The sequence below is a fragment of the Corvus cornix genome, chromosome 6 (assembly GCF_000738735.6).
Source record: "Corvus cornix cornix isolate S_Up_H32 chromosome 6, ASM73873v5, whole genome shotgun sequence".
In the NCBI taxonomy this organism is placed as follows: Eukaryota; Metazoa; Chordata; class Aves; order Passeriformes; family Corvidae; genus Corvus; species Corvus cornix.
Genome location: NC_046336.1, coordinates 19,194,744 through 19,483,101, shown reverse-complemented (window position 1 = coordinate 19,483,101; position 288,358 = coordinate 19,194,744). Strand labels below are relative to the sequence as shown.

The 288,358-nt window shown below is 44.6% G+C and overlaps 1 protein-coding gene and 1 long non-coding RNA gene across 10 annotated transcripts; one reads left to right on the top strand and one right to left on the bottom strand.

The window, feature by feature from the left end:
* Positions 1–79,918: 79,918 nt before the first annotated feature.
* On the top strand, positions 79,919–172,347 carry LOC120410229. The gene is made up of 2 exons (XR_005602216.1): positions 79,919–80,071; positions 170,203–172,347. It is a non-coding gene; the product is annotated as an uncharacterized LOC120410229 (long non-coding RNA).
* Positions 89,386–192,908, bottom strand: PAX2 (paired box 2). Of its 9 annotated transcripts, none has more exons than XM_039554311.1 (11): positions 192,764–192,908; positions 176,518–176,686; positions 175,024–175,221; positions 146,522–146,607; positions 144,351–144,470; positions 122,520–122,695; positions 120,554–120,680; positions 107,973–108,182; positions 104,169–104,270; positions 98,245–98,331; positions 89,386–96,321 (listed from the first exon to the last, which is right to left on the bottom strand). In XM_039554311.1, the coding sequence occupies exons 1-11, from the start codon at positions 192,786–192,788 to the stop codon at positions 96,200–96,202; spliced, it is 1,422 nt and encodes a 473-aa protein (XP_039410245.1). In that variant the 5' UTR covers positions 192,789–192,908; the 3' UTR covers positions 89,386–96,199. The 9 variants fall into 9 exon arrangements, with proteins under 9 accessions (XP_039410245.1, XP_039410246.1, XP_039410243.1 ...); XM_039554312.1 differs by lacking the exon at positions 192,764–192,908 and adding an exon at positions 180,472–181,086 and having other exon boundaries at positions 89,386–96,340; XM_039554309.1 differs by lacking the exon at positions 192,764–192,908 and adding an exon at positions 180,472–181,086.
* Positions 192,909–288,358: the final 95,450 nt, after the last annotated feature.

The following is a 288,358-nucleotide window of genomic DNA, read 5'->3' as shown; positions in this document are numbered from 1 at the left end:
ACATTGTCCTGCCCAGTGACATTGGCAAGTTGTTTCACCTCTTTGTGTGTCTAGGCTTTTCCTGTTTAGTCTATTCCTATCACAAACTTCTTGAGAAAGAAGTTTCTTCCTATGGGTGCATCCAGCTAGGGAGTTGGTCATCATCTTGGCTAAAGTTGTTCTACAGTAATATAACAACCTATGCCTCCATATGGCAGGAATTGTGCATTAGACTGAGAAGTAAAAGGTGCTTTAGACTTCTGACTGGTGCCAAGAAATAAATCAATTCAGCAAAGACTGCATTAGCTGCCTTGGGTACAGGGAGCATCCCAGCTGTGGCAGCATAGAGCCTATCGAGGTTAAATTTGGATCATGTCATGATGCAGCCTTCATGCTGGGAAAGAAGTTTAAAATGTCAGTGCTGTATGTCTTTGGAAACTTTCTATTTGAATGCCACTGCCATGCACAAAACTGCTGCTGTCCATTGGTTGGTATGCTTTGACCCATTTTTTGCTCAGTCTTTTCTAACTGCTGGACTCATAGGAGCTGTCATACTGCTATGCAGATTCTGCCCAGCTTCCATTTTGTCATGGAAAATGTTCAAAAAGAGGTGGCGGATGTAGTTTTTCGGTGAAACAGTATTTTATTGCAGTCATGACACTCCAAAGATATGGAGTAGATAAAGTTTTTTGGTTGAAATAATATCAATATACCCATTGGTCTGAAAATCAGGCTTTTTTCCTATCTTGTGCTGTTTTCTTTATGACAAGATTTTATTTTTTTAAATGAAGTCTGTGAGTGGTAGTCAGGCAATGTAGCTTTTACCTCTGGTTGTGTTAAATTTGCGTTTTGATCTTGGGGATAGCACAGTCTGTATCTGCATTATCCATTTGTAAAGTGAGGAAAACAGCAACTCCTTCTTGCATTCTTTTCTGTCTTGTCTAACGTAGACTTGCCCAGCACAGTGTCTGTTTCTAGTCAATGAGCCACAGCCTCGGCTGAGGAGCTACTCTTTTCTCTGTTAGGCTTTTCTCTGCAGGCTTTGTGGTCTTCTGGGTTTAGACCCAAAGGCTGGAAATCAACTCATTTCCAAGCATCTCTATAGCTTATCTTTTAACTGTAGGGGGGTAGTACTTGGTGTGTTGTGATGTTGGTATGCTTCTGTATCACTGAGAGATAAACAAAACAGAATTATAGCACTGTCTCCTTTTTCTTTACCTTTATATTGATCTTTTCTTTGCTTTCTTCTTTTTATAAATTTGGTGGGTGTCCTGTGAGTAATCCTTAAGCTTTCCTGGAGGGAAATCCCAATATTTTGATGAGTAGAGCTGTTTCTGGTGGTAAGTGTAGAAAAGCGCTTGAATACTTTGGTTTTTTTTAAATTCAAGAGTGACGTCTTGAAATCTGGGGAGTGGCCTTTCCTGGAAGCATTGGAACCTACCAGTTCATGGCAAGAGAAAATTGGTGTGACTCATCACAAAATGTAGTACATTCTTTGATGCTGAGGGCAGAGAATGAAAATTCTCACAAATGCAAATGAATCTATGTTTTAAAATCCTTGCAATCAGCAAGGGAAGAAACTTCTTTGCTTTAATGAAAGCACAATAAAAAGTAATACTTGCAGAGTTTATTTAATTCAGAGATGCTAGGCTCATTAGGCAACTGGATTAGAACATGATTCTGCCTCTTATTGGTGCATAATAATCATGTTTACTACTTTGAAAATACAGCCACGTATAGGATGGGGTATTGGAGATGTTTAACTTTAAAAAATCTTCACAAACCATGGAAGTAAGATTAAGACAGGAGAAACAGAAGGGAAGGTATACAATGGAGGGAAAGACTTGTCATCCTTACAACCATTGCCAAAAAGAACATTCCTGTAAAGTCTTGCAACAAACCCCTGGTTTACAGCCTTTGTGGAAAGTGTTTGAGTCCTGTAAGGTGGTGCCTCTGACAGCTGGCTGGCAGCACCAGTGCACGGCTTTAGCAGCACTGCAGTGCACAGCACAGCTCCTTTGAGGACTGCAAAGCCAGGAGCCGGCCAGTCTCACTCCGCTTGTGAGAATGGACAGGATCACAGCACAAATGACTCCAAACCACTCTGCTTGGCCTGTCAGTGTTTAAATAGGGGCAAAATCCCACCCTCTGGTTCCTCAGACCATAGGTGAATGCCACTGACTGGAGAGGGAGCAGGTTTATCCTCTGATTTTGAAGAAGGTGCAAGGGAATGCAAAAGCATTGTTTCTAAAAACTTGCAAAAGTTGGTTTCATGTAAGAAAGCTGATCAAATTGGATCCCAAATGCTTAAACTGCAGTAGAATCCTTATCCTGGAATGCCTGTTGTCCAAACTGTTGCTTTTGAATCTGATTTATGAAGCCATGGTAGCAGTTTTCACCTACTCCTTGGTATAGCCTTCTACTGCAACATCCACCAACACCTCAATTCTTGTGTCTGGGCTGCAATGTAGGAATAAAGTTTGAGTTATCAGTCTATTGGTCCAAATTCTTGGGAGCTTCTGATTTAAACAGCCAAAGGAGATGCTGTTAAATGTGATTTACAGAGTGTATAAATGTTCTGGTTAAACCATAATTCATGGTAGATTTTTCTGCCTCGCACATGAACTCATCTAGTCACTGAAACTTCAACTTATATCCTCTTCAGAGACACATCTCTTTTGTGGATGGCCCCAAAGAGAATCTATGGGAAGAAATCTTTCTTTGCAGTGCTGAAAGAAGAACTAGAAGAGAAGCTGGAGGTTGGCACGATGGCAATTGTTACTCTAGGATACTGTTCTGGGCTTTGGTGATAGCAAGGAAGAAAGATGCTTTTCTTTTTTTGTAGTTGTTTGAGTTTCTTTGTTTGGGTTGCTTGCTTGTTTGTTTTGTTGTTTTTATTGCTCCTTATGCCACAACTGAGGGGATGTCACCTTCTCTATTCTGCTAAACTCCATCAAGCATGAGTTGTTGAAAGCCATTGTGGTTTGTAGTTTGGTTGTCCGTAAGACATGAATGTGCTGCTCTCAACCAGTTTCTCTATGGATGACAATAATGGCAGTTTAGTTGTTTATTTCAGTTCTTCTGAAGTGAAGTCATGAAGGGGGGTTCGCCCTATTGCTACACTTACTTTATGATTTCTTTAAAAGAAAGAAGAGGATTAGAACTTGGGATAAAGTCCTGACTGACCTTGATGTCCGGAGCTCCAGCCTGATCTTAAAGCCTCACAGAGAACAGTTACCAGACACTTTGTGAAGTGAGTCTGGGCTCCACTTTTCATCTGACAGAACAGCAGTTTAGGAATCAGTACACTGTTTGCCCTACTTACCCCCAGTACTAGCTTCTAACACAGGAAAGCTGTTGGCACAGGCACCAGACTGTCACTTTTGTGACCGAGGGAGGAAAGAGAGGAGTCTTCACCCCATCTTCCTTTTCAGACAGTCTCCAGGAGTTTTGGAAGGAGCTTTTTACAAGCCCTCTTCTATTGTTGGCCAGGAGACAAAGGATGGAGGAGCTGGATTTAAGCATAATGACGTGAGCTCCTCCATGCAGAAAAACCCAGCTGAGAGACCCCCCCTGCTCCACACACAAACAAAAAAAGGAAGAAAGGGGGAGAAAAATCTTTGAAAATAACTAATTAAAGTTGTTTTAGCCTCTCTCTCTCTCCCCTCCAAGGGCGCCTAATCTCACAGGGGGCAGAGGGGGAGAGAGGCAAGAGGAACAATGAGAACCATCCCCCCTTCTCTACACCCCACCTCCTGGTCTCTGAGGTTTTAAAACAAGAGGCCACTTTAAGTTAATGAGCTATCAGCTGACTGGGAGAAGTCTCTAATGAAGCCTGATGTTCACACATTCCCCAGGTTGCTGAATAGGCCTCTGCCAATCCCATAACTGTCAGAAAGTTTCATTCATAAAATCCACATGAAGGGGGTTGTGGTGATGGGGGCAGGGAAGGGAGATGGGTGGAGATGGAAGAGAGGAAGTGTGGGGTGGAGGTCTCCACATGGAGCAGTCAGCACCAGAGGCCAAACAGGAACATGCATGGCTGGGGCTGGCAGGCTGGAGGATCCCAGGGACTCGACTCCACTCTCCATTGTCTGGCTAGTAATTAGGAAGATCCTTCACATGGTTCTGGAGGACATTGAAGTCTGTAGGGATAATTAGCGAAGATTTAGGGGATGTTCCAGCTTTTATGTTACCAACTTTGCAAGGGCTGCAGGGGTAGGTGCTAGTGGCATGAAGCCTAGGAGTCATTCTGGGGCTTTGCTGTGCCTGCTCTCTTCTGGCAGTACTTTAGGAGCTGTGCTTTTGGGGATCTTTGGGGGAAGAAGAACATAAAGAAAGGGAAAAGTCTGAAGGAAAAGGTATAACACTGGGACAGGAAGAAAAAGTCACGTTTACTTTACTGTAAATAAACTTGGTGGGGATATGTGTTGGAGCTAATTCTCCTTGGATACTGCACATGCTTTTGGCAAGAGCAAAGAGGAAAGATGCAGATACAGGTCAAAACCAGTTTTCCTCCAGGGGCTGGACTATGGTTTGAGCAGTGAATCAACATTGTAATCAACAGTAATTGAGGGCCACCGTATTCTTGTGTTTTGCAAGTTTTGACATAAGACAGTTCCAGGTCTTTCCTGAAGTTCCTGAGCAGCAATGTCAAGCCCAGATTTCTTTTGGAAGTTATGGATCTAATGCTCTGAGCACAGGAATTGGATCTTAGAGCATTAGACTTCTCTCTCTCTCTTTGAAACTTACTTCCCTGGTGTATCTGTTTAATCTGTTACCAAAAAACCAAAAAAAGACTGTACACCTCAAGGCAGGAAATACCCTGAACATGAGGGCTCCCTTTTGGTCCCTTCCCAATCCCCAAGTCAGTATGCTGGAGCAGGACCAGGGCATAACTGTGTCACTTAAATTTTAGTTGTGATAAAAGGCACAGTTAAATGAGAAACAATCTCTGCCTTGGGGAGCTTACAGTGTAAATACACAGTGCAGATTGAGTGGAAAAAACCACTTAAGAGTCTATTCAAAGACCACTGAAACAATTGTAGGATCTCTATTAACTGAGGAGCTTTGAAATTTGATCATCTGCCTGCTATTACATGGTGTGTCTGAATCAGGGCTCTGAAGTCAAATCCTATCCAGGACATAACTACAAGGTTAACTTTGTCCATATGTTTCTTGTATATACTATGAAAAGAAAAGGACTGGACTTTTCAAAGTATAATAAGAAATTAGGGATGAATGTTCTTGACACACAGGACAGCACGTGCTGGGGGCATAGGTGGCATTAAGAGCATTGGATCCTGTGAAAACATGAATATGTTGGGAAAGCAGCTGCCTTTAGAGATTTCTATGAACTGGAGTACTAAAAGAGTCATGAGTCAATGCCATAATGTTTCATTCACTAAAGCTTCTGGTTTCCCATCTATTTTGTCCTATCATTGAAATTTCACTAGAGTAGTGTGGAGAACTATGTGGCTCTTTGTATATGGCAGAGGCAGTGCTGGAGAGAATATAACTGGGATTTGACTGTGAGCTGCAAAGGCTGTGGTGTGGTTGAACAGTCGGGAAATGTTTTTCCTCTAACTGATTCCATAGAGATCTTTATTTTTCCCTTCTTTAGACTTGGTAGCTCTATTACTCAGTTTTGTTGCATTATAACAGTATCTGAAGACTTCACCCTGTTTCTTTGCTTCTGTTCACGTTTTGGACATGGGGAAACAAAACACAAAGTTTCGGGGTGAAATCCACAAAAGAGTTTAGACCTTGCACGCTTGGTTTCCAGGTGGCTTATTTGCAGTGAAATCCAAGTTAAATATGGGCACCTGTAGATATAAGTACATGGGAGTGGGGAGCTGTGTAAGCTAGTGGGCGAGAAGTGCTGAAGAGCAGGGTGGGACATCTAGTCTGGCAGGTAGGCACTTCTCTCTTGCCCGGAGAGAGATACCTGTCTTTACATTGGTTCATAGCTGTGAATATGTCCTTATTGAGGTCTTGCTGTATGGATACAGGACTCAGAACTGGATACAGGCCATAAATGCTTGACCTTTGAATATTTCTGTGGTGTGGCTTCTTAAATTATTTCAGGTGACAGTCTTCCATTTTTTTATAAATAATCAAATATTCTGATGACAAAGCAGTAGATTTGCACTGTAGGCCAAAGGCTAAAGAAGTTTCTGGCCTTCAGGGAGGGCAAACTTGGAGAAGAGGAGGAATGTGATGTATAGCTATTTACATGCTATATAGCTTAAAATGGACTCTGTTGTCTCGTCACTTCCATGTGCTGAGCAAGGAGTACCTTCAGAATGAAGGTGTGTTCAGCTCTACCTGTATCTCACTGAACACATGCTTTTAGAGTTGGACCTGAAGCTGCTTGTTTTAGTTGTTGTGGTGCTAGTCACTGGTTTAGATACTGACTTGGTTCTCCAGCTTGACTTTCCTCCTGGCTTTTCTTGCTCTGGATTGCAGCACTAACTAGATCTACCTTAGTTGAAGTCTAAATGGTCTATATTTGTGTTTGCTTTGATTATTTTATTTGTTTTTTAGGTCTCTTACTGTTTCCTACCATCAGTACTTCTGATTGCTGACAATTACAAATTGCTGACAGAGAAGAGACTAACTCAGTATTATCAAATCTCTGCTCATGCCAGTTTTTGTCCTTTTTGTCAGTTTTGCCTCTTGGTAATGCCATTGCTCACTCCCAGCATTCCCTTGCCCTTTATTAATAGTCTCCTTCCCACTCAGCACTACATTGCTCTTGTTGGTATTAAGTTCTTCTGGCAAAACCCGTAAACAATTTTGTGGAGTGCTGATTTTCTGTCACTGCTGCTTATATTTATTTAACAGCTGGAGGATGGCTGGGTTCTCTGTGGTTGAAGGGCCCTCCTGTATGCTTTAGATTCACTTGGATGCTCTCAGCCTGATCTAAGGGCTCTCCAACAAGGAGCCACCAACATGCCTCTTAGGAAGTTAGGGAAGCATCTGCTGAAGGGTTTGTTCCAATTTGGTCAGGGACTTGCTCACAAATTGGTAAAGGAGGAGGGGAGCAAACAGGCAGTGGTCAGATCCAGACACAGCACTAGATGAGGAGCTTATCCTGTATCATGGGTTGTGTTTCCTCTGTATATGAGCCAAGAGGGACCACTTGCTTTACCAGCCTCTCATGTGAGCATTCATCCGACACAAGAGGCTCTACTCCTTTCCCCTTGGGGGGATACTGAAGGCAAGAGCTCTCAAGGGCTAAAGAAAACAAAACAATGTTTGCTTAGCTGGAGAGCAGAGTGTGCCCTACGTAAATTGTACCAGGACCTAAAAGTGCTTCAGAAATGAAGTGCCTCTGAAATTGGCTCCACAAGATAAATGTGAGGCAGGATGATGCCATTTCCCCAGCTGATGGGGAAATGTCCCATTGACTCATTTGAGGTCATATTTTGGTTACTCTGAGCCTCAGCTTCAGGAAAAATGACACGAAAGACAAAATTTTCCCAAGGAAGAAGAGGTTCTGATAGTCCTGTTCCTTGTGGACAGCCAAAAAAAGTCAGTGTGTGTCCTTTTTAATCACAATACAAGGGCTCTGCTCATGGGAAGGCGAGAAAGAGAAGGGTATTCTTTCCATTGGCATGATGAAACAAGCCATGATGATGGGTGGAGGTCAGGTACGTTCTTTGTTCCCAGTGTCCCCATTCAAAGGTTTGGAGGAGCAAAAGATATTTGCTAAATGCTGGGATGTTTCAGGTGGGACAGTTTCTGTTTCTGAGTCCATGTTTCTGTGGCCTCTCTGTTAGAGGGTTTTTTTTTACTCTTTATACTCGACCTGTGAAGAATACAGGTCCTATTTCTAGTTCTAGGTATCTCTGGTTCAGTCACAGGTGTGCAGGCCAAGCTGGCACATTTACAGTGTACTTATTGAAGATGTAGTACCCAGCCTCACATGTATTTTGTACTCTGAAGAGACCAACATTTTGAAAATAGTGTTCCTAGTACAGTAGGAAGAAAAGACTACTTCTTGCCACATACCCACCTCCTGTAGCTTTTGTTTCATTGATTATCTCTGTATACAGAAGTATCTCATCACGCACAGGAGGATCTCATTTCCAGTATACAGTCCATTGCAGCAGTTAGTTCCCAGACCTCTTTTGTCTCTATAGGCATCTTGGTGATGCTCTGTATTTCTAGGACTTATTTCCCATAATATATGTTTTTTTTCTCTGGTGAACTTGAAATGTATCTATGCTGGCTGTCAATTAATGGTGTCCTGAATTATTAGTGATCCTTACAGAAGTGGGGATATCAGACTAAGTTCTATGTTTGTGGTCTCTTTCCTCCATGATAGTAGACCTGATACTACAGTAGAAGTTCAGTTCTGTTGTGTAGGAAAGCATGTTATTGCACCTCAGTGTTAGATCAATCATCTGATGTTCCCAGCAATTCAATTTGCAGGGTGGGGAATGTCATAAAAATGAGTAGGCCGATAAAAAAACCAAACATCTTTTCTATCCAAACCTCTTTCCCTTTTTTTGTCTTTTTTCTTTTTCTTTTTTTTTTCCCCCCCTCTGTCTGTGTGTATTTTTGAAGCCCGCAGTGGATTTTCTGGACTTGTGACATGAGTTTTTATTATGCAGTGCATTAGAGCCCTTGTGAAAAATAAAACATGTGATGTGGAAAGTCTCTAGTAAAGAATGACTCAGGAAAAGGAAAACAAAACCCTTCAGTCTAACGAAAGAACAGACTGTGTGAAAGTAACTTGGTATTTAATTGGAAATTGCAGTCAGTCTGCAGATGAAACAGCCTTGCTGGCATCTGCAGGTGGGTGTTTTGCTTATGCGTTACAGTTCTCCTTCCTGCTTGTGCTTGTGAATGCATTTTGCCTGTCAGCTCAGAGGTGCAGAAATGGCTGCAATTTGTGGCTGTTCTTTTTCCAGAAGTATCAGCATTTCCCAATATCATGAGTGTTGTAGAAGTGTGTTAGTAAGAAAGACCCTGCAAAAAATACCTTACAGTACAAATGAGTGTGACAGCCCTTGTTTTAGAGATGGAGAGAGCCTGTAGAGGTCATTCGAGATAAGTGATGTGACCAAGATCATGCAGGGCCTTTTGCACTCTAAATTATATCTGGGACTTCTACCTCACAGGTTCAGAGCTCACGAGGGCATTTTAATAGAGAAACTTTAGGTGGTGTACTGACATACATTCATTTAAGGTAAACGTGATCTGCCATCTTGGGCCAAACCCCAGATTTGCTTTCATCAAGTCTAATTATGATAATGGTTCATTTAACCTCTCTGCCTCCCCCTAACTTCCGCTTTAAAGCAAAGGTGCACTGGCTGAGAAACCTTGGACTGCGCAGTTCCATTTTTAGCTCTGTCTGACTCATTTAATGATTTGGTCAGGTTAGTTTGTCCTTGACTCAGTTTCCCCACTGTCAAAATGGCACTAATAACACTGTCCTGCTTTTTGAGGAAGGGTTATGAAGATAAATTAGTTTTGGCTGGAGAAGAGTCCTGCAGGGCTAGCAGAATTGGAAGGAGACAAGCGTGCTCTCTGTTGCAAGTGTTATCTATCACTTATGTTTCTCACAGCCCTCCTTGACTTTTACTGACTATGTATTCTTTCTCCTCTTGCAAATCAACAATGTGTATATTGATCAGCAATATCCCTTGCACAGATTACAGGGCCACCTCTCCATCAAATTCTTTGCCCTCTCAGAGGCAGATGGTTTTACAGTTGTGAGAGTGAAATCCTGGCCTTGACAATGTCAACAAAGCCAGGACCTCATCCCTGGTTTTCCACTACATGAGTGCTTCCTCTCCTGTACAAAGGCTGGCTATGGGGTGACTGCTGCTGTCTCTTTCTAGGGCTCCTCTAAGGAGGAGCAATCCTCTCCAAAAAAATGCAGAGATATTCTCAGATACAGACAAGGTGATGAGAAGTGAAGGGATAGTTGGAGAGGGAAAAACCAGCCACACAGCAACCTGACTTCTTCTAGAGAGGGTTAAGTACTAAATACCTCTTACTGGGTCACTTAATGATGGATGGTAGTTAGTGGGGGTGGGGTAAAGCTGACTTCCAGCCCTGCATCACTAAACCGTTCATTAGGAAAAACACACACAATGGAAAATGGCAGAGAGGCTCAAGTGTCCAATTTCTCTCTTGAACTCTCTGAACAGGAGGCTCCAGTCAGGGGAATCCCTGCCACCCTTTCCCCCCCTCCTTCTCTGGCAGTTTCTTTATTAATTAACGGAGTTGGCTGGGGACGGAAACGGAGAACAATAATCAACATAGATGGGTCTGCAGACCTATTTTTAATAATGTGCTTTGCATCTGTCCTAATTGGTATGGAAACAGTGACCTGATTGGAACGACCGGGAGCCTCTTGGGGCCTTTCTTTCTTCCTTTCTCTCCCTCTGTTTTCTTTTTTGTTTGGTTGAAGTTTGACTTGGTGGGAGTGGAGGGGCCAGTGGGTAAGAAATATAAAACCTAACCTTAGGGGCTGTTCACAGGCTGGGGAGTTGAGAGGGGGTGACATACTGGGGAGTGCACGGGATGTGGGGGCAGGGAGGCCTGGATTGGAAAGTTGGGCGTAAATGGCTCCAGGACAGAGAATCTAGCTGCCCTGAAGAGCTGAGGCCAAGCAAGGGAAGGAAGGGGCAGCAGCTCTCCTGGTTTAGTTTGATGGTGAGGAATATGGTGGCTTTTTTGCATGAGACAAGAAAAGCTCAGGGACAAGAAGAGCACCCTAAGCCAGCTGACGGCCAGTCCTTACCCTGCTGTGTAACAAACGTGCATGCAGCGAGAGACAGCTCCTGCCTGCAAGAGATTTTAACCTGAAATAGACAGTGGGGGGAAATGGATGATTTGATATCAGAAGGTGGCTTAGGAACAAATCGTGGCCCAGAAACCTGACTCCCTTAGTGCTGCATGAGCTACCTACCAGACCACAGGTATAGCTACCATAATGGCTTAGAGACACTGCATTGGGGAATCCAGAACAAATGCTGTGAGCAAACAGGCATACAAAGACTGTGCTTGTATGGGGAGACAGGATAAAACTAAATATAACTGTGGTATGTTCTGCAATGGGGTGATATTTACCTGTTGAAGCTGCTGACATTCTTAGCATTTGCCTGTGCGCACTGGATGCCTGTTGGGGTGGGATTGCAGAGACTGAGCACTACTAAGCCTAAGGAGCAATGTGTCCCCATGTTCTCTCAATACAGCTGTGGCTGCTGGGGGATGCAGCTGAAGGACTGCTTTCTTCTTTCTCTCACTATTTAAATAGCTAGTAGCAGGCTCTTGCAGGCTGTGCTGTGTTTGTCCACTCTGCCTTCCAGTGTCTTCACAATCTCTGGAAGTAGCTCATAAGGCTTGAGCATTTGGAACATAATCTTTCTCCATACAGCCGTCGTCTCCAGCAGAGCAGAATTGAACAGGAACTGAAAATCCTTATGGGGAGCATAGAACTTGTGTGACCAAGATGAGGAACTTGTTACCTAAGAAAGGATCATGCTGGGTGTTTTTGCATTAAAGTCTTGATGCCAAATTACTGCCTTGCAACTTCACTTTCTATCAAAAGCTTGCATGTGTGCACACTGTCAAACAATGGGATGAAAAAACAAGTCAAAACCCTGAAATTATAATGAAATAAAAGTGATTTTCATATAGGCTAGGATAGAAATTGCACATTATTTAAAATAAAGTGAAACGGATGGATGGATAGATTGGTTCAAACAGCTATTTTTGTATCTTCTGCTAGAATGTATCAACACTTCTAAGTCTGGCCATTTTATTTTGAGTACTACAGCAATTATTTTTTCCTGTAAGGCCCAGCTCCTAGGATGAATTATTGTAACTGAGAATTTCAGTTTTCTTTTGAGGAAGCTTGTTCTTATACTTGCTATGGAAAACTTGAAGAAATGGTGTTATTGCCCTCAAAAGGATCAGAATCAGAGACAAGATCTCCCATGTATTGCATTTAATAATTTTAAGTCTCTGGTGCTTTTTTCCAATCTCTATTGTGTGGGGCCTTGCTTGTTAATCTGGGCTACTTAGGCAGCCATGGAGGCATTGCTAAATTCAGGCCCTGTTTATGGATGGCAATCTGTGGTGTATATATAACCCTGCTTATAAAGAAGAAGGAAAGAGAGAAAAGAATTGCAATATGAAATGTAGGGGGAGCAGGCAGTGAGCGGCTGCCACTGTGATGCGTGAGGAGTTGGCCAGGTCCCATGTAAATCAAGGACAAAGTTGACTAATTTCCTGGGTCGGTCATGGTGAAAATATCACATTTCATGGTTTGTTGCCGATTCATAGAAAAATCCTATTAAAACCGGGCAGATTACTTATACAATTTAAACAAATGATGATCAAAGATTATAACATGTTCTGTGAAGAATGAAAAGGAATAGAAATGAATGTGCATCTGGTGAAATGGGGCCAGCTGGGGTTTGCATACAAACTTGCTATTTTAGCAGTGAGGGGGGAGGGGGAGGTGCAGGCAGTTGTGGGGTCCCGTGGCCCTTTCCGAGCAGGGCTCCGGTGGGAGAGCGTCGCCCCCCGCCCGGCAGCCGGGGCGGGCGGGGCGGGCCGGGCGCGGCCAGCAGGGGGCGCCGCAGGCCGCGTTTTGAGGCGGAGGCGCGGCGGGGGCTCCGGCCGCTCCCGGGAGCAGCCTGCGATCCCGGCGCCAGGGACGGGGGGACGGACGGATGGATGGATGGATCCTTGGAGTGCGGCCGGTGGGCAGGCTGTCCGCTCGGAGGCAGGCAGCCCGCTTCCCATCGGGGTTTCTCGCCCACAGCCAGGTACGGTGTGCCCAGCACGGCTCAGCTGAAGGAGCGCCTGCGCTCGGCCCAGACCCTAAACCCGCACTAACTTGCGATCTCATAACATACCGCATCGCTTCCAAGTTGCTCAGGAAGAAAAGCCTAACCTGAAAACCAACAAAGCTTAGGCTGTGAGATAAAAATGAGTTCTATGTCTCAGCAAGACAAGGTCTACGCTAGTGTTAAGCCAGACTGTTACTGATCCCTGCATAGATCTGTCCCCTAATCCTCATCAGAGTGAAATGTGTGAAACCTTCACAAGACCTTCACAAAGCATCAAATGTAACAACTGTACACTGAAGAAGAGAATATAAAGGCACAAACATATGCTTATATTGTAAAGAGCAGTGGCTTTGTGAAGTGATTGCAAAGATGGAGATGAAATGGGTAAATAGAAATGCATCTCCAAAGAAAATGGTAGAAATTTTAGCAATATGACAAAATGATTGGCACTGGGAGCAGGAAAAGGCAGTTTTTTGTTTTATGTTTTAAAGGCAGATTTCTATATTTCACTGTGAAATTGCTACAGCAGACAGGGCAGAATTTAACATTTTCCTGTGCACTGCTGAACACCCTATACCAAACAGTAATCCACATGAAACCTACTGTAATGGTTTTCATAGCCCTCATGGCTTGGAAATAGGCTTAAATAGTCAAATCTTCTGCCATCACCACTCACTTTCTTAGGCTAAACATATTGAAGCAGTAAACCACTGACACTCCTATTACAAGGCTTGTTTTGCACAGCTGCCTGTCTAAAGTCCTCTATTGAAGCTTTCCCAAACACTAAAAGAGTAGGCAGGACTTGATGATCTCAAAGGTCTTCTCCAACCGAAATGATTTTATGATAGCGTGGGAATTCAGTTGCGTCTGAAATTTAGGGATGAGGCGTATGAATTGACTCATACTGGTTCTTCTTTTTTATCTATAAATCTAGGGAAACGTAGCAATAAACTTGTCTCTGCATGCCATTCAACTCCAGATCCAAACCCTAATGCCATCTGTAACCCTAGGGTTGTCCAGAGCTAAGGTATCCATGGCTCCTTAATAATTCAGCATAACATATTTAAACATTCTGACAGCTACCCTTAACTTTTCTTCAAGGACCAGAAAAATAAGCACAAAAACCTCCCATTGTGAATCCTGCCACAAAGCTAAGCCCTAACCTTACTGACCATTGTAACACAAGGACACAGTGCTGCTGAGAAATCAAACACGTTTGCAGCTATCAGCTCTTATCTTACCACTGAGGACCTGGGAGAGTTCTGCAATGGAGATACGATGCTGCAGAGACTCCTGTCCCAAGTCCTAAATGTCAACTACTTGCAGTATCATTTATGGCTAAAGAACCTGTTGATCTGTGAACATTAATTACGCAAAATTCAAATCCACTGTGGCAGGCTGCAATCCTGTTGCAGGCTGGACAGAATTCATCAGTAAATCTGACTGCACAGAACTGTATGTTAAATCTTAGTTTTAGTCCTCACTTTATTCCTGGCACGAGTGATGGCCTAGAAATCCAGCTATGTCCAAAAGTTAATCAGAAGATGCTTAAATATGCTGATACTGATTTTACCACTTATCTTACCTCAAGCAATGATGCCATTCCGGCTCCAACGTTGATCATGGCTCAGTAACCCCATTCTGTCTGACAATTAAAAATGATACATTTTAATCTCCTTATCCCTGAGCAGGTTTGGCAGAATTGAGCAACAAAAATTATTTAGCAGAGCCTCGTTTCTGGAATGCTAAGCTAGAGCCTAATTGTATTCCTAACCCTGGTTTGACCTCTACCCAGATTCTTGCCATCAGTGAAAAATAAAGAATAAATATTTGGCTATAGTAACATTAACTTTCATCCAGTTTTGTGAGTCTTAAAGATTTAGACAATTAATTTGCCCTTCTAATCTCTCTTGTTCCAGACTCTATCCCCAACTCTAATCCTATTTTTGATGACAGCTTAGAAACCCAGAATTTGGCATTCTCATCTAGCGGTATCAGACTTTGGCTTTTCTCTACAGGTCTGACAGTGGTCAGTAGTAAATTTGGTTTTTTGTCAGATCCTGCTGTCCCCAAGCATAACTCAAATCCCAACCTACCAGCATTATATACTATACTTGCATTGTCACCAGATTTGAATCTACTTGTTCTAGCCTTATTTGATTTTGCAGAATTCAGCAAATATCCAGCTCTCTGTCCATATCTCTTTAATCTTGTTCCTAACAGAAAATAGCAGTCTTTACTACAGACCAAACATTTTTTCTTTCTTCAAAATTACGAATAAGACATTTGAGTCTACTGACACCAGAGTGCTCTGGTATGGATAATCTGTATACTCAGTGATTTGGCTACAGAGAACTGACAATTTCATTTTCCAAAAATGAGTGATTTCACACCTTGAGTGGTGAATAAATAATTTAATTTCTATGTATTCAAGGGGAGCTGAGGCTGATTTATGCTAGCTGATAGTTCTGGTCTGCTACATACAGCTCTTTGCTATAGAAAGTACCTAATGCTGCTTTGAGGCTAAAAGGATCCTTGTGCTTTTATAACAAAGTGTGTGTAGAGCATTCCTGAGTAAAAATCAAGAATGGTCTATAAACAGTATATGCTGTGGGCTATATCCCATGCCTCTCTATGCTTGTATATGTTTTATTCTGGCCAGAGGGTGTGAGCTAGCACATGGGAATAGCAGCTGAGGAACATGGTGGGAGTCATGGTGCTTGGAGGAGTTGAAGGAACAACTGCAAGTCTCCCTATTTTTAATTCAATATTGAATATAGTGGTATTGGCTTTTCAGATCATGACCTATTCCAGTGCTGCTAATTACATTTGTGACATGAATGGCCAAAGTAAGGAACTTGGGGCACAGGAGTTGGATTTTATAGAAGATGCCTACTGTGAATATGTGATTAAATGTAATCTTGAAAAATGCCACTTGATGTACATGAATTTTGGATCAAAATGCTGAATTAAGAAACTGAACTGGACATTATTTTGCTTGTTCACTTTTGGGGAGTGAAGTGACTTCCACTTTTTTTTCCAGTAGGCAGTCAGGATTGAGTGGGAGAGGCTGTTGGTCACCAGCATATTCTGGATAGGGCAGCCCTGGGAGCAGCTGGTGTTACTTGAAGGTAAAATAAAAGAAAATGAATTTTAAATTGGAGGGCATGTGAAAACCACAGATAATTATTTTTCTACCTGATACTATGAATAAGCATCTTCCAACAGTGATACCTTAGTGTAACAAAGCAGTCTTAAAGACTTGTGCTTATGCAGTGCTTAGAGAACATGGTAAGGACCTCTCACTTGGTATAGCCAACTTACCACCATGGCTGCTTTGAGCCAGCATTTTGTAGACTTAGCATCATGTTCATTTCATGTTAATGGTGAGTAAAGCTGATTAGCTGCTGTTTTAACTGCAGGTAACTCATTGTTACTGGCAGGAAACATGTTTCATCTGCATAACAGTTTCATGTGAGCAGTGGGAAACATTTTCTATTAGCGTTTGTTGATGTGAAACATGTTTCTTAGTGGAATTATGTTTGGAACTGGAAGAGAACTTGATTTTCATCTTTAACTCCAACTAGAAAACCTGCATCATGAAAAGGAACTTTTTGATTCCTTCCCAGTGATTTTTGATACTACTTTTAATGTGTCCAAGATTGGTCTCTATCCTATTTACTATGAACTGTATATATATATATATAGTTATTTATATATCTGATGAAGCTAGAATCACCTTCTTCATGTTACCCAAATTATATAAATGTCAGCTGCATACAGAGGCTGAGGTGAGCTGAAGACGAGTTCCAGAGAAGCTGTGTTGTGCTGCTGTCCCTGATTGCCATGTTCAGGTGAGTGTGAGCTCTGTAGGGCCCCAGTGAGGAGTTGGAGTAGGTACAGGTAAGCAGTGTGTGTCCTTTCCTATTCTTGGCAGTGTAATATTCCTTCTTTTCTCTTAGATACCAAGCAATCCTGTTCATACTCTTCTTCCCCCTAATTTTTTTATTTACTATAATGACACCTATCGAAGATCTACACAGCCAGGAGCTTGAGTTTTGAAAGTGATAGAATGGTAACACTTGCTTTTTAAGAAATGTTTTACTTGCTTTCTTTGCTTGTGCTTTCCAGATAATGAAGCCAAAACAAGCAATGTTTAAGTCAGTATCTTTCTAAAAATGCTGTCGTATAATAACTAATTACGTTACCAATCGTGCCTGCCATTCTGAAGGATCTCAAGGCACACAGCCATCCTGAAATATGAGAGAAAATGCAAATATATGACTGTTTCTAGTAAATACTGTGAGACTCTTCTTAAGAAATGTAGCTTCTGTTGGCCTAGAAGGTGTCAGTTGCTTAAGAGTTTGCAGTAGCATTACACAAATATTTTTGTGAGCAAGGAGGGAAGAATTCCCCATTTGTTATAAATCAGAAAAGGAATTTAGAAAGATAGTTGCCTTGCAACTTAGTCATTCTAAAGAAACAGTTTTTGCTTGCCCCAAGCTATAAAAATTATGTAAGAGTATGGCTTCTTTATTTATTTGATAGAGGTAGCCTCTTGATTCTTGACCATGCAGAAGTTGAATTGTTTCCAAGTATTCATTTATACTGGGGGATGTGCTTGTGCTCAAGGGCCTGGCAGTCACAAAATAGAGTCCCAGAGAGCTTTAGGTCCAAGTGTGACTTGTAGACAAATAACTTAGTTCTGATTTGGCTGACTTAAATCAGGGAAACTGCACATTTACTGCTGCAACCCTCACTTGCTAATATATTTGTATTGCTGGAATGCCAAGGATCCGTATTACCTATGACATATACATATATACATAGACATATAGAATATGTCTATGCTAGACAACATATGAATGCAGAGCAAACAAAAGATGATTCCATGCTTTAGAACTCTAGCAATCTAAGACAGAAGGTTGTGACATGGTCAAATCATTATAATTGACAGCAGAGAAGCCAGTGCTTCTGCTTCAACGTGGCTAAAAAACCTGCAAACCAACAAAACAAATAAAAAAACCCTCAACAAAAAAATAACAACAAAAAACCCAGGCTAAAGCACAGATCCACTTGACCTATTTGTAGAGAGGGAAGAGTTAAAGAACAAAAGCACATGGAAAAATCTAAAATCATCTTCTCTTCAAATGGTCTCAAGGAGGAAAGAGGAGAGGCAAAACAAAGCACAGAGAATCTGAAGCTTGGACTGCCTTGTTTTTCCATAAATTTTCCAAGATATGTTGGAGACTCTTTTATGCATTAGCACAGCGTTTAGGAATGAATATTTGTTCAGTGAGATATGACTCTCCCATGGCAGAGCAGTGAAATATAGGATATTTTGCTTGTTGGCAGCAGATTTCTGGCTGTCTATGTTTTTATTAGTGCAGGTTTTTCTATATGAGCATAGCTATTTATCTAGCAAGCAGGGCCAGCAGATAGAAAGTTGAAGGGAGAGCCAGCACAGTTCTAAACCATGTCAGTAGACAAAAACCCTTAAGGCGAAATATCTACAGGATTGGGCCATGTGCCTGAATTAGGGGAAATGCTGTTACATTTTCCCAGTCACTTCAATATCCTGCAGTCCTTGCACTTCCACAAACACAATTTAATGCAGCTGATACAATTCCATACTGAAGATGTGTTGTCAGCTGCTAGTGTTCAGTCTTGGAAATTTTAATTCCTGAGCTAGAAGACGGACGGAGCTTTTTAGTAGAGATTGTAACAGGCTGATGACCTTTAGTGTTTTGCTTATTTACCACCAGAGATGGTCAGATAGCCCAAGGGGTTTTGAGGTACACCAGCATCTATAGTCTGCTGGTCTGGTTTGACTACATGGTGATAGTGGAGGTATAAGAATCCAAATAAGCAGCTTGATTCTCTTGAGTAATAATCTGAGTGTAATTGTCAGGGTTAAATCACACACTGGGGTGTTCTCTGACGGTAGTGGGAATTTTACTTGTGTGCAAACTGGATCAGACCTGTGGGACCTGATCTTTAATTCGTTATGCTTTGCATGTGTGACACATGCTTGCAGAGGTAAGCAGAACCATTACTAGAGAGGGAGGCAAAGGCAAAGGTTACCAAGTGAAAGAGCAGAGTTAGAAACCAACGGCAAGATCCTTATTTTTAAGGTGATTCCCTAAGCTCTTGGTGTTTTACTTGAATAGCTGCTGAAAACAGAGAAGAAGAGGCAGTCTTTGCTCAGAGAGGAACTGTAAGATAAAAGACAATAGGTGATGAGAATGAGATGGCTTAAGGAATGTATGGAGATTGTCTGAAGTAGTAGAAGCAGCATAAACAAATAGGACAAAGTTTTTATTTTTGAAAATGCCATTTTAAAGGATCTTGCAGATAGACTTGTGATGAAGACCATGAAATAAGCAAGGGACATCTATAAGGAGCTCTATTCCTTCATAAAACCTGTGAGGGACACAGGGATACAGATTTGGAGGTCCAGCAATTAACAGACGGTGTGGGAATAGAGATGGTTAAGAGGTGGGGCTCTTTTCTTGCCTAAAATAAAAGATATTGAGTACAGGTAGCAGTGGAGGCCCTTGAGAGGGAATACAATCGGCTTCTGATTGCTGTGTTAAAGAAAGAAAAAGCAGTGGAGAGGTAGGAAGGGAGGGCAGGTCTACTAACAGGTAGGCTGGGAAGGTCAATTGTGCAATAGCATAGCAGAAAGGCGCAGCAAGTTTCCAGGTCAGAGACATGATGTTTATAAAACCTAGTGGTTATGTGGACTGCATAGTTATATCTGTCTTGGATCATCTAGGGACTCTGCCTTCATACTCTGTTTTTAGCTTCTCTTATAATCTGGTATTACCTGAATAAAATCTGCATAGTCAAGAGCTTGAAATTGCAACCAAACTACTACGAAAGTCAACTAAGTAGGGTCAAAGTGATCTTAAAAGGCCCTTCCAAAGAAGCATGTAATCAAATTATTTAATTGGGGATAAAAGCATGCCAGTAAGGGAGTAAACATGTAGCATCTCAGGATCTACTATGTTTAAATACACTACAGTTTTTAAGCAGTTTCCAGCATGATCAGATTTACAGCCTCTGGGATATAGAGTGTAGGGGAAGAATTGTTGTTATGCCCATCTTGGTGAGATACTGACCAAGTTCACTGAGGCTACCATCACATGCAACAAATGCTGAACAATAATAATTTGTAAGCAGATTAAGACCCTCTAATAGAAAAAGTGCCATTGTACATCTGTATTACTTTAGTTGTTATTTTGTGCTTATTGCCAGCCTTGGTCTCCCGTTACAAACTTTTTTCATTTGCAAGCATTTTCCTTAATGCTGTCACAAATACAGAGACATTCCTACTAGTCCAGACTCACTGCCATGCAGTTTTCCCTGTGACAAGTAGGGCTGTTCTGAAGTATGCAGAATTCCAGAAAGAAGCAGAAATACCAGCCTTTGTACTGTCAGAATGAAATCAAATAAGTACGCATATATGAGTCAAATATATAGATGCATTTCTTTATTTAGATGATTTAAAGTGTCCTTGTGTTTTATAATGATGTAATGTGTGGTTCTATCTACATGATATTAAATAGCAAAAATAGGCTTGTAGCACCCAAAAGTTGTTCATCTTGTATTTTGGTGCAGTTCTGTTTTCTCTGTATTTCCTGTTTCAGGGTTTATTTCTGGAACAAGATTTGTATTGCTTAGAAACTCAGACTTGGATTCTTTAAGAAGCAGGCCTTTTCTGAAAAATCAGGTCCCTGGTATATATTTATTACTGCCAATCCTGAAAAGATTTTTTTTTAATGTGTTTAGTTTGATTTCAAAATAATTGCCTGGACATATAAAATAAATTGCAGAAATAAATCTCTGTGGATCCAGAGCCCTTACTAATCAATTTATGTGTTCTTCTGGACTTATTTTCTTCATATCTATTTCCAGAGTTGTAAATACAGGGTATTTTGGTTTGAAATAGCCTATGTGACTTCTGCATTAAAAGGATTTCTTTTATGAGATTGAAGTTGAAACAATAATGACAATTGCAGTATTAATGGGCAAATTTTAAGTATCCTTCCGGAAAGAATGTCCAGAATACAGTTGAAAAATCATTTTATGTGCTAGGTTGGGCAGAGAATTATAGTTAATGGGGTGACATTAGGCTGGTGACCTGTCACTAGTGGGGTTCCACAGGGCTCCATCTCAGGCCCTGAGCTCTTCAACATCATCTACAACTTGGACACAGGACTTGAAGGAATACTAAGTAAGCTTGCCAACAACACTTAAATGGGAGGAATTGTTGACTCCCTTGAGGGCAGAGAGGCCTTTCAGAGAGACCTCAACAATCACTAATTGGGGCAATTACCAATTTTATGAAGTGTAACAAGAGCAAGTGCCAGATTCTGCACCTAGGGCAGGGCAACCCTGGTTGTGTGTACAGACTGGGGAAGGAGAAGCTGGAGAACAGCGCTCTGCAAAGGGACCTGGGGGTCCTGGTCGATGGCAAGCTGCATATGAGTCAGCAGTGCCCTGGCAGCCACGAGGACCAAGCATGTCCCGGGGGGCATCAGGGACAGCATTGCCAGCCGGGCAAGGGAGGGGATTGTCCCGCTCTGCTCTGCACTGGGGCAGCCTCACCTCAAGTCCTGGGGGCAGTTTTGGGCACCACAATATAACAAAAAATTTAAGCTACTAGGGAGTGTCCGAAGGAGGGCCATGAGAATGGTGAAGGGTCTGTAAGGGATGATGTATGAGGAGCAGATGAGGCCACTTGGTTTGATCAGCCTGGAGAAGAGATTGAGGGGAGATCTCATGGTAGTCTCCAACATCCTCATGAGGGGAAGCAGAGGGGCAGGTATTGATCTCTTCACTCTCGTGACCAGTGACAGGACTCAAGGAAACAGCATGAAGCTGAATCAGGGGAGAGTTAGGCTGGATATCAGGAGAAGGTTTCTTACCCAGAGGGTGGTCAGGCACTGGAACAGGCTCCCCAGGGAAGTGGTCACCGCACCAGCCAGCCAGAGTTCAAGAAGTGTTTGGACAATTCTTTCAGGCACTCTTGGTGTGACTCTTGGTGATTACCTGTGCAGGACTAATAGTAGGATTTGATGATCCTTGTGGGTCCCTTCCAACTCAGCATATTCTGTGATTCTGTGGTTCATGTCTAAGGCATTTCTGACATCACCTGATTATTCAGATTCACCTCTGTTTAGGACAGCTATATGTATCAGCACACACCACTACAAACAACAAACACCACAGAATTTTAACACCAGGCACTAAAAAGTACCAAAGCTAGTGAATCATTCAGAGCTGCTCAAGTGGCTGGCTAATGTGGTTTGTGCTGGAGTGTGAAGAATCCAATGCTCCAACATCACGATCTTTTTGTGGTGTCCAAGATCCGTAAAGCCCACAGATGGTCAGGTTTGCCATTGCAGATCAGAGCCCACAAATTTTGTCATGATTATGTGAAATTGAGGCTTGTGTAGAATGGAGGCTGGTTTTATGCCTAAGTCACTCAAAGAGGACTCAGTAAGACTGTTCTGTGACCTGGAGAAAAGTGTATTTACCTCATGGTCATTTTAAAATATAAGGGCTTATGCAGGGAATCATGGAATTGGTTCTCATTGAAGTTAGCTTGCTCTTAATGCTATGCATAGGTATAATGTCTTTTTGAACAGAAATGAGAATAAGCTTGGGCTTATATGACTTTTCTGACTTGGCGTGCATAGGATATGTATCTGTGATGATTATTTTATTGCTGTTGAAGTGACTCTTGAACAGAAACAGTGAGACACCATGTCCAATCCAATTGAGAAGCCTGTGCAAGGACTCTCACTGACACCATAGGATGTTCAAGCCAGTCCTCCTTTGTTATCATAGCATTTGCATTCTCATTCTCAAAGTCGTGTGATTTTGGTTTTGAATTTCTGGTTTGTTGTGTTTTTCTCTTTATGAAAGATCTTTTCTTGGCTGCTTATGTCCTTTTTTCATTCCATTCTTACTCTAACAGTTTTTAGTAATCTTGATAGCCTGTTTCATGATTTCTTCTGTAGCTGGCTGATTCAGGGGAACAGACTTTGTGCACTGCAGCAGGGCAGGTATCCTGCAAGGCAAGTATCCTGCTTTCTAGTTTAAGGTTAAAAAGAGAATCCTTTGGTGGTGAGGAACAACCATGATATTGAAGGATAACTTTGTGTCAGAAGGAAGTGAGAATTCTATTCTCAGCAACACTAGTGTACAGTAAAGTCACAGAAATTGCTCTACATTTATATCAGAGCCTGAGCCTTTACAGGAATACTTGCCTAGGAAATAAGCCTTTAACTTCAGTTGATTTTCTGAAATTGGAATTTTGTTCTACTCAAAGTGAAGGGATGTCAGTGCCTTTGTGGAAATTCTCATCTGTGTGGAGCAGTGACTATGCAGCCACACTAGTGCATGCTGAGTCTGTGAGAATGTAGACAAAAGGGTGAGACTATGATCTGTGGGTTGTGTGTAGCTGAGTGTGAGAATGCAGTGGTGAGACTAAGTGTACCTGCCTGTGTGACACTGAGGCTGAGTATCTGTGAGAGGACTTGTTGATGTGACTCTGTGTGGTGTGCAAAGGTTCATCCTATCTGTGTATTGATATTGGTGCACAAGTGTGATTGCACAAACGTGAGTGAAGCACAGATGTGAATTTGTATGTAAACATAGGGCGAGCATAGCTGTGGATGCCTATGTGAACATGAGTGCAAATATTAGTATATTTCTAAGTGCAGAACATATAAATAAATGCCTGTCAGTGAGATGTGTATATTACCAGATGATCTTAGATGGAGAGATCCTGTGCCAGACACAGCCTCTGCTCTGTCCTGTCCGTTTCTGCACATGTGTTAGCTTTAAACATGAGAAGTGCCCCAGCTTGGCTTTAGCCTGGGCATCAGCCCTGAGTATGCAGTTGCTCTGCCAGCTCAGTGTGTTTGTGTGCTCTTGTGAGAGAGTTGGTAATTGTGAACGCTCCCTAAGAGAATCTCTGGGGCCAAGGGATACAATAGGCAAGGGTCTAGGGTCTGAAACTGTAGACTTTAATAAAGCCACTGACAGCAAATAAGAGCCTGACATGTGAGTCACATTACTGACAACAAGGGCTGCTTTGTAGTCCCATCTGCACCCTGATCGGGTCCCGTACAGTAACTGAAAGGACAGAACAAACTGCTGCTGCCTTCAATAAATACAACAGTGCCACAAAGGCGGCCGAACAGACCAACTTTGTGTGGCTTTGCTGCAGCTGAGCTACTCTCCTGGTCCTCTTCCTTGCCTCCCCCACCAGTGAAAATGACTGACGTTACCTTTTAAGGGTTGCTTGCGAGCCCTGACTATGTGCTTGTCCCCATGGCAGTCATTACACATAGCCTTGTAACATCTCTCTTCCCTGCCACCCCCGTGCTCCTTCATAGTCTTTCCCTTTCTCTGCTCCCAGTGACTGGGAGAGGCCCAGAGCCTCTGCTCATGAGCCATGTTCCCTGGACCTCTTGCCCCTGCCTGGGCTAGCCAGCACTGGGAGCTTAGCAAAACCTTACATCAGGCTATGAGCAAAGTAACTTGAGATGTCATAGTACCTTGAATAGTTACTCCAGACTCCCACTGGGGTGGTCATGGTGAAAATGTTGGACTTGCCAGTACAGTAACTTGAAGGCCTTTCAGACCCTTAGTGGTTGGTCACCTCCCTAACCCAGGTAGCATCAGGGGACAAAAGTGTTTCCTATTTATCCAGGTGTCATCTAGCAGAGCCAGAAACCTTTTTTGCTGGCTGCCCTCAGGGCCTCTTAGTCTTCCCTCCCTCTGGGCCTCTCCCCTTTGGCTTGGAGACTTTCCCAGGAAAGAGCTTTCATATGGAGCTAAAAAAGCCTTGCAGATTGACCCCTCTTCAATGGGAATTTGTGCCACTGTTGTGTCTTTCTCAGCACTTCTCTGGCCACTCTTTTTTAGTTTGTCCCAATAGCCCTAGAGAAAGGGCGCTAGCTGGACAGCATGTGTTGTCATGTACTGAAAGAGTTATAAACCTTGGAAAAGATCACTAGGTTATAAATCAAAATATAAGCCTGTGGTTGCCAAAGGGGTGATGTTAAGTATCAGGGTAATGTCTGCAGTAGTGTAGGTATGCCTGTGTTGTCTGTCCTAGCCCATTGTGTGTCAATCCACCTAGCAAAAAGTCTAAATTCTTCTCTGCTTGAAACAATGGAAAATCAGACTCAACAGTTCATGCCTAGCAGAGACTGTGTCCTCCTGTATCATGTAGTGCACGCAGAACTAAATTCCCTGGAGGTTAGGTGGGAACCCTACCATTTGCCCTGTGCTTCTACAGTGTGCAATAGAGCCTGTAGCCTGCCCTGTCAGTGTCTAATTGACACTGTCTTCAGACAAGAGGATCTCAGTCATAGTGATTGTTCCTAAGGTATAAGACTTAGCTACTTTAAAGGTCAGATTTTTCAGCTGGCAACTAGTACATTGCAGCTTATAGGAACATAACATGGTAGAGGTGGGATTGGAAAGGAGAGCAGACTTCAGGAAGCAAATGAATTCAGTTTCTGAGCATTTTTAGGAAATCCTACAATACAGTCTTCTGTGAAAAATACTTCCCTATGATACTACATCTCCTTCTGTTCAAGCAACCACTTCAGATAACATTAAACACAGGGAAGTACAGACTAGCATAATACAAATCAGCAAGCAATAAGAAGCAATATCTCCTACAGAGATATACGCAGAAGAGAGAGAGAAGGATTTCACTGGTGTCACATAGAAAATGCCCAGATCCTATAGTGCTAGGTGTTGAGAGGTAATGTTTATAGGAACAACTTGTGATGATGTTTTGCATAACATGGTGATATTTCTTATAGCTAATCTCTGGGCCTTCTGCAAGAGATTTCTATTCTCTCTGTATCAATAATATAGAAATGATTAAACACCACTGTTTTGAAATAACCTACATAGCTGAGAAGCAGCACCAGAAACTTTACATGATGTAGAAAATGTGGTCTGTACCTTTCAGGCAAATGTCTGGAATTTTTGAAAAGAAAGTCAGAGCATCTTAAGGCACTGTTTAAAGAGAATGCAGATTCCCCACATCTGGCTCAGTGCTTCGATCACATAACAAGCTTCCCTTTTGCTTTGGTGTTTACGCTAAGAACTGGACAGGGTGAGGCTAATAAACCTGCAATCACGGTATTTGATGGTGGGTGTCAGTCCCCTCAGTCCTCACCTGTGCTCACTACTTGTAGAGGCTTCAGCTGAGGTGGCACAGCTGGCAAAAGTGGGAAATGATTCTTAAGCAAGGAGGAGTTTAATGCAACAGCACCTGTACCTTCCTCTGGAGCCCCTCTATCTCTTGAGCAGGCAGGGCCTGAGAGATCCCATTTCTAGTAGTTTGATACCTGAAGAGAAGAAGTGTTTCCTAGAAGGAGACAGAAGGATGGAGCCCTGAAGAACAGGAATGGACTTGGCACAGACATGCTAGACTGTATGTTACTGCAGGAAGAAGGAAGCTGCTCACTGTCCCAGCTGTTCTGCACCAGGAAATCTGAGAGGAGAGCTTTAAATTCTTCTTGCTGTACTTTGAGAAAGGTGCAGTTGATAATTATTTGAACTCATGTTTTTTCTTTCAATTTCTTTCTTATCTCCCTTCATTGAAGAACTGGTTGGTTAGGTCATTGAAGTAATCATTTCTGGAGAACCATAGCTCATTGGGTGCCAAAGTAGTTTAATTTTCCCAGGTTTCTGAGTAGGTTCTCAAAGTGGTCTTTACTAATGACCCCTAAAGATCAAACCTGATTGTATCTGTTGTTAAGCAAAGCCTGTCAGAAGTGCTATAATAAAATGCAAAGCTGAGTGCAAATATATAAAAAAATAGAAGTAATTTAAAAAAATTAAAATATTAAGGCCAACAGAACTTTGGAAAAGAAAAAGCTATGGAAGGCATTGGAGATTATCAAAGGAAAGTGTAAAAGTAAAGCTGAAGCCTAATTCAGTTCTCCTTGAATGCAGAAAAGAACTAGGACTGCATTTGGCAGCCCATGAAGTACAGGCTTAGTCTGTACAACTTCATCTACCATACCAGAGAGTGAAGGACAGGATAGCCAGGTTAAGGCTAACAACTTAAATGAGAACATACCAGTCTCATCACTCTCTTTTTAAAATTTATTTCTCCACCCTTCCTCCCCACCCTCCCAAGAAATGCTCATTTGCACACTAATGACTTTTTGTAAATAATTGGTGTCACAGATACCCAAGGCTGAAAACAGTCTGAGTGGAACTTGATGTCTATCCTTCACCAGCTCCTGCAGGCCTTCTTGAAAGTGGCAGCCTAGACCCTCAGAAGGTCTAGAGCATGCGCTAAAGTCAAGAACTTCCTCTTAGTATTTGTCAGCTCTTCTGATCCTGCTTTGTGATCTTAATTTTTTCAGGCCATAGACAAATCTTGGAGATTTGAGAGATAAAAGAAACTAGGCTCCTGAAAGTCTCAGGGCCTTAGCAGTTCTGACCAAATCAGGTTGTACCTTATGGCTGAGGTCCAGTCCTGTTCAAGATGGCTTATTTAGGCCTATGGGGAAAAGAAGTAACTGTCTGGGAAAGAGAGTTTGGTCCTAAACTGTCAGCCATTAAATACAAGAGTATTTTGCAAGCAGAATAGGAGAAGCTACTTCCAATAAAGCCAATCAAAAGCAATTTCCCTGCTGAAAGGTGGCCTACCTGAGACAGAGCAGCCTGCACCAGCTGCACGCCACTGCTGTCAGACTTGGCCGGGTCTGTCAATTAAGGGAACACAGAGCAATCTGTGAGCGCTGAAAGGGATCCCTTCAGAGCCCTCCGTGGCTGAGAGACAGGCCCATTGTCTGCATGCATGTCTCACATAGTTTCAGAGTCCTGATAAGCAGGCATGCCATGAAAAACTGCATTATATGGTGAGCTCAGGAATACTTTGTCTGGGGGTAGATGAGATGGGGGGAGAAGAGGTAACACTGCACCTTTGCATTGTGGGAGGTGGGGCAATGAAAGACGTCGCGTTTGGTGGTCCCCCAACATAACCTGCTCTCTCACAAACTCTTGTTGAATGATGAAGTCGCAGTTTCCTCTAATTTCCCTCCTCCCCTCCATCCTTGTCATTTCTTCTGGAGTTCAGAAATCAGTTGGGAAATTACTGCAGCACTGAGAAGACAAACAGCTTAACCACCTTCAGCTGCTGTCTTGCCACATATTGAGAGTCCTTTTTCCAGTGAATCTGGGGCCCCCACGGTCTATAAGTCTGGGGCAGGGAAGAGTGAAGACTTCAGATTTCCACACGTGTTGTAGAGACCATAGAATAGGAAGGTAGGCACAGCTCCTAGGGGAAGGAATGAGTGGAGTTCCCTCACCAGCTGCTAACAAATGTTTGCTTTCATCATCGTCAGCTTATAGCCTGGTGCCTGGATCCCTTGGTGCAAATGGGCCCTTTACATTTCCTAGATACAGACCCAGAAAAGCTGGTACTCTTGGATGAGCACATCTTAGTCTACAACAGGATGTTCTCTTCGACTCCATTGCTTGAGCTTGGGGGAGTACATAAAGAGGTTAGTACATGCAAAAATGCCTCCATTACAAAGCAAACAAAACCAGTCTCTAGGTTGCTTTTATGCTACCTTTTTAGGCCACTTTGCATGGAAAGAGAAGGTTCAAGCAGAACTCTCTCTTTAAAATAGAATGTCCACTATGTAAAGTTAGTTTTCCATATGCTTGGAGAACATGGAGACTACTCTGTGTGATAGGATGCAAAGAAATATATACATGGGAGCCAGCAACTCTGTCACTAATGCTGTAGCACAGAATTGGAAAGAACCAATGCTGTGGTTAAACCAATGCCGCCATCTAGACGATGAAGAATGGCTCGCAAGTTACTTTTCCTAACACTTTTCCTTTCTCCTTCTGGCTGAGGTCTTTGTTTTGCACTCACTGAAGCTGATAGTCTTCATGTTTAATTTTAGTTGCAGGCACTCTAGATGATCTTTGTTCAGTGTTTAAGCCAAATTTTGTTGTAGACCATGCCTACTTTTGACTGTCACAGACATGTTGGTTAAAAGCCATTTCTAATAAAGCTGTTAAATTCTGTGGACCTACCAAGGGATGAGCCTGGCCCATACACCTCAGCTTTCATATCAGTTTTTTGGCAGTACAGAGGACTGCCAAAGAGAGGATTGGATTTCTGATCATTCAGTCATTAGTCTTCAGCAGATATACCCTTGTCAGGTTTTAGTGATTTGTCTGCAGCTCACCCAGTGTACAGTGACACTCCAGGAGATGGCAGATCCTAGTTTTTCTCAGTTGGGGAATATGTCTTGGCTCAGCATGTTTGATATGAAAAATTAATGAATTTGTTATTGGATGGTTATTGGATGTTATCTTTCATCTCTGACTTGGTGAGGCTCATGGAAACTCATCTTTCTTTTCATGTTAAATAAAGCTCCCACCATGAATGCCAAATCCTACTGTCTATTCTCACATTCTTCACTGCACACTTGTATCATATTACCAGTCCTGGATAAAGTTGTGCTGACATATTTGATTTATTTTCAAAGGTTTTTAAATTCTTGTGTGTATCCTTTATTTTAATTCTTTCTGTTTAGATATATACACACTTAAATTGACAAGAGAGACTGGGCTTGCTTTAATCTCTCTTTCTTAATTCTTCAAACCAGAGGCTTTGCTAATGTTCATATTAGTCTCCTAAAACTGTGTGTTTCCCCTGCATCCTTAGACAAGTGCAATTCATGACCTTTCTCCCACCCAAGTGCTGGCAGACCCTTTTCTGAAGCACACCAGAAGCCCACAGCAACCACTGAGTCATGCTGTGGGTTCTGGAGGGCACCTTGAAGAACCTTGTAATTTCCTTTGGTTTGTCTTTCTTGGTGTTTTTTGGGCCTGTTGAATCTGAGTCATTCTGATGAGGGAAAGATAAGTTGAGGCATCCCACAAAACTGCCAGCTCTTTTCAACAAAATGAACTGTCTCTTTTGAGTAGCTTATATAAAAATAGCCCTAGCACAATAGTCACATTGCATTTTTACTTGCTTCAAAGAACAGCGGACTAATTAACTAAAGATATTTAGCAGATTGTCATCAGGAGGCAAGTGAGCCACTCAGGGAGATGAATGGGGTAGTTTGTGCTTCTTGGAATTGTTGTTTCAATATCTTGTCAGGCTTGAGCAGATACCAATGGCTTCAAGAAGGGTACACATTCAATCTTTCATATATGTTCAAGGTAGAGGTGAGCTCCTTCATTGTAACGTGGAAGCTGAAGAGCAGAAGGGTAGGTGTCAAATTGATTCTTGGTGTATCCTGCTGTAATTTCAAGGTACAGAAGCCCATTTCTCCTCCTTGCTCTGCTGTTTGTACCCAGTTTATAAGCCAGTGCTCTACATTGGAGCTGTGTATCACTAGCTCTGTGTAACTGTCTCCACCTGATCTCCTCAGTTTTTGCTGTGCCTCCTACAGGCAGGTGTGAGTGACTGGGTGTTTTTGTATCTTTTGGATAGGTATGTAGGGTATCTAAAGGGAAATATTTTCCCTTCTACCACATACTGCAGAGACTGCACAGTCTTGGTGTCTAGCAGAAAGTATATTGCTAGACATCTGCTTCTTGGAGTCCCTGGGAGCCCCTGTGGTTTAGAAAGTGGAGACCTTTGATCTGTGGTTTGTGTGTGAGAGTTAGATGATGCTGTGGTTTGCAAACAGCCAATGGTTCTCTCTTTCCTTCAAGGTAGAAAATAGTGTGGGTCTGTGATGATGCAGGACATCACGTGACCAATGGGGAGTGCTCAGGATGATGTGGTTTGCTCTGCAAGCTGCAGTTCACCAGTGTCATGGTATATTCTTAAGAAAAGGTGACAGTGTTGGTTGCATCTTTAAGCCACAAACCTCCTTTAGGGGCAGCAGGGAATGGCCAAAAACCAGCAATAAAACCCCATGAGCTGAAAATTTCTTTCTGCATCTCTCCAGGGCATATAGCAGTTGTTCACCCCAGGCAAAAGTGCTTCCCCTTCTTACAATGACTTGTCTGTAGAAAGGGTATTTGTCCATGGGCACCTACCCCATCAGGGGTCCTGTGGCACTGCCTGCTGCAATTTTAGAGTTCAAAGGAGTGTGACTGCCATTATTGGTCATGACCCTGGAGGTTATGTTCGCAGTTTGGGTAAGGACTGCTGCCAAAATGTTGAGCTCGAGCAGGGACTGCTGTGTGAATGTTTGTGTCCATTTGGGGAGGGTGGCACTCAGAGTACACAGCTCTGAAGGAAAAGAGTGGAGCTGTGCTTGTGCCTCTGCAATTATGTGAAAAATGATGTGCAACAGTCCAATGCTTAGAATATAAAATCTGGTGCACCGGACTAACCAAATATCCATCTTCCATGCAATCTTGTCTCCTTACAAAGTGAATATTTAAGGAAGGGAATAAGAACAGGATGGGCATATAGTGAGCTCTCTGATACATAGTGTCTAGAAATAAGATCTGAGAGATTTCTTGAAATGGAGAATATATTGGACTGATTATGACTGGTATTCACCACTGGATTAATATCAGTCCCTTGGGCTCCCCTGACACAATTGCCTTGGGCAGCAAGTCTGGCAGCATTTGAAAACTAAGAAGGAGAAGCTGTGTGTTCATAGGGGAGGAACCAGTGCTGAGGCCTGTAACAGCGTGAGTGCTGCCAGGTATGGCAAACTGAGAGACTCCAGCTGGGAAGGAATAAGAAGTGGAAACATAAATCAACTAGATCCAAGACTATAAATACATCAGAAAAAAGCCACACAATTTTGAGACTGAAAGTGGGTGATTTGTTGGCTATGGAGCAGGTTTCCCTTACAGTTGCCACTTTTGTTTTGTCTAAATGCTTAAGAACCTGATGAATTTCCCTCTGACCTCTTGTATCCTATGGTCTCATGAGGTGGCCTCACTCACAGCAGCTTGGAATGACTCTGGGCAATGTTCTGCCCCTCTTCAGTAGTAGGCCCTTGAACAATATTGCTGCAGCCCTTTCAGCAGTAGCCTGTTCCCAACATGCTTCAGCATTGAGGACGTACCCGGTGTGGTAGTCTGACATCCACTGCAGATAGAGGGCACATGGTTCTGTGTGTGGCCCAGGAACCAGGCACTGCAGCAGCTTGCTGGAGCCTATTGCCACAGCTCACCTGTGTGGGAAAGGTGTATCTTAAGCACTAAAACACGAGTCTGATGCCTTCTAGAGGCACTGCCACAGTTAGAGGAATGGGATTCTTACAAGAACTTAGTACAACTTTCTTTTTTTTTTTTTTAAATCAGTGGTGTGCTGTAAAATCTCACCCTTAGAGCTTACACATATTAACAGGAGTGGAGCCCTAAAGGTTTTGAATGTGTTTTTTGTTAAATCCTTAATAGCTAGGTGACTCCTACTTATCATTGCTTCTTCAGAGCTGCTGACATTTCCAAGGAACACTAGCAGGTCAGAAAGTCAGCTTGGAGAAGCTGAGCTGCTTCTTTACCACATTACACTCACCTAGCCTGGTGCTTTATAACTCTGTCTTTAATGATTTTCTCAGCTATTTTTCCTGGTACTGGCGTAAGGCTCACTGAGGTCTATAATTCCCATGATTGCCCTTAGCACCTCTTTTAAAAGAAGCACAGAGTTTTGGCTCCACTCCAGCCTGATGGGAGAGTGGCTGTTTTTAATGATAAATTGAATGATTTTGTTAGTAACTTATACGAACTTTGATTTCTTTAGTGTTTGCATAAATGCCATCTAGTCCTGGAGGTTTCTTATTCTTTCAGTTTTTAGGTTATGTTATTATGTCTTTTTTCTTCCTTTTGAGTTTCTACCTGTCTAGTTTCAATATATCTGGCTTTGTGTGTCCCCTCCTACTATTGTTGCTATTTGTGGTTACAGTGTTAATGTAATGTGGTTGGGGTACCCAGATCTCAGACTGGAGACCCTTTATGTTAAATAGTTTACATATATCCAAACCAAGAGTTATTACCTAGGGGACTTTGTGGACAGGATTAAGATAAATTGAGCCTTTATCTAATTTTCTCCCATGGGGCAAATGGGAAAAGTTTACTCAGATCAGCTAGGCCAAGAATAACCTTGTGCAAATATATCTGAATTCAAGAACATTGCCTGCTGGTGGCAGTCCAGAGCAGAGGGGTCACAAATGTAGGATTCCACAGCTTTGATGTTCTCATATTCTAGTCCTGTATTTTAACTGCAACATCACATTTCTCAGACTCATTCTGTTTTTCTGGATAGTTTGAAAATCCCAATTCTTGTGACTCATAGTAGAACACCCTCTGTAAAGGCATCCCCCTTTCACAGTCTTGTATTTCTGACTGTGTCAGTGGAATAAGGTACCCAAAACGTCATCAGCCAATTGACATCGTTTAACAACTCACTGCATTACTTGGGAGAAACTCTACTATTCCCCGTTACATAGTTTCTGACTCCTCACCTCACTCCTGCTGTCAGCATCTTTCTGAATAGAGTTTGCTAAAAGAGAATGAGCCCTACCCATTTCCCTTCTCTTGCCTACTCCCAGCAGGCAGGCAATATGGCAGAGTGCAGTCTCCAGTGTCCCTTTAGTCACTTCTCTGCTGTCAGTGTCATAGGGCTAGTGTTTAAGCATTTTCACGCTGGATTTGAAATGAGATTATAGACTGGTCCACTCAATTGACTTAATGGATTTTAAGAAACTAGATCCTATTAATGCAGTCAGTGCCCCAGGGTGCCTCTCCTACTGCAGACAAGATAATCTGCCATGCAAATTAAATCCTGCCTCAAGATGCAGGGCCTGCTTAATGTGATCCATTACACAGTTTACTTGTTTATATCTAATATTGTAACAGGAATAGGCTTACGAGCAGCAGGACTCAACTGAATAGAAGAGTAAATTACCAGGAAAATGAGGTTTTAGAGCCTCTCTCTCTTCTGTTCTCTCAATCTCTCCTATTTCTTCACTCCCTCTCTCTTTCACATGTGAAAACACATTCCTCTTTTGCTTTTTGCATGTAGAGAACAATCAAGGAAAATAATATGCATGTGAGTGATAGATTCTGCTTTTGTTTGCAGAGGTGTAAATTTGGAACTTAGCCAGGAGAAGGAGCTCAAAAGGATCAACAAAACCTTTATGAAAAGGTGAACCTTTCTTTAGCTCTCTTGTCCAGTCTGCATGGGGTTTTGGAATGGGATATTCTGAGTACTCCCTTTTACTGTAGCAACTTATGGGTGAGATTTTATCTTTCTCCAATCAAGTCACAAGAACAGACATAGGTGGCAATGGTGGATAGAAATATAGAGACTAGTACGACTGGACTTGAATTCAGGAAAGAAAAAACAGGGATATCAAGTTTTGGTATTCTGAGGGAAAGAAGTCAGAGTCCAAGGAGAAGTGGCTTAGCAAGGTCACAGGCTTCTAACAGAAGTGACTCTGGTCCATATAGGGAGATATGCCAAGCAAGATTCTTGTATAAGTGATCCTTTCAAGGACAGGAGGATGGATTATCTAATCTCTCACCTTTATCATAAGCTTATGTTAAGAATCTTGAGATGGGGATCCATAAGTTTAGGAACACTGACATTACATTGGAAGAGATACCTTTTTGTATATGACAAAGTCACTGGCTTATCCTGGAGTTCCTGGGATGAGGATGTGGAGAATCAAAGTAATGTGGCAGGATCCTCAGTATGAATAAAAAAGAGGAAATCGATGAAAGGGTCTGCTTGAATATTTCAAATTGTAGGTGACTATTGTTAAGAATAGATGAATTCTTCTTTGGTTTTGTCCAGTTGCAAGTGAGGTCTCAACTCATTTCCATAACCAAATCAGTTTCCTGGTAGGAGAATATCTGCAGACTGCTTTGAGCATGTTCAGACTTGCATACACTGTATCATACAACCACTGTCCCAACACAGTATGAGCGCCATGCACACACAGTGTGGCTATGTTGCTTCAGCTGCATTAGGAGCTGTAGGCGCAATGATGAATTGGCCTCTCTTCATATTCCTAAAAAAAAAGGATGGTTGTGATACAGGAATGTAGTCCTGCTGTGATTTTGTGCAATGCCTGTAATGGATCCTAAGGTCTCTGGGGATTTCTGAGTGAAAGAAAAGTCAAGGTCCAAGGCAGGGGCATATGTGGAGTGATTCCTTAGGACTTGACACAATCTGCAGCTATAGAGGGCTGGCTGGCTGCAAAGACACATTGTGGACAGACCCAGAACCTGTCCCTTGCAAAGGAAGAAGGAAGGTGCATCAGGCTACTTCACTTTCACAATAGCTTATTTGATCTATTTCTACAGTGACAGGCGTCATCTCTGACAGGATTCAAACAATAATTTGCAATTCCTGTCATTCATTTCTCCTTTATCTCATGCAAACCAGTTATTTCACCAAGCCTCAGTTCACAGTCTGTAGCAGTGTGATCTCTTCAGTCTTGTCTGTGCACGTGCAGCCCCGGCATTGGGACTGTGTCTTTGGTAGTAACCAGAGCTATGTGTGTTGCAGCTAGGGCCCTGCACACCCAAATAGTCTTGGCAGAGGGTTTATTCTCACTGACAGCAGATAGAGGTAGGTGAGCCCCAGCAGCCTACATGGTGTTAGATGGTCCAGGCCTCGTAAGCTGGTGCTATCTTCAGAAAAGGTCTCAATGCCAGGGAACAGCACTGCCTTGAAGCAACACTTTTGCCATCTCTACTGATAGCACCTCATGCAGGAAGACAAGTAATGGGAGGAGGGAAGGGAACTGTTTTTTTAACTTAATTTAAAGCTTTTTATGAGATTTTCACAGCTGTGATCTTATCAGGGTTTGGCTATAGAAATTAAAGTGGCAATTATATTTTCCCCTTCCTGGAATGTAAAATAAAGTCTTGTGTAAAATGCATTAAAAACTGGAATGTAAAAGTGTAATTAATGTGGAGCAAAAAGCACATTGCGTCATTAACTTTTTTATTAATATTCTCACGCAGTGCAATTTCAAAGCTCAGTGCCACTCCATTTCCCCCAGTGAAATATCTCCCACTCTTTCATTGCAGCTACCTTTAACCTCATCTTTAATGGGATGACAGCAGCTTTCCTCTGGAATTACGTCTCTGCTCATCCATCTGTCCCACTAGACCCTTTCTCCTTCCACTTAGGGCTCCTGTCTGACTAGGGTGCAATTCTGTTACTACTGTAAAGAGAGAGGGACAAAAGCATGAGATTCATTTGACATCTGTAAAGCAACAATGGAGATGCTTGCTTATCTGCAGGAAGGCTAAGGGGTAGGACTCTTTCTTCTGCTAAGCTGGAGGAGCAAGGCTTCATGTTTGAAAGGCGTTGCAAGATGTCTTGCTTGCAGCTCACATCTCTAGAGATTGTTCTAGATCTATTTACTCTTGCTGTGTTAAGCCCTAATCCTGTAAGTAGTAGTTGCTAGGCACCATCTGGGTACTGACTTAATTTCCCTTATTTTGTTGTCTCTACATGCAGCAAGTATTTTTCAGTTGCTGCTGTGTGAACAGAGGACCCCTGCTTTCTGTGAGATGTCAATCCAAGCTCTTTGTTCTACTCCCATAGCATTAATGAGAAGGTTAATGTATAGTTCTTTTCAGAATCATTTCCTAATGTCAGCCAGTGCCACAGAAGGAAGTATAGGGCTGTAAGCAACTCTTGATGAAATTGGGAGTGGTTTGAGTGACAGAACTGTAGTCCAACATGCAGGAAGCAGACTGAAAGGTCTATCCGTAGTGAAATAAAATGCTTATCCGTTGTAGTGTGTCATGTGCCCTATATCGTTTTACAAGAGAGGTCAAGGGATGAAGATCTAGATTCACCATGCAATTCTTTCTCATTTTTTCTGGGCTCCATTCAGCTCTGGATTGGGCAGACATCTCTCAAACTTGTTTTTTGAAGACTTCTAACAGTTTGCCTGTCACACAGTGGCAGATTATTTGTTCCCTGGTTTCTAAGCTTAGCTCCTAGCTTCCTCTCATTTCATTCTAATTTGATGCCAACTTAAAACTGAGGATCTGAGTTTTAGCCCCTGCAGTTATCACTAGGCTTGAAGTAGAAGCAAGACTTTTAGAGCTAGCAGCTATTTGCTTGGTTTTGAAATGCCTGTAAGAGTTTAGTCCAGGGTATCCATGTACATATTCACAAATAGTTCATGATATCAGATGCAAAAGATTCTGCCTGTATTTCCTGGTAAAGATGGGATGTACACAACACCTAGGCTGTATTGAGTAAGATAAGACATTTACTGCATCTGATGATTTTATTGTAGAATGGGATTATCTGCGCATCCATCCTTCTCTGTAGAATTCCAGAGAGCTCACAAGTTGTTTAGATCTTACCCTGGTCCTGGGAAATGGTTGACAGTTTGCTTGCGTCTCACCTGAAGTATTTATGATGTGACCTGTGGCATTTTGATAGTTAGGCCATGATCAGTAAAATGAGTCACCTCATGTCAGAAAGAAGAGGAGAAATTTGGAGAAAGGAATTTTGGCCTCTACAAGTGAACAGGATTAATTTGGATGCTGTGTATAGAAGAGAAGGCCTTGGTGAGTTGTCAGAAAATGCTCTCCCAATTCTCCCCCGCACTGCTATGAAAGGGTAATTGATTTGTAGGGCCATGGCCATGAGTTTCCTAGCACAGTAATGTATAGAAGAAAAATAAAAGATAGCCTAGTCTCAGAGATCTTATAGAATGCTCTGTCTGGGGAAAATTCCCTTGAAGTATGTGATCAGTGCTTTAGTGTTAACTGGGCTTTCTCCAAAGACGTGAAATAGCTAATAATGAAGAGAAGTTGTCCTTATTTGTTGGCCTGGGGTGGAATCCTAAAATCCACTGAGTATGAGCTGGTATTCATTGTGATCTGCTGTTTGTCTGAAGAAGACATCTGATAGTGTCAATCAGACTTCCTATTCATTGATTTTTCAACTGCTTGCTGAACAAACCCAATGCATTTCACAATGCATTGCCAATATTATCAACATCTTAGCAGAAGCTGTTGTTCACATTTTGACTGAAATTATTATTGCAATTGCTTTGAAATTATAAAAATTTTAATTTAATGAAAACCATCTCTATGGAAATTATACTGGGTTTCAGATTAATTATGTATGTATTTCACACATCTGTGATTCTGAGGTCCTGTACTATCAATTTCATCATTCCTTTTCTTAAGGCTTTTTTCTGAAAAAAAATGTCAGGAGGTAAAATGAGTGTTTACCAGTCATCTGTCACTTTGCTCTTTTTCAGCTTGTTGATTGGGTTGATGTTTACCTGGGACTGGACTTGATGAGAACTATGCACTGTGTACTTGCCTGGTACTTTACTTCATAGTGCTTGAATTCTTGTAATCCCTTGTCAGTGAGTGCCAGCTACCTCTCAGATATTACTACATCAGATACACCAGGATTAGAAAAATCACGACATGAGTGTTTAGCTTTAGTACATTCTCATAAAACTAAGTGGGGGAAGAGGAAATGTTTGGCTCCAAACATACGATGCTTTTACAAGATGGTTATGTTATTCTGTATCATCCACATTACTGCTTGTCATAACACTTTCTTTTTTTCCCCACTGGAATTCTGCTCACCTGTGGCCTATATAAAATAATTTAGAGATGCCTTTAAGATTTCTCAGCTCCCAAATGAACAATACAATTCTGATAGTATAAAGACAGCACAGTATCTTGGGCACCAATTTTAGAGAATCCCCTCTAGTGACAGAAGTGCTTTACCTTAAGCTGTACTTGTGGTTGGAAGCATGTATTCCCAAACTCTGTGTTAATACACAATCTCAGCCAAAATGTAGCCTTTCCTTTAGGACGTCACTGTCTAGAATTTGAGACAAAGTTATTAATTTTAAAATGAGGCTGATATACCCACAATTAGGCTCTGGACTTCTGTTAAATGCCCTGGAGATTGGCTCAGTGGCCAGCAGAGACAATACTGCTATACTGCTTCATTTGAAAGTATGTCTTTATTTTAAAGTGTTTGTCGGGGCAATGGCAAAATTGAATTATGGGTTACTTCAGAGAACACATATTAAAAAATAAAAAAGGTTAAAAAAGAAAAAGTGTACCTTGTCCCATCATCATCTTGTTGCATCCATCTAATTTTTGTTGTGCCAAAGAAGCATATGCTACTCTTTTCAATATTAAATGTTATGCTGTAAAATGTCAATGTAACTACCCTCTTTGAAATTGCCACTGACAGATTAATTCTGTGCTTAGTGTCCTAACACCTACAGGGGTATTGCCTTTGGCTCTTTTATTTTCATGCTATTTTATTGAGATTTTCATCTTAGTTCTTTGGACAGTTCTGCAGAGTGGTGCTGTTGGGTGCTGGTTCATACAGCTCATTTGGGCATGTATTCCTTGCAGTTTACCCTTTGTTGGCACCCCTTTGTATGCTGAAGGATGGATATTGATGGTGATTTCAACTTTATCGTGATCTACCTGCACGCTTTTCTGCTTTTGCTGGGGGGTATGTTGTCTCTTTTAAATGGGATTTACATATTTCATGCTCATTCAGCCCAGCAGCTTTTGCTCTCTTCACAATCGCCTTGAGCCTTTGATCATTTTCTTCTGCTGTTTTACCCCAGCTTAAAATGCCATCTGTATCCATACCATCAACAGTTTGTTGTTCTAGTAACAGCCCAAATGGCAGTCTGCAGAAACAGCATTTCTCTAAAGGAGTGTGCAGTCTGCACAAGTGAGAGCACGGTTTTTTGAATACTGCTGATGCATCTACTGTAAATTGTCAAATCTTTCTCTTTCTCCAATACTTTTCTTCTTGTAGACAATAAAATATGTTCCTTTTTACATTTTTAGTTACCTTTTAGGTCTCTACAGTAGTAAGAAATTCTTTATCTTTGTCCCACGAAAGTCAAGGAGTTTCCTCATTTTACTGATTCTTCTGTTTACATTATGATCCATAGTCTATATTAGTTTTTGATTTAGCAGTCACACAATCTGAGACAGCACAGCTTTTCCACTTGTATTACTGACTGTGTTCATTCTGACTCCTTTTAATACATCTTTGACTCTCCTTTGGTAATTAGGCTTCCTGACTCTCCAGTTATATATTTGCTGTGTAATATCCAAGGCTGTACTTTTCTGTACATTATCATGTGCTCTTTTCCTTGTTGTTGTTGCAATGAATATTGGAAGTTGTATTATTTCCAGTTTGTGATTTTTCTATATGATCCTGCCTTTGCTTTTTCCCCTTCTCTTATTTTGGCCTTTAAGAGGAGCTATTTATAGTGGTTTTGATAATACATTGGTTGAAGCTCATCTATCCAGCTGAAGAGTATCAAATATCTCAATTGTTCTGAAGCTGGTAAAGCATTCATCTTAAACGTCATTGTGTCCATACCACCTTGGAGGAATTTGGAGGACTCTGGTGGTACCCTCCTGTCCCTGCCTGTTGATGGTGACTGCTTTATCTGCTGCAAGGGCTGATCCAGGATCACACAGGGGTTCTGCGCTACAAGAGATAGCCTGAAACCTGGCTTTGGGTGGGAGGCTGCGCATCACTTGCAGAAAAGCAGGGGTGATAGAGCTCATTGCAGCAGCAGAATGGCTGTGCCTAATACAGCATAGCAAAACCTTTGCCTCTTGTACTGGGAAGCAGTGGTGACCAGCTACTTTGCCATTCACTCTTCTCTCTCCTTCTAACCCTCGTTGGAAATCAAGCTTTGGGGTAAAGAGCAATATAGCTGCCTACTGCAACTCTGATGACAGCCATACCTAGCAGACACAAAAGCTGTAAGAAGGGGCCTATCTGATGAAGGCAGTAGTTGCAGATGTGCTGGCAGAGAGGTGGCCTTTTAGAATAGGAGTGATCAAATGCTTATTAGATTAAAATGGCCACCTTCAGATGCACTTGGGAGCAGATGGGAAGCTGGTACAGTACCCAGAGGACAGGTGGGCTGTGCTTATGCCAGGTTGCTCTTCTAAGCAAGTGACTTGCTGTCTCTGGACTAGCTAAGGCTCTCCAGGGGTCTTTGGGGTGTTTCACTGTTTCTGTCCTAGCAGGAAGGAAATAGAAGCCATGCACACACAGTGTAAAGCTGCATTAACAGCTAGGCAGACAGCTGCCTGCTTTCAGACAAGAGCTGGCCTGAACTGAGCAGTACACTGTGCTTCCAGCAGGGCAGCTCGGCATAGAGCACTTGCTGCTGCCAAATGCTGAGAACCTCCTTGGTAGTGCTGTGTATTTGTACTTCCTTAGCTGAAGATCAGCAACGGCCTTGGAAAGGAAAGAGCTCCTGTTTATTAGTATGGCCTTGCTGTGTAATCATTCGTGAACTGCCAGTATTTAGGGTCTTATCCAAAATCCACTGGAACTGTAGGAATCTCTTGAGCTTTTTAAAGTAGGTGTTAACTTTCCCTGGGCTTGCAGAGTTTCCCTGGGAGAAGCAGCAGTGCTTTCTGGGTTCCAGTGTGCGGCTGCAGATCTGAGCTATGTGCCAGGGTGGCTCCAGCATACAGTGGTCAGATGGCCTGGGGGTGTTAAATATAGAACTGTCAGCGGTGAATGAAACCAAGATAAAGGGAAGCTTCATGGCCAAATCACTTTGTAGCTAAACCTACCCACTGCCTGGGAAATACATACACTTTCGAGGCCAAGTGCTGGCTTCTGAGCAAAACCTGTGCTCCAGACACTTGAAAAATGTCTGGTCACTGTTTTTCATTAGTAACAGAGTCATAATACCTTCTCATTTACACCATGCTGAGACACATATGCTCAGTTCAGTAGCTCCATGAATGAGGATGGGAGACTTAAATGGTGAGGGATTTCCATTTTCCTCTTCAACACTCTCCCACAAAGAACCCTCAAACTGATTGAACTTATGTGAAAGAGAAAGCGGGATTCACAGAGAGGAGCTGGCTCTCTTTACAGGGTATACAGTGAGTTGGGTTTTGTTCAGGTAGGAAGAAAGCTAAATGTTCTCACCCACCTCGTCACATTCAGAACTACAGGGACAATTACTGATACGCTACTTCCCTCAAAGACTAAGGACATCTGGAAAAGAAGGACACCCTGTCAGAACAATTAATAAAATAAAGGTAGCATTAAAGGTTCTTTAAAATCATTAATCAGGACAGACTGCTAATTGGTTGAAGATATTTTCCTTGCTTGGTTGCCAACTCTCTTAAACTCATGAGGTAGCCCTGAAGAACAGACTCAATACGTTGAGATGTACTCGGCTCAGACATAGTTATGCCTTATCTTCTTGGTGGTCATAAGGAAGGCCCACTTCATCACTGCATGAGCAGTAATGTGGATGATGGAAACTTGGGTCCAAAAAGAGCTGCAAATGGGTGAATTCTGTTTCTAAGGACTTGAGATAAACTATCATGTTGGATCTTCTGTCTGTTCTGGCTGTTTCTGGTGGAACAAGTAGCTTCTCTCCTTTTGAAAGAAACAGTTAATCTTTATGTACATATAGTCTCTTTGATACCTATCTCTAGCCTCCTCAGAACAATCTTAAAACTGAGGAATAAATTCAGCCCATAGGATGGGGAGCTGCTTATGGTTTCATCCTCTGCTATGCTTGTTAAGCATTTTCTAGAGTAGTAGGTGCCTTCACATTCTTACAGAGAGCGGGATGGCTACAGGGTCACCAGCTCAGTATGCAGTCTGTCACAACCACCACCTAACCTTGAAATAGACTGTGATCCACTTTGAGACACAGGAAAATGTAAAATGAAGCAGAGAAAAAGCTCGGCTGAGCAAGGAAGGCTGGTAGAACCTATTCTTATCTTTTCTCTTCTCTGTCCCAGATGAGGATCAACAAATAACACCCATTTGCTGACCACCACTTGTTCCCTTACCTCTTTATCTCCTTCCCCCTTTCTGGTTGGATACTTTCTTCATTTTCTTGTATAGAAATGAACTTGGCAAGAGTCTTTAGGCAAGAGAGCACACCTTATTCTCTAAGGCAAACTCCTTGATTGCTGTGAGGTGGTTTCCTTTAAATCTGTGCTGAAGTGCAGTGGAAGATTTGTCTATGGCCAGGCTCCAAGTCCAAGTCCACAGTGAATGCAGACAGAGAGAATGGAAGGACAGAATAAGAGAAAGAGGAAAGGAGGAAAAGGGAGGCACTGTGACCCCTGCACTGAAGCCTTGTGAGCGTGGCAGAGACTTCTGTGTGTTTGTGTGGAATGGGGGCTGTTTAGATAAACAGATGGCAACAAATGGCATAAAATTATATACCCATAATGTCAGTTCATAACATTTTGTTCGACATACTTGATTTAATCGCTTAGCTGACGATTTTGCTTTTGGGCCCATATGGTGGCAAATGGCAAATGAACCCTCTTTACACAGCAACTCCAATCTGGCACTTTTATCACCGAGACTTAGAGAAGAATCCAGGAGGATAGAGATGCAGATGGAAAATGAATGAGCAAGCAGGGTGGGGTACATGTGTGGGAAGAGAAGGTTCTGAAGGTGCGACCAGGGGAGTGTTTTTGGGAGATGGAATTGAGGGGTGGTGGTGAAATGGGGAAGGGAGGGCTAGGGCAAAAGAAATCAGGATGTGATATTTTTAAGACCATCTAAGAGATGAAATAGGGAATTTAGCAGGGAGAATTTGAGAGAAAACTTGTGGAGAGAAAATACATGAAAATATAAGGAGAATGGTGCCAAGAGGAAAAGAGAGAAGTCGACAAGGTGGGGATAGTAGCAGATTTTTTAGGAAGCGTATTCAAAACTAATCAGCCAGGAAAAAAGTCATAGGAAATGTACCAGATGAAACTTAGTTCTCTCGTGCTATTATCAATGTGGTACTCCTGAGAAGGGGTATCTCAAAAAGGGCAACATGACAGTGATGACTGAGTTCCCATGGCAGATGACTTTGTCACCAAGACTGTAGTAGTATCTGGCACTATTACTGTATACTACAGTATTCTGACTGAGAAATTGCTTTCTTCAACCTAGCTTTTCCTTAAGTTGTGAGAAGGTTGGACCTTTACTTTGAATGTTTTTTCAGCCAGGGTGTGATCTTGCAAAATGTTGAGGACTGTAAGTTTGCCTGGCAGCTAGTGAACAGGGCAGTTCCTTCAGGCACATCCAGTGTGCCTTCAGGTATTCAGTCTGTGATGGGGATTTTCTTTTGCATGTGCTAAGGAGAACACAGAAGAGGCAACCTTTTGAAAGATGCTGCTTCAGTAACTAGGACATAGTCCTCAATAGGATGGAAGTTATATGATGTGGTAGTACCATGCTGAGGCTGTTGCCTGGCAAGAATGAGAAGTTAGAAATCAAATGGAGCTGAATATGTACTTTTTGATGCAACATTTTTCCTAGCACAACATCAGTATCCTCATTGCTTGTAGTGCAGAATGGAAAAAAAAAAAAAGAAAAGCACTCACCAGAGTCCCCACTGAATCTAAAGAATTGGTCAATAAGGCTTGGGGAAATGTATTTCCTGTGAAGTATGCTGCCAGTGAAATTTCATCACAGCAAGATACGTCTCAGCATAACAATACAAATAAAAAGTCTGAAGACCACACGAAATTTATCATAATTTAAGCAAGCTTTCTCTAATACCTCTTCCCCCTTTTTTTTGTATTATTTTCTGAGCCCTTTCAGTAGAGAAATGCCAGGCTGGTTCTGCTCATTGCACTGTGTTGATCAGTCCAGCAGTTGATCTGAATCTGATTTGCACCATACTTGGGGTGGTGAAGAGTGCTAGCTGCTGGGGAGTTTATAGCTCTTTTATGGGAAAGTTGGATGCTTCTAACCTACTGCTGTATATCTCTAAGTACTGGAGGATTCAGCTGTAGAAATTGCACTAGGTCCAAGTTTCCTCTGAGATGTCCTGTGCACATTTGGGTGTACTGAGTCCTCAGTTTCACTCCGTTTCTCCTGAACGTTACGTCATGCAGCTGTGGCTGGGACCTCCACACTGTTCAACTAGTTAGTTTGTGACCAGTTAGTACCAATTAGTTAAAGACTTCTTGTTTGAGACTTATTGTAGTTAAGTCTAGATGTGGCTCATGTTTATCAAAAGGTTGGGGTGACTCTAATATTTGTGGTACCTACAAACTATCTCTTTCTGACAAAAATTAGTGCTGCAGCTTCTGCCCAGCTTTCCTTTTTTCTTCTCCTGAACAACTGAAACTGCCTCCCAAACAATGCAGCTCAGCAGGCAGCCATGTAGTAGCAGTTGACTGTGGACTGTGTTGTTCCCAGCCTTACTGGATCCTACTGACTGGTGGAGAGGGGTGCTAGGTAATTTCCAAGTTTGCTGTCAGAATCCACACGGCTTTATAGGCTTCCAGGGTAAGCCTTGGAGGTTGGTTTCCCCTGTCTCCCTCCCTGTCTTGTGAGTTCAATTTCAAAGTCTCTGCAAACTAGTTTGACACAGCTCCCTCCTTCTCCCTTCCCCCCTCCCTGTTCACACCCCCCAGGCTCTTTACAACTAAACAGTTTGTCCTTTTCCCAACGTTTTGGAGAATCTGGGAACCTAAGTGCTCCAATAACTCATGTCTGAGCTCTCATTTACCCCCTGCCGGCATGGGGATGCTGCGCACCAGCCTCTCAGAATGCCAAATGAGTCGTGGCTGCCGCCTTGTCCCCCACGCTCCCCGAGGCCAGCGAGAGGGACCCTCAGCCTTGCTGGGGTTGCTCAGAGACAGCCAGCTGGGCATCCTTGCCTGCTCCCGAGTGTGCCAGTTCTGGAACTAGGAGGTGCTATGTGCAGGACAGGTGGCTCCACTGTTTTAACATTTTGGATATAGGGAGAGAAGGGGGAAGATTAGGTCCCAGAGCTTAAGAAGAGTTTTGTAGTTTGGATCATAACGGGTGGCTTCATGCAGGGAAATACGACTTACAACTTTGGCTCTGCCACTGATCTGTCACATTTTCTTGGCTCAGTCACTTAGCTTTTGCTCATCTCAGTTTCTCACACTATCTGAAGGACAGAAGAGCATTTCTTCCCATCATCCCCATGCAGCTGTGGGGTTCACACTGAGATCTGGTGCAAAATGTTTTGATCCTTGATTTGAGCAGAGCAGACTGTGATGAAAAGTGGGACGGGAAAAGACATCAACAGCTTTTGGAAAAGTGGGGATGCTTCTCATGAGCTGGGCTTTGCAGTTGATGGATTGGATAGCTCCCAAACATCCTTTGAAAATAACTGAGGATGATTTAGGGTTCAAATCTAGTCATGGTAGGGCTTGTTTTTAAGCTGCAGGAAGAGTTTGGAATTGTGGGTTTTTCCTAACACCATCTCTTCCCTCTGGCTCTGACTACGTCAGCTGCTTTTCATTGGCATTCATCCTGCAGTGTATATCTCCCCGTCACTGTTCTCCGAGTACTCTGGTGTTCTCCCAAGGGTTTGGTTGGTTGTTTTTTTTTTGTTTCACTACCCACCCCGTTCATGAGGCTGTGTCTGTTCACATAAGGGGTGCTATTCCCATTTTACAGAAGGAAGCATGGCACAAAGTGGTCTGGGTCTGTCAGTCTGCTCTGGTCTCTGCCCAAAAGTAGTGATTCAATACACAATTCTCACTCCTGTGAACCTGTAAGCTCACATTGTGTTGTCACCAGCACCGGCAGGTGGGTTATCAGCTGTATGGTCCCTGAATGCCAGGCCCATTTCCTCTGTCATCCTGTGTTCAGGCTGGCTGCTCGTCTGGATTGGACCCAACCCCCGACCTGCGTTCCAGAGGGATCGTGCCGGCAGTGAACGCTGATCCTGTAGCTGACGGGGTTTGTTGCCATGAGGAGGGTAGCTCCTGATCCGTCCCTGCACGTCTTGCAGCCCCCTCCCCGCAGGGGTGCAGGTGCTGACGGGGATGTTCGGCGGACAGCCTACTCGCAAGTCTCCCAGAGACGGGATGAAGCTGGCACTCCCTGGAGCCTTGGGAGGGAGCGGATCAAATGCATCTCCCTCCAGAGCCCTCGCTCACGCTCCTCCCTGATCTTTTTCCAGGATTCCCAAGGGAGTGGGGAGGTGCCCAGCAGTCAGGGCATAATCCCGTCTTCGGAGCGCCGCAGACCTCGGCGCTGGAGCCTCACCGTGGCTCTGCCGCGACGTCACTCACCATCCTTCCCCCTTTCGCGCTCTCTGCCTGTGGCCCTGGCAGGCGACGGGAAGTGCCGAGGATGAGAGCAGGTCCCTGGTGTCTCCTTTAGCTGCCATTGCAGTTAAATTAGAACAGAGACCTGCAAATAAAGCACCCCCTCCCCAACCCCCTCTCGCCGCTGCCAGAAGCTCTGCATTTCACTCAAGTGCCCACCGGGGAATTTGCCCATTTACTCTTGTTATTTGCATGATAAAGGCTGTTCTGCTGCCTTTTCTGCAGCCTGCCTTAAAAAGGCAGGGAAGTTGGAGCAGACGGGTAGGAGAGCCAGAGAGGTCAGGGCACCCAGCCCCCAGCCCTCCTCCCCCGGCAGAGTCACTGAGGGTGCCGCGGCGCTGCGGAGGAGGGCGGAAGGAAGGCTCTCCCCAGCCCGAGGTTTTGCTTTCCAGTTTTGTTCTCATTAGCAGCTCTGTGCATTCCCTTCGCTCCTCACAAAGACGCTTATTCTGGCACGGAAATGTGCTCTCTGGGATTTACTGAGAGAGAAAGAGAAAGGGAGGGGGAAAGAGGGAGATAGATGGAGAGAGAATAGACGTTGATCCTGGGCTGCATCCAAGCTGCCTTAGCTGAAACTCAGGATGGAAGTGCAAAGGTAGCTGTAAACCTTCCTGGTTGCAGCCCACCACCCCAATGCTAGATTAATCACCTGGAGCAGCCTCCATGTTTCGCTAGCTTTGGCCTGGCTTCTTCTGCCAGATGTTTTTGATTCAATGTAATTTTCTTGAAATAAGATGAAGTAGAAATACTCTGCAGTGATATGCTGCTTTCAGTCCAGTTATCACCCTGCATCTGATTTAGATGAAGAGCCCCATGTCCCTTCTTTCTGACTAAGGAAAATTTACCAAAATGGAAACATGACTTTGCAGAAGAAGCACAAATTTTGAGACCTAATCAGCAGTCAGGAAATTATTGTTTGGCTAGCTTTATGGGGCAAGGGTGGCTGGTGCTCAGCACTGCCCTATTCCCATGCTTTCTGGCCTGATGAGGCTTCTCGTGCCTGTGATGAGGCCAGTGGCCGCACAGGAGCTGTAGTCATGGTGCTTTACCTCTTAGCAAGGGAATCTTCCGTTGTCTGCTGAGCTGGCATTGCATGTACTTTGTAGCTGTGGAGATCTCTTTAGCCAGGCCACTGTCACGTACCATAGTGTAGCTGCATCCTTGGTAGTCTGTCTCCCTCAAATACCTCTCAGCTGAAGTGTAAACTTTTACCTCCCTGTCAGCAAGTACAACCAACCCCAACACTCAGTTTCTGAAGCACTCTAGCTGTGTTGGCTATAGCTGCCCTCAGCCTTCTCCAAAAGGCTACAGAGATGGCTTGGGGGAAAATGTCCCCTCTCCTGTCTAGGATGTTGAACTGTGTCATGTGGTCTTTTTTTTTTTTCTCCTCCTCATTTATTTTTAAGTGGCTTTGCTGCATGCTGTGTGTACAATAGTGTGCAAGGTTAAAGAACTGGTGGAAATTTAAGTCAAGCATTCTGACTGCATCCACAGTGGGCTCAAGAACCAGGATGCTGCTGGCGTATGGTCATTCTAGAACATGGAGTGAGACAGTACTCTTGCAGAGCCTGGGACCAGCCCCATTGCAGTTTCTCACTGCTGCTCAGGATGGGTTCCAGAAACAAAACTCTACAAGCTTGCATTAAATTAGGGAAGCAGGTTTCTGCAAGCATGCGGCAGGTTGCACAGCCAGGATTCTGGCATCCTAAGTGGGTTCTGGAGCCAGCAGTCTGGGAGCTTGTGGCCGGTCAGGGCTAGTGCTTGGGAAAGGTTCCAGGATGAGGTCTCAGTGGCATCCTCTTTTTTTCACTGCTGATCAACAAGTTCAGAGTGTCTGTTCTCGTATCTGAACTCTTCTGTATCTGGGGACCTTTTGCGTTTTCAGCATGGGTAATGATACCAACTCCATCTTCTCTTCTTGTCTGAGGAATCAGATCTACAGCCCTACCTGTTGTCTGAGTGCTTCTTCCCAGCTGCAGAGCTCTGAATCTGCTAGAACAGGATCAGTCTGGAAATTTCTTTCATTGTCTTAGTAGTATCTTTGCTCCCCAGGTCTGGCTTTCCCTGGTACATTGATGCCAGTGTTGTATCTGAGAATAAACATTCTTTCTTATGTTTGTAACTTACTTTTTGGTGGTATTTGTTGCACAGTTGACCTAATGGAGACATTCAGTTTAACAAGGAGATCTTAACTAGTGGGTTTCTGGGAGGCCTCTCAGTCTCTTTTGATGGCTTTCATCTTGCACTATTTATAGACTAAAATTCATTTGACATGGCTAAGCAGGGGTTTTGCTCACTCTGAAATGGCATGATTTTACTTATTCACCTCCCTTGGCATCAAGAAGACTGGACATAGAGAACTTGGCTGTATCTGCTTCTTGCACCTGGAAGGCACTGTGGGAAAGATGGCAGAGGGATGTTGCAGGCATGTCCAGTAATAGTCTGGACAGGTTCAAGTAGTCTGGCTGAGGAAGGCACTGCTGAGGGTATTGGACAGGTCTGTCTGATTAGTGACATTCAGAAAGATGGAATCAGAATGCAGGGACTAAAACTGTGTAACTCCTGGCACTCTCCACTGCGTGCTGGGCAAAGCATGCTTTATGTGGCCAGGATGTCTTCATGTAAGGAGAAGCAATTCTTTATTTGAGTACAGACTTCCTATGTAATTCTGAGAAAACCACTTAAGGTAGGATTTGTCTCACCTTGCTTTAAGTATCTGGGAGTCATCTCATTCTAAGATACTTACCTACACAGTAGTTACCATCTGTAATCACACAGTCAGTTACTACTTGGACATATTAATGCTCTCTCCATCGTCTATAGAGGGCCTACATAAACAAAACTATAGCTGTTTTATATGTGGCAGAAACCCGCTGAGATGAGTCCCTCTGAGCCTCAGTTCTTCACATGTAAAATGGAAATGGCAGCGTTGTATAGTGAAATGACTGCAGGGTTAGACAGTGACTGGCATAATGGGCTAAGATTTTGCACTGGTGGAAGAGGCAGGAGAAGAGCATGTCTGTGGAGTAGTTTACCTACTGGTGTACTGTGACCTTTTGGTATTTGGCCCTACACCCTGTTTAGATTATTCTGATAATCCTCATGAAACCTCATTTATGTTATTTTCTTCCAAAGCCATGTTTAGGTTGCTTAAGCTTGTTATCTCCAGCCATCCCTTTTCCTGGACAATGGTCAGACAATGAAGAATACAGTACTTCAATCATCGTCTTGGGAAACAGCGTTATAGATAGCTCAGCTGCTGGTTTGATTAGAGGCATCTGGACTATTTTTTCACTTTTTCAGGTTTCCTTACAAAGTTTTCACTGCCCAGATGTAGCCATTATGGGCTTCTGCTCTCTGTTTTTACCAGTTCAGATGGGAAATGTTAAGAAAGTAGAATGAAACAAGAATGAAAGCACTTCTTAGAGTCTCTTCCTCACTGCATTAGGCGGCCAAAGGTTATGAAAGGAGAGTTTGCGCTGAAGAGATTCTTTGCAAGCCCTCTGAAGCAAGTGTTCTGCTTTTTATTACTGGTTTGAATTAAGATTGATTTTCCTTAGATTCCTGGTCTCCCTCTTGGGACCAGCTCCAAAAACCCTGAGGCTCAAATGAAAATGGAAGGTGCTAATTAAAAGCACCATTTATCTCTCTTTGAAAATAGAGCCCAAGAGTATGTGGGGATTGGCGGGAGTTGCTCCTGGAAATAAGCTGCTCTCCTGCTTGATGTTGCAGGTGTTCAATGCTAACAGGACTGTTAGGAGTCATATGTTAGTGTCAGAGATATGTAAAATATTATCTGAGCCCTAGTTCTGTCTCAGCACAGCCACAGTTTTGGGGTCTGAAATACATATGGCCTTTGGCCAGTGTTGGGGAGGAATTACAGGTACTATTATGTATCCAGGAGATGAGTGCATGTTATATCCCCACTGTACCCAATGTATAGAGTGTCAGAGTTGAACTGGATGCTGTTAGCCTGAACATCTTGAATGAATTTTCTAGGGTATTGGCCAAACAAGGCTGTCACACTCTAACACCTTAGGACTGAGACCATCCTCTGGCTGTCTGCCTTGTTCTCCCTTTCCATCCCCTACCCCAACAAGCCTTGGAATAAGTTATGTTGGCACACTGAGAAGAGGAGGTGGAGCAGCCAGGGACTGATAATGAGGAAATGATCCAAAACCTTCCCCTCCTTTGAACTCAACTGAGTGCAACCAAATGGTCAGTTCACTTATTCTTCCATTAAGTAGACTTGATCCAAGCTGCTGATCAGGATGATGCTACTCTCACTGCACAAAGAATATAAAGCTAGGGCTGTAGTAACTCCTCGTTGGAACAGAACTGGGAAGTCTGCTATGTAGAATCATGGAATTGTTAAAGTTGGAGATTTCCAAGATCGAGTCCAACTATTAACCTGACACTGCCAAGTTCACTTCACTACTAAACTGTGTTCCTAAGTGCCACAACTACATGTATTTATACTGCAGAAGATGCATGGGAAATTAATACAAATAGGAGTAAGAAGCATTTCTTACATTTGTTTTGCTTGCTTTAATTCACATTTTAGATGCTAGGGAGTTAGTTAAAAGGGTCAAAGTAAGAAAGCCTAATTGTTGCTATTTAATGAGGTATTAAAAGCAGACTCTGAAAGTTTGGTATGAGACTCCTACAGGAACCAAAAGGGCATGCCTACCTACCTTTGGCTTCATGGATATTCCTAGTCTGACCATAGATGTCTAGAGTTGTTTGGATGAGGTGCTTCCATTTCATGGTGATTCTCCAGGGTGTTATCCCTACCATGCTACTTCCAACAGACAGGTTATCCTCATAGTGCTGAGTTTAGTGCAGTCTCTTTGCTCTCATTATATACACCTAGAAAAGATTTGGATCATTTTGTGCAGGCAGAACTTAAAAATTCTGTCCTTGAGAGGTTCCCAACCCATTTAAAAGAGTTCAGAGAAAGTATACATTAAAGGGGAAATATCATCCCTGATCTCCTGTTGTCTGCTTCTTACTGTGGGTGGCTAAATGCCTCTTGGAACTGTTGATGGGATAGGTAATCTTTTGCTTTTATCATCGGCCGCTAATACCAGTGAACAGAAGTTCCTAATTTCTGCAGCCTAACTGGGGAGGTGCAAGAAATAAAGAGCTGGAAGCTAAGTGTAGTTTTTGACTTGTACACATGACAAAAGAGTAAACACTTTTCTAACAGTGACAGAGGATGGACTAAGCTCTGGATCAATGAGACTGGAAGGCATGGTTTCTTTCCCGATCTGGAGGAACATATTCTCTGTTCTTAACCAGCAAACTGTCACTTTGATGACAAAAAAACCCCCCAACAAACCATGATGGCTGACTTCCCTGTCTTTCCCTGTATCTGTTGTTAGTGACTGGCCACAGTTTGGTTGTCATGGTGCCCCAGCAGCCAAAAGAAAATGGCATCCTTTTGCCATTGTAAGGAGAAGATTTGCTATAGAAACTTGGCAAGCTGGTCGGAGGGGAAGTGATAAAACATCCCTGGTACCTATCAAGGGGTTAATGTCAATAGTTTCAATACAAATGGCATCCTGCAAGTAAAACTGCAATCCCTATGCCTGCTGTTGATATCTGGGCTATAGCAACTGCTCTGGAATGCTTGTGCCTGTGTTTTCCAGGTCTCTGTTGGCAGTTTCTCTGGTGTACCCTGTACCAGCCCCATTGCTGCCAGGTTGATGGATTCCCCGAATAAAGAATCTGTGTTCTCTAGTATTTTAGTAAAAGACACCTGACTTTCTGGCTCATTGTCAGACTGCAAACTAGTCAGCTTACTTTATGCAGTTTATTTTCTCTACTAGAGAAACAGGGATAAAGTTACTGTTGCTCTTTGCAAAGCTTTTTCTTGGTCTGAAGTGGAAGGGGCCTTCTGACACATTCATGGAGAGACAGACAATGGATGCAGGAAACACACCACGGGATCACCAACAGCCCAGATGACACAGACAGCATCCAGGAGATTTCCTTGTCTCATTCCAGCAGGGAGACACAGGTGACACCTTGGTAAACATTTCATAACAACTTGGCCTGAAGCAACACAGAAGAGCACTTGAGTTGAGTGTGCTCCCCACTGTGTGTCCCAGTGCCCCGTGCAGCATCTTTGGCTGTTGGAAGCCAGATCTGGGCAGCGTGGAGCAGCCAGGCAGGAGGTGGTGAGGGCAGGAGGAGATGGGCGCGTGTAGAGTGCCCTTGGGGCTGCCAGGCACCTCTCATTAGAATACATTTGTTCCACAGTATTACAGCCGGCTGGTTCATCTCTTAGTCTCTTTGCAAGGCTGGTGCTTACAGAAGGTAGAGGCAGGGACTTGGTCTGGGTCCAAACTCTGGTGCAGCTCTGCCTCTCCTCTCCTCGGTCTCTCGCTGTGCGCAGAGCCGGGCCCCCTGCTGTGCCCTCGCCAGCTTTTACAGCCGCCCTGCCTGTCAGAACAAATGGTACGGCTCAGAAAATAAACTCATCTCATTTGTATGACAACACGGCCCCTCCGGTTAGAATGCTGCACCATTGCTTTTAACAAGGCTTTAAGCTCTTCAGTTCAGAGATTGTTACAGCCCCTGGTTTATTGAAATACAAACCTTCTCCTGCTCAGTCATCCCAGGCATGTTCCCTAATGCCTAACCTAGGCTGTGATACCCTCAGTGCTCCGTGCCCTGGCTAAGGATGTCCAAGCTGAATGATGTCACTCTTCTTCCTTCAGCATAGCCTGGGTCCTACAACCCGTGTACTGCTCCCTACAGAGGGGAAAGGAAGGATGAAAAAGACCTTTATTGCTAAATAGTGCAAGTGGCTGTGTATTTCCTCCTGTGCTATGCTGTGACTTCATTAGTCTGTGTGTGGGGTACTATCTGGATGTGGCTCTGGTGTGTGTGTGTGAATGCAGGCACTTTTCATTTCTGTGTCTCCCATGCTGTGAGAGTTTGTGTTAATGAGGGTTGAGTTTGTGTGTTCCTGTTTACCTGTGTCTATCCATCTGTGTGTTCGTGTCTTGTTTTTGTGTTTGACGTATTGGGTTTTAAGGATGTTTCTGCCTGTGCCTGTCTTTATGCAGCCAATGTTTGTGTGTATTTATGCCTCTCAGCTGTGTGTGTATTCCAGTGAGCATGCTTTCATAAGCCTTTTGCTTACCAGTACTGAAGAGTGTGCAAAGGTCTCATTATGTTGCACATCTCTCCCTTGGTGTGACAAATTCCTGCAGTTCACAGGCAGGTGATTGACGGTGTTGTTTCTTACATGCTGCTTGGAGCAGAGTAGTCCAAAAAGGAACCCTGGAGCTTTAGATGAACCTAAAGGGTGCCTTGTTAATAAGGAAGGAAAAAATTACAAGGAGATGGAGATAAACATTCAGTATATATTTGGTGACATGCAGCTCTTTCTGAAGCATACCATATGTTTTTTCTCATGATAAACAGAAGATCTGGTCCTCTACAGTCAAAGTCAGTGGTAGATTTTCTAGGGAAAATGGTTGCAAAATCACATATATAGAACAATTAAAACTGTGCATCAGATAGAGATGCACATGTGTGCTTGTAGATGGGTCTGTTATCCTCCCCTTTCAGCAGCCTCACTACAGAATAACTACTTAAGGTTCCTCTGTCTTCCATGCCTATTCAACTTGTGGTGGACCAAATATGTAACTATTTTATCTTCTCATTAGCACAAATGCTTAGAATCAAGACACCTGAATCCTTCCTTTGGCACTAGTTTCCTATGTGACCTCGACAAATTACTGTGTGTTTATGCCTCCTTCATTTGCAGGAAGGGCAACTCATAGCGGGTGACCTTACAGGGATGCCAGAGGGCTGGTATTGCTTACATATTTTGAGAATCCTGGAGTAAAGTGGTACGGGCAATCACAAAGTATTCACTCTTTAGCAATATTAGCATTGCTGATAACCAAACATGCAATACATTCTTAAGCATGTGATGGATTTCCTTTGGGTAAAAGAGAATCTTTGGGACATTAAAAGCAAAATCCTGGCTGTCAGTAAAACATGGGGTCTAACATGGATCCAACTGAAAGGTTTGCTCCCTTGACTGGATGATAGGTAGTGGATGATGCACTCCTTGATGAGTTGGGCTTTGTGAACCCAAGTTTCTGTCCTCAGTTGTTGGGCATAGGGTCAGAGGCTCCCTCAGCATATCTTCTAATGCCTGCGAACAGGGATTTCCATGGTGGAGAGTGAGCACAGTTGGAGTGCACAGCCATTTGTTAGCCAGGGGCTTGCATTTTGTGGAGCTGTGCACATTCCTGCTGATGAGTGCATAGACAGAGGAGTAAACAATGGCTGTCAGATTTACTGCTGCAGCAAAAATAAGCCATTTGTCAAAGAGCAGATAACACACGGATGCCAACAGCTTGTGGCCACACCTCCTTGGGATGTGAACTGGTTATACCTCACAAACCAAGCAGGATGGGATGGAAGCTCTACTGGGATTTAGCTTGAGTTCATTCAGAAATGCTTCCTCCAGGGAGTAGAGAAGAGAGAGCTGAGGAGTTAGCAGGGGGTGGACAAAATATTTCTTTATACAATGTTGTGAGGTCCTGGCAAATAGCACACTGGGTAGAAACTAGTATTAGTCTAAACTCTATGCTTTAAAATATTTCTGTCCTATAAATCAGATGCTCCCAATTACAATGCCAAAAGGAGACATTTCAGTATAGACAAAAGATGGTCTTAAGGCTTTGCTGGGCATTCTACACTGTTTAAGAGAACTACTCTCTGCATGCGGTACAGCAGCATTGATCAGAACATTTGTAGTAATTAAAAACCCTGTGGCAAGTTTCATCAGGGACAGGTGACAGGTCAGTTAATTATTTTTAGGAAGCAAAATTCCCTCTTCAGTTCTGAACAAAAGAGAAAATAACAGCAAATTTCCTGCTAGCAAAATTAACTTTTCCCAGGAGTGATATGATATTGCCATTATTATTAGTAGAATATACTTCCTTTCATATTTGGCAAAATTTTGGTGAATGGTAATATACCGAATACATTAATTACACGTTTGGCAAAAATTCGCAAGAGTTAGTGAAGAGTTATTTAACCTGGAAAACTGAAGTTGATTTTATAACAAAAGGGAATGTAAATTTAACCTGAAGCACAGATTTCTAATAGCAGGAATAATGCTGGAAAGTAGAAATATTGATACAGGTTTGCCTGGTGGAAAATTAGATGCCAATGTGTACAGAGATATGTCATGAACACCAGTTGTCTTCCCCTTGTATATTTGTATTATAATACATTTGTAATATTTTCTATATCGTTAAAGTGGCACCATACTGAATAAGATTTGTCCACAACTTTTCACTGAAGTTACTGAATCCCACGTTGACAAATTAAAGGGACTAAGGTTTGGTGAAGGACCAGGCTTTGCCTAGAGAATCAGCATGCCAGAATACTGCTGGAACAGTGTTCCTCTGTATAGGTCCTGGGAGATGCAAATTGAAATACATCACTCGTATGAGCTCCACGACGAGGGTGTTATTGTCCTGGAGCATGAGGAGTTTGATACCACTCGCACTCTGGATTGGGACTGGATGTAGAATAATGTGGGATACTTTGGTACCAGGCAGAGCATGCTCAGAGAAAAACAGCATAGCATGGGCTGACAATTCTCTTACTTGTAAGAGAATTGAAAGATACCTATTAAAATCTGAGAGAGCCTTCCAACTCCCAACAAAATGAAAGTGGGAAGGAGAAAACCTCCAAATGCTAAGTAGAAGTGGAGTAAGGAAGATGGAGTGCAGAGTTCTAAAGATCTGTGCCTACCTATCTTTTATGACTGTAACAATTAAGATTAATTGTCTAATGTGAAGCTGCTGTTTGTCATATGAGAAATTTAATGACTCCCAGAGATGAAACTTGCAATTGCTGTAGCTGAAGCTGTTACAAATGGATTAGGCTTTGGTAGTCTTCGTGGGCTGGGCACAGGGTAAACCTGAAAGCTAGTGACAAACAGGTTATCCTGAGGGCTTTTGTACGACTGCAGAGCAAACACCACAGCACATTCTGGTCCTACATAGCAGAATTGGCTCACATTAGGCCCTTGGAAAGACTCTGATGTGATGCATGCACCCGGTTGTCTGCCATGTTCAAGGAAGCCATGCTTATCACTATAACATCCCTCTTCTATAGGCAACCTACCACCTCTACCAAAAACAAGAATGAAAGAAAGCCTAAAAAGGTGAAGAAGGATTTTCATTATGAAGTTAATTAGCTTCTGAGCCAAGCTGCACCTTTTCAAGGGGAGGAATTAGAGGGATTTAATTGCTTTATCAGCCTTCTCTTTGATTTTCAGCAATCAGGCCGATTCCATTTAATTTAACTGCCACAGATGAGAAGAAAATTGATGCACTCACCTGCCTTGGAGCAGAAAGAGAGAGTGAGAAAGAAAAGTTGGAGAAATTGGCAAATATAGTGTCTGCAGATTAATGAAAACCAACAGCATTTGCTCACAATTGGAAATGATGTGCCTGCCCTGAGGTGTTTGGAGCTGTGCGTGTGCTGCTGTGCATGGTGATGTGAGACCCATGTTAATGGCAGAGAAGAGGGAAAAGCGGGTGGACCTGCCCTGGGGAAAGAGGAAGTATATTTGCGAGATGATCAAGGATCAATTAATGACTGGGTGTGCAGGGGGGTAGAGAAGGATGGGGGAGGGAAGCGGCCACAGTCTCCTGCTAGAAGATCAGGAAGCAGAGGTCAATGCTCTGAGCGGGCTTGGTGTGATATCTGTTGTCATCCTCTATCACTGGGCTGCATCCTGCACTTTCAAGGTCAGCGGGTTAGTTCATGTTATAGGTAACTGATGTTTGTTTGTTTTACTGAGGTACAAGGGAGAGGTTAGAAACTCCAATGCAGGCTTTTGGTAAATATCATGCCCTTGCTGAAGTGCCTTTCTTTTTGTCAGAATGAGACTTCCTGTTGCTTCTTTCCATATTTCTAGAGATATTTAATGCAGGGGTGAATAAGACACAAAACCAATGTGTTGAAGAGAAAGAAGGTAAATAGACATGGTGGGAGTAGCAGAGGATGGTTCATCAAGAAGTGATGAGGAGAAAGTGGTGTGGGAGGAGCTGAGACCTGCAGAACTGTGATCCACAGGATGAGAGTTGACTCATTAAGGTTAAGGTGTGCCTTTGTAGAGGTTCTGCTGGCTTTAGACATCTGTTAAACAAAACAATTGCCTGCAGCTGTTTGTAGTCACAATAACAGTCTGGGAAAGATGGTGGTTCTCAGAGCCTTGGTTTTCAAAAATGACGACTCCTGGAGGTGTCTAGAGACAATCCTTCAAAAATGGGACCAAGTAATTTTTTTTTTTCAAAGTCACGACCCAAAATTGTAATGTGACTGTACCAGAAAGTGTGATTTTCAGTGGCAGAGTACTTGGATTCCACAATGCATTGCTTTGGGAGTATATGAGCTAATTTCTTCACCCTTGCTGGCCCCATTTAAGGAGGGCTCTTCCCTCACTGAAAGAATGTTGGGCCAATGGTTGGAAAACTTTGTGTCCTTTTGGTCTGTGCAGCAGAGGTGAGACTTCTTCCTGGTTCTCTGGCCAAGTCTTCATTTGAGGGAAGATGGTAAGAGTGGGGGGATAAAAAGCCTTCAGGAAGGTGGCACTTCCTTTTTCTGTGTCCTCTCAGGAGAAGATAATTAAGGCAATGGATTGGTTTCAAAAGAGTGTTTCCCACCAGAGAAGACTGTTTAACTGAAAAGAGAAACTTATCTCTGAAATGTCAGTTTCACTGATATTTTGTTTCACAAAAGTTTTTGGCAGAAGCCTGCTGGTAGCATTGTCACATTCCATTTCACTCTTTGAAAGCAGAAGGTGTTTTTCATTTTGAAATTACTTTTTTTCAAAAGTATGTTTGATTCTGTAATATTCCTAAGGGTTTTAAATGAGAAAATTAATTTTTAATTTTTAGAATTGAAATAAAACATTTTGATTGACCCCAGCTTTGGTTTTGCCAGGGAATTTATTCTATTATAGATTTCTTTTTGTGTGGATTATTTCCAGTCCCATGCTAAACAAATTTCAAAATTGGAAGATTTTTAGAAAATGAGAGTTTCCAATTTCTATATAGTTACCATAACTGGGACTTTCTTCTCCCCTGGAATTCTGAGTCTATTTTCTGTTTCAGGACTGCATATTGAATTTAACACATTTCTTATCAAATCGTACTTCTCCCATTGTTTAGACTTCATATTATCTTTGGTGCAACCTGATTGTGAGAATGATCTTCAATTATTTGATGAAGTCCATGTTACGTTTTGATCTGATTAGCTACATTATGTTAGATCCTATTGGAACTCCATGTTAAGAAATGGCATTTTCACAGGCAAAAGAGGAGAAGAAAGGGAAGGGGAGGGTTGAGTGACTTGGCCAGGGCTTTGCAGCAGTGTGGACGACTGGACTTAGAAACGCTACAAATGTGTTGTAGCAATTCACTGTAGGGAATTGCTAAAAGCTGATAGCCTGGGCTGTGTCTAGATCAACCCCAGCGATGGGCTGACATCGGTGGTCAGTCTAGAGTAGAAGCAGGAGCATTTAGAAGCTGTCATCGCCCTTACAAGTCAGTCTATAGGTCGTGTGAGATGGGGGTGGTTCTTTTCTGGAATTTACCACCTTTAGGTATAGTTTTAAGAAGCAGCAGCTTTGTGGGCTGTAATTAAGACTCTGGAAGAGAGTTTTTTCTGGTGATTCTCTCTGCTCACCCACAGCAGGTTAAATGAAGGGGTTAATAAGGTATTATTTCCCCACAAAAGCCCTGACGATGCATTTCCTCACAGCTTGCCTGCCAGGCTTGGCCTAGCTCTGTGGATCAAAGGCTGGTTATCGCTAATATTGAGCTGTTGTAACCTCTGTCCCCTTTGATTAAAGTGGCGCTGCTGTGAATTTCTCAGTTAATCACGCCTTGGCTCACAGGGTCAGCTTGCAACTTGGCAAGTTCAGAAAACTACAGTGGAGGAGAGAAAGGTAAAATGTATTATGCAAATGCAATTATGATTGAGTCCGACTCCATCCGGCCAAGGCCTTGTACTGCTGGAGAGGCTGGAGGGAGAAGAATCAATATCACATCCTTCAACAAGAGCCTCTGGGCAAGGAAAAGGGAATGGAAGAGAAGACTCTCCTTTCTTCTTCCTAGAACTTCCCACACCACTGAGAAGAACAGGGTTTTGGGGACTCTGAAGCCTCCAGCAGGTGCAGTTGTGTTCAGACGAGAATGTGACCTCCCAGAGATTTTCCATCCCTAGAAGCTATGATTTACAGTTTTTCCTTGACTACATTGAAATGGGAGCTCTGCCAATGGGTTCGGGACCACTAATTCCGCTTTCCACTCCACATCACTTCCCAGAGCCTCAGGATGAGAGGAATCAGCAGGCATCACGGCAATGTGGATCCAATTTTGAAGCACACAGTAAGATAAGTGGGTAAGTCGCTAGGTATACGTGCAGGGCAAAAGATGAAGGTTTGAGCCCCAGGAAGGCCATAGTGTGGAATGTGAAATTCAACACAGTTGGCAGTGAATTAGGTTAGTGAACACAGCAGCCTAACCTTGTTCTGAGGCATAGGACTACTGAACAGAAAGAAGAGATCATGAGAGTTGAGCTTTTTTTTGAAAATCACTCTTTCCTGTTTTGTGTTTTCATTTCCTTACCTGCACTTTAGAGTGTGACGGATTGCCCTATCAGATGGAGGTGGATATGAGAGCTACTCAGGATATGGGTTATTTTTTATTTAGGAAGGTGCCCTATTCTTGGTAGTATTTTAGTAGTCTATAGAATCAGTCTGTCAAGAACTGGGCTATCTGCAGGCATGTGGTAAAGCCATATGTACGTGCAGAGATTTAATGATGTAGAAACACCAGGATGACGTACCAGTTTTGCAATCACAATAGAAAAGCTTCACTGAGCTCTGTACTTTCCTAGCAAATCCAAGTGAAAAAAGTTATGGCTATAACTCCACTTTTTGCTATTATTATTGCATCTTCAGGTGTGTTTTTGCCAACCATCTATTTATCAGGGTTTAAATCCTTCTTTGCAGAGTTGTTCCATGAGAGGTGTGCAGCCTAGGAAAGGTCATAGGTGTGGCAGAGTGAGCCGTGGTTGTGAACAGTTCAGTAGCGCATTCAGGAGCAGAACCATGTGCCCAGAGCAACAGCTCTCCTGTGACAAAATTCATGCTTCTGGTGGCCCTGGTTGACTTTAGCATTGATTCTCAGATTCAGGAGGTTGCCTCTAGACAAAGGGTATTTGTTGTTTTCACTGACCTGGCAGCATCTTTCCATATCAGAACACAATCTATTGGGATCCCAAACGAATCTGCTAAATCATCACATTCCTACCTTTCTTCCTACTCCTAGGGGAAAGAGGTGTTTTCCTGTCACTACTGAACCCTGTTTTGCTTTCTGACTGTGATGGTGAGAAGAGGGAGGGAAAAGAATGAGATGTTTCTAGGGAGACTGGTGTTCAGGAGTGCTGGTTAAGGTGGCACAGGGGGATGTTTCAGCTCCAGCTGTGCTGCAGAGCTGAACTGGTGAGCTGAGGTGAGGGGAGCAGGCAGCACAGGGGGCTCTGCTGCTGCAGTGTGGGTCTGAGCAGAGCGCCAAGTACAGAGCGGGAGTGGGGAATGCTGGAGGAAGAATGAGCATGGCAGGGCATTCTTGATCAGACCCACTAATTAATTGCTTGCTCTTCTTTTATTTACTCCGGTCTTTCTATTTTTGCATCATTTGTTTCCTTATTCAAGTGAAACTGCAAGTAACTTCTTAAAATTTAAATTCAGAAGTGCTGGAACTGAGCTCCTGCTGGGGAGAAAGTCCTGGAGCTCTGCTCCTGATGGCTTTTTGGGAAGAGATGACAATGTTTCATTGTCTCTTGCTCCCTTCCAAAAGCAGGTACCATTCTGCTCAGTTGGGGCATGTGGTTCTTATTATGCTATCAAACCTCACAAGCATAGGAACAGAACCACAATGCCTGCTGCTGTTTCAAAGTCTCCTAAGCTTGAGTTTTAGTAGGTAACACATACAGGCATCTTCACATTGAGAGCTTTTCCTCACTTTACGTATCTCTTTCCCTTGTGTGCTTCTCAATCCCTTTGCACTGTTTTGTTGCTCTGAATTCCTAACGTATGATTATTCTGATTTTTTAGAGATGTTAAAGACACAATCCAGCTAGTTTAAAGGTGTGACATGGTCCTGAGAGGGTCTAAATTAAAAATTGCAGTTAATAATAAAATATAATAACAATAACAATGCTAAATTACAGCTTTCCTGTCAAAGTGCTTTGGAAAGGTAACAGCAGTGGCACTGCTGCTTCATTGCATGGTTAAATTGTGTCTGGGAGAAATTTTTCACCCATGGTCATGGGAGAAGTTTATACTAGAATCAGGAGGTAAATAAGTGTTCCTGGTAGTCCATCTGTTCTATCATATGCTTCCTTTCTACAGAAAGTTTATTTTCCTCCAGCTTTTGTTTTCCCATGCACTGAATCTCCCTCTGATTTTTGTTCAAGCCTCCAAGAAAAGAAACGGGCATTGTGCTGTGAGCCAAGGATTAACAGAGTTTGCTCAGGCCCAAAATGAGTCCCTTCTGTGATTCAGTCTAAGCACTTGTAGGTTCACTGTCCAGGAGATAGTCATAAAACACACAGCCAGTGAGACTGCTCCTCAGGCAGGATTCAGGATGGCTCTGTAGAACAGGAGCTGCACCTTGAACTTTCTCTGTAAACTAGTGTGACTGTGAAAGACAGGGTGTGATGGGCCAAAACCAAAACTCTTAAATCTCTGCTTCTTACCCCCCACACATTATATTTTGCCTGGAGAGAGTGAGGACCTTCAGCCAGATGAAGCTTTCAGCATCCTTTCTGTGGTTTCCTTTGCAAATGTGGATCATCTGTAAATGTGATCAGTAAAGGAGCTAAATGAAATTACTCTCCCAGGTCCTTTTGAAATCCAGTGGAAGCTGGGCATCTCTAACTATTCACTTAGTTTAAAAAATCTCTAGCAGTGATGTACAATGGGCTCATCAGAGCAGCCTTCTTTGAAAGACTTAATGCCATATTTCTGTAGTCATTAGTACCTGATCTCTGCAATAGTGGATCCCCCAGTAGTGCTAATGCAATTGATTCAGCTGCGGGTACAGGTGGAATTTCTGTTCAGTGTGATAGAGTACTTGGTAGGTTTTCTAGGCATGCAATGTTTTTGAGCTTTACAGAGCATGCAGGAGAGTTATGCCTGGGCAAACAGGAGTCATGGTGTGATGGGTCTGTGACTCGGGTCATTACAGACTCTTCAAAAGAGATATTTCTATGGACAGTCCTTGCCATAAAATACAGCATTCCCGAAGCTGCTCTGATGTAGTCCAATATCCCCTGCAACAACCCAGTATACCAAAGTTACACAGGAGATAAATGCTATCCCCTTTAATTTAGAGGTCCAACATAAAAGCTTATTTCTTATTTATTTCATTAAATTTTTTCAGTGGTTCCTGTCACTTTAATGTCCTGCTTTCTTTGCCTGCATCTTCTACCCTACCTTCTTTCCTTTCTTCCTCCTCCTTCCTCTTGCCCTTCTTTTCCCTCCTTTCTTCCCCTCAGCCCTCTAGTTCCCTGCCTCTTGATTAAAATGTTGACTTTAACTTGGAATTAACCTGATTAATGTAATTGAAAGTAAAAGTCCGCTGCTCAGCACTTTGGGTGATGAGTGGAGATGGATTAAGAAAGAAAGCTTTCAGATTGAATACACTTCTCTCCTCTGGCTGTTAATTGCACCGTTTACTGGTACCTGACTCACTGACCGTCAGTGTTTAGTCCAGTTAATGATGATACACAGTCCATACTTTCCAGAGATAATTAAAAAACATTCCAGCAGACACTGCTGCAGAGAGCTTTTCTATCTGTCGCAGTCAGCAGGCCCCAGGGGTTAGGGGTTCTAGTATGTAAAGACAGAGTTCTCTGGGTGCAGAGTTGAGCTGGCCTGGGTTATGCAGGTGTTTTGAGGAGTATCATAGAATGGTTTGGGCTGGAAGGGATCGTAAAGATCACCTAGTTTTGCCCTCTGTTGTTGGCAGCAACAACTTCCACATGTGTAAAAGGTGAATTGTCCAGCTGTTGGGCTCAGACACACAGCCTACTCAGTAGCTGTCTCTTCTGTGCCAGTCTCCCTAGCTGCTGACATGGGCTGCTGAGGCTGCAGCCCCACTCCAGCTGCTCATACAGACCATCACACTGGCCAGGACTTTCCAGGTCCCCAGTAGCTGATCCACCTGATCTGGAGAGCTGTTCCCAGTGACCCATGGCTGTGGGTTTCACAACTGGAGACTGGAGCTGATGAAACAGGATGGTAACTACTTCACGTGTTGGCTTTAGTGTGTCTGTCTCTTCACTCTACAATGTAGTGCACAGGTGAGCATGGAGGCTCTCTGGAGTTGGGAGTCTATTTTTGTACTGCTAAAGCACTTTGCCTAAGACATAATATTTTTAAGTAGAGTGCTCTCCCCACAGTCATTTGAGGTCTTATCCATAAGGGATAAGAGTTCAGTGAGAATTAGACATTTAAAGGCTTTGTGCATCTGGACGTAGGTCTCTTGTGGCATACTTTTACATCTGCAAAATAGGAATGCTCAGACTTCCTCACAGACAGGCAACTCGCAAATTACTCTGGACAGAAATTTACAGAAAATGCCTTGGCTGACATATTCTAGAGACTCGCATTCACTGACGTGATAGCAGAAAAAAAATTCTCCAAATATGAGAATCATTAGGAAGCAGACTGGCAAGGGGTGTGGTGAGAATTCTCATATTGCTGAAAGAAGTACTTAGGCAAAACAGGTAATCTGTAACAATGCCAGAATTGGTTAATATATTTGTTAATGACCTGAAAAAGGAATAAACATACAAAAGAGGAACTTGTAGGTGTGACAAAGGTTGGCATGCTGATCAAGATGAGGAAAGATAAGGATCTGGTGAGGCACTGACAGCAATGGACTAGTAGGTAACAGAAAAAATAGATTTACATGTAGAAGGAATCCCAAAACAATCTACTTCGACCTCCTGAGTGAGACACGTTGTACAGTTTACATTAAGAGAGTAAGAACTCACTATTTCAGTTGACACTTTGTTTCAACAGCTAATCACAGTAAATTAAAACAGAGGGCTGTATTTTCATCTGAATTTGTGTTCTAACTTCTAAGCCACTAGTTTTTGTTAAGCTTTTCTCTGCTGGACTAAAAAGAAGCCCTTTTATACATTATGTTTTTTCCCTGTTCAGATACTTCTATGTTAAACTCAGTGCAAGATTATGCACACCTAAAGCTATGATTTGCATTTCTTATATGCTTTATGCTGTCAACTTAGGAAAAAAAAGCTAGGTGTCACTGTGACCAGCTCAACAAACGTAAGTATTCAGCATGTCCTCATCCACCCTCTCTTGTCCTGCTGCCATTTCCCTTTACACATGGGCTATGTTCAGTGACCTGACTATGAGCAGTGTTGAAGCTCTGGGGAAGAAGATGAGATTTTAATGAGAGGAGTGGGGCTAGTGTTTATATTACAATAGCAATGAAAGGCTCTCGTGAGATCAGAGCTCCTGTCATGATAGGACTTGTCTCTTGTTTTAAAACAAAAAAGTGACCAGATAATGATTTGGCTTTGTAATCCAAATGATCTGGAATTTGGGAAGACTGTTTCCTCACACATAGGAAATCACATATTTGGATTTTAAACAACAGAGGGGAGCAAAATGAGAACTGCAACCCTCACCTCTTGCCTGTTAGTCCAGCACTGGTATTGCAAGATCCTTCTGCATCTTGGGCAATTTTTACAATGGTATTTGAATACAGAAAAAGAGTAAGATGGTGGTTTGTTTTGTTGGTTTTTTTTCCTATACTGTTTCCTATTTCCAAAAGACTGTAAGTCTGTATGTAGTCATGGTATATTTTTATACAGTGACATGAAACTCTAATAGTGGTTATAGTAAATGTTAGGGGCTACAAGTCTCCTTTCCTCTGATCAGGTAACTCCTCTAGGGGTTTAAATCTGGCCCGTTCGAGACACAGTGTCAGGGAGGCATCAGTCTGGATACCTAGCCAAAGCATCCAAAAATACAGAGTCCTACTTCTCTGTCTAAAGGCATGTGTTGTTTGGGGTTTTGTGGGTGGTGTTTTTGTTTTTTTCGTTGGTGGTGGTGTTTTTTTTTTTTGTTGTTGTTGTTTGTTTGTTTGTTTTTTCTTTAAGTAGAAACTTTGAAAAATCTCTGGGAAATCCCAAGTTAAAAGAAAAGAAAAAGGCAAAACTTCGGAGTATGAATGAAGAGCTGTATCATGTCTCTGTTCCACAGCCTCTACCTTTTTAACTTTTTACTTTCCATTCCTATATCTGCTTTAGCATTTGTTTCACAATCTTTTCTATGGTTATCCCATCTTCTCTGATGCATCTCTCTCTGCTTTGTATCACAGCTGCTTGTACCCTTCCCACCAGCTGCAAGGACATTTATCTTTGTCCATAGCCCCAGGTTGTTCTTTATCAGATTTACCCTCAAGGCTATCCCATGGAGTATAAGGAGCACTTTTGTCTCCATCCAGCAACAGAAAAAACAAGACTCAGAAGAGCAAAGGGACTTGGGTAGGAGCCACTTAGCAAGCGTTTGGTACAGCTTGGTTTGACCAGCCCCTAAGACTAGGGGTTCTTAGTCACTTAAGAGCTGGGTAATCTTCCTCTACATTTTCAGTGGGATTTTTCTTCACTGAAAATTTTTCCATCATACTAACAGTGCTAAGGTGAAAAGAGGAATCATTTTCTTGCAGTGGGCTGGTTCCTGCTCCTGACTGACCTGTGCCCCTGGAAGTGGGACACAGATGCACCTGAGAGCATAACTAGGGTCCTTAAGACCTGGCCACTGGGTGAGTTTCCAAAGGAGATAGACCTGTCACAGTAGAGAGTAGTCCTGCTCTGGGTTGCCTTGGGCTTGACCTTGATGCTGCAGTGAGTTTTTGATGGTGCCTTAATGTGGCTAGTGGGTGAGGTTTGCTGAGACAGAGCACAGCAGGAGGATGATGCCATGGGACCAATTGTGCTGGCACCTGTGAGGAGGCCAGGCTGGCTGTTGTTTGCTATTCCCTGCACACACACAGGGAGCCTCGTGCACTAAGTGACATCAAGGCTCATTATTTTCATCAGATGCCACATTTGTAACCTGTTACCAAGTAAATTGTGATAAAATAGACTGGAGCAGCCCAGAGTCTGACACTCATGCTGCGATGGCTGCTGTGTGCACAGCAGGCAGGTACAGAGCTTTACAGGACTGCTGGCTTCAGAATCCTAAAGGAGCAGGGAGCTCTCATGGTTGGCAGAGAGTTCAGGTCAGAATCAGCTTATGATGCATCTTTTTTGCAGACACTGTGTGCTTGGGATGAGGGTGAACTATGTCCTTCCAGTGGTTCCAGGAGGTATGTCTTTTACCTCCCTCCTTCTTCTTGCTAATGGGGAAACAGAGACAAGGGGAAAAGAAGTGATTCACCCAATGTCACATAGTAAATCTACAGCTTCATATTGTAGTTCTTCCCCCTGTGCTTGGAGACAAGAATGGGTCCCTCACAAGTTACAATCCAAATGGTAGGGTGAACAGAAATGTATCTGCAGTTTTCACATTCTCTTTCCCCCAAGCTGGAGTCCAGATGATGTGTGTGACTTGCAATGGCAGCTGAGAGTACAGGAAAAAACCCAGCTTATTACTAGGGTTTAGTTTTCTGTCTTTAAAGATTCTTAAAGTCTGTCTAGGACGTTCAGGGTTTTGAAGAGGGACTGTGTTTCTGTACTAGGAGGTACCAATTGTTTCTGTTGCTTTGTCCTCCCAAGCCTCTGCCTGCTCCACAGGCAGAGACAAATATATTTGCCCTACAACATATTGTGAAGCTGTATTAGGTACTATCTTCACTTTGTATGTGGATAAACTGAGGCAAGTGGGAAGCTAATAAATTTTTGCAAGGACTCTTCTGTGCCTTTGAGAGTTAGAAAGCTGGGAGCAGGAGTCTCTCCAGAGCTTCCCCCCCGCCCTGATCTAAGATTTCTAGCCTGTTTCTGAAATACACAGAAGAACATGCTGTGGTTTTAAAGAACAAATGGAACCTTTAGTGGAGATCAAATCTTCCAGTGCTGTGCATGTACAGAATTGAACAAACACACTTTATTTGGCTTCTAAATAAATATGTTCTTACAGGATTTATAGATGCTGAATAGGAAATACTAAAATGTTTCACATGTGAACAGTATGTGTTACTTGTGGCACTGCAGTGGAACAAGCTGGAGGTAATTATAATGACAGCTGTAAATACAGAGTTTCTTGGGAATCAAAAGTATTCCGTGATTCATAATAGTTTGAGAAGTTTGGCTAAACCAGAATGAAGCAATTTTAATAGCCATGTAAATGTATCACTTTGGCAAAATTAATATTATATTAATTTTAAAGCCTTTCTGCATTCTGGTGTTTTACAAATAGAAGAAAATATTAAAGTGAAAACATTTTCAATAGAAGTATAAACATTTATCAGAAAATAAGCTGGTAATATTTGCTTCCTGGTTTTTAATTAAAAATACCTCTGGCATAGCTAAATTATGAAATACTTTACTGATATGAAAAGTACATTGTGGGGTGGAGGGACAGTGCATGAACACTTTTTCTAACTTTAGCTTTGTGCATCTGGACTCCAGTTACCAGCTAACTAGCTCTTTACTGCAGCACTTCTTTAATGCTTACTGATCCTTTATAAATATAATAGAAGGTGTGCTCTACTCTCTGCCCCAAAGGTCTTACAATTTAAATTGGCAGTTCAGAAGAATTATCTCCCTATTTCAGGAACTGGAGCATAGCAAGATCAGTGATTTGCTCAAGGTGACATGGAATGTACAAAAAACCAGCACCAGCTCATTCCCCTGTCCAGTTGAGATCCATCCTCCAAGTTACCCTTCATTTTGGGGGTACCTGAGCTGCCTGGCTTTACTGCCCTAAGGCTTGAGGTGTGGACATGGCCAGTGGCTGGGGATGGGAGTGGCTGGCCAGCTCTGCTGCAGCTGTCACTGCTCTTTGCTGACAGTTGCTGTAATCCATGGTGCTTGCTTTTATGGTGCTAATTAATCTCTTTTAATTAATGAAATCCTTCTAGTTCATGTTCCTCCCCTTCTTTTCCTCTTTGCCTCTCTTCTGCTTCCACAGCTGAAACCTACAGTCCTCCTTGAGCAGGGGCTGATAAAATCTCCAGCCTTTAAACATCTCTGTGTACTCATCTGTGGCAGTGCTGGTGGCTCCATCTGCTTTTCTCCTTTGGTGCGGTAGCAGCTTAATCTTCATGGCCTGTTATCTTTGAAGCACACTTGATTTCTCAAAAGAAAAACAGCTAAGCATTTTAGCACCCGCTGCTTTCCTTCATAGGCTGCTACATGTCACTGCTGTTTAATCATGGCCTGAGTTTGCAAACACTGTATATGTACAAAGTACTCATTTGAATAGACTTAATGGCCTGATTGGGACAACACATCCAGATAATAGTGCTTGCTTGCATCTTTGCATTCCAGGACTTTTTATCTTCTTTCATTTCATTCCCTAAGTCCTACTCATAACCTTTCCTCTCTTCTTAGGGCACAGAGTCTAATTTTTGCCCTTGTGCTATGAAACTTGTTATTCCATGTCAGGTAAATCCACAAGTACAAAAAAGGCTTGGGAACTGCGGGACTGGGTGTATCCAGCCTGTCCATCAAGTTATCACTTCCGGTATTCCTGAAAAAGCGTGGACCAGAGCACACTGCACTAGCAATAACACACAACAAAATATAGTCCTCATCCTGAAGGACATTCAGTTCACCTTGGGACACAGACCCCATTTCCGGACTCACAGATACATGTCACTGCTTGGCTGAAAGGTGATAGAAAATTCTAGAGAGCAGAGCCATCAGTATTACACAAGAAAGTTTCCATACTTCCGAACATTTTACTGCTAATCGCAGCATAATCTTCCCCTTTGTAAATCCTGCCAGATAGTTCTGTTTTCATTTTTTTCATCAGCTTCTTTACCTCTCTCAGTATCTAAGTTTACAGTGCCTTTCCTCCAGCTGAAGTGGCTGATTTACATACAAAAGAGTCATCAGCTGTGGGAAGAACAGTCTAGCGCATCAAATAATAAGTGACATTAAGTGGCATCTAAATGACATTACTTCGATTCTCTGCTGAGCTATGAGTTCCAGTGTGACCGTGCACGTAGTAATTAATTCCTATGCCTCAGGTCCCCAGCTGTAAAATGGGCAAGGTTCTGAGTTCCTGGGAAGTCCTGCGTTAGTCTGGAGTCAAAGTGGTAAGTGCCTCTGTGGTGGTGGGATCCATTCAAACATGTCCTTAGAAAGCTGCTAGAAAGGCAGTTACTGTGAGGGGGATGAGTTATATTGTGTCTTGTTTATATGACAGAGCAATGCTTTTGCATGAAACAAGGACTACATAGGGACCCTCTAATTATATTAACTTCCACTTCTTTCTGTTCATTCCCATCCTTTTGTGTCAGAACATACAAACAGTTCAGTGAAAGGTAGGATTGCAGATTGACTCCTTAGCACAGTGAGGTCTAGGCCCACAAAGAAGTAGAGGGGAGGTATAGTGAAATCAGAAAAACTTCCATGGCTCATACAGTATTTTATAGTTTAGTGAGAGAGAGAGAAAGAGAGAAAAGACAACAAGCATGTTTAAAGAGTGATCATAGGAAAATGACTGTAAAAAACCCCAAACAAAACCAAGTAAAAGATTCTCTGTCTTACTGAATGTATCAGCTCACACTGATTCTCACTTTTCTCATGGGCTTACAGGTGTAAATCCAGAATTGTTCTGTTAAGGTCAACATGAGTAAAATAATTTTCAGTGTATGTTTTCCATGCACTTGAACAAAATCAAGTCACTGCTGTAGCATCTAGTCACTATGACATCAGAAACTGTAAATACACTATGAAAGGCATATGCTTTTTAACTGTAAAGGACTAGATTCTTTTCCTGGTTGGACTGATGTATATCACAGATGATCTTTCTCAGGTCAGGGTGAACCCTGACAGGCTGAATAAATCCTGACTCAAGATGCAGAATTACCTGGAAAAGAAAGGGAGTAACAGGGAGACCACAGATACTTGGTAAGAGCTCCTGTCACCACCTTCTCTCATGGCTGCACACAAAGGTCTACCCCTACTCAGACTGTCCCAAAAATAGACCCCAAGCACCCCTTCCAGAGACTTTTGCCTCTGGATCAGGGGCAATTTCAGCCAAGCAGTGAGGTGGACATACTGACCTTTTCTCCCCAAGGACAATCTCATTCATCCCTGAAAGAAGACCTGAGGAGCAGCGTGCAGTCTCATGCCCCACCATGCTTCTCAGGTGGTAAATGAATAGCACAGAGAGGGACTGTGGGATCTCCACTGATACCAAGCATGTCACTGAGCTGCCAATACAACAAGAGCTGGGAGAGCTGCTGGCCTAGGATCGGATGTCAAGGAGAAGTGGCAGGAGGTGAGAAGTGCCAGGAATACTGCTTCCCAGCTGGCTCTGGAAAAAGTTTATGCCTGTGTCCATCTGCCCTCAGATCAAAGCCTCCCTGAATTATTCAGGTGCTCTTTGAAAACTCTCATCATGCAGAAAGTGAAGGCAGCTTGGCTTTACCTCCTGGAAAACAAGGACTCATTGTAAGCTCCAGGGCCAAACCAAGGTTCCTCTGCTCACACAATGACAGCAGCTCCTCCCACATTTATGACAGAGTTCTCTCCTCTTGTTACACCAGATTCTTACATATATGTCTCTAATGTGTGGGCCCTCAGTCCTTACAGGCTTCAGTAGGTACTCTGCATCTGATTCAGCCCAGCCTTGCACTCCTAATCCTGCCTTCTGCAGTGTGTTGGGCATGTGAAAATACATGTGCTTAAGAACAGCTACTGGCCACCTCACCTGGATGGTGTTGAGTGCTTCCAGCTGTATCAGTGAGAAGAACATTCAGTTCAGCCTAAAAAAGTTACAAGAGAGCAAAAACTTTAGACTTCCAGGGAGGGCAAGGGTAGTGTGTGATCTTTTGTGCTGTGATGCTGCAAACAGTCTGTTGAAGTAACTGGGCCCCAGCATTGACTCCCACACTCTGAGAGCAGCAGCACACAGCAGCTTAAAATAAAAAAACAATGGCTTGAGAAGGATGACATGGGGTCAGAGCTCTCTGCTGTCCTTTAAGCTACCAATAACAACCTCTTCTGGGGAGTGAGTCCAGCACTTTGTATTAGAAGAGCTGTTTTGGTATCATGGGCAGATGCAGTTTTCTTATAAGGAGGGACTATACAGTCCTCATATTGCTTTCTGTGTATTAAGCCCTCTGCATATCCAATGCTGCAATGGCTCAGTCCAGCATTAAAAACTGTGGTCTTTGTAACATTTTAGTTCCATATTTTCTTTTAAATGTCAGCAGCAGGAGACAAATTATTACACTAAGAAGTAACTTTCATTTTAGAATGGTGCTTTACTAGCTATGTAACTGAAAGGTGAAAGGGTTAAAAGGAAGATGGAAACCTTCAGTCATCCCTGTGATTTTTTGCTTTTGGGCTTTTAAGGCAGCTTTTTGACTTGTTGGACACTTGTAGCTAGCAAGCCCCATTACTGGAAAGCTCATCATCCAAATACCACTTTTCATCCTCTGCTGCTGACTAAGTTAACAGCCTATAGAGTCAGGCTGTTCTTACAAGAAAAGGTATCAGCAATAGTAGTGCTCATGATAGTCCACAACGATCTCCTAGAACCACAGAACTATTTTCCCTGATTGCCAGTATTAGTTATATTGCAGTCTGTGTCCTTGATATGCTCAAGTATGGATGATGATGGCCTGTACCCCCTGAAACCCCTGGACTCCTCCTCATAAATCATTATCAGCTGCATCACAGTATAATTCCCCAATAGACAGTGAAGTGGTTTGACATTTTCACACTAGGAACTGATGACCTATTGTGTTTTAGCTTAGCGGTAAGTTGCCACATACCAGCAGAAGATACTTTGAAGACAAATGTGTGCTTCAGAGAGGAACTGACTATGCAGAACAATGTCCACAGCAAAGCTGTAGTGCAGGGACACGCTAACTGAATTCTTTGGCTAGCAGAGAGAGTTCCTTGAGGCCAAAGTATTAAGCAAACTTATAACAGCAAAATACAGGGTGCTCCTGTAATGGGGATGTCTCTTGGGGTAAGCAAATGGAAGTCCAAAATATCCTTTCATACATGGAATGAAATCTTTATTGCCTATCTTTCTAGACAGTGAAGGCCATCAGAATCTCCATAAGAAAGTCTATTCAACACAAAAGTAAATTTTCTGACCTGATTGTTATCAGGTCTTCCACTATGAAGACTATTTCCTATCTGATTTCTTCTGTCATGCCCGCTCCATGAAGGGGTAATTTATTTCTGGTACCAAGTAGGATAATTTTATAATATTTATTTTTCTGTTGTTTTTGTTATTTATAGTATCACTACAATATCTGAGTGACATCAGCAATACTTGTGGTTTCAAGGAATTCAGGATTCCTAATACAGAGAAACTATAATGTACTGAAAATTATCTTAGTCAGATGCTCCATTCTGAGTATTATCTGCAACTTGAGAGAATTAGTTTGTAATATGAGCCCTTTTCTGAATATCTGAAATATGAGATTTTTAAAGGCCAACAAATGACAATTGTATATTGAAGTTTCACTTTTTAAATTCATTGTTTTCCCCATCACATTTCAGATGAAGCACAGGGAAGAAATGAACAGAACTAGCAGGGATTCCTGAGGTCATTGAGTTTGGTTTTTTTCCCATGGGAATACGACTAGGCTTTTTTTGACTAATACTGTATTGTAGTGATTATAAAAAGTGAAGGGAGTGGTTACTGTTTCTGCATGCATGCTAATACTTGCTCCACAGGCAGTTACCTAAGAGTCAGTGGTATAGATTATTGCAGACTGTACATCCTGCAGATCAGCTAAAATCATCTTTGTCCATGTAAATTACTCATGAGATGAAATACAAGATTATCTTCCTTTTCTTACATGGGATAAGGAACAGAAAACATTTTTTCATCTAAATTCCTCTATAAAATATTGGTTATTAGTAACAAACAGGTGCTAAACAGCACACTTAAAGCCTGATTGAGAAACACTACCACGGTTGGTCATGGAAGGGATTTGTAAGGGTCCCGTGTGACTTAAGTAGTCCTTTGTCAACTGAGTCTCCTGATCAGACAGTACCTTCCACCACACACTAACATTTACCCATTACTGAGTAATTACTGAGACAGTGGAGCCATAAATAAAGATAAACATGTAGACACAGATTGCCATTAGATCAGGTATTTGTTTCTTGCCTTTTGTTGTTCAAGATATGCTCTTTAGAGTTATTGCTGTCTGGAGGTCAGAATAGATCTCTCTCCCTGGCTTGTATAGAACACCTCTCTTAAGTAAATTCACACGGTTATTCCAATTTGTCCACTGGCCTGTGATGCTATAAGGTGGTTGTGGAATTGTAATCTTGGAAGATTGCCTTTGGGATAGGGAGGGGTACAAGGAAGCAGCCTAGTATATCTCCCTCCAAGGTGTTCTTTAAGCCTTGGAAGGATCTGACTGTAGCTCCAAATCAGGAGAGCATGTTTTTGTAGTTTGTGGTATTCAACTAAACCTAATATGCCATCTGATGTGCTGGAGGGTCTCTGTGTATCTCACCTCTGTGTACCATGATAGGCAAGGCAAGGATTTCTGCCCTCTTTAAACTGAACCGTGGTGGGGTTGGGAGAGGTAAAGGCAACAGCTTTTTGCCAAGAGACAACTGCAGTAGTTCACCAACTCAGACTTTTGCTGTGGCGTCCCTATTGAACTGACAAGAATGAAGAGAGAGGTGTTTATTTGGAGAGACGTCTGCAGAAGAAATGCACTTAAGCCTTGTTCTTGAATATTCCCAAAGGTTAGGAAAATCCAGAACAGGAATCCAAAGCTTTGAAGTATAGCTCTATTTTCATCAGATGAAATAATACTGCAGAATAGTCTGACTTGGAAGGGAGCCACAATGATCATCGAGTCCAACTCTTGAGTGAATGGCCCCTATAGAGATTGAAGCCACAACCTTGGCATTATTAGCATCTTGCTCTAACCATCTGAGCTAATCTCAGGCTCAGCTGGAAGGGTCCAACAGTGCAGTTCTTCACTGGACATCAAGTGTGAAGGAAGAGTTGTTTCTCTTTCAGAAGGGTACTTGAATGAGCAGAGCTGCTGGTGAGAGGTCTAAAATCTGCAATGCTAGTACAGTATCACCACTCCCAGGATTTCTTTGTTTTTAAGCTGTCTAATGGAGGAGGAAAATTTAGTTCTACTGGCCCAATTGGAAAATACATCTTCTGTTAGATTAAACCAGAATGCATCCCACTGTTTTATAAGCAAACAAGAAAATGTAAAGAGCAGCCCATGCATCATCTGTAAATCTATACCATGTGGTAGAGACATATTTCTGTCTCTTATTTAAAGGTGGAGATATGTTTTGGGGTCTGGTTTGATGGTTTTTTATGAGGAAATTGAGTGTTTTCAAATCCTAAAGCCACAGCAGGCTGGAGAGAAAAATGGGGTGGTGGAGCACTGGAGTGGACCGTATTGGGAGGTTGTGTAACCTTTGTTGTTGTTCTTAAAAACAGGACAGACAAAAAGGTTTAGTACTTTAACAGTGGTTGGTCCTGCCTTGGCAAAGGCATGGTCTTGTCAATCTCCTAAGGTCAACTTCAGCCTTATTTGCTGTAATTCTGTGAAAAAATAGAATTGTTGTTGTTGTTATTATTTCTGTTACTACCATTTGAGGAACACTTCTCAGAGATCAGGCGTTGCCTGGTGCTGTACTTTTATGTGAGTGAAGGATGGTCTTGCCCTCAGAGAGCTTACAAATATGAGCCAAGAAGCAATGGCTAGTATGGACAGCTGAGGGAATACAGTAAGGAGCAATGAGATGCTATTGATCAGCAGGATAGGCAGTACTCATAATACATCAGCAGCCTAACTGCTGTCAGATTTTTGCAGGCATCATGGCTAAGGAGAGTTTGAAGGAGGATAATGAGGAAGCTTTGCAAATGAAATCTCCAGGCTCCCACCATCTCTGCTCCAGAGCTGGGTAGCAGTGGGATAACGGTTTGCCTCCCACTTCTGACTGTTCTTGTGTCCCCACCTGCCACTGCCCACTCTCACTGAGGGCACAAGTGGCCCTCTTCCAAACTTGCTTCTACCCTGTATTGTTGCAGGATGGCAGGAGACAGAGCCAGAAAAAGGCCTGGCCCTCTATCTCACATGCTGTGGGATCTCTTCCAGTGACAAGAAGTAAAGTTGATGAGTCTGTATTGAGACAGTGAAGTGACCCCCGTGCTGCTCCACATAATTAATAAATAAAGCACTGGGGGAGTTTTTGCCATGCTGGCTGCTATGACAGGGCTGTCTACGGTGCACTTAAGCATTAAATGACCAATTTCTGTCAGACTAACTTCCCAAGCCTCTCTCTCTCTCTCCCTCGCACACACACACAAAGCTAGCTTCCTCGCTCCCTGCACTTGGAGTTTTTCAGCAACTGATGGCTCCTGGTTCATTTCTGTGGAATTAATTGGTCCCTGAATGAATTCTGTTGACAGGGCAATTTATCATGTGTTTGGGTTGACAGTGTTGGATACCGGTAAAGGGGGGGAGTGGTGTGTGAGTAGGATGAGGGGAGATGGACAGGATGGGGGTAGGTGGGAGGATGAAGAAGAGGAGGAGTAGAAGAAAGGAGAGGTGGAGGAGGAGATTGCTTAAAAAATAAAATGAAAGAAGAAAAATCCTATTCCTCTTTGGCACTCTTCATTACAACTCAGTGCAATGGATAATGCATAAGAAGGTTTGGGAGAAGAAGGGAAGAGGGAGTGCCATTTGTCTTGTAATGGGAGTCATGATGCTGCTTTTCCACAATTTGCACCATAGCTTGGGAGGAAAAAAAAAAAGGAAGAAAAAATCCCAACAATAAAAGCTCATAGTTGTTCTGTGGTGTCTCTGGGGCTCAGCCAGAAGCCTCCACCTGTAATGCCTACATCTCTATTTCTCTCTCATACCAAAGTGACTGGGAAGCTAGGGACATATCTGGTTAACCCTCAAAATCCTGATAGTTGCCCAAATACTGTTTCAGTAGGTACAAAGTGATGTCTAGCACCTCGTGATGCACTGGTATCCATCATTGTCAGGGACATTCAAGAAGGAATCATATCTTGCAAAACAAGTTCTGTGATTTGGGTGCCCAGTTTTCTCTCCATGTGGTTCAGAAAGGGGTGCCTGGTCCCACATATGCCACTGATGATCCCAGGTTACATCATTTCACATTGTCCAAGATTGAGACCATGCAGGACTTCCCGATATAATTAAAATACATCATCATTACATTTTCATTAAAATGTCATGACTCTGGCATATGGATTCAGTTTCTAGTCAGAGCAATGTAGATGACCATTTTAGTGCTTTTGACTTCACAACTTCTGAATGCAGAAGAGTGGTTATGCATGCACATGCATGTGCTTACGCATGGATAATGTTAAAACAAATTGAAGACAGAAAGAAACTCATTTTGGGTGCAACAAAAGTATTTGCATAACTATTAAATGGATTTTAAAATTATGTGTCTTCTAGGAGTCTTTGAGTGTCCTAAAGAGATGTATTAAAGACTTGGTCAGGGAGAGATAGGTTTGTGAAATGTTGGTTGTATGCATGGGTAGAGGACAGCCTTCATTAGCTTTAACTTCACCTCTGTCTCTTCCCATGGGCTTCTCTCCACTGTGAGTGGGATGTATCAAAATTCTCAAAGCTGAGATCTGTGGAAGAGTTACCAGTAGCTTTTCTGCTCATGTCACCACAAGCAGCATTAAGTCAGAGCTCAGCATTTCTGAAACAGCCATCCAGAGCCTTTAGCTGCAGACTAGTGGGGCCCGTCTTGGTTTTGGAGCACTGTGGCTCAGTTTACCAGCATTCAGTCATCATCTTTGTCTTGGGACCCAAGGTTTCATCAGTCCAGCTGTCAAAATGAGTGCCCATATCACAAACAGCCTGGAGACAGAACTGGAATTTGAGTGGCAAGCCCCAAACTGGGGATGGTGAAACACAACGGTGTGTGGTACATACACACTCTCTCTAATTTTGTTCAGTCGTATTAAATGCAAATGCAAAGATAATTCTCGTTTGGCAAAAATGATGCAATCGAGCTTTGAGGAGACTGACTGCTTGTTTATGGTAGCCTTTACGCTGTTGTTTTTATGCTGGGTTTGGTCAAGCCTCTAGTCTGCATCCTGCCAGACAACATATGAGCATCAGAACTTCTAGGGTGCTAAAACAAAGTAGGCTGGGTGAGGAGATGTAGGAAGCCAGCAGCTGTCGTAATAAAACTTCAAAGGATTTGAGACAGTCTTTTTGTAGAGCCCCCAAGATTTCTGCCAATTAGAAAGCTATGTAAAGTTACTGTGCTAAGAGCAAGTGCACAGGAAAGAACATAGGCGTTGTCTCTTTTATTTAGAGTGATTCCACACATGAAGTCTAAATTCAGGTTATTTATAAAGGGATTTTTTTCTTCATTAAAAGTAAGATTAGTAGTATTACAGTTTATAAATACGAACAAAAATGAAGGACATATAGTTTGGCAGCAAAGAACTCTGCAACATAGTTTGATCACAGTTTAGTATCTGAGAAGATCTAGCACCTATAAGTTGATACCAGGTAAATTCAACCAGAAAAAATGTGCACATTTCCAACAGTGCAGGTAATCAGCTGTCAAAATATTACAGTTAGGGTTCACTGTATTTTCCAGTAATTGAACCTTTACAGTTACTAGCAAATGTTCCTCAGAAACAGATTCTTCTACTTCAACTCCAGCTATTGGACCCACAGCAGGAATTAATTCAGAGCAGCCCTATGGGTATCTCATATCAGAGGCCAGACAAGATGATCACAGTGCAATAGGAGTCTCCTCTGGGGTAGCTGTGGCAATGAACTTGAAAACAGCTATCTTAAAAGTCAGTGCCTGATTCCAGTTTCACTTGCACTCTGTTTACATGAATGTAACTCTTTTGACTTCAGATGGCTGACTGACAGTGGTGCATACAGAAGGTAAATCAAGCTTCTGAGAAAAATGGTTATGATCAGGCTGTCCTGAGCCAGTGAGGTGAACATGACATAGGACACATTAAAGGAGTAAATGGGCATATTTTCTCCGATAACAATGAATCTTTGAGACAGAAATACAAACATTTTTATTAAAAAATTACCCCTAAAAATTGAAAAGAGTAAAACCTGAAACAATACAAATCTTTCTGCATTGTGAAATACAGATGAAAAAACTCCTGAAGAGGCAATGATTCAAAACTGAACTCTGTATAAGACAGTGGAGACAAAATGAACCAAAATAAGCTCCAAGAGGGTTGCATTTAGAACTAACCAGGATATAATAGGTAGCTAAAGCAGCAAGACAAATTACTTGAAATTATTCAATATGCAGCTCCTGCAGCAGGTCTCACGACTAGAAATGTAAGCCACAGCTGCAAGCTGTTTCCTCCCTTCTAATGGTATTCCTGTAGATTTAGGGGTATAGGATTTGTGAGACATGCTCGTGTTTTGCCTGGTTGACCATCTCTAGCAGTAGTCTCAACAGATTCTTTACAGGAAGGTAGAACTGTGCAATGGGCAGACACAGGAATCTCCTACAGTTTGTTGTGAGCTCACATAATCTGCAGAATGCTTGTTGAGTGCTCATAACCCTGAATTATTTTCTGTTTATAAAATGTCCAGTCTTTTGTGGAATCTTGGTAACTTCCGGTGGTTACAAATTCAGTTGGTCAAAATACAAACTGTTGAGGAAAAATTTTAATCAGCTTTTAATTTGCTTCTTTGTAATTTAATCAATCGCCATCTTTTTCTCGTGTTCTTGTGACCTGCAGAGTCTGGTTCTGCTAAGGAAGCCTGTAGCTTATCTTCTGGAGAGTGTTCAGGAACCATTTTGACGAATTCCAATTAAGAGTCTTTCTGACGCCAGGGGATGCAGAGGTCAAAGAATGCCCTGAGCAGCACAGCAACAGACCATGAGGAGCACAGATAAAGGTAAGAAAGTGTCCCAATTGTTAAACTGAACAGAAAATTCCTGAAGACATGAAAAGCATTTGAATTTGGAAGGATCTTTGAGTGAATGGTGTAGCTAAAATTTCTGCCTGGAGCCTTGAAGAACTACATAAATATTCTTGTATATTTGGTGGAGGAAGCAATAACAATGCTGTGCCTCGTTTATGCAGTGACTAACCTGTAATGGAGGTTTACAGAAGGTTGTAGATGGTCTAATCAGAAACAAGAGGGTTTTATTCATGTGTGACTTGTAAGAAAGAATTATTGTGGTTGCTCAAAGATAAAGATCCCTGAGTGCCTTCTGGTGTGCTTGTGATTCAAGCAGGAGATGGCAATGGTCTGCATAGCAATTTGTCTTTAACCAACTCCATTTATGGTTAGTAAAACGAAATTCAGGGGGCTGACCTCACGGCCAAGCAGATAGTCAGGAGCAGAACAGACAGATTCTCACTGACATTTGTACAGTCAACCTCTGTCTTTAGCACAGCACAGGTAACTTGTCATACCAATATTGCAGCATTAACTGATCTTGATAGGAACTCTCCAACGAGCCTGAGTGAGTTAACCACAATGTAGATGAACATCCTGCAGGATTGAGAAAAGGTACAGAAAGCAGAAAAAGGTAAAATCTTGTTGCTCAAATTGAGAACCATAATTGATTGTACGTACAAGTTGGTTGCTATCCATATAATGTATTTTCAAACACTGGAGTCATACCTGCATTCACAGCAGAAACTTCCGTGAGTAGCAGTCTGCTACTTCGGCAGCCCAGAGAGCAGCATGAAGGAGTTCTTTTGCACCGTGTTTATTCAAGGGACATGAAGTCCTCCATGGAGGAGGTATGGCTGGTGCTTTTGGTTTTAAACTGTCTCCTCTTCTCCTTCTAACAACCATTTTCTTCTCTCTTTGGCTTCTTCAGTCTGGGTTGTATCTTAGATGACTTGCTCAGCATTTGAATAAGAGGTTGACAAAAGCTCATTTTGGGGGAAAAATATAATATAATGGGAATAGATGGTAGAAAAAAAATGTTATTATTTTGGCCCTGCTAACCAAAACTAGAATCCTGCCTTTTTTTTTCAAGGTTGATCAGTTTAGGAGCAAGCCATATTAGACAGACTGCCCACTAGTTTTGGGTGCCTAAGGAGTGTCAGGAAAAATATTTTCTGTCTTTGCTAAGCAAACCAGCTGATCAGTGGTTTATAGATTTACTATGCTTTGAAATAGGGTTAATGGGACAAAGTGAGATGACCTGCAATCACAATACCTACATCTGAAGAGAAGGAGCATAAGGAAGTTCTTGCATCTGTATGATTGTTGTCAGTATGTATCTCCTCTGTTAGCAGCATGGGGTATTTCAAACTGAGTGTCTGTTTTGGCAAATTAAGAACTGTTCTGGAGCATAAACCATAGTCTAAGCTTCCAGCTGCCTTCTGAGGCTTTTGGTTGGCCATTTAACGTGGGCTCTGATACTCACTGTTAGCATACACAGATACATGTATATTGCACAAAAAACTCATGGTTCGTGCGTAAGCAACCAAATAATCCAGACTCAACTTTTCTGTGTTCTGAGTGGTTGTACAAGGGAAGAGATACACCAAAGCTTTGATTTTCCTGAATTAAAACCTTTGTAGTTCAGAGATGACAAAAAAAACCTAGTACCCTTGCCAATGTATGACTCACTTAGAAGGAAAGACTCCAAAAAGCCTTCTAGTCACCTTAGAAAGGAACACAAAAATGATGAGGCCCAGCCTTGTGACATGACCACAGAAACATCTTCCTTTCCCTGCATACTCTTCACCATGGGTCTCAAATGTTCTGGTGTCTCATTCTCTTCTGAGAGAATGGATGATATCTGTGCTCAGGCTCAGCTTGGGAATGCAAACAGGTCTCAGAGCAAATAAAGATTTTTTTTTTATTTTTTTATTTTTTTTTTTTTTAGTTTTGTTGTATTATCCAAGCAAAATAGAAATGAAGACGTACACACGAATAAACAAACAATAGTAAGTCAAAACAGGCAATCCATACTTAAAGACAAAACTAGAAAAGTACATTTGATAATACTGGAGATATTGATATAGACTGTGACAATTTCCCAGAATCAAACACTGTTCGAGTTATTTTTAGTCTTATTTCCACTCTCTCTCCCTGTGGTGGCCAATTAGCCTGTGCTACAAAGAACAAAGAGAGTTCTGTGGTGAGACAGGCTCTAGTACCAGAGACATCTCCAGGTTACAGTGAGAAAAGAAGTGTCCCCCAGAATGCTTTGTGTTGCTATGTTAATGTAACCCGGTTCTGCGTTCCTGGTTGGCCGCTGGCCTCTCCGCCCTTTTGTTACCTTATATGTCCTTGCCCTAGAAGGTTCTCCACTCCAGGTTCCCCCCATTGGCCCTTGCCCCTCGCCAGTCCTCCAGAGCTTCCCCATTGGCTCCCATACCCTAGTCCCGCCTGCACACCGCCCCAGTGCCATCAGATCATTGGTCACTGGTGCTTGCCTGCTCCTGTACTTAAACCTGGACCCTTCATTCTCTGTTATCTTCGTCACTGGACTCCTTTATGATGGAGTTGCAATAAACCTTCATCCATGGAAGTTTACACAGAGACCCTTCCTGCCTCTTTGCTGCTGACTCATATTACTGGAGCCATCTGTGTATTTGTGTGTGCCCGTGTGTGTGAGTGTGTGCTGGTCCAGCCAAGCGGCTTCACTAAGGAGATTCTTTTGGAAAGATCGCAGTACCTTGTGCTACGGCATAGAAGCTGCGGCACTCGGGATAGCGACATATCTCCCCTCCTTTGGTGGGAACTTCACATCTGGTGCTATGACCCAGAAGTCAGGAATTTCAGAGAATTCGCCACCAAGGAGAAGAAAAGTTCTGTATCACCTGGATGTTTCACAACAATGGTATTCTGTGGGCTTTTCCCCAAAAATATTTTGCTGTTGAGAGTTTATTTTGTGGGAGTTCTTTGAGACTTCTGTAGTGCGCCAGGAGCCTACTATGTTACCTGCTGTGCAAACACAAAGCAACAAGGGAATTTCTGCTGCACATAGTAGTATCTAAATGTACTGAGAGTGATCACCTGATACAGGCAGAAGGGAGAGAACAATTAAATAGTTGGAGCACAGGGTATAATTTAAGTTTGTTCTGATTTATACCAAAACTTAAAAAGAAGTTGAATGGTGAATATATAATCTAGGTGGCAGAAGAACACGGTGAGAATTTTCCTATTCAACCTAAACCCCAGAATTTTCAAAGAAGAGCAAGTTAAAAATAAATAAATTAATTAAAGCTAAGGTCTGAATAGATAGAGGAAAAAAAAAAAGATGGATAGATTTTCAGGGATCTTTAACAAAAAATTTCAAGAAAGCTAAAACTCTGTGTATAATGTTCAACTGTGTGTCTGAACACTTTTCAAAGTCTTCTAGTACAAATACTGAGCGGTACATATTTACATACCTAGCTCACATTTGGACTCTTTAGAAGTGCTGGTGACAACTGCAGAAACTGAGCCTTTGGAATATTTTGACAAAGGTGAAACCAAATAACAAAAGATTGTACACTTCAGAATACTGGCCAGTTTCTCATACTTGTTGGGCAGTGAACCTTCAAAGCAGAGTCCTGGGATGGGAATAAACCATGGGAGGAATTCCACTTTTGTGTGCCTCTGCAACAAGAAAAGGTGCTCATGATGGGGAAAGTGCTGGGCTGTTGGTGATTCTGGGAAACTTGTGGTGTTTGGTTAGATCCTTGAGTATGAGCTACGTTTTAGAGAGCTGCTTTTGGGAATCTTGGCCAAGTGTCTCCCAAAACAGTGAAATTAATTAACGGCTTTATGGCCATTCTTTGGCCTACTGGTGTGCTTCTGTGACCTCTCTGTTAGCACTCTATTTCCACAATGCAGCATTATAAAGTTTCTCTTCTATTTTGTCACAGTGTTTCCCAATTCATTTGCTTAAACATTGTATGTATTACATGAATGTATTCCCCTGCCAGAAAATGATGCAGCAGGTAGAGAACCTGTGTTGAAGATTCATTATCTTTTCTTTCATTTACTTTCTCAAGAATCTTTAAAAAAAAAAAAACCAACCAAACTGCAAAAAAACCTAGCTAGGCTAATTGATGATGGTTCCCTTTGCTTTTATCCATACCTGCATAAAGGGCAGGAGCATCCAGTGTGCTGGCAGAGCTGGTTAGAGTTATATGTTGTTCCTTTGCTGTCAATGATCAGGTGAGCAGCACTGACTGAGTCACTTTCCCTTTCAGTTTTGTCTAATGATAAGTAGGTTGGTCAGGACAGGAATGATGTCTTACTGCATACAGTACATAATGCACAGTCATTGTCTCAGTATCTGTAGCTGATAGCTCATAGTCTCAGTTTGTAGCGTTTCTTTCCAAGACTGCAGCCGTTGGCTATGCTTACTTTGTGTACTCACTCAGTACCCTGTAACCTGCCTGCTAAAAGCAGTCTTTCAGCACTCTTTTCAAGACCTCAAACACTGATGTACAGATTGTATTTTGACCTTATATGTGTAGCCCAGTAAATGTGTATATGAAAGCTAATTAGTATCACCTAGTCAGTGTTTTACCAGATTCATCTCACATGAAAATCTGTGCTTTGTATGCCCAGTTTGGCAAGTCTCAAACACTCAGTAAGTAAGAATATTTACACGAGCTTTAATGTCATAAAGAGCTTTTCTGCAGTTTGTTTTTAAGCTTTTTGTCTTTTATTTTTGAGCCTGTAATTGACACTGGATGGTAGAACCAAAAGAACTCACAACTGTTTTAGGGAGGCTGAGATTTCAGTCTTTTATCACATATCCTTCTTGGAGCAAAAGCAGAAAACTTTGATGAGACTTGTAAGGCAACTGTGAGAAATAGTCATGTACCATATTCTGATTTTGAGAGAACTGTTTGGCTACTGCACTGCCAAGATAATTACAGTGGTACCTGCAAACAGTGTAAGTGACATACGATGGCAGAGCTGTTCTGAGCAAAACAAAGTAGAAAGAGAAAATACAGATACCTGAGATGAGATTTGTTATGAGGTGCCTAAGAGGCAACATAAATCCACCATCAAGCAACAGCTCTGTGGAAGAAAAGGTTTCTTGATTGGTTCAATGGTAACCTAAAGCAAGTACGCAAATGAGAACACTACAAAAAACAATTGTAAATCAGTTTTTGGAAAGCAAAAGCAAAAAAAAATTGGCTCTCCTTTTTTGGGCACAGAGCAGAGTGCAGAATTTTCCAGTGAAAACTGGACAAGTTGAGATGTCCTATGAAGTTCTGCTTTCATTGCGGATTGTTCCTGGGGTATCATCAGCTCCTAAGCGCCAGCTCCTCTCAAGTCCTGTGGTGTGAGCTATTGATCTTTGCTGCCATTTTATTCCCTCTTTTATGCCTTTATATGAAATGCTTCCTTTGACATGCAAACAGTTTGAAATCTCCTTCTTTCCTAGCAGACAGGTAGAAATACCTTCTATGCTTCTCCTCAGTGAGTGATCAGATAGGCACAGCAGCTTTGGAAAGGGGTTTGGAATGTGTCCTGTCTCTCCTCTGTGGTATTGTGGCTTAGTTCCCAGAGCCCCAGGGATATAGCATGTCACATTTACTGCTCCTGCTGCATCCTTTTAGCCACCAGAAAACCTGCAGTTTAAGAAATTCAAAGAGCTTGCTTAAGATGTGAAAAAAGCATTTCCAGAACAAAAGGTGATGCCAATTCCTTGCCTCCCACCAGAGCTATGAGGAAGGAACCAAGCTGCAGATTGTACTGAAAGTGAGAAGGGTAAACTCCCCCTTTCTCATTCCCATCCCAACCCCAACCCAGCCCCCAGTAAGGCTTCATCTCTCTGGGAATGGAGTCCCTCTGAGCGTGATGCTGAGCCAGAGGAGTGACAGGTGCCTCCTGATATGCCTAAATGAGAAGAACCAATCGGAGGAGCCTGCCCAGCTTTTGTTGTCATCTGGCTTTGCTCACGAAAGATGAGTTTGATTGACAGATGCATCAAGGTTCACAGTTTATTGGTTTTTGCAAAAGAGCCAGATCTGCCAATTTAGACAGGGGAGTGACACAAAACTTTCCATCTAAATGGACTAATTTTACCACAGGGAATTCCCAGGCAGAGCGCTCCAAGGCAGGCGCAGTCCTGTTTTATTTTTTAACAAGGACTGAATGACAAATATAAACGACAGTTCTAGGCTGACGGAACATCAGCATTTGACACTTCACAGGGGAGCGGTGAAATAAACAATAGGCAGAGAAATTGAATTAGAATCAGATGAGAGTCAGCTAGAGAGGGAGAGGAGGGCCTGATTCTCTACCAAATCATTTATAAAAGAGCAAACTGAATACTAAGTAGCTATAACATGTTCATATCCTGGTTTATTAGCAAATTTAACCTACTAGCATATTATACTTGCTTGATATTAATGGGTTGCTAGACAAAGGTGGATGGTAGGGAGTGTACAAGGAGTTTCTGTTCACGATGGTGCAAATCTCTTGTGCTAATCTTACCCTGTTACTAATAGACTCTACCAAGTTAGCAAAAAGAATATCATGTTGATTTAATTTTTCTCCTGTTCCCTCTGGCACATTGCCTGCTGAGTTCTGTCCAGTCTTCCTGTATTCTGGCACTCACTAAGTTTTGGGTACCCAGCTTTGCAGCCTTGGCTCAATTCTTTTTCTGCTTTTTTTTTCTCTGGGACTTTTCAAGTTCAAATAGGCAATTCGTGACATTTTAAGGAGAATGATTCTGTGCAGAGTCTGTTTGGAACTTTCTGAGTATGGACCGTGTCTGCTTGAGATAAAAGGTTGGCTCACCTGGTTGCATTAGCAAGCTATTATCCTATTTCTACTTAGTTTTGACAAGGGGATGGGATATATAAACTTTCCTGGCGGGTTAGACAGCTAACTGTTAGCTAGATGTTGTTTGGTTTAAATTTGGTTCCTGGATTTTATGTCATATTTTGAGATTTTAAGCATATCTAGAGAAATGATTTTCAATCTTTTTCAGTTGGCAAACAGTAAGAACAAAAAACAAGCAAGCTGCCTGTACAGTGCATCTATGTCCATAAGCTCACCTTTCCCAGTTATATTAAAAGCATTTTCCTTAAAAATAAACTAGTGATTTTAAAAGTGCACGCTAAAAACTACTGGTCTTGATGTTAGAAAAAGCAGCATGAAAATAAGGGGCTTTCGATTGATTTGCTTGGTAATGATGATTTGACTTTCATATGAGTCTGTAAAGTATATATGTGGAAGCTGCCTGATTAGCTAGGCACTGTAACTAACCACTGCTGATGTATTAAGGAAGTTCCAAATGCAGCTCTGTGGTTAAAACGGGATTCTTAGGGATGCTGACATGGAAAAAAAAAAAAGCTTCTTTCTTCTGTACAAAGAGGTTCTCTACCTGTGTGAAGTTTCACCCTGTTCAGTCCATTTGAGTTTTCTGTGTAGGTTTTTTTTTATTCCTTTCATAAGTGTTCAACAGGATGTGTTTGAATTAGTCTCAGGTTAAAAGTCATTATAGAATCATAGAATGTTTTGGGTTGGAAGGAACCTTAAATGTCATTTAGTTCCAACTCCCCTGCCATGGGTGAGGATGCCCCCCTCTAGACCAGGTTGCTGAGAGCCCCATCCAACCTGGCCTTGAACACTTCCAGGGATGGGGCATCCACTTTTCTGGGCAACCTGTTCTAATGTATCACCACCCTCACAGTCAAGAATTACTTCCTAATATCTAATCTAAATCAACCCTCTTTCAGTTTGAAAAAAAAAAATCCAACACCAAAAAAACCCCCTCAAAACAGTCCCTTACAGCTTTTCTCCCAAAGGTCAGAAGCCACAGGTGGCTGCAGTTTCAGAGCGCCAGCATTTGCTCACGAGCTCTGGCAGCAGAAAATTAGGATGCCTATAGTAAAGATGAATGTTGCCTCCTTCCTGAAACCTGGTGTTCCTGTCAGAGTAGTAAAGGGGACTTCGGAGAACAACAAAAGCAGTAAGGATAGACAAGGTCCTTTGAATGTGTGGGGGAACGGGAATAGCGCGGAGTAGCCAGCAGTGCCTGAGCATGGAATGTGGGGTGCTGGATGCGCTCCCCCGTCTGTATAAGAAACGTGGGGGTTCATACCTGGGAGGGTAGGAGGCAGAGGAGGAGGAAGGGAGTTTACAGAGAATCCGTGTTTTCCTCATGGTGGGCAATATCAGGGGTCAACATGCCTGGGGCAGAACTGGCAAGGCACAGAAAGGGATCTTGAAGGAAGGGCATGGCAGGGGGCTTGCAAGAAGCAGCCAAGGTTGACAAGAGGGTTTCTCCTGCTACAGGGATAAGAACCAGTGGAAAAACAGTCCTTTCAAAGCTGCTACTACAGAATGAATTTGCAGGTAGAATTTTGAACCCGAAATTATCAAGTATGCTTTGGATGGCATCTTCCACCACAATGTCACACAGGAGAAAGCAGGAAAAACACAAGTCTTTGATAAGCTTTGGTATCAGACCAGCTCTTTCAGCCTTGCCAGGAGTTACTGGGCCATTTCCAGGTCTTGTGACATTTGAGCTGCGTCCAAAAGCACTAAGCCACAACATCCCGTGATGCAGTGAGACGTTTCCTTTTCACTGAAGTAAATTTCTGACTCTTACAGAGGAAGAGGCACCATTAATAACATAGCTGTAGATGTCTTGAGAACATTGAAACTAGAAGTCAAATAAAAGTTTTTTTTGTATTTATTTTATATACATGTATATAAGTATACATATATACAAAATGGTGTTATATACAAATTACATTATTTCTAGTCAATCTTGTAATTTTTGTGTGTACTTGGATCATGATTTTTAAGTATAAGGTGCTGACAATACCAACTTTCTTTACTTCACTGCAGAGAGCGCCTGAATTATGTAAGTTAACTGTCCTGAGGATATTCCCAGCTTTTTTCTAAAGCAGAGAAGAATTTATACACAGACTGTTTACTAGGCATATCTTAATTAACAGCTGCTTTTTTAGTGAGCAGATCCTTCCCTTAATATTTTAAAGTAATTTCCTTTGCTTACAGACATAATCGTATAGATTTACTAGATTATAGTTTTCAGGATGAATTCTTTTCCTTTAAAACATCGATACTATGTTTGCTGTTCTTCCATTTTTGCCACTCCCCAGGTCCTTACAGTTTTTCAGTACCGATTATGTGTCCAGTAATCCATCTTCTACCTAAATTAATACCTTCAGATGTGTATTATCTTTTCTTGCCTACACTCATTAAAGAGTGTAGTTATTTTTAAAGAAGGTTGTCATCATCTCAGAATGTTCAAACTTTTCTTTATTTTTCTTGTCAGAGTAATCATAAAGAGGATTTCTTTACTTAGTGTTGCATAAACCCTTACAATATCATTTTCCTCATTAGGAGACAGACTGGTGCTCTTTTTAGTTTTATCACATAACATTTTCACACTGAGAACTCCCATTGATTCTGTAGGATTATTAAAGGAACATAGTACTAGTTTGAATGGTGGAAATAGCTCATTCATGCAAGTATTTATTTTTGCAAGATATATAATTTCTTGAAAGTTGCAGAAGTTTTGCTGTAGTTCTACTGCCAGTTATGGAGACTTACACAGGAATGTCAGAGTAAAGATTTCTGGGCTGTATTTTGTGATACAAATGAGATAATCATGCTAGTAAAAGATTATTTTACCAGGATGAATTTTGAAAATCCATTTTGCGTTCGTCTGACACATATATCTGGTGATTCTTAGCCTGTCTTTCACTTCTCACAGTGAATGTACATTATTAATTTTCTTTGATTTCAGTCAATTTAACATCTAGGATTCATCTATCAATTTAGTGTTTTATTCTTATCACCTAAACTTTGGTTGAGAAGGAAAATTCTGATGCATAAGAAATGTCAGAATTTGGGAATCCAGTTTTATTCCAATTTTGAGTGCAAGCCGATCCCTGCATCACATCCCAGGCCTATCTGTCTCACAGGTGGAAAACCCTGGGAACCTGAGCCCTCCAACTTCAGGAGAGTTGCCAGGCAGTTTTGCCGCAGTGTTGTGAAAATTGAATTGCTTCTACAGTCTGTTTGGATTTCAACAAATTGACTTTCACTTATGGAAAATGTCCTGTTGGGGGATTTTCAGCCTATGCTATTAATACTGCAAGGGAAAAATAGAAAATTAAACAAAAGGAAATGCTTTAACTCTCTGATGAGCAAAACTATTTGATTTCATGACAGCACTTATGCGCAGGCTTTCCTTAAGATACACATGCACTGGCAGAAAATGGAGCCCACTGGCTTTCATGAGCTGTTGTGAAAATATTTTATAATGACTAAAAATTGTAGGAGCAAAATTGATTTGGTCTAGTATGACTTCTTGCTACATTTTTATTGCACCTCTATGACCCTAAACTGCATGTGACTTCCTGGAGAACTAATGCTTAACTGAGGAGAAATTGAGTAAATACCTCAGCATTTGGTATGTTTATAGCATACCTGAATATAATACCCAGCTGTTTGTTGGGTGGACAATGAATAGCTTGGAGAATGGGTTATTAATGACTTTACACTGGGTTTTGCTCCCCAGTTGACCTAGACAGAGTCTCCCAACTGGGGCTAAGAGGAAACAAGCATAGAGGGGAAGGAGACTCTAGGCTTTACCACACATCTTTGTGATGTTGTGGCTACCCAATAACATTTTGATTTTCTGAACTACCTGGGGGTACCTGATATATTATAGATCATTGGGAATCGAGTGAGATCAACAGAAGAGGGAGTCCTGCTGGCAATGCATTGGAGCGCATGGTGGCTGGTGGGGGCTCAGAGGCTGGATTGTACTGTAGGGTGTTGCAAGCATGTGCAGTGTCTTTCATCACGCAGCATGGTGGTTGTTAACAATCACAATGTTTACATGGTGCCCAAAGGGTGCCAGGTGCAACAAACGTAACATACCAGAGACCTCAAGGGGAATCTCTTGGAGAGTGAAGTGTTGGGGGAGTGGGGGAAGAGAGAGAGAGAAGGAAAGAGAAACAAGCCAGAAGCCACAAAAATGACATAGAAAAAAAAATTTGCTTTTATTTCTCATGTGCACAAAAAGAGAAAAGAAAAGAGTCAAACAGAACGGAAGTGATGAGGAAAAGCCAAGAGGGGCTGCAGAAGCCTAGAATGGATGTGACCCTGCACCTGGCACTGGCCCCCTTCCCTCCCGGGTCTCATGTCTAGCTTAGCCTGGAGATCATCAGCAGAGCTGCTCTACAGTTACACTTGCTATCAGTTCTGTAATTGTCAGTTTGGTCCCTCCTTCATGCTTTGCAAGTCTGCCACCATCCTGGGCTCAGCCAAGGAGCACACTGTGGTATTTGTGGGTCCCTCAGAAGCCCTGACTCTGTCAATGCCAAAGGGGGCAGCTCAGCTGTGATTCTTGTTTCTTTTTCCAGAGGGGTGCTTTTCCTTAGGGACAAAAGGGTGGAGTTTTTCCAACAGTTCAGCAAAACAAAAATTCCCTTGGGAAAATGTTAATAAGCATATATAATTTTATACTCAAGAGAAGAAAGAGGTGCAGGGCTTTTTGTTTTCCTTTCCTTGTTTAACATCCTCATATTCATGTTGCAATTAATTCTGAAGTCTTACTCTGAGTTTGATTCATTGCTACTGATGGGTCGGAAAGCATGCAAACTTCTCCCTATTTCCACAGCAGGGCTCATTGCCACCAACTCTCCCCAACAGATTTGCAGGCCACAAGTGTCAGCTTTAATGCATCCACCTCATGCAATCCTCCCCACATTCTGCCGGGCCAAAAGGATGTGAGAGCTTCAGAGAGCAGGACTCAAAGGTACTGCCCAGTTTTGAATGCCATGGTCCTTGTTGTTTCCAGCCAAGCACGGCATTTGAGAATTCGCGAGGTTCTTCCCCCATGATCAAGTAGAGACAGAGGAGACCGAGCCTCACAATATTTCTGCTTGGTCCATTAGATAAAACAAACATAGCAACAGAACTAAGAATGACCTGAGAAGAAAGAAGTGAAGGGAGAGCTAAGGAAGACAAATAAAGAAACAAAGAATGATTTGTGAGAAAAAGGAAAAGAGAGAAATATAGTGGAAACATTAGTTATTATTCACAATAATGTTTAACATTTTGATAGAATTTTCTATCCAGAATTTCAATGCACTGAACTGGTGATAATTAATTCAGCTGTGCAATCCCCCTGTGAACTAGAAACTGTTGTTCTTCCCATTTTAGAGAGTGTTGGAATTGAGGTGTGTGGGGAAATTGGACTTGACAAAGGTTTTCTAGAGCCACAAGGAGAACTAGGGAGTTGGAGGTCCCAGATACCTGCTCTCATATCAGGAATGCTCTTCCCTCCCTGGATAGAAAAGTACATCGGGAATGAGAAATAATAAAAGAGAGGGATAGAAACTGAATGGAAAGAGGGTGTGAGAAAGATATGTGAGAAAGGTAAGTGACAGCAGAATGGAGGAGAGGTTTGAGTTATAGACTTCACTGGATTTTGCATAAAAATTTCTTTTTTTCCTGTAACATTTTTAAAAGAAAAATAATTTAAACCCCCCACCTATAACAAAGCAGCTGTTGGCCTGTTGGGGAAAGGGTCCTTCCAAGGTTTGGCTGTTCCCTCAGGTTCTGGATTTGTGCTGTGCTTTATTGAACACATTGTTTTGTTTTCAGTGAGCACAACGAGACTTGCACAGTACACACAGCGTGTTCCTTATCTACAGGATGAGACGAGGCTGTTTTAATAACTACCATGATGAAGATGGAGATGAACTTATATACAAGAGGAATTGCCTTCACATTACACACATTATCTTCCTACAAAGCAGCAATTGTTTTTTGCAAATAACATAATATTAAATAATTGGTAGAATTTTTGCGTTTCCTGCATAGTCCAGTCTAATGAAATCTAGATGAATATTGATGGTTTTCTTCTGCATAATATCACCACATAAATCCCCATGTCAGCTACTAGACTTGGGCTATAATACTGCTTTACAATGCATCCACCGACTGTAAATCAAAACAACCAACACAAGAAACTCTTTGGCAAATGTAATTCAGTACATTCGCATGAGGGTCTACAGATGGTGGTGGAAGAGGATTAGACTGCCCAGTCCTTTGCATAATTCTGCTTTCCTTTGAATTTTCCTGGTCAAACTACATGCTGTACTTACGAACTTTCCAGACCAATCCAATGCTTGGTGGAAATCTTTTTTTACCAGTGGAGTTAAACCAACAATAGATTTGGCCCTCCAAGGGTCAAATCAAGCTAGCCATGAGTGAGACAACTAAATCTTGCTTTCAGACCCTAGCTCTTGTCCTCAAGTTTGGTGAAACACCATTATAAAAATAAGCATTTCTGAGCTGCTGGCTTCTCCTGAGCTGCGCCCTGGGCTGCGCGTGGCTAAGTGTGAGGTGTGACAGTCTCCTTTTCTTTAGCTTCCTCAGGAGCTTCTCTTTTCTGGTCCTGGGATTTATTGCCTCTGCACTGACTACCTGTTGAGTGAATCTGGGTGGTGCACAAGTAGAGCAGAGGCTGTACTGAGAGACTAAAAGATAGACCATTCTAACAGGTTTCAGCATCTATCTGGTGTCTGTGAAGGAGAACAGAAGGAGTGGTGAAAGCATATTTTTAGAAATTGCTCAGAATTTTCTTCTCTCGTAGATTAAGATGAGACAACAGGCCAAATTCTGGTCTTGGTGACAGTGTAACAAATCTGCTATTTGCAGCAGGTTACTCAGAGGTAAGATGTGCAGAATGATACTTTTAATAGATTAGGAGTAACCTCTTTGATTTTATTCTGTACAGGAACAGATTTTAGCTCTATATCTTCTACGTAAATGTCCCCACAAATACCCTTATCATTTGGGCACCCCATTAAAGAAGACACAGACCTATAATCAGCTAAAGCCATGCAAAGGCTAAAAGAGTTAGGTGAAAGGGGCCTTTGGGATCAACACAGCTGTTTACTGATGGTGGATTTCATACATACAAGTTAAACTTGGAGACAGAATACTGAGTCCACTACCACATCTCCTCAGAGGCTTGGAACTTTGGATTTTATACATGATGTTGGCTGTACAGATTGCTCCACTGTTCACTTTTATGCCCTTTGGGGGTTTTATTCTCAATCCTGTTTTTGTCCATGGACAATAGCCCACGAGTTTTACCTGAAACCTCTCTAAAACAACAAGGATCTACTTTGGCAGACTTGATGCCCTGGGGACAGGCTATAGCTGCCTTCATGTTTTCTTTGAGTAATTTTTAGGAAGTGTCAGTGCAAGGAACAGTTTATGAGTTTGCTGACAATACAGGAGTAATAAGCATTTCTATTGACAGTTAGCCTTTTGCAGAACAGTGTTTGTCCATGACTTGGGAACCAAAATGAGCAGAGAATCCCTAGAGAATCATCAGGTGAGCATTTGGGATAAGGGGTAAATATTAGGGTGCACAATACAGGATTGAAGATGAAAAGATGGGGCTGTATCTTGAGTCTGGCTGGTAGGATGCAAGCATATGGATTTGAATGGGGGCCTATAAATTAGTAGGTGTATGAGCAGATGGATGGGGAATCAAAGGGGGGCCCATATAGCAGGGCTATGATGGTTAGGAAATTAGGTGTTGGGCACAGATAATGAGGCGGTTGTCACCGGCAGTGGCGATCTGGAGAAAGGGTGTTGGGCATATCTAAAATTGCAAAAGTTGGGATGTGGGTGAACTGAAGTTGTCACAAGTACAGAGTTTAAGGTAAAAGGACTGCAGGTTAAGGACTAGGGAACCAAGCAATTATCCCAGCCAATCCTGAATTTGTCCATCTCAGTCTCAGCTGTCCAGAGGGCAATCAGATGGGCCCACATGAAGCCCCACACTTTCCACCACACAGCGCAGTGAGAGCGCAGCTGGGCTTGTTTTCTTTGTTTGCCAACCAGTGACATGGAAAACATTTGTTGCCTCAGAGTGCTTTTTTTTGTTGACTGATGTATTTGGTAACTTTGTCAGATGTGACTTGTCCACACTGCTCCCCAGAGACAGGATTTGGGAAAGGAGGGGGAGGAGGAGGAGGAGGCGACGGGGTGGAGCTGGCATCCAATCCTCTCCAATACCATCATCCCATTGTAGTGCAAAACAGAAAGGAAACAAAACCCTAGAGTGAAAGAGGAGCATCAAACGTCAGAGGAACTCGTCTGCCATTCAGGTGGTGGGGAGAGATGGGACTTGGAGTTTTATTTTTGTAGGGTTTTTTAATTATTATTTTGGTTTTTTTGTTGGTTTTGTTTGCTTGGGTTTTTTAGAAAATTGGGGATTTTTTTGTTCCTTTTTACAGACCTTCATGACAAAGCATAAAAACACAGTTATATTTATATATCTATTTATATATTTCTTCATTTCGTTGGTTTGTTTGTAAATGTTGCTCCATCCTCCTGTCTGAGCTGATTGTGTGTCACAGAAATTGTGGGTGTATGTGTGAGGTTCCTCCCGACTCTGGCCTGCAAAGTCACCACCCACGAGGTGAAGCCAACTCTGGGGGAATCCATGCTGGAAAGTGGGGATGAGGTGCACAGAGAACCCCTCATGGGGTGCAGATCATTACTTGGTCCTTTCTTCATTGCCAGATGGGCCAGGTCTCTGTGCTGCCATCTCTGCTCTAGCCAGACTGTTCCCTCTGTCCTGGGAAACAGGGTGAGCATCACAGGTTACACACACTCAAGAGTCCACCACAGAAGAGTATATCTTTGGGGAACAGTGTTTCATGAGCGGCATTCTCCCGTTTCCCTGGCCCTTACCGCTCCCAGAAAGGGGTCCTGTAGGGCAGTGGTTGCCAGCTGCATTGCTTCCCAGTCCCCCTGGAGTCCTGGAAGCTGAGAGGACTTTGCATGGCTGAGCTTTACCCAGAGGTGTTGGAGGGCTCCCTCAGGGGATGCCACTTGGCCACAGGCTGTTCCTGGCGTGGGGGGAGCTGTCGGGGCGGAGGGTAGGGGGAACGAGGGGGTCTCAGTCTCATGTGGTGAGCGCTTGGTCCGGCGCCTTCATGATGAAGAGGAAGGAACTGGACTGTGGGGAGGAATGGAGAAGGTCTCTTCACCCTTCCCAGGGATGGAGGGAGGTGATCAGACAGGTACAATGTGGAGGCCTAAGCTGTCGCCCTGCAGTTTCATGTGGTTTCCATGGTAACTAGTGGCGGTCATAGGCAGCGGCAGCAGTGGGAGGTGCGGAGCCCCGGGATGTGGCACTATAATAATAAGGGGAACCTGAAAGTTAACACAGGAGAAGAATGGACTGGTTGAAAGGACAAACAGTAAACAAAAAAAAAACCAAACCAAAAAACAGGAACAATCAAACTAAGAAAAGAAATAAAGGAGAACTGAAAAGAAACAGAAAGGTAGGAAGAAAGAAAAGCAAAATAACCAAAAAAAGAACTTGGAGACTGAGCTCCTAATGGGATTAAGGAAAGGCAATCAGTGGAAGCCAAGTGAGGGCCACACTTCAGTGGATAGATGCTACTGTGGCCTCTATATATTATGCCCCTCTACAGAAAGGAGATCCTTTTGCATCTACTGACAATCAGTAGAGTAAGTCAATGAGCATTTGCGCTGGTTTTGACTGGGGCAGAGTTAGTTTTCTTCACAGTGGCTGGTAAGGGGCGGTGTTTTGGATTTGTGCTGAGCACAGGGTTGATAATACAGAGACATTTTTGTTATTGCTGAGCAGGGCTTACACAGAGCCAAGGCCTTTTCTGCTTTTTGCACTGCCATGCTGGTGAGGAGTCTGGGTCCAGCCAGGACAGATGACCTTAACTGGCCAAAGGGATGTTCCAAACCAGATAACATCATAGTCAGCATGTGAAACAGGGGAAAGAAGGAGGAAGGGGAGATGTTTGGAGTGATGGTGTTTGTCTTCCCAAGTAACCATTATGCATGATGGGGCCCTGCTCTTCTGGGGGATGGCTGAACACCTGCCTGCCCATGGGAAAGAAGTGAATTAATTCCTTGTTTTGCTTTGCTTGTATGTGTGGCTTTTGCTTTCTCTATTCAACTATCTTTATCTCAACCCAGGATTTTTCTAGCTTTTATCCTTCCAATTCTCTCCCTGATCCTCCTGGTGGGGGAATGAACAAGTGGCTGTGTGGGGCTTGGCTAATGCCTGGGGCTAAACCACAACAAACATTGCAGCACAAATATGCCACACCTGATCCGTAGCCACAAGGAAAGTGTCAGGGCCAGATGTTCTGAGTGTACCTGACGAAGTATAATGGGTCACTTTTAAAACCAGGAGGGGAGAAATGAAACAAAATTACAAGATTTTACTACTTGGGATTTGGGTCACATTTGGCATGAAAGCTCTTTAGGTGGTTATCGAATGTGTGTTAAATAGTGATTGATTATTAAGATCACATTTACTGAAGTTTAACAGCTGGAATAAAATGTGCATCTATTATCCAGTTGTTAAACCTCAGTAAAAAGGTAGATAATAATCACAACTGATTTATTTTACATATAATAAATCTCTTCCTATTCCCTGCAAAGAAATGTTGTATTAGAACCTAAAGTCTTGTAGGAGTTTTTTTCCCCTTTGAGAAGAACCCTGACTATTTCTGAGCATATTAGTCACTGGAGATGGATATATGTCCCTGCAAGAAAACTCTACTGCCTATAAAAATCCTGTGATGCAGCCTGTCTCCCACTCTGGACATTATTCCAACTGGTCCAATAGGACAAAATTCTATGGGATTTATAGATTCCCCAGGAACTGACTCTGGATTTAGCCTGGGAGAGGAGTGAAACCTTATGTGAATTTTTAACCAGGCCTTGAAAGGATGCTGGTTGTGGCCTAAGAGTACCAGAACCTAAATTTAACTTTTGCTGTAATCCGGAATAAACTGTGGATGCAGCCCATGGAGAAGCTGGAGATGAACTGGAGTTCTGAACTCCTCATGAAAGAGGAACTGGCTTCAGAACTGATACAAAACATGCATGAAGTAGATACCCATTTCAAACTGGACTGGAGAGTGAGGAAAAAGGCCTCTCACCTGCCCAAATACTTGAAAACCCTCTTCAGAAACAAACAAACTAAAAAAAAAACAAAGAAAAGAAAACAAAGAGACAAACAGAAGGAGCGCGAGGCTGGGGGTGTGCTGTGGGAAAGAGGTACTCACTTAGTAATGCAGGGTTGCTGAACCGCCAGGCCTCGTTGTAGGTCGTGTACTGAGGGTGGCTGTAGGGGTTCCCTGAAAACTCGCTCCCTGGAAGAAACCGAGGAAGGTGTGAAATACAGTTGGGAATAAAGATTTACATCTGCTGTTCCATCAGACCAGTGTTCATGCTGAATCCGTTTACCAGCAGGAAAACTGGTGTATGTAGCTTCTTTGTCTAGCTGGTACTCTGCCCTTAAAGTCACTGCAGTGCAAAGCTGCAAAGGTTCAGTGCAAAGTTGCTTACCCATACCATTAATCATCACAAGACTGACCGCTTCACAATAAAAAAATCTGTTCAAATTCAATAATACAAATAAATTATTAAAGTGGGGTTTTTTAGTTTCCTTATTTTTCATTGCCTTCTGTCTTCCAATTCTCAAGCTGCAATAGGACTGCATATGCAAGCTTTTTATGCACCTAATTATCAGCTTTCCTATGAATAACATCTAAGGTTCTTCAGTAGTGCCAAGACATCAGGCATGGAAGGTTGATAGGACAAGCTCACAAGAAACTCTTTGGAACTAGCAGTGCTATTGATGGCAATATGTTTTGTTATTAGGGTACTGAGGGTGATGGCATATTTTTGAAGAGTATCATTCATTTTTGGAAATGTTCTGGGTAGGCTATATATAAAACAAAATGGAAAACACATGAATCACCTTCTTTCTTACTCTGGATGATGGTATTAGTCGGAAAAGTGATTCATACATGATTAACCTCTCTTTTATGCTTAGTTAGTGAGTTATAGAGAAAATTTGCTGCATTCTAGCTCTGGAAAATAATTTTCTAATGATTAGCACTTTAGGTACTGTGCTGAACCTGAAAGACAAGTTGAGCTACAGCTCCCCTTTTCACATTAGTAAAATGGGCCCAAACCAAAATACTTCCAAGCTTTGTGATCTAGTAAGACTCTGAACCAAGATCTGAATGGTGTAGAGTCCTCTAAAACATTCCGTTTTATTGTACAGAAGGAGCTGAGTCTCCCTGTTTCTTAGAAGGCTGTGCAGGGTGTTTGGTTACTGAAGGGGTATGGTGCTACATTCAAAATAAATAAATCTCCCCCAAACTTAAACATGTATTATTCTATTACGGAAAATCATGGCATGATCTGATCATAAGCTCAATTTAATGTAGTAACAACAGACAACGCCATCTGAAAGGCCTTATGTGCTCAAAAGGCAGTGGAAGAGCAGTGTGAATATTAGCTTCTGGTCTGCCCTATGGCGGAGGTGGGATTGTTACAACAGAAGTGTTTGAAAAACACCTGGCTGTTCCTGCTAGATACCAAGGAACCGGAAGAGAAGGTAATGCGAGATGGGATGGATGCCTGTGATACAATTACCAAAGACTGTCAATTAATTATGGCATAATCTCTGCAAATCTCCTCTCACTGGAGTGTTAAAGCCGACACCACAGATTCTCAGATGGCAGAAATGAAGTCTGTTCAAGTTAGGGGATTTGTACTGCTTTAAACTTAAGGAGAATATTTCCAGCAAGGTTTTTAAAAGGTACTCAGGGTGATAACCAAAGTAGTCAGTGCAAAAATGAGTATGAATCAAACCAAATCATCATCCAAAGGTATTTTAGTCAGTAGCTATATTTACAGTAGCTTTTAGTTTCAGCATAAAACCTCATTTTGTGTGAGAGATCTTGCTAACTACTGTTTTAATGATAATAACTCAGCATAATTCCATAGCTAGAAACATCTTGCATCAAAAATCCTGACAACTAGCCGGGAAGGAATAGGTGAAACCTACTAAGATGACCATGCAAGGCACAGTCCAGATTCTTCTCTACTGAATTATCTGTGGAATATACTGGAATGAGTTTGCCTCCCAAAGAATGAGAAAAAAAACTATTCACATGAGAATTTCTCCTTTTGAAGTGCTTCATGTAACATCACTTCACTGTATGGAGAGATATTGTTCTGATATTTCAACACTTTTCTCTCACCCCCTCCTGAGCTGACACCCTAAACTGTTTATAGTGTTCCTAAAGCACGGGTTAAGCACAGGAGAAAGAGCCACAGCTATGAAGCACTGGGGAGGAGGCAGGGCAGCCACTGGAAACAGTGTTTATTGACGAGGAGTGAAAGCATGCATGCAGCAGGATAATGAGCTTTTGAGCTCAACTGTGACCAAGAGGAACTGAGCTATCGCCTTCCCCGATCACTAATGAAACAAGTGTAATTTCCTCATCAACATTGGATTCTGTTTAACGACTCCCTGCCGCTGCTGTCCCCGGCCCTCTGCAGGCTCCGCACTGCTCTGTGTGTACTGCAGTTCCTTCAGTGGATGCTCATTTCACTAAAACAGTTTGCAGAAACTTGATGTCCTTTCTGGGAAAGAGGAAAAATTGAGACATGGATCAAAGGTATTCTGTTACCTTTGTAGGAAACTTCTCTGAGATCTGTAGGTTAAGTGTAGCCCAATACCTGATTCATCTTTCTGTGAGTGACTAAGCCCTGCTTTTTCAAGTGTGTGCTCAGGACCTCTGGCTTTCATCCATGTTTACAGCTCGAGACCTGAAGTCACAGGAAAGGTAAATGCAGTATATGTATCTTGTCACGTCATCTGCATAAACCTAAGAGATGTGCATTTGCTGGCCATGTTGCGTGAATGTAGGAGGAGACAAGCTCTTCTCTAGACTATACAAGTAGAAGTCTAGTTGGTTGTCATGGGTAGAACATAGCCTTGATTATTAGCACTGGTTAAACAATCTTCTCAGAAACAGTTTTCCACTGGAAAATGCTGTCTCATTGAAATGGAAATGTTTTGCTTGAGCTTGTCAGCTTCAATAGAGTTTTGGAAGGAAAAGTTCTGAAATTATTGCAAATTGAAAAAAAGTATTATGTTTCAACTTTCTTGTTTTGTTTTATTTTGCCTTTCTCATCTCATTTAATTTCCTTTCAATTCTTTCATTATTTTAATATGTCTTGACATCTAGTACATGTTGATGTTATTGAAATGTTTCATCTTGATGTTTGCAAATTGAACTGTTGCAAGATTCTGACTCCTCATACCAATGCAAGATAAAAGCAAATATCAAGGAATCAGAATTTTGCATGGGTTAGAAATCTGGTTTCTGAACAGCTGTGTGTTTAGCTCTGCACCTTTGTTTAGAGAAGACAGAGCCTCTTTGTCATATTGGCTCATATCCGAACAATAGGTTTGTTTGGATGTTAGTACGTTTCTTAAAGATACTTCCTAAGTAGTCATCTTGCCAGCTCCTTGTTTCCAGTGTAGTTAGAGCACTGACCTCTGAACTTTCTTGGCCTGAGGGCACATAACAAACCCTTGGCACCTTTGTATTTGATTGTTCAAACTGGACTTGTAACAGAGGTTGCAAGTCAGCACAGAGGATCGATCTCAGGAGGCCTATATTCTGTGCAATCTGTGCTCAGGGAATCTTTACTATTACTTGGCATCTGTATTTAAATCTTATTGGTTTAGTCCTCTAATACAGAAACGATGAGGCATGAAGTGAGCCTAGCAGGTGGCAGGTTCAGAACAAATAAGGGAGATAGTTTTCACAAAATATGTAGTTAAGCTACGGAACTTCTTGCCATAGGTTTCTATGCATGTTAAAGGCTTATATTTATATTAAAGGCTCAGGAGACATGTTTTACATTTGTGGAGGGAAAATCTATCAAGGATTTAATATTAAATAGAAAGATACTAAATCTGGTTTAGAAAGTCTCTTAGCTGCAGTGTGGAGGCTGGGAGATCTTTCGAGAAAGTACCAATACATGCTTGCTCTACTCTTACACCCTTCCACATACTTCCCCTGTTGGCCCCTGACACGGAGTAGTGGCTGCAGAGATCTGCAGTGTGACCCATTAAAGCCAAGTCTTCTGTTTCTTCCCAGGAAGCCTCTTTATCTCCATCTTGTTGGCTTCAGTCACATTAGAAGACAGGAAGAGAAGGGCTTCCTGGCTGGGTCTGATCAGTGGGATATGACTGAAACAGCCAGAACCTGATGCTCTGTTGAAAGATGCAGTAACTACTGTGGGATGCCCAAATAGGCCACTGGAAAAACTTCCTCTGATTGAATGTTGACATCAGATTTAAAGTAAAGATATCCATTTGACTGGAATAATTTTTTTAACTTTTAAGTATAACTTAACTTTTTTCTGTATAATTCTGTTCCTTTTCTTTTGGGGGATATTGCTGGGCATTTTTTGGGACTGTCTTATAGATAAGCAGCCTCCACATCAAGGAGCTGGAATACCCTATTTTTGGATAAGTGACCCCTGATAATTGCGGTCTTAAAGTTTTTGTCCCAGTTCAGAAGTCAGTATCATCCTTGTGATGAGGACATTAAACATACATAGCAATCACTGAACAGTCTCTATTCAAAGAGCCAGCTATTTTGGTATTATTAGTAATTTCTATATGCTGTGACCTCCTAAGTGTTTTGACCATTAACTGATCTACATATTGTTAACTGAATATACCTACTGTTACTGGGGGGAGTGGTGTGGGGGGGTGTTAATTGATTTTATATTGTCTTAGTGGTTCTCTGATTCTGAAGCCAAACCATCTCCCTGAATAATTTAGTGTAGGTCATGCCCTAAAATTTGCCACTGGAGCAGGTTGCCCAGAGTAATTGTGGATACCCAATCCCTGAAAGTGTTCAGTCATGCTGAATGGGGCTTTGCACCACCTGTAAAGATGTCCCTGCCCATGACAGGGGGGTTGGAACTAGGTGACCTTTAAGGTCCCTTTCAACTCAAGCCATTCTATGATCTGTCACTTAAAGATGTTCAGACTTTGACCTGAAAACATTTCCTATCAGTTGTATTTTCACTGAAGTTAATGTTCATTTAGCTGGGTGTTCCGAGATCTGGATGAGGGTTAAGTTAGGCTTTCCACTCATAAGCCCTGGAAAATCATATGATAGTAATTTAAGAGCTTTCTGTCCTCAACTTGTTTCTTCTTTGGTTCTGGACTCATCCCTTCAGAAGCAGAGGTTGCAGAATGGGCTGTGCATCTGCCCCGTAACCGTCACGACTCACAGCCATGGCCCATAACAAGCAGAAATTAGTGGCAGATGAGTTCTGAGTTCTGAGCTACCAGGTCTGAGAAAAAATCCTGCCTCTTCATTTATCTACTGGGGACAACTGTCATCAGAGGAGAGTGGGTAATAGAGCCTGAGGTAATGAACTCTTCAATTGTCCTAGAGTTAATGGTCTTCTCTTCTTCTGAAAGAGTGGGAGAATCCATATACTGAGATAAGGTATTTCTCCAAAGCATTGCGTAGCAAAGAAACAGTTTGTCTTTGGATGTAGGAGTAGGTTGATAGTTTCTTGGATTGGAGGCACTATCTTACAAACAGGAGGCGGGTAAGTAGTTGGTTGTTAGAAGTGAATAGTTAGTTTCTCCTGAAATGCTGTTAATCATTGCTGAGTTCTTAGTAAATTTAAGCTATATAGACAGTAGATCTTCAAATACTGCAGGTATTAAATTACCATTGATAATATTCAGCTTGATGCCATGGCTTTAGGCATAAGGTGAGTTGTTACCCTAAGTTAGTGAATAGGTGAGTATCTTGAGCCATGAGCAGTACAAAATAATCTGCATAGGTCATTGGAAAATAATTATATTAGTTAATGAATACTAGAGTTAATTAATTACCAATTAATTGCCACAGGTTATAGCTAGCTAGCTGCCCATAGCAGCAGTGAATCAGTTACTAGGGGGAAAGAGATACATTACAAAAAGGGTTGTTAGCTACATTGGTTATAGGTAACTGATGGTTTCTTTATGAAAAGAATAGTGCTTCATGTCAGCAAAGCAATAGCCAAGCCAGCTGTGAAAACTCTCACAATGCTGGTAACAGTTCAAACATGTGTGCACCATTACCGAGGGTTGGCACTGACTTACCAGGAACCATTCCTGCAAGAGTTGATGTTGGGTAGCTGCCTTGTCCTGTTGGGGGAACATGGGGTGGGTAGCCAGGCAAGGTGGTGCTTGCCATATCACGACCTGAAAAGGGAGAGAATCGGGACAGGTGATCAATATGGATAAGATCTTTAAATATTGATTTGGTATCACCTTTTGTCCCACTGTCACATGACTTGATAGGCAACTACTGCACCCCCTTCTCTTACACGAGTTCTGTCCACCCACTGAAAATTCTGGGTGAAAATTGGGGCACTTTTGATCTTGCACTGTAAGGATGGATATTAAAACTTAGCTTTGATGAGGCTCAAAAGAATTTGGTTTGTTTCATAGATTTTGGATCTATTTTAACTAAATCAAAATGGCCCTGATCTGCACAGAGAATGGCAGCATATTCATTGCCAGAGTAGCTGAGGTCCCAAATATATGCAGTGGATGCAGTTCCAAAACTGTGGTGATGTTGCTTTAGGGCGTGATCAATGTGCAAGGCACTGGGAAGTGATCCAAGAGTTTTCTGTGCCTATTTCTCTTCCCACCTTTGCCATTCACCTGCTGATGGTTTTAAGAAAGTCACTTTACCTCTCTGTGCTTCTTTTTATGCTGCAAACTCTTTGGTGCAAGGGCACACTTTTAGTACATTTGCACAGTGCTTAGCATGAGACCAGTACTGGTTGGACTCCTTCCAGGTGCTGGTGTACTACATGTAATAATAGGATCATGCAAATTAGTTTGAGTCCCACTTCTTTTTTATCACAGGTACAAGTTTTTGTTTGTAATACTTAAAGCTGTGATTTCTTTTCACCACCAAAGTAGTAAAGAGGGGTGTGGACTGGGTGAATGATTATAGTTTATTTTTCCTCTCTTAGGAAGTGCAGCTGGGGGCTTCTTGGTTGATGCCAGAGGCATTTCCTCATTTGGACTGGTTAGCCTGAAAATGGGCCAGCCAGAAGGGCATTTGCTGTTAGCGCTTATTGCATTTAAATGAACTAAAATAATCTCAGAAGCTGCTGGGAGTTTCAAGCCAAAGCAAAACAAAACAAACAAAGAAAAACAAAACAAAACAAAACGCTAAATAAATTAAGATAATCTTTCCCCCACAGCTGCTGAGAGATTTACAACTCAACCTCCAACACTGCCTACTGAGATGTCAGCCTCTTCCAGGCATCTAAAGCCTTTCACATTCCCTAGATGAACTGTAGCTCACCAAGAAGTTTGTGCCATTTGTTGTTCTTTTGTTAAATTTTGTCTCTCCTGTCTGTTCTAACTGGAGGGCAAGAGTCTGATTCGCCTTTAGGAGTGACAGGTTAAATATAGCCCGTTAACACCACTGGAGTCACTGGAAGAGTGCTGGGATATGCCAGTGAAAGAAGAAGCAGCACTGGTTTAGCTCTACTACCAGCAGAATGGTAACCGATAAAAGCAGGCCCTGGAACAAGCATGAACCTTGGCTGAGGAATCAGAAATAATTAACAGTTACAAGGCAAAGCAAAAACTAATAAGCATGGAACATTAACCTGAAGGGAGGAAGTTTCTCTGGGATGAGGTAGGATAACCTAGTGTCATTGCTTTCACAGGTCTTGACTAAAGATTACTGAGGTGATTTACTCAAGAAAACAGAAATGAGAGTTCATTCTTTCTCCCTGAAGAGGTTCCTGATCAGTGGCTGATGTTCCTAGCTAACGTCCTCTTAGACAACAGCTGAGCCGTTTTCCAGCCACTCCCCAATACCAATAAAAATAAATACATAATGTATCAGGGATTAATATTCTACACTCTTTTACTCTTTTATCACCATTACTTCTTCAGTGATTTGTAGCTGCATGTTAAGCAGTATGAATAACACCTAGTAGATGTAGTTATTTTTTTTCTCACTTTGGTTTAAGGAAAGAAATTTTTATGCTTAAAATTCTTGTTCTTTTGGTTTCATTTGTTGACTAGCCTGAGAAATAACAACAAGTGATGAGTGAGAAAACAGTATCATTGAAAAGTTAGAGATAACATTATGTAGCTGCAAGCAAAATTTATTCATTTTGACACTTCCATTCATGTGGGAACACATATACACTCACTCTGCTACTTGATGTGTGCACATATGCCCCTGTGTTTTTATTCAGGCATGAGCACACAGAGGTTGATGTTTAAAACTGAGCATGGAAAATTTGTTGGGAAGTGATCATCTGTCAAAATCCCAGTCTTGAAAAAGAAGATAACAAACAAGTACTGTATCAGTAACAACAGTAAGAGTCTCACAGAGAAACTCTTAAAATGCTGTTACATACAAACAGGCCCCTTCCATAACATCCTCTCATTACAAACAGGTAGACAGGATTATTAAATTCTTGTACTGCAGGGCTATGGTAAAGCTAGCTCATAACACGCTTCCAACTCCAGCCATTCTTCTCCTGCAAGAACTGTCTGAGTGAGGAACAGCACCTGAATCACTGTGACATTGTTTGCGCTTTTGAACACTTTGTACCATGTCTATCTCCCTATAAGAGTCCTAAGGCAAGTGCCTCTCAAGAAACACAGCACCTTCTAGGCTAGAGGATGGTCATATATGACAGTATCCCCAGATATCTGTAATGTTGTAGAGAGTCGAGAGACTTCTTGGCTTAGGAAGTGCCCAGAACTCAGAGGCTCTTACTGGCTGCAGTAAGGTAGGACCAAGACAGTGTTATGAACACAAGTCTTCTCTGCTGTTACTTGCTGTTTTCCTACATGGAGGTTTACAAATGGAAATCTCACATGACAAGACAAAGGAAGGATATTAAGTCAAAAAAGAAAAATAATATAGGAACATGAAGGAGGCGGAGGTAAGATATGTTTCTTGAGTATTAGGAACTGTGGTCTGCACTAAGACTTGTCTGTTCTGAAAGAGCCCAGATTACATCCTTTGAAAAATGCTCAGTGGTCACCTAAAATGATACCCACTATTTCACCCAAGTCCCCCCTGGGATTCTGCAGCAATGTTGCTTCAGTCACCTTCTCAGGAGTTTCCCTTACTACCTACCTGAAACTTGACCTTCCACCCCATCTTCCCCTCCTGCCTGCTGCTCATAAGTGCTGCCGTCTTCTGCAGCCTATTTCTTCACTCCTGCTCTTCCCTTGAAGGCCACCTATCTCAGCTCTGTATTCTTTCGACTGTAAAACATAGTCTCTCACACATCCTTCCTGCTCTTGACATTCAGACATGATGCTGGGTTTCTTAACTGCTTGGTCTGCTGTGTGAAGGCACCAGCTCACACTGACACTCCCAAAACCGGTGACTCAAATGCTGCTCACAGCATGGCTATGGCAGTGCTCACCAATGTCTATCTGACTTAGTAGCTACAACCCATGATGAACAACCCAGACAGGCCTGGAGGTGGCTGGGATCTTCACGCTGCTATCATCTGCCTTGGGCTAGCACACAGTGTGCTGCGCCTGCAGTACTCAAGGTATTGAGTGCTCAGGGTATTGGATGGCTAATTGAGGCAACACAGGATGTTTTGCTGAATGTGAAATTCTATACTAAGTCCCAAGCCCAATCCAACTGGGACACCCAGTCACTTCTAGGTAGTTAGAGCTTCTTTTCCCGTTTTGCTCTAAAAATGAAGGACAGGCATGAAAACTTTCTGATTCTTCATGGAGCTGAAAACATATGCTGCGTATGCAGACCTAGAACATGGTTGCTCTGGTTCCCACTTGCACTCAAAGAGCTTGCAGCATTTACTGGCCTCCCCGTCAGACGAAACTGAACCCCTTGCCTACAGCATCCCCACTCAGTTCGTGGCCAAGGCCGGTTACCTGCTATCAGAGGCTGGCTGCTGGACTGCCCAAAGTGGGCACCATGATGAAGGAAGGCACTGTAGCAAGGCGTGGACGCATCGTCTGAAAGGGCCATGTGGAAGGGCTGAAGATCAGCCTGCCCAGAGCCGACCGGCGTGGTGGGGGTGAAAGGGGTGAGAGAGGCTCCATGAGGCTCTTGCTTTATACTGAGGGGAGAGGAGAGGTTTTCTGTGGTAGGGTAAGGGATGGACACAGACAGACAAAGGGAACAGGGGAAGGAAGAGGAGGGTGGGGAAGGGAGGAGAGGAAGAACAAAATGGGTAAATGAAAATGGAGTGGTTAAAATCTACAGGGAAATTAATTTTAAAACAAAAACAAAAATAAAAAGGCTAGGAGTAGATCAGAGGAGCCAGTGCTGAGACAACAGCAGTTAATGTGCCTGGGGGCTAGGCTCGGACTGCAGGAATGCCTCTGCAGGGCAGCAGGAGATGAGGGGAATGGAGTGCAGTGGCAGAGGGGAGGAATGGGAGGCAGGAAGAGGAGAGGTGAGGGAGGGAACATGCAGGAGAGGGAGGACAGGAAGAAGCATAGGATTGGGAAGAAGAACGCTCTGAAGCTTTTGTGCTCCCTTTCCTGCTGCTTTTTCTTGCTGGCCAAGGGCATATGAAGATGCTACACTTACACAGTTGGGCCCAAGGAATTACACTGCTTTTTCTCTTCGAACCCAAGGTAACCTTCCTCAGGAGAGCAGTCTTGCTATAAGCATCTATTAAACAGATTGCTGGGTTTAATGGCCAAAGCTTCTCAAGCCAAATTTCATAAAAGTTTGACAAAAATGGTATAGCTAGAGTTCGAGGAGGTTAAAATACAAATGGGACTGTGCAATTAATAGACAGATGGATCAATCAATTGATCTTTTTCACAGTGGCACATTTTGGAGATTTAACCATAAAAGCAGTCAGGACTGACTCTGATTATTCCCAGAGAGTAGTTTTGCCAGATAGATACCTTGACAGAGAGACATAATGGAAGAGAGGGAATGTGGGGGACTTATAAAAGGTCTAATTTTCATTGTTGTTTGCATTGGGCCTCCATTTCTGATGTGCAGATTTTCATAGGCACAATAGATTCAGCTTTGCAACTGCTCCTAACTTGGCTGCCAAGTAGGATGTTTGGGAATTGGAGAACTCTGTGACCTAAAGCATGGGTACTCCAGAACACCCACTGTTGTTGTGTCAGCAGTAATAGAGTTCTGTATTTGGACATCTGAAAGCAAAGCATGGATGATGTGATCAGATCAAATCCAAATTATCTAGCAAATCATCCATCCTCAGGTAAACAAATTCAAGCCAATAAATGAAAGCCATCTCTCTGCTGTGATGACAACTATTGCCAATGGCCTATGAAATAAGTTAGTTCTGGTGGTTTTGATTTATACAGAGAAATAGAAATATGACATATAATTAGGTCATAAATCTGACTTCATTAATGTAGAACTGGCTTAATTAATTTTAGGCACCTTGTTGCGAGGCTGTAGTGCTCACCTAGACAATAAAGGGCTGGGCAATTTCTCTCTGCGAATGCTGTTTATCCTGAGACATTTGTTTCCTAAAGATTTGCTACCTGGCAGAAATGATAGTTTGCCATCTGTTTTCTCCTCCAAGTACTTCTAACATGGATGGCCAGCACAGGTCTCTGATCCCCAAGACTTCTTTGCAGGAAAGTTTCAATTAGTTGGGAAGAATCAGTCCTGGACAAAAGGGATACAGTTCCTCAAGTCTCTGGTATGCTAAGTGAGGATTGTAATTTCTTTTCCCTTCTTTGCTAGGAAGCTCTGTTTGGCAAGGACCTTTTGTGGAGGATATGGGGAACAGAAGTTGGAGTATCTGGATTTTGTTGTACAGTTAATTAAAGTCCCCAGAGTAGGCAGCACATCAGCACCCGTCTTCTGCTTTTTACAACCATACACTGTCCTGCTATCCCACTAGTGGAGACTTCATATGCCAGAGCCTGTCTCTGCAGATCGAGAACCCCCCAAGCTATTTTTCTCCTGCATCTTCTCTCATCAGATGGCAAGGAGTGCACAGATTTACTTTCAGACCAGACAGGCAGAGTCATCACCAGCATTCTGGGAGGGCTTGAAGCCTTTATCCAAATAATGTCGATACAAGATAATTTGGATGAAGAGACCTATCTGCAGGCAGAGGGCCAAAAGTTCCCTGGGCTTTCACAGGCTGCAAGTGAAGTGATATTTTTCAAGAAATCCATTTGACAGTGATACGTAAATAAAGTAGGGACACTTCGGTCCTGGGCATTTTCCATACTCCTTTTTCAGCTCTCTTTATTATACAAGAGACAGCAAGTGTGGGGAGCTGCTGAGGAGGAAAGGGCAGAGAGTAAGGTGGACATGGAAGCGTGGGTGGGCAGAAGCAAGAGGTGCTATGGGCAGGGGTTAATCCTGTTTGCACAGCCCCCAGGCACATTGGGTTTCTTAGTCCCTCCCCTGCTTTATTTCTCTTTTAAAGCATGGAATTTTCAGCTATAATCCTTCCTAAACCGCGGCATTTTTCAGGCGCTCTGTGTAAGTGAAACCATAATCTCTGGTAAAACAGACTGCTTAAGCTGCTGTAGCATTAGGCCAATCTGATCCAGCCCCTGGATTTCCGCTCTGCCCAGCCACCACAGAGAGGATTTCAGCCTGAAAGACTGTGTAAAGCCCTTGCAATGGGAACAACAGTGCTAGGCCTTGCCTTGCAAAGCTGGGAAGGGTTAAGGGACCAGGAGCTATTTGTCCCGATGTTGTGAGGCTGTTAAAACCCCTGTCAGACTCACAGTGGAGATGAGCCCAGCCCTCTCTTGAACACATCAAGGCTTATGAAGAAAAATTCCTTGCACCTTCCAGAGGCATCACCACTTACTCAGTGTGTGGGGGGATAAAGAAGTCAACAGTAACATGGCAAAGAGACTTGAACACAATAATGCTAAACACTCTTCTCTCTAAGAATAGTGGAAAGGAGGCAAGGATAAGGTCAGACAGCGAATGATTGCACAACCAAAACTCAGACTTTTATGTGTCTATTTATCTGTCTGTCTATCTTTCCCTCTACACTCTGCAACTGCACAGACATAATTTATATCCCATGTATCTTTACTGATGGATGGCATTTACCATTTTTTACTCCTTTGTTGTCCAACTCTCCACTGACTAAAAGCACCAGAATTCTGTCTCTGGTATAACTCCTGCCACTGCTATGCTGGAATAATTGCCCCAGCAGTGAATTATAGCTCCAAAGCATGTCACTGTATACAAAATCAATTGATTGATCTATCTCTCCACCTGTGAATGGCACAGTCCCATTTTTCATTTTAACCACCTCAAACTTCAGCTGCATCTTTTATGTTTTCAATTTTGATTTTTTCCATTCTCTAATTCTTTCATATTTGTGATGGAGAACTTGCCCCTGCCTATCAGAAGTCCTGCTAATGCCAGCAAGCCGTGGAGCAGTGCCATACTGGCTTGTCTATGTTGTGTTGAGGAGTGTTCCTTTCTAAGGCTCCTTAAGCAAATGCCAAGGTATGTCTTGCTCCTAAGGCTGGAATACCAACCTGTAATCAAATGGGGGGAAATGGAATGAGTTTGCAACCCCTTTCCAAAGCAGCAGAAATCTATTCCTGCCCCAGTCTCCTTTCTTCTTCTAAAAGGCAAGCAGTATCCTTGTTTGTAGGTGACAAAAAAAAAATTGCCCACTGTCATGGTGGGGGAAACTTGAAAGTCAGCAGGGTGGGGATATAGGTGGAAACACAGCAGAGAACAACATTTTGTGCATCACCTACTCCTCTCTTTCTGACTGTACTTGCTTTGTTATGGTTGTTTTTCTTCCCTTCTAACCCTTTCCTCTGTTATTTTAGCAAAGAGCAAGAACTGGTGATCTCTAGCCTAAATTCCCACTGCGAATGAAGGGATTTTGGCCAGGCAGAGTGAGAGGAAGATTCACAGCTTTGGGTTCCTATGGAGACTCATCTCAGCTTTTATCATGCTCTCTCGTGCTGAAGGGAAGGGAAGCGGGGAAGGGGGAGGTTGCAGGACTAGATAAGCTGCTTGTTTTTCATTGCTGGCTTCCTGGAGGATAAGCTATCTGCATCCAGTGCTCCTTTTCATTACAGTACACAAAGAATACCAAGATGGCACATCCATGCATGAGGGATGGCTTTTACACACCCACTCAACACTGCTTACCATTTTGACAATGTTTCCTGTTCTTCGTCTTTTCCTGAGGTCTCAATCAAATATTTGTATGACCCCAGTGCCCCACCCTTTAGAACCCATATCCTTACAGCATCACTTAGGGGTCACTCATTTATCTGTGAGGAACTGAGCCCAGAGAAGAATATTCAAGTTCGTGTAGGAACCCTGTGCCAAAGCTGAATCTTATCTCAGGTGAATTCTATCCTTGTATCCACCTCTGAAACATCTTTTTCTGTATTTGTGTTCTCTATTCCTTCGAAAAGTTTCATTGTGGTAAACAGAATGGGACTGGGTCCTCAGAACTCATGGACTGGTGAGTTTACGCTATAAGCTGTGGAGTCACATCACTTTCTCCTACATGGGAATCTTTCCTCCAGTTCCAAAAGCCATACAAAAGACCAGACATGACTGACACAGCATATTGTTTGCTTTTGCTTACTGTCATGTCAGAAGAACCACTTTTTCTGTTCTTAGTTTCCTAGGTTTTCTGTTGCAAGAGCATTTTGTAAGTTGCACTGAAAATAAAGACTGTCTTCCCTTCTCTGATCATAACAGACCTTTGCAAGAAGAACTTAAAAGTGTGCCAAGATTAGCCTGCTTCTCATTATACCTTTGTCTTCCTACTGACTAGAGAGTGAGCCTTGTGTGTTCAGGTTTATTTTCTGTTTCTGCACACATTAATCCCTGTTCTTAGCCCATTACATTGTTGAGTAAATGTTTGAAGAAACAACCTTGGATTGCTTTTCCCTAAGAGTCAAAGCTGTTGTGACATCATATTCCATGTCAAATTTTGTAATCCATTTACCTTATTTTTTTCATTAAACTGAATGTTATAAATCTAGGTTTTGTGTCTGATCGGATCAACTGATGCTTTCCAAGTAAGCTGACCTGCTAACTCTGTATGTTACTTTGAAGAGAAAATTATATAGTCTTCATACAGAGTTAAACATGGAGCTTCCAGTAGACCTGTGATCTGGACTTACTCTTTGAAGCTACTTGAGTACTGATTAATCACTTGAGAACTCCACTGAAGTCTATTTCATATGGCTCTCAGTACATTTGTTTAAAGATGGACCTGAAGAGGGAAGATATGCTTTAAAGTCCTGCATGGAGGGGAGAAAGATGTGTATGCAACTTGTGCACTTGGCAAAGAGAAATTCAGTGGAGTTTATCCTGTCCCCTTTCTTGAGTCCCAACCCATTGGATTTGGCAAGTTCTGCCTGTCTTGAAATGTAATGTGCTTATTCCTTTTTGGTTTGGGACTTGAATTTTACCTCTTAAACAAGATGCTTTTGAAATATGTATTGGGCAATGCAATTAGAACCTGTTAGTTTTTCATGCAGTCCTCATCATAGGTAACTCCAAGGTTTCATCATAATGGTATTTTACTGATCACAAGATAGGATAGATCTTCCTTGGTAACCCACAGCAGTCCTAAACTTAAAAAGATGGGACAAAGATTACTCCAAGCTCTCTAGTTCTCTGAAAGACTGCAGTGGGCAATTTTGGTTGTACAAGAAGTGAAGAGAAATTCTGATTAATTCCAGTCCAGCTGATGGACATCAAAAGTTATTAATGTCTGCTTAACTCAGGTATAAAGCACAGTCTTCGCTACACTGGGCAAATATCTACATCATAAGAATTTTTATCAAAGTTGTACTTCTTGGATCCTTCATTTAACCTCAGAAGAAAAGGCAAAACTTGAATTTCTGGAAAGACAATACAATACAATTATTTTCTTTTAAAAAGTCCCCTTTTGTCCAGCACCACAGAGTGTGGCAGCTTGCAATGCTGTCCTCTTGCTGAAGAAAATTGGACTGGGAATGCCAATTCACTGCCATTGTCATTATATAACATTATTGTCACTCACTGCTATTGTTCACTTAAATACTAATTTAAGGAAAGCAAAGATATTATTTCTTTTGGGTCCATCCATTTCTGTGTTCTTTGGTTGAATATGCCTTTAAAGCCCACCAGCTGCTTTCTTCAGCATCATAATGTTCACTGACAGTTACTGTCAGTGAAAATTCCACTGAATGCATATAAATAGTTTAAGTGATTCCTTCCCCTCCACCTCCCGTTCCTGTCTGTTCCAGGGATCATTCATCTGACCATCTATCACTCTCAGCCATTTGGTCCCAGAGAAGAATAGTAACACCTTTTGCTTTTACAAATTCCTTGACTAGATAAGAAGATATTATCTCTTCTTAAGGAGGGGAAACAGTTGATTAAACTTGGAGGTCCTGTGGACATCTGCTTTCGCCAGTTCCTCAGCTTAAATATGAGAGGCTTGCTCACAGAAAATATGACCTTCATTTTAGTAAGGCAGGATAGTAAGAGCCTTGTAGCAGTCGTATGAATGATTATCATATTCCATTCTCATGGCATTGGAGCATCCAGAGGTGTGCCTAAGAGGCTGCTTGACTGCTGGTGACTGCAGCCATGCTGCTGTGCTGCTGAGCGGGGTCAGCATCTGTGGGATCTGCCATCACCAAAGCCAACTTGGGCCCCCACAGCAGTTTGCTAAAGAGGTTTTCTTAAGTCAGCTTAGTCAAGCCCTGGCCAGGGCCATTGCTCACTGGTATCAGAGGCTAAATTAGACTGGAGTAAGACAGGAATTTTTCACCAGTACAAACAAGGAAAAGGGGAAGGAAATGCTTCCGCTCTCACCGTAGCATTTTAAGTACAACTGAATGTAATGGTCAGTTTTAGTCATGATTTAAAAGAGCAAGCTGGATCAACTTGTTTTACATTTCCACTGTGAGGCTGTTTTCTACATGCTTGAATTTTATGGGACGTAACAAATATTTTGACAAATACAAAATTTACCCTAAACATAGTTATTTCGGTTTTTGCTAAGTAGATGAACTGCATCATGTGCACATTTATTTAAGCAATTATGTTGTTTAATATAATTTGTCTTCACATATTATTACATGGGAAAATAGTGAACAATGAGTCCATATTACTATTTTATTAGATTATTAACTTTTTACTTGTTATCTGTGTCAAGTTATATTTGGATGGAAATTAGACTTAAATTAAACACAGTATTTGTAATTATTCATGCTAATTAAATAAAATGACCATAAGTTCCCTGACTTCCTAAATATATTAGAACAGAAAAAGCAAGCTTTTCTAATCAGGTTTTGTCTTAAAAAATTATTTATTAAATGGAGGAAAGGATAGATATAAGGAGGAAGTTGGACTGATTTAAGAACCCTATTTTAAAACTTATAGATTTCATCCTTTCATACCAACTCTAATTCACTTAATTTGAGGAAAACAAATGTTCCTGCTTTTTCAAATCCTAGTTTGTTTCTTCATTTTAAATGACCAGGTTATTGAACTGAACAAAATTTTCTTTGGTTCACTCACTAATTTTAAATGAAGGAAATAATATCTTTTCACCTGGCAGGAGGCTAAAGTTCTCAAAGGATGGTTTTGCATTTCAGAAAAATTTTGGATCCAAGTGTCTAGCCACTTATTTCTCCATGATTAGCATCACAGCTTTCTTGAAAACTTTCATAGAAATCAGATGCTGTTTGAGTACTACGTTTTTTATGTCTTTCAGGTATAGCAAGTATCCTTTTTAGTCAGTAATTCCAACTTTTTTTGCATACATTCATGTATGAATTTAAAAAATAAACTGAAAAAAATCTGATCCCATGTCAGAGAGGGGAGGTCTAAAGGAAAGTGAAATCCATGAACTTTTTGCTTTTGTGGTGCCTTTGTTTGATATACCATGAGTTGTCATCAGGATTTCTCAGCCTGGATGATATTTGTTGCTTTAGGGAAAAAAAATATTTCCCAGAGAGAAGGAAACATTTTCCATATAGTACATGGTAGGTGTTTTGGTGTGGGTGGTGATGACTTTAAAAGTTCTATATTCCTGTTAATAGGTGCTAACTGTAGCAGAGAAGCACTCATAAACCTCCTCACAGGAAGAGAAGGGGACACATACTCCCACTTCAGTCACCGTAGAAGTTCCTGGAGTGATGGGGTTTTTTCATCTTGTCTTTTACCTTTACTTTTTCTTTGTACATCTCACGGATTGTAGTGGGCTCACAAACAAGGTCTATTTAGTTAAAACTTCTGGGATTCAACTAAAGGAAATTTTTCTTCACCTTTCCTGTAAATTTATGACCCATCCAGTAGGTAAACCCTCCCCTTTAGTAGTTAACAAGCAAGTTTCAAGCCATACACGAAAGGTCCATCGTGCTGTAGTACTGCCTTTCTGTTGGGTAACTCCTGGGCTAGATAATTGAGTTGGAAAGGGCTCTGTTCCCAAACGATTAATCTAAGTCCCCAGAACCTGCTTTGAAGACATCTCACTTCTTTGCACGACTATTCCAGAAGCTGGGACTTCTGGTAGTGCTTAAAGACAGATCTTAACCTTTGTTCTCTTCTTGATTCAAGGCTTCTGTGAACATCCTTGTGCTTTTAAAGTACTCCTATTGCTAGTGCCAAAATCTTGAGGTTCTTCTCCACTCCCCTCTTGGCTGTTGAGTACCTACCTAGCTATTGAGTACCTTCCAAACTCAAAGATCCATGGAAACGAGTGAATAAAGGAAAGCTATTGAGGTTTTCTGTGTTTACCTAGTCCTGTGGAGATTTATGCTCATCTGCTTTGACTGTTTGCCTTCAAGAGACATAATTGAAGTAGAACAACTCTGAACAACAAAATTCTTGGAACAGTGTTCAACTGCATGTACTTGCTTTATCATGGTATGTTCAAGCTTGGATCTTTGCTTCTAGGAATTCTGACCAAAGATACTGTCCAAGAAACTGAGAGGGATCTACACCAATCCAGCTATGAGAGCCATGCAACATCAAGGCAAGATGTAGCTGGTCTGCTGGCCTGTGTGTGCAGAAAGACATGAGGTGGTGTTCTCAAGTAACTCTTAAGAGCTTTCTCTTTCTGAATTGTCACAAGGAAGTTGAAAATTTCTGCATTATCGGTTCCATATGCAGGACAGCAGAGTATGTTTCCTAGCCTAGGGTCCAGCTAGTCCCTAAGTGTCAACTCATTCATGGAAATTCCTTGCATGTACTTAATAGGGAGAAATAAGGATGACCTGTCTGCTCCACAGCAAAAAAATGCTTTAGGAGACATGAGTAATAAATGAGCCATCTAAGACATGTTAGTAGAATAATTGTCTGAAGGGGAGTGTTTGATATCGGCAGTACTAGGTAAGGCTGGGCTGTACATAGCTGTGGTGCTGTGTCTTTGAATAGATGCCCAGGACTTTGGGGAAGACCTTCTGGCACGTTGAAGTGGTGGCTGCTTGTTTTGCAGCATTTTCAGCTCTTCAGTTCCAAGAAGCCCCCAGACAAGTCCCCAGATAAAGGGATTTCAGTAACACTGTTCCTTAATGATCTCCTACATTTCAGAATCTTCGGTAGCTACATATTGTTGAGGTTTTGATGGCTTTTGGAGGGGTGTGTTCTCAGAATGGTGTGAACTGAAAGAGCTTGCTGAGGACAGTTAGTCATGAGCCTGAGAGAAGGACTTTCTCTTAAGTCTTCAGAAAGGACAGAATCTAGTGTCATACAGCTTTGGTTTGGAAAGACCTAGCGATATTTTCTTCTGTCTGGGAAGACTAACCTGGGGAGACTTGCTTGTAGACTGAAGCTCTAAATCTTACATTGTGAAGTGACTGCACACAGAATTTGTACCCTGAATGCGTAGATTTGTTTCACATTTGTTTCAGGTATCACCTGGATTCACAGACTGCCCTGGGACAAAAGTAAGAGGCATTCTGAGGATGACACCATAGCAGCAAAAGAGGCAGCCAGCAATTCAATACTCACTATTACTCCAATATCCCTTCCTGGGAGCAGGATCTGGGTGATACCAAAGAAATCTGCATGCCTCTTCCTTAATTTCCTAGCTGGGGTAGATCAGGAGGCAGCACTGAGTTCCTCACCTCTCTGGTCCTTCCTGAAAGCATTGCCCAGCCCCATAGCAAACATATCATGAATCATTCATCTTTAATAGATTATGCAAATTGAGAACATCAGATCAATGAAGATCAATACCTGCAACCATTTAATTGCCAGCAAAAACATTTTAAGAATGAGCATTATCTGAAGTCTTTTCTTGGGTAATGGCACCATTAATCCAAACATTGGATCCTGGCCTAAGTGTAGAGGAAAAATTCTCCGCCCCTCTTCCCTTGATGCCTTTCAGGGTGTTGAGGGGCTTTTTCTTCCCCTTTTCATTTCCAGTTTCTGAGTTTCTCCATCATTACAACCAGTGAACAGCTCCCAGTGCTAATAGTTCTGCTTTTGTTACTCTGCACTGATTGAAATGTTGCATACAGATTGAGATGTTAGTGCTAAGTTGCCACCTGGGAATGTCAAGCTGGGTCTGAAATGAACTTTTCTCACTCTTGGATCCAGATGGATCAGATGGGGATGTTCTCAAGCTGAGCTGGGAGTGTGGCAGGGAACAGAGTAGGGGTGGCACAGGTTGGGGGGGACATGAAGAAAATTTTTTGTCTTGGCCTATAGTCTCTTTTGTGAGACCAAATCTGTCTCCTGCTGCGCCCTTGTGAGAGTCATGTCCAAGGCCTGTGTAGTGTCCCAGCCTTCAGGAAGCCTGCTCTCACATTAACAGGCTGGAATGCACCATCTTCACTTCGGCAAAAGGACTAAAAAGAATTATTTTCATGGTCCTTTTGAATCTTAAACTCTGACTGTAGACATGTCACCTTTTCATTCAGCTGTGGGGATTCGCCTTGCTCTCCTACTGGCTTTGCTCCCCAAAGACAAGAAGATATTTCCTGTAAGAGATGTGGATCTGCTGAACATTAGATGAACACCAGCTGAGTTTTGCAAATACAAAGAAAAGTAAAACACTTTTGCCACAGCTAGGCCGCTTTTTTTTTTCTGGTTGGCTAAGAAACTGCATGGCTACAAGGATTCTGACTCAAGCCTGATAGCTGTAAAAGCCATGAAAAAGGTCTGGGGATGTCATGCTTTCTAGACACTTCCTGAATAATGCAGTTCATCTCCCATGTTCTCCAAAAGATTTTGCAGACCTCACACTGGATATTCTCTGTGTTTGAGTTAACTGTTACTAATCCTGCCTGGTCCCAAAGTTCTTGGTAGCCAAAAGTTGCATGCAACAATATGCTCTTGGTCAGTGTTTGCTGAACAAGCAATGATTGCCTGCCTCAGCCATGAGCTGCTTTGACATTGGGGACTATTAGCTGGGGCTTCTGCAAGAGAAAAATGAGATACAAACTCCAGTGCTCTTGATTCTGTGCCATCAGAGGACTGTTTTGGTCAAGGGACAAGAAGCTTCTTCCCTTGCTAACAGGACTGAGACCTCTTTGTCTTGAGTTGTTTCTCAACTTCTGCCGTGAGGTTTCTAGAGGGGCTAGAGAAGTTGTCAAGAAAGGGGAATATACCAAACAGGGGCAAGTCACTTGAGCCTTGCAGCCTCTTTAGCTACCCAGGAGGAGATGTTCAAGTCTATGGTAGCTGTGTGAGCAGACACAGATGGCAACTAAAGCCTTGAGAAGAAGGGCCGTGGCATCAGAATACTTCCTTACGGCTCTAGACACACACAGGGCCGGCAGTCTAACACCAGTATCAGGACAGTGTGGGAGTGACCTGTGGCGCCAGGCCAAGCTGTGCCACTCAGGTTCTGCACGTGCCACCAGCAAAAAGGAAATTTCAGTGATGCATCTGCACAGAGATTGCCTTCTATTTCTCTGCATCCAGATTTGTCTGCTGTCATGTGCTTGCTCACAGTTTCTACTCTCTCAGACATATCTGAGTTTATATGTGCCCACACATGAGGAAAGGCTGCGAACAAATTTTTTTGCCAGCTTTCATTAGAGACTCATGGGCTTAAGCAGGAGGGAGTTTAGCATTCACAGTTCAGCAGATCTTGGTATTTAATTTGCAAATGCCCCTTCCAAATGCCAGGGCTGAATAAAACTTAAATTATTATTTCTCCAAAAGAAAACCAAGTGGAGATAATGGGTAAGCTATGACCCTGTTGTTCTCAGATACAAAGGAAAAAAATCACCGTGCGTATTTGGACATATTTGTCCTCAACCAGCATCCAACCCTAAGCCCCATCTGGGCACACAAGTTCGTGATTCACGTCTGGGTTTGCCTGTCTTTGAGTCACAGCTGGACACATCTAAGTGTACCCAAAACTGCCAACACTCTGAATTTCAAACTTCTTTTGAGCTCTTATGTTCTCCACAGTCTTTCTGTCTCTGTCCTTGTTTGCCACAGAGGGGTATCTTGCATTAGCAGAAAAAGCAGAAGCTAATGGTGATGAGGGAAATAAATAAAAAGCTTGGTTTTGCTGTTTGGTCAGGCAGCTTACCGGTCACCACAGGGTACGTCTGGGGTCCTGACACATTTGTCCCCAGGTCTGGGTTAGCAGAGGTGGATAGACTTGATTTGACTTCATCGAGACCAGGGGTCAGAGCTGGGAGGGAGTACTCATTACCCTGGGGAAGAGAGGAGAAAGACAGCTCGCTATTGATGCGATGGGAGAAAGGGAAGGGTGTACAGATGGGGAGGAGGAAGAGTAGAGATGCAAACCCCTGCACAGATGGAAGAGGAGGAGGAGGAGGAAATGGAGAAGATGAAGTGACAAGAGGGTTGAGGAGGATGAGGGCAGGGCATCCTGGGATGAACTGTCCCACCCGCCTGCTTGATGCTGTGAAGGGGAAGAGGGGTGAGGAATCTGGCCTGTTATCTGTGGTATGGCTGAGCCTTCGTTCAGTGCTGTGCGGATGGGGATGGCTGGCTGTGTCTGCCCAGGGGAAAAGAAAGGGGAAATCCACATCCCCTCCTCTTGGCTGAGTGGAGATGGGAGGTGTTTGCCCTGATGACAAGGACAGCTGGGGCATAGGACTACAATGACATGACTAGGACAGGCGGGCTGTAGGAAGCAGCCAGTGTTATCCCACTGTCGCCAGGGTCTCTGCCTGGGTCGCTTGCCTCCCCTCCACTGTTACCTCTGTCCTAGCTTTTTAGAAACAAAGCCTCATCCGCTGCCTCTGTCACTCTGTGCATTGGGGTATGAAATTGGGGAGGGGGGAGCCACATGGCTAACAGAAGGGTGGGAGGGGGAGAGCCATTGAATCTGAAAGGGTGTCCTGTCCGAAAGGCTCTGGTAATTGCCTTTTTATTGTGGCAGCCTCCAGACCAGACGCGGGAGCTGGAGAAACCAGGAAGGCTACAAAACAGCAGGAAAAGTTGCTCTGATTAATATTACGTTAAATTAAAACTGATTTTCTGCTCTTTCTCCTCCGTTTTTTTCCATGCACTTCCCCAACCCCCTCCCCACATCTTCCCCTCCTCCAGCAGGCTCCACGCATGCTGCCCCCTCCCCGCCCCTGTCCCTGCTTGGCTAGGACTGCCTAGTCATTTCCAATTCCTTCTTGTATTGATCTTCCTGTAGAAATCAGTTTTGTAATTAGCTGCAAATTAGGCCTTCTACTGGGGGTGAGCCTGCCCCCTGATTTATCACCAGAGTAATTCGCTGTGATCGGAGAGAAATTAAAATGAACTCAATTAGGCTTTGGATTTGCTTTATGGGCCCTGCTCAGAGTTTCAGGGGGAAAAATGACTGTGCTGGTGCTTAATAGTCTAATGAAAGTAAATAAAGGTTATTCATTGTAATAAACCCAGGGACTCTGGGATGAAGGGAGTCCACAGCCAGCCTCTCCTTCTCTTCCTTTGTTGGTTTATGGCTTGGGGCGGTTTAAAAAGACTTTTGATTTTCATTTTATTAAGACAAACAGCTTTTGGGATAAAAGGCTGGGAGAGCAGGGGAGTAAAGAAAAGGTGGGCAGAGCTGCAGAAGTGTGGAAAACTATGTTGGAGATGGGAGTCAAGTCTCAGCCTTGGGCCATGAAGGAAAATGATCCATTAAAACCAAACCCTGTGGCTCGCTGGTCACCAGTGGGATCTCAGTGTGCAGGAGTTTCTGTGCAGTGCTGCATGCCAGTGAACATGCATGAGGGTGGAGGCATGTTCATGGCAAGAACAGGCTTGCATACAGACAGGTGTGCGTGCAGAAGGAAAAGATGTCATGGGGACAGAGGAGAGCACAGTGTGCATGTATACAGCCAGTTCACGAGAGGAGGTAAAGCCTGTGTATACACGAGTATCAGCACAGTGATATAGTTACAACCAGACAGAGCTGTAAAAGGTACGTGCACTAACAGGTCAGTGTCAGAACAAGGGGTGGAGAGGGGGAGAGGGATTTTGGTGAGGGAATCTCCCTGCCATCATCCTCTCAGTGCCTGTGGCTTCCCATTACCAGGCCAAGCCCTCACCTGCTCAGATTTGATGTGCTCTGATGTTTGAAAGACGTCAGGGTAAGAAGGACGCTCAAAAACTCGATCTAAAGCTTCCAGCTGCTGCTGGGTGAAAGTGTCGCCACGAAGGTGCTTCCGCAAACTGTCCACGCTGCTCTGGGAATCTCCATTGGGAACTGAGCCCTCGGATACATCTGCAGGGCACAGACAGAGAAAACAGGGAGTTAGCACCACCCTGGCTTGAATTGGTAATGGATGCAGGACAAGGACAGAGTGAGAAAGAATGAGGCTCTCTGCCTCCACCCAGGTAGCTGTGCCACTCCTGAGGGAAGAGGAGGCTGCAGGGATCCAAGAGGAGCCCCCTCCTCTCTGATGGAGTGGCCAGGCTGCTCCAGTGGGTTCTGTGGGACTCTCCTGCCCAGGATGAGTGAGGCTGTGGAGAATAGTGCTTAGCTCAGAGATGAGTTTCGGTTCCGCTGATTTTCGGTGTTAAAAATTGCCAAATCTCCACTGCTGAGCATAAAATGGGAGCAAAGCAAAGCGATTAGCATCGCTAGAAGACCACTGGAGAGGCAGTTCACAGAGAAACAAGAGTGCTGAGGATGGGCTGTACTGGAGACGACTGAGGAAGCCTGCAACGGGAAAAAGTCTCTCTTACAGCTTGGAGGGGAGCCAGTCTCTGTTGTAGCTCCCCAGTCCCATGAGCAGCTATCACTCTTATAATTTCCTTCTCATCTGATCATGTCCTAGATGAGTCTTTCATCCCCCTTAGATAACAGGAAAATCTGGTTTCTGACTCCATGTTTCCCCACAGACCAATCTCTCCCTGTGGGGCAGCTGTCCCATCCAAAAAATGTTGGTTTCTGTCCCATTCACCTATGTGTAGCTTGTGATTTATCATGACCTGTTATAAATTATCTGTTATAAAACTCCCTCCAAAATGAAATGAATCTTTGTCTCTGCCAGTCTCCCTTCTTATCCAAAATGAATTATTGTGTTACAAAACCTAGTCCTGCTCAGTGGGAATCTACCTTCCTGGTATTCCTTTGTTCTTACTAGGAATATATCTGCCTTCTGGTAGAAGCTTCCCTATAAGTGCATCTCTGTCCCTACAACAGCCCTCTGACACAGTCCAATTTCACAGCAGTGTCTCCTGCCATGTTTCAGGGCGTCTCTATTTCTGTTGTGCCATCCCACATCTCTTATAGCCCACTCATCCCCTCTGCTGTGAGTCTGTTATAAATGCCCTGCCCCATCCAAAGTGAATCTTTTCCTGTGATAAACCATCTGATCACCTATATGGGTTTGGTTTGGGTTTTTTTCCCCTGTTATCTCCCAACTCAGATGAGGTGCATTTTTCTCTGTTATAACCCCTTTTTATCTCCAGTGAGTCTCCTGCTATTAGCATCTGTCACATCCAAGGTGAGTCTGTCTGTTATAACCTCCTGTCCCAGCTGAAGTGAATCTTCCTCTGTCATAATCCCTCATCTCATCTGAGGCAAATCTGCTCATTATAATCTCCTCCAACTGTGCTGAGTATCTTTCTGCTGTCACATCTCAGCCTAACTTTGGTTAGGTTATATATAGGTTATATATATATATAGATTAGGCCTGGTTATAATTCCCTGCATCATCCATGCTGATATACCTCCATACTCTCCATCCCTACCTGAATCCCTACCTACTGGGCTTCATCAGACACAAGTCTGACTGCCCTATCACCCTGACTAACCTAAGATCAGGTTCTTCCTCTTGTGCTGCAATTATCTTCCTGGTTTTTCACTAATATGCCTCATACTTAAGCCTTTCTCAGTGGTCTCTAGTCTGTGAATCTCAGAAACCTGCTGTCTGTCAAGAAATTGCTCGAGGGTTCTGTATAGGCCTTTTCCTTCCTCCATGCAATCACGAGGTGCTCATGGACACATGATGCTCCCAGGAGCCTGGAGTGACATTCACTGTGCAGCATCCAGAACAATGGCACTCTGCTGCTTCCTCTTCTAGCTCACGGATGGTGCCAAGATGGTATTTTCCTGGCACAGTTAATGCCCAACTGGTGCCTGAGAGTTACAACTGAGCCTGCTGCCTTCTGGCTATGAGATATATCCGTTTATAGGTGATTATACGATATGATATAATCAATAGTACATTATATACAGTAGCGTAGTACAGTACCACTCACAAGACCATAGAAAATATTACATATTGATTTGTCCCTGCCAGCAGCCTTCCCTCGAGCAGCCTCTTCTCTCTTTCTTTTCCACCCCAAGTCAGAGTAAGGCTGTTTACTGGCACTGATCCCTGGAGTTTTCTCCTCTCCCCAGGCTTATTTGCACAAGAGAAAGTTATCAATTTCTTGAAATCTGAAGTTCATTACAGATTTGACTAAGAAAACAAAGCAAAGATCAGGCTTGGTGGACTGCACACTGTGTGGGTCACTACAGTTTTCATGTTTTAGATGGACTGGGCTGTTTCTTGAGGGGGTGGCTTTCTGGAGGACTAAGAGAATTCTGGTCTTCCCTGCAGAAAGCTGGCACAGAACTCCTGGGTCCAGACTCAGAAAAAAATGTTTCTGTATCAGCCTCAACCTGTCTGCAGCCTGTGAAGCTGTTTGCCTTTGAGGATTTTTCCACATGTGTCAGTCAGTGTGCATGATTGTACACACCATGATGCTAATACACATGGGTATTATTGCAGTAGATAATTATTCTGATATTCTTTAGATTCTGCGTCACAGTACATGCCTGACCAGGCATTTGTCTCTGGTTGCTGGTTTTGACTATATCTGATTTTCAAGGATGGCAGCCCTATACTCTGCATGGTGTTTGGTGTGAGTGGACAGGTGTACAGTAAAACTTTCACTGATTGTCATTAAATCAGATTTTACCCTTAGTGAATTGCCCTGGGTGGTTACACAGATTTGTGCACACATGCACATGTATTTGCAATTCTGTCTGCCTTCAGAGCCCTGAGCACATGTGTCTTCCATGTGTGCACAGGCCATGCCTTTGTGTGAAGAAGCTGAAATCACAGCTTTCTTGAGTCGCTGTAAGAGTCTCTTTTCCTTCATTTATTCAGGGGCCCTTCAGATCTTGACAAATCTGTCACTCTAAATTTGCGAGAGATTATGGTGCTCTCTGCCTAGCACGGAGAGAGGTGATATATGATATCTGCTGCCCCTATTGATTGCCTGATCTGGTGGCAGAGGGCTGGCGAAATGAACTTGAAATGAACATCATGCCTCAACTCATTGTGCGTATAATACACTACTTAATCCCACATTTTTGAGCCGCTATGGAATTCAATTGATCAATCATGTCCCTCTGATAGTACTGTTTTAGGGGTTATTGCTGCTCTGCTCACTGACCTTTCTATTTATTTATTTATTTGTGTCAGTGTGTGTGCGTGTGCATGAGCACACATAAGCGTGTATGTATATTTGGGAAACTCAGGACCAGCTGATGAGTGAGGATCTGTATAGTCTATGGGAAATGAAAGATAAGGATGAAAGAAAGAAAAGGGTAAAGAATGGGGTTAAAGAAGAAATAAGAATGATCAAAGCGAGCAAATGAATAGAGAGGGGTGGAAAAGTTGTAAGGAGAAAGACAGTGCTTTAGTTTAGGTGGAAATTCCTGAGGGGGAGAGGGAGGAAGGAAGGGGTGGGCCACTCTGCCCTGGCCTAGGCTTTAAAATTTACAAAAGCAAAGAAACTTTTGACAGAGGCCTGTAGGGTACCTTGAGGTGGATCTTGTCTAAACAGCTTGCAGTAGTATTGGGCTTAATAATGATAGGACGCATGAATCCCAAATTTCACAGAGCAATTATATGAATTGTGCATATATATTTTACTTATGAGGCAGAGAAGGTTTCACAGAGGTGTTCCTGAATGACAGATTCATATGTCTTGTGTTGCTAACATTGAGGCATTCACAGTCACAGATCATTTTATTTTCTTCAAAACCAAATGATTGTAAATCCCCTGTGTTTGTTTTCTGGTGTCAAAACCTATAGAGGATGTGTTTTCATTTTTTTCCTGAAACTGCAAGGGCCAGACACTTATATCTGGTTTTAGATCAAAGTTGCAATTCTCATCTGAGTGTATGACTGTGAGCTGGACCATGAGGAGAAGCTTCAAATAGTGTAATACACGAAGTATGAGAGCTGACAGCCACATGGATATAGCAAAGGTGGCAGAAAAGACCAGACAGGACTTTGGGCAAGAGACACGGTCCATCAAGGGCTGTGGGTGCTAGTGAAGAAGGGGCTTATGGGGAAAATTTGAATTGGGAAAGACTAACAGATCCCATGAGGAATGGCGCTGTGGTGGGCAACAGTCACTTCAATTGATGAACAACAGTGCTAGGAGTAAAAGCTTAAGGGACAGGGATTTGCCAAGAAAGCAGATATTGGAAGGGGTGCTATTCAAAGGGGTAAAGTGAGGCTTCAACTGCAGGATGAGTCTGGGGCTGCCACCTAGGTAACTGTGGTAACTGTACCAATAGGAAGCACCACCACCTTTCCCAGTTCCCTTTTAGTGGCAAGAGAAACTTCTTTTAAATCATGAGAATCTTAACAAACAGCTTGAGAGGTGAACCATGGCCTCAGTCACTGTGTCCCTCACAAAAGAGCACAATTGCTGTCAGTGTGATCAGGCCTTGCACATGTGACAGGAAATCTCTCATCTCCTGAGGGGCAGCTGAGGGAGTACACACAGCAAATGTTCAGTGTAAACCCTCAACACAAGATATAGAAATGCTCCACGGGTGTCGCAGAAGTATCCTGACAGATAACAAAGAAATGGTGTGCCAAAGAACATCAGAACAACCTTAACTGCATCTGACACAGGGAATATGTCCATTAAATAATTCCAAAACAAAGAGACGTTCCCGGGTCTGGAAGCCACAAAGACACCATAATGGACAAATAGCACAGAGCAGCATAACACAGTTACTTCCCTGGCTACAAGTGACAGACAGAACTCTTGCTCAGGGTGGGACAGGACCATCTCAACAAATGACTCAGAAGTATTGCTGACACAGGGAGACCTTTGTGGCACAGAAACATGTAGAAAGGTCATGAGAAGCTGTGCAGCTGCCACACAAATATGGAGATACTGCTCTCTTTTGGGGAAGGGGCTGTTACCATCCCCATGACATGTCTGCCTGCAGTGTCGTGGGGCCCTGATCTCAGCTGGGGCCTAGCGGCTCTACCAATAAAAATCACAGTCATAATAAAAACGAGTGTGACTGGCATGAGAACTGCCAGCCAGGTGACACAGCAGAACCCATCTAATTATCAAAGTCTCTGAGAGAAGCACAACTCTCTGATGCAGTGGTGCTGAGCCGGCTGCTGCAATGCTGTCCCTCTGCACCAGCAAGGCAGCCCTGTCCTCTCTTGCAGCCTGCCTGCACCATCCCTGCTGGGGTGCTTAACTCAGAGCATGCCTCTCCCACTCTCCGAGCATTTGTGGCTACATGTGCTTCCCCTTCCCAAGTCACACTTTTGTGTTAAGACTGCTCTTTCTCTTTTTCCGATTTCCCTTCTCTTTTTTCCCCCTCTGATGTGTTCCTGTGTCCCCATGCAGCCTGGGCCTGTCAGACAGCTTTCCTGGCCGTCCCGGGGGGCCTTTCCCCACACTGCCAGTTGTTGCAGTTTCAAACTCAATTGTTCTCCTCGGTACTGAGGCAAATGGAGTCATTAATTACCTTCTATCGGCTGGGCCGAGTTCAGAACGCGATCGATAGCCAGTGCTTGTCATTCACGGCAGCCAGCCCTCTGCAGACCCTCGTGTTGCATTCAGTGTGGGTCTGCAAAGGACCCCAGCACTATCAGACCTGTGCTTCAAACCCTGGTCTCAAGCTCCCACTGGGAATAACAGACCTCCCGCATCTGTGTCTGAACTGACCCCCAACCAAGAGAAAGATCAAGGACAAAGACCTTCTCCTGAGGTAGTGGATCACACATTTTCAGATGGCCAGAAGTGTCTGGTACTCATGTCCTGGTCGACACAAGCTGATCCAGTCTAGCTGTCACAATGTTTCTAGAGACACTGCATCCTCAATAATTATTAAACTAATACCGTACTCCCCCCAGTAAGGACAAGTGCAAGGAGTGGGAGCTCTAACCCGGTGATCTTTTCACCTGTGTAACTTTCTTGCCCTACTCAGTAGGATTTGGAAAAGGAAGGCTGTAAATTTTGGGTTACACTTCCTTCCATGAGAATTTTTGCGGTCTTTTAGACAGTGTGAAAGAAGATGTCATCTCTAGATGGGTCAGTTCTGAGTTGCAGCATGTAGTAGCGTTGCAAGAATTTTGAGTGCTTCGATTGTGATAAATGAACTGGTGTGGAGAAAGATGAACCTCAAATTCAGGTGGGAAGGATCCTAAGTGAGTGCAGACTAGAGATGATGGAGCACGGAAGGGGCTGGCAATGCATAGAGAAGGAATGTTATCAGGGATCTATGCTGCGATGGTGAAAGAAGATACAGTACAAGTTCAGGTTATGTACAGTATCCTGCAGAAATAGGGATAGTAGGAGATAAATACTGGAAGATTATCACCTCAAGGAAGTGCATCAGCCTTCATGAACTTCACAGTTGTTCAGATTCCTGTGCCCATTTGCCTCAAGGGAATCCACAAGCCTGAATTTCAGTATGCTAATTGATAGTACTGTGCTGGTCCATGTCTCTCTGTAATTTAAGTGTGTCAGCAACACATAGACGGTGTGTATTCCTTACTTAGAGCAGAAAGGCTCAGAAACAAAGGGATTTTACATTTTGAAATGAGAGTATAGCTCACATGAGGAATTGGTGAGTAAGGAAGGCTGCTCATGCAGGGAAGTGAGTGTGCCTGACTGAGGAAGAGTGAGATGTGTGCTGGTGCCTGACAGCAGTGCTTTTAAGACAGGAGTTTTGTATGACTGAGTACCCTAGATGGAGCAGGGATAGGCAGTGCAGCTCCAATACAGGGCTTACATGAGCAAAAATGGTAGTGCTCAATGAGAATGTAAATGTAATGAATTGTGTGTGCAAATGTAGTAATTGTGCAAATTGTGTGTGTAATGAAGTATGTGCTCAGATCTGTCTTGGATTATCATGGGAGCATGCAAAATACATTTAAGGAAGTGAGTGTGTATATGCATATGAAAATCATATGTATTTACTACTGTATCTAAGTGTATGATTGCAAATTTGGACAAGAGCATCTGGGAAACTAAGTCTGTGTTGGATAGTAATAATAAGCACATCCAGCCTTACTGAAAATGGCTGCAAAAGTCTTTCCAGGTGTTAGGATGCAAGCAGCTGTCTCAGGTGTGTATACAACATGCACTACAGCACGTGTGGGTGTGCAGGTGAGGGGTGTTAGCCTAGGTAGTAGTTTCCTAGGTCCAGTATCTCTTACTAGTGCTATTAGGTTTAACTGTTAGACAAATAGAAATGCAGCTGGCTCCAGGATCCAGTACACTGGCTTTGTTTATGTTGACAGAGTAGTAATCGGCACTCTCACACAGTGAGCCAGATCCTCTGGTCAGTGTAAATCTGTAAGCCTCTTGCATTCAGTGGTTATACTGATTTACACATCCTAAAAGTAATCAGATGGGTTATCCTGATTTATGCTATTGTGGTGTCCACAACATTTCCTTTAGTGCAGTGCCCTCAGGGACAGCTGCTGCTGCTGCTGCTGCTGCTGCAGGGAAGCAGGGCTCCAGAAGCTATGCTTTCCCTCTGCCAGAGAAGACGATGTTCTTAGCATCATTGGCATGACTTAACTCTCTTCTCTCATCTTCCTAAGCATGTTTCTTAGGGAGCTACTTCTTGGCAGGATTCCCCCTTGGTGAGCATATAAAAAAGGGTGGCTTTTGTTAGCTCCAAAGGACAGAAGCAACACAAAAAATTACATCGCATGCAGCCCTAACTATGCTTGTTTAGAGAAACTGCTTGCATTTATGAAGTCTTTGGTGCGGAAAGCAGGGTTGCAAATGACTGCATCAGAGCGACAGTAAAGGCCATTAATTTCCTGTTATGTTTTCCTGTGTTGGGGGCTTTATTAATTTAATTTTACACTGTCGAACAACAGCGAGCGCTGACACCGCCACACTTGGAGGGTTTGTTTTTTTTTTTTTTTTCTCAAGCAGTGCTTTGCCTGACATGCAAATCAACACTGCTATCAGGACTGCTAGAGACAAGGCAGGGAGCACAGAGCTGGACTGTCACCATCCAGTTCCATCTCCCAGCTTCTGGGAATCCCTGAGATTCCAGCGGAGAGCACTGAGAGGACACCGGCACAAAGACTCAGCAGATCAGGGTCAGACCATGGACACCTCTAATGAACAGTCTAGAAAATATGAATTCCTCTTTAGCCTGCTGAGTTCCATTGGCTTGGTCCCCCATGCATACGCCTCTTAATAGTGCCTTTGCTTCTGTTTCTCTTGCTCTATACTTTCCCTTCCTTTCATTCCACGTATTTTCCCCTCATACACACTTTTACCTTAACCTCACTAGTCAAAGGAGTCTGTACCTGCCCCTGAGCCAGATACTCGTGAATCATGTTATTGGAAGCTCCTCTGAGTCAGCACTAAACCAGTATTCAAGCAGAGTGTTTTTAGATCTGCCATTTTTGACATGCTATAAAACAAAGGCTCCAATCACTCAGAGTCATTAAAATTCCCATGGCATTTTTTGCAAGAGTGCAGACATTAACCTGGCTGTCCTGAACAAAATCCAGCCTGAGTGATTACCCACAGCATATCTTAATTCTCCTGTGGTTTCATTTGGACATGGCACAGCAAAATTTCACAGTTGATGCTCTGTATTGTTCAACATCTGCCATGGTCCACCTGAGAGTCAGCCACATTTCAGTAGAAAATGAGATCTTAAGAATGGGAAGGTTAATAAACAACATATGATACAGGATGGATAATTGTGAAATGCCATGCAATAAAACAGCTACGGACTTGCAATAGGCAGCAATCTGCTTGAAATGTCACCATGCAAACCTCTTTTTTTTTTTTTGAATGCTCATTCCTATAATAACTGTAGATTATTAGAAGAATAATTTGTCATCTTTCTGCATGAGGTCATGTAAAGGCCGTTACTGGTATATGAAGGAACCTATACTAATGTGACCTCTATAAAATGTATATTGGAGATATGCTCCAAATTGCAAAAGGTAGTCTCCAAACAAGAGAGGACCCAGTCATGGGCAGCAATCAATTTCACAAACAAGTGAGGTCTGTGCAGAGAAGAGCCATAAGTAGCCTTGAGGATTAGCTAGTGGAGTATTGTTTTTCATTTGCTGGGATTTAGTAAAGTTGTCCCAAACTCTAGAACAGTTCTGATCTTCTTGGAAAGTCAACCCTTCTATTCAAGGCCTACCTCTTCTCAGACTAGATGCCAAAAGCCAAAGCAAAAGAACAACAGGTCCTTTGGGAAACCAGGCATGGAATTATACCTGTCCTTTATAACAGCCTTTTCTAGAGCATTTAAGAGAGGAGTAGAAGGCACTCAAGATTTGATGGACATTTCATACACAATAACCACCTCATTAAGGGTTTAATCAGATATCTACAAATCTGTTCCAATGCAGACCACCTAGCTTAAAAACAGAATAGCTCCTCTGAGCTCCCAAAAAAAAGCAGGGCCAATGAGAGAAAAAGTCCTGACCTGATGCACATCCAAATGGAAACCATGATACTCATGACCTAGCTCCTGTTCTGGCACTGTACCCCTGTGTGTTTTCCTGTAGCTGTTGAACTCTGTGGGAAGAGGACTTTGTACCTTGAACCTGTTGGGAAGTAAGCAGTAGGAAGCTTGGATGAATGAAGCAAAAGTGAAAGGAAAATGTGGATCTAGGTATTATTTTTAGGCCCCTTAACGAAACTCTGACATTTTAAAGGGCCTTAAGATGGGCATGAATTGCATTTGACACCTATTTAAAGCATCCTTTATTTTATATGATTGACGCTTGGAAAAATCACCTTCAAAGAGTTATGGATGGAGACAGACAGAAGACAGACATGCCTGGTGTGTGTAAATAGATAGATACAAATATGTATCTGTAACTGCTTCTTTCCAGCCATCTACTATTAACAGAGTTGTCCTCCATATGCAACATCTGAGAGCTTGCATAGTCTCTGCAGGCCAGCACAAAATGCTGTGTTTTTCAGGTCTTGCTTGGCAGCTACAGAGATAGTTGGAGTAAATCCGGTGCCTCCTGAAAGCATCCTAAAGTGTTCACAAACTGCATTTTTTTTTAATGCAAGGTCTGGTGACAAAATTAAACACACTTTTTTTCTTTCTTTCTCCCTTCCAATCAAATTGCCTCCTTGCCCCTCATCTATCCAACCAAGATTCTCACGGGATAATAGCTTGGTGAGATCTTGTTGTTCCCCCTGGGATCCAGTGAAACAAGGCTAGAGGATCTGATACTACACTTAGGGAAGTAAAGTGCTTCTGCTTTCCTTCCAAACAGCAGCAGCAGCAGCTCCCATTTTGGGAGGAGGGGTTTCTCTGGCCCTGACTGAGAACAAGGTGCTTAGTGTTTTCCTTTAGCACAAGAAGACACTCTTCTATAGGAATGATTTACATCTATGAACAGCAAGCAATGCTTAACATTACATTGATGTAGACTTGGGAGTGCAGAGATAGACAAATTAGGAGCTAATTGGTGCGCTGGGGATTGACTGTTGGGTCCTCTTGGCTGCTGGATGTGATCACGGAGAGAAAGAGAGAAAGAAAGGGAGAGAGCAGGAGCCATCCTCCAGCCAACGCCTTTCTAAAGGTTGGGATTCCTGAGGCCGCTGCTGTCTAGTGCTGTCAAGGTCAGCAGGTTCAGGTTCACTGAACGGTCAGGATGGTTTGAATTACTGGCACTGCCTGCCGATTCCTCCGCTGATCGTGATCCGTCTTCCAGCACCAGCTGCGGGATGATGCTCCCCAGACATGTGCTGTGCACGGTGTGGGGCACAGGGAATGTCAGGGAGGCAGATGCTCTTGTTAAAAGGATAAGTTTTTAGGAAGATTTAAGGAGCCAAGCCAATGCTGAAGAAAGGCACATACTCCAACCACTGAGCATGTGGAGACCAGGTTTCTAGAAACAGCCACTGTGATCCATTTTTCTTTTACTTGGATAACTGCCCTCTGCAAGCTTATTCCTTTCATGAAAGTTAGGAGAATGGATTGAACATGGCATATCAAACCCTTCTGGGGTGAAAAATCTGTTAGTGAAGATTTCTGTCCAGTTTTGTATAGGTAGAATGCTTAGTGAGCAAAGACCTGCACATTAGTATGTGCAAGTCTTTATGTAAACAGCACCGCTTGGACATTTTCTCCCCAAACACATGCAGCTGTGTGAGCAGGCCAAAAAGCAGGGGTATCCAGCGTGTTCCTACAAGGCTGTCTGCAGAGAGCACCAGAAGGTGCTCAGAAAGCTGACTGCCAGTGTGCTCCACAGCAGGCAGGCTTGGAGCCGCTGAAGGGACCTCCCAGAGCAGGTGGGGAGAAGCTGTGTCTGCAGGGGTGTGAGTTTGCATAGTCAGGCTGCCAGTATCACAGATGTGTGCCTGGGGTGGCACCAGCATGTGGCTGAGTGCCTACGTGTGTATGTGTGTGGTGTGTGTCTATACTGTACATGTGCTGTCCAAGGAGCCACAGCAGCAGTGATAGCAGAAGTAAGCGTGTGAGAAAGACTGTGGCAGGAAAGAGCAACAAGAGGGAATCAGAATACAACAGGCCTGTGTGGAAGTAGTGTCCAGTGTTTGTCTTAGACAAAAACATCTCTACAGGCATCCTTTACTTGCGTTCAATGGAGTTGCACTGCAGAGAAATCTGGCCCTCTCAGTCTGTAAGCTGAAGTGCTTATTCTTGCGTCTTATTCTGAGCTCTGTTGTGTACCTCTGTGAGTCAGTCAGGTCCTGGCGCAGTCAGCTACGTGTGCTATAGCTATGAATAAATAGTATTTGTACTCACACCTCTCTGTCTGCTTGCCGCGCACATTTCTACACCTGTTGAAAACACTGTGTAGGGCTGAGAATGCAAGGCACTGCCCATACCAGGTGCCCACACACAAGGCCTGTTGCACAGCACCCTCAGTGCTCATCAAGACATGGAAGACATCAGGGTTAATGTCATGCAATCTCCTCTGTAGAAGGGAAGCCCCCATCTCCTCAAAGCTTAGCACAGGTATTCTAACAAGCTCTATGTGTGGCCTGCGCTAGGAAGTACGTTGTGCCTACTGTCACCTCTCTTCAACTCCTCTCCCAGTTCCTTCTTCCACTGCAGAGCAAGGGGCTATGGCAAGAAGGGTCAGAAACAGTGCCCAGTATCATGCTGGTTTACATTAATGAGATACACACAGTGTAATCCAGCAATGGAATCAGCTCTACAAAAGGAGGTAATAGCAGGCTGCCATGAACAGAGCAGCTCAGGTAATTGGTTTATCTATCTAGAAGCAGTAGTAGCAATCTCTGCACAGACAGAGTAGCAGTAAAGTCTCTTCCTTAAGGCTATTTCCTTTGTCTTTTCAATTGCTTGCACATCCATGTGAAAGAGAGAGAGAGAGGAAGAGAGAAAGAGCTAGAGAGAGAGAGAGGGAGAAATGTTAATTTGTGAATTAATGGCTTTTCTCTGCGGAATTGTAAATTCAAATGTCACCTCACAGGGTGACACTACGCTGGGCTGCTGAGGAAGCAATGATAAGATCCCCCCCATCCCCATGCCGACATACACCCATGCCCCTCCCCTCCCTGAAAGATAGCTACGAAGTGGAACATGCTACTTTTAATTTGCTGTAACACCACAGCAGAGGGATGCAAGAATGACTGCTTTCCAACCCTCCCTTCCACAACAAGCTGGGCCACATCTTTCCCTTTCTACCTCTACCTCCTTCCACCCCCTCTTCAACCCCTCCCATTTTAAACTGTGTCCAAGACAACACATTATCTCAACTCCCCCCACCCTGAACTAATCAAAGGATGAGCTAAGGGAGGGCTCTTTAGAATAGATGCCTCTGCAACCCTCTCCTCTCCTGCAATAATCAGGTGAATTAATGACCCTGAAGTTAAAGTGAGCGCTGATACTCAGGCGTTGTGCGGCGTAGGGGAGAAAGCCTTCATTGTTTTCGAGCAGGAGGCGGGCAGCAGCAAGGGAGATTCATGGATGGAGATTGAATATGCAATTTTCTTTCACCTTGCCAAGAGCTGCCCCTGGGCTGTGCCTGGCCTAAATTTTTTTTTCCTCTTGCCATCTCTGCCTTATCCGGCCCTCCCACCTCCCTTCCATTCTTTCCAGAAAATTACCTTCAAAATTGATTTCCACTTTTACAAACAAATATAATGGGAACATGAGGGGGGAAAAAATCTTGGGCTGTGATGAATTAGGGCTGTCAGGTGCTTCCAAGTCTCCTTTGTTTTTGTTTTACTGCCTGTTAGGTTCTTTGTTTTTCCAGCAACTGGGAATAATGCCCCTGCCCACACAGTCCCTATGGTCCATGGCTACCTTCACAGGGTATGGCCACCACCTGATGTCATCACTGTGTTATCCCTGCTCTCCATCACTGTGAGCAAACAGCCGCTACTAACAGACTGCCCCAGCCCTTCACACCAGGATGCAACTGATCCCATGGAGACACTGCGTGTCCCACACTGCTGGTGACCTGGGTCCTACAGCCCAGGTACAGGTCTGTCGATTTGCCTCTGATCTCCTCCTGTTCTCCTGTTGCCTTAGTCAGCTGATTCAGCTGACGGGCAGATCCCAGCTCTTCCTGTTCTGACAGATCAGCCTGGGTCATTGGCATGTCACCTTGACCCATGTTTTGTCTCAGTGCCATGTCACCTTGATTCCACAGTAGTATTGCCCTTATGTCTCACTGCCATGTCACTTGACCCCAAAGCAGTGTCATCTCTCACTGTCGTGGCATCCTCATCCACTGTTATACCAACAACCAACAACCCTCTAAAATACCATTTGCCTGCACATTGCCAATTATTTCTGATTCCTTTTGCAGTTGATTCTGTCATCCATTGCACATTAACCTGGGATCCTCATGGATTCAGACACTGTGCTCCCTCTGACTTCCATACTCTTTACATCCATGAAAAAATGTAACAGTCACCTCCCTGATTGTGGGCAGACCCAAAGTAAAACTCATCTAAAGTGAACAAGAAGATCCAGAGAGACGGGCATCTAGCAAAGCTGGGGAGCAGCCTTTGCACAGGTAGACTCATGGAGGAGGCAGAGACACTGGGAGGAGTTGTAGCTGCCTGACTCCTGTTGACACATTAGCTGCAACAACCCCTCCCAAGAATGAGTCAAACAGTGGAGAAAGATCTAACCACAAACTAAATACCCATAACAAACAGTCAGAAAAGCACACACTCATGGTACTCACACAAATAAATGTAAAGAAAAGTTCTATGCACAGGTAACACCCACAAAACCTAGCAAATAATATTAAAGACACAAGAATGCAAACTGGGACACACAGAGGTATAAATGCAGATGCATGTCAATTAAATGTAATTTCTGAATAAATAACTTACAAAAGTATATGTACACTAACTAAATGAAAACCTATAACTCAAAGTAATTTCCTTGAATTAACATGTACAGAATCAAATCATGTAAACATATACAAGCTATTTACAGAAATAAACAGCCTTTATACAGGCAAGAACAACCAATATGTGTATATATATGTAACATACACACAAATATATAACCTCAATGCAAATACACATCTGTACAAAATATATACAGAAGTGCACAGCACTAACAGGCTACATATTCATATCCAGCAACCACAAAGATACAGTGATACTCCAAGTATGTAGCAACACATACACTCAGAATATACATACAAATATACAACATTCACATATATGCTCAAAATGTGAATACAAATACCTGGCATTTATAGAAATACATAGCACTAATACTGAGCCATACAAGCCCAGACATCCATACGATCCACAGTATGCATTCTCCTACTAGGCAATATTATACACAGCTTAACATACACATTTTCCAGGTCTCCATAGGCATGCACAAAAATACGGGTCCAACCTGCCACTCACCCCAGTACATAAGCACAGATAAGTAGAAACCAGATCCTAACATAGAAATACAAAAAACAAACAGGCGTGCATTCCTAGAGACACAAATACACAATCAGAGATGCACACAAATACAACTGAAGCCAGACCAGCTTGTCTTCAGACAATACCAACCCCTGCCAAACTAAGCAGCACTATAAGCTTTAGAAGCAGGGCATTCTGTCCAAACCGCTTTCTGTGATGTAAGCTGTTAACTCTCCCTTACCTGACTTCCTCCTGAGCAATGCGTACTCCCCAAACTCCCAGGGTCTGTGCAGACATGCTCACACAAACACACGTATCCTGTTTCTCCTGCTTACAGGCTGACCTCCAGATTCCTGGTGCAGCAGCCCACATTTCTGACAGTGCTGTGCTGCTTATTCATTGTCCTCTGCTTTATCCAGTTTCCCCCTCCTCTCTTTTTCCATATGTACTCTCCCTTTTCTGACATCCTCCTGCAGCTTATTTAGAGAGGTGCAGGATGAGTAGTAGCAGGTGCTTTTCTTACGTTCTTCCAGGAGTCTCACTAGCCAAAGACCTTCAGGAGGGAGAAGTGAGTGGCTACCTAGAATAAACTCCCTCTTCAATTTATATTTTCATCTAGAATGGCAGAGAGTGTTACGTAGACTTGTGTGTATGAACACAGTGAGCCTGGTCCCCTGTGACCACTCCTGTTTGCAGAGATACACCATTGCTGCAAGCTGCCAGCCACTGGAAGCTCAGCCACGCTGCATAAAACAACACAGTCCCAGGGAAAGTAGGAGAAAGACATTGTGAGAAAGACTCCAGAATCTGCTCAGCCCATCTGCACAGCCATAAACTGCTGTGTGCACACCCCACAACTGTGTGTGATGGTTGGAACATGGGGTTAGCACCTGAGGCAATATAACTGCATGTGTCTCCAGTGTCATTAAGACTATTGCTGACCTGCAGTAAAGCAGTCATATAGAATAACACAAACAGGTCAGCTGTGGTGACAAAAAATCACACTGTGAAACAATGCAGGCTTACCACAGACAGTAGTGCTGTTCCGTCACCTGCAGGGGTCCAAACACACCCTGTTGTCTTCAACAAGTATTAGGGTTTGGGGAGGACAGAAATACACCTAATATGCCCAGAGATGAACATACATCAGGTCATGACACGGTCAAGTGGAATGACTCACTCATACTCTTTGCAAACATATGCAGGCAGCATAGCAAAAATGAATGAATGCATTTCCCTACAGGACAGTTACGGGCTAGACCTCTGCTCTAGTACAGCTCCAGCACAAGCAAAGCATCATCATACTGCAGATGACAGCATAAGCACACTGTACGTTCTGAAACAATCCCAGTGTGCTGTGGAACACTAATACCATGCTTCATGAAAACATACTGTTCTGAACACGGTGCTGCAGTGACATAGCTGTATTGACTTCACTGTCATGGCCAGGTGACAGTCTGTTTTCAACCAACATGTTACATCAGCTGCAGTAACAACTCTATGAATTGCAGTGACAGCACAGTAGAAACTGCACCAGTGTACCAACAATTACCATGTTGAAACAACCTTACTGCATGCCGTGATGCAAATGTACCGCAAGAAACAATTCACAGCTGCTTCTGTGAAGAGTGTAATGGCCTTGAGTGTAATGGGGCAGCAGAGCAAGTAGTGATACAGTTAATCTCATCATTAGTGTCACAAACCCACAACCTATAGTGATAGTTACAACAACAGGATAACCACAACCACAACTGCCTGCAAAAACATACTGGTGCCACTGACAATGACACAGTCATCTGAAATGTCATAGCTACATCTCTCGAATTATACTATCACTGCCACTCTGAACAACACAAATGGGATCATGCTCACAGTTGCATACTCAGCTGCTGTATATCTGCTCAAAAACTTAGACACGTTACACACCTCTCCACTCTGTGTTACTTTCTATTTGAAAAAACTTTTGAACTCAAGTCTTTAAAACAGTCTATGTCCTGGGGCAGTATTTTAAAAAACAGCTTTCAGTACTGGGGCTGTCACAGATTTCCCTGCTTCACACTCCACCGGAAGGAGACATTTGTAATTTCCCAACACAAAAATGAGATTATGGCGAGGTAGGAAAAGTCCCAAGCTGAACACTGTCAAAACCCTGCTCTGCACTCCCATTTGGAGTGAGGAAAGAGAAAACCACATGTAACAAAAGCGCTGATTTTCAGTAGAGGGTGTTGTGGCAATAACAGTCAGAAAATTACATGAGCAGCACTAAAGAGAAGGGCAGTGATGTTGCCTATCCTATAGCTACAGAATTTACAGTGCAGATGCTCCTACAGCTAGTGGGCAACACCCTGTTTGGCATAGCTCAATCCCATTTGGAGAGTATGGCGAACCATCTGCACTGACCCAGCTAACACTTTCTGGAAAACACCACCAGAACTGCAGAAATTTTGGTGACTCTTCACTGTCCCCCTGCGCTGACACAATCCTGCATTACTGGGAATCAATGTAACTCACTCTAATCATCAAAATGACAGGTGAAGAAAGGAAAGGAGAGAATTCTGCCTTCTCAGGTTTGCTCCTCCATCTCTGCTGGGGATTCCTTTACTGCAAACAGCCTGAGTATTATTGCCATTTACAGTAGTAATCACTCTGTCCCGTCCTCTCCCACAAACCTACTGCTGATGTTAGCACTGATCACACTAACAAGCCTTTGGGTTTTATTACTACTGATACTAATAATACTGGACACATTGCATCTGCTCCCACCAATAACAGGCTGCAGATACGATCCCTGCTAATGCCAATAATACTGGGGGATATTATCTCTGCCATTGTTGGCACTGCAGATATTATTGCCAGTAATGCTGTCAAATACTACAGATACTGTCAAGGACCAAGATTAATAATGCTGAGAATGTTACAGAACCAACCTCACTGGAAGATGAATCCCAAATGAGAATTTGGGTTTAGACTGGACGTCTGTTTGCAGCCTATTACAGAAGGAAAGGGCCATGTCTCATAAGAATGCTTTTGTAAAAATCGCCGAAGTTTTGCCCAGCTGAAGATGCTGGGGCATGCTGGCAGCAGTTTGATATGATGTTTTCCTGTTACAAATTATCTATCTATATCCATCTATCTATCTATGTATTTGTCTATCTTTCCCTTTCTCTGCATTTCTCCTTTTTTCTCCTTCTACAGTGCTCAAGACTACAACATGAGTGATAACTAAGTTTTTGTTAGTGCGTCTGGGTCGACCCAGTTATCATTCTTTTAGCTATCAATTAAGGGGTTATGAAACAACAGAAATAGTTGCATATTTTTCCCCTTTATCGTTCTGGACGTTATATTGCTGCTTCTTAGTCTGGCAATGACCCTGCTGAACATGGTTGGCCTGCCATCACAGAGTACTACAACACTCGAATCATGAAGAGCCAGGAATTCCTGTTTTCAGATGCAGCTTGATATTTTAAGACCCTCACTGGTATTGGGAAAGTCATTACATGCTGCAGGATCACATCTGCCTTTGGAAGATGGTGGGTGGAAGTGCTGGGAAAAGTCAGAGGGAAGTTACAGCTCCACTGGCAATGCCCACAGACCACAAGAAATGGCACACACTGTGCTACACAAATGGTGGTGAACTTTTTTAGTAAAATTATTTTTAAAATCGCAGGAGACAAACTCTGTCTAATCTATTACAGAAGTCAGAAGTTTTGCAATCACTGGTTAAAAACTGAAACAAAAGAGTAATGTGGTCTTAACAAGGTAAATCCTGACCATCCTTTCTTGGCATTCGCCTGAGGAAGGCATATTGAGTTTTGAGGAAAGACTTGTGACCAGTAGACACTCAGAGCTGCTTCCCAGCTAGCTCTCTCTCAATGCTATAGGTTTCCCAGGCCACCCTTGCACTTGCAACCAGTATATTTGGTAGGCTGGGATTCCCACTCGTCCCTCTAACCCCTGTGAGGTTCACACCTGGCTGTCAGCGTCCATCTCTGAGCCCACCTCATGCATCCGTCTGGCTCCTTCTGTCCAACTCGGGAGTTCTGCTACATCATCTTGACACATAATTATCTCTCCTCTTCTTAATCATCTGTGCTACTGTCTAATGTAGGCACCAGCTGCAGCAAGGAGGACCTGGGGGAGGGGGTGTGCTCAGATAGAAGCTCCTCTGTCTTTCTCCCACCCTGTTCCCCCCAGCCAACACAGAGGTTGCTAACAAGGTTTTCAGAACTGGTGATTCAGGAGCAGCTTGGTACTTCCCCTTTCTGCTGAACTGCATTCCTCACAGAGGAATGCTTGCAGCAGAGCTGGTCCAACAGAGCGGAAAGAAAGAGAGAGCAGTGCTGCTTCTTCTGCCTCCTTTAGGGAAGAACCATTCCCTAAATGCTTGGAAAGTAGATGTGCAAAGCTCACAAGGGCTTTTCAGTGTGAGAATAAACCCTGCAGTTAAGAAAGAAACACCAACAAAGTGTTCAGAAGCTCTGGGAAATACTGAGAAGGTGTATGCATCCAGCATGAGCATGAAAGAAATACTTGCATTGGATCTCTTGACAGACTTTTCCTACTCCCCATCTCAAGTAGGAGCAATCAATCTTCAGAGCTACAGAGAAGACTGCCCAGGAATGAGTGCAGGTCACTGGCTTTGCAAAACTTCCCCTCGGACCCTTCTAACCTTAGGACCTAGCCCTGCAAAGGGATGATATTTTTCAGCATTTCTGAAGGCCACTGTGAGCCCAGATAACTCAACTCACAGAGATGTTCAGCAGCTAGCTGGGGGTCCCATGTGAGCTTTCTCTGGGTCAGAAGCGCATGTCCCTGCAGCAGATATCTGGGATGGCAGGATTAAGGCTGTTATCCAAGGCAGTTGCAACCATGTCATATAACTGCCACCTAAAACTCTGAGAGCTAAAGACAGGTAACATCTGCAAGATTGTCTAGTTGGTACCTTTCTGATTCCTAGTGGCATATGTGGGCACTTGGCCAACAGCAAGGAGCTGCATAGTGTCACTTGCCTAAATCAAATCTGGGATGAATTAAGGACAGACACAAAGAGTAGTTCTTACTGTCAATATATCATTGTGAAGTGTCACCGACTTAGATGGCTGCTCTGTTGTTTCTGTGTTTAATTGTACTGTTCCAAAGAAAGCTCAGGTTTTGAAGCTGGAAGTGACTGTGTGGCTGCATCTAGCCTGAACAGTAGCTAAAGCCAGATTGAGGAGCTTCATTTCTAATGAGATGTGGAGGCACCATGTTGAGAGCTGGTGATCACCACGTTGGACTGTATGAGAACAGGGATTCACAAAACTCCCAAATGACTGCCAGGAGATCTGCACAACCATTAGAGAAACGTGTCATTTAGTTTGAAATGTCTACTTCCTGTATAGGTAATGATGGGAAATGCTGGAAAGGTTTGCAATACTTGTAGTCTCTTATTCCTGACATTTTTTGACTTTGAGGCATTGACTCAGCCCTCCCATTGCTACACTTTTCTCTTAGCTGGGCCCTACTGCCATCTAGCTGGGAAATGGATCTTCCTCTGGGGCCCGATCCAATTCCAATGACATCAGCAAAAAAATCTTCCCATTTGCTCTAATAGAAGCTGGATTGGGTCCTTGCATCTAGTTTTACTTTGCATTAGAGAGAAAGGGAATATGATGACTGCCTTTTATTCCTAGGATTATTGTGTTTATTTGGATCAAAAACTTACAGATGTGAACCTCATCAGAACCAATGCTGAGAAAATTACTAGCAAAATGTCAAAATGCAGCATCTGTCTCAGGAGGGCTTTCTCTTCTCACCACATATCACAGAGAACTCTCATGTGCTCTTGCACTGGACAGCCTTGGGATTACAGCACACACAGCACACTGAGCTACCTGTCCTAAGAGGTCTTTCCAAGCAACAAGCAACTCAACATACTGAAGTCAGAGCTGAACCCAACAAACTGGTTAGTCAGTATTCTTTTAAAAGTTCACTTCCTGGCCCTCAATTTTAGAACAAACCAAATTAAAAGATCCAGATTTAAGGAAAAGTGCTTAGAAGCCACCATAAGAGCACCAAGACCTCACCCACCCCTCCTGACTCAGTCTATGGAGGCTCCAGCTTTTGATTCATTTCAGGATCTTTGCCCTGAATACTTCACAGCAAGTAGGAAGCAAAAGGAGATAGCTTAATCCTATTTCCTTAGAGCCTTAGTGAAAGGGTTAGAAAACAACCTTAGGGTCACAGTACTCAGAAGACCTCCTGTTTTCATTTCAGACTGTTGCAAGCATGACAGTTCTGCTGCGGTAGATGCTACCTGTTGAAAACTGGGCCCTTGTGATCACCAGCTAATGTAGCTCATGGCACGTCACAGGGCAGGAACTTGTTTGCAAGGGGGGTGAAAGACAACTCCCACATTGCTGGTGCTTCTCCGAGATGGCATTTAGTTTGAAATCGAGTGAGTCAGGGAAACCATGTTTACCCACAGTTCAAAGTCCGGGCACCTGCTGGCACCTGGGGAGTTCAGTTCCAGCCGTTTCCAGCAGTGAATGAACTTGGGATCAGCTCCAGCAATGGAGACGGCTCTCTGCCTGCTGAGCAGATGTCTGGAGACGCAGCCTGTCATGAAAGGGCCTCGGAAGAAGAGCATTCCAAGCCAGCAGGGCAGTGGCGGGGAACTGGTCTCTGTTGCTAAAACTGATCTAGCCCCTGGAGCAGCTGCAAACCTTGGCCTGAAATTGGAGCCTGTACATGGGGACAAAGAATATAAAAGGGAGGATGAGCTTCTCCCCTCCCCCTACCTTCATCACGTTTCCTCTTCTCGCCATTCGACCGAGGAATCCCCAGGATCCCGTTAATGGAGTAAGAGCCCACTGGATCATTGGAGGCACTGGAGACAGGAGGGGATGCTGTGCTGGGCACTGGACAAAAGGAAAAGGGAAAAAGGGCCATCAGGAGAGCAGCACAGCACTCAGGAATCCCCAGCTGAAAGCTATGCATGTCACCAGTCTAATAGGAAAGCCTGGGCACTAATCAGATTCCCAGTCCCTCACGCTGAAGGACTTACTCTACTGTATCCCAGCAAAGCTGCATCCCAGCTTTGCTTATCCATTTCTATACTGTGGCTTCACAGCCTTCCAGTACAGGGCCATTAATAACAAGTGTATTCCATCAAGAAGCTAAACTTTGTTGTTACATCCCAGTTCAGAGCAGGCTTTCAAGGTAACCAAGTGAAATGCTGCATAGGTCACATTCTCTAGTGACTTCATAGTCCATCCATATTTTACCAGATCATTTCCTCTCAGCATTTTTTCACCAGGAGTGCCCATGTTCTATCTTAGGCAGAATAGCCTCTTACATGCCCACCTGAAACACTCAGTGAAAAATTATCTTCTTAGCACAGGTTAGAAGCACTTCAGTGCTGGACTATTAAATTCAGTTCCCTACTAGAGCAACTGGTTGGTGATACATGCTACCACCCAGATTAATGAAAATCTAGTGCTTTCTTTTTGTACTGACCAATATCAGTAGGCAGAATGCTCTGGCCACTTGGCTGTTCAAGATTGCTCATGAATTTCCAATATATCAAAAATGACAAGTTATCCAGATTAGAAATGATCCCTTCATGATAATCAGGCCTTTAGAAGGTAGAACAGGTGGAGCTGTGCATCCAGCAGGCATATCTATTGTGTCCCAGTGTGTCCCAGTAATGGAGAGAATATCCCAATTTTCTTACAGGCCACTATTCATCATTCAGCTCATAAAGCACTGACCTGAAGCAATCAATACTCCTAACACAAGCCTTTCAGGATGGAGAAGAACCTTTCAACACTATCCAATGTAGACCCACACTTCCCAGTACATCCCAGAGCAATGAGAGACCCCACTAGAAGCACTATCCCAGCTCAACCATTACATTCCCTAGACATTGCACTACTGTTCCAGGAAGGAATAATATCTGCCACTCCATCTGTCGTGATCAGTGATTGCCAGTCCAATGAGCAAGCCCAGATTAAAAGGGCATCCAGAAATGCTTTTCCATATTGGCCCAGTAATTCCATTGTACTCCTGAATACGTTTTGTGTACAGGATTATATCTACCAGCTCTGTCCCACACAGATGAGCATTTTCCAGTAAGTCCTTGTGTAGCAGCAGGTTATTCTCAATAACCAACGGAATCTAAGAAAGTGTTAGGCCACAAATAAGCCACTGTATTTCACAGTATCCCAGAATACTGCATGTTTTTCTTGCTCTGATTGGTCACTAGATAAAGCTATGCTAGCAACAGCAGACATATCCACCATACAGATCAAAAGAATCTCATCGCACATCTAACACAGTACCTTTAAATAGACTAGGAGACATTTGGTCCCTGTATTACAGCCTCCATCTTCTGTTCACCTCAACAAACCAGCAAAACATCTCCCCCAGCAAAAAAAATTTGCATTTTCTCAGTGAAATACACCCATGGGATACCTGACTGCAGAGCTAGAACAATGAAGAACTTAGTTGTGAGGCAGCTGGAGTATCTTACCCATGTTTGTGTATTACTAGCGCTGAGAAATGGATGAGTTCTAGCAAAGGGAGAGGAGAGAAGAAAAATTCATAGGGAGGAAAAAGAGAGTCAGAGTAAGGACAAGAGAAAAGGTGAAGACTGGCGCTTGGACAGGACAGCAGTAAATACTTCTCTATAGGGAGATGAAGGAGAGACCATGAACGTGAAACGGATGTTAAGGCAGAATCACTTGGGCAAACCCCTACTTTGGGCTAGTTTCTCTGTGATTCACTTCTCTGCAATGTAACAGGGGAGACAAAGAATAGAAAACTCTGATTTCCATGGAGGCTTCTTTCCCCCCACCCCCTCCTCCCTTTTGCTTTGCTTAGCATCTGCTTGTCAGACTTTGTTCCCTCAACTAAGCTTCATCCCCATTTCCACTTGACCTGTCACCACCCCTCATGCCGGTCGACTTACCAATAGTATGTCCTGGTGCAGTCACACCTGTCCCACTCCCATCTGGTGTTGGGTGAAAAGGTTGCTGAACTTTGGTTCTGATGATCCTGGAAAAGAACAAAACACATTCAGAGCTCAAATGCCTCTTCTCTGTGCCTCTGCAGACCCACAGTCCCAGCTATCAGAATCTGAAGGCTTGATCTGTGCTCTCGGTGCATCAGAATGGCTTCATTTGCCTTGTGGTCCTGATTCTACTGCTTTAATAGTCCAGCTCTCAGAGAATCATCCTATTTCTGCTCTGTCATCTTTATCCCAAACTTGGGTGTTCACTGCATGAGGATGGTGTTCAGTGAGCAAGCTAGGATCTTCCGGGTGCTGACAGCTGCATTGTCATTCATGGTCTGATCTGTGAGCATAATCACAAGGCAGTCTTTGCAGCTAATAGAGACATTGCTGAATTTACAAATGGTGTAGCTTTAATTTTGCTGTCTACCTGAAAAATACCCTTCTGACTGACTAAATGCTTTGAACTGTGGAAGGCTTGCCCAAAGCCCTTGCCCTTCATAAACGAGAAGGTGAAAACAGAAGGCATCTGTAGGGAGTGGTGGTGGGATATAAGTCACCAGGAAAAAGAAGTTCCATCAAACAGGGCAAAATCTGGTGTTTGTCAAGTGGTGAATGAACACAGCATGGGAACTCAAAAAGACATCACAAAGCTCATAATGTAGCTCAGAATGACAATGAACTGAACTGTAATTGTCAGTGCTCCATTTCTTGTTACATGAAATCCTTCACCTCTAGGTCACTGGTTTAAATCTAACTGAGGTCAGTGGTGAAAGAAAATAACTAGTACCTAGTACCTGACTGCCAAGGTCCCTGACTACTGGCAGATATTGGGTGTCTGTGAGTTGGGAACAGCTGTTCCACCAAGGAACTCAGCAAATAAGCCATGACCTGTGAAGGCCCAGCTTCCTTTCTGAGATTAAAACAATCCTCTCCTCTCTTCAGCCAGTCCAGTTAGGGTAAAGGCTGCAGATTCTCTTCAGCCCGAGTTTCTGGAACTCTCAGCCCTGCACTCTATTAGCTTTATTTTCTTCCCAAAAATCTCTCCAGAAAGTGAAAGCAAATAGAAGATTCTCCCTGCCCACTTGAGAGCTTAAAAATTTGTTCTAAAGAAAAAGTTGGCAAAACTTCAAAGAGCAAATGTGTGACTAGTGGGTGGTATGGCATGGATAGAGATAGGTAGAGACGTTGTGAAGGCAATTTTAAAAAACCACAGCTCCTGAGAGTGAAATCTTTTTAGGAAATGAAAGAGAACATCTCAACTCAGCATGTTAGAATACTCTGCTACATGCTTGATAAAACCTGACCAGTAGCTGGAGTGGCAGAGAGGCTGCCTGGGACATAGCTGGAGACAGAGAATGTCAAGGTTCTAGCTGGGGATGGAGATCCAAATCCTCACTCCATACAGACCGGTGGTACCAGATGCCCTAATCTACAGTTGTTGAGAACCTATACCAAAAAGCATCTGAAGGCCTCAGGCCCAGATTCTGAGGTCGTGCAGCTTCTACTAGGTGAGGAACTGATCTGAAAACTGTGCTAGGGCAAATTATATAACTTTTTTTCTTCTTTTCTGTTTTTTTCCTTTTTTCCCTCTTGTCTCACATTCCCCCTAAAACCCCCTGAAGTGCCACTCTGGTTGTTGAGTTTATTGATTTCCCCCAGCCCATAGAAACAGAAAAAGGGGATGGGGTGCAGGCAAAGGGATGGAAATAGAAAGCTATAAATTATTTGTGACAGGAAAGCAATAGTGCCAGAGTGCTGAGCACAAGTCCCGTGTCACTATTAGATTCCTTTTAGCCTGATGACACTGTAAAAGAGGTTAAGTGTCTGATGGAATCGTACACCTTGGGGGCAGGGGCAGTCCAGGAGCAGAACAAGCCACAGAGAGCGGGTATATCAATTCTCCAGGCCAATAATATTCCCCTCATTGATCGCAACACAAAGTTCAAAAATCTCATTATAGCCAGGCAGTCCTGGAACTTTTTAAAAATCAATAGAGTGATATAATGTATGTATACTTTGTATAAATGTTTCTATCCATCCATCTATCCGTCTATCCAAAATCTGCCTGAGGGTGTCTAACTTAACCTACACATTATACTGTGTTATGTTCTATTGTAGTGTAGCATAGTGAATGGATTAGAAGATTTCCCCTGCAGCCTTAGATGACATATTATAAAATGTCCTGTTAGCACTGAGGTGACATCAGACAGTTCCATTCATACTGAGATATGACATCAGATTTACCATTTGTACTGGGAGATGGCACTAGACAGCTCAGTTTCTACTGAGGGGAACCATAAGACGAGTCTAATTATACTGAGATGGCAGATCAGGCTGTGCTGAATCATGCTGCACGAAAATTGCGAAGTTTCAAAAAGCCATTTAGAGTAAAAACAGCCTGTGAAACGCTGCAGGTATAAAATGCCTGTCCATAATATTCCAAAAACCCAGGCAGGGGATGAAGAGGAAGGTTCAATTTCCTTCCCCATTCAGTTCGAGGTCTCTTGGCTGAGAACACCAGTTAGTGCCAGTTGTGACTGTGTTTACTGAGATGTGTCCATTAGGAACTGGAATGAGACTCACCAGCTCATTGCACCAAGTAGCTGTCAGCTGGTAATGATTTTCGGTCACTACCAAGCAGGGCCAGATTTCTGCTAGTGACCCAGAGGTGAAAGGCTCTGTTCAAGAACATTCCCTTCCTAAGAATGAAACTGGTTTTATGTCAAAAGGAAGTGTCCAGAACCCGTGAGCAGAGGGGAGCAGTTCTGGTTGTGCAGCCTCCAGTGGCTTGGGTCAAATAATTTTTGGCATCAAATGCACAGTGAACCTAATGAGGTCTCTGGTAGAATGTATTTTCTATGGCTAAAAGAAGAGGCAGGTCTTGAAAAGGCTCTCCCCAGCAGTGTTACTTTGCCCTAAAGTCATGACGGAACTCTAGTGTTGTAAGGAAAGAGCAGAAATTTCAGGATCTTAATGCTCAGTACAGAAGACGGCAGTGCATCCCCCTGGGTCGATTCGCTTAGGGACAGTGATAAACAGCAGGCTAGCTAGGCAGCACTGCTGCTGCTTTAAGAGGCTTCAAGTGAGTCTGTCCTACACAAGACCACCTAATGAAACAGCAGATGAAAGATGAACAGAGCTGACCTGGCCCCGTAGCAACAAATGCAGCATAATAATGCTGTCTTTAAACCTCGGTGTTGCTGAAAGCTTCTCGCCCTTGCCAGGGATTGAAATACACACTAAGCCAGCTCTGCTGCCTGAAATCTAGGATTTCTGGATTACTGCTGTATAAGAGGTCGCAAAACCTCAATCACTTCTTGCTGTCTTTGATGGCTTGTTCTTGCCTTCAGACACTGGAGAAAGACAAGTCTTGCAGACTACATCCTCATCCCTTCCCAAAAGCAGAAGGGACACAAGTCCTGGCACATCAGTTAGCAGTGCTGATTTCTTGAGATGGATGCCGATATTTTCAAGCATCTTTTTCTGAGAGAAATTGACCCTTTGGACTAAATTCATCCCTGCTTTAATTCCATCACAATCAGTGACTCCAATAACAGCATATGTATTTAATTAGGAACATAAACTGGTACTTACTGTAAATTCCCATTTTTCATTTTCCAGTGGGAGATTTTTGCACAAGTTGACTACTTTGAGTTTTGGATAATATAAACAGGTTTAATACATAACCTTCTGAAGTCTCAGCAACAGGACATTTATAGATCTTTGATTGCAGTAAAGCAACTGAACTTCATTTCACAATCTGAATTTAATATGCAATATTATCTTAAGTAATGGCATATAATGTCATTACAGTAAAAAGTATCATGCTGTGAATTATACATCCATCCTGGAATTCATGAGTTGCCATAGTTGGCTTGTAGTAACTCCTTCTAGAGTTAATACTACATACAGCACCAGCTGAAACCAACTGCTTATTTCCAAATGCCTTTGACTTTCTTAAATGTTCAACATTAGATCATGAATTTCCAATGTTTGATTTCTATTTCATTATTTTTGTCAGTTTTAATGCAATTCCTTTTGCTGATTCTGAATACAGATGGGCAGAAAAAATCTTCTTTTCTAGTATTACAATTGCAACAAGCTCTAATCGAGAGAGGTAGCAAGAAATATTAGAAGTTAAAATTAGTTGAGCCAGAGTGCTTTCTGAGAAGAACTTTCATTCCTTGTAAATAAGCAAGTAGAAAATCACTTCTAAACTTGTCCAGAAATTACTTGCTGAAAGAATTACAGATCACAGAAAACTCACCTTGCTTCTCTGACATTTCTATCCAAACTCTCTTATAGCCTAACATACTCTGTGGTTTCTTCTCTTACTATGGCTTGCAGAGTCTTTTGACAGTATCTCAAATTAAAAAAAAATCATACTAGGGCCGATCAGAGGGAGATAAGGTAGGATTGAATCATCTGGAGTCACAATTTAGCAATTCTTTTAATCCTGGAAGAACAAGATGAAGTTGAACTGAAGGAAAGATTGGTGTGTCCTGCTGCCTCAAGAAGACCTGACAGATTTCAGAGAGCACTGGTATCCTCACTTTGATCATGTTCCTTTGTCATGGATTATTTTTGAGAGTGGAAGGATACACTCAGAAGAGCACCAAACTCCTTGTAATTGTTCTGGAGTATTCATATTTTAAATGCTCCATATTAGAGGCACATTACAAGACCCCAGGGTGTGCATTACTGGGCAATTAAAGCGGTTCTTGGAAGGCTAACATTGTGAAGCTTCAGCCTTTTCTCTGCAGTGTGTCCAGGGCAGTCTGTGATGGCCAAGGCACACACACCCTGCTGTGCCGCACTACTTAATTAGTGCCGGGCTTCACTGCTGAGCCACGGGCTGTGCCGGCGCTGCGCGCAAGGCAGCCTGCGGGGGACGCGGAGCAGGGCTAAGTGAGACAGTGAAGCCTTCTCTGCATCCGATGGCTTCCTACAAAACGGCTTGTGACCATCCCAGTGATGCTGGCAGAGAGGGAGAACATGGGATGAGAAGAGGCAGCTTTGGGGTCTTTGGTGAAAGCCCCCATGGAACCAAAAATATCCCACCTGCAGACTGGTGCTGCAGAGGCATAAAGAGCTCTGAATGCGGCTTCGGTTCAAATAGGAGACAGTCTTATGTTTCTGTGCATAGGATGAAACACAGCTGAATTCACAGTTGAGCAAAAGAAGTGGGGGAGGGAAAGACTTGTTTGCACAAAGTTCAAAATGGAAAGCAAGCTTTGTAATGTGGTGAGGAAAAACAGCCAAGGGATTTGGGGGAGAAGGAAGGGAAATAGAAAGTCTGATAGTTAGAGCCTAATCCGATTTAGGGAAGGGCTTCAGTTCGTGCTCTGTCATGGACCTCTCATCAAGAGTTTGGACAAATGGCATTTCTCTCTGTGCTCTGTTTCCTGCCTGAAGTGTGAAGATAGGAGCTTTGCCGTGCCACCTGGGGCACAGTGAGGACAGCTGGAAGGAGGAGTGAAGGGCTCAGACTCTCTAGTAAACAGGGGCCAAGTAAGTGCTTCAGCGAGCTGTAGCACAGTATTGGCTTCATTCTCCTGCTTGAAGCAGAAGTGACATGTACCCTGCTGACAGTGGCTGTACGTGAAGGGAAATAGGCAAAGGCAACAAGAATTTTATTTCAGCTGCACAGGCTTTGGTGGTCGTGTTTGAATTTGCGACAGCAGATGTAATTGGGAAGATCAGAGCTGCAGTTGCTACATAAAAGCCACAGCATAATTTCTCCTAGGAAGTAGGGTGGGAGCAGTAGAAGCTACTGCTCTCAAAATCTCCTGCAACACGTAAAACCCTCAGAACAACAGCTGACATTGTCAGGAGCAGCAGACTCAGCTTCCTCGCTAGCTGGCCTGGGGCTCTGGCACTCCCTGCCAAGACAGCAGAATGCCTTCAAACCCTGCCATATTCAGGGGCCACAAGCAACATTCAAACTTGTTCCTATCGTGAAAATTGCATTTTCTTCTCCCTATGTTTTGGAAAAGGAGGGAGAAGAAGGGTCATCATGTACTATGTTAGTGTATAAGCACAAGTATGACAGATAAATTAGATTGATTAGATTGATAGACCTAGAAGGTGCATGAAGAGGGATTATCTGTTTCCCCAAAGCTTCCAAATAGGTGAGAGGTCGAAATGGAGATGCCTTACATATCTCAAAACACAATCCCAGCCCTCTCTGAGAAGAATTGACTCTCTATCTGCTGTTAATCTGTGTAGGTCCATCAATTTCACTGAGGCTATACTGACATCATCCCTGCAGACATGGGCAAAAAAGTGTCACTTTGTTCCAGGTTAGCCTGCTCACTACAAACACGAGAGAAAGCCCAATCCTGCCCATTTCTCTCACTGCATTTCTTGGCTGCACTTTAAAAAGACACACAATTCACAGCATCAGTTTTACTATCTGAAGGGCTTAGAGAGGAGCTAGGATTTTTTTTGTTGTTTTAAATCAGTGACCCATGATGACACCATATGGTTTTATTTCATTTAATTTGAGCAGAGCATTAACGTTCAGCTTCTAGCAGATCTCTACCCATTCCAGTTCTGCTGTGCTATATGGTACCAGTGCAGACATAAGGAAGAGGGGTGGAAAGAAAGAAAGGTGAAGACGTCTGCCTTCTGAGAGTAGGTGTGCCAGGCAGGAGGCTGGCCTGCCACCTCATTCTGCAGAGTGTTAACATACAACTTCATGCCCCTGGTACTGGTGACTGACAGTGGTCAGCCCCATGTGTATACATTGCCTAGCCTGACCTCCGAGAATGAATTGCTGCATGAGGCTATAAGAACCATTTTCCCACCTGGGAAATAGGTGTAGTTGAATAGTTGCTGTGTTATGCAAAGCTGTGGCTACAGAGCCATCAGGACCCAGGCTGGCTGGCTTAGAGCTGGCTAAAATATGAGCTATGAGCTGCTCTCAAGCAGTGACTGTAGCATAGAAATGTCCTCAAGCATTTCTACTTTTCTCAGGTGTTTCTACTTTTATTACACTCAGTTCACGTCTGGAAGGCTTTCTTCCAGCAATTCATTGAAATCCAAACATCTAGAAGATATCATACAGTTAACAAAATATTGGAAGCAAACTTGATCCTGGGTTTTTGACATCTTGGTTTTAAGGTGAATTAAGGAAATCTAAAATGACAAAAAGAGTTCTACTGGTCTTGGACGTAGAAACACAGGCCTGGGAGGAACTACCTCGGTCATCAGTTCCAAATTTTAATACCATAGGCAACAGAGCAGACATTCAGCTCAGAGCATCCATCAAAGTATCCATCAAAGCAGCTACAGATCTACCTTTCCCCCTCAACAAATTTATAATCTCTGCAACAGAAGACCAAAAGCTACAAAACAAACAAGCCACAGGAAGAGAACAGGAGAAAAACATTGCCAGTTGCTGAAGTCCCTTTCACTAGCAAGACATTTCTGCCATGAAAAGGCCCAGAAATTTTTGAGCTCTTAGGAATGAATTGTTTTCTGATTACACCTACACTGCAGTGATGTGTAGTTCAGAGTGTCAGCTCTGCAGTTCAGGGTGTCATCTTCTGTTACCTCTAGACTGGTTGGTTTGGGTCCTGCCAGCAGTGTTGCTGCAGCAGCATGGAGCTGGCATGGGGCACAGGCCCACAAGCTGCCAGCACACAGTGACTGCCATGCAGCGTGGGCTGGAGCTGCCAGAGCAGCGGCTATACCAGCAGGTGAGTTAAGAAGACCTACAGAAACACATGGGCTTGCCAAGGTTAAGTATCTTAATCTGGAGTATGGGAACTTTTAATTGAAAGCTTTGCTTTGAGCCCATTTCCAGTTATTAAAATTCAAGAGTCTGTGCTGAATTCCTTGTGGACATTCATTTTGATTAACAGAAGACATGTGTGTACTAGGAAGGGAGTCTTGAACTGGGAGGAATCAGATAAATGTAGATAACATTCTCAGCCCTGTTCCAAGTTATGCCATACCTGGTATTTTGTGTAAAGCCTCAGATCTTGAAGATAAACAATTAGTTCAGCTTTCATTTAATACCAAGGTATTTCTGGCCTTCTTAACTGCAGGGACCAGGTGGAAGTGGGACCTGGCTGCCTCCCAAGGGGCCAGAACTGGAGGCAAGGGAAAAAAAAATTCTTATTTACAGCAATGGGAATTTTATGCCAGTCTCTTCATTTTGGAGGTTATTGACTGAAGACTTTTTAACTTTTGGTTTTGGCAGCATTGTGTATTAGCTGTGTATTATCTCTGCATCCTTCAGAGTGCTGCACTGCAGTACGTGCTTGCATGTGTTGGATAAGTAAATGATCCCCTTTATAGGGGTGTCATTTTGTGTGCCTCCCTTATGCTTGTCAGGACTGGGGAAAATTTTCACGGTGGACCCTTTACCATTACAAGATTTTTGCCAAAATTAAAAAAAAAAAAACCAAACAGTGCTGAGAATGTGTCTGTTTAATCTAATCTTATTTTTACCTTGGGTTTTAAAGAAATCAATGAAGTTGTAAGAAGAATGTAAGTCTTATTAGAACGGCAAAATTGTGGGTTTTCCCTTTAAAATTACCTTTTTCAGGTGAATTGGTGACTATGCTAAAAAATAAAAATAAGAATAATATGTTTCTATTTTATTGAAAAAGCAGGTTCCAACTGCACTGAAATGTAGCTGTAGAATTTTAATAAAGTTCTGATTCAAAACCACATTGAAAATACTCCATTTTCAATTGAATCAAATCAAATATTCAAGAACCTGAATCTTTCCCTTCCTGTTCTAGTCCTTGTTGCTCTTAGTATAATTTTTTCCTTGCTTTATTGTGCCGCCCAAAGCAGTTAAGCACAGGTGAGCACTTCAGGGTGTGGGTGCTACATGGCTCCCAGCATCAAGTTGGTGCCTGTCTCTGTAGAAGTCTCTTGTCTAGTTTTCATATTTATAGGACAAAGCCAGTTTTATATAGTGAAAAGATAATTCTGTAACCAGTCTGTTTGGCTCGTGTAAGTCACTGTCAGGCCTAGTGTTTAGAGATACAAGCTGTATGTTTATGTGTCCATATTGTGTTGGCAAATGCATTAGCATTTCTTTCTTGGTATGTTTCAATTCACCACACAGCCAGCATACTTTTTTATCTTCGCCTGTGGGTCCGCGTTTATGACTGTGGCTACATGGAGTTAGACATTTGGGTCACATATTCTATATGCAGGCCGCATGAAGAATTAATAAATATTTGTTCAAGTATTTCAGGTTTTAACAGAGTTTTGTAGGAAAATATTCAGATGTGTGGTTTGTAACCATCTTCAGCTATCTATATGGATGTTTTTGTACAGCACTTAGTACAAATAATAAGTCACAATCACCTAGCAGTAGTCTTTAACAAGGCTATAATATCTATGATGTAAGAGCTAACGTATCTGAATACTGATACATAATTAATGTGGAAACTTGCTGTGTTATAAGGCCCATACCAGTGTGTACATTTGCATAGTTGTGTAAGTTTGTGAATGCAGATCTGCTCTATTTTTAAAAAACATATCTGGCTTCCATCAGATTAACTGCAGAACTGTGGGTTTCTGTGAGCCTTCCATCCTTTTCTGTTACCGTTGCAGTGGCTGGTAGAGTACCCTAGCCTCTGGGTACCCTTTTCCTGGCTCCTGGATAGATACAGTCTCTGTCCATAGGAGTTAGCAGTTTAAGGGTTTATCTACATAAGGCTCTGCAAAATAATTTGAATTAACTGAATGTGTGAAATTAAAGTAGTCTAGTTAAACTGCATTACACCTCTGACTCCCTTGTTTAGAATTAAGGCAGCTTTAATTTAGTTTAGCTTAATTCACTTTGGAAATGAAGTGAACTAAATTCAATTTAGGACACTCGAATTTTGAATGAGCACCTGAACAATGTTTTAATGCTTTTAACCAATGTAGTTGCATAGTTAATTCAGATTAATTTTCCTGTTTGCCCCTGTGTAAACAAGCCTGTTTCCTATTCCCTCTCAATGAAACCATCTCAGCTGAGACTCCTTCAATAACTCCGAATTGACAACCAACCTCCCAAGAGGAGCAGTTTAAATGATCCTCCCACACGCACAAGTGTTTCCTTATCCCTACATCCCCATGCAGGCAACTTTTCTCCCAGTGAGCTTTAGTGATCTCTAAGACTGATTTGTCTAGAGCTTGACTTGCTGAACCAGGCACTAGCTGGGGTAAACACAGAAGAGATGCAGCAATTGTTTAACACTATCTGAAGACCTGAGTTATAAATATTAAATTATTCAAATTTTGCAGTTTAGGATTTTGCAGTGGAATACTGTATTGCAAATTATGGTGTATTATTTCTGCAAATCATGATATTCTAGAGAATTTTAGTGATTTTATTCAGTTCCATTATTTCAAAACATGGTCCCCTTAATCTGAATCAAGTACTTGTTCACCTAATGAATCAGAATGCCTCCAGCTGTAAATCAACATGTATTTCATTTTTTTAATCTAACTTAAGTTCAACAAGATCAGATGCAATCAGGATTCGTAGGCAGAGGAATAGAGAAGGACATAGGCAGTGGTATTTAAAAAACTATACTCCCTTTACATTTTTTCTAGAATTTATTGTAGCCTGAGAAGACAGGAGGTAGCATAAGGTGAGCCAAAGGTTCTATCATGTCATTTTTAAAAGGCAGTTGCAAAATCAATCATGAACAAAATAATCTTAGAAGCAAGACAGAAGCATATTTTAATGCAAGAATATTAATATTTTTAAAGCATCGTTATGGAAATTTCATCTTTTTCATTACCTTCCTTAATTTTAAAACACGCTGTGTATTTGGTCAAAAGATACCTTACAAAAGAAATGCTGTCAAATATCTTTATCACAGTGCAAAAAAGCCCTTGAAAAATTGCCTTTTGGAAAATCTCATCTCAGAAAACAGCTGCCCTAAGATTTTGCTAAAAAGTCAACCAGACAAACAAAAAACCCAAAGAAACCAGAGAAAGCCACTTAAATGTCCCAAGCCATGCAGTACTGTTTGATTAGATGGTTAGGCTGTACTCTTTTGTGCTGGTTTTTATGGAGTTATTGCTTGTGAATAATGTTTTTGATGGCTACAGCAGTCTCAGATATTTGACTGATAGAAAATTAGCATGGTTTCACTGAAACAGCCACAGTAAAAGGCAATAAGGAGACAGTCCTATATATTAATATGCTTGTGCAGAATGCACTTATGTGTATGTGGGCATCCATTTATGTGCAGCTAGCTAAGAGGATACCACTATAAGTAAAATCTAGGCTTGCAGAAGCAGTGACTTTCAGTGTGGCTGTGCTGCTGTACGGGGCTGTACTGATGGATCTGTGTGTGTGTGTGTGTGTGCTTGTGCGTTTGTACAAGCAGGCCATTGCAGGTCTGTCTGTCTGCAGGTGTGCTCCTGCTTCTGTGTGTGATCTGGCTGCACTGCTTTCTGAATATCAATGACCTTAGTAAAAGCATGTATGTATTTGTATCTGTGTATGCATCTATCTGCATATGGATGGGCTTGCACGGTGTTTATAGATCCATTTCTTTGTGTGGTTTGTGTGTCCCTCCTGTGAGATGGATGCCTTCTTGAGGCCTGATCTTGGTCACTGTGAGTGCTTTCGTTCCTGTAAAAGGCAGCCTCATTCAGTGGCAAAAACACAAACTGGGCACCAAGAGACCTGGATCCCAATTGATGGGCTCTGTGAGTGAGCAGAATCTTTTAAATCACTCTGTGCCTCGGTTTCCCCTTCCAGCTTTTTATTTGACCGAGACTGTGGACACACACTCCCTGCTACTATATAGGCATAACGCAATGCCCTATGTGAATGGCTCTATCTAGTTCAGCCAAGATACTGAGTCCTGAGAGGACCTTCTGATGCTGTGCCACTGCCTCACAGTAACACTCATCCGTGCATGTACCTGCCTTTGTGTGTTCGTGTTTGGGGTGTCCATCTGTGTACTTTGTGGCTAGCTATTTGTAGTTTTTATCTCCCCCGTGTACAAACAGAGCAGGGAAAGATGGAAAGGAAGGAGTTATTAAATGCCAAGCGGATATGCAATAAATCCCATTGATTTTACAAACTCCAGCTTGTCTTCAGCCTCTTTCCGTTCTTTATCCTGGGGGCATTGCAACAAAACCCTGTTTTAAATACCTTTTCTTTGCCTTCCTCCTTCCCCCTCCTCTCACTCCCAAAAAAGTGTCAATATTTTATTTGGATTTTTAACTTCGCTCCATAACAGTTGTTTGACCTCCTGACTCATGTGAGTCACATAAATTCTGGGACTTTATTCAGGAGCCATGTTCCTTCTATTGAATAAGCAATTTGGGAGGGTGAATTAATGACTTGTGCTGTTGCTGGAAAGTCCCTGAAGAAATATTAAAATTGCTTGCAGACTGAATCAATACTCACTGAACACCCGGCATGAGGACCTGGGCTTTTTAATGGCTACAAGCAGCGGCACTGGGTAGAGGAAGGGGAATTCCTGTACACATAACGCACGCAGGCACACACAACCAACAGCAGCCTTCCCCCAGCCTTGCTGGCTGTTTCAATAACAGCATATTCTTGTGCACGCAACCTGCTATGAGCTGATGCCTGCCGTGCCAGGGAAAGGACTTACAGTCTGGTTCCCCCATCTCCCTCCCAAGAAGATCATGCAGGATTTGCAAAAGCTGGCTGTTTGGGCTGTGTGTTAAGCGCTTGGGTTAGCATGGTCTGGCACAATCTGCAAGGCATGAGGAAGGTTGATTATTTGTGGCATTATGAGCATGTTCTATGTGTCACTTTGCTTTTTTCCTCTCTAAAGAGGAAAGACAGTAGTGCTGTGTTAGGTTTGGTGTGCTGTTGTGGTTTGGGAATAGGATTTGGCTGTTTTGCAGAGGCACATCTGTGAGATGGTTCTGTGGCTTTGGGTGCTGAACAGTATTTTCATCTGTCCACGGTGTGAATTTCTTTTGTTTGTGATTTTCTGTAGGATTTCCTTTCTTATATTGGCTTGTGTTTTGGTGAGGCTTGAATGTCGTGCACCCCTGCTTGTGTTAAGAGTGCCTGCGTGATACTTTTGGCCACTGAGCAGGTGTCACTTCACTAGATCAGTCTATTTCAAGGCTGTGGGTGCAATCCTGAACGGTTCTGAGTGCCCTGGGAGTCCACCAGCCTCACTAGGACACGAATGTGCTCGGTTGTGCTGCTCAACAAGGCTGTTACTATTTGCTGCTCACTAGGCTGACAACTGCCAGATTTTGTCCATACCCTCAGACCCCTCTGGCAAGGGTGGGTTTTGTTACCAGAGTTTTCAAGCCTCCTTTGAGAATGTGGCCCCATGTTTTGGTGTTTTGCCCTGTGGTCGTGAATGGCTGTTTTGTATTCGCTTGTTGGGCGGCTGTTATTGTGTATTAACACCAGGGTGGGTGTGCTTTGTATGACCGCATGTCTGTCTCATTGATTCCATCAGTATTATTTTGTAATCGTGTGATTGAGTTAGTGTGCATTTCAGGGCTCCTGTGTATTGAATAATGATGTCAGGGATTGGGTTGTTTGACTGGGTAATGGCCTCTTTTCAGTGTTGTAAGTGAATGTGTCCTTCTCCTGTTTCCCTGTCTCGGCTGGGGCAGGATCATTTACACTAGGTGATTCCTTAAGATGCTCACATGCGTTAAAGAATATCCCTTTGGCTCCCAAGCTGTCCCTGCCAGCGGGGCATGCCGAAGGTACGTCTCTCACGTGTGTGTATGACACATGGGGTGGCATGTCTGGCTGGTTCTCAGCTGCATGCTTCGAGGTGTGTGTGTCTTCTGGGGTTTTGCTAAGACCTTTCAGTTACGTTTTTGGATAAGTTTCTTCACAATTACGAGCAAGACTATACTATGCAGTTTCAAATAGATTTGACTGAGTCAGTGAAAGGATCTATAAATTACTACATGTCTTCAGTGAAGCACACGCTTGCCTTTGCAAGGGTCTTCTTGTATGACTTTCTACATTAATGCATAGAAGGGCATCTGTGTCAGTTAACAGATGCCTCTGATCTGTGTGTGACTGACTAGCAATGTTCCCAAGTCTGAACTGACCTGGGTCTCTCAAATATGTAAGAAAGAATGAGATTCTGTGTCAGCAGCATTTAGCAGTAAATATATGTGTTAAATTTTAAACGTACAATGAATCTCTGGGTTTGTGCAATGGCTTCTGACTTGTGCGGATATTGTGCAATAATGCTTTAAGACAGTGTGGCCACATTTGGTCCCTTGGAAATGAACAAGAGAGTTCAGTTATTTTTCAGCTGATGACTATGTGTCATTGCTGCATGAATTTATTTGCTCTGCGCAGGCAATGTGTTTGGCACTGGGCCTGTTCTGTCCTTCCCCAGCTATTAGGATTTAGCCCAGTAGCAATCACATCCAGACAAAGTCTAAGAAAAAGGCTGTGAAAGATCAGAAAACTTCCAGAGAGAGTTGTCAGTTGTACCCTCTCATCAAAATATCTCATCAGGGAAAGATCTATGACTTGTCTCAGTCAGGCCATCTATATGGATGGCCAGTGAATTTAGTTTATATTTTTCAGTGAGGTTGCTAACAGGTAACTCCTTACTCATCCTTGCATTAGCTCAAGCCTTGTTACTTCCCTTGCTCCCTTGTTTGTGCTCTCACACTGTTTTCCCCACTTTCTCCTCTGTATTCTGGCCTGAATTTGACCTTGAACAGATTACATGATCTTTAGCCCACCTAGTGCTTTACCACCTCTCACCCCTCACACTGGGGTAGCAGCATCAGGGTAGTAGGGAGAAGGGGAAAAAATGAGGGAGTGAGGAAGGGAGAGAGAGGGAAAGAGGGAGAGAGACCTGTTTGAAAAATAATTGGAGGCTGTTAAACAGAGGAGCCCAGCATATCACTCTAGTAATGGAAATAAATTCCATTGTATTTGCATTTTAATTTTCCACATAAACAAAGGCCCGGAGTGAGCTGGCTTCGCCAGAATCACCGGCCAGAATTTAATTAGAAATGAAAAGTTTATAGGGTCCTCTTTAATGCGATTAATGCACAGTTAACATTTATCACATACATATGCTGGAATCGCCTTTTTTAAGCAACCACCGGCCATGAAATGAATTTCTTTTCAACTTTTTTAGCATGCGTGAGGAAGGCTGTCTCTGGTGAGGCGGTCCAGTGAGCACACTCCTGACAGCTTGGTAAACTGCAGCCCACAGAGGCTTAGTAGCCCCCATCCTCACTGAGGAAAGTTCAAGGTGGCTTAGAGGGAAGCATGGTCTAGTGGTTAAAGCCTGAGGTTGGGAGTCAGGGGATCTGGGTTGTATTCCCAACTCTGCCACATGCTTACTGCATGACTGACTTGCTCTCAGCGTCTGTTTCTCTGGGTGTTAAAAATAAAAGAGAAATCAGCTGGAAGAAGATATCTCAGCCCCAGACCCCTCCGTGTCTCAGTCTCTCCAGCAACTTGCCCAGCCTTGTTGTATGGGATCTGGATTGGATCCTGTACTGTGCTGACCTCTCAGCTCATCTCCCTGTGCCAGCTGCAGGGACAGGGGAACATCCACAGAGCTTGCCTGATGTGAGAGTCTGGGCCTCCTGGAGGGACTTCTTTACAGTGCCCCAGCTGCCTGCACATTCATATGTGTCTCCCATGGGCATGGGTTCCTATGGATCTCACATTGCTTCTGTGAGATACGCATCTTCCTGCCAAGGAGCACAAATCAGGAGTGGAACAAACTCTGCCTTTGCAGTGCAGGAGCCCTGGCAGACCTGCCATGAACACCTGTATTCACTGCTGAGACAGCTTCATGTTTCTTAAGGGGATCCTCACATGCTGGTTTGGTCCCAAACACCGCTAAGAACAGCTTGTGAGAAACTGGGTCTGCCAAGCCTGAACTTCAGATACTAACATAAACCTACTCAGGAGCAACTGCCAGCCCTCCTTGTGGATGGGGTAATTATGCCTCAGTCATCCTCGGGGCCCTGAGAGGTTGCCCTGTGAGTACTTATAAAAAGCTTGAGCTTGTCTGCACATGGATGCTAGGGAAAGCAAGTCTAAATAAAGAAAAATTATCAATATCCTTTCCTCGCTGAGCGCAACGACGAGATAAAAGGCCAAAGGTGAACATCTCCCCTGTGAATATGTGCCCCTGCCAGAGCCAGGAGGGTATCAGACTTGTCACCTCCCTGCCTCCTCATGAGTCCCAGAGGAGACCGTGGTCCCTTCCTTATACCCCCTTCCCTGCTCTGGCTGTGTGACAGATAGGCTACAGCCCCCATCTACTCCTGCACTTCCTTCCCAGTCTTGCAGACAAGCAGAGTAAATAAACCAGGCCCATGGACACAGAGTGTTAGCATGTTAGGGACACAGCAGGGGAAGGAGGAACATGAAACCTCTATTGATCCCTTGAGGAATGATGTCCCTTCCTTATCTTATCAGATTCGCTTCACTCTTCAATTATAGTCTGTTGAAATTGGCCTCTTAACCCAAACAAGATAACCTGGGTAATGAGGAGAAGAGTGCAAGGGGAGGGGAGACGAGAGAAGGGCAGAGTCCAGTGCATTAAACTATAGATATAACTAGAAATATCTCCTTTAGTGTAATCTCTTCTGCCCCCACTATCCTCTTCTTGCATCATATGTCAGGTGAACTACCGTACATCCACTCCCTGACAAATGTATCATGCCGTATACACCTCTCATTCCCCCGGCTGCACTCGGTACGCACAACAGGCACTTGTCCCTACATTTGTACATGACATGTATTTGCCCTGCCATACACCTTTAGTGTTTAGACATGTCAGCAGATGCCCCTTTGTCACGCACACGCTTGCACACGTGTTTGTGTTACTGATGCTGCCCATCTCACCAGCTGAGGAATCAGCACATTGGTGGTATGGCTGCCAAAGCACCTTATCTCCAGGTCTGTCCAAAAGAACTGCTGACAAAGATATGAGCAGTGCTAGGAGTCCCCCCTGCATCTGCTTATAGCCATAGTTCATCAGTGTGTTTACAAGACTATCTGGCCATCAGGAAGCAGTCACACAGAATCCTGTGCAGAGTCCCGCATATTGCCATGCCTTTGCTCACCACTGTGATTCCCTGCATGTAACTGCAGAGTTGCGCTGTTGTTTCCATGGATAAGACTATTCTTAGTTCTTACGCAGACCAGTAATACCTACTTTCTTTAAGTCTATACTCCCAGCTGGACATGTTGCCCTAGTGATATGCCCATGCTCCTCCTTCTACACATGTCATGGGGTATAGGGCATGTCTCGCCCAAATATCCATTACAGCGAAGATTGTCTGATGGAACAATAGAGACTCAGCGGTTTATCTGCACAAATGCGCCCAGGTTTCCATGCTCAGATTACTTCACCGTGCACAGAGTGATCCTGGAGCACATTCAAGTGGTGCAGAAGGTGCTTTCATTTTGGAAAGGTGGTGCTCTGAACAGTGCTAAGGCTTCATTTACAGGGCTGGCATCCTCCTCGTGCCGGCTTCAAAAGACTCTATTCCCCAGGATCACTTTATCCCTTGTCCTTCACTGTGCCAGGGGCATTTCCTTGTATACACATCCACCTGAAATGGGCCACACTCCCTTCCATTTCACGCCTTCCTGTGCCACCAATTCTCCCAGTTTTGTCTGTGGGGTATGAAGAGCCATAGGCATGTGTTTTTCTTTTAATATTTGCAGGTCACAAAAACTCGTGTAAACTGCAAAGGGGGTTTAGAATCATGGCACTCATCTTTCTACAAACTTATTTGTGCTTTTTCATGTGCAAGCATACAGACTCACCCATGCAGTTCCTCCCTGTTCTCCAGCCTGCGCACCTCACAAGAATCTGCACGCAGCCAGACCCACTTACTCTGTCCCCATCCTGGCTGCCTTCATACTCACAGACCCTAAACTCAGGCACACATGTAGCCTGAAATTGTTAAAGCCACATAAGGGAGTTGGATGTTAACACTGACTGACTTGGCATCTTGTTTGGCACAGTGGCCCAAACTGCCTTCTGGAAAGCCACAGCAGCTCTGATTTTGACTGTATACAATGCAAATCTGCTTTAGTCTTTCACTCCATCCTTATCTCTTGCCTTTTCCTTACCCAACCCCACCCAACTGTGCTCTCTTCCTATTCTGGAAACTTCATGTTGTGGCTCGTCTCTCAGAGTCAGCACTACAAACATTGTCCCTTTTAAACTCTAAATTTGCTATTTATTCCATAGGGAAAGGAAATTTGTGACACTGCACATTTTCCACTCTGCCTCAGCTTGCACTGCCTTGGCACATTTGTACGTAGTGTATCCCTGAAATACACTTCCCCTATGCACTTGGTTTGCAAACATGATATCCTTTTCTCCAGAAATAATATTCCTTCCTTTTCTCTTCTCTTATACATCTCCTCCCTTCACATTGATTTTATTAATGTGTTTTTTGTGTATGTGTAATTTTTGTACAATGTTGAATTTTTCAAGTTCAAAAGTCTGCATTTAAAAGAAGTGGCCTAAATTTAGGCAAATATTAACAGCAGGCACTATTACCTAGCTACATCGTGCTGTGGACTTTCTTTTTAGAGACAGATGACCAAAACTTGTTCTTAAAAGAATTTTTAGAGAAACATGGGTATATTGAAAGGCAGTAATCCCTTTAAGAAGAGCCCAAATCTTAGTGCTCAAAGAATCTAGTGCAATTTTAAAGTGAGAGCTTGAAAGTGGGCAGTGGGGTAATGAGGTTGCTGCTGTATTTTGGCCTGGTTTGAAACAAATGAGGATTGGTTTTGGGAATCAAAGGGCTGGGATATTAATCCTTCCTGACCAATGAAATGAGTACTCTTTTTGTTGCCAGAACTGTGCAAACTACCCTGGAACTAGAGGTGGTACAGGGCATCCTGTCTGACAGATACATGAGGGTTTCTTTTGTGACTTTATTGTCTGGTTACAGTCTCTGCTTTTCCTTGTGTAAATTAGCAAACAGACCCAGTCTGCCTTGCAAAACACAGCTACCACCCTGCTCAAATGAAATACAGTGATGGGCATTTTGAGCAGAGCTGATAACTAATCCTGAAACAATTTGTCTCCCAAGCAGAGATGGATATTCAACCCTTATGCCTTAGACCCATAAAAAGAGGGAAGGATTCTTACCTTGGAAGGAGGAGAATCTGTCAAAAATGGAACTTAACATAGGAATAGTAAATTTGTCCCCAGGAGAGAACAATTATTAGAGGCAAACTCCATCATACCTGTGTATGTATGCATGTGTGCATGTGTTGGGGGAGTTGCTGGAAGCCTGGGGAGCAATACGCTGTGCAGGTTTTAGAAATGCTACAGGAACTGCAGAGCTAGGGGATGACAAAAGCAAGAAATGTCCTATTTCTGTTTCTCATAGAGACAGAGACAAGCCACCAGAATCTCCCTTCCTGAATTAACAGTGAGGTTTGGTTAAATGTTTCATATATAGCGTTTTCTGGGAAGTGTATCTGTGGACTCACACTCTGTTAGCTCAGGCTTTTGGCGCATCACTCTTCCTCCTCTCTGTCAAAACTAGTACACGCATAAATCCCAAGCCAGACAAAGGACAAAGGAATATCCTTCCCTGACTGCATCCAACTCCTGCATGTGCTTCCTTTTGCGTACCAGCGTTTTGTGTCATCGTCTATGTGCCCGCTCAGAGACACGTGTTCTCTACCATATACCAATATGTAGTACCCAACCAGCAGGCACATTTCCCCAAAGGTACCTATCTGCCTTGCACTCAAAGTCCCTGTATAAATAAAGTCCTATACAAAAAAATGTGGTATAGTTCAGCTTTTTTTTCCCCACGCCCACCTCTGAACACATCAACCTTTCAAATTTGCCTGCTATATATTAATGTACCCTCTACACTCCTATACCATCACTCCTTCTCAATATCTATATGGATAGACATATTCTCTCCATATGTCTCAAACATTTCATGCATACATCCTGTCATTCTTCATACCCCAACCACAGTTATTCCTCTCCTATGGCTCCAGGATTGAACTATTGTGTTGTCCATTTCCTGGTGACAAGGGGTCTAGTTACAGGGTTATTGATTGGTTTTCATGCAGACAGATGGATCTGCCTTTGGTCTCCCCACCAAAATCCACCTCTGTATGGGCTGATTGTCACTGCTCCAGGGATAGGATTTCACCAGGAGACCACCCTCCATGCAAGCATCCTTCACCCAGGCCACGGATGGTAATAAATGGAGTCAGGCTGAGCCATAATAAAAGCAATTGAGTGGGTTACCTGTGCAGACATGAGATTTATACCTCCTCATATTTGATGTGATTGTTTTATTGAGTTCTCAGTGCAGTTAGGATGCCATTTATTTATTTATTTATATGCCTACTTATCATGGAAGAGGGGGGAGTCTCTTTCAGCCTAGCTGGTGTTCAGCCTCCGTCTTGTCAAATATGAGCCCAGAGAGAAGGACTCTCCAGTTTTGCTCTGTTTTTTACCTAGACTTGGACTTGATGAGTGAGCCCTTCCCACATATCTCATTTCCTATGACAGACAAAGATGTTTGTTTCAGGACCCCTGAAACCTTGAGGACTGCCTGAATTATGAGCGTAGGAGAAGCTAAGGGGCTGGTGTAAACCAAGACGTGTATATACTGATTTTCTAAAAGCACCTCTTGAAAGAAGTTCCTATTTATGCTGTGCCTGTTTTGGACAATGGTTTGCGACCTATGCACAGAGCCTCTTTATGCTATTGCAATAGAAATAGTAAGTACTGGCATTGCTTCTGACTCTGTGATCACATGTGAGCATTGAGAAATATTAGCAGGTGCAAATTGATTGGAAATGAATATTTCTAAGTGAGCCCTGAGGAGTTTGGAAACCAAGTGATTAGATTTGTGATTTTCAGCTGGGTAGATAGCCATGTAAGTGCTGCTAAATCACCCCTCAGTTACTGGCACTAGAGAACGTTGGAGGCTAGTGCTGAGTATCATAGTGTCTAGTATTTCATCACAAGCCTAATGGTGATTTTTGTGGGTTTTTCAGCTCCTCTAGTCAAGTGGTAGCATGAGAATTTAGCAAAGTATGTTGCCAGTGCTTGTGGGGGCTTGAAAAGGGATCTGTCAGCTCTCAGAAGACTCAAAGGACTGCATTGTTAAGATGTTTTTAAAGTTGTTTAATAGGAGTCAGATATCCAAATCCCCTTTAAAATTTAGAGTAGAAAGGCGAAAACAAGTAAAAACAAACCTACATTGTATTACAAGTGCTCATGATTCTTATGCCAATTACACAGTTCAGGCTCTGCCTTGGCGTTTTTAAACAGTTGGGACTGATAAGTATGGCAATGCAGCTGTAGGCTCCAACAGATTAATTTGGATTACAGTGGAAAAAATCCTCATTCCTGTTAGTCTCAGTTTTAAAAATAATCATTTGGGAGAAGAACTCAAACCTTTCTGATGCTTTCATGAGTAGTAATCATTGTTAGAGTCACCTACACACAGATGGGATTTCCTAAGCCCCCAGTGAGATATGTGGATGTCAGACCAATGGCAAATGCTTTTAGAAGTCTCTAGCTTTCCATTTATAGAGACCAACACCAAAAGTGGGATCTGTAAATATTTTGCTGATTTTAAGTGGAGAGCCTAAATTCCATTTGAATTTCACCATGCCTTAATTAAGGACACTGGAATCTAAGTGAAGCTCAGCCTTGTTCAACTGTTTTGAAGTCATATACTGTTATTCAAGTAATACGAAAATCTTTTGGCTTTAGGGTTAGACATGGGAGTTTTTTGACATTTGATATGTGTCTGAAAACACGACTTTGTTTTGTACGCACCGTGTCATCATATCGTAAAAGGTCCAGCTGGCCTGCTAGACCATTATCTATCTCTTTAGCCAACACAAGATTATTTCTTATTGTATATTTGCTTGTTATTAATGCCACCTAGTTATATATATTCCAAGAAATCAGGAATTCCTATGGGATGCAATCCCACAGTTTAATGGACCTCCCTATCAGGGGATACCTTCTGCTACCATTTAAATGCTTCCTTTCTTATTTCCCTCCCTTCATTCCTGGCTATAGTGCTTTGTTTAAATGTGAATAATTCCTTTCCTGTTGGAAGGACTGTGCCCTTCAGATCACTATATTGTTCTCACCCCTTCGTCATTTCTTGGCCAAGCCACTTACATTTTCTCCTCTTTTCTCCCAAAGTCAAATTAGTTTTTTTCACATAATAGTGATTCTGGTAAATGAGGTTTAGCTTCATAAGACTCACTCACCCAGCGCAGAAGTGCAGCTACCTCTATGGCAGAATGCAACAATAATTCAGTGATTGCAAAATCCTGAAAATATTCAACTTCCAGCAAAAATCAAGCTTTTTGTACATCTATAAAAACAGGAAGGGCTGGGATTTTTAGGTGATAAAGGGGCCGATACGGTTCTGAACTTCGAGGTTCACAGAACAGGGAGTTCAAAACTTCCCAGGCACAACCAATTCTACTTGCTGACTGCCTCTGTTGAGCTAATATCTCTGCAATATGAAAATTAGAAAAAATGCAGCTAGCTTATTGTACTTCCCCCCATACAACCTTCCAATGGCCAGATACGATGAATAAGACAAAGAGAAATGCTGTGAGTATTCATTTACTCTTTCAGCTGTAGTAACATTGTCTGTAACCTCTGCTTTATGAGCCTGTCCTTTATTTGCAATGATAAAAAGAAGATAATACCAGGTTTGTGTCTGATGGAAAAGAGACTGAATTTAAAGGAGTATATTCCCTGTAATGAAGCCCTGTGTGACCCGATTAGATTCTTTGCTCAGCTGAAAGCAACTGGCAGTAGAAGTCTTCTACCTTCAGAGCATGCCCTGGTGCAGGAAATTGCATAGGAACCTTAGACTCAGCATCAGCTGGGAGAGAGGATTCCTCCTAGAATCCTGAGTAGAATCTGTGCGTACTAGGAAGTGCCAGGTTACAAGTCCTGGTAATCTCCATTTAGTACTGTCAGACAAGTTTTCTTCACCCCTCCCTTGCACCAAAACAATGTCAGACAGAGGCAAATCCAGTCTACATGACAAGTCGAATATTTGGTCTCTATGTTGAGGAAACTGACTTGTGGCTACTAAATACTAGCAGTGGTGATAGGTTTGTGTGACACACATGCATGCTTGCAGGGTTGAAGCTCAGCCAATTCACTCTGAGTTCACTGCAGACAATGCAGTTGTCGCTGCTTTTGATCTCTATGAACAAGCTGCCATTAGAGATACTCTGTACTCTTCCAGCTTCTCCCTAGACTCATTACCTGTCTTCCAAGAATTTCAGATTTGTTCAGGGAGAAAAACAAGAAGCGATTCACCAGTGACTTTGGCTGGGATGTCCTTTGGGGAATTCTCAAGTGCTGCCGGCTAGTGAGGGTGACTCAGAAAGCCCTGTTTGCGTAATACTGATTTCTTCCGCATATAACACAGCCCCTGCCCTAATGTGCCTGGGTTTTGCCAGACAATTGTTTGTCTTGAAATGTTGCACATACCTCAGTTGCATGAGCTAAAGCCTCAGCTGATGTAAAACAACCTAGCTCCAGTTTTGAACTTTTTCTCATCATGTGTTGAGCTCTATAGACACTTTTAGTGAAAGATCATACTGAGTTTTACAAAGGTAACTAAAAGCTGTTATTTTCGTTTTACAGATGGCGAAACAGCCTCCTAAGGAGTCCGTGTGACCTGCCTAAGATCAATCAGAAAATTAATGTCAGAACTAGTAAGAGAAGTCTGATCTTCGAATACGCCATTCTTTGCTCTAAACTACAGGCCAGCCTGAAGCCATTGAAATTGGCCATATGCTCAGTAATATTTCAGTGTACAAGTATATTTCACTGGTCTTTATAACCCAAGTCAATGTATGCGGCTTTCCATATGTATTTTTAAAAGCACATCATTGTTGGAGACTTCAACTAGGCATCATTAGCGAATTGCTATATCGTGAAAATGGAAACACCTCCCTAAACCATGTGCTTAACACTAGAAATTAATGAGAAGATTGAAAAAGCATCCAGTAGTTTGACTGAGATAATATATCCACTAATTTCTATTTTCTGCCATGGGGCATTAGTTAGGTCTGCTCTCAGGAACTCAGGGTCCAAAGTGTATTCAGAAAGCTGACTGAACTCTGAAATGCTTTACCTTTGGCACGCCTTGGGTAAGGACTAACTGGAGTCCCTAGTACTGAACCTGGCCATCCAAGAACTGGGATAGAGGGACAAATCAAGGAGGAGGTTGTTTTGCTTTGCCTTTCTGGACCTCATTCATTAATCTAAGATAATTCATTAATTTAAGAGAAGCAGGAAATAGTGCTTAAATTACAATGTCCATTGCATAACTTGCATTACCGTGAATGTATGTCCATGATGTGCTCCATCCTGTTCCTACTAAAGTACACTGTCAAATTCAAAAGATTTTTCTGGGATGATTATCATCTCATGAAACCTATGTTCTTAGGCAAACTATATGTTCTGCTAAACAAAGGAAAAGTTCTCACTAATACCTGCCTCCAAGTTCATTTTTAGGAGACTGCCACAAGGAGCATCTAAATTTAGCAGTGTCTAAATTCAGTTGAAATACTCTAACCTGAAGTGACCAAAGATAACTGGTTTATAGATAGATGGAAAAGTTTGGGCTGGCAGAGTGCTCAAGAAGCAAGGTGCTCAAGCGATTTAAAGCATTAATTGCTTACCGAAGAATTAAGATCTTCTGTCATTTGCCTGCTCCTCAATTACGTGTGCTGTGTATATGTGTGTGAGTTTACACATATGCATGTATATATACACGATTGTATATATGTACGTGTGTATACCTACACATACACCATTGGTTTATGCTGCAGAATACTTAATGTATGAAGTGGGAACAGGAAAGCTCTTGGTGTAGAGATAACTGATCTCCATCCTGTCATTTCTGGTGCACTTTGCTTATTAACTCGTATACTCTCTAGGCTTTTTCCCGTAATTAAAAGAAATCTACTGCATAGCAGAAGACTTTAGTACTTTCTTCTGAATCTTGACAGGGTAGTTAAGTCATGTTTTTCACTAGAGCTTTTATCTACCCTTTATCTGCATGAGTTTGGTATGAACAAGTTTCTGATAAAACTCAGAACTGAATAACATGTCGTCCCAAATGCGTCCTGCTATTCTCAGTGCAACAGTGACAGATCAGTGCAATGTAGGCACACAGAATTAATGTATTAAAAAAAAAAAAATTAAATTGTTTAAGGGAGACTTTTAAAATTGAATTGAAACTGTGTTGTTTTGTAGTCTCTCACCCAAAAGCCTTTACTAATGTTAAACTAATTCTCAGAAAGAAAATAAAATGTAATTAATACTTTGTCAGAAAATCTTATATTAACCAAAAGTAATTTTTTTCTATGTACAAGGACATGTCCATTTTGAAGCACAGTATTCATAGTCCATCTAGGGATATAGTTAACTTATATTTCTGTAAATGCCTTGCTAATTGCCTTAATATGTTAAAATACTCCTGGATGTAACTCTAACTGTTCTAGACAGTTAGACAGACTGGGCCAAACCAGATTTTGCTTTGAAAACTCCACATTTTGCAGAAGTAAGAAGAGAGATATTTATTGATGGCTAGGTTTTAAAACTGTCATCTCTCTGAAGCTGCTCAGAGACTGCGTATTAGATTAACTCCAATTTGTGATTGGTGATCAGAGACATGACAATGTACTCCAGGTAAGGAATTTGCTGTTACAAAGAACTGATCCAATTCTGTATGTGAATTTTTACAATGAGGGAGAGGAAAATATATATTTAAACTGTGAACTTAGTCCCTTCTTTGTGTTTTGTGAGTTCTGTGAGCTGGAGTCATGAAAGTCACTGGAGTGATGAAGTTCCCACTACTCTCCACAGCACTGGGATTGGGCCCTAATATACTCAATATTTCCTATTTCATGGCAATTTTTTCCCAGTTCGCTGTCCTGTTCTTGTCTAGGACAGACTTGCAAATTCTGCAACCTGTGTTATGGGCTTATTTCCTCACAGATGGGAGTCTCAGGGAGCCTCATACAAAGATGAACAGTGGGAAGTTGGGTCTGAATTTCATAAAGGAATGGGGAAAGACTAAATCTTATGAAGCTAAAATGCTCTTGAGCCTTGGGGACTACACACTCAAATGCCATTGCAGTGGTGGGTCACAGCTGAGCCTCTTTAGTATAATAATACTTAGTAGCTACAAAACACTTGTCCTCAAAGTATTTTATAAGTACAATCTAACTGACATCTGTTTCCACGTCCTTCTGAGAAAAATCAGTTTTCATTTCCAGTGTAGGGAAACTGAGGCACAAAACTTCCAAAGTCATGCCGCAGACTGGTAGCATGGTGGGAGCCAAATCTGGTGCTCTGCTTTCTGCCGTGACATCACAACCCAGGCATGAGGCATTGAGTCCAGCAAGCATAAGACTGAGACTTCAGTGACTTTTGGATGCTGAGATCCCTTAAGCTAGCTGAAGTATAAATATATTTTGGGTCCACACATGCTATTCCTCCAAAGAGCCTGTGTCCAGTTTCTCTGGACTTCCATACCACCAGCTCAATTCCTTACAGGAATAGCTGTCTGTCCTTCCGGAGCTGCCTTTGTAAGGTGTCTGAATGTCAAACTGTTATTATTTCAATACCTGACTGAGAGAGTAACAGAGACCTGGAGGTTTTTTAGGAGGGTGTATAATTAGCCGATCAGTATTATGTTACCCTGTTCATAACTTAATAACCATTTTAATACAGATGGCACACACAGGGATAATTTCCTAGGGTAGCCTAGCAGTATATTACAGAGACAGTGTGTCTGAGGGAATCTTTCTTAGCCAAGGTACATTCCACTAGCTAATTCTACCTGCTGTTTTCAAGATGATTTGGGATAATTCCATATCATTTGCAAAATATTAAAACCCATTTATATAGGATGCCAGATTTAGAAATACACAGTCTGAGTTATTAGACGTATTTTGATAAATCTGCCATGAAAAGTGCAGGACAAAAAAATACCACTGTGTTTTCCTTGCTATTTATTTTTTGCTTCCCTTGCTATAAATACACCAGGTTTTGGTTTTATTTTTTTTAATCTGGCTAAATTTGTTATATATCAAAAGGGCCAATATACCGATTTGTGCATTTTGTCAATGTAGACACTACAAAAGCCTGCATGCTTATTTACACATACCCTATGTATGTTTATTTGACTGGGAAGAGCCACACACTTGGGATGGCATCCAAAATTTCACGTATTTTTACTCTGTTGGTGAGGTATTTCATGCCTATGTATGTACCTTTTGCAAGTATCTCTGTGTTACTCTGTTTCTAGAGGTTGTGTTTCTGTGGGTATGGTCAGGGTATCTGTACATACATAACACTAAAAGAGTGTAATTACTTTTCCGTGTGCACAAGAGTGTTGTGTTGCCGAAGTGTGAAGGTCTTATGTACGCTGTGTTTGAAAGTGCAGACATGTGAACAGTCTGAGTGCTTTGACGTCTGTCAGTACTCGATTACATCTATTCCCTTTTCTCCTGCATCGATCCTGTTTTTTTGCCTGTCATATAGTTATTTTTCTCACCTCAAACCTGAGACCAAATCTGAGTCCCTCCAACAACAAAATTCGCACCCTAACAGCCGTTGGAGGAAATGGGGGAGGGCGGGGGGGGGGGGGGGGGGGGGATGGTTCGCTAGTGCGAAATCGATTCTGCTGCTGCCCAGCCTTCTTCGAGGGCAGGGATCAGACCGAGTCGGGGCCACAGGGACCGCGGAGAGCAGCGCTGCCCAGCCGAGTAAAGAACCGCCCGGCAAATTTAGCCGCTCCCTCGGGCTACCGACGGGGAGGGAGCCGGGGGAGTGGGTGCAAGGGAATCCTTCCTCCCGCGCTCAGCGGCTCGCGGCTGTGAGCTCGGCTTGGCAGAAAATGACGGCAGCCTTTCGGCTCAGAGCTCTAATACCCTGGCAAGGCTGGAGGTCATCTACACCCGGTAGGGGTGTTCGAGAGACACGGGAAACCCCGGCTCCTCAGCCCATTACCCCTCCAGCCTGAACAGCACCCAAAGCTTGTGGCAATGCCGGGCTGCTCGGCGGGAGCTCAGGTGCTCTCGCAGCAGCGCTCCCCCGACCCCCGGCTGCCCCCGGGCCAGGCGGCGGGCACACGCTGCGGCCCTGCGGCAGCGAGCCCCGGCACAGATCCGCGCACCCGCTGCTCGCTGCGGGCGCTGGCGGAACGGGCAGCTGTTTTCGGTCCCGCTGCCCAGAACTGAGCTCGGAAGTCACGGCGGAGCCGGGGAGTGCCCGCTGGACCGGGCCGGGGACTGGCGGGCTATGCCCACGGATTCCGCTGCTGGCAGGGGACTGGAGAAGGCTGGATCTACCCTGACCGAGGAATGATTAGGCCGTCCTCGCTGTTGGAAGGGGTTTTATAGGGCCGTAAAGATGCGACTGGACCGCGAGCTGCGGGGTTCCTCTTACCTGTTTATGGAGGAGACGCTGGGGACCGTGTCGTTGTCGCAGATGCCCTCGGCCAATAGCCTGTCCCGGATCTCCCAGGCGAACATTGTCGGGTTTTGTCTCTTGTACTCGGCGATTTTATCCACTACTTTGGGGGTGGCCACTTTGGGTTTGGAGCCTCCGATCACGCCGGGCTTGATGCTTCCCGTCTCGTAATACCTGCACAAAAGACGGTCAGTGACCTGCCGTGTCAGGAATGGCTCCGCCGTCCTCGAACACTCAGAGCCCGACTGCCCCCCAGAGCGCCCCGCGGCCCCCTGCCCCGTGCCCCACCTCGGCTTCGGCCCGCGGGTACGCGGCGTCGGGCCGCGGCCGCTCGGGAGGTGCATGTCGCGGCTCCGCGAGGCACCAGGCGGCCTGACCTGGGGCTAAGGCAATCCCTTCGCCTCTCTAGGGCTCGCTCTCCGTTTTGGGGGTTTTTTTCCCCCTTTTTTTTTCCCTCTTTTTTTTTTTTTTTTTTGTGTGTGTGTGTGCGTGTGTGTGTGCTAGAAGTGAGGGGCGCTGCCTCCCCCTTCCCCGGCTTTATGCGCACACACTTCTTTTAGGCCATGGGGTCGGGAAATAAAACAGAAACCTTCCCCGTCGTTCGGAGGTGAAGCCCGCCGAACGCGGGATCGGGCCGGGCGGCCGGGGAGGGGGCGTGGGGAACGAGCAGTGGCGGGCTCGCATTCCCCCGCCTGGATCTCCCAGCCGGCCGCTCCCGACTCGGGGCGCTGGCCGGGCTGCGGGTGCAAGAGAGCGGTTTATCCCGGCCTGGCGTCCCTCTAAAGCGGGTGCTCGTACAGGGCACCTCCAGCCCACTCCCCGCTGGCCATTAGCTCTGCTGCCGGCAGCGTTTCTGTCCTGGCCTTCGCCAGGCACGGCAGCGCGCATACCGTACGAACCCGGCGGCTGGGGCTCTGCCGCCCGCTCACACCGCTCCGCATTCAAACGGCAGGGCCACGGCTCCGGGTCTCCCCGAGTAACCCCTAGGGATATTGCACACCGCATTTGGCGATGACCGGTTACCGCGGGCATTTATTTATTTATTTATTTTCCCCGTTGTTTGTTTATTTACCCATGTATTTGGTAAGGCTGCTTACGGATTGTTGTGAGTTAGGGTTTTTTTTGTTGTTGCTGGATTGGGGTTTTTTGGTCATTCTTTCGTTTTCTTTCTCCCGTCCCTTCTCTTTCCCGCCCTCCCGCCCACCCTTCTCAAATTATTTTGTCTTCCCAGGAGTTTTCAAACACCGCCGGTGAGAGAAGGGGGGAGGCGGGGGAGAAACACGTCCTTGCCAGCTGGAGGAGGGGGCCCTGCTCAGCCGCGGGTCCCCACTGTGCGAAGGTGCTGGGGCCGCTCGGGGTCGTGGCGGGGAGAGCCCGGTGCCGCGGGAAGGGCGGAAGGTCATACTGGAGCGGGGAAGGGATGCAACGTTGCAGTCTCAGGGGAGGGGAAGGAGCTGCCTCTTTCCTTACCTGCCCAGGATCTTGCTGACACAACCGTGGCTGACCCGCAGCTGCCTGGAAATGTCACAGGGTCGCACCCCCTGGTGAGCCAGCTCCACTATCCTTTGTCTCACCACGTCAGGTAGGGGCCTGCCGTTCACAAACACCCCCCCGAGCTGGTTCACACCCCCGTGCCCTGCTGGGGAAAGAGAAATAAAAAAAAAACACAACAACCCACGCACACCAGAAACACACCGTTAGTCGTGGATTCTTTACCACTCGTACTGCAAAATCTCCGGTCATTACAGATGGATGGAGGTGATGGCGGGGGTCGAGAGTGGGGGACAGGACGTGGGGAAGCGAGAGAAGATAAAAAGGGGGAAGGAGAGAAAGAAGAAGGAAAAAAGAGGGAGAATAAGAAAATGAGAGAGATAACAAGAAAGAAAAGGATGAGGAAATATAAAGAGAGAAAGAAAAGAAAAAATGGAAGCAGAAAGAAAAAGAAAAAGAAAAAAGAAAGAAAGAAAGAAAGAAAGAAAGAAAGAAAGAAAGAAAGAAAGAAAGCTAGATAGATGGAAGAGAAAAAGAAAAAAGATGAAAGATGGAAAGATGGAAAGAGAAGGCAGAGTGAATTTTCCCGAACCGGGGGAAGACTGTCCTCCACCTTCCCGTACGCCACTTTCCCTCCCCGAGCCGCTCTCCTCCTGCGGTCCCGACCGGGATGACGGAGCGGTGGATTCTCAGGGCCATTGTGATGGGCCGAAGATGGAAACAGCGCCCGCGCCCGCTCCTCTCCCCAGAGCAGGGTAGCAATGCACTCCCAAACTCCAGAGCTCGACCTCTTAGAGGCTCCGGGCAGACTCTGCCGCAGACCCCCTTCTCTTTACTCCTGGGCTTTTTCTCTCATTTTCTTTCCAGGATTTTCTATCACGTTGTCAATTACAGTTCCTCGCGAACTCCGCCCTCCCTCACCCCGCGGCATGTCCCCCATGCAAGCAGTCCTATACCGTTATTTTGGGATGCGAGTTGAAAAGACTCACAGAGAAAAAGAGAAAGGGAAAGAAATGGAGTGAGAGAGAGAGAAAGAAAATATTTTGAGACCCGCGGCTGGTGCTCCTTTACAGGCGGACCCTCTCTCTCATTAGCTTTCGATCTTTACAGGAAAAATTTTCCAGGAAAAAAAAAATTAACAGACTCGTACGGTTCCGGGTTTTTGTTCCACCACAAAAACCTAATTCAGGGAGACTTTAAATTATCTGTTTTCATCTGTTCCCCCCTTTCCAGGCAAAAGCCCGCTCTCTCTCAGATAGGACTGCTAGGATCTCTTTTCCCCCCCGATCTGTCTTTCTCCATTTCTAGAAATAACTTGGGGAAAAAAAAAAATAACTATGCACCTGCTAAGCGTGGGCACGAGAAACGGAGTGACAGGGATAAAGGGAAATATCTCCTTTTGGGACGCGACTAGACAGTTCGTCGTGAATCCAACGTCTACGTTAGAGCCGAGAGCAGCTCGCCTTTGCCCGGGCATGGGGAGATGCCCACTCGCAGGCGGTACAGCTTCGCTGGCGCTGCTACCTGAGCGTCTCTGTCTCCGGAATATCCAGCTGATATAGCTGTGGAGTGCACTCTGTATTAAAGCTTTCTTTTCATACAACCCTAACCCTCTGTATTTTCCTCGCCAAGAGATCTTAGTTCGTTTTGCAGTTTGCTGAAAAATGATCTGTTTGTATTTTCGTTGAGGGTTTTTTTCTCTCCTGCTTCTGACACTGACTTATTGGCTCTGAACTTAGTGGAAACTCTCATTGCCCTGCGATCGATCCGAGTCCTTTCGCACAAATAGAGTTTTTCCCATCTCCCCCACCCCTTCAGTAACACCTTCACACATCCCCTCCCAGCCCCATCGGCCGGGGCGCCGGCTGGCTTTCTCGTCGTTCCCCGGTGAACCGGGGTTATTTTTTGCATTCTTTTGTTAGTATTTTTAAAAACATATTTAGGGTTTCAGAGGGGACGGGGGATATTTATCTTCCTCTACTAAAACCCGCGGGTATATATTGTTGTGTTCTTCCTTCATTTGTTCAGAACCCCTTCTGCACATGTTGCCTCTAAAGTTACAGGATAGCAATTTCTTCGGCAACTCCATGATAAATAATTCAAAGCACCTATTATAACTCGCATTACAAAGTATTAAAAGGCAGCAGATGCAAAAAGATTAAAAATTAATAATTCAAATTATTGCAGTCCGGGTATTTTTCACACGAGTTTGTTTTGCTCTGCCCCATGGTTTTCTAAGATTCTTTCTATCGGAGCAGTCAGATATTTACGTGTATTTTTCTGCTTGTAAGTGCCGGCATCTGTATCCGCACAGACCCAGTCGTGCCGCTGTCGTACCAATCGTGTGTTGCTGTCTGTCTGTCTGTGTGTCAGGAGCCTGCGCCCGCATCTGTTTTAATTGCTTAATAATATCCAGGTCTGTAGCTCCAGAAATACATTTTAGCCAACGAATCAAATGTTGGTGGGGTTTTTTTGTTTTGTTCTGGGTTTGTTTTTTTTGTATTTTTTTTTTTCTTTCCCCTAATCGGAAGCCAAAAATTGGTCAGGAATCTCTCTGGAGTTTTTAAAAAATCAGCGACAGTGAAATGCCTCTTTCGAGGCATTTTGGATCATACTGGAGCCAGAATTACTGACATCGCATCTGAAAACAGGTCGCACCGCTGAAAACTAAAAATAATGTCTAATGCACGGACTGTTTGCTGTTAAAGCTCTTCGGAAATTAAACCTCACATTTTAAGCAATGTATTCTGGAAATCAATTATTAGGAAACAAAAAGGCAGTTACCTACATCTGCGTTTGGGGATTTAGTAATGGGTTTATATTTCTGCCCCTTCCTTCTCAAGGCAAAATCGGGATTTTTTAAACTTCAAGCATTTACATTTTCTATCTTTTCGATGTGTGTTTTATGCAGCGGGCAGGGCGTGTCCTCAAAAGTTTCGGTGTCAAAAGTTACAAATTGCTCTTAATTATTCATTTCCTGACTCAACATACTCTCAATCTCGGCTTTCTATTTGTATTTTTTCTTCTTCAGTTTAAATATCGGAATTGTTTTCTCTCCTGTGGTTAAATTAAAATCACTGGAAATTCCTGGTTACAGTCCCTGGTAAAGGGGGCTTTTCGCTTTCCTTCCTCCCCCTCTTAAGAAAGCCTTTTAAAATTGAAAATAAAGCACGAATGCCCTTTCCTCTGTGCCAGGAATGTACTTAAAATTCACACCGGGTATCTGGTAAATAAACCAGGAGGGATCGTGGCTTCTTGGGAGTCTCCAAAGCCACTTCGTCTCCCAACCATACAATTGTCCTATTTTTCCCGCAGTCCAACCTTTCGCCAAACCAAAACGACTCACGGAACAGCCACCGACTATCCCGCCATTAATTTGAAACTGGCGTCTTCCCTCCTGCCACTGAAATCCAAAGTCAAAGCAAACAGCATCGGACCGCGGGGAAATCTGGGGGGTTAAAGCCGCGGAGGGTTGCGGGGAGTCCCGGCCCGGCTGGGCACGGGCAGAGAAAGGGCCCGTCCCGGGGACTGACACGAGTCCGAATAAACTCCTGTTGTCTGAGGGACGATGGGGAAAGTGTTTTTGCGGAGGATAGAGCTGGTTCAGAGGGGCCTTTCTTTGGCACACACAGGGCACGCAGCACAGGCACAGCCGCACACAGTCCCCTGCCCTCGGACTGGGGGTCCTGGCCCCCGCCCCAGTGCCGGCACGGAGCTCTGCTCCCCTCGGCTCCAGGGCTGCCCGGCATCCTCGCTCTGCTGGTCTGGCCGGCAGTATCCGTCCTGCCTTCTGAACGCCTCTCTAAGCCGTTTATCGGCCAGGGTGGAAAGGTGGACCTGAAGGAGGATCAGGTGAGGAAGGATGGTTGGGGAAGGAAGAATGAAGGGATGAGAAAGGGACAGCAGCGGAAGGAGCCGGGCTCCAGTACTCACGGTGCATTGCTGAGAAGGGGTCTGCTTTGCAGTGCATATCCATGGGGAGGCAAAGGAATGGGAAGAAATCGGCTGAAGCCGCCGTGTCGCCTCTAAAACTCAACTTCAAGACTTAGGGGAGAAAAAAATTAAAAAAAAAAAAAAAAAAGGAAAACAAAACAAAACAAAAAAGCACACGAGGAGAGGAGAGGAGGGGAGCGGCAGGATGCGCTGGGCCCCCTGCCCGGCAGAGCGGGCAGCGAAGTACTTTCCGGGGGGCGGGAGGGTTGCGCCGGCCTTGGGGGAGTCAGCAGAGTCCGTGGGAGCGAGGGACTGGCGGCGCCGGGGGGCAGGTGGGTGTCATGGCTGGGAGGGCTCAGAGCATCCCCGGCGGCGGGGAGGGGGTGCCGGAGCAAGGTGCGGCCGGCGGCCAGGCGGCAGAAGGCGCAGGAGGACGCGGCTCTCCCTCCTCCTCCTCCCGCGGTCCGGGGCTAGTTCATTTAAGTTCAAAGCAGAGTAGCAATCCCCGGGAAAGCGGCGAGCGGCGGGCGGGCGCGACCCCTCCTCTCGGCCGGGCGGCGGATCCGGCGCCCGGCGGACTTTCGCCCGAGGTGGGAAGTGCTTGCGAGAAGCCGGGGCCGGAGACTGGAGCCTCCGCTCCCGGTGTGTGTCTCTCTAAAAGCCGCAGCGCCCTCAGCCCCCCGCCCGCCTCCCCGGAGATGGATGACTTGTCAGACAAAGGCAATAGATTCCGACACTCTCTGATTCGCCAGCGCGCCGAGCCGAGCGCGGCCAGGAGAGGAGAGGAGAGGGGAGAGGAGAGAAGAGGAGAGGAGAGAGAGGAGGGCCGGGCCGGCGGCGCTCGGCGCGGGGGGGGCCGTTGCCTGCGGGACCCGGCGGCGGGGGAGCCCCGGCCGCGCGCTCCGGAGCGCCCCGGGCCCTGCGTGTGCGGGGCGGCGGCGCCCCTGCCCGGCCCGCGGGAACGGACGTGAGCCCCGCTTTGTTGTCACTTGCGGCTCAGGATCCTTAACTCCCTTATTTAACACAAGCACACACGCCTTGCTAGTTTCATCTCCCTTCTCACGCTCCGCTTTTTTGTACCGGAGACTTTACTCGGGGTAAAGCGGCACAGGAGGGGGATTCGATACACATCAAGGCTCCCGTGGTGTGCGGCTTAGTGTGGGAGAAAGAAAGAAAGGAGGTGAGGGAGAGAGAAGAAGGAAAAGAAAAAGGAGAGAGACAGCCAGAGGAGAGAGAGATCAAGAGGGGAATGTATAACGAAGGAAAAAAAAAAGAAAAATAAATAGAAGCCAGACAGACCGAGAGAAAGAAAGAAAGAACGAGACAGAGAGAGAACGAAGGAGCAAGCGAGCTTCTTGCACCTCTTTAAACTGAGAGATAGGGCCCGTTTCAGTCATTGCAAAGTTTTCCCTCACACGCATTTGGGGAATATAACAGCAAATCCAATCTCACACTTTCCCCATCTCTGCTGCGTCTTTTTTTTTTTTTCTTTTTTTTTTTCTTTTTTTTTTTTTAATGCTAGCGTGGGATTTTTAAATTATTTCACTAATAAGTCTACTGCCAAAAGACATGGCTTTGACCTAGCAGAGCAATATAGAGCAAGTAAGAAACACCTTCTTAGCGTAATAACCAGGGGCAAAAAGGGAAGACAGAAATTTCTATGAGCTCAATTTTGACTTTCAGACTTGAGAGTTTACCATCAACTGAAATGTACTTCCTTCTCTTTTCCTCCTTCATCCTTCCCCATCCCTCTGCTTATCTGTCACAAAACAGCCCCCCCTCCCCTTTTTTTTCTAACCGCTTTAAGTAAAGAATGTCTGAGAGATCTTTATGAAATATTTTCCACTGTCTCATAAATCATTTTGGCACTTCAGCTGATGTTTTATCTTTCTCTCTCCCCTCTGTCTTTCCCTTGTGTGCAAAAAAAGGATGATTTGGAAAATAAAATTTTTTTGTTACACCACCGGGGTTACATAGAAGTGAGTCCTCGGTGACTGCGGGGCTGCGCTGAGGACAGGCGCGGAGGGCACGGCTGAGGCGGCCCTGCCCGTTCCTGGCAGCAACTCCTGCACAGGGCGAATTTTCCGCGGGAGTGGGGGCTCTGCGCTGCCCGCTCAGGACCGGTGATCGCTGCCGCGCGCCTGGCGAAGGCAAAGGCACTGCTCCGTCCCTCCCGGGGAACTGCCGCCTCACGCCAAGCTGAGGGCGGCCACTGCTTTCCGCGGGCTGCCCCGCTGCCGGACCAGGGTGCCCGGCTCACCGTGGACGCGCCGTGGCTCTGACCCGCCGGCCGCAGCTCGCCCTCCCGCGCGGGGCCCGCAGCGCCTCCCGCCCGCCCGCCGGGTCCCTTATCAGCGTTCCCGCCTCGGGCTCCGGGCACGGCCGCGGCGGGGCCGCCCCGCGCAGGGGCGGAGGGGGCGGCCGAGGCTCAGGTGCGGGCGGCGGCGCTCCCCACCGCGGCCTCTAGATGGAGCCCTCCGGTCGCTTGGCAGAGCGGGGAACGGCCGGCGGCGGGCCCGGGCCGCCGCGATCCCGCCGGGATCCCCGGCACGGCCCGGCACGGCCCGGCACGGCCCGCGTGTATCTGTTGGTGGGACAACGGTGGCTGTCGAGCCCCCCGGCAGCAGAGTCTCCTGTTCGCGGCGGGGCCGGGAGCCTGCTTATCGCCGCTGCCGGGAGCCCCTCCCGCCACTCGGCGCCTCCCGCGTTGCCCGTGGCTGGAAATGGCCCTGTTACAACTCTCCCTCACCGACCGGTCTAGGTCACTTCTCGTCTTCCAGCAGCCACCCCTGCTCTTCCTCCCTTCCGCCCCAGGCATTCCCCATTGCCCCGCGCCCTTGGGGGCGCGCTTAGGTACACAGCCGAGCCCGAAGGCAGAGCGGGAGATGCGGGCGGGAGCCCCCGGCAATGCCCGGTGGAAGGGAACTCCCTGCGCCTGCACTAACACTTGGTGGGTTCATGGACCCTCTCTCAGAGATGCTCTGAGCCTTGGTAGCTGCCGATTGTACGGTGAGGAGATAACAGCTTGGTGGTGGGCTGGGGCAGCCGGCGAATCCCAAATCTCCCGACAATGTATTTTGCCTTAGTTTCCTGACTGTTTTCCCATATCACTGAGAAGAAAGACAGGAATAACAGACTCGAGAAATACACAAAATGAGCACTCTGCGACACGAAGCCTGAATCCCACGGCACGGAGGTAACCCGAGAAAACCGGGGAACCCTGAGCCTGGTAGAACAAGACAGCTTCGGAAGGGAAGGGAAGGGAAGGGAAGGGAAGGGAAGGGAAGGGAAGGGAAGGGAAGGGAAGGGAAGGGAAGGGAAGGGAAGGGAAGGGAAGGGAAGGGAAGGGAAGGGAAGGGAAGGGAAGGGAAGGGAAGGGAAGGGAAGGGAAGGGAAGGGAAGGGAAGGGAAGACTGTCTGCTAGTTGTTCCCTTCCCTCCACCACACATACCGCAATATCACCTGGTGCCCCTTCCCACACCAGACTTCCTGGAAGTATTGCTTTGTCAACGTTTAAATCCACTGAACAGTTTCTGCCTACCCAAATTAAAAATACCGGCCTGCCCGCACGCCCCCGGGCACTGCCGTGTGTCCCGAGGAACCGGGCAAGGCCAAGACCACGGTCCTCTTTCTACTCCCATAGTTTCACACCTATTCCACTTCACGAGCCCTGGGTACTTATTCCCCTGCCCCACTTTAGATTAATCTTTTCTTTTCTTTTCTTTTCTTTTTCCTTTCTTTGCTTTCCTTTTCCTTTTTTCTCTCCTGCTTCTATTTCTTTTTCTCAAAGAGGATCTGAGGATCTCCCCCTTCTTCTTTAACCCAGCCTTCCCCCCCCCCCCCCCCAAGCTAGAAACATTTACACTTCAGAAGAGGCGGCCGCCTCCCTGCGGAAATTTTAAGAAAAATAAACTTTTGGGGTGAGTTGATAGTAGTGATAGCCATCTTTCGATCTGCTTCATTAGCTGGCTTTGTCCAGCTGATCAAGTCGAAATCTTCTGCATTGATCCTGTTTCCCACCCTTGGTTCCAATACACATAACCTCGAGGGCCCTGTCAGGTTCCCTCCGAAGTCCTTTGAGTTCTGCCATGCTGCCTTGGCTTCGCTAACTTGCCGCCTCGCCTTGTCCCTGGCAGCCAGGTTCTACAGACACTGCTCTCGGAAGCTGCTCCCCCTGCTCCGCTGCCCACTTGGGAAGGGCGCTATGCTCAGGAACAATAGGGGTCGGGCAGCGAGGGGAGCCCCTCGGAGAGCTCAGGCCTGGAGTAAAAGGTTGTGCCTGTGATCGCAGTCGGCTCCAGAGCCAGCACTTGCACCCACGTTGGTTCCCTGTTTTCTGTGGGTTGTCTGTAGCCAGTTACGCTGGAAAACAGCTAAACGCGACCTATGGCCATAGGATGCAGGAGGGCATGCTGCGGAGGTACGATATCTGTACAACATGGAGATGCTGCTAAGTTCTCGGCTCCACACCCTGCCTGTCTTCTTCCCCTTGTCAAGTGTGCAAACACTTACAGCCTAAATGTTGGTAGTTTGGAGATGGTTTAGCTCAACCCTTAATGTTCTCAGCACCATATTTATGAATTCACAGAATAAATCTATGCTGACCTTCTATGTGTATTTTTCTGATACATAGTTTCTGTGTCAACTAATTTAACCTCTCGTGAGAAAGTCAGTGGCAAAATCCCTGTCTGTGAAAAGATGAAGAGGGAAAAAATTATAAAAAGGCCCCACAAAGATGCGAGCATTTAACAGAAGGAGTCGGCATGTGTGTGAGCATCAGAGGGATCTTCAAGGAAGGGCACGCTTTGATAAAACATTCCCGGACGACTTTTGGGGTGCTTTGTCTGAGGACAGGATGATTTCTGGCCTGAGATTTCTCCCTGCCTCTCGCCAACAAGCGCCCAGATGAAAGGGGTATCCACACTTTCTCTGTAGCGGTGCTGTGGTCTGATCATCCCGGAGGGGAGCGGGCGATGGGGCAGGGCGGAGGTGCCGAGCAGTAGCATGGGGATATGGAAACAGGATCGAAGCTGTGTGAGAGGATTCCCGAGGGCCGGGTAGGGCCGGGTAGGGCCCAGCAGGGCTAAGGGAGGCAGCCAGCGTCCATCTGCTCCTCCCCGTTCCCCCAGCCGCTCTGCCCAGTACACCCGAGATTGCTCTTGGTGGCCGAGTTCAACAAATAAACATAAAGTTAGGTTTTAAACGAACAGTTAATAAGAAAGAGGGCGCGAAAAGAATAAAAGACCCCCATCCTTCCCCTCCCCCTGTGTCTCCGAGCCCCTCTTCCCCTCTCCCTCTTTCTCCCCCTCTAAGCACCTCTGGTCACGTTGGAGGATGAGTTTTTGGAGAGCTTCTGGTACAATATGGAGCACCACGGGCTGCAATTTCACACTCCACAGCACATTCCCCCTAAAGCTACTTTCTTTTTTTCCCATCTAAGACCCCCTCATGTCTCCCCCTCTCTCTTTCTCTAGCTCTTTTGTGAGCCATGGGTGGGTTGCATGTCTGGGGGATGCCGGGGCCGCGAGGAGGCCGGCGGCCGGGCCCTGCCAGCGGGGCGGGTGCGTGTGTGCACCGGGGGGGCTGCGCTCCCCCCTCTCTCTGCCTGCTGCTGGCTTTTCCCTTCTCTGCATTTGTTTGCCCTGAATGGTAATAGCCCACGTGTGCTGCTCTTTATTCAGTCACCGACACTTTAACCTCTCCTCTTTACAAGAGAGCGTTTGCCACAAAAACGAGACAAGCCGAAGACCTTTTGCAGCCTCATTGAGGGAAAAAAAAAAAAAAGGAATAAAAAGGAAAGGAGAAAAAAAAAAGAAAGAAAGAAAGAGTGAAGGGGGGGGAGAGCCAACAATGTGAAGAGACACTTCTGCAACAAAGCCGCCTCTTAGCGCACCGGGGCGGCCGGAGCTGGGGCGAGTCTCCAAGCCTCCCGGGCCACAGACATATGGGAACAGGGGCGGCCTCAGCACAGGCCGCCCCAGCCTGCCCCCTCTCACCCTAAGCAAGAAGGCAGGGAGGGGGCACACGGCTCCCAGCACCGAGCTGGGGTCTCGGTCCATCCCTGCCCCCGAACCTCGCACCCAGTGCGGACTGGAGGAGCCCCCGCTGCAAGCGGGGTCCCCAGACCTGTCTCCCGTCGAGGCGGCCTCCGCGGGCCGGCTTCGCCCACTCGCCACAAAATTCCTGCCACCGATCTCTCCTTTTGTCTGTCTCACAGTCCCAGAGCCCCTCCGGTCGTCTGCCTGCTCATTTCTTTGCCCCGGAGCGGAGGAGCGGGCTGAGGGCAGGGGGGTTTCGTGCTGCTCCTCTGACCCAAAAACGAACTGGCCCAGATGTGAACCCTGCCTCTTTCGTGATAGGAGACTGTGCCACTGGCAAGGCCCTGCTGTCTCTTGCCTTTGCCCTGGGCTGCCGCTGGGGTAGAGGGGTGGGAGCCCCCCTCTATTGCCTCCTCCCCCCCACGCTGGAGATGTCTTTTTTTTTGTCCTCTAATTTCTCCATAAAACTCCCGATGAGTGAATTAGACGCTTATTAAAGTCTCCTTTTAATCAGCAGTAGTGGGAGATCCTCCCTCCCTCTATCTGCCCGTCCAAGGTTAGTTTGCCTCAGGGCGATTTGCAAATGTTAGGATTTACAGTTATCACACGCAAAAACATTTATATAACCCCTAACTATAATACACCCATAAAAACGGGGAGGCAGCGAAAACTGCTGCGGATCAGCGAAAAACCCTATGGCTTGCCCATTAAAGTCCCCGGAAAGGGTAATTCCAGCAGTCAGAGGGGCCAAAGTGTGGTAATGACTGCCTGGGATTCACATCTCCAAAAATGATCGCACAAAGAGACCCACCGGGGAGAGGGGCGACCCCTTCGCTCCACTCCCTCCGCAGGGCTGGCGGGGGAAGTTGGAAGCAGACTTCTTCACACATGCCTTAGAAAGCCATAGATATGCCTCGAGACTGACTTCCTTCCTTCCTTCCTTCCTTCCTTCCTTCCTTCCTTCCTTCCTTCCTTCCTTCCTTCCTTCCTTCCTTCCTTCCGAATTCCTTCCTTCCGAATTCCTTCCTTCCGAATTCCTTCCTTCCGAATTCCTTCCGAATTCCTTCCTTCCTTCCGAATTCCTTCCTTCCTTCCTTCCTTCCGAATTCCTTCCTTCCTTCCTTCCTTCCTTCCTTCCTTCCTTCCTTCCTTCCTTCCTTCCTTCCTTCCGAATTCCTTCCGAATTCCTTCCTTCCGAATTCCTTCCGAATTCCTTCCTTCCGAATTCCTTCCTTCCTTCCTTCCGAATTCCTTCCTAATTCCTTCCTTCCTTCCTTCCTTCCTCCTTCCTTCCTTCCTTCCTTCCTTCCTTCCTTCCTTCCTTCCTTCCTTCCTTCCTTCCTTCCTTCCTTCCTTCCTTCCTTCCTTCCTTCCTTCCTTCCTTCCTTCCTTCCTATATTCTTTTCCTTCCCAGCCAAGCTGAGCCCGAACAATTTCTATACACACACGAATCCACCTCCCCGGAGAAAGTTGCTGCGTTTCTGGCAGCACTTCCCAAGCCCTGTTGTGAGCCCTGCCTCTGCCCCCGCTTCCCTCCGCCACGGACGGCTCTCCGGTCCCGATGGGATGCGCCGGGAGCTGGGTCGGGGAAGGCAGGCTCGTTTCCACCGCTAAACAAAGGCTGGAAAACGCACCCAACAAAGGACCTGGCGCGGCCCCTCCGCCCCGTGCGAGAGCCGCAGGTCGAGGGCTGGGGCTTGCCCGGCCGGGCGCGGGGGTCCTGCTTGCGGAGCAGTGCTTGAATCGGCGGCGGGGGGGAAGACGCGAGTCTACAGGGCTTCAGGAGAAAGTGGTCGTAAGTTGGTGGGGAAACTTTCTTCCCCCTTCCCCTCTTTGTGGGACAGCCGGGAAAACGGGCGAATTTCGCTCTCTCTCCTCCTGTGCCATTCGCAAAGAGGGGCTCGCTCCTTCCCTTCCCCTGGCTGAGAGCCGCCAAAGCTCAAGTTAGGCGCCTAATTAAAAAAAGTGGCAGGAAGACTCATGCCTCTTTAACATCAGCTGTTAATGGCCTCGGAGTTTACTGCCTCTGAGGAGGAAGACACAGAGGGAGAGGCAGAGGAATGAAGTGTGGCGGGGAAAACGGAGGTGCTGAAAGAAGTGGGGGGGCGGGGGGGTGTCTCTCAGCGTAGTGGAGGAAGAGAAAGAGAGATTAAAGGAAAGGTGGGGGAAATGGAGAATTCTAACTTATAGAGAGGAGCTGGAAGGTGAAGGGGGCGGGGAAGGACTGAACTGTGAGCCGACACCAAATCCTTCCAGTTTCCCTGGCTGCCTCATCTGGGCAGCTCGGGAGTGATGCGGAGTCAGGGAGCAACTGTGCGGGCGCGGGAGAGTGGCACGCAGTGAGGAGAGAGGACGAGCGGATCCGGGATGGAGGACGGACAGAGGGAGAGGGGTTTTCCGAGCGTGAAGCGTTTTTCCCGGGTGCTTGCCTTTCCTTCTCCTCACTCGGACCCTGGTACTTTCCTCCTTTCTCTCCTCTCTGAGGTTTGCAAACCAAACGTCACCAATCAATACGAGCCCCGGCTCTGTGGGTGTGTGTGTGCGTGAGTGCGTGTGTGAGCATGGTTGTTGATCCTGACCTGCTGGACTTCAAAAATCTGCCTCTTCTGACTCCCTCCCAGCCTGTAAGTTCAGAATTACAACCTTCTACATCTATGCAAACTTTTATTTGTCGGAGAATTCCTTGCTCTAGGAGAAAGAGAAATTGTCACCATGTGAACGGCTGATTTCTGACACACGGGGCTTTACCCTCCCCCAGCGTGGGGAAAAATATCTCCCGTGGATGTCTTTAAACTGTGCACAATCCATAACTTTGGCAATGTATATGTAGTGTTATTTCTGCAAGGCAGTTTTCCAGGGTTAGAGGAGGTGGTTGCATTCTGCTAAATGGATCCTTTGTGGTGAGTGCAGATTTATGCCCAGTTTTGATTTATAATTAAATTAGCTTCTAATTTGCAATATGTGTGTCTGTGTTTAAAATGTATCTAATCTGTGAAATTGAGGACCGGGGCACTTTAAATGAAAATCTACCTTTTGCCTCAAGGCTTTCTTTATGAAGGGATAGCCGGGAGGGCAGCGTGCAGCAGGAAAGTGAGGCTGTAATTTCCATTAGGAGATGTCAATCAATCTTTCTTTTCAATACATCAATTAATAAATCCGATTGGTGCTGCGGGCTGCTCCCCCTCCCCCCTCGCCCCCCGGGGCACTCTTTTTGGCCGGATGGGGAAGTGTGAGGGGAAGGCAAACTTTGGCAGGGAAGTCCCCGCAGGCAGAGCCCGACCCGACCCGCCCTCCCCCCCTCCCCTTCTCCCCCGCTCCGGCCCTGCGCGGGGCTCCGGGACCGGGCTCCAGCCTCGGCGCGGCGCTGGGGGCAGCAGGCGAAGCCGGCGGGACTCCCTCCGTCGGCTCTCGGGGTTGGCAGAACTAAATTGACACAACTTGGTGAGATACGGTCAATTTTTTTTCGCCCCCATAGTGGGGGTGTGCACACGCGGTTAGATCCGGGCCCGGGACCCCCCGTCTTAGTTGATTTATATTTAGGCTTCACTTATTTAAACGACCCTCCCCCACCGTCCCACCCCACGCAGCTCTAACCCGGGCAATAATATCATCGGTTTGATTGGTTATTTTCCAACGGAACCGCAGCCCCTAGCTTTAATTTTTCACAATTAAAAAGCAGCCGGGATGGAGGGAAACTCCTCCAGTCTGACAGCTCGCCCTAGCTCTCCCTGATGTTAGCGTATGCTCAGCACCTACAAATTACCGGGGAAATGGGGAAAGAGGGTATTTCTTTATTACTATTTTTTTTAAACGGGCAGATACAGTTATGCCTCTAATTTAGCAATTACACCGATTCTCCTTTATTTTCAAGTGGCGCTGGTCGTTCAGCAGAATGTCACCGTGGTGGGCAGGCGGGTGGAAGCCCGAGGACAGCCCGGCGCAGGAGTGCCCAGTGCCCACTTGAGGAAAGCTGGCCCGGCGGGGACAGGGCGTGTGTGGGGAAGGGGGACAGCGCCGGGACAGGGCGGCACTGAGGGCCTCCCGTTGTGTCTCTGCTCTTAGAGCTTCACAGTCAGGAAAACCGGACAAACAAAACTAATTCAATGTGTCGCCTCTCCCTGACAGAACACACATGTATTTTATAGAAATCCGGCTGACTTTCCTGAACCCACGACCACTGTAAAAAAGACGCTCAGAAGGAGGGAGAACATCCTCAAACTACTCCGTTGCCATCGTCATCATCATCATGTCCGTTTGATTTAAAAACAGCACGATAGGGAGCACGCTTTTACTGAACGCTGTCTCCTCAGCTTCTTCCCCCCCCGCCCCCCCCCAACCACACGGCTTTGTACCCTCAGATTTGCGAGCTGCTGCTGCCGGTTTGAGTTGCTCGACACAAGCAGCGGTTTGCGTGTCTCCAGCGAGAGGGGAAATGCTGGGTGAACAGAGGGCTGCGAGCGGGAACACGGGGGCTGCGGGGCTGAACTTCGGGAAGGAATGAAGTAAAAAGAAGAGAGAGAGAATGAGAGAGTCTCCCAGGCAGCTCGATCCCATTAGCTCCGTCCTTGGGTTGCATATTTATACGGTCTAGGAGGTGAACAGATGGACTATCAATTTAATTCCATCTTCAACACCATCAGAGATTGATTTTCTACTCGCTTTTAATTTTGCCATAATTAATTAGATCATTACAACTGTTTTCTATTGATCTCCCTATTTAAACCTCAGATGCAAAGGGACTTCGGCAGATCCTTTAAAAACACAGAAGGGAAAAGGAACAGAGTGGTTTGCAAACTTTCTGAAGGTTTTTTTCAGTTTTGGCTTAGAAGATTTTTGGTGCAGAATAGCGAAAAAGCGCCTCTGTAGCCTTTTCTTTTAGGAGGCCTTTTTCGTTGCCTTCGTAATTTTCCTTTACGTTTTGGTGAATCTTTGTCATATTTATATATAGTATACAGCATATATAATAGATTTAATTGGTTCGATTATGAAAACATAAGCTTGTACGTGTATATGCATATATATATATTCACACACAACGTGTTTAATATTGAGATTTACAGAGGTGGTGCACATACATTTATATCGGGAAAACTATCGACAGAAGAGATATTGTTTTCTGAATGGCGAATATTTTTATTTGTCTCCCATACGTGTCTCTCTGTTTGTGCACTTGAATCCCTCTCTAGGTGGGGGATATTTCACCCTGCGACTCCATCAAAAATGACAAAGGAAAACCGGCGCTGCTAGCTCCGGTTCCTAGCCTCGGTTGCCGGCACCCGCCGCAGCCTTTCTTTTCCAACCCTCCCCTGCAGCAAACGACTGGCAGCCGGGGCAACAGCACGGCTCTGTGCTGGCAGCCGGTGAGGTTTGTATTTTAAACCTCTATGTCCTTTTACCTCCAAAAATCCCTGAATTAAAAGCTCTGTTTATATACTTAATTTGAGGGAACCAAACCGCGTAATTGTGCTTTTACCGCGAGCGGCAGCGCCGAGGAAAACCTCTCCGGCGGGGTTTGTTTGAAGCTTTGTTTGCAAATCATAAAATTGCTGACTGGGAGACGGGGGCGATCCGGAGACGCGTCCGTCGGCGGGGCAGGTTTGGGGTCCAGAGGCAGCCCCCGCTCGGGGGCGGCGCAGTCCCGGCCCCCGCCGCCGCAGCCCCGCGCTTCGGCCCCGCGGAGCCCCGGGCAAGGCGCTGGGCTGCCCGAGGGCCCGAGGCGGGCACTACGCAGATCCAGAGCAGCACAGCGAGCAAAAGTTTCCCGAGGTGGGGAGGGAAATCGTTGGCGGAAGAGTTTAAGCAATGCCCTGAACTTTCTGCAGACGGGAGGGACCTCCGCGTTTGGGGCAAATCGACAAAGGCCGGTGGCAAGGGGCTGGCTCGGCCGCCCGGGCGCGCCTGGGGGAGGCGAGGCGGAGCGCCCGGGGCCGCTGGCGGCAGGACCGGGCCGGGAGGGAAGGGGCCGGGGCTCGGACCGGCTCTCGCTCGCGTCTGGGGGCTCCGCTGCGGGTCCCTTGGCGAAGCTCCCACGGTAAACACGGTGGGAACTCGGCCTTTCGAGGGGTACTGGAGCGGGCACCCGTAAGGAAAAGGGTATTTATCAGGTGAGATAGCAAGTGTTAGAGGGAGATCTGGCGAGGCGAGGAGGGTGTGTGTGGAGGAGAGCAGAGGCAGGCTGCCTCCTGCCAAAGGAGGGAGTTGGGGGTGACGGTCTCATCCCTCCCTGCTGAATATTCAGCGCCCCCCCGCCTTACCTGCTCTCCCTGAGCTCTGAGCCATGGCTCCTCTGCCTAATGGCCCGTCTCCCCGGGACGGCTGCAAGCCAGTAGATCCGCCGCGGCCTTTTCTTCGCTTTCCTCCTCCCCGCTTGGGTGTCTTGCTTTCCCCCGCTGACTTTCGAGATCTAGGCGCAACCACCCAAAACTAAACGGTTTAGATAACAACACACACACACCAGAGCACCACACCACCAAAAAAAAAAAAAAAAAAAAAAAAAAAAAAAAAAATAGCAGCCACAGAGAAAGAAATGCCGCTCTACTGAGCCGGGACAGGCTAAAAGGAGGGGAAAATAAATAACAATCAAAGCAAATGCAGTGCTGCTGCTTATAAAAGTGGAGAGGGACTCACCTGCTCCAGTCTACCAGGGCTGTGCAGCCAGGGAGGAAAGGGGCTGGGGGGGTCCCGCGGGGATCCTGCGGGAGGGGGGACAATGCCTGGACTTTGAATCTGCTTCCCCTTGCCCCCCTCCCTCAAGCTGGCTACCTGTAGGGGAGTCTTGTTGCAACAGCAGATTAATTTGTTGTCTTATTACCATAAAAATGTGCTCGGAGAGGGGCTGGCAAAGGAGAGAGGGACGCGGGACAGAGGAGGAACTTCCTCCAAGTTGAAAAGGGAGGCGGTGGGCTCAGGCTGAGGGGGGAGCGCGTCGGGGACGGGGCGGGAGATTGGTCTAGATGGTGGTGCAGCCCACCCGGGAGCTGGCAGCTCTCAGCTCGGGGGTCCGGGCAGACTCTAGGTGGGGTGGCGGGGACGGGGATTCCACTGTTTAGTTTGGAGGCGACGGAAGGCAATCCTGTGAAGTCTGCCTCTGTGAGCGCCTAGATTTTTGCCTCTGAGAGATTGTCCATCCATCCATCCATCCATCCCTCCATTTATCTGTCCACTAGTCTCTTTTCTTTCTCTTACCACCGCGTTTTGGTAAAGGCTTGGCGACTGAAAATAAAAAAATAATAAATAGAACAAAGCTGCGAAGAAAAGAAGAAAAATTCCCAGTGCTAAAGACATCAATGAACGAATATTTTTCTTTCTCTCTTTCTACCCCCCTTTCTATCTCCCCATTGATTGAAAGTCTGTCTCAGCTCCAACAAGGAGTCCCAGGAAAAATGAACCATTCTGCTATCGATTCTTCATTAAAATTACATTTCTGCATTTGCTAAATTGGTTTTAAAAAGCTTCCCCTGTTATTATTGTCTTGTCAGAGCCGGCGGTGCTGGGCAAACAGTATTTAAAAGCTTGGGACCTCTCCAAGATGAGGCTGTTGGGGGTTATGTGTGTGCATGTGTTTCTTTTTCTAAAGTGTTTAGGAAAATGTTAACAACGCGGACTGGCAAAAAGCACGCCCCAGAAAAGTGGAGAATTTTGAAAATAAGGAAGGTGGAGGGAACGCTTTCCTTCATATCACTTAAAAATCATCGATTGCCTCTTCAAGCAAAGAAAAAATAAGTTTCATTTTAAGTATTAAAAAGGGACACTAAAAGTCAATAATTGCAGCAACGAGTATTTGCCTCAGACGCCGTCTCCAGCCCGGTCTGCAGCAGCCGCCAGATCTGTCTGGAGCGGTTCCTCACCTCCCTGCAGCCCGAGCCCTGCTCGCAGCCGCGCTGAAACGCTTCCTGGGTGAGATGTGTAAATAAGTCCAGCTAACCCTGACACATGCATCAGATTCCTCCGAGCTTACCCCAACAAACCCCACGGAATCCCCGTCCTCCCTCTCCAGACTGGTATGGGAGAAACCCAGAAGGGACTCTGGGAGATTTACTTTGAATTCTGCAAATCTCTCTCGAAAGAGCAGGGAAGCAGAAATGTCTTCCTGATGTGTTTATCCCCTAATCAGTTCATTAGTTATAAACAACATGACATTAGAAGTTAGGAGGCAGTTGATATTAATTTTTATTTAACTAGTTGATGTTTAATCCGTCACGCCAGACTGCTTAGAGAGAGCTGCCTGACACAAACCAGTTAGAACTTCATACACCGCGATGATCGGCCGGGCATTGGGACAAACAAAACTGCGGCGGGGGGGCGAGGAGCAAGGAAACAGAAGGGAAGGGAGCAAGGGGGAGAGGGGCAAACCCGGGAAAGAGGGGGAAAAGCAGCAAAAGAGAACGGAAAATTTCCCTTTCTCTGGATAAAAGTGTTTGTGTGAATGGGCAGAGAGAGGAAGGAGGGGGCCGAAGCATGAAAAATATCGTCAGGAGGCTGAGCCGAGTGGGCCGAGAAGGGCAGGTGCCCATGCCAGCCACCCCTGCGGGCGATGGGGCGGGTCGGCGGGCGGCCCAGGGGCTTGGGGCGGGCTTGGCGACCGGGTCGGGGCTGCCTGGGGGTCCAGCCCCTCGGGGGGCAGCAGGGGCGAGGTGCGGCTGCGCGCCGTCGGGCAGAGCAGGGGGCGCCGCCAAGAGAGTCCTCTCTTAATTAAAAGGGGCACAGGTTAATTAGCACGAGGCTGGCCGAGGGAGAGCAGCAACACATGGTGGGGCCGGGATAAATGGGAACGGGACTTTTCCCGGTTTCCCGGGGTGTAACAGTCGTCGTCAGTGTCAGACTGCGACCCTTAAGCAAGGAGCGCAGGTGCTGCTGCACATAAAAGGAGTGAACGATTATGGGTACCTTAACGGACACACATCTCTTCCAACCTTAAATCTGTGTTGAAGTATTATCTAACTCGAGTCTAGAATTACAGGCTTCCCTCTTAAAATTTCTTGTTTCTCTCTTTGCAGCAAATTGGTGCCCCACAAATGGTTCTAGAGTACTTGTTTGGCCCTACACCGTCTCTATATACGTGAATCTCTGCTCTTTACCCACCGACCCTGCCGACACGTTGGACGCCCGCCCCCGCCTTTGCTCCCGAGGGGAGCACCAAGCATTATCCCAACACCTCCCCCTTCTGTGGTGGGACCCCCGGCGTTTCTTCCCCCGCGTGAGTGCTGCTGTGCGCCCTCCGTGTGCCCTTTCGCTCAGCACTGTTCAGAATGTATGAATGCGAGCTATTATAACTATATCTGCATGTATTTCACAATTAAAACATTTCTTGGCGAGCCAGGAAAACCCTCGGCAGCAGCTCGGTGCGTTGCTTGCCCAGGACGCCTGTTCCTGCATGCGGCAGTAGCCGTGCGACTGTGACTACAGGGAAAGTGTTCTACGACACATATTTTAATATCAATTTCTGTTTTAATCAATCACCCCAAACATCTATCTGCTGGATAAAGGAAATAGTTCGCATTCCGAAGAAAATTGCCTGCTTTCCTGCAGTTAATAGTTAACTCCGGAATAGAAAGTTCCCAGGGAAATGCGGAGGCAGAGCGAGCGCGGCTCTCCCTGCTCCCAGCCAGCACCGGCCGCCGCTTCCCTCTGGCCGCGGCCGCTCGTACCACTAGGGAAAATCTCCCCGCTCCTCCGCTGCGGGCTCGGGCTCTGGCTGCCTGCACCTTTTAGGAAAGAAACCAGGACGGAGTGTTTTAAGGAATAAACTCCTGATGGGGCTGTGGTGTGCAAAAGCAGGCAGACAGGCTCTTTCCCCATAGTCCGAGACAGAAAGTGGTGCAACAGGTAATAGGGCAGACACTAGCGACACGGGGAGCAGGGACGCTTTCCAATGGCGAGGGGAAATGCACATCGCTTGGCTGTTTGGCTTGAGAGCATCGTAAGGAAACGAGTGCCTTGTCCTTTGTCCAAGGTCTCCTCTCCCTTTCTGTGAGGCAGGGTGTGCTTTGAAGGGTGGAGAGGATATTAAAAAGAGGACCTGCGGAGGAACCGGCAAGGGACACGCAAGGACAGAGGCGAGGCTGGACCCCGGCCGGGGGCTTCGGCACTCGGAGGCCGCTCCCTGCGGTTCGTCCGGTCGGCAGCCGTGCACGGGCAGACCCAGCCCTTTCCCGAGAGTTTCGGGGTGACTTCAGAGGTGCGGGATGCCCGTGTTGCTGCCGCTCTGTCCCGCACTGTTGCCTTAGTGTTGGGCTGGCCACCTGGTGCTTTTTCGTGGTGATGGCGGAACGGGGGAGGACAAAGGGAGAGGTGAGAGGAGCAGAGCAAGGAATGGGCCTCTCCCCTGGTCCGGGGCCGTCCGTAGAGGCTGTGAGATGAGCAGGAGTACTTCGAGCTACCAAAGTTGCAGGGATGCTGCTGGCACGGGGAAAGGCTGCTTTTCCCGTGGCTGAGCTGGCGTCAGAGCAGCGGAGTGGGAAGGGGTTTGCGAGAAGTTTGGGGTGGGTGGGGTGAGTGCCTGGGAGGAGGTGGGTTAGGGTTGCCGTGGGATGGAACCCGCCCGGCCGCCCGCGGGCTGCAGGGACTATCGCTGCCTTCGAGTTTCTCCGGCGGGGTGTCGGGGTGCTGGCGGGGGTGGGAGGTGAGCGGGCGGGATGGAGCCAGGGTAGCTGCGCCAGACGACGTCGGTGCAGGGCTCTTGGCGTGAAGTTGCCGACCGGGACGTGGCACAGGGAGGAGTGGGCTGGGCGGGCGTCCCGGTGGCGCCCCGGCGCACGAAACCCGGCCGGCTGCGGGAAGCCGGGTCCCCCGCCAGGATCAGGCCGGGAGCTCCTGCACCGGCTCGGGGGCAGCCGGGAGGGGGGCGCAGCTCTGTCGGGTCGGGGCTCCCGGCGCCCCAGCAGCAGGGCGGCCCCGGCCCCGTTGCCGGCGGGGCGGCCGGGCCGCGCGTCCCGCCAGAGGGGGCAGTGCAGATCGGCGGTGCCGCGCACGGGGCTCCGGCCTCGGCCCGGCCAGGGGGCTGCTGCCCCAGCCCTGGAGCCGGGGAGTGTTAATCCCTCGCTGCCCTGTGATGACGTTTAGATTCAAAAGCGCTTCCCAGGATGTTTCCACGGCCCCGGCTGGTGGTCCCGGCTGGAGACGGTGGCTGGCAAAACCAGGTGAAGTCTCCCGCGGTCGGGGCTACCGCACACCCTGCGCTGGGCTGGAGGCGGGCGGGCGGCAGTGCTCTCCCGGGAGTTGGGAAGAGTCGGTGTGATTGCTTATTCCTTCTCCAGGTAGTTCGACACAAGTTTCTATCTCAAGGAAGGGGACCCGACAGCCAGACGGCCTGCGGGCGCCCTTGTGCTTAGTGACAGCCTGGGTCCGCAGGGGCCGGGAGGTGCCTCGGGGCTTGGGGAATCTGGAGAGTCCCAGCGTGGATTAGGATAGGAATGAAGGAGGTGGACACGTAGGCGGGGGGCTTCCGCTCGCTGTTGCCAGAACTGGAGAGAAGGAAAGGAAAAATGGAAGATCATGTAAAAACCATGAGAGACTGGGGACGCAGGGCACGCCCTGGGCCAATGTGCAAAAGAAGGTGAAAATAAAAGAAGCATGGAACTAAGTGAGAAGATGGAAATCAGGGTGAAGGGGTAGATAGAGAGACCAACATTGATCTTTACTAATATTAGAGAAAAGGTCTGAATAAGGACGGGGACGTTTAATTTGATGATGAAAGAGGGATGGATGGATGGATGGATGGATGGATGGATGGATGGATGGATAAATAAACAGAATGTGCGAAAAAAATAGAACATATGAGAAGAAGAAAACAATCCCCCCACCTTTCTAGCGTTTGTGGACAGAAAGAAGTGAGTGAGAGGGCAGAGGAAGAGAAAGGATAAGAGAGGAAAGGATAAAAGGAAAAGGAAAAGAAAAGAAGTAAAGAGGTTTTTAAGAGCCGTCAAACACTCGGTAGACATGAGAATTAGAACAGAAAAGCTGAAACATTTATGGCAGCCTGCACCGAGGTGATTTCCCCATTGGCATTTTATGGAGCTCCTAAATCTCAGCTTAACGCTGTTTTGAGCTGTAAGAATTGTTTTCCGCCACACTTTTCTTTTTTAGGTTCACTTCCAGTTTCTATTGAGAGTGCCCCGGAGCAGCTGCCCCGCGAACAAGCGCCTCCCGTCGGGCCGACGATCAGAGGGCAGTGGGCGCTGGCCCCTCCGCACCAGGGAGGACGCGGCAACTCCCGGCTCTCCAGCCCTGGCCAGCCTCGGCAGCCCGGGGGTACCAGCAGGAGCGGCTGGCAGCTGCCTCGCAGGCGCCGGTGTGGGCCGGTGCGCAGATGCAACAGTTCCCCGGCACGTCGAGGGAAGGGAAGAACCTGCTTTTCCCCCGGGCACGGTTTTCTCCGGGATGGGGAGGGAGCAAAGGACGGCACGGCTGGGCTGCCTTGCCGGGTTGCTTGCTCCGCAGCTCTTGCCGGGCGCGGGGGCGAGGGTTGGGGAACGGCTACGGGAACAACAAAAAATACACCTCAAGGTGCAAGAAGTGAGGGAACAGTGGTTCTCCCTTCCCAGCCTGTTCTTACACGCCGTCTGCACGTCGGTGGAAAACTCCAAACCTCGGTGGAAAACTCCAATACTCCAGGCACTAGTAAAGATAAGAGTAACAATAATGACAACAATGACAATGTGTTTCCCTATATTAAAGCACAGAAAATAAACATCCTCCTACATCCGCTGCCTCCCTGGTCCCCGGATCTCTTGAACGCGCTGAGTTTTCAGTATTTTGGAGGCTGGAGTAGGTTTGAGAGAGGAACACTGAGTGGAAGAGTAAAAGCCGGGGGAGATGTAACTCGTGTGCCTTTCACCTTTTCCCGGGAACACAACCATTGTCCTTGTGACAAGAATCTCTGTTATGGTCTGGGAGCTGTAGAGAAAAGGGAACTTTGCAGGTCCGTCTCCTAACTCTGCTGCGTGCAGCTCCCTCCTCCTCCCCCCCTTGCCCCGCAACCCCGGCAGCCCCCGGGCTCTGAACCAGTTGATATAAAAGTGTGTGTGAGGGGGATAAAAGTTCCAGTCTCTCATGAGGGGAGAAGGCTGCAGGGGCAGAAGCAAGTTAATTTCCAGCCGATTTCTCATTACTCTTCTTAACGCCTGTAAGGGAGAGAAAATTAGGCACACAGCACACGTTTTGGCCACTTCATAAAAAATGCAGATTTGAGAGATGATGTGAAATGTGCCCTCGAGTCAATGATTAAAGATAGCTGACTACATTTTTTTTTTTCTATTTGGAGTTGAGATGAGAAATGCCCCTGAGCTCTGTAGGTCCAGAAAGGGTCCTTTAATAACTGATAAATTGTCCCAAGAACTCTCTCTTCCCCTCTCCCCCCTCCGCGATCACCCCCCCGGCCTATACCCTCCACCGTAACACGTCGTCGACCGTCAGGGGAGAGATGCAATCCGCTGCTCTTCGCCCGGAGATCAGTAGGTCTCGGGGGATTACTTCCCGAGCGGTCCATGTCTGCGAGGACAGGGCCAGGCGTGACACCCCAGCGAGTGAGTGCAGAGGGGTGCGGCCACTCCTGCCTCGTCCCACTCCTATCAGTAACTTTCACTCTCCACCATCCCCTTAGCTTGTCAACTTTGCCTGCGAGCCGGCCAAGGGACAGAGGTTCTGGTTGAACAGCATTAAAGATTTGCACTTAAAAACACTCGAGGGAGAAGATGGCCAGTCTGGAAAGAGGAGTTTTCACATCTGTTTTGGAAGCGGAGAAAGTTAAAGCTAACGGCCACGGGCATCTCTGGCAGTTGTCATCTCTCCCCGATTGCCAGAAGTCGGGTCTTCCTCCAAGTTTCCTAATAAAGTTTTGTCATCGACGAATGTCCATGTAAAGGGCAAGCACTCGCCTCCCCCTGCCACGGCCACTCCTAAGCGGACAAAGAAGCATTTGCCGAGCCCTGCCAGGGGGAGGTTTAAAAGCACAATGCAGAAAAACTGCCAGGAAGAGCCCTGATCTGTCTCTTCCCTGCCTGGCGTCGGAGGTTACAAAACGCCCGGGCTGCTGGCTTCCAGGACTGGCATCGTCGGTGGAAACAGGAGTTAGGAATGCTGAGGGTGTGGCGAAGGAGAGCAGTGCCCTCCAAAAAGGTGCTTCAGTTTCTTTCTCAAAAGCATCCTTCCCTGCGGTCCCCATCACAAACTTGAGAGGAAGAAAAAACAGAAAGGGAAGGAAAGATAAGAAGAGAGAGGGGATGGGCTGGGGGGGGGATAAAATCAAAGCTTTCCAGCCCGCTGGAAGAAGAAATGTGTATTTCTTTTTTCTAAACACTTCTAATTTTTCAAACCAATTGAAAAGAATAAAATGTATAAAGAAAGCAGGGATGCAGTTTTCCAGAGCTCAGCTGCTGAATAACTCCTCATCAGCAGCACCGATTTCTTTGATTAATCCCGAGGTCTGAAGTAAAAGCAGTTCCAGTGTGATACCTTACACGCCAATATGCTTCTGCTTCCCTACTTTGTTAGACTCGTTTATGCGCATTTTTTTAACAATAATTTCGACTCCTTTTCCCCTTAATAAATCGATTTTTGAAGCGGTACCTGGTTTCTAATTGCCCTGAATAAATACCTTTCCCCATCTCCGGTTTCCTAAGTCCAATGGCACCCCGGTGGGAAGGAGGTCGCAGGCACCAGGCCGGGGGACCGGACCACCCCAGCTTCTGGCAATTTCCTCCTGCTCTTTAGTCAGAAACTTGTAATTGTAATTTCGTGCGCGAAACGGTGCAGACCGACATTCACTGTCTTAATGGGACTTAATGTAACTGTACGCGATCCTTTATGCAACCATATATCTAACGAGCGCTCTCGTTGCTAGACGTACTGCCAACTCTCGGATTCCCTGTGTAACTATAAGTATGTATGTTATGTTCACAACTACGCACATATACCCGAAATAGATACGTCTGTGGAGAGGAATACGTGGCGATATATAAGAAATGTATAATATAAACCCGAATCTTTATATCAAAATGAAGAGACTTTATATATATTTTATTGCATATAACCATTTATTTTGGAGACAGCTAGGGAGCATTTACTACGTGGAGAGATGCACCTGTTTGGGGATCTGAACGGGAATGTTCCCTTGTGCTTGCATAGTCGGTGCTTATGAACATATATCACATGTATCTCTCTCCCCCCTCTTCTCCATGTATAAAATATCAATGTGATGCTTTAGAAAAGCTGTGAGCTCTGCACAGATCTTTACCCTTTTGCCAGATGATGCCGTTGTTTATAAAATCGCACTTCTCTGCCAGGCGGCTTGCACCCTCCGTACTAATTCACACTACCGAGTCATTTATCCAGCTTTCATTTCTCCCTGAATTACCCGTCTCGGAGTCAACCAGAAGCACCAAATTCCTGCCTTTCTGATGAATGGACAATATTGTCTGCTCTTTTCAGGGCGAGAGAAAAATAGCTCGGGCAAACGAGAGCGAAGCCGGGGGCTCCTCGGCGGCTGCCCCACGGGGAGCCGAGTGGGGCCGGTCCCCGCTGCTCGGCCGAGCCAGCCCCCGCGCCTCTCCCCGCCGCGAGTGGGTGAGCCGAGGGTGCGGCTGCGGCCGCGGGTGGGAGAGGCAGCGGGGAAGGCTCGGACGGGAGCCAGGCTGCCCCCGGCACCGGGAGCCGCAGCCCGCCGAGGACGCGCCTGCCTCCGCTCCCCGGCGTGCGGTGCCTGTGCGCGGTTTTCCTGGGCTGGCTTTGGGCTGCTTCGCAGGAGGCGCTAATTAGAGTGTAACTGCCAGGTCATTGATTTCATGTTACTAGAGTTGTTGTTGTTGTTGGGGGTTTTTTTACCTCCTTTTTTTTTTTTTTTTTTTTTTTACACATGAAATATCAGCCCAGCTCAGAGGCAGTAAGAGCTGGGTTGGGGATAGTCTCAGAGATCCCCCAGACCCACAAAACCCAATTAACCTAATACACGCACACTGCTGGCTTGGGAGTTTCAAGCTCCAGACCCGCGGATCTGTCTGTTTTCCCTTTGTTGCTTTGTTGTAAGTCTCCTTCTGAAGACGATATCTGAATGCAGGGAGCATTATCAATGACTTTTAAATAATAACAAAGGGGAAAAAATAAAAATAATCAGCCCCGCCTCTTCTAGTTTCAATTACTCTAATTAAAAACCCGAAAGGCAATTCCTAGGCAATATCTAATAATAGAATTAGCAATCGGATCCATCATTTCACACGGGGATTTACTTGCAGGGGTACTGTGCGAGCTCTATTAATAATAATAAAAAATCCTGCTAACCCTCTTTTTAAAATTAATAACTCTGTAATTATAATAATTTTATGTGCCTTTTTATAAGAAGAGGTTAATGTTGCCACAGTCTGGGGATGGGAAGGATGAAGTGAAGCGAAATACTGCTGCTTAAACTGACACCTTCCTATTTTATTAGGAGACATTATTATTATCAGACATCTGCAGGTAGAGAATTAAAATTAAAATCGCTTTCAACAATTCAATACACTTTTTATCAGCCATCTATCTGAAAATCATGAACATTCATCATCGGAGGCATTCTCCCTGAAAACAAGAACCCATTCAAATTTTATACAAATTATCATATTTATCATAGTCTGAAACTCTGGAGTAACATCTCCACAAACTGTCTGCTAACTCCCCAGGGAACTGAATTCCACTCCGCAGTCGCTCAGAGCAATTCTCGCTCCCTCTCCCTCTCTCCCGGCCCTTTCACACTATCTGCTTCCTGCGACTCCGCAGCCCCCAGAACAGAGGGAGCGAGGACGCAGAGGGAAGGGGGTGGGGGGAGAAGGATGCAGAGACAAACAACATTAAAATAACTCACAACAAGGGGAAATGCGTCCCTACTTCTTGCAAGAGAAATAAGTTTCGCCTGATGTAGGAGACTCTAAAGATTAAAGCTCTTTCTGCGATTTTGGGAGAATGGCATCAATTTATCTTTGCGGTTGATGTCTTTGCATGAGACCGTTATTATTAAGAGCAGAATACTAGTAGAAATAGTAATAGTAATAGTAATAGTAATAGTAATAGTAATAGTAATAGTAACAGTAATGTCAGATCCTCTCCACTTTGGTGGGTTTTTTCCTGAGCTTTGGTTGTTTTGGGTTTTGTGCTTTTTGTGTATTTTTTTTTTTCTTTTTGCCTCATAGAATTTCATCAGCGCAGGGAAAGATATCGGCTGTTATTTGTATGGGCACTAGGTGCTGGTGACAAATGACACGAATCCGTGCTTCCTGTTTGCGGGTTTGGATGAGACAAATCACTTCCCACGCTTTGCTAATGACATAAAGTTCATCAGTGCTGAATCAGGGGCTGGAGCCGCGCCGGCTCCACGCCTTCACGCATCCCCTCCACAGATGCGCTGCTGGCGCGGAGGGACCGGCAGCGCGGAGAGGCTCTGCCCCGGCCCCGGCCCCGCCGCCCCCGGCCCCACGCACCTCAGCACCGCGGAAAAAAAAGTAGTTCCAATACAATGTTTGTTAACTAGGTTATCTAGGCTGTAGAAGATTTTAATGTTGAATTTTATAGCTTTACCACGCTCTACCGTCCTTGTGAATATTGTAATATTGCATTTTTTACAAGTTACTCTTCTGTTAATGTTCCAGCTAGTAACTTTTATAATCCTCCTCAATGAAATTTTTTTGTATTCTTCCGCACCGTTAACCTCAATGGCGGCACCTCAGCCCCTGGCAGGAGGCAAAGATGAAATGAATTCCTCTTTAATCAGAAATAATAATAATAAAAACACACACAAGGCTCCCTCTGCCTTTTATTTCAGTTTCCCTTTTCTGGGAGGGGGTGATGCTTTGGAAGTCTCCAGCCCCTGCCCTCTGCTGTGCTCCTTGGGTGTACCTCTGGCAGAGCTAGAGGTGGGCCAGGGGTGGTGATCACCCAGCCCTGGTCACTCCATTGTGGATGGGGACTATGGCCTGCCCAGCTCTGGTCCCTCTGCCCCCTCCTTTGCTGCTGCTTTCTGCTGCCAGCCTGGAAGCTGGCTGTGTTGCAGATGTGAGCTGGCGGCCTTCTCAGGGCTGCCCACAAGAAGGGAAAGTTAGGCACTTATTTTGCCTCTCCTTCCGTAATTCTGTTTGTGGGTTGATTGAGATGCTCCACAGAGCAGCAGCTTTAGAGCAAGTCCTGCTGGTGTCAGTCAGTCGAGCTCGACTAGCTCTCTGGTTTCTGTTGACCTCAGCTGGGCTGGAGGTGCCCAAGTCCTAGCTGTTTGTTTTGCTGAGTAGTCTGAGATAGAAGAGGTATAGGTTCAGAAAATGCACTCAGATGGACTTTTAATGAAACAAATCCCTTTAGATGTAAATAAAACTGGAAATCACCCCCCCTCCCCCGTAGATACAAAAATGCTGCTAGCAAGGATTTTCTTGCTATTTTCTAAGTCCGTGAGAGACTTTTCTCTCTCACAGAAGAGGTAGCAGAGCTATGTAAAAAAACAAACCACCTGCAACCTTGAAAAGTCTTGTTTATGGTACAGTAGAGGAATATTTTGACAATGGATGTTGTAGGATTTTAGCCAATCACCCCCAAGGGGTGGCTGATCTTTTGTCCAATTAGACTATGAAGAAAAAAGTCTATAAAAGAGTTTGTGAAATAATTAAATAAATCAATCTTGCTGCACAATTCCTGCCTGCTGGATCTTCTCTCCTCCTCCTCCCTATGGCTGCGGGACATGTGCTATACCCTAGGACCTAGGCCTGTGGTAATACCACCCCGCCCCCCCGCACACAAGCTCCCCAACTTCTAGATGCCCTTACAAATTAATCAGACTTGCAAGCAGAAATGATCATCACCCAGCAGATAAAGGAATCATACAGTAGCAATGAACTGAGTGCCTGTTAACTGAGGGACTGCATTTTGAACAAGGATTGGATGTTGTTATTCCCTTGGTCACTAGCATTTAAGAACTTTGTCTCAGACTTAGCCTGAAATACTGGAGGGGTTTCTGTATTCATTGCAGGGCACGTGTGACGGCTGCCTCTCAGCCTTATCTACCAGCTACCTTCAGAAGCTGCCCTGACAGCTCTTGGAATGCAGTCCCCAAGATTACCCTAACAGCAATTTGTCTCAGTCCCAGCTCCTGGAGTCAAGTGATTAAATGCAAGTCTCAGCTTTGATGTATTTTCAACTAATACAGCTGCAGAGAAAGGCATAGCTCAAACCTTAGCAATAAAATGAGAAGGATGTAAAGTTTGTAAATTTGTTCATATATATCTCAAGCTATAACTGATTCGTGATTGATACATTGGGGATGACAGTGGGAGTCTTGTATATTTTATGAATCAAAACACTTTTCTTTTTTAACAACACACAACAAGATTACTAGTAATTTCTGAGTATAATTTTTCTCTAAGAAGTCTACAGCTGGGTAATCACATAAATTCGTATGGTCCAGAGTTAAAGAATAACCTGAAACCAAAACACACAAACAAAAAACAACCTAATATAAAAAAATCATTTTTCAGTTATACTATTCCTTTTTTAAATTTATTTTTTTAAAGGTGAACAAGTCCAACAGATGCAAGTTTCTCTTAAAAAAAAAAAAGGTGAAGGTGGGTTAGATTATTTTAACAGAAATGTCATTATTTAGCTAGGTAATACTCTGGTGTCACCTTGGAAGGCAAAGATACAGACTAGTCTTTGCTCTAAAATCTTCATTTAGGAAAGAATTTTTCTTCAAAGCACCTATCTGAGAACCTTATGGGATGCTTTTCAGAAATGCTTTTCAAAGTTAGCACAGAGCAGATAAGTAGGAAAAACAGACAGAGGGTTTCTGTGTTACTGGTGAGAAGTGAAGGCAAAAGTAGATGGAAGGCACAAAGAAAATGAGTAGCAGATCTGGGAACCTCTGGATACAGATGGAATGTATCTCTAGGTTATTGCTAATTTAGTAAAGAACTATTAAACAAAATATTTAAGTTGCCTCCTCAGGCTTGGACAAAATCAAGAGCAGGTTTGATCTTCTCCTGTCTAGACCTTCTGGTCTAAAAGCAGGTCACACCAGGTTTCCTGAATCCCACAGAGAGGCAGCGCCTCTTGGCAGAAGCATTCTGGCAGTTCTTGGAAGCTCTTTCTTGGGATGTCTGTGAAGGGGCATGGGTTATAGAGCACTCTGTTCTGAGCAGGGCTTGGATGTTAGGCTGCTTGCATCCTGCTGGGACAAAGTACCTTATCCTGTGAAATGGCATCAAATGTCCCAGTGAACTTTATTGCTCTGACCAGCCTCACCTGTAGCCTCCACATGCCCCTCACCCTCTGGCCCATGGGCTGGGACCCAAGAGGTCGATTTAAGCTCAGACCTGGGCCTTGCTTTGTTTATGCAGTTGGTGGGCTTGTTTTCTTGACGTTTTGGATAGACTTTGGCCTTGCATTTTAGGTAGCTTGTCTCCTGGATGCCCCCTTTATATGTGTCTTCCAGTTTGCCTCCAGTTATGTCTGTTAGCTGTGGCTTTTGCGTGGTCTTTAGGCCCATGTTGCAGCATTTTCTCCAGTCCTGTCTGACCCTGTTGATGGAGCCTGCTGGCAGCTCCTGACTCTGCCTGCTGTGCTCAGGCACTGTGCAGTCCTGCCCCACCACTGTGTGCCTGCGCTGGGGCTGCCCTCGGCCCCTGGCTTGTTCTCCCTGAGTGCACAGCTGGCCCTTGTTCTTCCTCACAGATGTCTTTGCTTATCCCACAGAGCTACTGCAGCCCTCTGCGCTTCCTGTTGAGGTTTGCATTTGTTTTGAGAGCTGATGTTGCAAACAGAGGCCTGAAGGCTCCATCGAGGGATTATTTGAGGTTGTTGATACTGTTTGTTTGTAATCTGGCTGCAGTTGAGAATTCAAAAGAGTATCTAACAGCCTATATTCCTCAGTGTTTTTTACCATCAGAGGTCAATAAATATTTGCAAGGTAAGGGTTGAATATTTTGTGAATTGGTGGCGGTTATGAGGTGTCCCTCTTCTGTTGTCTGTGAAATCAATATTTCAAAACCATTTCCTAGGGTCAGTGAAGGATTCTGCGTCAGAGAAAAAAATTTGATGGAGAGGTGAAGAACAGTCCCTTTCCCCTTCTCCTTCCCTTTACAGTTTGGGTACTTTTTTCACATCAAAACCTTTGTAGTGTCTGATTATTCCTTATTGAGACTTTAAACTTCTTTTTACTCTCTCTTCTCCTACTTAACATCTGTGTTAGGGCATCTTAGTGCCAGTACCTTTTTTTCCTGAAGTCTTTGAGAATACTCCAAGAATGCATTGCTAGATGCTTTTCTGATATGGCCGTGTTTGGTCTTGTATGAGCCCTTATGGCCAAAAACCCCTATGGAGATTTGCAAGTCTTGACTCAAATTTGGTGTTCTCTTAGCCTGGGACAGTAGTCCCCATGTGTTTGCTTTGGCATGTGATACAAAATTAACTTGAATTTCTTAATTTTCACAACTAAAATACAGCAGAGAGTTTTTCCTCATAATTATTTTCTTTTTCCTTAAACTCACTGCTTCTCTTCTGAAAAAATTTACACAGTTCGAAGCTAGCTTATGACTGCTAAAGTGATCAGGAGACAGACCTGCCAAAGTGTCTTCTGTGTAAGCGCTAGCAGTTTTGCACTTAGATAGCACCTCATACTTCTTGGGGGCAGAGTTAGGGAAAAGAGAAGAAAAGACATAATTCTGAAACAAGTAAGTTCATACATGTAGCTTTTCCATTACTTGCAGATCACTGACTTGTGAAGAAAATATACTTTCAAAAAAGTATGAAAAATTTTCATTGGAAAGAGCAGTGATCAGCTAGCACCTTTTGGAGAGAGGAAAATATTCTTCTAAGCAGGTGAGAATTCAAATTCACATCAGTGATTGTGTTGATGATGTAAATGTGTGTGTCAGAGACCACTATGTCTTCACCCTGTCACAGCTGTCTGGCTGCCTGTTTCGGCGCTTGCACAGATCTGCGCCGTCACTCTTCTGTGGAGGCTGGCGAGAGCCAGGTGCCCTCTGGTGAGTCCAGAGAGGAAAGCTGTGTGTTTGCCAGGAAGCCAGAGGCACACAGGTGTGCAGAGGGAAAGAGAGTGTAGGGTGGGAAAGGGGAGATTGTGCAAGCAGGTACTGCTCATCCAGGCAAAACAGGCCCTACCACTGTCATCATCTATTGTGCTGCACAGGAAGGAATTCAGACAGTGGCTGTAGGATCACCCTGTACAGCTCAGTGTGGGCTCCTGATCCCTCACCTGGGACCTGGTACTGCTGTAGTATGAGTATCAGTGGTGGCATTGGAGGTGACTGTATGGTGGGCACAGGGAACAGGGCAGAATTTTTTTCTCTTAAACTGGTTTGTGAGGAATCTTTGATGTTAATTATGGTAACAAATATCTGCAGTTTAAAACTGCTCCATGTTTCCAACCTAATGATGAACTGTGAAGAGAAAAAGAGCTTAATCTTTACTAAAGAGTGACTCTTCCCCTTACAGAAATGTCAGCAACTCATTTCTCAGTGAGGTTGCTTTGCACACACATAGATGAACATGACTTAAAAGTATTTCTTTCTGTAGGTTTGCAGTGTATTTGCACTCTTTGCAAGCATGTTAAAATATGCATGTTGTATGCATGTCTTGTATGTGAGTAAGTATTAATTTGTCTTAGCACGTCTAAAGGGTATGGGCTTTGCATAAAGTATATGTGCTGTGGTGCACTTGAGTGCTTGGGTGGGGAATGAGTAGGAGAGGGAATGTATCTCTTCAAGTGAAGGCATTGTCAAACATGCACACACATTTATAGGGATATGATTATGCCTGAGAGGGAGGTGAGAAAGTGTGTGTCTATGTGACAATATAAGATCCCCTGTGTATCCCCGAGCGCTTGGTGGACACCCATATGCAGGCAGCCTGGGGATTCTTCTATGTGAACACACGTGCAGGTGTCCGAGTCGTGAGTGGGAATGTGTGGGGCACATTGTGAATGTGAGCCTGCACACGGCTGAGCATGGATGTGTGGGAAAGGAAGCACGAGCAAGCTGCACATCTCCTCGTGTTGAGTACAAGCAGAAAACTATGGTATTGGGAGGACCTTGGCTGACAGCCTGGCAGAACCAGGCATGTTTGCAGAAGACAAAGCAGAATAGACAACATGAAAGTTATTTTTGTCTATCAGCTGAAGCTTTATAGAGACATCAACAAGATCTTGTCTCATGCCAGCTTAATTCCTAGTTAATCAGCAGTCTGCTTGGGCAAAGGAAGGAACTCGCATCAGGGGCTGATGATGAGCCAAACTTCCCGATACTGATTCGGGAGCCTGCAAGGAGCCCTCAGTATTGCTCTGCCTGCATTTGGCTGCATTGCTAACCACTGGGTAATGCTCTGGGATAGCTGAATGTTTCATCAGTCGTGTTCTGGTGGAAACCACTCCTGCATAGGGAATAAGGGTTGGTCCATTGGCTATCCCTCCTCGGGTGGTGAGCAGAAGATTTTTCACCGTGTGAGATTAGATGCCTTATCCAGGAAAGTTTCAAGTGACCTAAATAATCCCAAGGCTTTCATCCTCTCTCTTAGGGCACTTCCATGTAACCTGCAAGTTGACTTTTGCTTGCTTCATTTCAATTCCATTTAGTGAGATATTCCTCTGTCTCTGGTGCCCTATAAAAATGCTGCTTCTTCCTTCCCTCATTCATGAATGAAACCCCTCTTTTGATCATGAGCTTTGTGTATTGATGCTGAGGGCCAGCTCACTGTCTTTTCTAACATGGCTTTCCCATCTACTTTGCTGAAAAGCCACCTTTCTCCTTTTTTTCCTTCTGGCTGGTTTCTCTGATGCCACCAGAGTGGTGTGGGAGGGTATCTGCCTGCCCTGTGACTGGCATGTGTTTACCACAGACCTATAGCCAAACTAATTAAAGTGCTGATTGCACAGATCCTGGCCACCAGTCTGATAGTTACTGTCTGGGAGCGACTGACGTGGTGTCTTACTGTTTAAATGTCCTCAGAGAGTAACAGGAAATTCTCATCTGTGGCTGCTTGAGACACAGTTGAACTAGTTACTGTGGGGTGAAATGACCTTGGGAATGCCTTGAGTGTTGGTTATTTCAGGCAGGTTTTGTGCATGTCCTTGTCCTGCAGCACTCCATATGAGGGCAAAGTCATCCAGGGCAAACATTCTTCATTTCTTAACACCTCCCACCAAAAAAATGCTGTGAATTTCCTAAGTATTGGAAAGCACCTATGGATAGTTATTTTATATAGATAGTCCTCATGTCTGTTTTTATATTGGGTTTTTATCAGGTAAACCCCAGCACATCAGCTTGCCTCCAGCTTTTCTAGGCAGACTGATGTCTTTTCCTTTTAGAAGCTGAGCAGGATGGGGTTTATTTCATTCTTGCAAGGGAAGTGGTCATCACAGAGTGGGTGCTGTGACCATAACTGAGGCAGAAGAACTTGTATTAGACCATAGGTGTAAAATGAGTGAAGAGTCTTTACTTGGCCCTGTCTTCATTGCTGAGCTGACAAAGGCGAAAATTTGGTATAATCTACTAAAGTGTTTGATATCCTTTGCTCTATGTCATTAGTAAACCAGTGAATTGGCCTGACACCAGACTCAGCTATTCCCTTTGCCGTGCTGATTACTATTATGTTACCTTACCTTTGTTTTATGGGCCATCAGCCAGGTTTCAGTCCATGTGATGGTGTTCTGTGCAGGCCCATCTGGTGTTGCTTTCCTACTAGGGTTTTGCCAGGCCCTTTTCTAAGACTATGACAATACTTCTGGACTTCCCACTTTCCTTTCCTGTACTGATACAAGTTCATTTTTGTCCCAGATCTTTCCCAGCTTTCCCAGGAGACTGTCTGCCAATGGAGTTTATCATTGTTACCACTGTAAGGCCAGCAGCTGTGTGCAAGGTGCTGTAGAGACAGAGAGCACATGTACCTAAAAGCACTGAGGTGAGGGTGGCTGGAGGGGAAAAGTTGAGAAGACATAAAAAAAGGCACTGAGAAGGGAAGTGGCTTTTATTGCTTCCCCTAACAATACAAAGAGACTCTTATTAAGAGTTTCTCATCTCTGTTTGCTAGAAGGCCAGGTTAAATACTTCTGAACATTTTCCTACCTTGCCTCTTTTCAACCAAGTACTCCAGAATCAATTACCTCCATTGCTTTCTGAAGCTCTTTAACAATATATTGCCTATTCTGCAATCTTCCTATGTAACCCCAGCTTCTTTGGCCTTGGGAAAATGGAAAGTAGATTGTGACCATACTTTGATGGAAAGCACCTGGCCAAAGCCTGACAATAGGGGAGCAGCTGATGTTGGCAGGAGGAATGGAAGAAATGGCCTGGAAATGGGCTCCTATTCTCTTCAACAGAGCAGCATTCCTGCTGGGTTGCTGGCCTTGGGCAGGTATTCCTCCTGATGGAGCCAGGCTAGCCAAGTTGTTTCCATGGCAGTCATCTGGACTGCATGTCCATGCATTCTCCTAAAGCCTCCATCTCTCCTTGCAGTTCATTATGCAGACTGCTCTGTGAGTATTATTGGACAGTGTGCTAAGAGGGGGCTGCATTATTCTACATGATCTTTTAGTGTCTAGAAAGGAGGGTATAGACGCACAGTGACCTGCATGTCTGAAAGCCTCCTGTTACCTCCCAGGATTGAACAGGATGTGACATACTTTCCAGTTTGGCTTGTGGAAACTGATGGCAGCACAGATGAAGCTCTGGCCCTGTGACTGGTATATGTCAATTACTGACTCTCTGAAGTTTGGTGATACTTTAGTTTCACCTCTCCTGCATCATCATTTGTCCCTCTAAGTACAGTGCCTTTATGTCCTGCAGCACTCACTCCCACTCCTCCTTTTTGTTCTGCCTGCCCAATCGCAGCTCTTTGCCCACCCCAGCAAAATGTCTTGTTGGATCTTTTCACCTGGAATGCTGGATATTTGAGGCTCTTTCTATTGCTAGCAGAGCCAGAGATATAGTCGGGCAACCTAGATTTGACCTAGGATTCAAGTTGCTTTCTGGAGCAGTCCTTGTTCTTACAGGCTGACTGTGTGCCAGTGAAACACCTAGGCTAGATGAGTGGAAGGGCTGGAGAAGACTTGAGGGAGACATGTCAGTGAGTCAGACAAAGCTGTGGAAGGGTGGTAGGGAGGACAGAACATGGGTATAAGATCTCTTCCCTAGAAACTCCTCACTGGTCTCCCTGTTAATTCCACAGTGGTCAGTGCTCAGCAAGTGCGTATTCCATCTCTGTTCTGTCTTGCCTGGGGTCTCTAATATTAAACAGTGCCATGCAGAGAAGAGTGCCACTGAGGAAAACATTCTGGCACATAGCAGACTGTGACCAAATCCGCTGGAGAAGGAGTTGAGACTGGTGGGAAGGGTGGCTGTGTTTCTGCTTCTCTAGCCTGTTACCAGGACTTGGCAAATGCTCCATGTATTGTGATTTGCTCATCTCTCCTTAAACCCATGGCCTGCATTATAAGTGACCTGGGAAGATGTTTATCACCAAGAAGTGGGTGTGGAAAGCAGAAGAGACTTTTCTTGATCAAAGTGGCAGGTGGAAAGTGCCCTGGTATGTCTGCTTTGGTCCTGTCCATCTTCATGTCAGAGTGAAGGGAACCTGTAAACATACTCCAGCTTCTCTGATTGCATGTGAGTAATTTTGGGCTCTGCCTCTGGGGCCTTGTTTACTGTTTGGGAAGCAGTCTTTCCAGTTCTCCTTCCTGTATCCAGATACGGTCCAGGACTTACTTCCTCCTTGTCAGCCCTAACAGTGATTAATAAGGACACACATTTCCTGGGTTTTTCACTCACTTTTCTTAAAGACTTGCCTGCCAGTGGTAAGGAGAATGAGATTATAAACCGCTATTGGCATGTGAAGGGCCTGGGGGCAGCAAGTCTTGGAGAAGCTGTGATGCAGTTCCAAGCATATAGAGAACAGAGGGCAGCTTACAGAGACAAATTCTGCTGTCAGCTGTAGGTTTCTTGCAGCTGAAGTGAAACATTGGAATCTGTGGTTCATAGTTATTCACAGTGATACCTTCTTGGAGGTGGCAATCCCAACTGTAGCTGTTGTGGTACTTCTGGCTCTTGTGAAGCATTTCTTTGCTGTCTCAAAGATCAAGAAAAGCCAACAGGTGAGCATCCTGGTAGATTTCTCTTTGGACTTGAGACTTTTTGCCTCTCATATGGTTTATGTGAGATGCAATGTGCCATGAATCTAAGTGTTTAAGTGGAGGTTCCTCTCCTCACGTTTCTCAAAGGGATCATGGTCAAGTCTTCACTTGTAATCAGTTAGTCTGACCTAGGTACAAAGCTCAAGGCCAGCCCCCCTGTAAAAAAGAAATACTGACAGGTGAGTGGCAGGGAGGTTTTGTGGGACTGCTGTACTGCCTGCCTGCAGTAATGTCATGTTGGCTGAGCTCTTATCACCCAGTTCCGTTACAAGAGCCATGTCTGGAACATGTGTGTTTTGCAGTCAATCCTTTCTTCCCTGTCTCATCTCACAGGGGAGTAATTGCCAGCAGTTTCCTTCCACTCCCATCTTTAATGACTCCTTTAAACACTTCAGTAATTTGGTCACATATTTAATATTTAGACCTAAAACAAAGCGAGGATAGGATCCAAACCTCCACCATGTTCCCATTTGTGGCTTAATTGAGTGTTATAGGAGATACTGGCTGAATTTATTCTGTGTTTTTACCCTGTCTTTAAGACAGCAATAACTGTCCTGGAGATACTGTCCAAGGATCTCCAAAACGTGTTGGTGCTGAAATACTAGAACAATCAAATCCATAAAAGTGATTCAGGAAAAAATATTGTCATGCTTCCAGACAAACACAGCCCTCTCTTGAAGAAAGAAAGGCACAGCACTATAGAGATGTAGATAGCAGTATGATGGGACATTGAACTAGAAGATTCAATCTTTGTAGTCCCACAACCAAATTAGAATAAAGGTCTGATTGCAGCCAGAAATACAAGCTGGACAATCATCTCAATCCAAATGGCTAGAACTAAGTTTGATTGGACATTACAGAGCTCTCACAGCTGCTGAGTTTTTAATTTTTCTTGACTGCAAGGATGGGCTGTCCATTATAATTCAAGTGAAGTTTTAGGTTGAGGCAGCCAAAACGAATGTGTTCTGTAGGGTTGTCATTCTTAGGGAGATGTTTGGTTCTCATCAGGACTTTGTTCTCTCTTACTACGGGATGACAGTTCTGGCTATCACTTGTTTGATTAAACACCCTATTTTTTTGTCAGTCTGTTGGGCCTTTACAACAAGGAAGAGATCTGGTGCCTTTGGACTTCTGTGTCCTTCATTCTGCTTCACTGTAGAGATGAGTGACTTGACCCTGAAGTTTGGGGTTCGGGCTAAGGTTAAGACCAGGTCTTGGTAATCATGGGCACCAAATTTTGGTGCTCTCTTAGAACAGAAGCTTAGAGTAATGTGAGAGGGAGTAAGTTGTTTTCTTGATTTAATGCTCAGTTGTTCTAATGGCATGTTACAATGATATTGAGGGTCATGGCTAATAGGAACAGTGTCTCTGTAAGTAACCCCACCCCGAGAAATTTACAACAAATTAATACATTTAAAATCAGGCACTGTAAAGTTTCTTATGGTATTCTTTTTTTCTAATTGCTACATTCAAAGAGAAAAAGAGAGACGATTCTGTACCTATTTTTTGGTTGTCTCGAGTACTGTGAAAATTCCTGTGTTCTGTGTTTCAATCTGTCACACTTTGAGAGGGCCTGGGGGCCTGGCACGGGGAGGGGACTGCATCCCCTTCCCATCAGCAGTCAGTCTTCACTCCTGCCTTCCTCCTCTTCCTCACCCAACACAGCTGTACCTTCAGCTTAGACACCTATCAGCAGGATGCTGTGCCAAAATGCCTTGATGAACCAGAGCTCCCTGGTGCTGCCCCAGGTCCTGTGGCTTCCTCCTTGCTGAAAGACATTGTTTTCAAGAACAGCCAGTGCTCAGCTTTTTGATGAATTTAATTCCAGCTGCCATAGGGTAAACTCAGTCTCTGGTGCAGGGAGGCAGGAGAGAATGATCCCTATGTGACTGCTGCAGCCCACACATACAGGAGTGAGAGGTGGGGGAAAAAAAGAAATGAAGGCAGAAAGTGGAGAGGATACCATTTAGTAACCTCTGAAACTGGGGTTAACCATATTGCTTCCAGTGAGGGCCACATCCTGCTTAGAGCCAGACTTGTGTGAAGCTGGTGATAGCAGCCAGAACGCACCAGCTCACAAACAAACAAGCAGAGAGAGGAATAAAGGAAGGCAGGAAGACAGATGCCCCTTGGGCAAACACTTGTTAAATTGACAAACTTGTAGAAAATGATTAAGGCTCTGGCTGTTCCTGGTCCAGAGGGGCTCTGAGCTGCTGCCTCGAGCTAAGATACAAAGGTAGTTCCTTGGGAGCCTACAGTGGACAGGGCACAGAGGGAGGTGAAACAATTACTGCCTGTCTCTACGGTGCAGTCTCTTGTCAACTGTTATTTATGTTTCCCCAAATGTTGCAGTCTTCTTACAGGGAAAGCAGGCCCTGCCAATCTATGGCAAAATAATTGCAGCAACATTTTCCTCCCTTCCTTCCTCCCTCCCTCCCTCCCTCCTGTCTTGCCATGTCTTACTCTCTCCAGCTCCGATTTACCTTGGACTCCTTTGATAATGAATTGTGATTTAACCTCCACTGAGAATTCAGATCTCTCACTGACTAGTAGGGTTGAGAGCTCGCTTGTGCCTGGGGCCCTGCTGGAAGCCACCCTAAGGTAAGAGACCCAGGCCGGTGCAGCAGCTCTTGCTGAAAGCATTTATGCCATATTTTGTCTTTTCTCCATAAGCTTGCAACAGAGGCAATATAAATGTTCTTCCTTGTCCTTCACAGCTGAAACATACTTCCAGGAAGGGTGATTACGCACCTACCTTCTACCCCTCTTGAGGCATTACCTATGGTTCTATATCTATTCTGTGTCTGCCTGTTGTCCTTGCACTTGATTTTCTTCAGAGATTTCCATTGGGGCAGCAAAGAATCAAACCAAGGACCTCAGACTGGGACAGTTTGTGCTAATAAACAACTTGAAGCAGCCAGGGCTGAGCCTGTAATTGCTTAGTATGAAGTGTGGTGCAGGGTTATAGTTGTGGTGAGCAGTTCCTTTACCAGGAACCTAATGTCCAGCAGCCCATGGGGTTTGTTTAACAGAGGAGCCTGTGCTTCTTTCTGTCAGTGGCACCACACAGTCCAGACAAGCTAAATGGAAACAAGCAGAGACCTGTGCCATCTCTTCTGGCCTCTCTTAGAGCAGGGATACTTTCAGAGAAGTCTCTCAGCACTTGGACATGGTTTCAAACTTTGGGCTTCCCCTCACCTACTGTTCTGTCCACCATCCACCCCCTTCCCTTCATTCCAAATATGCATAATATCCATATGTCAGGAAAGGGTTAAGTGCTGCTTACCCCAGCCAGCTTTGCGTATTTAAAGTGAGTAAAGGTTTAATTACCAAATGATGACAGTGTCATATGGTTTTGGTGATGGCGCGTGGCATTCGATGAATGCAGAAGAGGGGAGGATGTGAGAAAGACACTGAGTGGCAGTGGGGAAGCGAGGAAGCTAAAAATGCCAAAGACAGTAAAACATCTGTAATTTGCAATTCGCTAGTGTTCGCTGATTGCTCATGGATTAAAGATTAAAATCTATTCTCTGGCAGATGGGGGAGAGAGAGAGAGGAAATTCTTACGAGCATGTTTTGCATCTGCATTTCATTCTGCTCCTCTTTACAATAATCACGGATGAGGAAATAAACCCAGATCTGGGCTGGCAGGAGGCGGGGAAAGCACACAATATAGGCAGGACTCAGCATGCTTCTCCTGCTCGCGAAATGCCAAGCACAGAGAAGGAGCTGACATCAGGATTGCTCCTCTTGATGCCTGGGACTCTGTTTTGGCTGCATGAGGATGAATGTTCCCATGAGGCTCGGAAGTGCCAAGAGCCAGAGCAAAGTCTTTCTTCTGGTCACCCCAATTCTGCATTCTGGGGTTTCTTTGATAGGAAGGGGACGTTAGCCATCTGTCCTGTCTCAAGGGATGACTGAGTCTGGCTACAGTGTCCATGACGTGATGTTAACGCTTGCAGGCAAACAATACAAGTAGAAATAATGTTTGCAAGTATAAATCATTTTTATAACTTCAGCTAATCAGAATCTGTCCCTTTTATGGGCATGATGAGCTCTCTCTCTTTCTCCCTCTCTCATTCTGACTCTCACACAGGGTTTCTCAAGTGTGCAGGACATTAAAAGAAAAATGGATAATAAAACTGCAAATACAAGGCTGGCTCCTTAGAGGGGCTGGGTACTCACGACTGTGGTTGGCTTCACTGGAGCCAGCTTTTGTGGCGAAGCCCACAATTTAAAAAGTATGAGGCAGCCTTAGGACATGCACACTCTGGCAGGCTTGTGGAGGTTAGGGCACTCTCCCTCTGTAGTGGAACAGGACTGGTGGTCTGCTTGGCAGCTCTATCTGGCCTGCAGAAATTTTGTTCTCTGGAAGGAATAAGGATTGCATCAAATGATCAGGATAGCACAAAGGGGCTCACAGGTCCTGACTCTGCTCCTGGCCCTAGCTCAGTTCTTTAGGCAGTTGTGGTTGCCAGGAGGGGCAACTTCTCCCTGTGGCAGTACAAACCAGTGTTGGTGAGGAACTGCAGCTCCTTTCTGCTCCATCTGCCTCCCACTGCAAATACCGCTGTCTTAGCTCCACCCACACCAACAGGTTTTTTACCACGGGAATAAAATTTTGTTGGGTGTCTTTGGAAATGTTGTGTGAATATGAAGCTGCTACAACCTATCAATGAAAGGGTTCCTTCCACAAATGACATGCATTGCTATAACATTTATTATATGCATACCTTTCTGTAAATTCATTGTCATACGCTTACCTCCATCTGTATGCACATACAGGGATGCTCCTAAATCCCAGTCCTCATCCCACAAACCTATGCACTCTGACTATTCAAATATTACCATAATTTTTGAGTCATGGAAGTGAGGTGAACATGCCAAATGGAACTTAGACTGGGCTAGGCAGAGTTCAAATGGTATTTGCTGTGATAGTGGAAAAGGGCACTGTCCTAAGTGTCCTTGGGGTTCCTGCCATCACATCGTTATTGTGTTTCCATGTCCCTACCATAGCTGTGACTTAGCTGCCAGATCCCCATGCCATGTTGGTGCCTGGGCTCTGTGTGCCCCTGAAATAGGCCCAGTCAACCCACAGAAAGCAAATTGTTTCAGGACCAATACCTGGGTCTTTGTAACATGGGAAGACACACCTTGCAGGGGGGAAGGGAATGCTCATGGATGCTGGTCTGGCAGTTCTCTCTAGATATTGTGAAACTTAACTGGCGAGTGTTGCTGCTGCTCAGTCACCTTTGGGTCTTGGTTTGTACTTTGTCATGGAGCAGCCCTATACTTCCTGCTCCTTGATGTTTTTCAGCCCGTTCTGACTGGAATGCTGGGCTTGTGCTTTCTACTAGTTGTAACAGTGTTAGCAGAAGCTAACAGGAAAACTTAACTGGAAGATGTGTTTTTTCTGAGCAGTGCCCAGTACAGCTTGCCTACAGCTTAAGAGAAAACTTAGGGCTCAGTTTAGAGTAGGGAGAATAAAAAAGCTGAGCTGTAATAGGAGGGGACTGGAAAGATTCTGATGAACGGAAGTGGACTGTGCCAAGATACATAATCTGAATTTTTTTTTCTTTCTTTCTTTTTTGTCTGGGGAACAACTGGTAAGTGTTGGGATGTTGTTTAAATTTTTATTAAAAAAATTAGTTTTATATTTGCATTTGATAAGCGAGAAGGAAAGTGTCAGAGAGAGAAAAGAATGTGCACAGGAGGAGAAAAAAACCCTAGATGTATGGGCAAAAAAGAACCTAACATTTGATTAAGAAGAGGAAAGTGATCTCTTTGAATTGGGTCGCTGCTGTTGGACCACTGGGAAAGCTGTGTCTCTGTTTGCAAGTGATCTGTTTCACCAAGCGAAAAAGATGAGGCAGAGCAGAAGAAAAGCTGAAGAAAGATCAATGGGAGGAGGGGGACAGCATGGCAGATTTAATTAATTACTGCATATTAAAATGTTTGTTTACAGTAACAAACAGCTACAAGAGGTCTGATGTTAATTAATTTACAGCATTTTTCACCAGTCCCTTTGCCGTTGCTGGCAGTCAAGGAGGTAACACTGTGGCAGGTAAGAAAATCTCTCTTTGGATTTACAGCAGCATCTTGGAGGTGAGCTGAGGAGGCAGTGCAGTTCTGACTGGCTACCTCTGCACAGCACAGGACTGAGGGGATCTTGTCCAGCCAGTAAAAGGGACATAATTTAGCAGCCTGGGCAAATGGTGCTCTGGTATAGCTTGGGAGCTGGGCAGTGTAAGGGCAGCTGCAAGGCTTGATAAAAAAGTCAGGCTTTTTGGGACGGGGTTTTGGTGTCATCTTGGTTATGCTGCAGAGGCAGGTGTGCTGTCAGGTTGCAGTTAATTTCACTGTGGGTCCTGCAGCTCTGAAGAAATCTGGGCAGCTTCTGTGGTACTTAGGACTGTGCAATTTGAACTTGGTAGGGGTGGCATGCAGAGAATCACTGTCCTCTCCATGTATGAAAGATTCTGGAGTGACATGCTCTACCCCAAAGGTGGATGTGGTCAGTCTCTGTGGGCACTAAACAATTTTGTTTCAAGATGGGATGATTTAGGTGTTGGTGGGTTGATATGAGGGGAGAGCAAATCTGGAACAGAGTTTTGTAATTGGAATGTGCCTGAATGTGGGTATCTTTCTTTGGACAAACCAAAGCTCAGGCTCTAGGGAAATCTACACATATGTTCCTCCAGCCCAGTGTGGCTTCTCTACCTGCCCACCTTATGCTCTAGCCTCAGTCCTCACCTAGATGGCTTTGGAGGGCAAAGGAGAGATGGCATTTTTATAGCCCTGTCCTGATTGTGCTACAGCTATGTCTAGATGCCTTCAAAGGGGGTGAGAAAGTGTGAGCTGAGAAGATGGGTCAGGTCCAAAGTGCAATGTGACATTTCTGCAAACAGAAGAAAAAAATCCCTAAAGTTATTCATAAAGCTCCATCTGTTGCTCTGAAATGACTGGAGTGCTCAGCAGAGGTCTGAGGAGCCCTTTCACACACTACATAATGTGCTTATGGATGGACAGGTAATTAAGCACGGAAAGAGCAAGGCTGAGTTTAAAACCTCTGATCCCAGATTCACTGGTGTCAACGTTAGCAAAGAAGCAGTACAGCAGGTCTTGTTTTCACACCTGGCTGGTTCCTCAGGCTGATAGAGCTGTGCTCTGTGCTCTTTTCCCAGTGAGCCCTTTGTAAAGACATCTGTCTCCTGCCCCTCTTGGTAGGTCTTTCACACCCAAAAGGCTGTTAACACCATGGAGAAGATAAGTCATATCTTACTCCTACCACCTGTAAAGGTCTCACAGCTGAAACCCCAGCTGGAGTAAATCAGCATTGTTTCCTGAACTTCCCCGAACCTCAGTTGTGCCAGCTGTGAGAGATTGAGCCTCTGTCTTTCAGCTGCCTCAAGGCAAAAAAAGTCTTCTCCCACTTTTGGAAGCTCCTCATCTGAGTTTCTCTGTGTGGCTGCAGGTGGGTTTTTTTCCTATATACTTGTAGACCTTTGCTGTAATCCCATAATTGACCTTTGTAGTGGCCCTGATATTGGCCCTGTCATTTTAATTGGCAGTTAACACTTTTAATGTGTCCTGACTGTATCCTGCTGTCAATTAGCTCTTGTCACTGTGGTTCACTTCCAAGTTCTTGATACCTGGTGTTAAGAGGTCCTAACACTGGCCTTCTTAAACCGCCCTTTGCTGTTTGCAATTTGACCAGCTGTAACTGTGGACATGAGCCACTCTGCTCCACCCTGATCTCCACCACACCCTAATCTCAACATTAACACTCCTTGTAATCTTCCTTTCACTGACCTCTGCAATCAATCCCTGGAACACAGAATCATAACAGTAATTGAATGATAATCAGCAGAAGAAAGCACTCTAGCAGGGAGACATGCTGAAGCACAGGACTTGGAAAAACTGGGTTAACTTTTTAAATTCATGAAACATTCAGATTAACCTTTGAGAGTGCATGCACATAGTCTTTACTGAGTGGGTGCTTTGTCAGGTCTCGGTCCATCAAGGCACCAAATAATTTCTACAACCCAAAGAGAGAATAGAAAGTGTGGTTAAGAAATGACAAGGGGTTTTTAGGTGCTAAGTGTGGCGGGGTGAGAGTGAGTTTTTCTGTAAGTACCATGTTGTTTCAGAGATAAGCCTGCAAGGCAGCAAAACCTTTGCTGACGAATGATTTCTCAAACCGTTAACCGGCTGAACATAGCTGAACATCTGGGGAAGACACCGGAGCAGCTGTTGCTGCTCTTTAACTTTCCCTCAGCTTTGCCTTTAACCAGAAAAGTGCTGGCAGAAGGCAACAAATGGGAAAAGTGGAGCTTCTCAGAGCAGTTGTATCTCTGCCCTGGATAGAGAAGTTGCACAGCCCTACAAACGAGATCACAGACCATGGCACAGGGGGTATGTGTTTGCACCTGGCAGTCTTAATGAGAAGGAGACCTATGACCTTCTAAGAGGCCTACAGACATATGTTGCTCTTGGTCCATCAGAAAATTCCTGTTTTATGGCTATTTTCTCTTTCCATGGTTAATCCATGTTGCAGTAGTAAGGGCAGATAACTTTAGTGACCTTAGATGTCTTGTATAGCAATGAAAGTTCTTCTGAAGGGGAATCGCTGCAATTGAGATTGGAGCATGTTCCTTATGGATGGAATACTCAAACAAGGAGCTATCTTCTAGAAAGCCTTTTTTGGATCTATGAAAAGAAAAGGTAAAGGCTAAACTTGTAACAGCTTGTACTTACAAAGAAAAATGTCACCAAATTTGGTGGTGGAGAGGAACACAGATGCTTTATTGTGGCTGTTCTAGCACGGTTCTCCTGATGTTGTGTTTTAGTCCTGCCTATTGTATGAGCTAAACTGAACCATGCCACTTCTCTGTACCCTATTTCTTCACTCTTTCTGTGTCTTGTCTGTTCATGGTGTGACAGATGTAACATATGGGCTCCCGAGCTCCAGCTGGGCTCCAAGTGCTATTGCAGTAGGTTTCTTACACTACCAGTAACATGCTGACTAGGGACAGTGGAGTTATTTTATTTAATTTCTGATGCATGGTGAACAAATCAGGTTAGGAGATGGCTGAATATCTCCACATGAGAGCCATGTACCAATAACTTCTATAAGGTGGTCAAACACTGGAACAGGTTTCACAGAGAGCTTGTGGGGTCTCCAACTGTGGAGATATTTAAAAGCTGACTAGACACAGCCCTGAGCAGCTGTCTCTTGTTGATCTTGGTTTGGACAGGATGGTTGAATAAGACAATCTCCGTAGTTCCCTCTGACCTCATCCGGTCAGTGATTTCACGCTAAGGTGCAAAAAGATCCTGAAGGGGGTCCTTCTACTGATACAGGCAGTGTGGGGCATGGTCCTGAAGCAGTATCCCAATAACTTCCTGAAAGTCTTTCGATGCGGGGAGCTTGGCAGTGCTGCGGAGTTGTGAGTGTCTGTGGGACCTGTAGGATGGTCCAGGAAGGATGCTGTACTTCAGAGAGGCCTTTGGGCTGTCTGCTAACAGCCATGCCTTTTCTCCCATCTGCACTGCAGGTGCCTTGCTCTCTGAAGGGCCAGCACAGTCTCTTATCCTGCGTGGGTTTTTTGGCATTTTTTGTTTTGTTAGTAACTCTATGTATCGGTAATAGCAGCAGCTGCTCTTTGGGAGACTTGGGTTACTCCCTTTAACTAAAACAACACAGCACAGCACCCACCAGAGCAGGGAGGAGCCACACTGTTTCTCAAGAGGGGTGTGGCTGCCAGCTCTGCATAGCTCCCACCACTGTCTCAGAGCAGTGGTGTGTTTCTTTTCTTTCCTAGTGTGTCTTGGTATTTCACTTTTTTTTTTTTTTTTGACAGAGATAAATGATTTCTTTAGATCTGAATAATAATAAGTAAAATCAATGTGCAGGTTGAATTGGGAATTCTGACTCAAGTTCAGGCAGGTTGAAAATTCAGTTTGGAAAGTTTGTGTCAGTTTTGACTCACAAGGGTTGTAGTGGCATTTGTTAACCATTCTTTCTTTTCCATTGTTTTGTTCTTTGGGCTTCTCGTTCCTTCTAGACTGATTTAGCATAAATAGGATTGAGAGCCAACTCATCCATGCACTGAAGATGCAGTTGGGAATCAGAAATGGGCAGAAAGGCCAGCCTGAAGGTCTGAGTTGTGAGGCTTCTCTGGGTAAAAAAGCAGCTTTTCTCTCCAAGATCTTATCAACTCACTAGACTGGGAGCTGAGGCTTGAAGAAAAATTGTGACTTGTATGGGCTCCCCATGTAATTGCAAGACTTGGCAGTATTTTCATCATCTGAGAGTGTACCCAGAATATACCTGGTTTCTGTCTCCTTTCATTGCAAGTTGTTGAAGCAGGTGCTGTATGTCATTACTGATCAGTGCAGACTGTAGTGGAGGGGACTTTGGCCTTCCTAGGAGCCCCTAGGCACTGAGATCATACTTTGTAATGAATAACAGCATATGGACACGGGGTGATCTCGGACAGGGTCTGATTGCGCTCTCTCCCTGTCTAATGTCTGCGGGGTTTTTATATGAAATCAGTGAACTGCACTGATGTGTATTAGCGGAGTGTCTGGAGCATTGCTCCTGATTTACACCACTACAAAAGTGATCACAGACTAAGCAGGTGCAAATGTACATAGTTGATGTAGACCTCTGCCTTCCTGGAGTGCTTTTGGAGTAACTTGCCAGTATATTTTTGCCTGTAAAGCCTCTACTTCTGGGAAGAGCAAAGAAAATGCTATTTCACAAGGAGAGTACAACATCTCTCTTGATAGAGGCAGCCTATATAAATCTGTAGTAATAATACCAATAATAATAATTATTATTGGGTAATCTGCTGTTCAGGATTCTGACTGCGCAGGCAGTTCCTCTGCATTTTGACAGCCTTGTGGCCAGTAAGAAAGCATTAAAAATGATGCAAGCATTTAGCATTTGTGAACTTAACTCTATAAACTTGATGGAGTGAAGAGAATCTTTTTGTTCTGTGCTGAGCTGAGAAATACTCTGGCACTCTGGACACCTGCCATCTTCCCCCTACTGCCTCTTTTATGTCCTGCTGTGAATCTGCAGTATCTTCTGCAGTGGCAGCAGCTGGCAGGACTCCGGTGCCTTTACCCCCCCCGACAGCTTTCTGTATTTGTACATCACCTTGCTCTGCATGGCCCAAGTTCCTGTGCAGGGCTCCTTAGGGCTCCTGCAGTGAGCGTGATAAATAATGACAATAAAATATGTCAACAATGAACAACATGACCCTGTAAATCATTGACAGCTATAGCAAGTGTTTCCTCTTCGGAAAATAGTCACCCTCATGTCTGTATTATTCTTTCATCTTGTTACTGTCTTTTCCAAGCTAACATTGGGCAGCAGCCATACAAATCCATGGGGTAAATATGCCAGAGCAAATCCACATCTGAGCGGAGGTGTTGGGCTGTTGGTAGATGCCTTTGTGCAGCCCACTTGTCCCTAGGACACCCTCCTGTAACACTGAAGTGGGCATATTATTCCTGTAATCACTCAGTAGGCATATTTCTGAGAATGAGATCTGAGCCAAGAGCAGAAATCTAATTCAGGATCTCAGACGATCTTTCTTTCTTCTAACTGGTGGCCTTGGGCTCAGAGTGACTGACTCACACAAGGAAATGAGTGTGACCTGTACGTTGCTACTGCTGTGTGTGCACGTAAGGGCAATTGAGTTGGTTGATATCTGATGAAATCACTGATGACTTTTTGGTGACCTCTGATGGAAAGGTCACATTTGAGACCAGGAGATTTTTTTCTGCGCAGTAGTCTGTCATAAAAAACAGCACCTCATTTCCACATGCTGGCTCTGCAGGAAACAGCAGCAGTCCAGCATTTTCAAACTTTCCTGTATAAAACTTGGGGTCTGAACGTTTAGTCAGCTTAAATCAGTGTAGCTCCCTGGGAATCAAGGCAGTTGTACTTGTCTGCACAAGTTGGTTCTTAAACAGGATGCACTGAGTACTGTGGGGTGCCCAGGTTTCCTCTCCCATCCTCTGAATGGGTGTGCTACTTACACTAACTTTTGAGCAGCAGAACACTCTTAATAGTACAGAATGTACAACTAAGAATCAAATCTTTATATTTCAAGGCTTGAAAATGTTGGTCAGAGAGCAACACACATGATCTCTTGTAGGTCCCTGAAACTAACACATATCTGATTTGCCTGCAATTTGGTAACAAGTGAAGAGAGAACTGGGTCATATGCTATCTGGTTCATATACAACCACTGGTGCTGAGGAATAACATCAGAGAGATGAATTAGGGGAAGACTGAAACCTTTTCCTACTGGTTGCCCTGAAGAGGGATGGTGTGGAGACTTGAAGGCTGTGGATCACACAATCTAGAAAACAGGTGATGGTTGGGAATGTCAACCTCCTGAACTGTGGGGCTGACAAGGAGGTGGGGAGCCAGACAGACCAGAGCACACAACCTGCAGCCTATGGCCCCAGTGTTCTCTTTCTTCAGCAGGGAGCAGTCCCGCCCCCTGTCTTCGCTTGTCATAGAGCTGACCTGTCTTTCACTCAGAAACGTTGTACTGACAGTGTGTGTGTATATAAATATATGTCTCTTTTGTTTTGGAGGTGCCCTACCAGTATTGTTTTCCACTGTTCTCACTGGAGCCTAATCCCTGCTCTCCCTGTGCTCTGCTGTCAGCCAGGATCCAGTTCTCCATAATGTTGTGTAGTATGTGACTATTGAGTTCGAGGGCTATTTGTCATATCTCAGGCTGCTCTCTGGTCCTCACTGAGGCTTCTCTCGACATGCACTAAAGTTAGGGAAGAGGTAAGGAAGAATGTTGATATCTCGATGATGACAAGGGATGAGCCTAAGGTTGAAGGAAAGGATTAGGCTCAGTTGGTTTCACAGCTGCTGTAGTCATTGGAGTCAGCAGACAGTTTGCTTAATTTCCTTATATGTTTTGGGCTTCATCATCTTATGGTACAGGCCAACTGGAGTAGCATATGACTTTCCACCAGCTAAGAATTGGCCCTCACCTCATGCTGCTCCTTTGCACAACACTACTGCCATTGTATATTTTTCTACTTGTCTGCACCTTTCCTCGCTGCCTCAGACAGATTGGACTGGATGTGTCTCCCTTTCCTACCTGGACTCTATGTAGAGTGAGCAGTCACAAACCTCCAGTGGTGGAATGTACTTTGAAGAGTCAGTGAATGGCTTTTGCATTCTGCACTAACAAATTAAGCTCCTTGTGCCTTCAAAGTAAGATTGATAACTCCTCTGACATTTCATATTCAATATTCTGAATGTTGAGAGGTGTGGTTTCCCTTGAGATACCAATCTTTCTGCTTCTCTCCCCCTTTATCTCCAGAGAGCCTGCTGGGAGACAGAGGGGGTGGAGAGGGGAGAAGAAATAAAAAAGGCTTGGGGTGGGGAAAAGGAGAAAAATGACACAGAGGAGCTTTTTCCTTTTTTGACTTCATCAGCAGTGCCTCTCATTTCAGAGCCTGGCAAATGGAATTGTACTGCTCAGCCACGATGAATGATCCTCTTTCCTTACCACCCCCCGTCCTGGCAGGGTCACTGAAATAGGATTCAAAACTAAAATAAAAGTGTTCGTGTTTTTATGGACACTGAAATCTGTGATCTGATCCAGTTGAGAACTTTAGAGAGGTCAGAGTTGGGAGGAGATGAGAGAGAGAGAAATAAAGGGAGCTCAACAACCTGAAGCATACTTTTTGGTTCTAATTTGCCATGAGTGGGCAATCCAAGTATTTGTCTATTCAGGTACCCAGGGGTTGCTTAAAGAATGAGAAATTGAAAGAAAATAGTTGGATTGCAATTCTCCCATCCCTACTCCTTCTCATTACTTGAGGTTGTGAAAGGAAAAAGTAGGGGCACCTGGAGAAATTGTGGATGCCCAGAAATGTAGTTCTGGACATATCACTTCCAGGTGGGATTTGTCCTAGCTCAGTTCACTCTAAAGAGGTTGGCCCAGATTGGTTTTCTGATCCAGCTTGTTAGATGCTGAATGGAAGACCTTAGATGCAGCTTTGCAATACTGTTTTCTGTTTTATTATGCCTGGGAAGGAAATAGTCTGTAGTTCCTGCCCTAGCATGTTAATGTCTCAACTGACGTCACCCTTTGTGACCTCTGTGTCTCATCAAATCCACTTCAGCCAGAACACAGATGAAAAAGCTTCATGTTACCTTGCTCTGTCTCATCTGCCTCCTCAGCCAGTCAGATGAGGTGGTCTAAATTCCTGCTAGTCAAGCTGGAACAGGTGGACAGGTGTTTAATTTTTTTATTTCCCAAAGGAAATGTGTGTGTAGCAATGAAACTTTAGCCTGGCTGCATCTGGCTGTGGTACATTTTGGTCCATGTTGTGCATGTACTGATTCACAGTATATTAGTCAGGGGACCCTGTGCCACTGAAGTCTATGATGGGCTTGTCTCCCAAGTTGCTGCTGGTCTCCATTATCCCACAGGATATCCCGGGCCCCACACAGGTGCACATGCTGGCAGTCCAGAGGGCAAACCTGTGAGGAGGGAAACAGGCAGCCTGGTAGTGACATGCTGGGGCAAGAACTGCTCTGTTGGCAGCTCAGCTTTCCTGGTGAGAGTTTCCAGTGCCACAGCTGAAAAGCTGTGTGGTGCGGAGTGTCTCCTATGCTGCTGAGGCATGTTCTACAGATGTGGTACAACTGGCTTGCCTTGCAGTAGCTTGGGGGTGGCCTATTCCCTGTAGCATAAAAGAAATACACTGTCCAGAGAAGGGGGGGTGGATTGCAGCCTCTTGTGTAAGAAAAAACTCTCTCTGCAGGCTATAGCCCAGGGCAGACATTCTTTGCTCACTCACAGTAATTCACCATCTCTCAAGGGACCCATTGAGCTTATTTAACAAAGGTCAGCTAAATTTTCTAGTATCCTGCTGTGAAAGCAGGATTAGCAGAAATCTTATTTATCCTTGGTGTCCAGCTACTTGACTGTTTCACTTCCAACTGCCATGCTGGCATAGTCTGAATTTGGTGTGGTTGTGGTGGGTAGAATCTTAAAGCACCCACTGAGTGCTGACTTGCATGAGGTTGCAGCTGTACCAGGAGGGCTTGATTTGCTTCCTCACTTTCCCTGCCCTGATTCTCCATGGCTGAAACTCCCTAGGTTTTGAGTCACTCAGGCTTTTCATCAGTTTGTACAATTATAGGCAATTTGGGCCAGTTCTGACCTTAAAGAGGACTTGCTTTCAGATTCACTAGAAGCATTTGTGGCTCGCTGTGTGTGCTTTCTGCTTGAGGGGTGTTCCATGAATTGAGTTGTCTGTTCTATTTTCATTGCTGCTCTTCATGGCCTGGTGGCCCATCTCAGCTGGGGTTTGTGGTGGTGGGTGCTGTGTAAAGCATCATGAGAAGCAACAGCTGCTCTGAAGGCTGTTTAGTCTAAAAGGACATGGCTGCCAGGTCTGCAAGAAGAGTTCTGGTTTTCTCAAGTGGGGGTCTGTTACAGCCTCTTCCTCCTAGCTCCTATGAGTTATCTAATTGCCTCTCCCTTTCTCTTTTATTGAGCTGTTGAGTCTGTGTATCCCGCTTCTGGGATTTCCCTCGCCACCCCAGCAAACAGCACGTGTTCCTAGCTTGTGGAGTGCAACATCCACCCCTGTCCCTCCTGCCCCAGATTTCACTGTTGCTCCTGTTAGCAGTTGCTGGAGCACTCAGCCAGTCTACACCACCACACACCACCTGCCTCAGCAGCCAGGTTATGGTAGCTTCTCTGGCTCACTGAGGAGAAGTAACCACCAAAAGCCTGGGAAGTTTTTGCAACTTCCCCAGGACATGGTCAAGGAGCTTGCAGCAGACCTGAACTCCTGTTCTTCCAGACAGCAGCAATGCCTCAAGCACAGGGTCACCCTTCCCTTCACAGCAATGGGCTCAACCTCTGACTACAGATGCCTTTATTGTTTGTGGAGCAGACACAGAAAGCAGAGTGGACTGTGGGTCAAGGCAAGGCAAAGCAAAGGGTGACAACAGTGACGGCTGAGAGAAAGTCTCCCAGCCCTTTGCAGCTGAGACTGGAACAACTCCATCCTTCCCAGGCTTCTGCCTGCAGCCCCTGAGTGAGTGTAGCAGTAGCTGTCTTTTCTGCTGATATGAATTAAAAGCAACATGGCAAATGGTGTTTTCTAGCTGCTGTAATTATCTCTTGAGAAGGAAACAAGCAGCAGCCTTTGGCACAGCTCTGATCAGCTGTTTTGGACAGGAAGAACAATTGCAGCTACACGTGTTGGGCTTCCTTTTGTTGATGTGCCATGGTACTCAAAGCAAGTGAGGCTGGGCACCATGAAAGCTTGATCCTGGCACAGAAAAGAGCTGGCTGGGAAGTCAAACTCCTGCTTTTGGGTAGAGTCCAAGCACTGATCACTTCCAAAGTTAGAGTTCAGTGTTCTCTTCAACTCTGGGACCAATTCCTGCTTTAAATAGACATTGATGATGTTTCTACCACAGAGGAAGGAATAAAGTTTTATTCTGAATTTCTACCTGTGTCAGAAGTTAAAAATAAATCAATCTGTGTGTCTTGGGCTCATGGACCCAGTGTCATCTAGGCCATGAAATACTGTGTAGGTTCTGAGCCAAATGTACTTTGTCTTTTAAAGGAAAGGGCTTCATGGTGGATAGCACCCTGCTGGTGATATCACCCTGTGTCGTATTCTGCTGGTATGTCACGAGTGGTGCCTGAGCTAAATTTAAAATTCTGACTTGCTGTGACTTTTGGTAACCAAGAATGTTCTGTGCATTTTTGCTCTTGTCATTCTATTTCTCCTCCTGTACTCTCCCTTCCTCCCTGTATACAGGTGACTTGTATCAGGTAAGGCCTTGTTTTCAAGCCAGACTCTTCCAAGGGTGTGTATTTTCTGAAGGTGTGGGTTGTATGACCATATGATAGTATGGTTCTATCATGGTGGAAGTTAGTCCTATGTAATAAATACTGTTGTTTCTTGGCATTTGGCTCATCAGAGCAATGGCTTCTCCTTCCTATCATCTCACATGCCTCCTTCAAGAGATCACCTATTCTGAAAAACAAATCCTGCAGTGGGAGAGGGAGATGAGGAAAATGCAGCTCTGAAGATACAACACAGATACCACTATCCATAACTCTCATTGATCTAATGTTTGGCTAGGGTGGGTATTGTCTGAAAAGTTAGGCATCATACTTGCCTCTCCCCAGACACTTAGCCAGGATGAATTTTGCTTAGTGAAGGACAGCAGAACTCCAGGATGGGCAGGAACAGCTTGGGTTTTGGAGTCCAGTCTCCTTAGTGATAGTGTCAGTCTGTGACTCAGATGTACAACTCAGAAGGGGCTGCAGAAATCTCGGTCTGTATGCCTTGACTTCTCACAGACCCTTCCCCAATCCTCTATGAAGCCTACTGTGCATGAGGCTTGAAGCCACAGTGATGAGAGCAGGAAGGATCAAAGACAGAGCCACACACCTAGTGGGTAAAAACCTGATGGTTCCAGGCCACGCTTCATTCTGCAAAATAAAATGAATGAAAGCATCCCCCCAGCCCCAGCAAAGGTGACCTAAAAAATGTAAATAGTATGTGGATATAAATCATCGCCAGTCTCGTCTTCTCTACTGATGTTCCTTACCTGTTCCAAGCCTCCCTGCCAGTGTGGGCAAGCGGGACAGGGAACCAGCATGCTGCAAGTGCTGTGGGGGCTTTAAGAGAGGTTAATCTACCCATCTCTATGTAGCCTTTCGTCTTGGGATGAGTTAGTTTATGACTCGAGTTGGGATGCCTCCTGCGGCCCATGGACTGTCTTCATCCGTCCAGCTGCAGACAAAGGAAAGCAGACACTTGCACAGCACTAAGAAAGAGAGGAAGCCAAAGGGAAAACAAAAGGGAGAATACGAGGCAGAAGGAATTATTTTCTTTTTTTTTTCCCTTTCCCTTTTTTTATTCTTCCTGTGCTCTGCCTGTTCCTGTCAGAGCTGCTGGAAATTGTTACCGACAGATGGAGTGTCTTCCAGTTTCTGTGTCAGGGAGTTTTGCCGATTCTATGAACCATGCAAAAGAGGGGTCAGGCAAGAGAAGGAGAGAGCAAGAGAATGACCAATTCAGCAGAGCTCTGGCTTTATCACTGATCTGGTCAGGTTCACTGGGTTTTAACTCCATGAGCCACTCAGGCTTAGAAACTCACACCTTTGTTATCACCTTTCAAGAGGAGGGAGCAGGGCGGTGTGAATTCTCTGGGGTCATCAAGAAAGGCAGGCCAGAGATCATCTCCTGTAGCAGAAGCTGCCTTGCCCTCACCCTCCACAGCATGCCAGACACTTGGATGCTCTCTGTCAAGATTTATCACTATTTATTACTTCAAAGATCAGAGTGGGGACAAAGGCAGGTTGGAGGAGGTTTTGGATCCTGCTTGGCCCTACTGTCATAGCTTAGGGCAGGGAAGACCATGAAGGGATCAAAACTTGTCAGCACCCAGTATGATTGCTGTTTGGGTGCAGGTCAGAACAGAGCTCTCAGATCATGGGTCTACTTTTGGTTCTGCCATGTGTTCTCATGGTGGGAATAGAGGCTGTATTTATACAGATCTAAAAGGACAGACCACCTCCCAACTGTCCCTCTGAATGCCTCGTGTGTGGGCTGCATACAGCTTGTCTTGGTTTGCTTAGCCATGAGCTCCTGTGCCTGGTGTTCTTGAGTACCCTATACTCAAAAGGATATGATGCAGGCTATGCACTGCCAAGGAGGGACCTTGGAGTCTTGTATCTGACTCTATGAAGATATCAAACGATTTTAATGCTCACCATTGGTCTACCTGCATGTGAAGGTTGTATTGGACCTGACAGTATTGTCAGTCATGCTACAGGTGACAACTGAAAGTTGAATGACAGTCACTGGGAGGATCAGGCTAAACAGACATCCCAGACTGGTGCAAGAAACTAGGAAAATATAATTGAAAACTTTGCAGAATCCTTTTCTGGGAAAAAAAATCAGGAACAGGAAGCTTATAGCAGTGAGATGCTTGGGCAATTTCTTCTGCTAGAAGCTGGAACCTGGTAGCTATGACAAATTGAGTGTCTTGTGGGGAATATATTATTGCAATGGAAAGTCACTTTTCTGGAAGCTTAGGCCTGACTGAGCTTGAGTGGAGGTTTTGGAGGTCTTTACTTAGTTGTAATAAAGTCTCTGCTGGTCTAGATTAGTTCATTAAATCTGGGTACCTTGCTTCCTTTCACTGCTAAAGTTTTGCTGTGACATGTTACTGGTAACGTTGGTGCTGAATGTGCAGGCTCTGAACAGAGATCCCTGCCTGCAGAAGCAGGTTCTGTATCATCACAGCTGCCTGCAGAGTGGAGGTATAGAAGCTGAAATAGCATTGCTCCGTGGAAGACAGCAGCTGTAAGCCACTGGGCCTTTGGAATTCTGTTCTTTTTCTGGTTGATAGAGACCACTCAGCTGTTTGAATGCCTCTATTTTCCTTTCCAGAAAGTGTCTGATGTGACCCTCCTGCTCCAGAAAGGCTACAAGAGATGTTCTCTTGCTGCGGCCAAGTTGGGCTACCAGCTCAGGAAGGACATCCACAAGGGGCTCTCCAAAGCATGTGCCGAAGGCCTGGGATCCCCCCAGCACTGCAGTGCTCTGCTTAAACTATTTAGCTGTCTGAGCAGGCAGGCAGAACAAGCAGCCAGTGCCAGCTCTGGGGACAGTGAGGTTAGGGAATGATGTGCACATTTTGGTGGTGGCTTTGGCAAGAACAGTGCTGAATGTGGAGATTCCAGAGGACATGTACAAATAGCAGTGGGGCTGGTGTTCCTCTGCAGGCCAGTGGGAACTGGCTTTCCTGCTGATCACTGGCCTGTGCTATTCCATCACCTTGCAGAGAATGCAAAACGTTGGCAGGGTGTAAGTCAGTAAAAAATATCATGTTGCTTCAGCAAGAGATTCCTGGAATTTGGAAGGTGGAGGGTGAGGGTAATGTCGGATGATCTTGCTTTCACCACCAACAGAAGGCACAGAAGGATGTCGGGCATCTGTATGTGTGCTGGAGCTGTATGGGGGCTGCTGCTGCTTCCTGTGGTGGCAGAGAGGCCTGGGCATGTGGTAGGTTTTGTATAGTGGGCACAAAGCTTTCCCTTGCCCAAAGAACTAACAATCTGAGGTGACATGGGATTGCTGACACAGGTGTCACTGGATGAGTAGGAGAACAGTGAGTTTATGCCTCCTGGGCTCTAAATAGTTAATTGCCAAAAGTGAGCAACTAGGGATCACCTCCAGCAAAGGGCATCCCTAGGTCTCTCAGCACCCTCCCTTAGGGCAGCACAGTATCTGTGAAGGATATGGGAATCAAGGGAGTGATGGTGGTGGTGCTCATAAAAGGTTCAAATGGATCTGAGCTGCAGCGCAGAGGGGAAGTGATAATCTGATAGCTGGAGTTTTTGCTTTCCCTGAGTAACTTTGGTTTATGGCTTCTGACACGGTGGCAACAAGGCAGGAATATGCTGGGTGCTGGTAGATAGGGATTCTTATAAATGTTATTGCTGAGGAAGGTTATAGTTTCAGCTCAGGGTGGGATGCTGTTGCTGTAGTTACTGTAGAGCTGCACTACAGCCTGGATCCTCTACTGCAGAGCCCTTGAGCAGAAAAGTGGGGGAAAAAAGATACAGCAGAGTAGGTGTGATTTGGTCCAGGTCAGTAATAGAGTTTGGAAACAGTCCCAGAACTCCTGACTCTAAGCTTCTCATCTTTCTTCAGGTTCATCTCCCTTGGTGATTAGTCACTCAGCTGTGGCTGGTTGAGAGTATCCTGTACCGGGATCCCCACTGAGGAACTGTAGCTCTGTGTGTTCTTAGGTCGTGTCATCTAAATAGCATTATGTGTGAGAGGGGTGGCCTAAAATATCAAGAAGTATAATAGTGATGGGCCATCTGCCCATCTGAACCTTTTTCTCTGTTTCTTTTGCCTTCACATTCCTTAAACCACCCCAAAAGGTGACAGACTAATACTTCTTGCTAAAGGAAAGGCTGTAGGGTTTTTGGAAGAGGTCTTTGTCTTGTCTCTGGCATTGCCTAGGCCGGCCATTGACAGCAGGAAAAAAGAGGTGGGTTTGCTACTTGGAAGGGAAAGAAGCAAGTGTTTGATTAGGTTGTTAAATCCTCTGGGGATTTGTGACCTAGGCTTAGAGAAACTTCAAGCAGTTTGTTCCCCTTCCTGCAGGGATGTCACCCTTGCTGTGTACTGTTTTCTGACGGCTTCTGTGGTGCATTGCTGATTCACAACTGTATGCGGAGTTTCAGAGGTGCCCAATATCCTGGCTAGAGAATATGTAGAAACTGAGGAGCCAGCTCTTGAATTTGGCTAGTTGTGGGCAGCACCAAAGGTAATTTGATATGTAAAGGGTCCTTTAATATTGGTGCTTGCTTCAGAACAACTTGCTTTGTATTTTCCAGCTTTTTCTTCACTGTGAGAAGAGCACAAAGTGAAAGCTGAGGTTTTAGTTTTATGACTTGTCTCCAATGCTTTCCATGATGACTGCATGTGAGATGTGGTAACTCTGCAGGGAAAAAGAGATTGTGTGAGCAAACATCCCAAACCAGACAAACCTTAAGCAGTTGAGATTCAATGCAAAGCACATAGATGCCGGTTCAATTCCATTGTGATCAGCTTTGTATTTCACGTCCTTTCTTCTCATGTGCCAATGCTCTGTTTTCACAGGGTTGCCCAAAAATTTTCAGCTGGACTTGATTTTAGAAATGCAGGCTTTGGATTTCAGAAGGTACTGGTGAGCAATACAGGGACGAAGGAGACAAGCAGCCTTTGGTGGGAGTCACCCAAGTATAGGTACTGAAGATAGCTCTCAAAGGTGGTGTCTACTGTGTGTCATGAGATCATGAGCAACAGTGACCTTATGCGTGGAAAAGGTGCATGTGGATTGCCTGGAGCACCTACAGTCTGAACCAGCTCTAAAGGTCTGGAAGGAGTGTGTGCAGAGCAGTTATGAAGAGAAGACGGAGAGACCTATGGTCTGTACTTATAAGCTGGGGGAAGTTCTATTATATGGGCATTACAATTAGCAGAGGGGGTGTTTGTCCAGAAAGTGTGTGTGAGAGGAGGGGGGGAGTCAGGGAGGGGAGAGAGCTGGCGGTGATGGGAAGGAAGGGAGGGTGCCCTGACCTCTCCTCATAGCCCTGACTGTGTCCCCATCTGAAGGTCTGGCATATCCACTCTCACTACTTAATGATAGTGACATTACCCATCCGCCCAGCATCGCGGGGCTTTTGTCTTCATTCAGGCAGAAATGAAGTTCTCCTGGGCGCACTTATCAATCACTGCAAAGCTCCAGCTGTTCCGGAGCCTTTGGATCGACTTCAACAGCCGTGCTTACAAATTGTCTCTGAATAGCACCGAGCTGAGACCCCCTTTTTTGTCATTGTCTTCCGACAAATGTTTTTTTTCGGCAGCCTTTCGCAGACGTTGCCGGCTGCCTTCTGCCGCGGTGATTGAAAACAGGCCTGTTTTGCATTCTCCTGTCGGAGTCCTGGGTTCAGGGAGCTGTCCCTGAGTGCCACTCCAGCGAGTGCCGTGCCAAAGACAATTACATGCATAGTTTTGCTGATTGCATTAAAATCATTAGAATGAAAGATTCTGAAATCGTACATTAAGGGGGGAAATTAGAAAAAGCTTCAGAGACAGACAGCAACGTCCCCAAAGTGAGGGCAATACAATTAGCTCAAATTGTGTTACATACACACAGACTAGGAGTAGCTCCTGTAACAAATGACCTTATTATTGCTGCTCCCTCTCTCCCTCCATTCCTTTTTCTCTCCTTCACTCCCTTCTCATTCCATTTTCCTTTTTCTCTCCTCTGAAGCTTCTTTGGCCTGTTCTTCTTAATCTTCCCTTCACCTTTTTCCCTTTCTTTTGTCTTGAGGAGTGCCTGGGAAAAGGCAGTCATGGGATCCTGGGAATGTAATACTTGGCTTTCAGAGCTGCTTTGCAGGCCATTTAAGAGGAAGTGAGCAAGTGCAAACTCCAGAAGTTAATTTTCAGCTGAGCAAGAAACTTTGCTCTCCTGGGGAGCAAGGAAGTACATGACTCCAAAAGCTTTGTATGTGCACCAGCCATCAAGAAGATCAAAGCATTCAGCTGTCTAGCTATACACCATATCCAATGCCAAGAAAGAGACTAAGAACTATGCCTGAGGTGGGAAATGTTCCTGCATACCACAAGTACCAGCTTGGCGGGAGGTGCAGAAAGGTTAATTCTTGAGGGGAGCGTGATGCTTTTCCAGCATGAATTCTGAGTTGTTGAAAAAAAGAAATCACATCGTGCTGGGGCTCATGGGCCATCCCCTTTATCATCCTTGTAACTATGCTAACAGAGAGAAGTTGGCCACCTAAGAGTGCCTTACCTATGTCAGTCAGGGACTAAAATGCATCCTCCTCAGCTGGTAGTCAATGTCTTAACTGGAAAAGCAGTTATGTGTCACTCTGCCCTGTGACACTGTACAGCTTCTCTGCTGGGACTTAGGGTAGTTACGGTACAGGCTGTTTCCAGTGTACCAGCTTGCAGCAACGTGTGTCAGCTATGTCTGTGCATCAGCTTGCCCTGTTTTGCTGCTTGTACTTTCACTCACACATGATCTGTGTCCTGCTATAACATTATTCACTGTAGACCTCATCTGTAGAAGCATCCACTTGCTGCTTCCAAAGAGCCTGGACATACTATGCAGGTTCTGTTGAAATGCACATCAAGGCATGGAGCACAATGGCATACATGTGGCAGTGAAGCAGCACCACTGGTCCAGGCTCTGCCTTCTGGTTCACTATTTCCACTGCTCAGTGGCATCCTGGGCTGTATTCAGCTGGCCTGAATTCTGCCCACATTTCTGTGCCAGCCTCCTATCAACTGACTTTGGGTCTTCAGAGGAGCTGATGTCAGTAGGCATCTCTGCACTAAGGGATTTGAAGACATCTATGCAATGTCCTGGGTATTTATTGTCATCGGGGTGGATTTTCCTGCTAACCCTGTGTACACCTCACTTTAGGCTCCAGTTCTGCTGTCTGGGATGTAGGGTATCATCTTTTGGTTTGCGCTCTAGCCCAGGACCTTGTTCCTGACTGTGTGGCAGAGTTAGTGGAAAACTGTAACAAGGGGGAAAGCAGCCCTAATACTACCCTGATGTACTTAGATGCTCAGAGCAATCTGTGTCTTGGGGATACCTGAACCCAGGGTGGTGTCTTTGTATTACTGATGTGTTAATAATAGTCATTCAAAGCACTGTACATCGACAAGGCACAATATAAATGTCACATAAGATGTGCCTACTTCTCTTAAGAGATTACGATCGCAGGTTAGACGTGATGAAGAGGGAAATAGAATGTCTAACCATGTAAAAGTTTATGGGGAGGAGGAAGCAGAGTAGGTTGGTGAGATAATGGGTCAGGGACCACAGTAAGTATAAAAAAACAATAATAAGGGGAAAATGAAGGTATGAGTGGGGAAAGATATAAGGGGGCAGAAGATGTATCAGCAGAGTGAAGTTGGTGGAAGATTTAAGTTGCTTTACTAAAGTGAATCAAAAGTGTGGATGGACTATGTGGGACAAATGGAGGAGTCCAGGAGGTGACAGGGGGGATGTGAAAAAGAGAACGGATTTGTTATGGTAGGGCAGCAGAAACTGGAGACAAATGTGACAGAGGTGCAGAAACCAGGCAGCAAAGGAAATCAAGCTAAAAAGACATGTTACAGACAGAGGAAATGAAGTGCTGGGTTTAGTGGCTTTAAGGAAGAGAGGGGTGTATATTGTAGATAAGGAGAATTGGGTGTGGGAAAGACAAGCAGAGATACAGGCTTGAGCAGTAAGAAGAAAGTAAATTGAGGGACAGGGAACAGAGGAGGGTGAGGAGAGGAAAGGAGTCTAGTTTGCTCCAGAGTCCAGAGGGAATATGAAGACGCTAAGTAGAGGAACAAAGTAAGCTGTAGTCCAAAGATTACCTTAAAAACAGAGAAGTCAGATGGTAGAAAAGTGCAAATCTTCAAGGATATATCAGCAGCCAAGACTCCTTTCAGTAGGACAAACCTGACTGGAAACAGCTGTCCCTTATGGGGATTTCCACGGCTTTTTTTCAACTTAACTCACAGGAGGAACAACCAAGAGTCAGTGGGATTTATCTCAGTTACCCCTACTCCCTTTGAAGCACCTTTCTCCTTACCTCCTTTTGTGGCCAATTCTCCACTTTCTAGCAACTGTTAAGCTGTAAGGGATGTTGTCAAACTTTGGCATCACAAATGCCAGCAGACCCCGACTAACCTTGGCTCTTTCAGAGCATGGTAGGAGACATTCATTCATACCACTCTCCCTGCAGGTTGGAGATTCATGTGCAAACAGTCTACCTGTATATATACCATGTCTAAAAATGGGCAAGCTGTGGTTTTCAGCCTCCAAGGGGAAGCAGCAGGAAGATCAGGTTGTATGGATGTAAGGTGTTAGAGACTCAGATATTAGCTTCCAAGATAAATTAATATTCAGCAAAAGACACAAAGCAAAACTTAAAACAGTGCCATCAGAAAATGCTCTGTGACTCTTCTCCACTGTCTGGCCTATGTCTTCTCTGTACCCTTATCACAATATGCCCCTCAAATTCAGAAGTCCTATCTTGCTCTCATCCAGTGCAGACAGACTTTTCTGAGACAATACGTCCCTTTCTGTAAGATACCTTCTTTCCAGAAACATGAGAGGAGATCTGAAAAAGTCAGTCTCCCAGGGCACAGTTAGTCTGTCGGCACACCTGTCTATTCCACCAGAGATCCCACTTTTAATATGGCTTGTGAAGGTGGCTGACTCCTTGTTTGCTTAGAAATGAGGTGCAAGTATGGAAGGGCATGGACTGGAGTGCACCAGGGCCAGCAAGGGCCTGACTTGATCAACTTCAAGAGGCTTCGGATCAGGCCTTTAGTGACTGTTTGCATGAGGGCTGGTGTGAGTAGGCTGAGAAGGGATGTGGTCTATGGCAGGATCACTGCAGAGAAAGGATGGTGCTTTACTGGGGGTGGAAAATGGAATTGTCACCGTGGAATGAATGAATTGTACAGTTTCTCTTTTGTAACCCAGGGAATAATTAAGATAGATGGGTAGATGAATTAGCTGTCCTGCAAGGTCAAAAGTGGATTGCCTTATTACTCTATTATTTCACTGTTGTGGAACTATCACCACTAACGCCTTTTTCATGATATTTTGTACATCGCATCAAAAAAAAGGGAAAAAAGAAAAAAGGGGGGGAGATACAAATTGATCGTTTGCTGGTGAAATCAGTCTTCGTCATCGCCAGCAGTGCTTGGATTAATGGGATTGAAGGCTGCTGGAGGTTCAGCCAGAGAGACGGGTGGAAAAACAAGAGAAATTGGTTTGCACCCCTGGGAATGGAATTGATGTGACTTGCACAGAGCTGCTGCAGCAGTGGTGGCTGCTATGCTGTGATGCTGTTTTTTTAAAAAAACACAAAAGGGAGATGGGAGAACAAAATAAATCCCTAGCTGGAATATTGGGTCATTACAAACATGGATGATAATCTTCGAGCATGTTTGGGAGGTCCAGAAGAGTATTTTTTTTGGAAGCCTTTAGGAGACAATAGAGTACAGTCTTTGAAAAACACAGCTTCTTTCTGGTGGCCTTCTGCTATTTCTGTGGGGCTTTAAAGATGAGGTTTGGGACAAGCACTGGAAGGTGGACATTACTCCCATTACTGGCAAATATTCTCAAATCTACATAGCTGGCCATAGAAATCTTCCAAATGGGTAAAGACCATCATGTGGACATAATACAAGTAGAGGACACCAATGACAGACGTGGTTGTAGAATGACAGAAATTATGGAACTAGGGACATGTTGATTTAGGTCATTGTGTCATTTGGCCTGACAGTCACAGAAAGAAATACAGTGGGGAGGAAAACTTGTAATTAGTCTTCCCATTTCCAGTGCCAAGAGGTGACACAGAGACGCTTATTTGCTTCTGATTTTTTTTGCTTGAATTTTAGTAAATAAGGATTTTAAGATGTCTGAACTTCTGAAGGGGAGACAGCTGATTTGCTCACAAAAAGTTCTGCTTATGCTTGGCATTTTTCTTACAGCTGATCACATCTTCTTCAAGCACCATGAGCAACAGCAGAGAGAACCCATGTCCATGTGCAGTCAGTGTCAAGGGTTTTCCCCGTGGACATGCACTCTCTCTGTGTTTGCAGGTGATGGTGCGGGGTAGATGCAGCACAAAACTCTGAAGTGCTGAAGTTCATGCTAAGCTTGATTACTCTTAATCAGCAGTATGCATAGTGTTTATCTGATCAGCTTAAAAGCAGTGCTATTAAAAATCTCTTTCCAAATGTGGGGCTGGATCTGAGGGAGATGCAATCAACACAACAGTTTTTTGCGTGAGCTAGAGATCTGGCAGATTGCTTCCTCAGAAATATTTTCCTTTTATCCTACTGTCTTTTGGTCAACACTGATACCAGTTTTGAGAAAATATATCTTTGGGATGGAAAGAGGGAAGCCCAGATTATTTCTGAAATATTATTTTGCATGTGGTTGAAGATTGAAGATACCAAATTCACAGCTGTGTCCCATCCATGGAGAGTCAAACCATGACTGGATGTGATTTTCCAACTCATGACTGGCTCTGAGAGCATTTCACGTAAATGAGACTATCTACAATGTAATAGTGTGTATTTCCTCTTTGCTTTGCCTCTCCTTGATTCTTGGGCTATACTCTTGATTATGCAAGTTGATATTTTAAAATTGGCTATGAACTCTAGGCCATTCATATGTCTTTTATTCTTGGAGAGCCCTCCTCTATTGATGTTAAAATTATTCTAGGCTTATAAATCCAGAACAGCACAAAAGTAGAATGAAGATTTCCAATGTATAATATGGCTGTGAGCTGTTTTCATCTCAAAGATGCATTAATTCTGAAGTCTAAAGAAGATAATTTTTATCTCGGACAACTAACAGGTGATGTCCGGACAGGTGGAAAACCTGACCTTCCCATCCAAGGTGTCACTTGACAAAGGAAGTATTTAAAATAAAATTCAGAAAGTGGGGTGTGCATCCCAAAATTTCTCTCAGCATCTTTTACTCTGTTTTCTTCTGTGCTTAATGCACAGATAGAAAAGACTAGAAGGGTAGTGGGAAACTCCTTTTCCAGCACTGTGAACAGTACAGAAGCAAGACTTTGATGCAAAACATTACGGTGTTTGCATCAGGCAACTGGCTCTGAAGATAGTCAGGGTGAGCTGAGCCTATTTACTAGCGGGAAGAACAGCTGCCGCACAGGGCCACTGCTGTTTTCTGCTCTCAGATCTGCACTGTGGATCTTGCCTTCTGCTTTCCTGATGAGAGGTCCTTGCATGTCTGAGGAGGCAGGTCTGTCTCTCAGAGCATGCTTTCTGAACTGTGAGTTCGTATGCTAGGTAAAGAAATTCTTTAACCCTTGTGTGCTTTAGATGAGCCTCTTATTTGTGCCAATACAATTTTCTAGAGCATTACTCTTGGGTTTGGCCCAAACTACCTTTTCTTTTCCTACATTGCACAAGGCAAAGTACTAAAGGGTTTCTAAGCTACAGCTGTAGCTTGTGGTTGTAACTATAACCAACTCAAAAGTGAAACCAGTGAGGAAGATCTGCCGCATGATGTGAGGCTGGGTCCTGGCTCGGAGATCTTGGTCCTTGTGATCAGAAATAAGGAGACATGTAAATGTGATGGATGGTCACCTGACCATAGGCAGTGTTATGTACCATGCTCCATGGTGTTATGGACTGACATCTGCCAGGAAGGAGCAATCAGCAGGAAAGGCTGTGCTCCAGCACTGCAGGTCCATGGGACTGTGATGTGACCTGGGCAAGCCACTACCATGAGCTTCTATTGTGCCCTTTGCTACAGGTACCGGGGTGGATTGGCCACTTCTGGAGAATTCCCCACTGTCAACGTCCCTATCTCTACTTTATTTTGAATGATGAAAGAAGACAGCTGGTTTGTCTCCCAAATGAGGAAATGACACTTGTTGGCAACACATGGGTCTCTGTGTGCCTTTCAGGTGCAATTATGAACGCCAGAGGAAGGATTTTGAGACAGCTCTGTGAGTGCTTCACACACAGTTCCACATATGTAGCAAAATAAAGGAGTAATTCCCATTGCTGGTTTTGCAGCCCTGGTGTATGATTCCTTCTTTGGCCTCTTACCACTGACTCTGTGACTGTCATTATTGGTAAATTGTGTTTTGGCTGAAAACTACATCTTTAACAAAAAAACAGTGATGCAGGGAAACTCAAAATGGTTTTTTCCTAACATTTAGAAGCAAAACAAGATTTCATTTTTCCTATTACATTGGTTATTTTGAAATTTAAGTGCAACTTTAAGGACTTGTGGAAAGAAAAATCTAATACTGTATCACTTGGATAAAAATTGTGCATTCTGGTTGCTGTGAAACACTTTATTTTTTTCATTTTGCCAAGACAAAACTTGTCAGATTGATCCTTCTTCCCTTTTTTACCCCTTTCCAGGATACTATTTTTTAGGTAAGTATGTGGTTTTACAGTTGAAACTTACGGGGGGGAGGAAGACGGTGCCATTAAGAAGTAGATCTGAGTGAATCTAATGAGGTGTTCTCACAGCTGGTAGAAGTTCAGTGTTGGACGTTATAGCTTTTAAAACTGTTCTTGTGAGGAATAAAGTTTTTCTTTGAAGTTGAGGCTTTCATTATGTCAGCTGAATGTGATCAGGTATGCTTGACCTCTGATGAAAATCAGTGCATTGACACCATGATTTTTCTTCTTTAACACAAGCCCCAAGTATTCATCCTTTCATGTGCCCTTCCTCCTACAGCATTTGCACACCTTACTGCACATCTAAATTTGACCCATTGGTGATGGTAGCTGTTGTTATGATTTTGATGGTCCTGCTTAATCAGTGGGTATTAATTAAGTTAAAACTGCATGAGCAGAATAAAGTGAACAGAAAAGGTACAAAAATACAGTTCTGAACTCACAGCTGCACCTTTGAAAGCTGAAGTAGGCACTTTGTCTGCTAGGTTACAGACTCTGGTTATCATCTATGGGAAATTAAAGGTGTTATTTTTACCACCGGAGGGCTCCCATATTTTTCCATTAATACAACAGAAACATATTGAAAATGACCAATACTCAAGTGAAGTTCAGACAAACTATATTCCCTACTTTACAGCAAGAAGTGTATGCACAGGACCTTTGAGAGAGATGAGAGTAATTGTTGTATTTCGGTTTTGACAAAAATACAGGGCAGATCATGTGATGAACAGACTCTTATTTGGTGATGATAACAACAAAGCAGTATTAAAAATGTGGATTTTTTGTCACTGGATGGAAAGCTCCAGATCCTTAGCTTGGGGGGTGGGGAGGAGATTTCAGCTCAACAGGGCTTTAGGAGTATAACATGAAGACACCAACTTACATGAAGTAAGAATGTGGCCCAGAAGGGACAATTGGTCCTACACAGAAGAAAGTTTAACCTGCACAAGTCCCACTTGTAGTGAAGTGTATATGTTGTGTTTGGATGAACATGTGTGCATTTCACCCTTTCAAAGGAGGCTGTCTTTTTAATGACTCGGTTTACATAATTCCTCTTTATGCCACTGGCAGCTCACTATAGACCATTGCTCATGATCTGATGGAAGAATCTGGGCGAACTCTGTCCATGCTCTGAAACAATTATTTTGCTGTCCTGGTTACACAGTCCTGGGAAACAGCTATGTAGATTTGGGCATATTATACCAGCTGCATGCAATAAATAAAATCTGTCAGTGTAACAGGAACGTGCAGGACAACTGGCAGCATTAGTGAATAGCAATGGGTCCCACTAAATTCTACCAGCTAAGAGTTTGGCCCTGTGAGAGAAGGATAAGCAGATTTTGCAATTTCAGATGGAGAAGGAACTAATTTTTTAATGTGTGACTCTGGAAGTGGAGTGACAGGGAGTGAGCACATGGTTCCAGTTGGGATCTGCCAAGCAGCATACAAAGTGCACTGTACTACGTGAAGGTGTTACTGTATAAGGAATGGCTTCAGCAGGATGAGCTGGGGCAATGAGGTGTCCAGCCCTTCCCCAAAACATGGCTCTGCACGTGCAGTTCAGGAGCTGTGTTGTTACAGGAAGGCAACAGAGGGACCTGCTTTGAGGGAGTATCAGGGACAAACCCCAGGCTAACCAAACTTGCTCACTACCAGTGTTGCTGCTCCTTGACCAAAAAGTCATCAAGACCATTGACATTGTGTCTCTCTACATATCTGAGGAACCCCAGATTCTTGCTGCTACCTTCCATAAGACAGCAACACAAATGTGCTTTGATTGAGTATGAAACCTGGACTCAAAAACGCCAAAGCAGGGAAGTAATTTGCTTAAAAATATTTTTTTCCTTCTGAAGAAAAGGTAGATATAGAATGACCTGAAAAACATTTGCCTTTCATTGCATTTTCTCAGGGAAAAAAGTTCTGGTAAGTTTAAATATTGTACTTCTCTTATTTTTTAACAAAATGCCTGTATTCCTTAACAAAATGTATGATAATTTTAATGCTTAACATTAACTCACCCCCAAACTTAAAGAAGAAAAAATATTTCAATTTTAATTGAGAAATTTTTCTACTTATGCAAATATAGAGATACATATCACAGCCTGTTGGTTAGGCTATTTTGGAAATGTTTTTGGACGCTGAGAAAGGGAAATCACAGTAAATTACCCTTCTCCCCTTTTGCTTCTCAATTTTTTTTGCAGCTAGTATTGAAGCAAGTGTCACTGATGTGCATATACCAGTTACTGGTAGTCTTAATACTCTCTTGCTACTGGTCTAATATATGGTATTGGACATATCCATCAGCTTCACTGTGAATTAGTTCCTTTAATTTGAATATGATTATCAGAAAAATTAAGCCTGGAATTAGCATCATGAGATAATCCCATCCATCTCCCTACCCTAGGGCAAGACCCATTCTACCTCAGATGAGTATTTTATAACTTTCTAGCTAATTTTCTGTCTTTAAAAGCTTTCAGTGATGAGATATCACAGCTTCCCTTCAGCAATCTGTTTCAGTGCTTCACTGGCCTGTAGCACTAGTACACAGCATTAGACATTTGGTCCTCATGGCTAATCTGGATCTTGCTGCAGTTTAAGTCTTGTTGTCTTTTCCATGTTGGCATGGAGAAGGGCTAATTACCTTCCTTTTGGTTCAATATTTTACCTACTAGAAAGATGTTTCTCCTAAGCCTTCGCATCTGTAGATTGAACGTCTTCATTTCTTTTCACTTTTACAGGTCATGCTCTCTAGGTCTTGGACCAGTCATACTTCTCTTCACAAAGGGCTCTTATTTGCCACCATCTCCCTTGAATCTGGGATCCAGGCCTAGATTTAATGTTCCAGCTGAAACCCCACCAGCGCAGAGAGGTCTGACATACCTGATCATCTGTGCTCCTCTTTGAAGTGTCCATGAGTGAATTTGGTTTACTTTGCACTGATGACTCTGCTTCAACTTGAGCTTTTTCTGCAGAATTTCTGCCTCACTTACTCTTCTTGTTCTCATATTTGTGCCATTGATTATTCTGCCAAAGTGAGGCAACTTGTTTATGTCTGCATTTATTTACACCCAAGGAAATGTTAAATAACTCCTTTGCAATGGAATTGAAGAAGAGACTTCTGCTGTCCAGTTGGAATTTACACAGGGAGGAACTGGCTATGCAGGAACTTGGAAATGCTGGTAAATGTGGCTTGTCTTTCCAACAGAAAGTGTTATAACTGTAAAAATCATATTTGAGCTTAGGGCTCACCTGACCAGCACTCACTAGAACTGCCCAGGGTCAATCTGTTGTGAATAGAGTCAGCACTTCACTACAGCCAAGCCATTTCTACCAACATTGCATGGTCTTTGCAGGTCTCCTGTCTAAAAAGGAACCTAATATGAGCCTCTTGAGCTAATAAAATCCGAGAAGGTTACAGAACGAGGTGGTTTGCCTGTAATCCAGGTAGCATGATTAACAGTAGGCATTTAATTGTTTCTGGTGTCTTCAATGATCAGCATCGGAATGGGTTATTGCCTTCCAGCCCAGATTTACTGTTGACAATGTACCATGTCATACCACTAAACTGTCTTGAAGGTGATTTCTGGCCAGCACAATATCATGCAGCTGCATTGCAATGATATTTTGTGACAAATAAATATCAATGGTATGCCTTAACTCACCAGCCATATACCTGCAGTGTGTCTTGGAAGGTGGTGGCCCTTTTCAGCAGGGCAGACCTAAAACTACTGCAGGTCAGTGTAACTGTGCACCAGTTGTGGGGAAATGAATCAAATAGCTTTAATTTAATTTTTCATCTTAGTAAAGAAGGGGGATGTTGTGAAACAGACAAAATCTTTCATGTAGAAAAACACCTTACGCTTTTCTTTGCTCTTCCCCATTTTTAAATGTTTTTTATGAAATGAGAGTAAAAACTTTAAAATTTTTCTTATATTATTATCTCTCTTATTATTTTCCTTTCTCATGCAAATGTCATTTTGGGACAACCCAAGCCTTTATATTTAACTAAAAAAAGACATATTTTGTTTTAGCCATGTTCAGCCCTTTTGCTTTGGTCCTTTTATACACAAAATAAATACTTTTGACTGATAGCTGTGATGTAGTGTTTGGAGGACACTGAACTTGGGTCCTTCAGCATTTTCAGAGCTATTTCAGAGCTACCTGTATTTTCCAATTGAAATTATATGTCAAATTGATTGGAGGGTTTACGGAATTTTCTTCTTATTCTTAAATATCACCTAGTAGGGGTAGTGGGAAGAAATACGTCCTTTTAATTCAGCAGGAGAGAAATCAAGGCACTTTACAGCCCCTCGGCTCTCTAGTTCACTACTCAGAGTAACTTACTGTTGTGGTTCACTGTCCACCAGCTTTTATTACACAGTACTTGGTCTTGTTGGTTCTTGTGGGGTAAAGGAATATGAAGGCCCTGTGTGGAGTATATTCGCTTCTGTGCCTTGGCTTCCCAAGTTTCCATGGCTAGTGTACTACCAGGGAAGTCTGGCTGGGGCTTACAGGCCTTGATTGGCAGTGACTGACAGATGAAGTTTGAGGCCGACTTCGATGCAAATCCAATTTTCCCTCTTTATTAGTGCTTCTTGAGTACTGTCTTGCAACGGTGAAGCCGGTGTGATTTACTGAGTGAATTTACACTTCAGTGGTGTGGCAAGAGCTATGGTAATGAGGGAAAGCCAGCTTAGGTGAGCAGCAGTGCTGCTGTTGCTGCAACCACTGTGACACCCTCCTAGCTGGCTCAAATACCATGAGGGCCACACGCTGCTGTGGCATGTCAGAAAGGCCCTGAGCTCTCCTCTTAAGGACTGTCACCTTGCTATCTGTGACACTAATGTACCACTGGTAGCTTTGTGTGCATTGTTTGACCTCATTGGGCGGAGTCTTGGGACTCCCAGCATTTTACTGTGCAGTGCTGCTGAGCTGGGATCATCCCTTACTACCAGAGGAAAAGAAATAGCAAAGTGAAATTTTCCTTTCTGCTTTCCCTTTTCCCCACTACTATAGGCTGACAGTCAAGCTGACCTGCTTGGGGTTTTTGACCACATTTTCCAGTATTTATAAAAAAATAAAAGAAATTTTGAGTAAAATTTCTGATTTCTTAAGACTTTTCTTCAAATTTGTTGCTTTTTATTTTCAAGGGACTTGCTAAATTGTTTTAACCAATGCATTTTAAAAACATAGCTATACTTGTTCCTGTGTTTATTAGCCGAAAATAGCCTTTACAGCCTGGAAGTGACCTCTGAAATATGTTTTTACAAAAGGTGCTTTCAAATAAGTTCTTTTTCTTTTGAGGAAAAAATACTCAACCCTTTGCTTAGTGCACATTTTACCTTTGAGTGGTGTTCTGTTGTTTGTCACACCTCATGCTGAAGTGTAAGAAGTCAACTCTGCCATATGGTAGAGCTGCTCGGAGTGGGAGACAACAAAGTAAAGACAACAAAGACCTCAGCTGTAGGTCTTGAGGCCTCAGACTGTCTGGGATGTTGGGTAAACCTCTGAGCTCAGTGCTGTGCAGAACAGCAGTTCATGGCCAAAATGGGGTATTCAACATGTAGCTCCCCTTAGATGTCCAAGCACAGTATAAAGCAGGGGACTGGGAAGACTGAACTGGCAGGAATACATTTTATGAATCTTTTTCCTTGAAACAATGAAAGTAGTTTCATTGACATCAAAATGCTTGGTGGGAGCACAGGGGAGTCTCCAACCATATTATGAGAATTGCCTGAGTGGAAGTTAAGCTGTCTGGTCTAAACTAGCAGGATAGAATGTGACCTGACATGGTTAATAAATCTATGCTCTGGGCGCTTAGAGGCCAAGGGAAGAGTCAAACTCAAGGCTTTGCACTGAGTGATTCAGAGGATGAACAAGACTATGTACCTCCTCCATCCCAAGTAGACATTTCAGTCAGTGTAGAAGTACAGATGACTTTTGTTAGACCTGTTCCAGTCTGTGTCAGTGACTAGTAATTGGCCCAAGATGAGGCTGGACTATTTGCCTTGTGCAGGACCCTTGTCCAGAAGTCAGGCTGGTAACCTCCCTAGCTGTGAGGTGAGGGCTGGGCCTTTCACCTAGTAATGGCTACCTGTGGTGCTCTGCACTGAAAAAACTGTGAAATGTTTTGCTTTTATCCAAACCTTGCAGCATTTTGTAAACCTGGTAGTTTATTTTCCTCTGAAGTAGTTTGGGAGTTCAGGCAACGGTCTGCTGGGATCCAATGTTTTGTCATGCCTTTCCTGTGCTTTCTTCTTGAAGACCTGTGGGCATGGCTTTCCAAGCAGTGCTGGGGACCCTTTCTTGTCCCGTGACTGAATGAATCTCAGGGAGATCTGAGACATTCAGCCCTTCTGTTTTATTGAATCTCATTTTCTGTTTTACTGAAATCTTGCCTTTCTCCTTGTTTTGAATTTTCCCTTAATCCACCCTTCAATGTGATGTCAAATACCTCTTTTAAAACCCAAACATGCCACTTTAGCCTACTTTCCAATCTGGTCCTGCAAAAGCTGTAGGTATTTGCTGTGTCTTCTGTACATACATGCATGATTCTGCAAAACTCCCTTTGACAAAGAAACAAGGTTTCTTGAGGGATTTGTGCATAGTAGGTGGCTTGTCAGCAGCCACCGCACACATGGTAAAGAAAACTCGTATATGAAGGTAGCATTCTTCCTCTGATCCAGGCCTCTTGCAAGGCTTAAGCTTCCATTTGAGGAACAGTTACATGGCTTGTTTGGTTTGAACATCCTCCATCTGCTCCTGCAGGCAGATGGCTGATTTGCCAACTGATGACTTTTTGTTACCACCGCCTTTGGATAGTACAGCATAGAGGTTAATACTTTCACTGATGTCCAGAGCTGTGATTTGGGCCTTGTCTAAATAAGCACTGTGGTTCTCACCCTAGCAATACCACCAAAGAAATCTCTGTGAATCTGCAGGTCTTCAAGCTCTCAGGTCTGCTTTTGAGATTTGAATTTTGCACTGCTGGTGATTCACTTCCTCCTCAGTCTCCACAGCGCTCCATATCCTCCCCTTCTTCATGCCAGTCTAGTCTTGGCTTATGTTTCGAGATTTTCCTCAGAGATTGGCCCATCCTATCTTTTATTCAATACAGATTATAGTTTTCATGTCCACTTGTATTAACGTGTATTAACATTGTATTAGATGTCAACCAACGTGTATTTTTCTCAAACACACTGGGCCACACTCCTATTGCTTATGGTAAAGCAAGGCAGGACTTTCCCTGAGCACTGACTGTCCTAAGCAATCTTCATGGCTGCAGTAGCAAGAAGTAGAGCCCAGATCCCATGTCATCTGGACCAGTGCCTTGACTGCTGTGAGCTTCTCCATACCTCTCTTTTGGGGAGGGTATTTTTGCTCCCCAGCTGCTCTTAAGATACCATCAAACTGTCCCCACCTCCCCAAGGCCTCCTCAAGTCCTTTGCTTCAGGATGCTTGTACTGCATTTTCCTGTTTTTATTTCTTTATTACCTCTTGCTGCAAAGTCCTTGCCTCGCCTAATGACAATACGGCTTGGATCCATCTGTAGTCTTTCTCTGGGAACATTCCAGCATGCTGCTCTCCTCCCTTTCTTGATCTGAGGCTTCACCGCTTCTGTAACTTTTCATGAGCTTTGTGCAGCAGAGGTGAGTTGGAGTCTCAGCCTTTCCCCATCCCCACCTGTCCTGAGGTTGCATGTTGGGCTGCCCATCAGGCTTGAATATCTACTGCATGTGGTCATTAGATTCTTTTGAGTTCAGTGCCTTAGGCAAGGTTATTTGGGCCATTAATGTGGTGACTTAGCCTAGAATTTCTGTCTAGCTGGCTTCCTTCCTGTTGCTGTTTTATCATCTTCACCCCACTGGTCTGTGTGGAACGGGTGCAGGACATTGTCCAGGGAGGTGACTGAGAAGTGTTTTGGCCTAATGTTTGGCCTCTGGGGTGGTGCTGGTGAAGACCACTTGAGTACCCTTCTCCACAAATGTGTGCCAGGCGGTGTTGGCAGGTCCTCTTGTTTGGTTTCATTTGTTTGCTTTTTGTGGATTTTTTTCAAAAAGCCAGCAGTAACAGCAGCAGCTGTACGGGAATGGCACAGCCGCTCTATTCCTGGCCAAGAACCCTGTGAAATTAATCCACATCTCGCTGAAATCCTACCCCGCTTTCGGGTCACTGCCTCGTTCCGGCACTGCGGAAGGCAGGGATCCCGCGATGATTTATTACCAGCCCCAACGCACATATTATTATGAAATGAGTTTATTACACTCTAAATCTCCTGTTAATGTGCTACTGTTTTAATCCCTTTATCCAATTTTCAGTCTCTCAGGCTTGGCTGCTGTTCACTTGCACAAAACTCTCCATTCTGAAGGTTTTATTGTACAATATCCATATCCATTTATCCTGCTTTAAGGCTGCAGTGCTGAAGCTCTGGTGAGGAGGGGGAGCATAAGAAAGGAATGGGAGAAGCAGAAGGGGATGGGCCAGGGTCTGTGTGTGGAAAGAAGAAGAAACAGTCTGGCTTAGCCTGTAAGGGTATGAAAAAGGGTTTAAGTGGATAGAGGAAGACAGTGGAGGGGAAGAAGAGAACTGATTTTAAGGAGAGCAGCAAGGATAGCTACTAAGTCAAGCAATAGGGAAACAAATTGAAGGCACTTTGGTAAATCATATCATAAGTGGATAAGAGAAGAAGGGGGCCTTCTCCTCTGCTTTGAGAGCATCATGAATCAAACAGCTCTAGTAGTGGAGAAGAGAGGGCAGAGACAGAGCAAAGAAACTGAAGGGAAACTGCAAAAGGAAGCAAGTATGGAGGGATGGGAGAGGAGGAGCATGAGTCTGAGTGGGAGGGTGGGAGGGAGGAGACCTGAGGGTAAGGGCTGTTTGAGATCCAGCGTGGAAAGAACATGCTCTGGGATGCACAACAAAATGGTTTGGGCAACACGGCAGTGAGAGGAAATCACATTCCTGACTTCTGCATCAGTCAGAAACCCATCCCAACATGGACAGAAGGAAATGCTTCACGGGTCTCTCTGTGGGTCAGATTGGTGCTGCCATGGGGAGGTGCTCCATAAAGACCAACATTTCCCTCCTATGCCAATGTACTCAACCTTACTTTTCACCCTGGGCCCTCCAGCCTCGTGACTGTCCCAGATAACTGTCTGGAGATGGCCTGCTGAAGGGATGAGGTGATTCTTGACATTTCAGATCACTGGTTGGAGGGAGTTTGCTCTGCAGCAATGCTGATGTGCGAGGTAATGAGTGTTGGGTGCTTCTGGTCAGTGCTTAGACCAGAGACATGGCTGTAGTACACTTAAGATGAGTAAATGGCTCCCAGAAGAGATCCCTAGAGACAGCACCCCACCCCAGCAAGTTCAACAGCAGCTGCTATTTTCCTTTAGCTAAGATCTGATCCGATCTCGAGCCATACTCAGTACCTAGATAAAACCAGTACACAGACCTATGCTTATCCAGCCCTGCTGTTGACTCCAGCTACATGTGCACCAGAATACAGAAGTTGCCTGAGTTATAAAGCAGCATTGCATTCCCCAGATGGTGGTGGGAAACTTCAGAGCTCTCAGCGTGTGGTTGCTTGTAGAAACAAGGCAGGATGGTTGGGTCCCATGCCTGGGTCTGCTGTTGGCTTGCTGTAGCACCCAAGGTACTTCCAGTGCCTCTGTGTCCTGCTACAGGATGAGTATAATCATCCTGACCTATCTTGTCCTTTTATACGTAGAAAGGAATAGGTTGATGCACGTGGGCTGGTACTTTGTAGCTGCCAACTGTGGCTTGCAGGAACCTGTGAGGAGATTTTTTTGTATATAACTCCCTAGGTTGCATTAAAAAATCACAACCATGGAGCATGGTGATAAGTGTCGTGTCTGAACTAGAATGTTCCTGTGCTGTTTTATGCCCTGTGCCAGATCTGTGACATACTGCACACTGTCCAATAGACACTTGTGCAAAATTCTGTGTTATGTTTAGCACAGAAGAGTATGTGGTAGAGCACAAGGTCATTAAGCTTGTTTTTGATGAAATGCAAATCTTTGTGGCTTTTCCCCCACACACTTCATTGTACTTTTAAGAAAAAATAAGAACAAAATCATGCACAAAGTTTGAAAATAAAGATATAGGACAATGGAACCCAGATAAATAAAACTCCCCAAAACTTCTTTGGGAGGAGTGGAAAAAACCCCAAACTTTAACCCAGAATAGAGAGGCAAAGAGATTTGCTTAAAATAGCACAAGCTCTAGTGATGGAACTGCTGAGTAGCTAATGTCCTTGGCTTTTTTAGCTAGCCAGTTATTTAAAATAGCTCCTGCCCATAGTGTTTGCTTTATGGTGTTCTTCTCCTTCCTTCCACCTATTCTCTTTCATTTTCTCCAGAGAGATATTTTATCAGATCTCGCCACTGAGAGTAGGAGAGACAGATTAAATGAGATGGTTAGGAGGCTAATGTTTTTCAGTCAATGAGAGGGATTCAGAAGCTGAAGACACTTCTCATAGTTCAGCCCATGCTGGAGAGCTGCTCTTGTTGCACTTCTGGTGTGCACACAGGATTAGTTGAGGGAATAGAGTGGAAAGTAAGAGTTGGAGCAGAAGGTATCTAAGGTTCTGCCAGTGTGGGCTGGGGTCTGATCCCAGCTCTGCTTCCAGTCTCACCACCTTGGGCAAGTCAGAAACCTGTTCTATGCCTTGGTTTGCCTTCTGTACAAGGTGATAATGACGTGGTGGAGAGTACTCAGTGGGTCACTCTGAAGCACCTGAAGAGGATGAGGTCAGCTAACAGCCAATGTTCATTTGGATCTTGTTGCCAATACAGGCTCTAGGTCTTTAATAGGCAGCAAAAGCCTTCCTCTGACCTTAATGAGGATGTCTTCTGGGTTGTGCCCTGTGATTCATGGAGGACTGGTGAGCTGGACAGGGGAAGATCTAGAGAAAGCCATCAGCAGGAACCAGTGCCTTGGTATTCATCCAGTGCACACGCTCAGGGATCCTGCCAGGTCAGGATTTCACCAGGCCACCGATTCTGCTTTCATAGCGACACCCAGCTGGCTTCATGGTGGCACTTCCTGAGCTCTGCCACTGAGCTCAGCAGACAGCTCTACTTTGCCTTCCCTGCCCTCTTCTTCCTCACCCCTCCTGCTCCTTCCTCCACGCTTCACCCTGCCTGGCTGTCTGCCCTGCTCCTCTGCTTGCCGCATTTTCCCTCTCCTCCCATGCCCCACTCCTCCTTTTCTCCCCCTCTTCCTGTGACTCCAGCTCCTGCTTCCTTTTTGTCTCTCTCACATGCTCCCCCTCTTCCACATCCTTATAGCCTCCCCCCACACTCCTGCACTCTCCCTCTCATGTCGAGGACTTGCCTCTACTCTCTGACACAGAAGCCTGTATCACTTCCAAGGCTCCTGCTGTCAGCTGGGGAATAGATAAAGATAAATGATATTATGTTAAATTCCACTTAATGACAAATTTTTAATTTTCTGAACATGGTCATTTTCTGGCTAGTGAATCAAGTGTAGGGAGCTAATTACATGAAGATCTGAACAAAAATAACTCCTAATTTTCAAGGATAATGGAAGAGAAATGTTGGAGATTAATGGCACTATTTATCTTTTTTAAATTTCTATCTTTCTCTGTGATAGCACTGCTCCCCAAGGAAAATATTCATAAAATGAAATTGAAGTCGTAACTTAATAGGTTATTAAAATTTTTGAGTGCATATCACTTTCCTTCCGCCGCACTGTAAATTTAAATTGAAGTTTGCGGCTCCTCGAGTCACCAGCGGAGTTTTTTTTATGATGGCACAATAGAGGGAAACATGCATCTTTGTCAGGAGGTATTTGCTATTCTAATTTTATGGCAGGCCGGATTATCAGAAAGGAATGTCAGAGCACGGGGAAGCTGACAACACTACAGCCTTCAGCCATGTGTTTCCATTAACGCCCAAAGCCGTCCAGGGGTTTCTCTGGACTGTTATTTTCCATTTCAGTCTTTTATCTTGATTTAAAGTGAGGGCGCCGAAAATTCAGCTCCTGTCATTTTTCTCACTCTCTCTCTTTTTCTCACTTTCTCCCTTCCCACTCCTTTTTTCTTTTTTTCTTTCTCTGTCTCTGCTCACAGCCTCTTCCATATTTTTTCTTTTTTTTTTAATCCTCCCCACACAGTTTCTGGTGGGAGATTATCTCTCTGTGTCCCCATCCCTCCCTTATGTGCCTGTGGTCCTGGTGTAAAGCTCCAGGGAATGATGTCTGGGGATGGGGGGAGGGAAGGTAATTTTGCTTGGTACTCTAGGAAAGAGGCTGCCTTAAGTCTCCATCTGGGACCGTGGCACCCAGGGCTTCCTGGGCAGTGCACTGTGCCATGGTTTTAGTTGAGTATCAATTTGATGCCCATTTTGGCTGTGTCAGGTGTCAATGCCAGGGATAAGGTGCTTTGTGCCATCAGATCCTGCTTCCTCAGTAGGAGGCAGCTGGAGCAATGGACATGGGCAGCACATGGGGGAATATTCAATCCTTCTTTTCCACCAGCCTGTTGGGTAGCCTAAGCCACCTCACCTCCCTTCATCTGCCTTTCACTGCCTCTTACTCTGTGGGGCAGAGTGTTCTTGCACTGGTGTTCTGCTGGAGTTTCCCAGCCATTGCTCAAGTCCACTGCAGGTCAAGGTACGCTTCAGCAGGGTTTCAATGCACCAAGTATGCGGCTGATCAAGCTGGGCAGCTCTCTTGGTGCATGTTGTCTCCTTGGAAGTCCCCCTCATCAGTGTGTGGCAGGCTGGACCTATTCCTCTTTGGCTTTATCTCTTCTCTTTTACCAGCAAGAACATCTTCACCTCTGAGGCTCTGAAGGTTTTAAACCATAGACAGCACAAAGCCAAAAATCCTCTTAAATGAAGGTTTATCTCTCTCTGGATCACCACACTGGTACAATTCCTCTTAACTGAAGCATCTGAGTCTGAGCTTGGTCTGCAGGGGTTCACTTTGGGCTTGTTCTGAATGGGAAGGGGACAAGATGTTTCCACATTCCGGGGCCTTGGCACAGATGGGACTTTTCCTGCTCTTTGTGCAGGTGGAAAGTTTGGGTTGATTTTTTGATGGGAGGTTTAGTTCAGCATGTCTAGAGCCAAAGCCAGTAAATTACATAATAAAACCCCATTTGCTTTGGTGTAATGTTCTTTTTATTTTTTTCTGCCTTTTGGGGTTGTGGAATCTGTTAGGTTTTCTTCCACTAAAAAGCAGCTAAACCTCTGCCATCCCACATTCCTCTTCAAATTCACATCCCCTAAAATGTCATGGCTCCAGATGCTGAAGTTTGAAGAGAAGCAGCAAATATCAAAAGGTCTGGAATAAAGCTAGGAAAGCAGGCACCTGCAGACAGCAACCCAGCTTTTCCCCAGGTCTAAAGGGACTGTGACAGCAGTCTCACGTGGATCTCATGTCTGTGTGTACCTGTGCCTGGGAGACAGGGTGTTGTGGTGCCCAGTGCTGCCATGGAATGCAAATTGCCAGCACCTCTGCTCACGACTGCCGGTGCAAACTACAGGGCATACATCAAGTCTTCTTCCTCGGATCTGGTCATGCAGACATAACCTCCTTAAGCTGCCATCTTGAAGGGAACTGGATATGTAGCAGGCCCTCCTGGAAAATGTACCATGGAGGCACAATCCCAGTGGAACCAGTGTCTGATTGATAGATGCCACCACCATTGCTGATGCCCAACTTGCATGGGGATATTTGTTGCTTTTCCTATCTGTTCCATTCCATTCATGGACAATGACATTCACCCAGTCCATGCTTTCTTTACCAGATCAAATGCCCACCCACATCTCTCCTCTCTCTGCATCTCTCCTCTGAAATGAAACATTTGATGGCCTCACTGCTCTAGGTCAGAAAATGAGCAAGTTTTTTGTACGGTTCCAGTGAGGAAAGTCCTGCAGAAGAATGAGGGATGTTCTGGAGTTCTGCCAAAAGGTAGAAAGCTGGAGGCTTGACAGAGCTGGCAGCAGGGCACATGCTTCCTTCCTGCCCTGTGAAACTGGCCAGGTCCTGACGCTGCTCCATGCTGCATATACTCTATATATACATATACTCTGTTAACTCAAGGCAGGAGAAAAAGCATTGGGGTTCAGGCATTTCATTGTCAGCTCCACTTCGCACCCAAGAGAACTCTGGTGTTCTGGATGCACAAGGAGTGCACCAGCCCTGCTCTTCTCTGCATCTCTGGGCTGGATAGGCTGGGCCATCCATGTTTCCATGCACTGCTACATCGTGCTCTCCCTGCTCAGCATTAGAAATGAGTTTTCACAAGAAGCTCTGAAGTGCATTCCCAGAGATTCTACCAGAAACCAGGAATAGGGGAGGTTTTAGAAAGGCCTACTCTTGCCATGTGACTCAATGTGCTTGGTATATGCCTTCTACCAGAGCTCTCAGGTTTGTCTTGGAGGTGAGTGGTGATTTTCAGTTTGGAGACAGGATAATGTGCAGACCTTCTGGGCTGAATATCTGTGACGCTCGTGAATAGTTTGCATTTAATGAGTTTCCTCTCTTGTGTTCCCCCGTTCCTCAGTTGGTGGCAGGTGTCACAGTGTACCAAGGAAGACAGGGAGCCTGGTGCGTAGGGGACCCCTCTTCACTTGTCTCCACTTCTCAGGCATATCTCTGAGAGGTTTTGTAAATGGCTGCCAGGCTTCTCCCTTGCCTCAGTTTCCTTGCCTGTGTGATGAGGATAAAGGATTCTTTCCAGATTCACCTGAGACTTTTACCTCTTGATCTCTGTGTGACATTCAGAGTCCCGTAGACCGTGGTGGAGACATGCTAACCCAAAGCTAGACCTTCCGAGTATCAGTGTGTCCTCCTTTCCCTCACCCCCACCTTCTCTGCTGATGAAGCAGCTTTGGAAAACACGGGTCCTTAAGGGATGAGGAAGAAAATAAGTGGGCTTACATTTTTTCAGCTTCTCTTATTTTCTTTGCCCATAAGGATTCTGAGTAATAAATGAAACACGACTGCTATCTGTGTGACTGATCTATTAGTATAATTCTGTCTATGGACTCAGACCCCAGAAGACACATCCAAAGAGGGAGGGTGTAGGTGGGAGGGAAGCCATTTATCGCTGATAGAAACTTCTGTGCTGGCGTTGATGACAGCTCTTTCTCAGCACGTAGGGAAGGCCAGGACTTGACTGCTGAAGATGTGAAACCTCCTTGGGAACAGCATGGCTACAGAAGGGAAGTGGGACATAGGAGAGAGTGGTTTTGGTCCCTGAGAAAACACCAGTGACTCAGATGCTGTGCTGGGTTGGCACAGGAATATGCTAGTGGACAGGGTGCGTGAGGCCAGGAGGTCCATGCTGATGTAAATCAAGATGCTCCATTGTGCCTGCAGCATAAATCAGCAATGTGCCCTTTGTCATCACTGGGCTGGCCAGTCTTGCCTAAGCAGGCACTGGTGGCTTTCTGAGCTGCCTTCTTACAGCTTTTCCTTTCACTGCCTTCCTCCCCTTACATCTTGTACTTGATTTGATCTTATTAAATTGATACATAGATGTGATCTGGCCGGTCCATAGTAAAGCAGCCCCGACCCTGGGAGGGAGAGGAACATCCTACCTCCCTTTGCCAGACAACAAGGCCAGTCAGCCCTGGGTAATTGAGCTTTAATAGACTCTGAGAGGGGTGTAGCTCTCCAGGGAGCAGCCTCAGCTGGCAGCCCAGGGGGGACGGTGCCTATTGAAAAAGGCTTTTGCGACAGCGGGGGATGGTCTTAGCTCCATGCCGACAGACGAGGCAGAGAAATTATCAACAGGAAACACTGAACTCAGCCAGTGCACCTGCGGGAGTGAGCAAGCTGGAAAACTTCTGCGTGGAAGTCTGAGGTCTCTGAATAAGAACATACATTGACATTATTTGATGCTTGACTTCTGCAGCCCTGTCCCCCTCCTCTCTGTTTCACGTGCGTTTTCCATGTGGTCTGATCACCTGTGCCTGCTTTTCTTTGTCCCCTGGGGCATTCTCACTCTAGGATATTTTTTTTTTTGTCCACTATAAAGATATTTCTTGAGGTCCCTCAGTCTCAGTGAGAAAGTAAATTATCCCTGAAGGCTGAACTTTGTGCCACAGGACTGTTTCCCTGATGGGCAGGTAAGAGATTCCCCAGCTGGAGATGTGAAGGAGGCTCAGAAGCTGGACAAGCCAGACTCCAGCACTGCTGACTTCTCCCAGCTGAATTCACTATTTGAGTAAAAGAAGAATGTGCAGGATCTTTCTCTTGTGTCTTTGAAAGAAAAACAGCCTGCAAAGTTTCAAATGAATGAAAGCCAAACCAGAGGCACCTGGCTGCTACTCCTGTTTTCTGGTGGAGCTGGAGACAAAGTGCTGAAGATGAGCTGAGCACAGAACACAGGAACCCTGCCTCTGGGTCCTTTGCCCCAGCAGAGAGTGACATCCTCATGTGAATGTTGTCCCTTCTCTTTGCAGGCTCTTTCATCAGAAGGATTTACCTCACCACTAAGATTGTTTGTCTCTTAAGTTTATGAATTATTCTCAGATGAACTAGCAAGTGATTTCCAGGTGTGACTTCTGCTCATTAGACATGGCTGTTGTTATCAGGCTTCATGTGATGTTCCATGCACTAAGAGCAGCTTCTCTGGTGTTTTGTGACACACATGATACCTGTTCCATGAACAGCAGCCCCTGTATCACAGCATGTACCACTGTGCTCCTAAGCCAGTGTCACGTGAGTTCACCCTGATTTGTGGGAACGCCTTCATGTGTATTCTGCAGAAGTGTTTTTGTTGCCTTAGAGGTCACACACACTTTCCAGCTCATCTGATTTGTCTCTCACCTGAGAGCACATCCACTTCTGAGTAAATTCCGCAACCATCACAAGCAAGCCTGGGTTCAGATTGAAAAAAGGGCAAGATGTGTGAGTATTTGAACAGCACTGAGATGAAGGATTGTGTATGTGGATTATGTAGGCTGGGACATATCAGCAATGGATGAAATAAATACATAAATTAAGAATACTTAGCATATACTATCTGCAGTCCTTAAAATATTTCCTATAGATGGAAATTGGATCTAGGCAGGAAATACTTTTTTTTCTATGAGAATTTGTAAACTGCAGTTACTCCTGCTCCAAAATGGGACAAGAACTAAAAAAATGTAATGCTTTCACAAAGGAATAATTTGATTCTCATCCTTATCCTATCTACCTTTTCCTATACCCTAGCCCCAAAATTTTGTATTGGATAAAATGAAATATTTTGTTCCCAGTGCAACTCTTTACCACTTGAAAGTCCCTTCTAAGCCTAAATGGTCTAGAACTGAGAAATGAAAGTAATTTTCAATCATAAAACGAATGTTTTTGTTTAGAAAATGTTAAGAGCTGCATGTTGCCATGATTCCACAGCTTTTTTTTTGTGATCCCCCCCTGAAACTGCTTCACAGAGAGAGAGAGTTGTTAGAAATTGACTCCTTTTAGTTTAATGACATAGCTCCTTATACTTTGAGAAGCAAGAGGTTTTCATGGAAAATCTGCACACAGCAATAGGGCGAAAAAATTATGTTGCATTGTATCACTAGTTCTGAAGATTTTTTTTCCCCAACATCATGAGTCCTGATGAACTGTGAGCTTTAAGCTCAGGGGAAAAAAATTAAACTCTCTCTAAATATTTTATGAAACTAGGGTGCAATAGAGTGAGTTCTCTGAAGGTGTGTGAGTCCTTCTGCACATGGCCCTATCCTTCTAGAAGATGTCATGATTTTTTTTAAACCAATCTCATGATTTTGGAGTGAGGGGATGGTCTGATTCATCATTTTTAAGTGCTTAGTTTTAACAATACTGCATTATTCCCAGATAGCAGATGGGAAAATGGAGAAATGTGGTGAATTGCCAGCAGCAGAGCCAGAAATAGAACCCAGATGTCCTGGTCTTGTGTCGAAGCTCCCTGGTCTCTCCAGGAGGGCAATGAGGAGGCTGCAGTGCCGGGGGATCTTCCAGTAAAAAGCCAGGCCCTGACGGGCAGGGTGAATCACCTGAGCTCACGGATGGGCGGTGAGGTGGCGGTGCGGTGGGTCCGTGCCAGCTGTGCTGCCGTGTCCCGCGTGCGCTGCGCGCTGTGCCGTGGCTGGCGCGGAGCGGGCAGGTGAGCCCGTGGGCGCCTTTTCCAGCTCGCTGCGTGCACGGCACAGGTCAGCTCGCCTGTGGTGTAGCGTGGCTGTGGGAAGCTGCCGGCTCCTGTGTTTAGCTGCCTTCAGGCCTAGCTAAGCCGAGGCAGTGTCTGGCTCCCCAGCCACAATCTCTCGTTAGAAAGAAATTAAAAGCCACTCAATTTTGGCTAATATCCCTCTGTAGGCCTTTAACTCCACCTGTGACTAACCCATTCATAATAGCTCTGTTTTAGTGGCTTGGGTTGATGTATCCTCGATTAATTTGGGAGGAGAGCGGCAGGGCCATATCTCTTTGTCTCCCCCTCTCTTAATCCCTGTCCTACAGTCTGTCTTCTCCCACTATTTCATCTCTGCTGTCACTTCTCCATTCATTCACCCTCTTCTCGCCCCCTGACTGCCTTTTTTCCCCCTCTCACTTTTTGGTGTTTTCTTCCCCAACTCCTGTTTGTCTGCCTTCTCCCTTTGTTCTCCTCATGTCCTTTAACCTTCCTCCTCTGGCTTTTTCCTCCTCCTTTTTTTTCGTGGCCAGTATTGCTTCCTTTTCAACTTTCCTTTCCTTTCTCATCCTTTTTTTTCCCTCATTTGGACTCCTTTTTCTCCCGCCCCCCACCTCTCCTCTCCCCCAGCTCTCCTCTTGTGTCCTCTTCCTCCTTCCCCAGGTTTCAGATGCTAACGCAATCTCTCTCCCTCTTTGTTTCAGTCACCCCCACCCCGCTCCCCACTCTCGATTATTATTAATGATAAAGGCTAAAACATCACATCAGTAATTTCTGAGTGAGTTTTGCAATGAAGCTGGGGCCTTATCAGCCCCTCCCGAGTGCCACAAATTTTACTTTTGCAATTTCACGCCTTTGGTTATTATCACGCTGCTTCGTCCCTGCTCTGCCTCGCGCTTTCCCTCCCCCCCTCCTCTGGAGAGAGTACTTAAACTTGTTTTCATTCCCTTATTCTTTATTTTTTTAATGTCCACTCTCTCTGGAGCCAGTAATGTTCTTCCTCTTTTTTCCTCTCCCATTTTCTGTTAATTCTGTGCCATCTGCCTTAGCATCTGTTAAAAATAAAATTTCCCTCACAATGAGAAGCCCTCCCTGCCTTGCCTCCGTCCCCTCCCCCACAGTCTCAGCCCCCCTACTTTTCCTACCATGGTTGTCGGAGGCTGCTGCTCTCCCTCTTGGGGTACCTCTTCATCCCTCTTCCCAGGTTCCCTCCTGCCTATCTGGGCTGTCTCAGCAGCATCTGCTGGGCGATGGGGTGGAAGTGGGAGGAGAAGGGAAGAAGAAGGTTCTGGGTGCACCTGAATTACTCTCACCCCACACATGCATGTGTGTGTTTGTGTGCATGGGTCTCTCACCCATGAGTGTTTTTGTGAGTCTGGACTGGAATGATTAGCACTGAAGTGATGAATCAGCACTGGGACAAATCATCTCTCTGGGACTGATGAGTGGGGCCACTCTGGGAGTAGGAGAGAGTCTGGCTGCTGTGTAATGCACCAACTCTCCACCATCTATGCTCATCAGGTGAAAGCTGTTTTGACCTGAGCTGTGATCAGGTGTGGATTTGGCTACTGGGGAGTAAAGCATCTATCAACCTGGTTAACATGAGCATGAAGAAGCTTTCCTGATTCAGAAAGAATATTTTGTTGACTTTTTTTTCAGAGTGATAACCTTTTACAGCCAAACTTCGATTAAGAAAAGAGCCAGACCTCTGTGATTTCCCATTTTCATCAAGGTTTTGGCTGTGGGTCTGATACACACGTGAAACCTCCCTCTGTGCCTTGGAAGGACTTTAGTTGCTACTTCTCCTCTGAAAGTTTAAGGGGATAAGGAGATAGAGACTGTGGTTCCCACTAAAAGTTTCCTTTGTGATTTCATGTTGGATGGCTTGGTTTCCTCAGCAAGAGTTTGGATCTGTCATGGATTCTGCTGCACTAGCGTGCCAGGCTTTGGGAACTGCCTGGCTCAGTTGTCCTGATCCAAGTCAGATTAGAGTCTGAGCAGCGATCCAGCTCTTCCATCCTGCTTACCCTGACTCTGTGGTATCTTGAGGCACGTCCCAGTTTCAGGATCAGGCCCTTCCTCAGGTCGGTCATGGTATTTGGAGGCTGTTTGGAGCACAGTGTTTTGGGAGATTCTGTTACACATTGCACCAGTGTTTGAAAAGTTGCTGACAACAGACCCCTGCTCACATGCTCCTTCCTGAGGCTTTTGCTCCCCAAGGGCCTTCAGCTTCTCTTCCTGTGATGCAGATGGAGCTTTTAAAACAACCTGGTTTAGCATCCCTTGTGCTAACTCTGCCATGTGCTTATGACCTCTGAGGCTGTGCCCTGAGACTTTCTTGTTTGTGCCTGCCAGGAAAATCATGCCTTCATATTGTTGTGCATGGCTTTATCTGACTGTGTGTTTGGGTTAAGGACCCAGATGTTGAGGGTATGCATATGAGCCATCAGGTGTATCTGTATGCCCAGCTGTAGATGCCTTCAGCGATGAACTGTTGCCTTTGCAGATGTGGACAAGCGTTCTGTATCTCTGAAGCCTTGAGTCGCCGGTATCCGTGCTGAGCAGGGGCGTTTGCTCTGTGCTCCGTGTGTGCCTGTCACAGGTGTGTTGGTGGGAGCATATGTGAGCCCAGCTCCCATGGCAGGTGTCTTTGGATGCTGGTGGGTACGGATAAGGGGGCTGCAGGGCCATTTGCCTCTGTCCACACACCTCTCTGAGCCTGTGCTGAGCCAGAGGTGTCAGCCAGGAGAGCGCAGGCAGAGGAAGACCCCAGCGAGTTTACATGGAGCAAATCCCACCCTCTGTCTCCCTGCAGCGCCTCCATTAACAGCCCCACTGAAGGGGCTCAGAAGCAGCGTGATTCTGCTCCAGCACAATAACCTCTGTGGCTTTGATAACAACAAGCCCCCTTAAACCCTCTTCCTCCCCCCAGCTCCCCTTTTCTCTCCCCTGCTCCCTTTGAGCCCTGCCGACAATAGGCAGGCCTGCTGCAGAGCTGCCCACAGCCCAGGCAGGCACACAAAGCCGCCGAGAGCTTACAGGAATTCTTTGGCAGGCTGCTGGTTGCTGCGGAGAAGAAGAAGGGCCCTTCATACTCGGAAGCTGTCTCATTGCCCCTGGCCCTATTCTCTTCCCGTGTTTGATAGACACTGAGCCACGGTAATCTCTCTCTGCCCCGAGGGGAACAACAGCTTTTGTGAAACAGATTTTTACAAACTGTTTTGACCCCACATCCCCGGTGCCCCCCCTCGCCTCCCCCCTTCCCTTCCCTCCAGTTCACTGGCTGTATCAGTGTCACATAATTAAATCAGCTTTCCTGTTTGCCTCTGCTTCCTGCTAATTGTTTGCTCACAGCTAGGATTAGCAAGTCAGGGTTATTTTTCACATATCCTCACACAGGTTTTCCTGATGCAGTAGCCTACTTCATGGTTCTTGGCCTCCCTACTAGCCTGCTCCTCATGCACTATGGACAAACAGGTCTGTGGGCCTTGGAGGTGCAGGGAGATTGCTGGGCTTCCCAAGAGAGTCCTGGCAGTTCTGCATGCTGAAAATGGGAAAGAATCTGTGTCAATATTTCTTTCACTCTCTCTTGCAGAACAGGTTGAAGGAGGTGGAGAGTGGGGATGAGTCCACTGGGCTCTTGGTGAGCCTAACACCCATTCTCAGGGGCTGGTGAAATGAGGAGCTCCTCAAACGGAGGCTCATGATAATCCCTTTGGGAACTGCTGAGCCACACCATTTTAATGGTATTAGAATGAGGGTAAGCCTAAAGCAAATACTTGGAGTCACTATTGCAAGTGCATCACAATATAAGAAGTTATCTCCCATTAGCTAAACCCACATAGCTGCTTGGAGCTCTGCTTGCAGCCTGCCTCAGCTAGGAGGCAAAATGAACCAGCTTACCCCACATTTATGGTATCTGCACTCTGCAACTCACAGGAGCTAAAAGTGGGTTGCAGAGCTCAGCTAACACATTGCAAATGGTTAAGGCATAGTTACATCATCTTTTATGAGCCTGGACTTACATCTTCAAGTCTGATCAAAATGCTCTAATAAAATATCTTGCTTTGAAAGGAGGAAAATAATTATTTGATTCACTTAATTAGCACAGTAAAAATCTTTTTGCATTAAGCACTTGGAAAAATTCACTCTGATTTTCAGGAGGAGGAAGAGGAAAATGTACAACATCATATACCTTGCTCTGTCCTGCAGACTTATTGCTGGTGTGGCCTTGGTCTTTCAGGAGTCCATGCAATTTAAGTTTTTTTTTTCCATTGGAAGAAATTTATACTGAAATCCCTCAAATGCTGAGGAAAAGTTTACATGAAGGTGATGACAAGAATCTGTTTTTCACACACTTTTTTTCAGGGTTAACAACTTCTTTCCTAGTGCTACCAATTAGTCTTTCACTCCTTGATGATGTGAGTTAAGGATCTAAAGTGGTTTCAAATATAAATTTAACTTCTATTTTCTTTTCACTCCATGCTAAACCCAAACATTTTTAGCTGGACATTTGAGGTCTCTTGGCTAATGGATAGAGTGGTCTTGAAGATACAAATTTTGTTTCCCTGCAAGTTCAGAGGTTAGTAATTGTACTAAGAACTAAAATAACAGTCTTGTGTCCTCAAAAAAAAAAAAAAAAAAAAAAAAAAAAAAAAAATCTCTCTAGGTGCTTCACACTGAAGGTTTTACCTGCAAAGAAAACCTTTCTATTTCATATAGACCTTTTGACTTTTCACTGCAGCTGCTTTCTGACTCCAGACTGCTTGAATGACTAATTCTGGGCATTAGTATTCCCCAGACACCCTGAATGAAAATGCTCAATTTTTCCTCTTTGCTGCATTTTCTGTTGGGAGATTCCCTCCCTGCTCTCGATATTCTTATATCCCTCTCAATTCAGTAGGGATCTGGTAGTTTCCACGTGGGAAAATGGATTTAGTGAGAAGGACTTGAACAGGAAGATGGCTGATACACTGAGTCCTGTGTGATAAAGGCAATTACCTTTTTTACCAGGCTCTCAACGCTGCACTACACTGAAAGTTTACCACTTGGATGGCTGAAACTTTGCCTACTCCCTGTATGCAGCAAAGGGTGTGTGTTGCCCCTGGCCCCCAGGAAAGAATGTTGGGACTCAGGTTCAAAACTGGCTTTTCATTTTCCCTTTCCCTAGCCAGAGGATCCCCTGCTCCTCCAGCAAGACCTGGGAATCAGCCACCAAGAAACTCTGCTGCAGTGCTAGAGCCTGAAGCTGACCACTGTTCCCTGTTAGCAAGCTGGCCAGGGCAAAGCTCTGCTATTCCACTCCTTATTTAGATCCTGCCATCCAACTTTCCTGCTAGTACAGTATTGGATGGCACCCCAAGTAAATGAATCTGCTTTGTGTGGTTGCTAATTAGTTGGCTAATTATTAGGCTGACTGATGGTTTAGTTGATGATTCAGTGGTTGCTGGTAGCTTCATCATATGGATAAAAGCATCCTTCAAGTGTTTCCAAGGGAATGTAGGGGATACAAGGCTGGAAAGCAGAAGTTTTTCTACCTATTCCTTTGCTCTGGATAGGTTTTCCAGCCTGGGACAAAGATCTTTGCCTCAGTTTCCCTATCAGTAAGTTGGAAGCAAACATTCATAGCTCACTGGTGTGTTATGGACATTAATTAGTTCCCGATTGTTAAGGGTTAGTTGAAAATGTAAAATGCAATTATCTGATTGCGCAAGTAGCAGGCTGGTTTTCTGGTTGGCAGGATGGCTAGAAAATTGGTGAGTTACTTAACTAGCTTGGTTAATGACCTGGTGCCATTTACAATGGGAACTAAATCATACTAGGACATTTCCTTTCAGCAGTATGGAGCTTTGTGGTTTGGTTTGGGTTTTGTTGAGGCTTTTTCCCCTTCTTTTTTTTTCTTTCTTTCTTTTTTTTTTCCCCTCTAAAATAAGAAACAGTAGGAACACTTTTATTCAATATAATCATTTTAGATCCAAAATTGTTGCAAGGTTAAACTATAATTTAGAGTTCTGTTTTGGAATTGGTCATCATTCAGATTTAAGTGTTTCCTTGGAACACATTTCAGCCCACGCAAAGTAAGCCTGAATAAATCAAGTTTTGTTTTACCCCGTAACAAACTGCCTGGTAGATGGTTTGGGATGGAGGTGACCCGAGGAAGAGCCTGTCCCCCTTCCCCGGAGGATGCCGGCGCGCTCGGCGCCCGGGCCCGGTGGCGGGGCCGCTCTCCGCGGTGCTGAAGGAGCGGCCCGTCCTGCGCCGGCAGCGGAGAGCGGAGAGTGCCCTGCCAGCTGTCCGGTGGTCCGGAACATCACAACGTAAAAGAGCCCGTGCTCTGGAGAGACCCGCTGGCTGAAAACAGGTCACTGATAAGCAGGCAAAATCAGATTAGAATTCACGGGATCGTTGGGATGAAATGGCTCTGAACTGGAGTTCTCAGCCATCCCAGCTTTTTTGTGAAAAGTTGTTCTAGGACTTTCTCATCAGCTCCCCAGGCCACTGCTTCTTCAATCAGTACAAGTCTCTTGAGCTACAATGGAGACTGAAAGTACCAGCTGTTGTTGAGGTCTGCCCAATCTTCTCATTATCAACCCCTATTTTCTGTTCCTTATGATTTTGTAAACCATTAACCCTAAGGTCTCAGATCTTGCAGGCTAGGTGTTTGCATAGTTGAAGTTTTACATTTATTAACTAATTTATATCTTCTGGGAAAATATAATTTTTTCACAGTTTCATACTATATGTTTCTCTGAGCAGAGCTAGCAGACCATGCTCTGGATCACAATGCTGGAATTTTCTGAGGGCTGAGCTTTATTTAGGAGTTCTTTAGCCTATATCTTTGCTCCCAAGGAGAGATCACAGTTATGTAAGCAATTCTGACAGATGTTTGTCTAATCCATCCTTAGAAACCCCAGTGAAGTCATCCTCCTCTCGCCAGGCAAATCTATTGCAGTACTTACTCCTCTAACATTCTTGCCAATGTCCAGAGTAAATCTCTTTTTGTTGCAGTTTAAGTCCATAACTTCTCTTTGTATCTGTCAGTGACATGTAAAAAATTTTTTCCTTCCCTCTTTCACCTATTAGTAAACTGCTGCCATGTCTTTCCTGAGTCTTTTTCTTCCCACTAGACAGTTCCTGTTCTTTTGGTCATCCATCTCATCTTCACAGATGTCTGATCATATGTTCCCCACTCAGAGGACTTGGAGTCCTGAGTAAATTTACATGTTGCTTAGATTGCCCCATATGGAAGCAGCCCACCTAAGGAGGCCTTCGTGGGATAGATTATAGTGGGAAAAGTAATTCACATATCTGGCAAAGGACACTGCTGTTCATATTCCTGGTGTGGTGACTGCTTTTATTCCATGAAAAGCTTGACATAGTTGACTCATGGATGTGATTCATCATCACTCCAAGATACTTTTCTACAAATCTGCTGCTTCCTAAATTGTGTTTGCATAGCCAATTACTCTTGGCAGTGTGGTGCCTGGTCTTTTCTCTTTTGGTGTGATTTGAGGAGGGATAGTGTGTAGTTTTCATACGTGTTGGAAAAGCAAGCTAAGGATATCTTTTTTCCCCCTTACACACACACACACACACACACACACACATACAAAATAGTTACAGTAGCATCAAAACAGCATTTTTTTTCACTGTGGTTAGCATTAGTGTGGTGAAGATCTGATTACTTCTGTCAGGCATCTCTGTCTATTCCTTACAGACAAGTCTTTTGTTGCAAACATTTTAAATAACACTCTCAGCTTCTACACTTCTCAACCTGGATGTGGTCAGGAGTGGAGCAGAGTGACAGACATTTATCTGTATGGTCTTTGCCTCTTTACTTACTGAACCTGCAATGAGTCAGGGTCTGGTGAAGAAATGCTCATTGCGTGGTTATTGAAAGGGGAGTTCCAAAGAGCTGTTGGATGAGTCACTTTGCCCCAGTAATAATTCACTAATTTTTAGGGTCATGCTTTCCCCTGCTTTGTCCTGAGGCGTGGCTCTGAGTCACAGATGTCCTTACTGAATATAATGGAAGCTATGGAACTTGCAGAGTGAGTTAAGTGCACTGAAAACATAAAGGGTTTACAAAATGCAACAGATGCCTTTAGATCTCAATTCCTGTGTACCTCAGTTTCGTGTCTCTAGAATGGAAAAAACAAATCCCGTTTCTGGAAGATAAAGTGGGTTCAACTGAGAAAGGCAGTTGACCACTTTTGTCATGAACTCCAGTAAAAACACAGGAGAAAGAAAGGTACAGCTTGGTCTTCAGAAAAAGGTTTGTGCAGTTCCTAGCACCTAAGTGAACAAAGAAAATAAAGTAAGGGCAGAGCCACTTTTTAAGGAAACACCATCCTAAACCCTAGATTAAGGAGCCATTTCCTTGGAAATACAGTTGAAATTGTGTAATTGAAGTTGATAACATAATGTAATGTGTATTTAGGGGCTTTAACACTACGAGGCATTGCATCCTTTCAGTTCCTTAGCTTTGTGCTTTGGCCAGGATCTGTTAATGCTTTAGGCAGTGATGTGTGTGTGTGTGTGTGGGTGTGTGTGGGTGTGTGTGCATAGTGGAGGAGACACTGCATTTGGTTGCCAGAAAAACTAATTTGGACTCCACTGGAGCTGTTAAATGCTGCTTACCCTCTCATGTTACAGGAATATCTGGATAATGGGAGGAAAAAGTCTCAAAAGCTCTGTGTGGTTTATTATTTTTCAAATGCTGACAGAAGAAAAGGTGGATTGAAATATAATCTTTCAGTAACAAAAAAGGGAGAAAGGTTTTAATGCTCTTGTCATCCTCCTCCCTTTCCCTTCTTCCAGTTCTTGATCAAATTTAGAGCTGGTTGGATTCATTTAAAAGGTGCAAATGACCCACTGCCAGCAAAAATATTCTAGTTTTCCTTCTACCCAGAAATCAGCTCCAGTGTGGGGTCCTGCTGGTAGCTGTGATGACGCGTCACAAGCTTGGTGGAGCCTGTTTCTCACCCACAACAGGCCATGTCTGTTCCTAAATCCAGGCTCAGGGAATTTATCTTTCTCATGAGCCCTTTGTTAGCTAAGGGCTAATGAGTTTGGGCTGGTGGGATCCTCTGCAACATTTTGACAGCTGCTGAAGACAAGCAGTCTGCTATGGCTATCTCAGCACTGGGTGAGTTGTGAAGTGAGACCAGATCAAAAATAAAGGGGTTGGGGACAAACTGAAAATAAATGAGGAGAAGAGGGAGCAGAAGCACAGCTGACATGCAATTCAGGTCCCTAGTGATAGTATTGGCTCATGTAAATGCTCACCATAGGCACAGAAAGCTATGATCAAGGTCTTTCCCATTTTCAGAAGGAATAGAAAACATAGGACAAGATCAACTCTGGACTCTGAGAGCCCCAGAAGAGGAGAGGGGTAGCATGTATTAATTGTGGTGATCTACATGACTCCCTGATGCACAGAGATGGTCAAAAACTTCAAAGAAAAACAGAAATTACAATCTTGCCTTCATGGAAATATTCCCACTCTGCCAACTCTACTCATCAAGTCTGGACATGTATCACACCACACAGCTCGTTGCACAGGAAGGAGCTAGGTCATTCCTGTGAGGAGATCATGTCTCCCCACATTTGGGTGTTGTAAGAGCTTGCTTTCTTCCCTGCATTGCCCTGAAACTGTTGATCTGAACAACAAAGTAGCCAAGGCAGTGTCCCTAATGCACAAGCATGTAAAGATCTGTTCTTTGAAAAGTACCTGAACATTTCACCTCTACTCAGAGAATTCTTGGTGATTTGATATTCAATATCAAAGCTGTGATCAGCATTAAGTGTATTTTAAAAGCCATGGAAACTTTTGTCCTGATCCTGGGTGATGTTTGTTCTGCTGTGCTGAAGGGTGACCGCACAGCCTGAGGTTGGGTCCTGTGTTTGAGTAAGAAGGCCTGTATTCCAGAAGTACTATTTATGTCTTCTTCCAGGAAAAATTATACCCCCATCTAGTAATGGGGAACTGGTGGTGAAGATGGCCATGTTGTTTTGGCACTTCCAACAAAGAGGTGACGCTGGGCTGTGTTTTTTGTGTCTCAGAAAGCCCAGATCTTTTCAGTTGGCAATCACAGACACGTACTGGGAAAACGATTCCCAGGACAAGCTGGAGAGAAAGCAAGCTTTTAAACATCTCTTAGAGACGACTTCTTGCTGTTTCTACAAATATGGCCTCTTCCACCGTCCCATTTTGATCCTGCTGCTACTTGATACGTGTCCACCAGAGGGCATGTGGGACATTGTCTCCTCCTGAGCACAAAAAGGTAAAGAACAGTTTCCAAAGCAAGTGCCCTTCCAAAATGGGATCCTGCACTGGCGGCCTTGGCTGTTGCCACTGCGCTTGAAATGCTAAGGAATGGTGCTTGGGCAGCTGAGCTGCCAGCAGTAGGGCTGATGTGACTGACTCTGAGCCAGTACTGCAGTGTGCAGAGCTGTTTCGGTGTGATGTGGGGCTCTTCCTGCATGAAGGGTTAAATGTAAGTCTTTATGGTGCCATGACTTTATGGTTCCCTAGACTTGCATTTCAGACCCATGTGCACATGTATGTGTACATCCATGAGAGAGAGAGACACTCGTGGGCACATGCACATACCCACACTGGCTCACAGAAGAATCCGTATCCACACAGGCCCACTCTATAGCTTGCAAAGTAAATTAGTCTTAAATGACTCTTTGGAAACAAAATAAATCAAATAGCATAATAGTACCATCTTTTTATCTCATTTGTTCCCATACAATTAGTAGTTTTACTGCCATGTTGTGACAGGTGACTGTGTTTGACCTTTGCCGCTTGGGTGGTTGGCTGGTGCTCAAACTAATGAAGACCCTTAATGGATTGGCTTTTGTGAGGCTGTGAGCGGTGGGGTTAAAGAGAAAATGGTGCCTTAGACAGAGTCCAGAGAAGATCCTTCAATTAAACCTGAAGTCTATTAGCAAAGAAATATTGAGGAGGTTGAGAGTTAGCAATGATTTAACCAGCAAGTCTTCCTTGTGAGTCATTTAAAAAAAAAAAAAAGAAGAAAAAAAGAATCTCCCTGGTTATTTATTGTTGAGTGTGTGGTTGGACTCCCACCCTTGTATGTGAGAGAGTGGAAGCAGAGACATTGGCTTGGAGAGGCTGGGGCTACAGGGCCCCAGTCCCAAGTTTGTTAGCCCCTTGACTCCCACACAGCCAAGCTTTCCTTGGACAAAAAAGTGAGGAAAAATGAAGCAGTGGCAGGAACAAATGAAGAGTGATGCTGGGGAAGATAAAACCAGATCTCTGGGATAAATAAGACTTTTTGGAACTTGTTTTTCATGATGTAAATAAATTACAATGAAAGAAAAGGAGGAACAGCAGCTTCTGGGCAATGGGTCAGAGGGCAGAGCTGAGCTGCAGAGTGTGAGTAATAAACAGGAGTGAAGGGAGGTTGATGAGGAAGCTTGTGCAGGACAAGCAGGATCTGTCCAGAACAGCACAAACAGACACAACAAGCAGTGTGAGGTGTGGGGGGCAAGTCCCTTTCTGTTAGCTTCCATGTTAGATACCTGAGCATTTCCCATTCCTCCCAGACAGACTTCCTTCCTTTTGGTTTCAAGACTTGCTTAACTTTCAGCCTGAGCATCATCTTGCAGCAGTGTTCATGGTCTTCAGCAGAGCTGGGGCTGCCCCTGGCCCTCACCAATCCTTTGGGTGATATACTGTCCCACAGTTGAGAAGCGGGAGGTGAAATGGATCTGATAAGGGAAAGCTTGAAGCTGATTGTTCTGGGTAGAGGGACCTGTCACAGAACCACAGAATATGCTGAGTTGGAAGGGGCCCACTAGGATCATCAAGTCCAACTCCTGGCCCTGCACAGGACACCCCAAGAGTCACACCATGTGCCAGAGAGCATTGTCCAAACACTTTCTGAACTCTGTCAGGCTGGTGCTGTGACCACTTCCCTGGGGAGCTGTTCCAGTGCCCAATCACCCTCTGGGTGGAGAACCTTTTTCTAATATCCAGCCTAAACCTCCCCTGACATAACTTCAGGCCATTCCCTTGGGTCCTGTCACTGTCACCACAGAGCAGAGATCAGTGTCTGCCCCTCCTCTTCCCCTTACAAGGAAGTTGTAACTGCAGTGAGGTCTCCCCTCAGTCTCCTCCTGTCCAGGCTGAACAGACCAAGTGACCTCAGCTGCTCCTCATATGGCTTCCCCTCTAGACTCTTTACCATCTTTGTTTCTGTCCTTTGGACGCTTCCAGATAGCTTAATATCTATCTTATATTACAGTTACCAAAACTGCCCACAATATTCAAGGTGAGGCTGCCCCAGTGCAGAGCAGAGGGACACAATCACTTGCCTTGACTGCAACCTATTCTGGCTATTGGAAAAGGAGTGGTTTCATCTGCTCCAAAGGTCCTTAAGCGCCATGGCAGACTCTCAGAGCTGGACTTAAGAATTGTCCAAGTCTTCATTCCCTCCTATCTATCTATCTATCTGTCTATCTATCTATCTATCTATCTGTCTATCTATCTATTCTTATCTTTCACTCCTTCCTCATGGAGAAACTCCTTCCCTTCTCTTACACAGTCTCTCCTCTTTTTCTTTTCTCTCACTCTTAGACACGTGGTCCCCCCTCCTATATCCCCCTACTTTGGGGATAATTTAACATGTTACACACTAACTTTCCAGTAATGGCACTCTGGCTTTTTGAAATTCTGCTTCCCTGTTTTATGGCTGGGCGTCTAATGGTTATCTCGCAGCCCTGCCTCTGGCAATCATGTAAGGAATAAATAGAAGCTGACACAGTAATTTACTTAAATCTTCTCCACACTTTTGCAGCATTTTCCTCCAGAGGATACCCCCGAAACAACAATTATTTGAAATGTCATGCGTTCCTGCCCCTAGGCTACCAACAAATGAACATTAAATCTATTAACAACAAAAAAAATTAAATGTTTACTTTTCTGCGAAGGTAAAGGAGAAGCTGGAGAGAGGGAAGGATGTCTCCAATAAATTTCTTCTCAATAATAAAGAGGTGTAGTTAATGTTCTCTCTAAGTGGAGTCAGCTCGCAGCCCACATCCTGTGAGGACAGAGATGTGATGCCACAGTACTGCCACGCAGCCTTGCCAGGGCAGCTCCAATAGCCTCATTTTTCCAGGCCAGGAAGCTCAGTTTTAGGTCGGTATTTTTGCAGATTAAGTAAGATGTGTAGGGGGCCAGAAGCTATGAACGGGGTGGTCGCAGTCCTCAACCCATCTGGCTGCTGGTGCATGCCATGGGGACTGAAGTGGTGGGAGAGGAAGCATTACCCCCTTGGCAAAAGGAGGCTAAGAATATAGCTCACATGTTTCACAAAAAGGAAAACTGAGCATTTTGGAACTCTGTCCCTACATCTTGTAGAAAGTCTAAGCCAGAGGTAGGCTAAGGCCCAGCTCCTCCTCTTTTCTGTCCTATGCTCCCTCCCCTTTGCTCAGGTTTCCTGAACACAGGTAAGCATAGGTATGGAGGGTGGGACCACATGAAGGTGGACTCAGCCCTGCACATGGTTCCTGGTGGAATATGGTGTGAATATGGAGAGTCACTGGCATCCACTTGCTGTGCATGAAAAATCCCATGGGGATCTGGGCAAAACAGGCTTAAGGACCAAGTGTAAAGCCCAGGAACCTATTTTCCATTCTGCAGATGGGAGAACTCAGGTCCAGAGCAGGTACCAAAATACAGTAGCTGTAATAGAAAGAAGTATCCCAGCTTTATTCCAATTGCTTCATAGTGCCTTCAAAAGACTGTCCCACTGCTTGAACTTTCCAATGTATGGCTATTTTGGAAAATGTTCTTTGTCCATTGAATCAGCATAAGATTGTCTTGGGATACACTGTGTTTATACAGTCAGGAATCCATCCCTTTGACTTGAAAATCCTCTGTCTGTTCAGAGTTTAGGAATTTAAAGGAGCCAGCAGGACTTCTCGTCTTTTTGTGAATGAACTTGTGAAGGAAAATTTCTCATTTGATGTTGAATTCTGCAGACCCCATAGAAAAATTTGCTTCTCTGTGCTTCATTTTCCCTTCTTTTTAGCAGAAGAAGCTTGGACTTAGACCTCAGGCACCTTGCAGAGTGGCACCTCTGACATGCTGTCTGAACCAATCATGATGTGGAGTGTGAACAGAGAGCCGCTATCCACTTTTTGAAGAGGACACGTGAATACCTGACCAGCCTTCTATTCCTCTGTGCAGAATGGCCAGGCACTTTGCAGTCACCTTGGTTCACTTTATCACCAGGCAAGTATAACAGATGGGTCTCTTTTTTCCCAGTGCACTGGGATCCCACTTCCTTGGCATTGGTTCTGATTCACAGAGCCAGACAGTGGAGAAGATATCCAGTATTCAAGTCCCAGTGGAGTTTACTGTCTCAATCCTAATTCATTTTCTCACTGCTGTCCCAGCCCGCCTACTGAGGTGGTTCACAGCATGTGGATGCTCAGTCAGGCATCTGTGGTGCTGGACTGCTGTTGAACTGAGATCACTGTGTACCAGTGGGAGATGGTGTCTGCTTGGGAGGAGACCCCTCAAGGTAGCTCCTGGAGCCCTGAGACACAGGCCAGGGTAGTTTATACAGCCCGATCATTCAGAGCTGGGACAGGGCCTCTGAGTCCCATAGATCCCCTTGACATTTTGTTTCTACCTGCTGTGATTATGTAAGGAATAAGAAGAAAGATCATCCAAGTTTGTGATGTGTGTGTGTCCGGAAGGAATGCGTTGGTTCTCTACTAACAATCCTTTGACATCCCAGTGTGTTTCAGAAGAGGAAACTAGCTCATCCAAGGAATCAGATTTTAGCTCTGGAGGAGCAACTGCTTTGGACTCTTCTCAGGTCTGATGCAAATACTTTGCCTGTTGTCCTGTACTGCTATGACTGCATAGAGAGCATGTGTCCTTTCTCATCCAGAGAGAAGGGGTTGTGTGGGGCTTTTGTGGGTGTTTCCCATTTATTCTCTGAAAGGATCTATCTGTTTGATAGAAAGGGTTGTCTTCTTCCCCACTCCAGATCCAGCTAAGTGCCTGAAGTTTAATGATACATGAAGAGAAACGTAGATGTTACATTCGTCATCAGTCAGCTCCACAACATATATACTCCATACAGGAAACCACACAGCTCATGATATGCAAAGCGTGGGCTTTTCACTTGGTCTTAAAGCAGATGTCAAAGTGCCCTGTAGACTCTGGGGTGCACACTGCAGGTGAATTCCATCTCAATATTGCAGTGGATTGATTTAAATGGTTCCACTGCCAGACGAAAGTCTAAGCACCACAGCAGTTTATGAGTTATCCTAACACAAAGAAACACAATTATGTGGTCTAATATATTGGGATGGACTCTTAGATAGCATGTAGTATCAGTATAAATCAGTGTCTGCCATCATAAATCGGAGGGCCTCAAATACATGTTACTGTATTGCTGAAAAAAAAAAAAAAAGCAGGATCTTGGGAAGAGCATTCATCAAACTATTTTGCATTATTAAACTTCCTCCTGTAATGTCCACTTTGATCCTGGCCAGATTCAGGTCTCAGCTCTTGATTTCCACCAAGGAAAGTATACAGGAAAGCTGTGTGCCTGCACTTTTCTTTTTTTAAGCTTTGTAGCGCGTTCTTGTGCTCTCAATTCCGGATAATGCTGGATCCCTTTTATCCAGCCCCTCCTCTTGCCCTTTCAAGTGAAAAGAAGACTCCTGTGCCCCCCCCATCAAAGTTAAAGGGAAGCTTTAGAGAGGAAGGCTCAGCACGCTGGGGCTCTTGAGCCTGTGTTTAATCTCTTTTCCCGTTCCTGTGTGCCTCTGTGGCTTCCCTGCCAGTTTCTTTGTTGCCAAGTTTCTCATTTCCTTTTATTTGTGTGTGCGGGAGGTTGCCAGGCTCTCTGGAATGCATCTGAAGTCATCTTGGGGGGACACGCCTCAGCCCCCGCCCCGGGTGATCCATGACCTGCCTCGGCCGCTGGCCCAGCCCGAGCAGGCTGGAGCGGGCTTCCCTGGCTGCAGGAGCCGGAGAGCGAGGGCCGAGGGGGCAGGACAGATCCCCACCCTGCCGCTGCAGCTGCCTTGGGCAGGGTGCTGTGTCCAGTGCCGTGCGGGTGCGGAGGAGGATGGAGGTCAGGGGAAAAGGGATCGAGAGAGAGCACCTTGACCTCTGGGTGCTGCCCTGCCTGGAGGAGAGCAGAGACATGTGCAGAGCTCGGCAGGGGAGGGGGCCCTGGTCTGTCTCAGTTCCTGCCTAACCTCCACTGAGCTCAGTGCAGCGTCCTGACTCATGGCCACAGCTGCCCTGCTCCACACCATCAAGCTGTGGCCTTCCACTGGATCTGGGATGTGCTCCCAGGATTAATATGGGCTTCCTTAGGCTCCTGAGGGAGAGAGTTGGGATAATACTGGTCCGTGGGGAACTGTGAATGTTGCTCCAGAGCTGGACATAACTCTGAGGAATGCATTGGTCTTAACAAGTAACAAGAGAGACCAAGTTTGTGTTCATGCTGCCATCCCTTCATCATGAAGGTACTTCAGTGGATAAGCCATCTCTCAGGGAACATGGAAAGGGGATGTCCTGCATGGAATGAGATACAGCAGGAGCACAAATTCACTGCTGCAGCTTGTCTCAGCTTTCCTTATGCCTCAGCCCTCCCACCAGAAAGGAGCAGTTGGCATTGCCAAGATTTTCATCCCTCCTAGGCCATATGGGTCCAGTTTGGCACACGGGGTTACTATTCATTTTTCCCTGAAGCAGTATTAGGGAACTGTAGCTCCAACAGCATCCCATAAAATCAGTGTTAGCAGCCTATTTTCTAGGCTGTGCAAACCGAAGAACAGGTAAAAGGATGGGACTGTGCCAAAAACTTAGGCAACTTGGAGACTGCCACTTTTTTTTGTGGTTACTTCACAGCTTCTGGAAGTTCCCTCTGCTTTCCAGAGTGGATGTCTGTTGGTCCAGCTCTTGACACTAGAAAGCAAAGAAACAATCTCGTTCAGGTTTCTTGGTCCTTGTTGAGTTTCACCTGAATTCCTGGTAAAGCTCAGCAAAGGTATCCACTCTTGGTAAAGGTTTTTGTACATTTTGTACATTTATAGGCCTTGACCACCCTGAGCAGTCTCTCCTGCAACCTCCATGCATGGGCCCAAGGCTTATTTAAGCTTGTCCATGGGCCTTCAGCCTCTGACTGTGTAATGTTGGAAGAGTGGATGTTGGTGGATCAGCCACTGCTGAACCCACTATGGGTCTTGTTAATCCAGACACCAAAGTATGCACTGACTTCTCAGCTTGGCCTTGGCTCTGCCTTGTGGTCTGCGACATGCTGAAAGCAGGAGTTACTCACTAGAGGAATTTCCAATGGAAAGGATAGCAAAGATGTGGGATGGTTTCGCTTAGGATAGGTCTGGATTGTCTGGAGGTGGCAGGCAGCTGTGCAGCCATCTGCAGCAGTCGTGGTTGGTCTGTCCTGTGGTGCAGTGCTGAGAACACTCAAGTTTTGGTGTTACTTTCTGCTCATGGGCGCTGAGAACAACAGCTGTACTAAGAGCCTTGTCCTGGCTCAAAAGCCTCAGCACTTCTGTGGGTGTGAGTGGCCATTGCTGTACTGCACAGACCAGAGCTGTCAGGCTCATGGACCCTCTGGCTAGCAGTCAGCATGTCATTGCCCCAGGATCTGCCAGGTCTCCCTGCTGCTTTGTTCACGGGACATTTGTGCTGCCATTGTCCCTGCTTCCTTTGGGCATGGGGTTGTGCAACTCTGAGTTTGTTCAGTGTCTACCTGGATGTAATTGTTTTGGCTTTGCACCTAGAACAGTCTGTCGGTCTGCAACCCTGAAACTCCTGCAGGAGACCAGGAGATTGCATCACATATCAAGGAAAAGACTGACTGATAAATGTATTGCAGGAAGCAGAAAAGAGTCACTTGCTGTAAATACCCTTCTACACTTTGTTGTGGTGCTGCTATTTCAACCCAGTTGTTTAAGTATCTTTGCAGAGAGGCTTCCACACATGAATTTTTTGCAAGGTACTTCCTTGCTGTACGTCTCGCAGTTCCTGAATTGGTTTTATGGAGGATTCCTCTGAAATTTCCAATACTTCTAAAAATGAAAAATGTGGTTTATTAATTATTGTGAAGAAAGTTTCTCATAAAGCCAATGTCTTATTCTTGTGTTAAGAACACTTTTATTCAAGAATATTTCAAGAAATATAGCTTTTGCTATATCCTGTTTCTATTTTTCCTTCTTTTATCTACCTCAGATCTTTTCCTTGTTGGTTTTCTTCACCAGGATGAGTTCCTGTAGGATGGCAGAGCAGAAGGAAAGCACATCATCTAACCACTCTGATTCTCCCCTGCTGCTGCTTGGCATCCACACGTACTGTATATTGCAAGAGAAAAGCAAGACCTGGAAGCAATCTGCTGAGGGTTTCAGATTCTCTGTTCCTCTCTTCCAGTCCATTAGGTCAGAAAGAGAATGGCTGTCAACAAGTGTTTCATCTGGAAGTGCAGCCCTGGGATTTCCCTAGATTTTTACCCCAGCTTGAGTTTAAGACCAGTTTCCAGCTATCAGTCATTCTTGACTGAACTTATATTCTGATTTTTCAGAGCTGACTTCCACTGCCTGCTCCGCTTATAATGCCTCCTTTGCATTTGGGCTGTGGTTGTGTCAAGTCCCAGCACCGGAGATGTTCCCACTTGTGCTGGTTACTGCTGTCTGGCCACAACATGGCTCTAAACTATGATACAGTTATTCCTTGAAAAGGGAGGAGTTTTTGCAGGGGATTGGCCTGAAACTACTTCTGATCAATATTTTAGAGATTTTGACAATAAAATGAAAAACAACCAGAGCGGTAGCAAACTGAAAGAAAGTTGCAAGTCCTTTGGAGAACAAGGTTGCAACTCAAAACATGTAAGTTGTTACGCTGGAGAAATAAACTAAACTTAGGTGAGTAATATTCAGTAGATGCAAAGGCTCAGTGTGACTGAGGAATGGAGGACCTAGTGCAGTGCCTACGGGGGAGGGCAGATCTCAAACTGAGTGGGAGTCAGAAATGTTGCACTCTTGCAGTAAGAAAATGTTGGGTCTACTTTTTTATCAATGCCAGGGTCACTGCTGAGACACAAGAGGTCCCAGCAGCTCTCTGGCCTGCTGCAGTGGAGTCTTGTATAGTGCTGAAGGCTGCCGTGGAGCTGGAAACCAGGGCCTGTGAGGAAAGGTTAAGGAACTGGTTTATGTGAAAGTAGAGAGGACTATGGGTGTAAAATGTCCAGTTTCTCAGTGCACAAATCAATGGTATCAAGAAGCAGGTAAACAGCCATTTTCTGTGCCCACCTGCTAACAAACAGAAACAAGTATCCCTAGAGTGGAGGGAGATGATGTAGTGAAAGCCTTTGCTAACTCATGGAGCATAGAAGCACCAGCAGAGACCACCAGGCAGCTGCTGGGATCTTGGCTGGAGGTGCTGCAGAATAGACCTCGGACAAGGATGGGCTGGACGTGTCTGTCTCAACAGGGATGTACCTGGGACATCGCATTGCTTTTCCCAGCCTACATTTATACATTTCTGTCCATCCATTTCATTTGCCTGAAAGCTTGGTAGGGCAGTGGGAACTTCAAAGGAATTTGGACTTTGGGGTCCAAAGGTTTTTCCTTTTTCCCCCATGGAAAACTTCAAGAATCAATGAAAACATATAGCATATGCTATGTATTCCCCCAAGAGAAAGCAATGCAAGCAAGCTGTTGGATACAAAATGCTTTGAAATTTCCTGGCTGGAAGGTAATTGATTATCAAACAACAGTTATACTGTGCAACACAGATCATAGCTCCTCTTTGGTGCTGGAAAAACTAAGGATTAAATTGGCACCTCCTAGAGGAGGGACGCTTTGGGACAGGTGTCCCCTGCAGAGGGGTAGTGCAGTAAACACATGATGCTTTCACCAGTCATCAGCTCCTGGTGTTCCAGCCCAGGCCACTGGCAGCTCAGAGCTCTCCCCCTCTCCCTGCAACCCTGGAATGTGCGTGGCTCGTTAGCAGCAGCCTGGCAATCCGGAGAGCCTGCTATGGCAGCAGCTGCTTTTCCAGAGCTGTCCCGCACGAAGTGCAGCCAGAGACTGCTTGCCAAGGTGAGGCGCTCCCTGCAACTGGCTGAGATGGAGCCTGTGGGAGAGGGGGCTGGTCCTCACCAAAAGCAACCAGCTGGAGCAAACTTCCCTTCCTTGCAAAGTGCTTCCACCTTGCAGTCCTGCCTGCCCAGCTAGTCACCCTGCTCCCTGATGTACGTGCAGCCAAGTGCCAGGGAGCAGATGGAGGAAGTACCATCTGGCTTCTAGCGAGCTCATTCCCAGGCTGGAGCCGGGGAAGCTGGTGGAACAAAGGATGGCATTGCTTAGGAGTGCCTGGACTTGAGAGTTTGTGAGTACTGTAGGAGTCTTAAGCTTGTTTCTTTCATGCTCATTGGCTTCCCAGCAGCAGGTTTCCCAATCTGCAGCTCTCATGTGTGTTCCCTGATAGCTGAGCAGTGGGCTCCAGCCACTCTCCCTGTCTGGGGGACTTCTGCTGGACTCATGGGAACCACAGCACATTTTTCCTCTCCTCAGCCCATACTGCTGCCCTTGTGGTAGGACCATATGGGCTACACTCATGGGTCAGACACCCTGGATTTCTTTCACATGGCAGACACAGCCAGACCCTGTGATGCTGGATGAGATTTTCCTGGTTCAGGTTCTGCTTTGTTCCATGCTAACTCCACACAGCTGGGCTGTGCAGGGCTAGTCACCAGGGGAAAGAGGCTGGCAGAGATGGATAGAGGATGTGAACAGTTCCCTTGGTGCCCTTTTCCCTCACTCTTGTTTCCCTCTCAGCAGGGGGAAGCAGTCTCTGCGTGGTCCTCTGCCGATTGCATCGGGAAAGTCATTAAAAAGAATTAAAAAGGAAAGAAAGAGATGGAAGAGGGGGGGAAAAAAAACCGTATACAGCCCCAAAAAGTTAAAACTTGAACAAAAGAACAACAGGATCTTTCTGCTCAAAGCCCTGGGCCACCCTCACCTTGACTGCAAAGGACAGCAGTGCTCCAGTGACTTAATGGGAGAATGGAAGAAAGCCTTGGCTGTATTTCTGCTGGAGTGGTGGTGATATGGGTTGTGGAGCTGGTTGTGAAAGCTGTCATCTGATCATTCAGATGGGGGAAAAAAAAAAAAAAAAAAAAATATATATATATATATATACACAGAATTAAATTAATTACACATGGTTAATTCATTCATCTGCTGAAATTGGGAATGGCTTGGTATCCTAGCTTTTGGAGAGGGAATAATATGTAAGATACCATCCTGGGGGGCAGTGTCTGTCCTCCATTTTGCTGTGGGAAAGTATCAGCCTCTGTTAGCAACTGTTCTAGCTGGGGAGCAAAAGAATGGGATGGAGCTTCTGGTTCCTCCTGTCCTGTCTCCCAGGAGGACCTGCCTTTCAAGGTTATGGGGTTGTGTCTGGTCTGGGAAGATCTGGTTTATAATCCAAATTCAGTATCATAAATGTTTTCCCCAAATAGTTGCATAAATTTCGAGTCTGTATTGCGATAAAGAAGTCTGGGCTCTTTCAGAGGCCAGCCACTCATTTGTTCTGAATCATGACTGGATGTGGTCAATCACCTTTAAAAGGCTTGGTATTTGAGTTCTGGATGAGTGCTTGCAACCTGGAGCCTGTAAAACTCTGTGGAGGGTTGTCCCAAGATCCTCACCATCTTTACTTCCCTCAGCTTCTGATTCAGTGCCAGTCTGTACCTGTCCGAACATGTCTTTCTAGAACTCTGGGGCAAAGGCAGAAACTTTAAGATAGCAGTGAGGTACTTTTTGCTGCAGTGAGAGCGGCCTGTAGGCTGGGGACAGAGATGGTGATGGGAGAGCCTGGCAGAGATTAGTTGAAGAATCTCATTCTGAAGCCCTACGGGCCACACACTTGCTTGGGTCTGACACAGTCACTGGTTCAGGTTCCTTCTCAAACCATCACACAATCAGCAGCATTTCCCCTGGGTTTATTTCTGCATGCTTCAAATGAGTTGGATTTTCTCACCCAAATATTGGCCCCAGGAAAGCTCCTGGACCATTTTCCTATTAGCCCTCCTTGTTAGAATCTCACTGAGGTAGTTTGTAGCTGCAGATGTTCTTGTGCATCGGTTACCAAGGCTTAGGCTACAACTGTTGCAGAAATCCTTAAATCTAGCACAGTGGATCCCTGTGAACACTGAGGATTTGTTCATTCATGTCTCACCTGGTATACCACAAGCTGAGGCAGAACTCAAAGGGGCTAAAACTGGGGAGATTTGGATCATATACTGAAATAGGTTTAGCTGCTGTGCAAAGTATGGTTTCCATTGGTGGTGCCCTTAATAGCTTGTATTACCTTATTTACATGTATATTCTGGAATCTATTGTATATTAACATGAGTCTCTGCATTTATATGATTAGCTGTATTCTTCTAAGTGTAACTGTGTCTGTGTTGTTAAAACTTGCAGGTTTATCTTTATACAGATTACCAGTACTGGGGTAAAACGCTATCACTCTGATGTACTTACAGCTGATATCTTGTTCACTGGCTTCTCCTGTGGAAATATCTGGTTCCCAGATAAGGTCAGGTAAGTGTGTAGTGTCGTGGCTATGTCGAGGTGTGCATTGTTGTGTGCTGGATGCATCCCTCCCTGGGGGTGTTTCTGTGGGGTGTTTTGAGGCATTCACTCTGCGCGTCACCATGGGGACAAGGGGGGGCGGTGGAAAGGAGCACAATTTGTATTTCTTAGCGTTGTGTGATTGTGCTCTCACAGTGCCTCAGAGTGAAGGTGCATGATGAACTACATACCTCTGTCCTGTGTGTTTCTGCATGACAATAAAATGCACGAACACATGCACATACAGGCACACACCCTCCAGGCTCCAGGGCATGTAGGAGTGTGTGTGTGTGTGTGTGTGTGTGTGTGTGTGTGAATGCTATTTAAATAAAAAAGAAAGGAAGTGAATCAGGGTCGTTTCCATTTTAATTGTAAAACAGATAAGCACTAAACACTTTGAAAAAGTAAATGACTTGAGAATAATTACTATCTATTACTCTGCGTCCCAGGGGGGCAGTTGGAGGAGCCCAGATGGCTACAAAAATGGGATTTAGCAGAAAATTGAAGACATTATTCACCGTAACACATTATCAATTACCTTCATATCAATTACAATAACCTTACATTAGAAGAAGGGCCAGGAGACTATCTTCAGCCCCCAGCCTGAATAGTAATTGCACTACCCCTATGGATGGTGTATGTGTGTCTCTGTGTGTGTGTGTGTGTGTGTGTGTGTGTGTGTTAGAGGGCGGGGGGCACCACAGGGTTGTGCAGGGGTTTTGGCAGCTCCCACTGCTGGGAAGAGAAGGGGAAAAGGATAATAGTCACACAAAATAGTTTTTCCTCCTCTTTCTACAGTCACCTCATGGAAGGTGTTCCTCTGTCCTGTTTGTGTGGTCTAATAGCTCGAAGGGCAGCTGATGTGGCTCCTTCCAAGAAATTCTGCTTGGCTTGCCATTTGGGAAGTTCAGAGTCTCTGTGCAGAGACTATTGTTTCGCACCAGTGTCCTCTACTTTCCTCTTCCCCCTCTCAGCCATTTCAGCCAAGCTGCTCACTTTGTTAATAGGGGCTGGTATGCAATCTGATGTTCTTTTCTGTAGGATCTGCCTTTCTTGGTATAGCAATCTGTGCAGGAGGTGGGAACTGCTCCCTCTGCCAGACCCAGATGGGGCAGCAGCTCGTGTTTCCTGTAAACACTCACAGAGAGATCACACAGGACCTTTGATGGGATATGGAGATGAACCAACCAAAAACAATTCTAAAAAGTCTCTGTTCTTCCTTTTCTCCAGGGATGGTGGAAGGTGTCTCGGGGAGGAGCAGTACCAAGGCTGCTTCAGCAGGCTGGTAGCATGAAGGTAGCTCTAAGGACATCTTGTTGCCTGTGGCTGTCTCTTGTTGCCAGCTGGGATAGCCCTTGGCGCTGGTGGTAAGTCAGTGCTTCTGACTGTAGCTGGCTAATGCTTCTGGCTTGCCATAATGCCATTCTGAAATTCCACCTCCTGCATCTGGGCTTGATCCAACTCACCTGAGTATTTACACATGCAACACCCACATCTAGCTGTTGTGGTCCCATTCTCTGCTGCAATCCAAACTGGTTTCACTGCCATGGTATCCTGGCCTGTGCACAAATGTGTGTGTAAGATAAGGATTTAGATGCATCAGGACACTTACGAGTTAAACTGTTGGTGACACTCCCTCTAGCCTCCCCCCTTTCCCAAATATGCAGTGGAGTGTCCAGTGGGTTAGTGCAGAGAGGACTAATTGCTATTAAAAGGCTTTAATCTGGGAGATTAGTGTTGGCTCCAGGCAGTGTTTGCACACGAAGGAGATGTTTCCGATGAGATGAACTAGAATTTGTCCCTGCTGTTTTGTTGATAGAAAATCATCTTCCCCTTGGTTTTTTCTCTTTATCTCTGTCTCTCTTGCTTTCTTGCTCTCTCTGATCATTTGCTTTTGCCTCTTCCTTGAAGTTAAACTGAGAGCTTTATTGTATTTTGGAGTGGCAATCCTGTTTGACCTTTGGGGTTGGTTGTCTTTGCACGTATGTACAGACATGCATGTGGGTACATAGAGATATGACTGGACTTTTCCTGATTCACAGTCTTGCAGGAAATGGATCCTGATCAAGAGAAGTAATGATAAAAATATTTTACCCTGGTGTGCTTTTGAGCCTCTTGCGGGTCAAACAGGGGCCTGCAGAGCCCTTCCGACAACATGAGTCAGGCCAGTTGCCTTCTCCTGGGCAAAGGCTTGATCCAGAGACCATCAGGAAGAGGTGTTGCAGAACTGAAAATCTTAAAGCTCCCTGCAGAAGTAATTAGTGGGAGGTAATTAAATGATTACATATGGGAAGGTATGGAGCATTACTGGACCTCTGGCATGACCCAGGAAATGTCACTATTGACTTTGATGAACATTGGATCAAGCTCAGTGGAAATTAATCTGATAACATGCCAGATGTGTCCAGAGAGCCTTTACATGAAGGAGACACATTTGACCTGGTAGCACAGAAATCTTTGTGCTGTACTTGCTAAAGGATCCAAAAGCAGAGATGCTTGTTCCGAATTTACTGTTGTCAGAAATCCACGAGTATGTCTCTGGTCTGACTACATAGACTCACAATTCCTGATGCTCCTAGAGTGCAGTTGGGATTTTCACAGCATCCTCAGCAAGTTAAGTGCCAATTCCCTTTGAAAAGCACAGTGGAATAAATACTGTTTATGTGTAATTCGAGTGGAAGGAACTTCGTATCCTAAAGAGAAGGACATGTGAAAACAGTATCAGAAAAGGAAGACTTAAGTAGAACCACAATGTTGCATGGTCCTTCTGGCCTAGAGGATGACCAGACAAAGGCTAGGAAAGAGAAATGGTAAGAAAGAATGAGTGTCCTCAAATCAATGAGGCCAAGAATCAGGGGGTCAGTTGGGCCAGGGGAAGAAAACTGGTTCAGGATCTTGGTCTTCTGTTCAGAGAGATCAAGACTTTCCAAGGAGGTAGTGCTTTGCGAAGTGTTACACACTGTTCTTCTGTGCACTGTCTGAACAGCATGGGCTTTGCTCTTTTGCAGGATGCTGCCAGAATCTTCCATGAGACAGCACTGTCATTATTTCACCATAAGTAGGTATTTTGAGGAGGTGTAAATGAGGGACTGGGAGAAGAGAGGGGAAAATTAAGTCACCTTTTTATCCCTGGGGGCTGTTTGGCTCTCCAAAGGCAGTTGTGAAGCCTGTTGCTTGGCAAAGTGGTGTCGAGGTGTGTTGTTCTTTGGGTTTTTTAAAGCATCTCAACCAGTTACCAAGTGTCACAGCATGGGTCCTCTTAGGACAGCTTTGGAGTGGGCTGAAATTTTGTATAAACGTAGTTATTTCTCTCTCTTTCTCCCTGCCCCTGCCCAAAAATCCAAACTGTTACTGCTAGCCAGCAGGAAGGCAGACCTACTGCTCATGTAAATTGCTTAATTCTGTTGTTTGCCCTTGTTCCCTCAAGTTTGCAGATGATGTTGGTGTAATCAGCATAAGGATCTGGCCTCTAGCATGTGTTTATCCCATCTGCTGTCCAGCATGTTAATTTTCATGGAAGACACAAACTTGCACGGACTGTGATTTTAAGGAGGGGCCCTTTTTCTTTTCATGAGTCAACTGCAAAGCCTCAGGGGCCAGATTCTGAAAGACAGTCAATGCCAAGATCTGGAGGGGCTGGGAACTCAGGTCCTGGCAATTTCTAGCTTGTGGTCCAATATTGGCAAGACCATAGGGAAAGAAGTGTGTGCTAGGCATCTGTGTAAAAACAGTGATGATACAACATTTTCTCAGTAGCAACATTCTTGAGGGAAAGGGCCATGCTTGCAAAAAGGGTCTCGGTTGAAATAGGGCCTGAAAAGTCCTCAAAGGGGTTAGAAATAGTGGAACAGGGAGTGTATTTCCACTGCAGTTGACAACCAAAGTAAAAATAATAATTCCTTAAAAAAAAAAAAAAAAGAACAAGTAACAGGTAGGAGAGAAGGGATTTGTTTCTTTGGCTGGTCCTCTTTAGTTCTTCTATCTCAATAGGAGCAGAAGTATGTCAGGTGATGGCTCAAGTGATTCTTCCAAGTATTTGATGCTACAAATGTTTACAAATATTAATAGACAGGCGTCTTAACATGCCCAGTGATCTTGCTAGTCTTGTATTTTGGCTGCAAGATTGGAAATACGTGAGATTTTTTAAATTGTCAGGCATGCTTTTACTAAAAAAAAGAGGAAAAAAGAAAGAAAAGTAAAATGGCCAAGCCAAAAAATATAAAGTATTTTGAAAATGTCCCAAACCTGAGAATTTAGAGTCCGCCTCGAATACTGTTTATTTTTGTATAATGT

What these genes read in the sequence shown, in the direction of transcription:
- PAX2 (XM_039554309.1), bottom strand. Translation starts at nt 180,514, where the DNA reads ATGGATATGCACTGCAAAGCAGACCCCTTCTCAGCAATGCACC. An exon ending in GTCAGCAAGATCCTGGGCAG is followed by an intron (nt 175,222 to 176,517) that starts GTAAGGAAAGAG and finishes TCTTTTGTGCAG; the next exon opens with GTATTACGAGACGGGAAGCA. An exon ending in AGCGTCTCCTCCATAAACAG is followed by an intron (nt 146,608 to 175,023) that starts GTAAGAGGAACC and finishes GTTCTTTTCCAG; the next exon opens with GATCATCAGAACCAAAGTTC.